This window comes from Rana temporaria, chromosome 5, assembly GCF_905171775.1.
Source record: "Rana temporaria chromosome 5, aRanTem1.1, whole genome shotgun sequence".
Classification (NCBI taxonomy): Eukaryota; Metazoa; Chordata; class Amphibia; order Anura; family Ranidae; genus Rana; species Rana temporaria.
Genome location: NC_053493.1, coordinates 160,315,527 through 160,603,884, shown reverse-complemented (window position 1 = coordinate 160,603,884; position 288,358 = coordinate 160,315,527). Strand labels below are relative to the sequence as shown.

The following is a 288,358-nucleotide window of genomic DNA, read 5'->3' as shown; positions in this document are numbered from 1 at the left end:
GCAAAATTTGCTTTCATCCGAAAAAAGTACTTTGGACCACTGAGCAACAGTCCAGTGTTGCTTCTCTGTAGCCCAGGTCAGGCGCTTCTGCCGCTGTTTCTGGTTCAAAAGTGGCTTGACCTGGGGAATGCGGCACCTGTAGCCATTTCCTGCACACGCCTGTACACGGTGGCTCTGGATGTTTCTACTTCAGACTCAGTCCACTGCTTCCGCAGGTCCCCCAAGGTCTGGAACCGGTCCTTCTTCACAATCTTCCTCAGGGTCCGGTCACCTCTTCTCGTTGTGCAGCGTTTTCTGCCACACTTTTTCCTTCCCACAGACTTCCCACTGAGGTGCCTTGATACAGCACTCTGGGAACAGCCTATTTGTTCAGAAATTTCTTTCTGTGTCTTACCCTCTTGCTTGAGGGTGTCAATGATGGCCTTCTGGACAGCAGTCAGGTCGGCAGTCTTACCCATGATTGCGGTTTGGAGTAATGAACCAGGCTGGGAGTTTTTAAAAGCCTCAGGAATCTTTTGCAGGTGTTTAGAGTTAATTAGTTGATTCAGATGATTAGGTTAAGAGCTCGTTTAGAGAACCTTTTCATGATATGCTAATTTTTTGAGATAGGAATTTGGGGTTTTCATGAGCTGTATGCCAAAATCATCAATATTAAAACAATAAAAAGGCTTGAACTACTTCAGTTGTGTGTAATGAATCTAAAATATATGAAAGTCTAATGTTTATCAGTATATTACAGAAAATAATGAACTTTATCACAATATGCTAATTTTTTGAGAATGACCTGTATATAGGAGTATAAAAAAGGACCTGTTATGGCTCTATTCATGTATAGGTGTATAAGGAGGACCTGTCATGGCTCTATACATGTATATAGAAGTATAAAGAGGACCTGTCGTAGCTCTATACATGTATGTAGGAGTATAAAGAGGACCAGTCATGGCCCTACACATGTGTATAGGAGTGTAAAAGGACGTGTCATGGCTCAATACATGTATGTAGGAATATAAAGAGGACCTGTCATGGCTCTATGCATGTATGTAGGATTATAAAGAGGACCTGTCATGGCTCTATACATGTATAAAGGAGTATAAAAGGACCTGTGTGTGGCCGGCGGCCGCAATGTCAGCCGGCCACCCGTGAGAGAGCCAGAACGGGGGTCTGTCAATGTAAACAGACAGATCCCCATTCTGACAGGGGAGGAGAGACAGATCTGCTGTTCCTAGTGATTAGGAACAGTGATCTCTCTCCTCCTCCAGTCAGTCCCTTCCCCCCCGTTAGAAACACCTCCCAGGGAACACATTTAACCCCTTCCCTGACAGTGACATTTACATAGTAATCAGTGCATTGTTATAGCACTGTATGATGTCAATGGTCCCAAAAATGTGTCAAAAGTGTCCGATCTGTCTGCCGCAATGTCGCAGTCTCGCTAAAAATCGCAGATCACTGCCATTACTAGTAAAAAAATAATAATAAAAATGCTTGAAGTGCATTATTTCTATTATTACATTGTTATATAAAATAAAAAAGTTCAACTCACCATAATGCAGAATCAATGGGAGCCCAGAGCGTGTCACTTGCCAACGTCAAATGCCTTCAGATGCGGATTGTCACTTGCCGCGTCACCTGTCACCAGATGTGGATTGTCACCTGCCACACATTGCAGATTTTCACTTGCCATGACGTCACCTGCCACACATTGCGGATTGTTACTTGCCACGACATCACACATTGCGGATTGTCACTTCAACTCCAACAACATCACCTGCCACACGTTGCAGATTGTCACTTCACCTGCCACACGTAGCGGATTGTCACTTGCCACGATGCCACCTATTGCAGATTGTCACTTGCCACGTGTCCTGCCACACGTAGTGGATTGTCACTTGCCATGACGCCACCTGCCACACATTGCAGATTGTCACTTGCCACAACGTCACCTGCCACACGTTGCATATTGTCACTTGCCACAACGTCACCTGCCACACACTGCAGATTGTCATTTGCCACACTTAGCGGATTGTCACTTGCCACAACGCCACCTGCCACACATTGCGGATTGTCACTTGCCACTACGACACCTGCCACACATTACGGATTGTCACTTGCCACACGTTGCGGATTGTCACCTGCCACATCACCTGCCACACATTGCGGATTGTCACTTGCCACACATTACAGATTGTCACTTGCCACAACGCCTTACATTGTAAATTGTCACTTGCTATGATGTCACCTGCCACATGTAGTGGATTGCCACTTGCTGTGTCCCAGAGTTAAGGCTTTATCTCTCTGCTGCCTGCACAGTGATGCAGGGCGGGCAGTGAGAGATGATCGCATCTCTCTGCTCCCCCGCCCGCAGATTGGCCAGCAAGTCTGATCACCTGCCGAGTGTCCCAACTGTCCCCTGGATCGCTGCTGCTTTATACATCTGAGGCTGATTGGCCAGCAAGTCCCGACTGTCCCCTGGATCACTGCTGCCTTCTTATACATCTAAGGCCGGGGGCGGGGCAGGTGGGCTGCTTGCGGCGACTGCCGCCTTCGCGTCTATTGTCCGTCTCCCACGGGGGGTGGGGGGAGAGAATTGTGACTCTTCCTGTAGCAGCTGGAGGGAGCAGAACGGGCTGCTTGGCGACAATTTGATTTACAGTGGAGCGGGCGGAATGGGATGGCGGGCGGGCAAGCTAGTACAATGGTACCATCTGGTCCCATAGTAGGGCCGGCCCTGTAGGTATCTGACAACATCCTGGCAGCCTAAAGTTAGCCTGGCTTTCTCCCATTTGCAGCATACCATATCTGGAATTTGTAGGAAGGCGCAAAAATTAGAGCAGCTGCTGGTTTCCCGGAGTCACAAAAGGATACTGCATCTGTCTGGCCCACTCATGTGTGGATAGTTGTTTAAGGTAAAAAAAAGTTATAAGGGAGTTAAAAGTTACAGCCCATCATTTACAAAATACTGTAGTATACTGTGGAGTATTAAAAATCTTGCCCTGTCCAATGATTTTATCCTGACCACATTTTTAAAGTTCGCTGGTACTTTTGACAATAACTGATGTCCTTTTTGAGAGGGTTGCTGAGGACCTAGCCACTGCCAATGTCCACCAGGAGTCACCAGCACATATTGATAGTCCTTGTCTGGAACACCAAAATGATAGGAATCAATACATATGTCAAAAAATAAATTAAATCGATGCTAACTGTTGTAAATGTATCTAATTAAATATACTAAGAATAATTAATCAGTGTATGGATCAAATCTGATGCGCGTGTAAGCTAAAGTACAAATACTTAAAAAAATATATATACAGTATATACTCAAGTATAAGCCGACCCGAGTATAAGCCGAGGTATCTAATTTTACCACAAAAAACTGGGAAAACTAATTGACTCGAGTATAAGCCTAGGGTGAGAATGCAGCAGCTACTGTAAGTGGAAAAGAGGGTCAACAATGCCCATTTGCAGCCTCACTATGCCCATAAACAGACTCACTGTTCCCATAAACAGCCTCACTGTGCCCATAAGCAGACTCACAGTAATCAGAGTACATCTCCATGACAGAAAAGAGGACACAGCCTTGCATTCTTTGAGTTCAGTTCATTTAGAAAGTCTGACATAGGTAACCTCTAACAGCAATTGGCAGCGCTCAAGGTTATAAATTACCTCAACACATCCACAGGAACCCAGTAATATAATATTGTGACAAGATTCCACAGGGAGTTGCAAATTAATCTTTTACTAAAGATTTCAGATAACAGAAAAAGCACACGGAGATAATCTTACAGTATTACCACCTACATCAGAAACCTGCAACACTTCCACATAATATACTCTTGGAAATATATTTTGCCATAACATTTGTCATGAACCTGAAGCAGAAAAAGTCTGCGACATCCATGCCATCCGCACCGTCCATGCAGTCCGCGTCATCCATGCCATCCATGCAGTCCATGGTAACAAAGCTCCGCCTCCTCCTCGTCACGGACGGACGAGGAGGAGGCGGGGCAGTGTGGACAGCGCAGACTTTCATATACACACAGCGCCGCTGTGAATCAGGGGATGATCTATGCCGTAGTCAGGTTTCCTTCCCTCCGCATCAAGACTGACACGGCGGAAGAGGACACCTGACTCGAGTATAAGCCGAGGGGGGCTTTTTCAGCACAAAAAAAATGTGCTGGAATACTCAGCTTATACTCGAGTAAATACAGCAAGTAAGAAATTCCCATGTATGAATAGGTGATGATGACTGCACTGTCTAACTGGAATAAACAAAAAGTGATAAAGGCACACCAAGTGGGTATGGTGACCACTAGGGGCAGTAAACCTCTATTGGATAAATTAAGGTGTACAGGGTGTACCAAAAGTATAGCAACAATGTGAACAATTTGCATAGGCTCAAACAAACTTAAGGCAAAAAACATAAACAAGTAAATCAATATAAATGTGAAATGGGTCCAGTGAGTCAACATACAGGTGAAATAGAACACACGAGTATATGATGAAGCAAAGTCTTATGGACGGTGATTACAAGAAAAGCCAGACTCCAGTGTTGGAAGGATAAACTTCAGTGCAGACACCTCTTGTGGCTCTTAAATGCTCACCTCAAGGCTATAGCACGGACAGCCTAAAACACCACAGGTGTATCCTTAGTATAACAGCAAGACTTGTATGTAGCTGGAGGAGGGCTCAACATCAGATAGGCATAAAATAAAGTAAAAGGAAAAAGCAAAGGGATAATGGAGTAATACTGTGAGGGTACTTTGGGAGATGATAAATCACATGCACATGCACTCACATGGAGGCCGTGAATAGTGGGCCTATCTCCAACGAACAGCGAGTTCGCAATGATCCTGTCTGTAGTCCTGAGTTTCTCTCTTCTGTTACTTCCACCTCCTGACTTGCCAGTGTCAAGTATGTGGCTCAGAGGGTGTGGATGGAAGAAAAGAGAGGGAGGCACATAGTACAGTTCCGCATACAACGTTTATTGGAATAAAACATAAAAATTACACTCACATTTGCAACAAAGGGACAGTTCCAAAACAAACGAGCGGTGAGCTCGTCTTCCTGCCATCAGAGCGTGTAGGATCTAGTGCTTCCTGGTCCCTACGCGTGTCGTCACACCAAGTGACTTCATCAGGGGTGAAACTGTTTACCCCATCCTCCTGGTCATTTATGAACAAATTAAACAGGATTGGTCCCAGCACAGAACCCTGGGGGACCCTACTTCCCACCCCTGACCATTCAGAGTATTCCCCATTCATTACCACCCTCTGAATTTGCCCTTGTAGCCAGTTTTCAATCCATGTACTCACACTATAGTCCATGCCAACGGACCTTACTTTTTACAGTAAATGTTTATGGGGAACTGTGTCAAATGCTTTTGCAAAATCCAGATACACCACATCTATGGGCCTTCCTTTATCTAGATGGCAGCTTACCTCCTCATAGAAGGTTAATAGATTGGTTTGGCAAGAATGATTTTTCATGAATCCATGCTGATTACTGCTAATGATAACATTGTGTTCATTACTAAAATCTTGTATATAGTCCCTTATCATCCCCTCCAAGAGCTTGCATCCTATTGATGCTAGGCTAACTGGTCTGTAATTCCCAGGGATGTATTTTGTCCTTTTTTTAAATATTGGTGCTACATTGGTTTTTCTCAAAGCAGCTGCTACCGTTCCAGTCAGTAGACTGTCAGTAAAAATTAGGAACAATGGTCTGGCAATTACTTGATTGAGTTCCCTCGGTGCAAGCTATCTGGTCCCGGAGATTTATTAAAGCAGAGTTCCACCCAAAAATTGAACTTTTGCTTTAAGTGAAGGTGACCCCTTGACATGCCACATTTAGCATGCAATTTTTTTTGGGGGGTGGAGCGGAAACCCTCTTTTTAGAAGGTTCCAGCTCCCACTTCCTCCCTGGGCACTGTGGCGCCAGAAGGAAGTTCACCTATCCCCCCTCCCTCTCGGCAATCACCTGGGACATGTCACAGGTCCTAGATGATTGCTCGGCCAGTCATGGTGCGCAGCGCGGCTCGCGCATGCTCAGTGCGTGCCCGGCTGTGAAGTCACAGCCGGATTCCCAGTGACAATGCCGGCGATGCAGAGAGGAGGGTGAGGCGAGCGGGGCTTCGTTTCCCCGCATTGCTGGACCCTGGGACAAGTAAGTGTCTGATTATTAAAAGTCAGGAGCTGCAGTATTTGTAGCTGCTGACTTTAAATTATTATTTTTTTTAGTAGGAACTTCACTTTAATGTTAAGTTTCCCCAAGTCTATTTCTAATTCTGTCCTCTGTTGAGGGTGCTTCCTGTGAATTGTCATGAGGACAAACACTGCACTTTTGGTTACTGAAGCCCCCCGATTCCCTTATGAAGACTAAGGTAAAGAATAAATTCAATACCTTTGCCATTTCCCCATCTTTTGTAACCAGATGTCTTTCCTCATCCGTTATGGGGCCAGCATAGTCTGTCCTCCCTTTTTTACTGTTTATATACTGTGGCAGAGCGAGGCTCTGTCCCAATGAAAATGGGGTTAAAGTGGACACAGAGGCTGCATATCAGCTGAGTGCAGAGCTGCAGAGCTTAAATTTAAAGACAGAGAAAACTGCCCTGGCAGTTTTCTCAGTTTTTTCTATTTCTACATGTGGCTTGGAGATCCTTCAGAGACTTGGGTGGAACGGGATCTCCAACCCTGTGTCCGGGTTTTGTAAGACAGCCTGCAGGGTGTGTGCCCAGGTGCACACAGCTCATATAATGAGGGGCTGGGGAGAGCAGAAGTGAGAGGAAGGTGGAGTTGGAGCAGTGGCTGCTAGTGTCTCTGTGTTTGGATAGACGCTGTGTGCGGACAGACGCTGTGGGCGTTGAAAAGCTTCAAAGCCGTGTGCACCCAAGACTGGGGGCCTGGAGGAGCTGCTGGTTTAAGGGACCAGTACCTATGACAGCAGTGCGGTCAAAGAGTAGCCAGGTGGGCTGGTATTTTCAGTTATTTCTGAACATCGTTTAAACCCCTGCGTGGGATTCCTGAGTGGACTTTTGTTTTGTTTTTCTCATTTGATAAACGTGGGCTACCAGGCCCTTAATGATACATGCCTGTTTGGTGTCGACTCACTACACGAAAACGCATCTACCACAAGAGCTAAACACCCCCAATACCACAATACTTAAAGAATTTCTTGGGATTTTTTTTGCTCTCCTTTACTATGTGTCTTTGGTGTTCCATCTTAGCCGCCCTAATTACATCCTTACATACCTTGTTGTATTCTTTGTAAAGTCTGAATGGTGATGATGATCCCTCAGCCTTTTATTTTTTGAAGGCCTTCTTTTTTGCTTTTATGTGCATTTTTACATTGGAGATAAGCCATCCAGGACTTTTGTTTGCTCTTCTAAATGTATTTTATTATTGTGTGGTATCCCAGTACAGGTATTTGCTGTAGGCCCTGTCAGATTGAGGCCCTCGGCTTGTGGGGGTCTCCCCTGCAGGGACTCAGCTAGTTATGATGTGATTTATACTGTTATGGTTGATAATACGTTTATTAGGTGTGTATAGCTTTAAGAGGTTTAGTCAGCCATCTCATGTTCAGTCAGAGTGTATTACCATCTCATGTTCAGTCAGAGTGTATTAGAGTCGGGAGGACTAAGTGCTAGACAAGACCTTATTGTGTTGTGTTATACTACAGGTCAGTCTCTATGATCCACAGCTCTCAACCAATGGGCTTCAGTCTCATCAGGCCCTTATAAGGGATTGTACTTCCTGTTTAAGCCAGTCTAGACTACACACAGTTCCTGGCAGAGCAGAGCAAAACACAGTCAGAGAAGCAGTGCAGGCCAGAAGCCTCCAGTTCAGGAGAAAATACAGCAAAGAGTGGAGTATCCCTAAACATTACAGAACCAGTACTTCAGCTCATTTATCGGATCAATCCGTTATTCCGGCGAAAAGCCTCAAGTCTACAGACACTTCAGTAAGTGTATCTATTTTTCAGCCTAGTTAAGCATAGGCCCTGAATTACTAATCCGGCTTTTGCAGCCGAGTATATATATGATCAGCTAAGCTCAAGCATTATCAGCCGTGTGATCCTCTAGAGACTGCCCTGCAGAACATTTTGACACTCTGTTTAAACGCTGTGAAGATTTTGACACCTGCCTTCATGCCAGTAAAGCCTTCGTTGTTTTAACCCCTGTTGTGGACTGTGTTATTACCATCCTAACTAGCGGGGATACGGAGGCCCCCGGAGCTGTAGTTTCCCGGGGTATTCCAAGACTACAGTGGCGTCACGTGACAGAGAGGGTTAATACCATCTGGCCCTCACTAAGGGTTAATACCACCTGACCCTGGGCTCCTAGCCCCAAGAACCAAGTAGCTAACCATCAAGCGCATGTGTGTGGCCGTGGGGCTCACCCTCCCCGGTCACCACATAGTTTTCTGGCGTCACGAACAGGATACGGGTGTACGCCTTAACCATTCAGCCACTAAAGCAAGTCCCCCCCCCCCAGAATCTGAACTGTGTCATTGAAAGTAATTTACTCAGTGAGGCGCATATACAAGTGGTGGGGGAGGTGAAGGAAAGACTGTTAGCTGCCATTATTAAGTGGAGAAAGTCTGTACCTGAAGGGGTTAAATTGTTTCCAGCATTTCCCGCGCGCGGGAGCGGTCGCAGCTCCGCCCAGTCAAGCCCCGGCGGTGATGCCTCTTCAGTGTGCAAGCCGGAACTAGAGAATCCACTCTGTGTTGCACTGAGGAAACAATTGCTGACCGGACCAAAAAAAAGGAAGTTGCCGGGCGCAGCCATAGCAACATGTCCGGCAATAAAAGACAGCGCACTCAAAGACATCGCACTCAAAGACAGTGCACTCAACGACATCGCACTCAAAGACAGCGCTCTCAAAGACAGCGCTCTCAAAGTTTCTTAAAGTGACAGCGCACTCAAAGTTTCTTAAAGTGACAGCGCACTCAAACAAGGCTACAACATGTCAGCCCCAAGATCACCAGATGCAGGTGATATACCAGATCCTCTTGCGGCTCCTGCACAAGCTACCCCTCCGGGATCACCTCCAGTACGACGTCATGACAGTGGGGCCCCCCCATTCTACCTGGGGAAGCCTGTGTTGCCTAACTACAGAGGGGATCCCTTTTCCCTCAAGGATTTCCAGGAGAGCTTCCAAAGCATTTTCTCTCTCTACTCTCTCCCCCCTAACCAACAGATGCTGTTGCTCATGGGACAGTTGCAGGGACCTGCACGTGAGGAAGTCCGTACCTGGCCCACTTCTGAGAAGACTACAGTAGATCAGATCTTCGAGGGATTACATCAGGTATTTGAGTCGCACTCACCCTCAGAGGTCCGCCTCAGGCTGTACGAGAGGCGACAAAAGCCGGGGGAAACACTAAGGGCATATGCAGTAGCCTTGCAGAATGCCCTGGAGGCAGTCCAGAAACTGGACAATATCACCCCTGACCAGGGTAACAAACTATTGATGGATAGATTCATAGAAGGGGTCCAAAATAAATGGGACAAGGCGCAATTAAAGATGTTAGCTGTACAGAACCCCAATATGTCTTTTTCTGCCTTTAAGCGCCTAGCCCTTTGTCAGGACCGTTAAGGTAAGTACTCACCGAGGCCGAGATGCCGAGGGCGGCTACCTTTGCGACTCTGTACACCTCACCCCCTGGAGGTGGTAACAGCGAGGAGGGGCACAAAGAGGCACCGGCTACCAGCAGCGGAAGATGGTAAGACGAGAATCACTGGGGATGTGATGCGAAGACACCAGGGGAGCTGTGGTAGATATAGCAGAGATGCAGGTGCAAAAACAAAGTCCAGAAGGCTGAGAGCCCGTTCAGGTCAGGACAACAGGAGATCCAAGAAGCAAGCCAAATGGTCAGGGGTTCCGGAAGGCAGAGAGTCCAAGTCAGTAAGCCAATGGTCAAAGGGAGTGGAGACGGCAGCAGGTCCAATAAACAATCCAGGGGTCAAGTGCAGGAGAAGGCAAAAGAGTAGTCAAGTCCAGATCCGGGTCAAACAGGTAAAGGTTCAGGTTTCTTCAATGTGTTTCAAACAAGGTAAAGCTGACAACGAACCAGCAACTAGCAGAGGGGAAGGGGCTGGCTTAAATAGGCCGCACTGGCCACTGATTGGTCCACAGAAAGTACAGGTTCAGCACCAGGCTCCAATGGACAGCAAGCAAAGTAATACTTGAGCAGTGGCTCAGAGGCAAAGAGCTGGACTTGTAAATGGACAGGTCCCAGGTTCAATTCCACCCAGAGCCAACTGGGGAAATGTGACCGTAAAGGGCAGTGACAGTGCCTGACAGTGCTCCCCCCCTAGGGGCGGACTCCGGACGCCCAAACTGTCCACTAGTTCTGGATGCTCCTGATGGATCAAACAGGGAGCATGTAGATCTTTACTTTTTCTTTTTTGGCTTTTTTGATCCTGAAGTTCTGGTAGGGGGCGCCCTCCTTGCTTGTAAGGCCTGTTCAAATATTACCAGATCCTGTTTACGGACCATAGTACCATCCGAGGCATACGTGCAGTCTGGAGGGAGAACTTCAACTGGGGAACATAGGAACTGAAGACACAGGAACTGGAACTGGGGACACAGAAACTGAGGACATAAGAACTGGGACTGGGGACACAGGAACTGAAGACACAGGAACTGAAGATACTGGGACTGAAGACACTGGGACTGAAGACACTGGAACTGAAGACACTGGAACTGAAGACACTGGAACTGAAGACACTGGAACTGAAGACACTGGAACCGAAGACACAGGAACTGAAGACACAGGAACTGGGGACACAGGAACCAAAGACACTGGAACTGGGGACACAGGAACCGAAGACACTGGAACTGGGGACACCGGAGAGGTAGGTACAGATTCTGAGGCATAGAAAAAACTCCCAATAGTACCCAGCTGAAGAAGCTTTGGCCGAGGTGGGCGGGTTGGGCAGAGCGATATAAGGTGCCCGCTAGCACCACAATAAAAGCAAAGTCCATAGCCTCTCCTCCGCTCTCTTTCTACCTCAGATAGGCTGGACCGGATGGCCCCGATCTGCATGGGTTCTTCCTCCTCCAAGATAGGCGTGTGTGCATCCACAGAAATGTCAAGACCTTGTGATGGGGAAACTTCCAGGCTGGGCACATACGGAGTCTCATAATTTGGCACACACTGGGCTGGCTGGAGGTCATAACCGTACTGGGGCTTCCTATCCTTGGGTACCCGTAGGCCCCGTGAACTAAGAGCAGACCTGGGAGTGCTGGTCCTCTTGGAAGCAGGAATATATGAGTCCAGAGCAGACATGAACGTCTCCCAGCTGTCCAAGACTGGACTTTTTTCCTGCAGCAGCAGGTGAGCCCACGATTTGACCTGCCCTGTTAGCAAGTTGACAGAGGCTCTAACCTTAATATAGTCCGTGGCATAGGTCCTAGGTTTAAGGGTGAACAATAGCTCACAGTCGGTTTTAAAGCACAAGAAGGATGCACGGCTACCATCGAATTTTTCTGGCATGACAACAAAAGGTTCATAACATGCTGGTTCCGGGGCTGGGCGTGTTGTCCCTTTAAATTTTTGGACTTCTTGTTGTAGTTCCTGAATAGTATGGTTCAGGCTGGAGACTTGCAGAGCCAGGGAGGTGAGCATCTTGTACAAGTCTGCGGACTCCATATTATTAGTTAGTCCATTATGCAAGGGTTTGCCTTCTTGCAAGTTTTGAACTGCCAGCGTCAAAACAGACACCTGTTGGCACAGGTTTTCAAGGGGTGAGCATGCCCTGTCGGCCTCAGACATAATGGCTGGTTCGTACTGTCAGGACCGTTAAGGTAAGTACTCACAGAGGCCGAGATGCCGAGGGCGGCTACCTTTGCGACTCTGTGCACCTCACCCCCTGGAGGTGGTAACAGCGAGGAGGGGCACAAAGAGGCACCGGCTACCAGCAGCGGAAGATGGTAAGACGAGAATCACTGGGGATGTGATGCGAAGACACCAGGGGAGCTGTGGTAGATATAGCAGAGATGCAGGTGCAAAAACAAAGTCCAGAAGGCTGAGAGCCCGTTCAGGTCAGGACAACAGGAGATCCAAGAAGCAAGCCAAATGGTCAGGGGTTCCGGAAGGCAGAGAGTCCAAGTCAGTAAGCCAATGGTCAAAGGGAGTGGAGACGGCAGCAGGTCCAATAAACAATCCAGGGGTCAAGTGCAGGAGAAGGCAAAAGAGTAGTCAAGTCCAGATCCGGGTCAAACAGGTAAAGGTTCAGGTTTCTTCAAGGTGTTTCAAACAAGGTAAAGCTGACAACGAACCAGCAACTAGCAGAGGGGAAGGGGCTGGCTTAAATAGGCCGCACTGGCCACTGATTGGTCCACAGAAAGTACAGGTTCAGCACCAGGCTCCAATGGACAGCAAGCAAAGTAATACTTGAGCAGTGGCTCAGAGGCAAAGAGCTGGACTTGTAAATGGACAGGTCCCAGGTTCAATTCCACCCAGAGCCAACTGGGGAAATGTGACCGTAAAGGGCAGTGCCCTGACACCCTTCAAGTTATAGAGCAGGGGGCAAGCCCAGAGGAGCATCCTGACCCTAAAACGGAACCCATGGGTGCGGCGGTGTGCCCTGCACCACTGTTACCACCAGCCCCCGCACCCGTGGCTGTCCCCCCGGCCTCCACTACAATTACTGAGATTCAAGAGGTTAGACAAGATATTGCCCAGCTTACCCAAGTGGTAAAGGAGTTGGCTAATCACACCACTCGGGTACTTATGCCTCGTTTCCACTGAGCGGATCGGTTCGGTACGGTACGCTATTTTGGGTGTTTCCATTATGAAAGCGTGCCATAAAACCGAACCGTACCGCACCATTCAGGGTCCTGCTTCTCATGTGGGTCCATAGAAAATGGAACGGTACGGTTAGGGCGGAGCTACTGGCGTCACACAGTACTTTCCACTGATTGGTGGTCAGAAAACATCAATGCTGACGTCAAAGCAAAGCGCCAAACAATCACCACGTCGCCTTATTAGTCCATATAAAGGAGAAGGATGCCAGCAAACAACAGCAGGGTCTGGTTATCTGAGGAACTATCTACGTTCTTAGCAATTATCGGTGATGGCGTTATTCAGAGTGAGCTTGATGGATCAGTGAGAAATGAAAAGGTCTATAAAGATATTTCTCAGCGGATGGCAGCCGAGGGATTTGAACGGACGTCGGGCCAGTGTAGGGCAAAGCTTAAAAAGCTTAAAGCACAATATAAAAAAATTAAGGACGCCAACAGCCGTAGTGGAAACTGTCCAACTGCTTGGAGGTGGTACGACGCCATGGACGCCATTTACGGTCATCGGCCAGCAAACCAAGGCAGGGAGGGAGGTCTGGACTCTGCAACTGTAATTCTCGAATCCATGGTAGACCCCTTTGGTAAGTTTTTTTTTTTAAAACTTGGCATAGGATATCGCTCTGCTTACCATTTAAAATATAATATCTAACCATATGTTTATTTTCAGAAACAGTTGATGGACTCTCCACTGATGCATCAAACTTATCAGAAGATGGACCTTCAATGTCTTTCAGCAGCAACAGCAGCAGTATTTCCTCAAGCCAACCACAGAGTAGCCAACCACAGAGTAGCCAACTACAGAGTACTCCCAATGCACCAAGGCACAATGGTAAGACATGATGATAATAAAGTAATTTTTAACTGTGCATTTTCTTAAACTAAAACAGCAGTGGGGCAGATGTGCAGGAGGTACAGTGTTGGAATAGATGAGAAGGGGGGGACCAGCTGTGGGGGAGATGTGCAGGAGGTACAGTGTTGGAATAGATAAGAAGGGGGAGATCAGCTGTGGGGGAGATGTGCAGGAGGTATAGTGGTGGAATAGATAAGAAGGGGGAGATCAGCTGTGGGGGAGATGTGCAGGAGGTACAGTGGTGGAAGAGATGAGAAGGGGGGGATTAGCAGGAGGTACAGTGGTGGAAGAGATGAGAAGGGGGGATTAGCAGGAGGTACAGTGGTGGAAGAGATGAGAAGGGGGTTCAGCAGTGGGCAGATGAGCAGTGCTGTGTATTGGTGTAGCAGATGAGCAGGGGGAACAGAGGTGTGGCAGTGAATCAGTGTGGTACAGTCTAGTGGGGCAGATGAGAAAGGAGCTTACAGTATTGGTTTGGCAGATGTTACCAAAAGCAATATTTAGGTCTTTTGTATATTACAGGTGAAAGGAGAAGGTTACAGTTGGATCTGCGCACAGTCATGGAGGATATGCGGGCAGCAGAAGAAAGGCAGCTGGAAAGAATGGATAACCTTTCTGAGAGGCGGTTTCAAGCACTACGTCAGGATGCACAGGAAGCTATGCGCCAGGAGGCAGAAATTGCCCGGCAGCAGATGGAGCAGTTGGCTACCTTCAACCAGGCCTTCCTCGGTGTCCTTGGTCAGCTTGTTCAAGTGATTGGAGCCAATCGTCAACCCAGGTCACCACCCAGACAGTAGTGCCTTTCATGCAGCACAGGACCTGTACCCATGTTTACGTTTAAAAATATATAATTAGAGTGGGTTTTAAAGGTTAGATTTTTATTTTTTTTGAATAGGCTCCTTTGAGCCATCAGCGATCACACAAGATTGGACACATTTGCTCCTTGCTGCACATGGCTTTCTTTGTGCTGCTGCTCTGATTCCCTTCTGCCTCCTTTGCGTTATCACCCCCCTTGGACGGTGGAGCCTGGATTTCAACAAAGGGCAGCCCCGATCGCTTAATTTCTTCTCATTTTTGCATTGTAGATGTAATTGCGAATATACTTGGCATTTTTGGTTTACCTTTTCCTTTAATTTCCTTTTTAGATGTTTTTTTTCTTGGTCTGAATTTCTCACTTCCTGTTCCTTCTCAGTAAACCTGACAACATCATCTGAGCTGTGTTTAGTCAGTCAGCACAGCTTATTGAACAGCTTACTGAGGAGGAACAGGAAGTGAGAAATTCATACAAAGAAAACAAAAAAAAAAACATTTATTGGAAGTGAAATTGAAGAAAAAAACAACAATGCACTAGCTTAGGGATATGCAATTAGTGGATATCCAACTGTTTCAGAACTACAATTCCCATGTGGCATAGCAAGACTCTGACAGTCACAAGCATGACACCCAGAGGCAAAAGCATGATGGGACTTGTAGTTCTGCAAAACAGCTGGATTTCCGCTAATTGCGTATCCCTGCACTAGCTTAATAAAAAACAAACCTTTACAAGCTCTTTATTGTAAACAATGTTTCTACATTATCAAAATTTTGCCTTTACAAAATATGTAGGAAGATGATTTTTTTGTGGAATAAAAAACAAGAACGACTTCTCTGAGTATGTCTGATTTTATTTAGCATATAGCAAAAAGTAATTAAAGATTTTAATTATTCACGGTAACAACGTTAACGTTAAGGTGCCTCATCAGAGCCTGACGTATTTCACTGCACTCTTCTTCCATATCCTGTGCTGCTATTACTGGTACTGGCTCTTCTGGAGATGTATTCCAATCCTGGTCAAAGTCTTCTCCATGACTTTCACAAAGATTGTGAAGAGCACAGCACGTTAGGACCATGGATTTGGTAAGTTGAATGTCACTGTCATTCCTCTTCATAAGACACCTCCATCTACCCTTAAGTCTTCCAAACGCATTTTCCACTACAACACGTGCCCTGGATGTTTTCTTGTTGTAGATTTGCTGCTCTGTTGTTAGGCGCCCATTGTCAGGAAATGGTTTCAGGAGCCAATTTTGTAAAGGATAGGCAGAGTCCCCAAGCACATAATAGCCAACATTCACCCCCACAAATGTTCTTAGTGCTAACAGGGTACAGGCCTCCCTGGCCAACCCAATCCCAAAATGTTGACAATCGGAGAACCCGAGCATCATGCAAACTCCCAGGCTTTCCTACATTCACATTCCAGAATAGTCCCTTGCCATCCACTACTCCCTGGAGGATGATGGAATGCCAGCCTTTTCGGTTGAAGTAGTCAGTGTGGTATTCTTGTGGTGCTATTATTGGTATGTGTGAGCCATCAATAGCACCAACACACTGTGGAAGGCCCCACCTGTTCTCAAAGTACTCAGCCATGTCTTTGAGCTTTTCCCTGTTAGGAAAATGAACAATTTCAGGAGCTAGCAATGTGCACACAGACTTACAGAAGTCCTGCACACACCGGCACACTGATGATTTGCTGACACCAAAAAGATGACCTATACTCCTGTATTCACTGTTGGTAGCCAGCTTCCACAGTGCAATGGCAATTCTTTTCCTTACAGGCAAACAGGCTCTGAAGTTGGTGCTTTTCTTTTCCATCACTGGACGTAGCTTGGCACAAAGGAATGAGAAGGTTTCCTCTGACATCCTTAAATTCTGCACCCACTGTCTGTGTGTGAATCCTGGGACGGTCACATTCCACCACTCATTGGCACGAGGGAAAGCCCAAATCACTGGTCGGCGGCGCTGCTTTGCCAAAAGGAGAAGCATCTGTAAAAAATGCAGTGTGTCAGTGTGTATAGGTCAGTGTGTGTGGGTCAGTGTGTGTTTCAGTGTGTCAGTGTGTGTGTAGGTCAGTGTATGTGTGTGTATAGGTCAGTGTGAGTGTGTCAGTGTGTATAGGTCAGTGTGTGTGTGTGTGGGTCAGTGTGTGTTTCAGTGTGTCAGTGTGTGTGTAGGTCAGTGTATGTGTGTGTATAGGTCAGTGTGAGTGTGTCAGTGTGTATAGGTCAGTGTGTGTGGGTCAGTGTGTGTATAGGTCAGGGTGTGTGGGTCAGTGAGTGTGTCAGTGTGTGTATAGGTCAGTGTGTGTGTGTGTGTCAGTGTGTGTGTGTAGGTCAGTGTGTGTGTGTGTCAGTGTGTGTATAGGTCAGTGTGTGTTTCAGTGTGTGTGTGTGTGTGTGTGTGTCAGTGTGTGTGTGTCAGTGTGTGTATAGGTCAGTGTGAGTGTGTCAGTGTGTATAGGTCAGTGTGTGTGGGTCAGTGTGTGTGTCAGTGTGTGTATAGGTCAGGGTGTGTTTCAGTAGGTCAGTGTGTGTGTGTGTGTGTCTGTGTGTCAGTGTGTGTATAGGTCAGTGTGTGTGTGAGTGTGTGTGTGTCAGTGTGTGTGTCAGTGTGTGTATAGGTCAGTGTGTGTTTCAGTGTGTGTGTGTGTCAGTGTGTGTGTAGGTCAGTGTGTGTTTCAGTGTGTCAGTGTATGTGTGTGTGTGTGTTTCAGGTAAGTCAGTCAGTTGTGCTTACCCTATAGCGCTGCCGTCTTTGTCTTAGCAGCACAAATGTATACTTCTCCTCCCGGCTACACATCCAAGCTAAACGTTTTCTTCTCTTTTCGGCTGTGTTTCTCATTGCCGCTCGCAACCTTCTCTCATACAGTGCGGTATGAATTTTGCCTATAAAGAACCAAAAGGCTAGCAGAGAAAAGACGAGCTGCTGAATGACCTCCATTGTTGTTGTTGTTGTTTGGCTGACGCTGAGTGACGCTGCATCACGTTTCTCGTCGCACTAGTGTGACATCATGAGAGGCATTTTTTCTAAAACCTGTATGGCCCTGGCGGTCCGATTTGCAGTGGAAACGCTCACCAGAATAGACCGGACCATTCAAACCCGTTCCATTCTAAACGACCCGAACCGATCCGCTCAGTGGAAACGAGGCATTAGAGAGCCTCCAGAGACTAGGAGACCCACTCCTGCCCCTCCTCCCCTTTCTAGCGGGCCTCGCTCGGGACCCTCTAGTAGGCCTTACTGTGATTTCTGTGACAAACCCGGTCATTGGAAGATGCAATGCTGGGCTTTAAACGGGCGTCCCCTGAGGTCGAGGACCGGCCCTCAGGAAAACGAATCACAGGTCCAGCAGAAGAGCCAATATACTCAGGACAGTCCTTATACATTGCATCCTGCCCCTATGTAAATGTTACCATAGATGGTGTCCAACTGCAGGCCCTGATTGATACAGGCTCGCAGGTGTCTACCATCTCTAAGGGCCTATTCTATAGGTACTGGAATGTCGATTCATTGTGTGAACCAGATGATATGGATTTTAGTGTCCTGGCAGGGGACGGGAAACCAATTCCCAGACATGGGTACTGGGAGCCCACTATTCAGCTGAGAGGTCACACACTTAGAGGTCAAGGTATAATTGTCACTAATGTCACGGTACCAGGGGCCACAGAGTTTATATTGGGGATGAATATAATGAGACATTGCATCAGTGATATTTTGGATGCCTTGCATGCCTCTCTCCCCCACATGTCTTCCTCCGGTCAGAGGACTGCGCAACACCATCTCAAAATTCTGAAAGCAGAACAGAAGTTCGCGAACCGGAGAGGAGAAATCGGTAAAGTTCGGATCCAAGACATGAGGCCCGTGACCCTGCAGCCGAACACAGAGACAATTTTGTGGTGTCGGGCGCGCCCTGGTGTAAGGAATCAGGACTACCAGGCCTTACTGGAGCCCATACAATCTGAAGATTTTCCTTTGGTCCGAGCTGCAAGGAGCCTAGTGACGGTGGTGAATGGACGGGTCCCAGTTCGCCTAGTTAATTTGTCCGGCGTAGGCACCACCCTACCAAAGTACACTCCAGTGGCCCAACTTGTTTTCTTGGACTCCAGTGACATACTCTCTTCACGGAAGGCGGCCCAACAGCTGAGTGCCCAAACCGTGTCAGGGGCTGCCGAAAATTCTCCAGAACCTTGGTGGCGCCAACTGCAAATAGGAGGATCTCTCACCCCACCAGAACAAGTCGAAGGGGTCATCGAGGTGGTGAAGGAGTGCCAGAGTGCCTTCAGCAAACACCCAACCGATTTTGGAAAAACCTCCATGATTAAGCATCGAATCCTGACCGGCAATAAACCCCCCATCAAGGAAAGGCATCGGCCTGTGGCACCAGGCATGTACCAAACCGTCAAGAAACTGTTAACCGACATGAAGGAGGCAGATGTAATACAAGAGAGCCAGAGTCCCTGGGCAGCACCCATGGTGTTAGTTAAGAAGAAGGATGGGACCATCCGTTTCTGTGTTGATTACAGGAAATTGAACGACATCACCCATAAAGACGCATACCCTCTCCCCCGGATTGAGGAGTCACTCACCGCGCTGGGTTCTGCGGCCTACTTCTCTACATTGGATCTGACCAGCGGATACTGGCAGGTGCCCATGGCCGTCGAAGACAGGGAGAAAACAGCCTTTGTCACCCCCATGGGTCTTTTTGAATTTAAAAGGATGCCCTTTGGGCTGTGCAATGCCCCAGCTACCTTTCAACGGCTGATGGAGAGATGTCTGGGACACCTTAACTTCCAGAGTGTCCTACTCTACCTGGATGACGTGATTGTGTATTCCAAATCCTATCAGGAACATTTGACTCACCTGTCCGACGTCTTCCAAGTACTGATCCAGCATGGTCTGAAAGTCAAACCCTCCAAGTGCCACCTACTCAAGCCACAAGTACATTACCTGGGCCACGTCGTCAGTGCCGAAGGGGTCCAACCTGATCCAGCTAAAGTCGAAGTTGTCAAGAATTGGCCTATCCCACGCACCGTTAAGGATATTCGGAGCTTCTTAGGATTTTCAGGATATTACCGCCGCTTTATTCCTCATTTTGCACAAATTGCCGAGCCATTGACCTCTCTCCTGCGAGGCACGGCGAAGGGGAACTATAATGGCAAGCTGCCTGTGGAATGGGCCAAAGAGCAAGAGGTGGCCTTCCAGGCTCTAAAACATCTATTGACAGAGCCTCCCATCCTGGCCTATCCGGATTATACTCAGCCTTTCCGACTGTATACAGATGCCAGCTTTGAAGGACTCGGGGCAGTGTTGTCCCAGATGCAGGGAAAACAAGAGAGGGTGATAGCTTATGCCAGCCGGAATCTGCGAGGGGCTGAGAAGAATGATTCTAACTACAGTTCCTTCAAGCTAGAGCTCCTGGCCCTCGTGTGGGCAGTCACCGAAACATTTAAGGACTATTTGTCAGCCACCTCATTCACGGTCTACACCGATAACAACCCCCTGGCTCACCTGAACACCGCTAAACTAGGTGCCCTTGAGCAAAGATGGGCCTCCAGACTGGCCAACTATGACTTCTCTATCAAGTACCGAAGTGGCAAGTCTAATATTAATGCGGATGTGCTATCACGCATGGCTCCTGGCGAAGATCCCCCAGTGGAGGACAAGTGGGAAGATGTGGAGATGCCTCCCTTCTATCAAAGATTCGTGAATCAGGATGTGGTCGTCACCCGCGAGGGGAGTGAATCTGGGTCTAAAGCAATCCAGGAAGACCTGTATACCTGGAGGACCCTACAGGAAGAAAGTCAGACTATGGGAGATCTGCAGGAGTATTTATTGACCAGGAGGGTACCTCCCCGGTTGCGACGGGGCCAGAATGACTACGAATTGAAGCGATTGTGGCGTCAGAGGAAAAGACTATTTGTGCACAAAGGAATGGTGTACAGGAACTTCTTGGACCCAGTGTCGGGTGAAAGGCTACACCAAATTCTGATCCCTCGGAGAGATGCCGCCATGGTATTGAATGCCTACCACGACCAGTCAGGACACTTTGGGGTCCATAAAACAGAAGCCACCATCCAACGCCGGTTCTACTGGATTGGAATGAGGAGCGACGTTGAAAAGTGGTGCAGTGAGTGTGCAGTCTGCAATATCACCAAGAATGGTCGCAAGAATGCGCGAGCACCTCTCCTTTCCATTCAGAGCGAGAGGCCCAACCAATTGGTCGCCTTGGATCATGTCAAGCTGTCACCTACCCGGTCCAGGTATTCATATGCTCTCACCATGGTGGATCACTATTCCAAGTGGGTAGTGGTTGTGCCAGTCAAAGACTTAACAGCCAAGACAACAGCCCAGATGTTCTACAGTTGGGTACAGATACTTGGATGTCCTGAAACTGTCTTGTCCGACCGAGGTCCGGCCTTTGAGGCCCAACTGTTTCAAGAATTGTGCCAGTTCCATGCTTGTAAGAAACTCAGGACCACTGCCTATCATCCGCAAGGGAATGGACTCTGTGAGAGGATGAACCAGGTGTTTATCCACATGCTGAGAGCGGCTTCTGTATCCCGAGATGATCCTCTCTTCCCTTCTGATCAAAACGTCTTCTTTGGTTATGTGCCAATCAGTTCCATTCCATCCACCTCAGTCTTGGCACCAGAAGCTCCAGAGTTTACTCCAGCCATCCGCTCACCTGCTGCAGTCCCATCAGAACCTTCTAATGTGGGAGAAAGCTCCATAAGTCAAGAGCCATCACAGGCCCCCATTGTCAAAGATGAAGGTGCAGCTGTCAGTCCAGAAGAAGCAAGTGTTCAAGGAGAAAACAGTGCTCCAGAAAACTCAGAAATGGTGTTGCGTAGATCCACCAGATCTCATTTCGGAAATCCCCCAGCAAGATATAGGGATTAATCTATTAATTATACATACAATATATGTAGATAGACTACATACACCTCAGTTAGTATACATCTCAAGTATACATCATTACTAACTAATATGTCACTAGTTACCTACTTACCTTATTTAGTGTATAGGAACATACCTGGCCAGTAAGTCTCCTATCCCTCACTTAAGCACTACAAAAAGAGAAGGGTATCCTCTAAGAAATGTCTAATTGTGTACTTCAGGCATAGAATAAAAATGTCTAGCAAATATTAAAGTGTGTTCTGGGGAGAAGAGCTAATAGCCTAAGGGCCCCAGTAGCCAAGGCATTGGGTAGAAAGCCTCCGGCAGCCCAATCCAAAACATGCTCAGTCTTAAAAGTGTAATCTAACAATAATATACTGTTCAAAACTGAGTGATAATATTCAATAGATATGTATTCTGTCTGGGACCCAGATAACCACTTACCCTGCACAAAATAATGATCTCGCTTTATCTAATAAGCCTGCAAGGGACATTTATGTGTATAATGCCTCAGGACTTATCATATGATCCTGTTCGTATATGTTTATTTTTCCCAAAGAACCTGGAACGGACATTGGTGTACAAATGCCTCAGGATTTCTAGTGGCCCCAAAGTCACCTCAATCCGTCAGTGCCTTAATCGTCAAGGACGACTTCTGTTTAGTGGTGGGGTTTGTGGTGTCCCAGTACAGGTTTTTGCTGTAGGCCCTGTCAGATTGAGGCCCTCGGCTTGTGGGGTCTCCCCTGCAGGGACTCAGCTAGTTATGATGTGATTTATACTGTTATGGTTGATAATACGTTTATTAGGTGTGTATAGCTTTAAGAGGTTTAGTCAGCCATCTCATGTTCAGTCAGAGTGTATTACCATCTCATGTTCAGTCAGAGTGTATTAGAGTCGGGAGGACTAAGTGCTAGACAAGACCTTATTGTGTTGTGTTATACTACAGGTCAGTCTCTATGATCCACAGCTCTCAACCAATGGGCTTCAGTCTCATCAGGCCCTTATAAAGGATTGTACTTCCTGTTTAAGCCAGTCTAGACTACACACAGTTCCTGGCAGAGCAGAGCAAAACACAGTCAGAGAAGCAGTGCAGGCCAGAAGCCTCCAGTTCAGGAGAAAATACAGCAAAGAGTGGAGTATCCCTAAACATTACAGAACCAGTACTTCAGCTCATTTATCGGATCAATCCGTTATTCCGGCGAAAAGCCTCAAGTCTTTTGCAGACGAGTATATATATGATCAGCTAAGCTCAAGCATTATCAGCCGTGTGATCCTCTAGAGACTGCCCTGCAGAACATTTTGACACTCTGTTTAAACGCTGTGAAGATTTTGACACCTGCCTTCATGCCAGTAAAGCCTTCGTTGTTTTAACCCCTGTTGTGGACTGTGTTATTACCATCCTAACTAGCAGGGATACGGAGGCCCCCGGAGCTGTAGTTTCCCGGGGTATTCCAAGACTACAGTGGCGTCACGTGACAGAGAGGGTTAATACCATCTGGCCCTCAATAAGGGTTAATACCACCTGACCCTGGGCTCCTAGCCCCAAGAACCAAGTAGCTAACCATCAAGCGCATGTGTGTGGCCGTGGGGCTCACTCTCCCCGGTCACCACAATTGGATGCACTGTCAAATCTCCTTATTTAATATGCTCCTAAAGCAAACCCATCTCTCCTCCATGTTCTTTGTTTCTAAGATTTTATCCCAATTTATATCTTCAATCAATAGTTCTCATTCACTAAACTATGAGAAAATTAACTTGCAAAGTGTAAACTTATTAAGCTAAGCCCTTAACCACTTGTCAACCATGTTATATCCGAATGACGGCTACAACACAGTCGTCCAGTTCTGGGAGGGCGCCCTGTGGACACAGCTGATAACAGACTGGGGTAAAGTACCAATCACAGCAGCCCTTTATCAGGTGATCAGCTGTGCCCAATCACAGCTTATCACAATGTAAACACACTTGTTTGTTATTGGCATTCCTTTCCTCAGGCTGTCACAGCATAAGGAGAGTAGAGCCAGTAACCAGCAAGTGTAAAAGGGGACATCTACACTGAAAATCAGGGCACTGATCATCAGTGCCCTGATCATCAGTGCAGCCACATTAGTGCCCATCAGTTCTGCCTATCAGCGGCAATCAATGCCCATCAGTGCTGCCAATCAGGGTTGCCAGTCAGTACCGCCTATCAGTGTCCATCAGTGCAGCCTCATCAGGGCACAACAGTGAAGGAGAAAAGTCACCTGTTTGCAAACAGAAACATAAAAAAACTACTCTAACTTTGCTTCAGACCAAAAAATATACTCCGATTTGGATTATTTTCACCCAAAAAAATGTAGCAGAATACATTTTGGCCTACGTTTATTAAGAACAATTGTTTATTTGCAAAATGTTATAACAGAGAAAAACACTTTTTTTTTCAAAAGTTTCGGTCTTTTTTCGTTTGTTTAGAAAAAAAAAGAAAAAACCCAGTGATGATTAAATACCACCAAAGAAAGTTCTATATGTGTGACAAAAATTATACAAATTTCATATGGGTACAGTGTTTCATGACTGTGCAATTGCCAAAGTGCGTCAGTGCCAAAATCTGAAAATTGGCCTGGTCAGGAAGGGGATAAAAGTGCCCAGTAGGCAAGTGGTCAATAGGCCCTTAATAAATAAACCCTGCTTACTCAAAAAAGTCACAGCTTTGTATCTATGTATTAAGTCAGTGATTCCAAAAGCACTTCATTACTTTGAGATTAAATACCATTTAATAACCCCATTATCTTTTTTTGTTAGGCTTTCCGACAAAAGTGAGCCCGGTGACTCATTCACTGCAAGATCACTTTTATAGGCGGCGGAAGAGGTGCCCCCTCCCCTTGCTTCCCAGTTAATTCTGAACTTCCCGGAGCCATCAGAAAGCCTAAAACCATTCTGGTGCGGCCGACTGCTAGGCAGGAAGTCAGGTGAGTGCAAGATAGCCTCACTCGGCTCTATGCCTTTGGAGGATCGCAGTGATCTCAGACGTCATTGCCGGTTCTCGTCTTCCGGAGAGACCTTCCGGAGAGATGTCTGCGGCTGGAGGTGGAAACAAGGAATTTTATAGCAATAGATACTGATTTTTGTTTGTAAAGATAGCCTTTATACCTCCTCATTGCCGGGTTTATTGCAATTATATTTTTCTAATGAATGCATTTATATCAGAATTAAATTCAGCTTTTCAATATCTGTCAGGAGTTCAGTTTTAACAGATTGCATTCATTAGTTAAAATATATTTACAGTCTCAGGTTTAATTTGAAAGTTATCCTAGTTTTGTATTGTCTACAACGTTAGCAAGGAATTATTTATAATCGCGTTTCAGATGCCAAGAGTTACGGTATTTAGGTTTAGCCTACTGCAGTGCTGAATACAAGTATCCAGAAACTGAATCATTTTGTTGGAGTGAATTACTGTTACTGCAAAGGAAGTTGTGAAAGAAGTTCATTTATGGGGAAATAGAAGCAAAGGAAAACTGTCTGGTTTTATTTCTTCCTTTCTTGTCCATGAAAATTTCAACAAGCCAATCTGACCACTATTCTCTTTAGGCTTGTCTCTTCAAGCCACATTTGTTTTCCATACAACACTTTGCAATATATTTTGTGGCAGTATAAAGTGCTTCTCAAACACATTCTAATAACTAATGGTCACATCAGCCTTCCTATTCCAACCTATATACACTGTACTCGGTATATGCCAGATAGGCAGTTTTTAGGACAGATTCTAATTATTATTGTTTTTGGTCATATTTATTTAGAATTGTGTTATAAATATTTAGAGGCTAATAAACTGATGCTGCATATAATTATACCATTACATAATTTATTTTAGTATACAAACTAAATTCAGGTGCAGGAATTTTACTCAAACTGGAGAAAACAGTATCTGGCTACCGTGTACAGCTGCACCAATCAGTTTCCAGCTTCAGCTTGTTCAATTAACCTCTTCCCGACCGCGCTATAGAATTACAGCTACAGCGCGGACTCACATTTCCAAGAGGGACTTCTATGGATGTCCTCCCATGATCGCACTTCCCGTGCACCCCCTGTGCCGCACATCGGCAGGGATCTGTGATTGTTTAATTCATTAGACACAACTGATCACAGATCGGGGTAAAGAGCCAATCAAAGTGGCTCTATACCATGTGACAGCAGTGTCCAATCACACTGTAAACAGGATTTGCCGATTATTGGCATTCCTCTCCTCCACTGACAGTGCATGAGGAAAAGAGGACCGGTAAGCAGCAATCCACACAGGGGACATCTACACTGATTATCAGGGCACTGATCATCACTGTTCCTTTAAAGCAGGCATGTCCAAAGTCCGACCCGTGGGCCAATCGCAGCCCGTGTTCTGGCTTTGAATGGCCCGCCTTGTTACTTGGACATATATATCTTTTGTGGTCGCCTGACGATCTCCCAGCGCCAGGGCCACAGCCTTGGAGGGGACAGGGCGGAGGCGGGACGAGTGCCGTGTACACACAGGAGAATTTCCTGTTTACGGGCGGCCTCAGTAATAGGAAGTCCTGTCTCTGGCGCTGCCATTGAACGACTGTCCTGTTCATCGAAGGAGGCGGGACTTTCTATTAAAGAGATCGCCGTGTAAACAGGAGATTCTCCTGTAGATAATCTTTGGCGCTTGTGAGTGCATTCCTGGCAATGGTGGGTGCATTCCTGGCAATGGTGAATGCATTCCTGGCAATGATAGGTGCTGCATTCCTGGCAAAGGTGGGTGCTGCATTCCTGGCAATGGTGGGTGCATTCCTGGCAATGGTGAGTGCATTCCTGGCAATGGTAGGTGCTGCATTCCTGGCAATGGTGGGTGCTGCATTCCTGGCAATTGGGGGTGCTGCATTCCTGGCAATTGGGGGTGCTGCAATCATGGAAATGGTGGGTCTGCAGATAGGCACTTGTAAGGCTGCAGGTGGGCATTGACCCTTATTTTGCTTCACATTTCTTTATTTAAAATTTCCTTTTTTTTTCTAAAACTTTGCTCTTAAAGTAAAGGTGCGTGTTATACGCCAATAAATACGGTATATCCAAATAATACACCTGAGCTTGTTTCTTTACTCACAACACAGCCATAAAGGCAAGAGAATTCTTGTTGGGCAGTGTATTAGTGCTCGAACTAACACACTTAGACCGAATTTTAATGGTTCAAAGTATGTCAGGCAAAATGGTCGGCCCTCACGCATGTTCACTTCATCAAATCTGGCCGTCTTTGAAAAAAGTTTGGACACCCCTGCTTTAAATTATATTAAATGGTACAGTGCTTGTGCTGTGTAATTTGTCCCATTGTATGATGTAAAAATACCCAGCTTATCCTTCCTTTTCTTGTGTCGCTGAGCACAGAAAAAATGTCATCACACTGTCTGCTCTCTGTCTCTGCCTCTTCCACTCCCTCCCTGACAGCTCCGAAGCCTGTGTGTGAGAGCGATCTCCTCCCCAACCCTCCCCTGTCATTTGAAATACCATTTAAAAGTAATTTGCATCCCGTCTGCTTTATCAAGATCTAAACTACTAGGTGTCAGTTTTTTTTAAACTATAATTGTAATTTCCTTCTCTTTCAGCAGTCACGTGACATTACTTTACTGGTCAGCTGATGTCACAAGCCATTGCTGTGAAAGAAGGTATTCACGATTAGAATTAAAAGAAATGAATGCATATGTAGCAACCTCTACCTAGGTAGGTCCTAGAGTTGAGATTTTTGTCAGTGCAGGTAAATTTAGGCAGGCCTAGCTGAAAGTTTTGATCTGTGGCTGGGAGTGGTTTAGCATAGGCTGGTTACTCACCAGTTTCATCTTTCGTTTAGAACCAGAAGGGAGGTAGAGAGGCTTCTAGAAGGAAGGAGTGGAACAGAGGTGGAGCTGTCTGGGGTGTTCTGAGGAGCCCTGACTAATCCCCAACATGGATTTGGCAGGCCTCCTTAAAGTGGAGTTTCCATCCCAAATTTTTTTTTTTTCATTATTGTGCTCATTAGACCTAAAATATATATATATATATATATATATATATATTTTACTCATCTGGAAATGCCTGTTATGCAGTCCCACGAAATCTGCCTTTGGAATCCCCTAGGATCCTGACATCATCTCCCTCTAATGCTCCTGGAAAATGTGTGTCATCATTTCCCAGGGTGCAGTGCGCTACCCAATTATCACTCCACATCCAAGACTTCCAGGAAGTAAGGGCTTGTGGGCTTCACAATGCCCACAAGCAAAATGACAACGGTGTGGACATAGTTTTATAAACTATCTTTTTTGAATAACTATGCGGAGCGGCGGCGGATTGTAAAATAGTAAGTGACCGCATTTATATTATAAAAACGCATGATGAAAGGACATACATTTAAAAAATGCTAATTGTGGTTGGAACCCCGCTTTAAATACCTAGAGTCAGCCCAGCTGGGGAGGAGATGTTTGGATGGAAGAACTGGAGATGGAGTATTAGGCTGTCGGGACCATGGAGGGAGCTCCCAGTCTGGGGGGTGACTGTGGGCCAGGGCTCAGAGCTGAGAAGGAACCCCACACAACCCAAAGGGTGTCTTGAACAGGAGCAGGAGAGGACAGCGGAGAATACTGTCAGGCAAGTCTCCAGGAGGGATCCATCAGGTGTCGGTGAGTGGCAGGCACAGTCGGGAGTGCTGAGAGAAAAATGCCAGAGAGGACTGGGAGGCAGTCAGGTATGGATGTAGAGCCAGCGTGAGAGACTGTGATGTTACTGGTAAAGTCGGGCTGCTGCAGCTGGGAGAGCTGTCAGGGTAATAAGGAATTTTGCTAAGGCCTGGCTGAAACTTTGCTAGGCCTAACCATGTGTTAGCTGTGCCTGAAGAATGTGCTGGAGGGAGGAGAGATAGTCTGCAGCAAGCGTTATGCAGAAAGAGAATATCTGAATTGTCCCATACCATGCAAGAATCCTTTTTCAGGCATCCCATGAATTCCTTAGCCCCATCCAAGTTTTAATCCCTCAATAAAATACAAAAGCAAAGCTGATGGGTTTGTTCATTTTTTTTTTTTAGTGTCTGGAAGTGAATGCCGGCCTGTGGGTGACGGGTGGAAATACTACTTTCTGCAGCCGCTACATTTGGGGGCTCGAGCCGGGACCACCCGTTTACTGGTACCCTGCCAGTCATTGGCCCTAGTAACAGAGTCGGGGGAACTCTCCTTTTTCCGCCACCATTGAGGATTAAACTTTCCTATTATTTCAGTGCTGTAACAAGTGCCATTGTCCATAGTAACCAGCAAGAGCTTACCCAGTCAGGAACTCTTCACTATGTGTGGTCACCCATGGCAACCACGCTAGGTTACCGTGCCTATGGATTATAAATACGCCCAGCGTTCTGTTATTACTGGGCGTCTCATTGTGGATTACAAATATTTCCAGCGTTCTGCTAATGCTGGACATCTTGAACTGTTGCTCCTAACTCCTGCTAAAGACAGTAACGTAAGCCTGAGAATGTCTGCTGTTGCCTGAGGTAATCGAAAGCAGCCTGCGTGTGCCTGTGGGCGGGACTATTCTAAAATTGTTCTGCTAGAATCAGCATGCCTGCAAACTTCAGTCTGTTCAATAAGGGGTTACAGCAGCGTGCCCGGTGAGGAGTCTGCCTATCCGTTCCACTGGCGCCAGCCTGTCTGGAAGCGAGGGGGTGGTGCCACGCCCTGAAGGAGACACAGTGTTCCCTGCTAGCAACAGACATGAGGCCGAGGAGTAAGATGGTGGAAGGTGGTCGACTACTGCCAGATGCATTCGGTTGGAGCCAAGTCGCTTTCCCCGACTTGTTCATTCCCCGACTTAGTTGGGGTAGGCGGTACACTTTGGTGGGGGTGGGTCAGCCATGCCCTGTGACCTTTGACCTCTGGGAACCCGCCTTCTGACCTTTGGGGGAGGACCCTGTTCCAATTCCTGAATCCTAGCCATATTCTTCAATGGGAAACCCTAACTGGGTTTGCCTTGGGAATGGTAGGCAGGATGGATCGGCTTCGTCTACTATATCCCGAGTGTCGGCTACCCATGGCGGAGGTCAGTGCGTGGGTCCAGTGTGGCTATTGTGGCGAACCGCTGCCGCAACCAACATTCGCACAACAGGAACCACGTTATTTCAATGTGGACCTGCTTACAGGACTACATCATCTGCAGACACGACAACCCCAGAAGGCCAGATAAGGCCTAACATCATCCTCTAAAGGCAGATGTGAGTTGCGGCCTGGTGACTCCCTTGAAACATGAGGATGTTGGGAAAGAAAGGACTGTCATGACCCGCAGCCTGGTCAGGGACTTGGTAACCATAAGTACTGCACAGCAGGAACCAGAAGTCCCTGAAATGCCAGCTGTATCCATGTCCCTCGGCATCCGGATTCCAGCAGAGCCAGTGCAGGAGGGAGGTACTCCCTCGGGTGAGCTGGATGGAGGGTGTGATGGCAGGGTCATTGACTGGGGTTCTCCCAGCATACTAGTGGAATTTGGGTCCTTGGAAAGACTGGTAGAATGGTCATCCCCTGAAGAGAGCTCAGATTAAGAGGAATGGGAGATGGGAACTTCTCAGGCCACAGAGACCCAGTCTGAGGAGGGAGGAGAGCCAGAACCAGTGCTGGATGCCAAAAGGAGCAGTAGGGACCCCTGTCTTCAACAGTCTACTTTTTGAGAACAGATCCTCCACCACCCAGCCCAGAGTGCCCACCTACAGGCAATGGGTAGTGAGATCACAGGATGCCTGTCTTCTGCCCGGGAAAGGAAGGCCTAAGGAACTACGCTGGTTCTCTCGCTTCCAACGGGAAGTACAGCAAAGGGACGCTCTGGAGTGGGGTCTAGACTACCCATACGTTCCTCCCCAGTTAATGGACATCATGGAAAATGCGCAGGGAGAGTGGGAGGATGACCTTATCCAGTATTTTTTGCATGTTCTCAAGCTCCTGCGGGTCCCAGAGTGAAGCTGGGGCCCATTTTGTGGACATTGGACAGGAATGGAAGTTAAGACGTGCCATCTACAAGAATTGTGTGCTCATTGTAAGGGTGGTCAGTCTTTCAAGAGTCACTCAACCTCTATCAGGGAGGAAGGGGGGGTGGGTGCAGGAAGAGACTACCTGACCACCACTTTTATGCGTAGTAGGACTGTTGGCGTACGGACACTACTTAAAGTGTTACATGGACTGCAGGATCCCTAAGGATGGGATGGTTGTCCATCTTCCTGGAAGGACAGAATATGTCTTCCAGGGGAGAGATGCTCTGGCTCAAAATGTGTATATACGGTTAGCTGCGGGGACCTGTAGTTAGGAGTGCCTTATTCATTCTGTACAAATGTAAATGCCCATCAGAAATGTATACATCTATTTTTGTATGTAATTTATTTGTACAGTTCCCCATTCAAGTTGTTTCCCTACCCCTTCCAATTTATCTTATGGGATGCCCTTGCTCCTGGGCCCAGGAGCCATATTTTTCTAAATTCTTCAGCTGAGGGACCAGTCGATTTCTGGTGGCAGTTGAGTGTAGCATCCTTTACCTAGGTAGGTGCTAGAGTTGAGATGTTTGTCAGTGTTTGTTTTGATCTGTGGCTGGGAGTGGTTTAGAGTAGGCTGGTGACTCACAGATAGTTTCATCTCTCGGTTACCTCCCTTCTGGTTCTAGAGGCTTCTAGAAGGAAGGAGTGGAAGAGAGGTGGAGCTGTCTGGGGGTGTTCTGAGGAGCCCTGACTAATCCCCAACCTAGACTGGTAGGGGGTAGGCCTTCTTAAATACCTAGAGTCAGCCCAGCTGGGGGGGGGGGGGGCGAGTTGTTCGGGTGGAAGAACTGGAGATGGAGCATTAGGCTGTCGGGGGCTTGAATGGAGCCCCCCAGTCTGGGGGGTGACCTTGGGTCAGGGCTCAGAGCTGAGACAGGAAAGGACAGCAGGGAATACTGCCAGGCAAGTCTCCAGGAGGGATCCATCATGTGTCGGTGAGTGACAGGCACAGGTCGGGCGAGACATGCCAGAGAAGACTGGGAGAAAGTCGGAGATGGATGTAGACTGTGATGTTACTGGCAGTCGGGCTGCTGCAGCTGAGAGCGCTGTCAGGGTCTGCAAAGGGCTGACTGGAATCAGTAATCCATCAAATAAGGTCAGCTAGCATTAAAGACTTTCCTTATGTTTGTTGCTACACTAGAGAGAGGGGCCCACGGTCCCTGCCTGTAATAAGGAACTTTGCTAAGGCCTGGGTGAAACCAAAGTTAGGCCTAGACATGTGCAAGCTGAGCCTGAAGAATGTGCTGGAGGGAGGAGAGATATTCTCCTTCTGCACAACACTTGCTGCAGACTATCTGAATTGTCCCATACCTTTTTTTTTTTTTATTATAATATTTTATTATTGTTTGCATGTATAAATTACATAAATTAATACACCAGCGTGCGAACACTTAACATAATACATACACAAACAAGCCTTTTACCCCACACCCTCCCCCTACCCCTGAGTCGTTGTAGTTAAGTAGAAAAAAGCCTCCTGAATTCCAAATTTACTTCCCTTATATCTACCCTCCCCACGCCTCCACCCCTCACCCACCCCTCCACCCTCCCGCCGCACCCTAAATCAGTTTTTTAAATTAATTTGATTTTCTTTATTGGATAAATCCTCCCCATAGAGGGACATCCATTAGCGGATTGAAGCATGTGTTAATTTAAGTTAAGTTTGAAAGAAGTCCTTTTCTTATATAGAACATCCTGTTATGTCTAGCCAAGGTTTCCACATCCTAACAAACTTTCTATAATTGCCCTGTCTAATGAGTGTCACTCTCTCGCTCCAGATCATTGTATTAATGGTTTCAACCCATGATTTAGCAGTAGGTGGAATCTGGGCCTGCCACCTCAACGCAATTAACTTCCTTGCCTGGAAGAGGCATCTCAGCACCACCTCAAGGGTCCCAGCAGGCACTCTATCCTCGTCAATACTGCCTAATAGGCATGTCTTTGACTCGGCTTCCAAATTGGTTTTAAAAGTTTTATTTATTATATCTATCACCTCCTCCCAGTATCTGAATAGTTTAGGGCATTTCCACATCATGTGGATAAGGTTGCCTGTCGCTCTGCACCTAGGGCATTCATCAGTACTTCTCCACCCAAGATTAAACATTCTCCTGGGGGTATAGTATACTCTGTGCAAGAGGAACAGGTGTGACACTTTCTGGGATGGAGAGATCGAAACCAGTACCCCCTCCTCAGAATCGAACTCCACTGTTCCGTAGACATTTGCTCTAAGTCTCTCTCCCATCCTGTCCTGCTCTTGATGGGGCCTGCCCTACTTATTGTTTTAGCTCCTATTCTGGAATATAGTTCAGAGATCAGGCCTTTAGTTGTTTTTGAAGAGATTATTTTCAGGAGAGTAGGAGCCGAAGACCATACGATGGGTTGTGACCCAAACTGGGCTTGGATGCCATGCCGGATCTGGAGGTATCTATAAAATGTTTTATTTGCTATATTAAATTCCTGTCGCAGGTCTGCAAATGATTTCATATGTTCTCCCTCATATAATTGGCTTAAACGATTTATCCCTTGTCTCTCCCATTCCTTACATCTCTCAATGTCTTTTAATTCCTTTAAGTTTTGGTTGCACCAGAGAGGGGCAAACGTTGTTATTCCCTCATAGCCCAGCAGTGTTTTTGTTATTTGCCATACTTTAAGAATGAGTTTTATGGTTGGACATTTATGAGAAATCGAGCCAGCCTCAAGTGCCTCCAATATTGTCCTATGTGGTGCCCCTATTAGCATCAATGTCCCAAGATTCCCGTCTCCCTCCAGTCCACAATTCACGACATGTTGTAGCTGCGAGGCTAGGAAGTATGTTTTCGGGTGTGGAACTGCCATTCCACCCTCTTTAACTGGTAGCTGCATGGTCTGGAGACAAATCCGGGCTTGTCCCTTCTTCCAGATTAAATCTCTAAAGATGGATTCTATCCTTTTAAACCATTTTTGGTCTATCCAAACTGGGGAGTTGTGGAGTATATAAAGTAGCTGGGGCAGCCATAACATCTTTATTAAATTGCATCGCCCTGCTATAGATAGTGGTAGTTTACACCAGATGTCTCTTTTGTGTTCCCATTTATCCAGGAGGGGGATTAAGTTATTTGGAACAAAGCTATTGGTGTCCCTCGTGATCCATATTCCAAGGTATTTCATCTTTGTTTCTACTTTTAACTGAGGAATATCGTGGGGTATCTGGACGCCAGGGGAATCAATTGGCAGTAGTGATGACTTTTCCCAATTAATGACCCACCCGGAGCATAGCCCAAACTCGCCCACCGTTTTGATTACATTCTTTAACGATGCTCCGGTGTCTCCCAAAAAAAACAGGACATCGTCCGCATACAGTGCGATCTTATCCTCTATGGCTAGTCTGCGGAACCCCTGTATAACTTCTGATTTTCTGATCTTGATGGCCAATGGTTCCATCGCCAGCGCGAACAAAAGAGGGGAAAGGGGACAGCCTTGTCGAGTACCTCTCTCTAACTGGAAGGCTTCACAAAATTCGTTATTGATTTTAATTCTAGCTCTTGGCTGGTTATATAGCAGCTTCACCCAACCAATAAACCTAGGGCCAAACCCGAATTTCTCTAAGGCCTGCCATAGGTAGTCCCATTCCAAACTGTCGAAAGCCTTAGCGGCATCCAAGGCTAAAATCGCTCTGGAACCCACCCCTTCTGTTGGAATTTGCATATTCAGGAACGCTCTCCTGATATTAATACTGGTTGACCTATTTGGGATGAAGCCAGATTGGTCAGGGTGTATGAGCCTTTGGATATTCCGATTTAGCCGGGTTGCTAAGACTTTAGCCAAGATCTTGGCGTCCGTACATAGTAGTGAGATGGGACGATATGATGAGGCCTCAGTTGGATCCTTCCCCTCCTTATGTAGGACAATAATAGTGGCTTCTAACATGGAGGTTGGGAGTGCTCTGTGAATCAGTGCCCAATTTAGTGTATTGAGAAGTTCTGGTAACAGAATATCCCCGTATCTTTTATAGATCTCTATGGGCAACCCATCTGGACCAGGTGACTTTTGAGTTGACATCCCCGCTACTGCCTGTTTTAGTTCAGATATAGTAATTGGGGCCTCCATATCAATATTATCTTCCTCCGACAGTGCCGGGACGGACATTCCCAGGAAAAAAATTCCCGGTCCTTCGGTCCCCTCCCTTCTCTTAGAACTATAAAGGGATACGTAGAATTCTCTGAAAGTGTTTAATATCACCGTTTTATCGGTAGAAGTTACCCCTCTTGCTAACGTGACTGCTGTAACAGTGGATGGGGGGGAATTAGTTTTGATGAGCAGGGATAATAGGCGCCCCACTCGCTCTCCCTCTCCAAACTGATTCTGTCTCTGAGATATTCGTTTTCCCTCTGTTTTTTTTAATAGAGTCATTTTATATATCTGTTGTTTTTCTAACCACTCTTTTAAACTATGCGGGGTTGGGGCTTCAACATTTCTCTTCTCTGCCTGTAGCAGCTGCCTCCTTATCATGCTCTCTCCCTCCCTATCCCTCCTCTTAATCCCTGCTATCTTTTGAATCAGGAGACCTCGGAGGTGAGCTTTTAGGGTGTCCCATACCACCCCCACTGAGGCAGTTCCCACGTTTATCTGTAAAAATTCTTTAAGAGCAGACATCACCGTACTATGTTCGCTGATTAGCTCAAGCCAATGAGGACTAATTTTCCATTCATTGGGGTACCATTTACCCCTGGTTTTTATTGTCAACTCAATTGGCGAGTGATCAGAGATTCCTCTTGGGCCGTATTCTATGTTAGATACTAGTGTTGCTGCCTCGTCGTTACCCAACGCCATGTCTATTCTAGATAAAGTATGATGAGTCTTTGAAAAACAGGAATATTGGCGTTCAAACGGGTAACGCCTGCGCCAAATATCGCATAGTCCAACTTCATCCAGAAAGAGAGCTAATCTGTCCTCTCCTTTTATTTTAGGTCTGTTTCCTGGCGGGAACCTGTCCTGGGTCCTATCTAGAGCTTCATTAAAGTCTCCTATAATAAGTACCGAAGTCCCAGGTTTGTCCAGTGTGTACTCAGTTTGTGTAAGACTTCAAATTTAAATGGGGGGGGGATATAAACACTGGCTATCACAAATGGTTTATTTTCGATCAGGCAAGATAAAAATACAAACCTTCCCTGATCGTCTATCCTGCTCTCTCTACAGGAGAATGCCAGTCCTCTTCCCACCAGTATACTCACACCTCTAGAATAGGATGTGTGATAGGAGTGATATGTGGACTGGAATTTAGGACCGCACATCTGTGCGGCTGTTTTTGCAGTTAAGTGCGTCTCCTGCAGACAGAGCAGGCCTTCTCCTCTCGCCCCCAGCATGTCTAGAATGTTCGTTCTCTTAATAGAGTCCCTCATTCCACGCACGTTCAGAGATTTTATGCAGAACGTTTTATCTACCATATCCTATGGTTGAGTTTGGTAATAGCCACTCTGTTGTTCTCTTTGTCCTGTCGCAAGAGAAATCTCAAGAGAACAACAGAGAAGGAAAAAGAAATTGGTACAATCATAAAATATATAAGTCCTTAACGTTTGCCCAATTTGGGTCTGGGACATCTAGAAAAATCAGGGAAACCTGGCAACGAGCGGGACAAAGGAAGACCAAAACCTGAGCGACTTTCAAATTTCTATATGCTAAAAAGGAGCCCAGTAGGTGACACCTCGGGGAACATAGACGTCTAGGAATAGGATACTGGTTATGTAAGAGAAACTCCCCAGGGTGCACTTCTTTACTTCTCTCCCTTCTTCCCCTCTTCTGTTCCCCCCCTATCTCTCTATCCCCTCTTTTCTTTAAAAAACAGGAGAAAAGCCCCAATAAACATTTACCCACTTCGTCATACCTTAAAAAGAAGAAAAAACAAAACTTAATAAAACACAAACTAAGTAAAAAAATACAAATATTACTAGTGTTTGTCAAATATTTAGTGATAGTGTGCGACCCGTCTCCCCCTCCCTTCCCGCCCTCCCCCCCACAAAATCCCCCCCTCCTATCCCTACCCATTCTACTCGACCCTCCCACCCTTGGCCCTCCTGGGCCACCCCTGGGGGCGCTACCTGTGGCCTCCATATTACTCACCCTAAATGAACCAGTCTCTGTAAGTCGGGAGAGAAGTCCTGATAAAATGAAACTTTGACCCCGTTGTATAAAATTTCCCCTTTTTCTCTGGCCTTGCGGAGCAGGGTCACTTTATCTATATAGTTGAACATTTTAACGAGCAATGGTCTAGGGCGCTCACTAGGCGGGCGTGGTTTAAAGGGGACTCGGTGGGCACGTTCGATGCCAAAAAAAGATGAAAAAGTTGTGGCCCCAAAAGTCTCCCTCAACCAGCCCTCAAGGAATTCAATAGGATTAGTGCCCTCGCTTCTCTCCGGAATGCCGATAATACGAACATTGTTTCTACGGCTTCTGTTTTCCAAGTCATCGATCTTGGCCCCTTGCATGTCCATTTGTTTCTTTAACTCTGAAATTACTTGCTTAAGCGGGAACAAATCATCCTCGACTGTGCTTAATCTTTCCTCTAAGATGGTGGTTCTTTCCATGGTCTTACTCAGTTTGTCCCCCATTGAGCATAGGTCCTCCTTAATGCCTTTCAGCTGGGTCTCTAAACCAGTAATTGAGTCCTTGCATGCGTTTATGGCATACAGGAGGTCTTTCAATGTGGGTTCACCCTCGCTGACTGTTGCGCCACTTGCCGTGATTATTTTATGAGGCTTAGCGTCTTTTAATATAGACTCCTGGGATAACTCCGGATCAATATTTACATTAGATCCTGAGGTGGTCTCTTCTGCTGCTATTGCCCCACTCTCGCTTCTCCCCCCGCCAGGGCCCTTATTGGATTGAGTTTTAGGGCCGGATGGATTAGCTACATTGGATGTCTTAGAGGGTACTGTTGATCCTGACCCCAAACTGCGCCTATCGGCTGCTGGAGCTGGCACACCCTTAGGGTGCACTGCAGCCGATGCCGCCCCCCCCCCTTAACTGGGGAGTGAGTATTGGATTTTGGGGGGTGGAAAAAACGGTCCAGCTTAGCTGCCGCTGCTTGGCTGCCTCTCTCCTTATCCTTATCTTTGTCCTTAGTGGATCGTGTGACAGGGGCCCCCTCTGCATAGGGTGTACTTTTGGACATGGTAAACATACGGACTAATTACCTTTTTTTTTTTTTTTTTATTAATTCGATAATTTTATATATGATGTAGCTCACTTACGCATACGAGCCAAGTGTCCTGTTGCTATCCCTGTCTCAAATAACCAGTCGCCAAAACAAAAAGCAATATAGCGGCGGCTGATTCAGAGAGGCAAAGAGACAAAGTAAAGCCAAGCAAAGCAAAGTCCGCAAAGTCCTGTGGGGTAAAACAAAATCCAGCAAAATAAAGAGCAACCCAGCAAAGTATAATAAGATAGAGCAAGTTGAGTAAAGTCCAGCAAAATAATATAATTCTAGCAATCCTAGAGCAGATGTATCAGGTCATGTCCTAATTTCAGTTGTTGCAATATTGCAATGTGGTGTGAGAGATGAGGATAAACAGGTATTACCTTGTCCGTGCACTGTAGTCCTATGTACAGTAGGTGTTTGTGATATTGTGCTTTGGTGCCGAGATCTCGCACTCACTGGAATAGTGACAGCACATCCCAGCAAGCGCGTCATAGAAGCGACGGGAGATCCGACTTGGATTCCCGCCAATTCTACACGTGTGCGGCGTTTGTTATGAAACCTCACAGTCCCATCATGCTCTGTACCTACCCATGTGATACCTACCCACGTGGGTAGGTATCACATGGGTAGGTACAGAGCATGATGGGACTGTGAGGCCTATATAGGTCCGATGCAAGGCGCGCATCCGTCATTTCAGCGAGGAGGACCGGCGAGTCAACATCGGGAGAAGAAGAGAAGTGAAGAACATGACGTCACAGCGCGGAAGAAGAACTCACAGCACGGAAGAAGACGTACAGCACGGAAGAAGGGACCGGACTGCGAGACGAAGAACCGGGGTGCGACAAGTCAACAGCGGAGAGCGGCGAGACCCCCCGGATAGCGGAGAAGACCCGTCGGGATAGCGGAAGAAGAAGAGTCCCGCCGAAGACGCCGGAGGAAACCCGCCGGGGGGGTGGGGGCTTTTTTAAAAGCCACCCCCCCCGGCGGTGGAAGAGAACCAGACGGCGGCCCCCACCCACCCGAAGACGTCAAAGAAGAAGCCCCCCTGGTAAAAGAGCTAATAAAGAAGACAGGGGGGGCCTCCGGAGCAGAAAAATAAAATATTTTAATACACTGTGTGGTTTATTTGTGTTTTTACCACTTTTCTTGCAGGTGAATGGGTAGGGGTACGATGTACCCCATACTCATTCACTTAGGGTGGGGGGCCGGTATCTGGGGGCCCCCTTATTAAAGGGGGCTCCCAGATTCCGATAAGCCTCCCGCCCGCATACCCCGACAACCAACGGCCAGGGTTGTCGGGAAGGGGCCCTGTCCTCATCAACATGGGGACAGGGTGCTCTGAGGTGGGGGGGCCGCAGTGCGCCCCCCTGCCCCAGAGCACCCAACCCCCCCATGTTGAGGGCATGCAGCCTGGTACGGCTCAGGAGGGGGGGGGGCGCTCGCTCGTCCCCACTCCCTTCCTGGCTGGCCGGGTAGCGTGCTTTGGATACGGGTCTGGTATGGATTGTAGGGGGACCCCCTACGCCGTTTTTTTCGGCGTAGGGGGGCTCTCCTTACAACCCATAACAGACCTAAGGGCCTGGTATGCTCCTGAGGGGGGACCCATGCCGGATTTTTATTTAAAATCCGGCGGGGACTTCCCCCTCAGGATTCATAACAAACGCCGCACACGTGTAGAATTGGCGGGAATCCAAGTCGGATCTCCCGTCGCTTCTATGACGGCTCTGTCTCCATCGCGGCAAGCCAGCTCGGCGCTGGCTCCCGCGATGGGGCTCGTAGGTGCTCAATCTCGCCGAGAAAGAGAGCGAGATTGACACAAAATCGGGTTCACCTACTGTACCTGGTAGTATGAACCAGCGGACTCCTCGCCCCCTCCAGCTGGGGATCTTCTATCCGGGTCTCCCTGGCTAGTGCTGTGCTGAAATGGGAGAAATGGGGAAACTCACTCCCGTGTGTGCAAGTCTCACCAGAGTCCCGGCTGTCGAGTGCTTCGGTCCCGGTCCCTGTCTCCTCCACGCCCGCACCTCCCACACTCAATGCGGCACAGCTCCAGGATCCCTTGGACCGCCGCTGATGGACTGGCGTACACACGCGACAGGCGTACACACGTGACCACTCGGGGCCGGCGAGGCTCCAATCTCCCAGCAGCTCCCTGCAACTCCGGCCAGCCAATCGGAGTGAGCGCTGAGGGCCGCCGAGGACAGCGTGCGCAGCGTCAGCGCCAGGCGTCAGGCAGCGGGCAGAGCGGTGAGTGAAGCCCGCAGACTTCGCCCCAGGATATCAACGCCGTGTCAGGGTCAGTACAGATATAACAAAGGTACGTGCATAGGCACCAGGAGAAGTACTGTGCTATATTAGCACTATCTTGGGATAGAAGCCGGGCATCAGGGCCACTCCCCAGACTGGTCGGTGTTGGCTGCAGGTGGGGGATGACGTGGTGTACGTGACACACGCACGTCTGAGGGAGGAGCCGCCCGCGCTTCGGATCCGACAGAGCAACGGGAGATGGGAGGACAGAGACCCGGAGGTGGCCCTGCGGCAGCGGACACGCCGCATAGAGGGAGCCCTCCGAGCGGATAGTCCACCCATCCCGCGGAATACATCGGCGACCGCCGCTCTCCGGTAGTTCCTCACCTTCCGTCGCACCCCGCATTCCCCCATGGGATCAGAGGCAAGGTAAGGCACGGAGGAAGAGCAGGGAACCCCCCCCCCCCTCATGGCGTGGTGGTGGGCAGTCCCCCTCGCTCCCCTGCACACAGCGATCACAATTTACCTGCTCAGGAAATGAAGGAGAGAAATCAACAGCACACGGCAAATTGGTAATACTTAGCCTTCCTTTCTCTACTGTCTCTCTCCCTCTCTTTTTTGGCTCCCTGTTATATGAACTGCATTGTAACAAGGGGTGTAATCGGCGACCTGCCTCCCATCAGTGGAGACAGGGTAGGAGAACTGCCTCACAGGATGTATTCTCAGATCCCCTTGGGATGGTTTCAATAAGTATATGGAGGGAACTATTTAAAAGGAGACTCTGTGTTACCTGGTAATCCCGTGAAACATCAGAGGGGCACCTGTTATTAATGCTGTCCGCACCTGCTTTATACAACTATATGTACACTTACCTGCAATGGAATTAACGTACCCATAAGTTGACTGTTTTGCATACTGTGGTCACTTACCTAGGCGGACAAGTAGAAAAGTATCAGATTCTGCTCCGGACTTTACAAACCATAGCTAAACCCAAGAAGGGATAAGCCCCAAAGCCTTGGGGGTTACCAGAGGGGACGGCAGGCAACATATCCTATTTTTAAGTTAGGTGGGATACGAACCCAAAATAGGACAATATTTTATATTTTTTTTTTTTTTTTTTCTAAATAACGATCTAACTTCAGCAGGACCCCAAGTCCTCAGCTTACACATCCTGCAAATTTAGAGGGGCGGTGTCTGCGACCTGAAAGACTTTAGATCCGGGACCTTTAAAAAAAAAAAAAAAAAAAAAAAAAAACCCTCAGCAAACGCAGCAAATCCCAGCAAATTTCGGGGGGGCTGGGAGTACAGCACTAGCGGTTAGTCTTTAACAAAGCCCCACTATATTTAAAGCATAGACTAATCTACAAAAAAAAAAAAAAAAAAATTAAGTGGGGGGTTTAAATACGGCCCGCCCCATAGGTTTGCTGCTTCCCTTAGGACGCAAGGCTCCCTGCAACGGTAAAAGCCTTAGAAAAGCCTCCAATCCACTCAGGGGTTGTTTCACCCTCGTACCAGTGGGCTAGCAACCCATTGGGGTTAAACCAATCATAGTTCAAACGGATGAATCCTCAGATCCTTCCTCAACCCCGGGTCATATCTGGACATATTTGGTGTTAGATTCTTCGCAAGAAAAAATTAATACCCCCGAAATTTCATTAAAGTGCCCCCTAGGGTGGTTTAAAAACCCCCTTAAAAAGGAGGGGGGGGAGTCCAGCTCTCCATCCTCCGTTCAAACTGGGTAAACGCATTAGAGCGATAAAGAAACACAACATGAACAGATCAACAAGGGGGGCTGCCCCTAAAATCCCTAAAGATATTGCCACCACCAGTACGATTAGACACTATATGACGCCTGAAGGTAGTGCCAAGAGCCCAGGACTGGCAAAAAAAACAGAAAAAACTGGGACAAATAAAAAGGGAATAGGGGGGGGCGGCAACCCCAAGTGCGGATACGTCAGCTGAACTCGAATATGTGGTCAGCCAAATGGAAGAACACAGCCCGGATTCTCATATTCCCACTAAGGGGGAAATGGACATTATGCTAAGGAGATTGGAGGATGTAATAAGACAGGAAATCAGCACACTAAGAACGGACTTATTTCACACGCTAGAACGGGTGGAGGAAGCTGAGAAAAAGATAGAAAAGCAGGATCTTGAAATAAAGGAATTGAATACCCAACATCTAAATATGAAACAAACTCAGAGGCTGCTGCAATACCGATTGGAAGATTACGAGAACCGTAACAGAAGGCAAAACCTAAGGCTAAGATCGGTCAAGGAGGAGAAGGGAGAAGACCTTAGGAAAATTCTCAACGATCTGTTCCTCCCCCTCCTAGACAACGGGAAGGAAGGTCCCCTAAAAATAGAACGAGTACACCGAGTGGGAAAGTCTAGGGAGGGAAGAGGCAATTGGCACAGGGACATAATAGTCAGGTTCAGGCACTTCGAAGACAAAGAGGAAATCTGGCAGAAACTGAGAAGGAAGCCTCCCTTATCATATGAGGGGATGGAGATCCAGATCTTCACGGATTTGGCCTGGGAAACCCTGTCTAGAAGAAGGCATTTAAAACCCTTATTGGAACAGATGCGGAAATCCAACATAAACTACCAATGGGGTTTCCCGGCCTGTCTGATAGGCTATAAAGAGGGAGTGTCAGCTAAACTAACATTTCCGGAGGACCTGGGGGGGTTCTGTCGTAAACTGGATATCCCGGTAATTGAGTTACCCGAATGGGTTGAATAAGCGATCAGAAAATAGCTGCCCCTAGGGGTGGCCTTTAGGGATGGGTATAGAGGGGCGGGAGAGGCGGGAGGGATGTAGGGCGGGTGACTAGAGAGGGGAACAAGGCGGTGCGGATCTGTATCCCCACACATTTAAGATCGATCCCCCGGGAAATTCCGAGGGTCAATGTGTGGAAGGGGCGCTGGGGGCCACACCTCATCCAAAAGAACCGACGGGTAGGGGCTACCGAGGATCCCCACGGTTCAGAGGCGATGTACTGGCCTAGGCAAGGGGGGGGGAGGGGGAGATGGAGGGGTGGGTTTGGAGGGGGAGAGAACAGTCCCCCCCTCCAAAATAGGGAGGGTAAAGGGTTTATGGCTCTCAAGGGATCTCTTAGAAAGTTCAGCATGTATAGGGAAACGATCCAGTTATAGGAGATGACAGAAGTTAAATTTTTATCCTATAATGTAAAGGGTCTAAATTCAGCTGTCAAAAGATTAAAAGTTCTGGCCGAGCTTGAGCAACTCAGAGCGGATGTGGTATTTATTCAAGAATCTCACTTGACCATTGACGCAAACATTAAATTATACTCCCCGGCGTACCCCGTTTGGTTCTATGGTGACTCCATCTCCAAACGAGCAAGGGGTGTGGCTATTGGGTTTACAAGAGGCTTTGGTTTCACGCTTCAGGCAAGGCTGACGGACCCCGAAGGGAGATATTTATTTCTCAAAATAAAGTTCGAAAATGCAATCTATACTCTAGCAAACATATATGCACCAAACGTACACCCAACCCAATACTTAGGTAAAATTTTGGGTAAATTGAACAATTTTGCTGAGGGATATATAATACTGATGGGGGATTTAAACTTTGTATTTAATCCGACAGAAGATAGTACGTTCCGTGGGAAGGCGACAAAAAATGAGCATTTGCAGAGAATTAAACATAAGCTACACGATCGCCAATTAGTGGACGTTTGGCGGATTTTTCATCCGAAAGAACATGACTACACATTTTTCTCCCCTCCCCACGGAACGTACTCTAGAATAGACTACATCTTGGCGGATCACAGGCTGCTGAACTCTATCACAGAGACTGAAATAGGAATCATGACGGTGTCAGACCATGCGCCAATAACAATGAAAATTATACTATCTACACAAAAGAGGCAGCGGCCGGTGTGGCGCCTCGATGATAGCCTGATTCGAGATGAAGGAGGGGCTAGAAGAGTGGAGGCCGAATTAAAACAATTCTTTCATATCAACGAAACAGCGGGGATTTCCAGCGCAACCCTTTGGGAGACGCACAAAGCGTATATTAGAGGAATTTTAATTGCCGAGGCCGCTAAAAAAAAAAAAGAAAGGACAAATAAAGCCAACTCCCTGAGGAAAGAGATAGAGACCCTAGAAAGTAAACACAAAGAGCAAAGATTAAAAGAGACCTACCTTAATCTAACCCTGAAAAGAGATGCACTTAAGGAAATCATGGAACAGGAAGCAAGGTACAAACTAAACTGCATCTCTAAGGAGAGGTACATATGGGGGAATAAACCAAGTAAGCTGTTAGCCAAAATGGCCCAAAAAAAGAAAACGAGGAACTACATTGAAAAAATTAAGGGGAAAAATGGGAACTTGGTTCATGCAACTCCCGAAATCGCAGACAGTTTTAAAAACTATTACGAGGAATTATACACAATAAAACACCCAGGTTTGCAGGAAGGGGAAAGGGAAGAAGAGACTAGAGACTTTCTTGTAAAGGCAGGACTTCCTAGATTGGAGGAGATGGAGAGTTTGGAGATGGATCGCCCCATAACCGAGGTAGAAATTAAAATAGCATTAAATACCACTACGGGCGGAAAAAGCCCGGGCCCGGACGGGTTTTCAACCATGTACTATAAGAGATTTAGCAATATACTGATTCCAAGGCTGTGCAAATACTTTAACGGGCTAGGCTCCGAATTCGAAGCCAGCAGGGAAGCAACAGCGGCCGTGATCGCGCTAATTCTGAAAGAAGGGAAAGACAGCACTCTCTGTTCGGGTTACAGGCCTATTTCGCTGTTAAATGCAGACATCAAGTTGTTTGCCAAAATCCTCGCAGGTCGCCTGAAGGGGGTTATGCACTCCTTGGTGAACCCCGACCAGGTAGGATTTGTACCCAATAGAGAGGGCAAAGACAATAGCCTAAGGGCAATCCTGCTGCTTCAGACCATCAGGCAGAATAAATCCCCCGGTCTACTCCTGTCAGTTGATGCTGAGAAAGCTTTTGACAGGGTAGACTGGGGGCTCATGATGGAGACCCTTACTACCATGGGAATAGGATATAGGATGACCCGTTGGATTAAAACACTGTACCTCCATCCTACCGCAAAAATTAAAATAAACGGAACGCTATCGGAACCATTCGAAATGAAAAATGGAACTAGGCAGGGGTGCCCCCTGTCACCCCTTCTCTTCATACTATCATTGGAGCCACTGTTGGCTACTATCCGTAAGGATCCTGACATCAATGGAGTAGGGGTAGACGGGGAGGAACATAAATTATCGGCCTTCGCCGATGATATTTTATTTTATGTAACCAACCCGATCAAATCCATTTTAAAGCTCACCAAAGTATTGAAACAATACGGGAATATTTCTAACTTTAAAATAAATATAAATAAATCAGAAATTTTGAATATTAATTTAAATAAAAGTGAGGTAGGATTAGTAAAAGAAGTCTGTGCCTTTCCCTGGACTAAAGAACTAAAGTACCTAGGTATTAAACTTGCAAATACAGTACAGAAGATGTATAAAATAAACTATGTTCCCTTACTAAATGAGATCAAGAACGAATTAAAAAACACGGCAAATAAACCTATATCATGGATCGGACGTATAAATATGCTGAAGATGGTCGTAGTCCCAAAAATTCTTTATAAATTCTTACTGGTACCAATTGCCCTTCCACAGCAATTTCTGAGCATTCTGAATACCATGCTACTAAACTATGTATGGAAAAACAAGAAGCATAGAATTTCTCTCTCCACACTAAAACAGGGAAAGCGGCATGGCGGGTTGGGCGCTCCGGACATCAAAAGTTACTATAAAGCGGCGGTCCTATCGCGGGCGGTTGAATGGGCCCGCGACAGGCCAGATAAAAGATGGGTGCAAATCGAGAAAGCATTAACTAGCAAATATTTGAATAATATCATATGGATCCCTACACAACACAGAGCACTAGATCACAAAACACATGATATAACAAGACACACACTAAGACTATGGGACAGAACTCAGGCACAACTAGAGGGGAAATTTAATTCCCCGCTAATGAATTTAAAAGAAAATCCTTATTTTGCACCAGGGGAAAACAAAATTGGAGGGAACTGGATTAGGAAAGACACAGTGCACCTAGGAGATATCATAAATGACGGAGAGATAATGACCTATGGAGATTTGAAATCCAAAACGGACTATTGGAATCTCGATAGGTGGCATTACTCCCAGCTGCATCACTTTGTGCGGCACCTCCCCCGCCCACTACGGACGGAGGCGGAGCTGACTCCACTTGAGAGGATTTGTAAATCTAAGAATTCAAAGGGCACTATTACTAAACTTTACGGGATATTGGTCAAGATAGGGACTCGGGGAGAAGCACCCTTTATAGATAAATGGGAAAGAGAGTTAGGTATCACGAGAGGGACAAACACTTTTCAGAGGATCATTCAATTAACTCACTCATCTGCTGTAGATGTTCGTACAGCCGAAGCAAATTACAAGTGCCTTTCAGGGTGGTATATCACCCCTGACAAAGCTAATAAATTTAAAGCAAGCCAGTCCGCTGAGTGCTGGCGGGGTTGCGCAGAAAAAGGCACGATGGCCCATTTATGGTGGCTATGCCCAAAAATTCAAAGCTATTGGGACAAAATATTGACCCAAATAAAGGTTATAACGGGGGAGGAGATAAAGAAAGACCCTTGGGTCGTGCTCTTCCACGGTAGTCTTGAAGGGGTAAAAAAATATAAGCAGTCTTTACTACCCCATCTCTTAAATGCAGCGAAGAGACTCATTCCCAAAAAGTGGCAGGAGAAGGAAAGTCCCCATGTCTGGAACTGGATAGACGAAGTAGAGGAAACGTACAGGGCAGAAGAACTAAGGGATAGTCATCTGGAAAGGAATGGGGAATATAGGGAGAAATGGGCAAAATGGAAGGAATATAAACAAACATGGAGCTACGCTGAAAGAATCAGGGTCTGTTAGGAACAGGAAATGTGCAGGTGGGCATTAACCCACACGCACTTCCGGTTCGCTCTTTTATTGACTATTACCAGAGGGACATACAAAAATAGTTTCCTTTGCTGAACTTGTTAGGGGATATCTCAGAGGAAAATAGGACGAGATCCCTGAGAGCCATGGGGGGGGGAGGGGGGGGGGGCGTTAACAATTGTAAAAATTTCTTCTTTCTGTTAAATGTTATCGGGCTTTGACCAGCAGGGTGCAGGGTTAAAGCCTTTCTGCCCTACTGGGTGGCCGATATAGAAACCGTAATACTTACGATTGAGGGAAAAAAAAAAAAAAAAACAAAAAAAAAAAAAATGCAGAATAAATACCACATATGATGCAAACCACAACTTGAGACGTAAGAAGCATCAAACCATGAGCTGGTCTCTAGAATTTGGTATAAGAAAGCTGAGGTGGTAGTAAAGAAAAAAAAAAAAAAAAAAGAAGCCGGGCATCAGAAGTTTGGTAGTCACGGTGCTAGTTGCATAGTAGGGGAGAGAGCGGGGAGGTGGATGTCCTCAAGCGCTCACGCTGCCACACTCACACACTCCTGCATCCGGCCACTCCCCGATCACCGAATTGTCCCATACCTTGCACGAATAATTTTCGAGGCATCCCATGAATTCCTTATGCCTATCCACGTTCTAATCCCTCAATAAAATACAAAAAGCTGATGGGCTTGTTTATTGTATTGGAGTGTCTGGAAGTGAATGCAGCCCCTACGGGGGGTACTGCTACACATAGGGGGTTATTTACAAGTGCAAACTACAAATGCAAAGTACACTTGAAATTGCACTAAAAGTGCACTTGGAAGTGCAGTCGCTGTAGATCCGAGGGGGGCATGCAAGGTCAATAAAAAAACAGCATTTTAGCTTGCACATGATTGTATAATAAAATCAGCAGAGCTTCCACTCATTTCAGATCTTCCCCTCAGATTTACAGCGACTGCACTTCCAGTGCAATTTCAAGTGCACTTTGCACTTATAGTTTGCACTTGTAGTGCAAACTGGATTTGCCTTTAGTAAATAACCCCCATTGTAAAATACACTCAAATTATTTTAGCGCACACAAACGGCATCATATTTAAATTTTTTAAGAAGAAAAAGTAAGTTACAGCGGCGTAGTGTATCTTAGATACGCTACGCCTGCCTAAAGATAGGCAGATCTTTGTGGATCTACCCCTGTTTTTTTAATGTGGTACTAGATTATCACCTCATTCCACCAAGTTATAGTTTATACATATAATGTGCAAGATATTAAAGTAATTGTCACTCACAACCTCTTTTTTTGTAGGCTTGGGTCTTTTCCATTGATGTGAGATGGCATTGAGCATAGTCTCTGAAATTAGAATATCATGCTGGACTTCGCACCCGGGCCAGTACTAAATAAATATGTTTGGATGGCGTTTATAATGGGAGCTACTTCACTATTCAGACAGACAGAGAGGACTGTCTTTTGATTAGGAGGGTCATCACTCTGAGCCCGTCAGAGCTCTACTGCTTTACACAATGTGCCAACGATGTCCCCAAGCGCCAACATCATTGGATAACCAAGTGTCTTTGACCATCCTTATAATTCCCTGAGTGGACCCAAGACTGGGCTTTCACAAAAGCATCAAGAGCATCTGCCACCACTTTTTGGAGATATTTTCTCCACAGGCAACATTGGAGGGTTGACTTTTACCATTACCCTATGGTCACTCCCAACCCTACCAGATGCAAGTCAATTCTTTTCTTTTTTTTTGAAAATTTCTGTTTATTGAAAATTTTGAGCATAACAAAACAAAATATACAGTTCTTGGCACAACACCAAGCTTACCTAGCGGTCAACATGACCACGTATATAGAACCGTGCCATCACAGATGGCAAACATTACAACATAACACCCACCATCCCACCCCCCCCCTCTACTCCGTTCCCTTCCCCATCAAACCAAATCCTAGGTCACATTGAAAAAAGACCTCCACTTCCCAAATGCAAGTCACACATTGGTGCAAGTCAATTCTTAAACATCCCATAAAATAAGCTTGTGCACATTCTGTTTTAAGTAAAATTTTGCACCATAAGAATCCATATGTCTGTGCTTTTGTCTTTTTTTAGGTGGATACTGGCAGACTTACAACTTTTTGTTCCACACCGAGGGCAACCGCCAACATATAGTTATGTCATAGCTCCATACCGGAGCAACAGTAGGGCTTCCCCACAACTGGTCACCTCCTTAAAGAGAGTGGGCAGCAGTGGCTGGTGCATTGTTTCAGGAATCAGTCAAACTATGGTAAACTAAGGCATATACAAATGCATATACAAATGATCAATCTTACATTTGGTATGCCTGGAGTCTAGCTTTAAACTTGGTACTACCTCAACAAACGTATGGAAAAAAACGCAGGTTAAAAACTGAACAGATTGTGCACGGTTTCAAGTCATACCACAGCTTTTTAGTGGCACGGAGGTCAGTTCTGCTAATTATAAAATACAAAATGTCTAAATTTCACCCTTTCAGTTTCTGAATTACAATTTTTTTGATTAAAGTGTCTTCTTGCATGACTCAACTCAACTTTTGAGCTTCAGATCACAGAAAATCACCTAATGGATTAGCTTGGAATGCTGAGGCCCTGGTACCAGATAAGAGCCAGAGTCACAGAGCTTCAACCCATATGTACTGCATCACACAATTACCCCCAAATCCCATAACTCCCTCGGCAGCTCACATTTTCCACCTTACATATTATGTCCTCTCTCCAGGAATAGGTACACGATAAAGATAACAGCAGTTGAAAGGGCTTTGAATATGGCTAGGTAGATCACATGGGATCACAGGAGCAGGGAACCAGTTACAACCATAACCTTTGCTGCCTCTGTTTCTATGGCACCTTTATATGGATGATTATCAATTGAAATGCATTTTCAAAGTAATGCATATTTCGTATTAAAAACCACTTCAGGTTTACCTTAACCGATTGCCGACCGTATAACATAGATTTACGGTGGCAAGGCAGCTCTGCTGTGCCAGATCACGTACCTAGTACATGATCTAGCACTTCCGGGTAGGGGGCATGCACGCCACCAGTGACCCGGCTCTGCTGTGATTTTACACAGCAGATGCCGATCAGCGGGTGCCGGCCAATACATTACTGCCGACACCCAATTGTCCAAAACACACACAGGGCAGAGCTCTGCCCTGACAGTGGGGAAGTGATAGATTTACTTTCCACGTAAAGCAGGGAATTAAATCGATTTATTTTGCTAATAAAAGCACCAAACTGTGTACACATAAAACAATGGATAAACACACATTTAATCATTTGAGATGTTACCCAGCCAGTGTCATTAGTAACAGGGACATGCATATTTTTAGCACTGATCACTGTATTTGTGTCACTGGTTCCCAAAAAGTGTCAAAATGGCCGCCGCAGGTCGCTGATCACCGCCATTACTAGTAAAAATGTTTATTTATATTGATACACACTGTATATATCCCATAGTTTGTAAATGCTATAAAACTGTTGTGCAATATACACTTATTGGGATTTTTTTGGCCAAAAATATGTAGCAAAATACATATTGACCGAAGTTTATGAAGTTACATTTTTTATTGCATATGTTTTATAGCAGAATAGTAAATGGTCAGAGATTATGAAATATCGCAGAGGTAATGAAATACCACCAAAAGAAAGCTCTTTTAGTGGGGACACAAGTTTTATCTAGGTACAGTGTTTCACGCCCTGGGAATTGTCAGTTAAAGTAACGGAGTGCTGTATCACAAAAGGCATTGGCTCAGATACCACAGCAGGAGCCATTGTTTTCTGCTGCTGTCAATCAGGACAAGTGAAAACGGTGGGGGGTGGCAGAGTCTTATGGATGCACAGAGCAGGGCTTGGGAGCATGCACAAGTGGCCCCATAGCAAGTAGCTTGCTATGGGGGGACTCGGCAGGGGGCTGGAGCCAGAGAGTCGACAGGGGACCCAAGAAGAGAAGGATCGAGGGTTACTTTGTGCAAAAACATTGCACAGAGAAAGCATGTATGACATGTTTGTTATTTTAGAAAAATATAACACAAGCCTTTAGTATTACTTTAACCACTTAACCCCCGGACCATATTGCTGGCCAAAGACCAGAGAACTTTTTGCGATTTGGCACTGCGTCGCTTTAACGGACAATTGCACGGTCGTGTGACGTGGCTCCCAAACAAAATTGGCGTCCTTTTTTTCCCACAAATAGAGCTTTATTTTGGTGGTATTTGATCGCCTCTGCGGTTTTTAGTTTTTGCGCTATAAACAAAAATAGAGCGACAATTTTGAAAAAAAAAATATCTTTTACTTTTTACCATAATAAATATCCCCCAAAAATATATAAAAAACACTATTTTTTTCCTCAGTTTAGGCCGATACGTATTCTTCTACATATTTTTCGTAAAAAAAAAAAAAAAAAAAAAATCGCAATAAACGTTTGATTGGTTTGCGCAAAAGTTATAGCGTTTACAAAATAGGGGGTCATTTTATGTCATTTTTATTAATATTTTTTTTTTACTAGTAATGGCGGCGATTAGCGATTTTTTTCGGTACTGCAACATTATGGCGGACACTTTTTTGGGACCATTGGCATTTTTATAGCGATCAACGCTATAAAAATGCATTGAATTACTATAAAAATGCCACTGGCAGGGAAGTGGTTAACACTAGTGGGCGGAGAAGGGGTTAAGTATGTTCCCTGGGTGTGTTCTAACTGTAGGGGGGGTGGCCTCACTAGGGGAAATGACTGATCACTGTTCATACATTGTATGAACAGACGGTCAGGCATTTCTCCCCCTGACAGGATCGGGAGCTGTGTGTTTACACACACAGCTCATGGTCCTCACTCTGTAACGAGCAATCGGGAGTCAGGGACGAGCCCCTAGTGGCCGCTTAGAGAGCCGACGTTCTTGTACGAGCTCTCGCGGCAGGTCGGCAAGTAGTTAAAGACAGTTATCCTTTACCGAAAAAAAATGCAGATAAGGGGTGTTTTTAGATAAAAAACAAACAGCAGCTTTGACCAAAGGTGAATAATATCCTTGCTATAGTTGTAGGCCATACCATCACAGGAGTGAGCTTCTGTGTTACTTGCATCCCATAGGCAGTCCTATTCATGTCAATTAAGACACAGGGGCTGTTCCCAATTTGACAGCCATGTGTGTGTAGTCTACAGTCTACTTTCTCCACTACAGGTGGCGCTCACCTGTAGTAGCATAGCAGTGGGAGAGGAAGTCAAGAGGAACATGGTTGGATTGGAAGTTTCCACCCCATGTGACTCTAGCAGCCATCTTGGATCAAAGCCCTGGTTCTCGGGCTTGGCATGCATTTCGCATGTGGGTAGGGACATGTCACCCATCTGATAGGGACAGTGTTTAGCAGCAGGGCGAGGTGCCAAACGAGTCGGAAAGGATAGAGACACACGATTCTTCTGGATACCTGCCCATCTGTGCCCGGACAGGCCAGGCCGCATTCCGCCCCTTAAGACAAACGCTGTCGGCACATCTGAGAACTGCTTTGCTACACATGCTGATTTTGCTGTGAGTGTTCCCAGTCGAGTGCCTTCCCGCCAGCTTTGATGTGAATTATGGGATTCTGCATGAATACAAGTTCGGTTATCTGCAACTGGACTCTGTTTATAATTATGTTTTTGTACAAAGCATGGCAAAGTTACCTGCCAGTTTTACACATTTTCTTGTAATGCAAAAAAAAAAAAAATGTAACAAAACAAATTAACCGCTTCAGCCCCGGAAGATTTGGCTGCTCAATGACCAGGCCATTTTTTTGCGATACGTCACTGCGTCGCTTTAACTGACAATTGCGTGGTCGTGCGAGGCTGTACCCAAACAAAATTGACATATTCTTTTCCCCACAAATAGAGCTTTCTTTTGGTGGTATTTTATCTTCTCTGCGGTTTTTATTTTTTGCGCTATAAGCAAAAAAAAAAAAGCTACAATTAAAAAAAAAAAAAAAAAACACAATATTTTGTACTTTTTGCCATATTTTTTTTTTTTAACCACTTGCCGCCCACCATATAGCAGAATGACGGAGGCAAAGTGGTTGTGATATCCTGACTGGACATCATATGACACGATTAGGATATCACAGCTAGTGTGCCTGCGGCGTTCGGAGGTGCTGTATGTCAGTCTGACACACAGCAACTCTGATCGTGGTATGAAGCCGCTGACAGAGGCTTCTTACCACGTAATCAGCTGTGACCAATCACAGCTGATCATCACGTGAACCAGGAAGTGCTGGTAAATGGCTTTCCTCTGCAGCACTCCCTGTCAGGGGGGGTCTGTGCCAATACTCAGCACATTGATTATCAGCCAGCCTGTCCCCTAATGCCTGTCAGTGCCCCAAAGTGCCACTCAGTAATGCCTGTCAGTAGCTTCTCGTCAATGCTGCCTATCCAGTGCCACTTATCAGTACCACCCATCAGTTTTTTTTTCTTTAGATTGTTGAACTTTTTTGTTTATAGCGCAAAAACTAAAAACCGCAGAGGTAATCAAATACCACCAAAAGAAAACTATTTGTGGGAAGAAAGTGATACAAATTTAGTTTGGGTACACTGTAGCATGACCGCGCAAGTGTCATTCAAAATGTGACATCGCTGAAAGCTAAAAATTGTCCTGGGCAGGAAGGGGGGGGGGGGGTGCCTGGTATGAAAGTCGTTAAGTAATTTTTTCCTCAGTTTAGGCCGATATGTATTCCTCTACATATTTTTGGTAATAACAAAAAAAAAAAAAAAAATCGCAATAAGCGTATATTTATCGGTTTGCGCAAAAGTTATAACGTCTACAAAATAGGGCATAGATTTATGGCATTTTTATGAGTAATGGCAGTGATCTGCGATTTTTATAGGGACTGCAACATTATGGCGGAGGGATCGGACACTTTTGACACCACAGACAATTATACAGCGACCAGTGCTACAAAAATGCCACCGATTACTGTGTAAATGTCACTGGCAGGAAAGGGGTTAACACTAGGGGGCGATCAAGGGGTTAACTGTGTTTCTAACTGTAGGGGGATGGAACTGACCTAGAGGAGATGACAGATCATGGTTTCCAGCTAGTAGGAACTCATAATCTCTCTCTCCTCTCAGAACTGGGATTTGTGCATTTACACACACGTCCCTGTTCTGCCTCTCGTGCCCACGACCGCCGGCCACAAGCTTCGGCACCCCCACAGTGCAGCGGGGACACACGCGCCTGTTTTCCTTTGCTTAAAGGAGCCCATGTACAACTATGACGGCTTGCTGGATTGTGCAGCAGTATAATAATGGTGACTGGTCGGCAAGGGGTTAAAAACAAAATAATGGATTTTTGTACTTACCATAAAATTGGTTTCTTGAGGTTTATTCAGGGACACAGGATCAATAAATATTCTGATATGACTGGGTTATTGTATACTGACACCCTCAGAAGAATATGGATATCAGCAAATAAAAAAGATACAGCCAGCCTGGTATACCCTTCTCTCTCCTAGCAGTACTTAGGAATATAGACAAGGGATACTAAATGCGCAAACCAATGGGGAATCTAAGGCGAGCAGCTGCCAAAATAAAAGGTGTTCTTACACCAACAATAAATGGCAAACAAAGGTAATGTGGCGCTTACTACATACAAAAAGTGAATAAATAATCATTAAAACTAGTGAACATAAACAATTCACAAATAATGTAGTGTGCAAAATATCAAAATATGTGCAAATAGTAATAACCAACTGTATGTATGCCACTTGAGAAAGTCACGTGATCAGTGACGATACGCGTGAGGGAGAGAGCCGGGTGACGTCACTTTCCGGTCGCGGCCGAGACCGGAAGACCCTGTATGTTCAGAACGCTGTCTGCCTGTTGTCATCAATGTAAGGTATTACGTTTTTGTCTTAATTAAAAAAAAAAAAATACTGCACTATGGGGCCTTTCCTATTCTGTTTATGTAAATGAGCCCGGTTATTGGATGATTATCCTGTGATTGAAAAATGTCCTGAGAATCGATTGACCTGTGCTGGAAATATCAGATTTGCCCATTGATCACCACCTATGAGAAATTAGTCTGCTTTTGGATGATTGTCTTTCTATTGGGAACGTCCTGAGAACCGATTAGTGCTCGAATTATCAGATATGCTCACGGATTACTACCTATGAGGTGAGAGTCTGAGGGAAATGTTTTCATACACAGTGGATGGTGGAGATTCTTTTGGATACTAGCACTTTGCACTTTATCCTTGATGAACTCCATTGCATGCTGTGGATTCATTAAAATGATCTGGATCTTCTTTTTTGCACTTTATGGAACTTTTTTCTGAAAAAAGTGAAAAACTCGCAACCCTTATAATTAATTGTATTTATTTTTGCACATTCCGTGGAATTCACTGATTGCCATTTGCACATTGCTATTTGCACATGCATTCTATGCATTAAGGTGAAAAAACATCTGAGTATTAGAGCCGCCCCCGATTACTTACCCGATCCCTCGAAAGTCCCACGTCGTGAACGAGCAGGCTTCTCGGCCGTCTTCCCAGCTCATTCATTGGTTGATTGAAAGCAGCACAGGCATTGGCTCGCGCTGCTGTCAATCACATCCAATGACACGGCGCGCCGGGGGGCGGGGCCGAGTGATACAGTGCGCAGCAGCTATGGTCGCATGAAGGTGTTGAGTCCTTGCAGGGGGAGCCGAGACAGCCGCCGTGGGACCCCAGAAGACCATGTTTGGGGCTACTCTGTGCAAAATGAGCTGCACAGTGGAGGTAAGTATAACATGTTTATTTAAAAAAAAAAAAATAATTATATATATATATATATATTTTAGTGATCCTTTAATGAACTTCAAGGTTTTTGTTTTTTACAGTAATTAAAAAATATCCTCTTTTCTTTTTCGTTCATTAAAGGACACATGATTGGTAGTTATTTTTTAGGAATGGGAAGCTCAAAAAAAAAAAAAAAAGAGGGGTGGGCAACCTGCAACACAAAAGAGCTGCTTCAAGGATCTTATTGCTGAAGCTGGCAATAGATAAGGTCCAAACATTCACCTGGTAAAACTTAAGAATTGTGTGAACAAAAGAACTTGTCTCCAGTGCCTTGATCCCCAGTCTGTGACCTGGATTGTCTGCTTACCTGTGTTTGAGCCTCAGCCTGCTCTGGACTTTCTACCAGTCTTCTTCTGCTGGACCCTGATACCCATCAGTCCTTGCTCCAGTTCTACAGGACTTCCTCACAAGCTCTACCCTGCCTGCTGGTAGCTTGTGCCTCTTGGTGCCATCCACCCTCTGTACCACCTCCAGGGGGCAGACTGCGCTTAGTCGCAACAGCGAACCGCTCTCGGCCTTGGTAAGTACACTATTCTGATACCACAGCTCCCCCTCAGGCTCCCTTAATACTTACCCGAGCCCCATCTCAATCTAGCAATGTGCATGAGAGCAGCAGCTTTCCTGGGTCTCTCTCTCCTCAATGGCTCACACAGCAGCAAGGGCCATTGGCTCCTGCTGCTATCAATAACAGCCAGTAAGCCAATGAGCAGAAGCGGTGCCAAGCCACACTGTGTGTGAATGGATAGGAGCGAGCCTGCTTGAGTGCCCCCATAGCAAGAGGCTTGCTATTGGGGGCACTCAACAGGGGAGGAAAAGCCAGAACCTCCATTGGAAGACCAAAAAAGAAGATGGGGGCTATTCGAGAGCAGGCAAGTATAACATGTTTGTTATTTAAAGAGGAGTTCCACCCAAATTTAAACTTCCGCTTATCCCACTCCTCACCCCCTTACATGCCACATTTGGCATGTAATTTTTTTTGGGGGGGGGGGAGTGGGGGCTTCAGGAAGAGTGGGACTTCCTGTCCCACTTCCTCCTTCCTGTAGGCGACTAAGCTTAATCGCCTACAGGAAGGGGCTGCTGTAGGCGATCGCCTAGGACACGTCACAGGTCCTAGGCGATCTCCTGGCCAATTACACGGCGCAGCGCCGGGCCGCTCGCGCATGCGCAGTGGGTGCCCGGCCGTGAAGCCGAAAGCTGTCACGGCCGGGTGCCCACACTGAGAATGAAGACGCCGGCCGGGGAGGGGGGGGGAGAGGAGCGGAGCCCCGGCCGGCGCGTCGCTGGAGCAGGTAAGTGTCTGTTTATTAAAAGCTAGCAGCTACACTTTTTGTAGCTGCTGACTTTTAATAAACATACAAATTGTCTGGAACTCCCCTTTAAGAAAAAAAATGATTTCCCATAGAATCAGTTTAAGGCCATAAACTTGAACATTTATTATGAGCCACCAAGAAATTATGAAACAAGCTTTCCTTTCTAGTGACCACAAAGATGTAAAACAATCTTACGAGGGAAGGTGGCTCTAGGCCTTATTACTACTGTACCTTCTCCTTGTGTAAACCATAGAGAATTTTTTACAGGATAAAAGAAAAAACTAGATCAGACATGCGTCTTGCAATTATGTAATAGATGGTGTAATAGTACTTCCAGTACACCATAGGTGTGCACAGCCTATTGCATTAGGGTGTGCACCCCAAAACGCAAACACATTTGCATGTGTGTGCTTGTGTGCCTGTGTATACTGACAGTGCCAGCAGAGCAATGGACGGTGTTCAGTAGGTAAGGTATTGGTCTCAGTAAGGCAGTGGGCGGTCTCAGTCGTTTTTATTTTTTCATTCAGTCTTATTTATTTTTTAGGAGTCTGTAGGGGTCTGCACTACACAAGGTGATTAGAGTGTGCCCAGGCACACACCTATGACCTGCACAATTTGACACTGGTCATTTGCTGTCTTTTTTTTCACATTCACACTTCTATTTCAGTTCCTAAGTATAAATGGGAAAAAAAGGGACTACTAAATGCTACATAGGGTGAAGAAAAGACAACTGCATATAATATGTATAAAATTATAATACATTTGCTGGTTAGGAGGAAAAAAAAAAAAAAAAAAAAAAAAAAAAAAAGGAAAAAAAACTAAAAGTTAGTAAGGCACAAAAAAAAAATATTTTAATTGGCATACAGATAGTTTAGGACATACAGTCCAGAGTTGAACTTCCAGGGTAAAATTAAGAAACACTGTAAATGAAATTCAATATAACAGCACCACCTAATGGAGATTTTAAGCCATTACAACAAATACATTGTGGTACAGACGAAAAAAGTTGTTTAAAAGCAAATGGTTAACTCCTAATTGGTGGTGGTTTACACGCAACAACCCACCTTTTTCGTGAACTACAAGTCCCAGCATGCCAAGCGACCACTACATACAATGCATCCCCTGCACCACTGTTATGTCAGAGCCCCTAGAAATTCCTATGCAATGTTCTAACACTCATCACAATCAAAACATGTTTAGGTCTAAGCACATAGGTCATACCCTAGCTTGTCACATAAAAGCACTGGGGTGATTCATACATCTAAATCCCGAATGTTTCTCAATGATATAATAGAAGATTGAGGCATCCCAGGGGTATTAGTCTGCTGGCATTTCACCATAATTGTATGTCCAGATTAAGTGTTTTATAGCTCCTGTTTGCTTCTCCTTTGGCAAACTTTGCTGGCTTGTTCATGACATTTAAAAAAGGCAAATTTAATATATTTTTTTGTGGTGGTTGGGCAACAAATATTGCCACAATGCATGCTAACACATCGTACAGCAATGTACGGTACCATTCGTTATGAGTGATGTGCAGCACAGCGTTTGAAAAAAAAGGGTCATATTTGTTTTTTTTTCTTTTGGTGATATTTGATCACCTCTGCAGTTTTTATTTTTTGTTAACTAGTTAAGCCCCGAGCCTGTTTTTCAGATTCGGTGTTTACGAGACTAAAACATTTTTTTTGCTATAAAATTACTTAAAACCCCCAAACATTATATATTTTTTTTCTAACACCCTAGAGAATAAAATGGCAGTCATTGCAATACTTTTTGTCACACCGTATTTGCGCAGCGGTCTTACAAGCGCACTTTTTTTGGAAAAAAATCTAATTTTTTAAATTAAAAAATAAAACAATAAATTTGGCCCAATTTTTTTTACATATTGTGAAAGATAATGTTACGCCGAGTAAAATGATACCCAACATGTCACGCTTAAAAATTGCACCCGCTTGTGGCATGGCGTCAAACTTTTACCCTTAAAAATCTACAGGTTACATTTTTTGAGTTACAGAGTAGGTCTAGGGCTAGAATTATTGCTCTCGCTCTATCGCGGCGATACCTCACTTGTGTGGTTTGAACACCGTTTTCATATGCGGGCGCTACTAGCGTATGCGTTCACTTCTGCACGCGAGCACGTCAGGACGGGGCACTTTAAAAAATAGTTTTTTTGTTTTCGTATTTATTTTACAATTTTTAACACTGAAATAAAAAAATAAAAAATTATCACTTTTATTCCTATTACAAGGAATGTAAACATCCCTTGTAATAGAAAAAAGCATGACAGGTCCTCTTAAATATGAGATCTGGGGTCAAAAAGAGCTCACATCTCATATTTAGGCTTAAATGCAAAAAAAAAAAAAATTGAAATTGTAATTTTTTTCAAATGATAGGAAAAAAAAATGTTTCTTTAAGACGCTGGGCGGGACTGACGTTTTGACGTCACTTCCGCCCAGCAGAGCTATGGGGATGGGTGAAGGACATTTTTCCCTCACTCGCATCCCCAGTCAGCAGCCGAGCGCACCGGATCGCCTCTGCCGCTACCAACGGCTACGGCAAGCGGCGGAGGGCGCGGGAGAGCGGAAGGGTCTCCGCTGCGGAGACCGCCGTTATCGTTGACATGCCGGCCAATGAAGAGATGAATATCTCGGTTGTGGCAGCAGCTGCTGCCGTTACCGAGATATCCATCTTTAAAGTGCCGACGTATAACGACGGTGGGCGGTCTATAACTAGTTAAAAAAGACAGATTAAAAAAAAAAAAATATTTTTTTATATTTTGTTATAAAATTTAGCAAACAGGTCATTTTCTTCCTTCATTGATGTACGCCGATGAGGCTGCACTGATGGGCGGCAAGGGTGAGCACAGAGGTGACACTGATGGGTGGCACTGAAGGGCATTGATAGGTGGCACTGAGAAGTGGTACCAATAGGTGGCAATGATGGGCACTGATCGTTTACGCTGATAGGCAGCACTGCTAGGTGGCACTGATGAGACACTGATTGGCACCACTGGTGGGCATTGATATAGGTGGCACTGACAGGCGATAATGGTGGGCACAGATGAGGCAGATGTGCCTCCTTCCTCTTCGGGACCGATGTCCCTTGCACTTAAGCCGGTGATCGGCTTTTTTTTCTCCTCAGGCCGCCAGCGCTAGAGAAAAACTTAGTTAGACTTACCGGTGACGGTATTTCTAAGAGCCTTTCAGGTCAACCCTGGAGAGAGCGCAGCTCCGCCTCTTTTTCAGGAAACACATGTGATCCTTTAAAATCCCTTCTCTTCCACCATGGCCTCAGTTATTGTGGTCTCCGACAACTGGAAAACAAAGCACAGAAGAACCACAACAAACCATGATAGACATTTAAAACACACTTCTAATCAAATACCTAGGGAGGGAAAATAGCGGTTGTCCTGAAAGGCTCTTAGAAATACCGTCACCGGTAAGTCTAACTAAGTTTTTCTCAAATCGCCTTTCAGGACAACCCTGGAGAGGATAACCGAGTAACTTACCCTAGGGTGGGACTACTGCCTGCAGTACCTTCCTGCCGAAGGCTTGCTCTGCAGCGGACAGCACGTCTAATCTGTAATGCCGAGGAAAGGTTGAATAGCTGGACCATGTGGCAGCCTTACAAATCTGATCAGGCGTGGCACTGGCCCTTTCGGCCCAGGAAACTGCTGCTGCTCATTCAACAAGATCAACAACACCTGAAGGAGGCACTTTTCCTTTAGATTGATAGCTTTCCATAATAGCTTGTCTAAGCCACCTACCCAATGTACTCTTGGAAGCCTTCTCCCCTTTGCAGGGGCCCGAGAATATTATGAACAGGGCGTTCGATTTCCTGAATTCTTTAGTGATTGAAAGAAATTAAAGCAAGCATCTTCTCACATCCAGTATATGGAAAGCTTCCTCTCCTGCATTAGAAGGAACTGAGGGAAAAGGTAGGAAGAATTATTTCTTGAGACCGATGGAAAGTCGAAGACACTTTTGGTAAAAAGGCTGGATCCGTTCGGAGGATTATCCGGTCTGGAAAAATTCTCAGAAAAGGCTCTGTGATTGCCAGGACTTGAAGCTCGCTGACACTTCTTGCCGTTGTGATGGCCACTAAAAAAAATAGTTTTGAGCACCAAATTTTTCAAAGGAATGTCTTGTAAGGGTTCAAAACGGAGCTCCTGTGAGACCCTGTAAAAGAATGGAGAAGTCCCAACTCGGAAAAACTTTAAGGGCTACAGGTCTACTTCGAGCAAGTGCCCTAAAAAAAATAGAAATTAAATCTTCTCTGGATAGAGGTTTTTCAAAATAAACCGAAAGAGCCGCCAGCTGTGTTTTCAGGGTGCTGGCTGACAATCCTTTCTCCATTCCTTCATGAAGAAATTCTAAAACTGAAATGACATTTTTGACCCGAAGACTTTTGAAAGAGCACCAGGAATTGAATTTCTTCCAAACTTTGAGGTAAATGGCCCTAGTTACCCTTTTTGTTTCTAGAGAGTAGGGTCTTTACCACCTTATCAGAAAGTCCTTTGGCTTTTAGGAGATCTTCAGAAACCAAGCTGTTAGGTGTAACCGGTCCGCTTCCGGATGGTTCACAGGACCCTGTGAAAGAAGGTCCTTCCTGAAGGGTAGTTTCCACGGTGGTTTTGTGGCTAAGTTTAGAAGTATCGCAAACCAAGGTCTTTTTGGCCAGTAGGGAGTGACCAGGATCAGGTTGGTTCTTTCTTCCCTGAATTTCCTCAGAACTAATGGGATTAGCGGAAAGGGGGGAAGCATAGCACAGCTGGTAACGCCATGGGTGGGCCAGCGCATCTATGCCTACCGCCTGATCCTCTCTGTGAAGAGAGAGGAACTCCTGAACTTTTGCATTTTACTGGCTGGCAAACAGGTCTATTTGTGGTCGCCCCCATTCCTGAGAGATTGTTGTGAAGACTTCCTGATTCAAACTCCATTCTGCCTCCACTATGCTCCTTTTGCTTAGAAGGTCCGCTAATCGGAGACCCTTTCAGATGGACTGGTGACAGGGAAGTCATATTTAGTTCTGCCCAGGACAACAGCTGGTTGGCTAGCTCCATGAGGCCTTTGCTCCTGGTTCCCCCCTGTTTGAGAACATAAGCCACTGCTGTCGTGTTGTCCGACAGGATTTGTACGTGGCGACCCCTCACTGCTTGTTGGAAAGCAAGGAGACCCAGGAAGATGTCTCTTAGTTCCCTCCAGTTCACAGATTTTCTGGTTTATGATTTGGACCAGGTGCCCTGAGCGGTCTGACCATCTAGAGGGGCCCCCCAGCCCCAGGAACTTGCGTCTGTTAGACGTTTGTCTATAGGAAAGACCCAGGGAAGGCCTTTTGTCAGGTTGTTTGAGTTTCTCCACCACCAGAGTGCTTGTTTTACATTTGACGTTAATCTGAAGCGCTTTTCTAGTGACTCTTGGTGCGACCAGGCCTGTAGGATGTTCATCTGAAGGGGACGGGAATGCAACCTCGCCCATTGGACTGCCGGGATCGAGGCGGTGAGTAGACCTAAAACTGCCATATCTGACCGGACTGAAATCCAGAGATTTGTCTGAACCTGACCCACAGCGGAGAATACCTTCTCTATTTTTTCCTGGGGAAGAAACACTTTCTGAAGAACCGAGTTTATGGTGTAACCCAGAAACCTTGTCTCCTGTGTTGGATCTAGATTTGATTTTTCCAGATTTAACAACCAGCCTAGACTCCTGAGATGAGTCTGCGACACTTGAAGGTTTGTCACAACCTGAGCCCTGGAATCCGCAAAAAACAGCAGGTCATCCAAATATGGAATGACCGAGATCCCCTTCAGTTTTAGAGGCTCCAATGCCTCCGCCATAATCTTTGTGAAGATCCTGGGGGAGGAGGAAAGACCGAAAGGAAGGGCCTTGAACTGGAGATGCCAAACAGTGGACCCTAGGTTTATGACCAGGCGAAGAAACCGCTGGGAGGCCGATGCTATCGGTACATGCAAGTAGGCATCCCTCAGATCCAGGGATGCCATGAAGCAATCTGGGGTTAACCGCTTCGTTATGGAATAGATGGTGCCCATACGGAAGTGTTTGTACCGAATTGATTTGTTTAAGATCTTCAGATTCAGAATCAGACGGTATTTGCCTGAAGGTTTCTTTACCAAAAATATGTGGGAATAAAACCCCCGACCCTCCTGATGTTTTGCGACTTGGACCATTACTTCTTGTTGTATCAGATCTTGTAATAAGCTCATCATAGCGGAAGACTTTTCTTGAGACCCGTGGGAGGGCCGTGACATAGAATCTGCTCGGGGGGCAATCTGAAAATTCCAGACTGTACCCCTTTGCAATGATCCTTTCCACAAAGGGACTTATGTGCATCTGAACCCACTGTGGAAGGAAGGCAGACAATCATCCTCCCACTGGGGTCAGATTGTCACTTGCTTTTAGGGGTTTGGTCTGGGGGAGATCTGAAAAGAACTCCTCCCCTGCCTCTGCCTTTTTGGGGAACCCAACACTTTTTATTTTCTTCCTTATTTTTGTGGGACTGCTGAAAAGGACGAAAATTCTTTTTGGAGTCAGATTCTTTTTAATAGGGAAGGCTTTCTTTTTATCAGCTGTTCTGTCTAACACTTTCTTTAGATCTTGACCGAACAGGAAAATCGCCTGAAAACGGTAGGCCACATAGTTTGATCTTAGAGGGTGTGTCTCCTGACCAAGTTTTTAGCCAGACTGCACGCCTGGCTGAATTCACTAATGCTGCTGATTTCGCCGCCATCTTAATAGACTCGGCTGACGCATCCGCCATATACTTGACAGCTTTTAAAATCAAGGGAAAAAGACTCCAGCAGGTCCTTTCTTGGCGTGCCTGCCGCTACATGACTCATCAGCTTCTCTACACAGCATTCTAAGTTTCGGGTGACCACTGTGGCAGCCATAGCAGGTTTGAAACTGGCTGACGTGGAATCCCATGCCTTTTTTAAAAGGGAATCGGCTCTTTTGTCCATTGCGTCCTGCAAGACCCCCATGTCCTCAAAAGCAAGGTCTGTGCGACGTGACACTTGTGAGAAAGCCGCATCCACCTGTGGCGTCTTGTTCCACACCTCCGTGTCTTAATTCTCAAAAGGAAATCTTCTCTTAAGAGTTTTAGAAAAGAAGGGACCCCTCTCAGGGTCTTTCCACTCCTTTTTAATTGTGTCCGACAGGACTCTATGAACTGGAAAGACTCGCTGTTTAGAGTCGTCCAGACCTTGGTACATTTTATCATGAATGGACAAGTGTACCTTCTCCTCCTGGATATCCAGAGTAGTGTAGATTGCTTTCAGTAAATCATCCACTTCATCTAAGGGTAATTTATATCTGTAGCTTCTGCTATCTTCTTCCTCCTCCTCCTCACCCGAATCTCTGAGAGAGGGAAGAGTACTAGCCCCTCCGTCCCCATAGTCCCCTTCTATTTGTCTAGATCAGGAGACTTTCGGGCTGAGTGGTGGTTGCTGAGGCTCCGCCTGAACTACAGGACCCTGTGCCAAAAAAGATTTAACTGAACTTAAAGAGCTTGTGAGTTCCTGTACTGAGGAAAACAAATCCTTGTACTGCTGAGAGGTTTCTTCTTCAACCAAATTCTTAATGCAAGACCTGCACATCGCCTTTTGCCATGAATCTCTCAAAGGATTCTTGCAGGAGGGACACTTACTTGGTGGTTCTAAGTGCCTAGTTTTGCCTACAGATTTTTCCTGCAACGAGATAAACAATAAAAAACATCTTTATCTTTCCTTTTTTTTTTTTTAAACTAAAACACCTTGAGTGACCTAAACCACCACCACCAGAAAGTGTCCCCAGTGTCTAAGCAACCACCCCCTTAAGATTACCAGGACCGAAGATACAGCCCTCTGTCCAGTAACCACAGGCTTCCCCAGGGAGGAAAAGCATACAAAAGCAAAATAAGCCCATAAGGTATAGAATAAAGGCACCGTTGTACCCCTCTTACCTGGGCCTGACCGGTGCTTGCGGCGCCTGTATCCGCCATCGCTGTCTGTCTCTCTTCCATTTTGCAGAGATCACAGCGGAGCTCAGGGGAAAAGCTGGCTTTTTAAATTTTCCCGGTTCCCGCGGCCGGAAACGGAAGCGCCGGTCTAAGGACCGGCCCCCTGGTCGCTGCGTTCCAGACGCTGGGAACCACAAGCGCCACGCCCCCACAGGAAGCCGCGTCACCGTGCATGACATCACCCACCAGCCAGGACCCGGAAGCCGACATGCGGAATAAGCCGCTGACCTGCAACGACTACCGCCCGACCACCGGAGTCACACCGCAGCTTCCAGGCACCATGATGCTGCCTCCTGAGGGTCCAAAGCTCCACTGAGCAGGAACGACTGGGGACTCCGGAAGCACCCCTCTAGAGATGAGGGACTGGGATGGTTGCTGCACTCCAAGCAGTAAAAGAAGGCATGCCTGCCCCCTCCGCCCTGGAGAGAGCTGAGCTCCCTGGTTCCTCATGCTGCTTCCACCATGGCGGAGGAAACACAAAAACTGAGGCCATGATGGAAGAGGAGGGATTTTAAAGGATCACATGTGTTTCCTGAAAGAAGCGGAGCTGCGCTCTCTCCAGGGTTGTCCTGAAAGGCGATTTAGAGAAAAGGATTACCAAGCTTTTGTTTACATCACGTGATCAGCTGTCAGCTGATAAGGGGCAGAGTCTCAGTGACTCGGTGATCACAGCGAGCTCTGGGCGGGAAAAGGGGAGGTCTATTGACTGCCTCCCGAAAAATTCAGGTCCACGCTGTAGCCATCATTCAGCTATAGCGTGGACGGAAAATGGTTAAAAAAACTTTTACAATGGAGACATAAAAATGCTGGGTGGAAAAATAAATCTGGGCATGTTCACACGCCCAGGGAACTGTAGATACGGCATACAGCCTACCATATAAGTGGATAGCTGTACAAGTATCTGCTTTTGTAAAAGCCAATGCTTGTCTGCATTAGCGTTTACCCACAATTGTGCACACAACAAAATTTTCAGGAAATACATTGCACATTTGTACCTAAACACAGATGTCATTAATTTATATGGCAGACCGCACACAGCACCTGCAGCTTCCCAGGCACAAGAAAAACACCTGGATCTTTAAGCCCAACATTTTTATGCCTTTCACAATCCAGTTGCATGAGGCCTTATAGATTAAATACTTTGACTGGATCTAAAATATTTACTTGCTCGATATGGCAAATACACCCCCAAAATGTATTTTATTATTTTTATAAATTTTCCCTAAAGCAGAACTAAAAAGGGTGAATACTTACTTACCCTCTACGCAGTTTAAGGTTAAACCGCTTCTAATATTAGTAAATGGCCACGAGTCTTTAAATTCACTTTCACTGAAATGTTTGTTCTCTATGCTAGGTTCACCAGTACGGTATTTGTACATCAGAGAATAAGTTCAATGCTTGTAGTCTTTCCCCATAGCGGAGATCCTCCAGTCTCTTAATTAGCTTGGTTGCCCTTCTCTGGACTCTCTCCAGTTCCAGCACATCCCTTCTGAGCACTGGTGCCCAGAACTGGATGGCATACTGCAGGTACGGCCGGACCAGAGTCTTGTAGAGTAGAAGAATTATCGTTTTATATCTGGAGTGAATCTTCTTTTTAATGCATATCAACATTCTGTTGGCTTTGCTTGCAGCAGCTTGGCATTACAAGCCATTGCCAAGTCATCTACTACTAGGACTCCCAGGTCCTTTTCTATACGAGATACCCCCAGAGGTTCTCCCCTAGTGAGTAGATTGCATTCACATTTTTTGGTACCAAATGCATTACTTTACATTTTTCAACATTAAACCTCATGTGCCATGTACAGTAGTTGCCCACCCCATTCATTTATTTAGGTCTTCTTGTAAGCTTACCAAATCCTGCATGGACTTTATTGCCCTTCTTAATTTTGTATCGTCCGCAAATACTGAGATTGAGCTGTTTATCTCGTCCTCGCCCCTGTAGCCAGTTTTGAATCAAGGTGCTCATCCTATGGTCCATGCTGACAGACCTCAGTTTGCACAGTGGTGAACTGTATCAAATGCCTTTGCAAAATCCAGATACACCACATCCACAGGCCTTCCTTTATCCAGTTGGCAGCTCACTTCTTCATAGACATTTAATAGATTGATCTGGCAAGAACAATTCTTCATGAATCCATGCTTATTACTGCTAATAATACCGTTTTCATTACTAAAACCTTGTATATCGTTCCTTATTATCCCCTCCAGTAGCTTGATGTTAGGCTAACTGGTCTGTAGTTCCCCGGTATATATCTTGGCCCCTTTTTAAAAATTGGTTCAGCGTTGGCTTTTCTCCAATCAGCTGGTACCATTCCAGTCAGTAAACTGTCCACAAAAATTAGGAACAATGGTCTGGCTACCACCAAACTGAGTTCCTTATGGACCCTCAGGTGCTAGCCATCTGTTCCCGGTGACTTATTTATGTTAAAGGGGTTGTAAACCCTCATGATTTTTCACCTTAATGCATTCTATGCATTAAGGTGAAAAAAAAAAAAAACTTTAGTGCTGCAGCCCCCCAGTTTTACTTACCTGGACGCTTTCATCTTTTGTTCGGGAACGAGCACACCCTCTGTAGATGGTGTCTCGTTTGGATAGATCGATAGCGCAGCCATTGGCTTTCGCGGCTGTCAATCAAATCCAATGATGCGGGCGCCAGGGCCGAGTCCGGCATTAGTGTCTAGAGACGCAGAATGCTGGACTAAGGAGCGTGCCTGTAAGGTAACCCCCCGGGAGAGCGCTTCTCCTAGGGGGAGATTTGAAGTGAGGAGCCACGAGAGCTGCCGGGGGACCCCAGAAGTCAGTGTTCAGGGCCACTCTGTGCAAAACGAGCTGCACAGTGGAGGCAAGTATAATGTGTTTGTTATTTTATTTTTTAAACCGATCCTTTACAATCACTTTAAGTTTTTCAAGTTTAGTTGTAATTCTATTCTCCGTTAGCCATGAGGGTGCTTCCAGTGACTTGCTATGAAAATTAACATTATCGTCTTGGTTACTGTATCCCCCCATTTCCCTTGTGAAGGCTGAGAAGAATATATTCAAAATCTTTGCCATCTCTGCGCCTTTTGTAACCAAATTCCCTCCATCATCCTTTATAAGGCCCAATATGATCTGGCCTCCATTTCTTACCATTTATATACTTAAAGAATTTCTTGGGACTTTTTTTTACTCTCATCCACTGTGTGCCTTTCGTGTTCTATCTTAGCCACCCAGATTTCACCCTTACATTTCATATTGAATTATTTGTAAAGTTGGAATAAAAACAATGACCCCACAGCTTTGTATTTTTTTTAAGGCCTTTTCTTTCGCTTTTATATGCATTTTTACATTGGAGTTGAGCCCCCTGGGGGTTTTAATTGGCTCTTTTGAAATTCTAGGGAAGTTGTCTCTTTTGAAATTCAGTGTCGTATTACCCTTGTGCTTCTTATTTATGTGGTTTGAAACCAATTGACCAGTGGTTGCGGTTTCTTAAGTTGCCCCCTATTTCCACATCCGCGATCAGATCTGTATTGTTAGTAATTCGTAGGTCTCGTAACACATTGTTTCATGTTGGTGCATTCACCATCTGACCTATGAAATTGTCCTGCAAGGTATTTCGGAAATGACAAGTCTTGGATGAATGCGTACCTTCTGCCCAGTCTATATCTGGATAGTTAAAATCCCCCATTATAAATCACACTTCCCATCCTTGCCGCTATTCCAATCTGTGATAGGAGGTCCATTTCCCCCTCTTATTAGGGGGCCTATAGCATACCCCCAGTATTACTTTCCCCTTAGTTTCCTCCCTTTGAAGCTCCACCCATAAAGACTCCACCTCCTCCCTTGCTCCATTGGAGAGGTAGTCCCTCACAACCACTTGCACATCATTCTTGATGTGCAGGCATACCCCTCCCCCCCCCCTTTTTTCCCCCTCCCTATCTCTGCGATATAGGGCATACCCCTGGATGGTTGCCAACCAATCATGAGAGCTGTTAAACCAAGTCTCAGAGATTCCCACAAAATCAAAATCCTCCCTGCACATGAGTAGCTCCAGTTCACCATTCTTGTCAGCCAAACTTCTAAAGATTAGTTTACAAGCATCGTAGTTTTGTCTGGTCGCATACCATCTCCTTGTTGGTTAGGAGGCTGCAATTTGGATTTGTCAGGTTACTTACCTTGTGTTTAGGCATTTTAGTCTTCCTACCACTAATGCCACCAATATTACCTGCTGAACCTTGTACCACGCTGGTGCTCTCCACATCTGGACCCTCCCACCGTCACCTAGTTTAAAAGCCCCTCTTACTTTTCTCCCAGCCGAGCTGCACCCTCCCCATTTAGGTGCAGTCCATCCCTGCTGAAGAGCCGATAAACGACTGAAAAGTCATCCCAGATCTCCAGGAACCCAAACCCCTCCTTTCTACACCAGCTCCTCAGCCACATGAGTTCCTTAATCTCCCACTGCCTCCCTGGTGTGGCTTGAGGTACCGGTAGTATTTCTGAGAATACTACCTTGGAGGTCTTACTCCTCAATGTATCTCCTAAGTCCCTAAGCTCGTATTTCAGGACACTCCATCTTCCTCTGACTTTGTCATTGGTGCCAACATGTATCATGACAGCTAGGACCTGAGCATCCGGTAAACATACAGTGCAAACCCGAGCATCCGGTAAACATACAGTTCGGCACTTAAGGTCTTTATGACAGACAGCCCTCTCTGTACTTCCAATAATTGAGTCCCCCTACCACCAGAATCTGTATTTCCTTTCCCTTGGCTTTACCCCGCCCTCACTGGAGGAGCTTTTTCCCCTGACAGCTAGAGGCGTTACCCTGCTCCAGCAATGCTGATCGCTGACTGGTTTTCCCAATAACACGCAACAGGGCATACTTATTGGGATGTTCCAGCCCAGGATCGGCCTCCCTGACTCTTTCCCCTCTACCCTTTCCGAGTGTCACTCATCTACTCTGTTCTGGTGCCTGCACCTCTGTCTCCACCTGCCTCTGTGCTGGCCCCTGTTGGCACCTGCCGGGTACGATCTCAACTCTCCTTTAGTATGAGAGTCTTCTCAGTGTTGACAGTTGCTTCCCTAGATGCAGAACCTGGGCTTCCAGGGAAACCATGTGCTTACATTTTGAGCAGGAGTATTCACCCTTGATCGGATGATCAAGGAAAGCATACATGCCGCAAGATGTGCACAGAATCGCATCTCCACACCTGCTGGGCAATGTACCCACTAATTTAATGGCGGATTGGGAATTATACTCTGTCCAATTAACTGACAAATAGCTTCCCGACACCAACAATACACGGATACTCACAGTACACAGGCGTCCACAGTACATACAGTCAGTCTTTACTACAGTGCCTTGCGAAAAGTATTTGGCCCTCTTGAACTTTGCGACCTTTTGCCACATTTCAGGCTTCAAACATAGATATAACTGTAATTTTTTTTTTGAAGAATCAACAAGTGGGACACAATCATGAAGTGGAACGAAATTTATTGGATATTTCAAACTTTAACAAATAAAAAAACTGTAAAATTGGGCGTGCAAAATTATTCAGCCCCTTTAAGTTAATACTTTGTAGCGCCACCTTTTGCTGCGATTACAGCTGTAAGTCGCTTGGGGTATGTCTCTATCAGTTTTGCACATCGAGAGCCTGAAATTTTTGCCCATTCCTCCTTGCAAAACGGCTCGAGCTCAGTGAGGTTGGATGGAGAGCGTTTGTGAACAGCAGTTTTCAGTTCTTTCCACAGATTCTCAATTGGATTCAGGTCTGGACTTTGACTTGGCCATTCTAACACCTGGATATGTTTATTTGTGAACCATTTCATTGTAGATTTTGCTTTATGTTTTGGATCATTGTCTTGTTGGAAGACAAATCTCCATCCCAGTCTCAGGTCTTTTGCAGACTCCATCAGGTTTTCTTCCAGAATGGTCCTGTATTTGGCTCCATCCATCTTCCCATCAATTTTAACCATCTTCCCTGTCCCTGCTGAAGAAAAAGCAGGCCCAACCCATGATGCTGCCACCACCATGTTTGACAGTGGGGATGGTGTGTTCAGGGTGATGAGCTTTCTTGCTTTTACGCCAAACAGAGTTTTGCATTGTTGCCAAAAAGTTCGATTTTTGTTTCATCTGACCAGAGCACCTTCTTCCACATGTTTGGTGTGTCTCCCAGGTGGCTTGTGGCAAACTTTAAACGACACTTTATGGATATCTTTAAGAAATGGCTTTCTTCTTGCCACTCTTCCATAAAAGGGCAGATTTGTGCAGTATACGACTGATTGTTGTCCTATGGACAGAGTCTCCCACCTCAGCTGTAGATCTCTGCAGTTCATCCAGAGTGATCATGGGCCTCTTGGCTGCATCTCTGATCAGTCTTCTCCTTGTATAAGCTGAAAGTTTAGAGGGGCGGCCAGGTCTTCATAGATTTGCAGTGGTCTGATACTCCTTCCATTTCAATATTATCGCTTGCACAGTGCTCCTTGGGATGTTTAAAGCTTGGGAAATCTTTTTGTATCCAAATCCGGCTTTTAACTTCTCCAACAGTATCTCGGACCTGCCTGGTGTGTTCCTTGTTCTTCATGATGCTCTCTGCGCTTTAAACTGACCTCTGAGACTATCACAGTGCAGGTACATTTATACAGAGACTTTATTACACACAGGTGGATTCTATTTATCATCATTAGTCATTTAGGTCAACATTGGATCATTCAGAGATCCTCACTGAACTTCTGGAGAGAGTTTGCTGCACTGAAAGTAAAGGGGCTAAATAATTTTGCACGCCCAATTTTTCAGTTTTTTATATTTGTTAAAAACAAGTTTGAAATATCCAATACATTTCGTTCCACTTCATGATTGTGTCCCACTTGTTGATTCTTCAAAAAAAAATTACAGTTTTATATCTTTATGTTTAAAGCCTGAAATGTGGCAAAAGGTCGCAAAGTTCAAGGGGGCCGACTACTTTCGCAAGGCACTGTATTAATTGTGTCGCTCTGCTCAGCCGTACCTGTAATCTGACACTTGCAGGGCTGGTCAGTCAGTACCTTTAGTCTCGCCGTTTTCCTGGTGCATCTGTCACACCCCCCCTCCAGTCTGCAGTTACACTTATCCGCCCGCCTCTCCAGGACAACCCTCTATGCCCGCCTCCTCCGTCTACGTATGTGGGGTGATACTGTCCCCAGTCACTCCCACTCCATCGCTACGATGGACCTGATGTCCCTCACCTGCCAGCACTCTCGGTCCTCGGGTCACCCGCCACCTCTCGGTCACAGTGGGAGGTCTGGTCCGCAGTTCCCACACCCCCTCTCACACCACCTTGTCTCAGCGGCTGCACTTCCGTGCCAAAAACTCTGCCACAGCACCAGCTGTTCAGCTGATTGGAGCCATCTCCAAAAATATTATGATTAAAGTCTAATGTAACGATGATCAATTCACGCATTTATAAAACATATACTCAAGTCTCCAATTTTAATGAAAACACAATATCTGACAACTGATTAACATTTAATACATTCTTAAAGACTTTACATGCCATAACTTACCGGTATGTTTACATCAGCTCCAAACCATATATTTAGTTTGCAAAACCAGTTTACAGACTTATCAATTAGTGGTCAACTCTACAGTACACTATTAATAGCAAATAATAATATGTTTTTATTTACAGCTGCAATCAGTTGCACTTGACAAAATATGGGTAGTGATTTTTTGAAACACATTGTATCTTGGAAAAACTATCTTCCACAGCCAAATGTTTTGTTCCAATGTTCATATAATTCCAGATCTTTTGTAGAAACGCTGGGCTTCACAACTTGCAAAGCATTTTGGAAATCGGTATAAGAAATGGGTCTGACTTGTTCAGCAGTAATGGTAGCAATGTCCATTGCTTGAATGCTGCGAATAGGACCAAGTGCAGCTTCACGACACAGCTGAGTCATATCTGCACCAGAAAAGCCATCTGCCTGTATGACTATTGATTCCACTTCTTGTTCCGTGAGGTTGCAATGCTCCCGAGACATTAGGCTAACAACGATTTGTTTTCTGGCCGATGCCTCCGGAAGTGGTATGTAGAGCCTTTTAACAAGTCGTCTTCTGGCAGCTTCATCTATTTCTTGGGGCCTATTCGTTGCACCAACTACAAGGATACGGTCTTCTGAGGAAGTTGTGGCACCATCTAGCTGCACCAAGAACTCTGTCTTAATCCTCCGTGAAGATTCATGCTCACTTTCACCACGCTGAGATAAAAGAGAATCGATTTCATCTATAAAGATCACAGCTGGCTGGTGACACCGCGCCACAGTAAACAGTGCACGGACCATCTTTTCACCTTCACCCACCCATTTGGAAGTTAGGGATGATGCACTAATGCTAAAAAATGTGGCACCAGACTGACAAGCTATACACTTGCCTATCAGAGTTTTTCCTGTTCCGGGAGGACCAAACAGTAGAATGCCTTTTGGAGGTCCTCGAAGACCAGTGAATATATCTGGTCTTAGCATTGGCCAAACGACAATTTCTTTTATAGTAGTTTTGGCAAATTCCAAACCTGCAATGTCATCCCAATTTAGTGGAGGCCCATGATCCATAATCTCACTCATGATTAGTTCAATCATCTTTGGCTCAATGTTTTTTAAGCGTTCATCAGAAGGTACACTGGTCTCATTGCCACCTGCGTCATAAGATTTTTTCTGTGCCATAGAGTTATCACCTTCATCTTGCCTAGCAATTGGAGGCACAAACTTTCCATGCAGTCCACGGGAGCGGACAGCACCTAGTGACTTCTTAACAGTGCCATATATTACAGGTCCTGCAGGCTGCGGAGCCTGGCTGTTATACTTTTTCTGCTGTTCAACCCACAACTGTTCTTTTGCCGTTTTAAATCCGATTTCAGCTGATGCATGTGCACTTACTGGCTGCTTCAGACCTGGACTGCTTTCTGTCTCCACATTTTCATACCCGGATGAAAGAATTTTTTTTCTCTTTGCTGAATTTGCAGAAGTATATAAAAAAGATGAACTTTGTCCAGCAGAGCTATCCGATTTTGTAGAATCTCTGGCATCACTGTTCCCAAATTGGGGTTTAGTCAACGTGGTTTTAGTGGTGTATACAGCAGTTTGCACAAAACTAGTAGATGGACGTTCGCTGGCATTCACTATTGTGGCAGCTTTTGCATTCTGAACAAAGTTTGAGCTTACTTGTGGATTCTTATAATTCAGTAAGGGATGTTTAGCTTCTTTTGGCTCTAAACTGCTGAGGACATTTGTAACTGCTGAATTACAAAAGGTGCCGACCTTCTTGAAAACTGTGTCTGAAGTCAGCAGAGACTCCTGATATGCCTTTGCTGTATTAAACATGTCCTGTACACTTTTCAATTTTAAAACATTGCTGGAAGTCAGTGAGGACTGCCACTTGTCACTGTCATTTCGAGGACATCTGGCCAAAGCCATTACACTATCTGCATAGTTATTTAGGCCAGTCCCCTCCTTATCAGAGTCAGTGATGGCGGCATACCTTTCAGCATACTTCTTGAACAGGTGGATAGCCGATTCTTCAGAGATCTCAGAGTTTGCCCATGCATACTGAATCTGTGAAATATGTGCTCGATACGCATCTGCCTTCTGTCCTGGGGAGCAGGTGCCAGAGTTCAGAGTAAACAAATTATTTTGCCATTCACTCAGGTGAACAGAGTTGGAGTCAGGTCTCTGCATAGTATTATCTGCAGAATGAAAAAATAAATAGTAATTTGGAAATGGAATAGTGGGAGTTTTATGACACTTCTAAACATAATGCATTAAATGAGATAAAAAAAATGTATTAATACATAGACAACCTGTGGCCAAGAGATTGTAATCCTTACAACTATTTGCCTGCTGAAACAAAGGGGAAGAACAGACAAGCTCAAGAGATCGAAATCATCCACAGAATATTTAGATATCATGGTGCGAATTGTAATCCTCCAGTAAGCAAATACTGGTCATGTCAAGGAATAAAGTTTACTTTCAAAAGAGTGGAAGGATTAAAAGAGCAGATGCAGCTCCGCAAGAGAACCGATACATGTCAGCAACACTGTATGTCGATGTGTATTACTTGAAAAGCCAGTTTCTCTGTCCACACCTCTGTGTTCTGATATGTATTACTTGAATAACCCCTTAGGCCCCTTTCACACGGGCAGACCGTTTAGGTTCGCCTGTCAGTTTTTTAGACGGACCGGAACGGACACTCTGTGCACCTCTATGGAGCCACGGATGTCAGCGGTGACATGCCTGCTGACATCCGACACACTCCGATTCGCTAAAGTGTGACGGATGGAAACCCATCCACCCATCTGGTGGATCGGATCGGATGGAGGCGGACTCTACGGTCCGTCTTCATCCGATCCCCCATAGGGGAGAGCGGCGCTCTGACAGGTCAGTCCCTGCACAGTGTGCAGAGACAGACCTGTCATCTGCCTGCTCAGCAGGGTAGCGTTGGAGTGATCCCCGCTGAGCAACGCAGAGCCGGCACATGGACACGTTCGTGTGAAAGGGCCCTTACTTTGCCAGCATCACAGAAACATAGATAATGGTGCTAAGTCTATGATTTATTAAACCAGTTGGTTTTGGATGCAGCCACTGGCATTGCAGGTAAGGAAAACTGGCAGTGAAGCCTTCAGGCTTCACAGCCAGTTTTCTACTGCGCATGTGTTTTGCACTGCGCTTTTTGAATGGTCCTGTCGTTTTCTGGGACAGGTCACAGAAGGCAGGGAGGAGGAGGGTTCAGACATGAAGCAGATCGCCATACGTGATCTTACCAGGAAGTGGGAGTGGGTGCCAAAGCCTAGGTACTTGCCTGTGGGGTGAACAGGCGGAGCTTCCCCTTTTGGGTCGAGCTCCGTTTTAAGTTTTTTTAAAACTGAATCAAATCAAACCACATGCTTTTCAGGTACAAGAATCACAATCTGGCACCAACTTTACCATTGGTTAGAGCGAACATGAACTTAAAATGTGATAATTTTCTGGTTCCCTATACATTACCATCTCACAGCAAGCATGAAAGTGCTTACGTTACAAGATTTATGTAAACTTTGGAGTCAGCTGGTACTTATATAACGTATAGGTTAGTAGTTATCAGCACTAACGGGACAATGTTACAATGCGCCTCTATGCAGTGGATGCCACATATGTATATGAAGTAATGACAAAACAGCAGCGACAAAACACTGTGTTACTAAACAGTAGATGGTGCACATGTATAAATGCATGAAGGGCGCTTTTACACTTCAGCGCTGGGTATCCACGGTTGTCACGGCTTTCATGCATAATAATTTAAGCTGATGCTACAGTCTATTAGGGAACTTTCACATTGCCCTGTTATGGTTTGGCTGCAGCGCAGGTGCAGCTCAGTGTACCTGCGGTTTTCATGCAGGTTACTTCTATAAGATTGGGCATTTTTGATGCAGAAAACACCAAAAATGCCAATCTCAAAGAAGCCTATGGAGAAGAGCAGGTAATCAGCACGAAAACCCTGGAGCACTGCACAGCGGCCAAACTGTAGCATGGCATTGTGAAAGCGCCCTGTGGCATCAGCATATTTGCATACACACCCGCAGACATACACAGACCATACATTCCATTTGAGTTCTGCAACCTGAGACAACCCGAGTGTAGGGGGTGAGGCTCAGCTAGTATTGAAAATGGTAAGCCATGTACGAAAAAGGGACACTCAACAGCAGGGCAACAAACAGTTTCATTACAGGAGGGCTTTGTAAAGAAAGTCCATAGTATAAAACAGACATAACATCTGCGTGTCTGAGCCATTAACTATACATAGGTCAGTTCCTGACTGACAGGGTGCCCCCTATTGGGTTTCAGATAACAAACAGCCATAATATCTACCCTTTTAGTAAATTGGTCAGGTGAGAGAATGACTGCCAAGACCAGCCATCTCTTTAGTATATGTCTATTGCATAAGGCAGTGTTTCTTAATTTGGTGCAATTTGGGTTCCCCTGGGGTGCTGTCAGCACAGGACCCAGTCTGTCCTGAATTTGGACCTGTGGGAGGGCCTGGTATGGGGGCGCTATATGATGCAAAGACTCTGTGCTAATGTGATGAGAGGATTCTGAACGGAGCAGGAAACTCTGAAGTGATGGGAGGACCTCCGATGTGAAGGGGGCTTCTGAAGTGAAGTTAATTCCATCAAAGGGAATAGTGTGCATCATCCCGGGTTCAGGTCAAACCTGAAAAAAGGTTGAGAATTTCTGCAATGCTCATTTGCTAGGAAAGGGTAGGTAGCATATGTCTGTACAGTATGTGTATATATGCATGTTTGTATCCCTCTGTAAAAGTTAGGCACATGTTGATGCAGATGTGCCCCTAGTTCCAGACTTTGAGAACTACAATAGAGTGGCAAATTAAATTGCAAAGGTGGTTGTGCTTTTTCCAATTCATTCTGTCGTGATGAACTTAGCCAACTAGGCCCACAAGCAATCAAGACATGTGTGGCAGAAAGCAACATATACATGGCTGCAGTAGAGATGATTATACAGAACCATGGACATGATAAAGACTGTAATAAGAAATTGAGCAGGGAATAGAGACGTATGACAATGGCTATTGCAAAAATACTACACGAGGACAACCAAGGTGGCCTGCAGAGATTTGGCAGACTAACTTCATATGTCCCCTGCCCTGGGAAAACAATGGAATGAGGCATTATTGTACTGAAACAAACATCTATTCAGGTCTTTTGCTTGTTTATCACTGCAAACACAGAGCCTCAATGCTCCATGAGTTTCAGAATCTAATTTTTGCCAATTACTTTGTACCTGTCTGGGACAGTCATAACAACCCACACTACACCAAAACATTGGGGTAAAAAGATTCTGGAGTGCACTGTCATATACCATCCGCAGGCACCTAGCTTGATTGAAAGTCACGACAGGCTACTGAATCTTTATAGAAGCTGTTTCAATAAGAAGCAAACCGACTAGAAGCGATTTTTTTGTTTTAAACTGCCTGGGAGCCAAGTGCCTTTTAGACCCCTTTCACACTGGGGTGTTTTTCAGGCGCGTTTGGGGTAAAAATAGCGCCTGTAAAATGTTTGCAGGTAAAAAAAATAATTATTAGCATTTGTTGCAGGGGGGGGTCGCCAAACTTTCTAAAGAAAAGGGCCATTTTACTGTCCTTCAGACTTTAGGGGGCCAGACTGTGCCCAGTGGGAGAAAACAATGCCCGATCTTTAGTATTAGGTGTAGAAATAGAAAGAGAAGAAAAGTGCCCCATTGTTGATGTCAGCAGCTGAAAACATGCCCCATTATAGGCGTCAGTTGCAGAAATAATGCCTCAAGGACTGGATAAAGGCAAGCATCCAGGGCCAGATACCACTACTGTAAAGCATTGCACGAACGATCAGAATATCACCAATACCATGCAGGACTCCTGCAGACCTTTCAGTGAATCTGCTTGCTTGTACTTCATATACAAGGTGATACACTCTGACTGGAAGAATCAATGAACTACCACAGTGCTCAATAACTCAACAGCACCATGATCGTTAATTGAGAACTACAATCTGACAGTCGCAAAGGCTGTCGGGACTTGTATCTTCCCATTCAGAGGACTGTGATTGAATGACGTGGATGTGTGGGCAGAGCCCACACGGCAACGTTAGTTTCAAAGAGTGACAGGAGGCACCCAGGGAAGATGTCCGCCTGCTGTCATTGGGAAATGGGGAGAAGGGGAATGGCTGCAGATGCTGGAACATGTTACCACCCTAAATAACATATTCCACCCTAAATATGTAAAGCAAGCTGACAGAGTATTTGCAAAACTAGTCAAGCTTTGAGAAGCTTTGATGCCTTTTAAAGCTCACTTCAGCTCCCATTTGGTGATGGTAAAGGCTTCAAGTCATATAAACCTTGCCACAAGCAAATGTTCTGCAACAGTTTGCCCTAAATACCACATTTCTAGTCATACATGAACAATATTTAAAATCACAGGCAGCTTTTCATTTAACATAATCACTGACACTGCCCTGAAAATATTTCAATCCCCATACACTACCTATTTAGTATTTCCAATACAAACTTTTTTTCTCCCGATTTTGTAGAGTAAGGGAGGGTCACATTTTTCTTCTTTTCCCATCTGTGTCCCATTGGGCAGATTTTCCTTCACTACCTGTCCCATAACCAAACAGGAAGTGGGAGGCAATCCCTACAAATTAAGGGAATTTCTTGGGGACTCCCAGCTCACTAGTGTCCCCATTGGAAGATTTCTGCTCTATTACTTTTCTGGGGACAACCCAACATTTGGCATTTTGTTTTCCTTTCAATGATAATGGTAAACAGGACAAATTGACAGGGGGGAATCTCCCTAACGGGGCACAGACAGCAATGAAAACTGGCAGAGGTTCTAATCCCTCTCCTCTCCATCGAAAATGAAAAAAAGGGTTTAGCTTTTAGTTATACTTTAACCTCCATTCCTAACCTTTTTTTGTTCCCACATTTAGCTCACTTATCACTGCCTATAAAGTGGGGCTTAATAGAGAACATCTTATGAACTACTGCCTGTAGCATCATTTGTTGTGCATGCGTATGATCCATTTTAACTGCATTTCATAAAAGATTTAGATAGAAGTCAACACATACCACAGGAATTTTAATGTCATTTCAAATTACCTACCTGTATCTGTTTTGAACACACCGGTTTTCCCGGGACTGCTAAAAATGAAAAAAAAAATCATAAATAAAAAAAAATGTGAGCGAGAGAGAACATAAAGGACATGACCATAAATACAGTAGGTTTTTCTTTAAAAACAAAGCTCCAGGCTAGAAAGCAAGAGCACAATTGAAAGTCATGTATGCGACATGTTTACCGATCTGTATTTTTGATTTAAAAAAATATTATTCAAAGTGTAGCCCCCCCCCCCCCCGCTTACGCTGCCAAAGGGAACGATGCACCGGCGCCTTTCTCCACGCCTGGGCACAGGAGAAGTCAGAATCTGGGACACCTCCTGCTTGCAGCCTAGGGAGGGTTGCCTGTGGCCACACAACTGTCCCCCACTACAGCTCTGGTAAGGTCCCCTGACCCCTTGCTGCTCAAAGGCTCCATCCAGTCAGCCCTGCTAAAAAAACTGCTGCCCCAGCCAGACACCTGTCCCGGTCAGCCCCCTGAGAGATGGAGCCCCCTCAGGTCCTCTGGCAACATATCTCCTCCGGCCGGAGGAAACACTGAGGCCCCGTACACACGAGAGGATTTATCAGCGGATACGGTCCACCGGACCGTTTCCGCGGATAAATCCTCTCGAGGATTTTGATCCGATGGAGTGTACTCACCATCGGATCGAAATCCGTGCCGAAATCCCATCGCGATGACGTGTCGCGCCGTCGCCGCGATGATGACGCGGCGACGTGTGCGACGCTGTCATATAAAGGAATTCCACGCATGCGTCGAATCATTACGACGCATGCGGGGGATTGATTCGGACGGATTGATCCGGTGAGTCTGTACAGACCAGCGGATCAATCCGTTGGGATGGATTCAAGCGGATAGATTTGAAAGCATGTCTTCAAATTTTTATCCGCTGGAAATCCATCCCAGGGGATAAAAATCAGCGGAAACAGATCCGCTGGATCGTACACACCAGGGGATCTATCCGCTGGAGGCGGTCCGCGGATCAATTCCAGCGGATGGATCCTCTCGTGTGTATGGGGCCTAAGACTGACTAGGGACCTATGGGACTGCCCCTAAAGCCCTGTACACACGACCCTGAATCCCGTCGGAAAAAAATAAAAAAAATTGTTTTCCTGGCAGGCTAGCCCTGAAAAGCCGTGTATAAACACGGCCACCAAAAAAACTGCCGTTCTTTTGAATGGCAAGAACGCGGTGATGTCATCGACTACAACGAGCCAGTGTCTCATGACATTCGATTCCGTCGCCGCCATCTTGCTACACCCCAGACTAACGTTGTATGCTACCAAACATGTATGCTACCAAACATGCTGAAGTGTCATCGAGCATGCACGTTTTTCTACCCTGCAGGTAAGCATACAGACGTACGGTTTTCTCGTCAGGAAAGACTCTGCGGGGAATCCCGACGGGAAACTAGAGAGCCAGGTTCTCTATTTTCCCATCGGGATTCCCGGCCGTTTTCCTGGTGGGAAAACTGCTAGGGAGCATACACACAGTCGAAATTCCCCGCCAAATGCTCTCCTGGCAATTTTCCTGCGGGAAAACCGGTCGTGTGTACGAGGCTTTAAGGAAAAAAAATTACAACACTTTTTCCTATGTGTGAGGAGGAACTCCATCTCTCAAGGGCTGACCTGGAAGACAACTGGGGGAAAAAGGATTTGTTGCGCTACATAAAGATGGCCTAGGCTTTAAGATAGCCAAGACCCTTAAACCGAGCTGCAGCAAGGTGGCCAATACCATACAACTATCAGGACAGGTTCCACTCAGAACAGACCTTGCTATAGTCAACCAAAGAAGTTGAGTGCACATGCTCAGCATCATATCCAGAGGTTGTCTTTGGGAAATAGACATATGAGTGCTGCCAGCATCGCTGCAGAGTTTGAAGGGGTGGGGGTCAGCCTGTCAGTGCTCAGACCATACATCGCACACTGAATCAAATTGGTCTGCAAGGCTGTCGTCCCAGAAGGAAGCATCTTCTAAAGATGATGCACAAGAAAGCCTGCAAACAGTTTGCTGAAGACAAGCAGACTAAGGACATGGATTACTGGAACCATGTCCTGTGGTCTGATGAGACCAAGATAAACTTATTTGGTGTCAGATGGAGTCAGGCGTGTGTGGCGGCAACCAGGTGAGGAGTACAAAGACAAGTGTGTCTTGCCTACAGTCAAGCATGGTGGTGGGAGTGTCATGGTCTGGGGCTGCCAGCACTGGGGAGCTACAGTTCATTGAGGGAACCATGAATGCCAACATGTACTGTGACATACTGAAACAGAGCATGATCCCCTCCCTTCAGAGACTGGGCCGCAAACACAGCGCCAAGATGACCACTGCCTTGCTAAAGAAGCTGAGGGTAAAGGTGATGGACTGGCCAAGCATGTCTGCAGACCTAAACCCTATTGAGCATCTGTGGGGCATCTTCAAAACGAAAAGTGGAGGAGCGCAAGGTCTCTAATATCCACCTGCTCTGTGGTGTCTTCATGAAGGAGTGGAAGAGGACTCCAGTGGCAACCTGTGAAGCTCTGGTGAACTCCATGCCCAAGAGGGTTAAGACATTGCTGGAAAATAACAGTGGTCATGCGAAATATTGACACTTTGGGCCCAATTTGGACATTTTTACTCACTTTTGTTGCCAGCGGTTTAGACATTAATGGCTGTGTATTAATAGTGTGTCGAGTTATTTAGAAGTGAAAGCAAGTTTATCCAGTTATACAAGCTGTACACGACTACTTTAAATTGTAGCAAAGTGTAATTTCTTCAGTGTTGTCACATGAAAAGATAGAATAAAATATTTATAAAAATGTGAGGGGTGTACTCACTTTTGTGAGTGTGTGTATTATACATTTGGATATATCACAGTGCTACTCTACTCCTAAAGTGAATCACCTACACTTTGAGAATTATTTTTGTATATGCATTGTATGGTGGCAGCAGTAAAATACATTTTAATAATATAATTTAAGAATATTATGGACAATAATTGGATCAGCATATTTTGAATGGTTTCTCTATATCGCTGAGATATATCTCTCACATTGGTATTTTTGATTTGTAATACTGTTCAGCCAGTCTTTTAATACTGGCACCCTGGCAGACTGCCAGATCATGAACCTCCCTACAAATTACAATGCTGTTGGGCTATACAGGCTGGTCCTGGCCCCACCTCAGCTTGTGAAGGGATAATAAATGCCATTGCCTACCTTCCTTTTCCCAGTCTGTGGAAAATATAGTATATGCCAAAATACTTTAAGGCAGCGATGGCGAATCTTGGCACCCCAGATGTTTTGGAACTACATTTCCCATGATGCTCAACTACACTGCAGAGTGCATGAGCATCATGGGAAATGTAGTTCCAAAACATCTGAGGTGCCATGAATCGCCATTACTGCTATAAGGCATTACAGAAAATCATCAAGGAGAATTTCAGGTACATATTCTACTTCCAGGTAAACATAAAATTCTAACACGTGCTTAAGTGGATTGAAGTTTACACATTTGCCCGGCCTTTAGAAACAGAAAGTCATGTCACATAAGAGTCCTATCAAACACCCCTTTAGTTCAGATCCGCCTCGCAGTTTTTTAGGTAGATCTGAACAAAAGTTCCCTGCATGTCTACATAAATCTGCAATACAAGCATGCTTCTTCCACAAATACATGACTGGTGCTCCTGCAGACTCATAAGCTATGTGATCCCAACTTACCTGGATTGTGGGTCCTCCATATATGCTGAGAATTCTGTTCATCGATGTGCCTTTGATATTTTTCCAAGACAAATCTAATAAAGTCATTAAAACAATATTTTATGATAGATTTCTGATTGCTACTTCAGCCTGCTGGATCAACATGTTAACATTACATACTATACATTTATGTGTTTTAATAAGCTAAAATGCTCTTCTCTGCTTGCCAAAAATAACTAAAGTACTGCAACCACACTAAGTTTTGTGCACTTAAACATGCAATGCTCCTTTACAAAAGACCATATATTTGTATTATGGGCTAGTGTTATGTACCTTAAATATTCCCCAAGCCTGCTTTTCCTTCCCGTTTAACCCAGTAATGACTATGGTGCTTCTTTTGATTGGCCAAGGTGGAGTGGTGATCTCCACCTCAGCCAATAAGAGGTCGTAATCACATATAAAATACAAGAGTTCTCCTGAATGGCGGAGACGCACCAAGATCGACTTTATAGTTGACAGCAGGCGCTCATACTGCTGCCAGAGCACTGTGTCTCTTACTGCATGTAGCTAATGCTACCACAGTCTATTACAGCAGTTGTGGCAGCCGGAGCATTCTACCATGGAAGTATTCTGTTTGGGCCAGCTATTTAAAAGCTAAGTTCACCTTTGAGAACATGTTACATGTCCCACACGTTTTTAGGATGGAACATGTAACATGTTCCCACTCCTGTAGCGATCCCCCCTCTCCCTGTGACAGTGAGCCAGTGATCTTCTCTCCCCATCCACTGTCACAAGTTGAAAAGAACGTGCCCGTGCGGGGCTCTTACCACACAGCCTCGTCATATATTCTGTAAATGAATGAACGAACAACAAGTATTACAGCCTTTGCGGCTTGTAGTTCTCCATGGATTATCAGGGCGCTGGTGAGAATCATCGGTGCATTGAATCTTCCTCCAAGGGGTTGTAAAGGTTCGTCTTTTATTTTCCAAATTGGTTCCTTTAGCTAGTGCATTGTTGGTTCACTTACCTTTTCCTTCGGTTTCCCTTCTAAAATGTTTTTTTTTCTTTGTCGGAATTTCTCACTTCCTGTTTCTCCTCAGTAAGCTTGCCCCCATCATCCGAGCGGCGGAAAGTCATTTAGAACAGCTTACTGAGGAGGAACAAGAAGTGAGAAATTCAGACAAAGAAAAAAAACATTTAGAAGGATATAGTAAGTGAACCAACAATGCACTAGCTTGAAGGAACCTATTTAGAAAATAAAAAACAAACCTTTACAACCCCTTTAAGTAACATCGGACAGGCAGCTACACTGCCAGTCTGCAGGAGCATGACAATGCATTTGCAATCTGCTGGTGTAATGCTTTACAGCCTATAAAAAAAAAATGTAGTAAAATGCCCAAAATAAATTTACCATGGGGGAAAATAAATAAATATTAGCAATTTTTATTTTATTTTTAAGGGTGAAGTTTTTCATTTGAAAGTAAAGCTGGGATTCTCTTAAGAATACCGACTTAAAGGGTCACTAAAGGAAAACAATTTTTTTGCTGAAATGACTGTTTACAGGGCATAGAGACATAATAGTTAACTGATTCCTTTTAAAAATTATTAAAAATTGATAAAAAAACAATCATATAATGTGCCTGCAGTGTAGTTTCGTTTTTGCTGTTGTTTGCTGGTTCTCTGATGTACAGAGAGCCACTAGAGGGCAGTCAGCCAATAGAGATCAGTGATACTTTGTCTAAAACTCCTCAGCACCAATCCAGTTTCGTTTTACACACAATAATCACATTAGTGACCACCGTGAGAAATCTCCCAGCACTGTGGTTATCAGGAAACAGGCAACCAGGAAGTGTCCAAAACAGAGAGGATTTACAGCAACATGAAAGCAAAAACGAACAATGAGGACATGAAACCAGGACTGCAGCAAGGTAAAGGAAGCTATTTAGCTAAAAAAAAAAATTCCTTTAGTGACCCTTTAAAAACGACAAACTATTGGATAAGCATGACTGCCAGGAAAATGGCAGTTTCAGAAAGAGGTCGAGAATGCAGGCTTCAACAAGTAATCTGTATTGGTACAGGTTGGCTTTAACATTAGCCATTGACATGAGATGGCAGATGGAATATAAGACTGATAAAAGATCTTTAAAATGCTTATAGCATATGGGCATCGTTTAAGCAAGGGTCTCAAACTGGTGGCCCTCCAGCTGTTGTAAAACTACAAGTCCCATCATGCCTCTGCCTGTGGGAGTCATGTTGGTAACTGTCTTTCTTGCAATGCCTCATTGGACTTGTAGTTTTGCAACAGCTGGAGGGCCGCCAGTTTGAAACGCCTGGAAAGGGTAACTCCACTTTTGTGGGAAAAAACAACATGGCATATACTGTACAATTGCGAGACAAGCCATATTGTAATTTATTATTAAAAATTACTTTTCCTTTTCTTTCTGCGCTAATCAATGCAATATGGTGGTTACCCATATTGCATTGAAATTTACAGAAAGTTACATTGTCACAGAATGAAAAGGAAAAGCACAGGAGAGCACCAATGCCAGGGGGAGGGGAGCAACGGGTGCGTCATTCCTTCCTCTGACGGGAGGTATTCTGTACACAGATGGTGTACAGAACAACCCCCAGAAATGTAATTTCCTGCTTGTGTGATTGGCCCACTAATTTTCCCAGAAGTCTGCACGAAGAAACACATCATATTTTAGGCATCCTTTGCTAGGAAAATTGAATTCTTGGTGAGGTGACCACTGTCAATTGGATTCAGACCCTGCACTTTTCTTCATTAGAACACTGCAATTGGATCAGCTGATTAATAATGGAAATGTCACTCCCATTTAGATTCACTCTGCACATCAACATAACCAAACAGCTTTTTCTTCAGAGCAGTAACAGGCAACAATCTGCAACAAAGTTTGTTGCCTGTCTTTTTTTTGTTACACAAAGCCACGGGTTTTTATTCTGCACCATTACATCCCTGTCCCTGGCGTCAGAGGGAGCCAATGGCGCACCGTCCCTGGCGTCAGAGGGAGCCAATGGCGCACCGTCCCTGGCGTCAGAGGGAGCCAATGGCGCTCTCCTGTGCTCTTTCAGGGGACTGTTCCTTGCCATCCTCACGTCCAAAGCAAGGGCTATGGTGCCTGCATTGATTTTGAAGGGATCAGAGGACCTTAGACAGATGGAGCATGGAGGAGAGAAAAGTTGCAGGGGACCAGCCAAAAAGTATGAAAGATCCAGGAGGTAACTTGCAGGACACATGTAGCCCCACTGCAAAAAATAGGATTTTTTTGTACTCACCGTAAAATCCTTCTCTCTGAAGTCCATGGACGGACACAGCTCCTTAAATCTTGACAAGTGGGTTATGTTCCCTGTTTACAGGAGAGGACTAGGCAGAAACATGTTAAATACATGTTACATTAACAGAGTTGAACAGCCCCGCCCAGGGGGCGGTCCCTCCAGACATAACTCTCCTCACTGCAGCTTGCAGCCTCAGTTCGTAACAAGCAGTACAAACCTAAAAAGGAGGGGTGGGAGCTGTGTCCGTCCATGGACTTCAGAGAAAAGGATTTTACGGTGAGTACAAAAAAAATCCTATTTTCTCTTATCGTCCATGGACGGACACAGCTCCTTAAATCTTGACAAGTGGGACGTCTCCAAGCAGTGTCAAAAAACAAGGGGTGGGAAATATATCAGTAAAAACTATTTTAACTTCACCCCAAAACAAGCAGAGCTCCTCAACGGAGGAGGTGCAACTTTAAACAGCCGCCGGCAAAAACTAGCGGCTGAAAAAAAAAAACCATCATAAGATGCACTCACAGCAACCATGTAAATTCTGGAAAAAGCGTGAACGGACGAGCAAATCGCTGCCTCGCACACCTGTGAGACCGACGCATGATGTCGAAAAAAAAAAAAACCACGAAGCACCAATTGCCCTGGTCGAAAGTGCCGTGACCGGAAAGGGGGGCCCGCCCCTTAGGAGCATAGGCCTGTATGACGGCCTGCCTGATCCACTGAGAAATGGTGGTCGACGAGACCGCCAGGCCCTTTTGTGGACCAGACACCGACACAAAAGAGAGTCAGAAGCTCCGAAACGGAGGCGTAGTAGGCTGGTATACCCACAAAGCGCGTACCACGCCTAAAGTATGAAAGGCCGAAACCTCCTTCAGGAGAAGGGAAGGTCGCGGGCGCACCATCACCTAATCCTTATGGGGGATCAAGCATGGCGGCTTGCAAGACAAGACCGCCAACTCAGAAACCCCTCTAACAGAGGTAAAGGCCACTAAAGGGGCCACCTTCTGAGATAGTGTCAAGAGAAAACCTCTCTGAGGTTTCCAAAAGGAAGGTTCCTGAAGAACCGAGAGCACCAGAGTCAAAACTCATGGGGGAAGAGATGGGCCAAGAGGGGAAAATATATGACAAACCCCCTGCACACAAAAAAAAGGGGACCCACCAGGGAACGGGCCGCAAAAAGGCCACTAAAAGAACACAGACAAGGCTGAAATCTGCCCCCAAACTGTGCTTTAAGCAATTTTTAGATCCACTCCAAGCTTTAAAAACAGCAGGACCCTGGACACAGAGAGTACGCCCGTGGACGTCACTCCATCCCTTCGCACCAAGAGAGGTGCGACGGTAGATCCTCCGGAAGAAGACTACGGTGCCCTGTTGAGATGACCGAGTCAGACAGAGGCCGGTCACCTAAAGTCTGGCTTCCAATAACCATGTTGAGCAAGTCAGTGACTGTACAACAGGAGGAAGTATGGGACCTTGAGACAGAGGAACCTCCTGCCCTGGCAACCGCCAGGGTGCCTCCGCTACAAGGCCCCCGATATCAGCGTACCAAGGACACCGAGGTCAATCTGGAGCGATTAGAATCATCGGGATCTCCTCAGCCTCCACTCTGTGGAGCGGCCGAGGAAGCAACTACCAAGGAGGAACGGCAAAAAATCACCGATACAGACAACACAGGGCCAACAGCGCGACTGACGCGTCTGTACCAGATCACTAGACCTGGCCACTAACTTTGACACCCTTGCGGCGGAGACGAGCGGCCAGGAGATCCATGCCCTGTGAGGTTCACCTCCTGCAAGGGAGCCGAAACACCCCAAGCACAAAGACCAGTCGCCCTGGTCCAGCATCTGGCGACTCCAGTAGTCCGCCTGCCGGCATACCTGATGGTAGACTGAAGCCATGGCCGTGGCGTTGTCCGGCTGAAACCAGATCGGTCGACCACAAGGAGAAGCATAGCCTGATCGCCTAAAATAGTAGGACAATGAACAGTAGACAGCACCTGGTATTCCCAGGCGGTCTCCCACCAGGCACTAGCCAGGCCCGACCCTGGGTAGCTACCGAGACCAGACACATTCAAGGAGGTGTGGCCGTAGGTCCACGCAGGTCCAGCGACTCAGGGCCGACTGGACCCCCCAGTTTTGTGAACTCCCCAGGTTCACAACCCGTGAGCTGGCATCCGTCGTAAACACCGACCACTGGAAGGAAGAAACAACTTCCCGGACCGAAGAGTCGGGAATCTCTGTCACCAACTCAGAGAGACTCTGACTAGGTGGCGCACAGGAATCTAATGATTTCAGAGACAAGAGATTTTTACCACCTGGACAGTAGTTCCCCTGGAAAACCAGGGTGTGGAACTGGGCATACAGTACCGCCTTGAAGGAGGCTACCCACAGGCCCCGAACCAGCAGGCGCCCGGAGAGAAGACCGATTGCATGATGCCAATACCTTCACCGCAGACTGAAGAGTCTGCAATTTCTCCAGGGGAAGAAGGACCTTTGCCACTGAGGAGTCTGGATCAACACTAGATACTCCAACGCTGAGTCGGAACCTAGCATGCCCAGGATTTGAACCCTGGGTCGCACACATGGAGGGCAGGCTTGCTGCCACTGAGCTACACTTTCTGGTCTAAACGTTTAACATCCACCCGAATCTTCGGAGGGTCTGAATGGGAATAACCCATCCACTAGGTCGGAGACAGAAGCTGCTCTCAGAAGAAAGTCGTCCAAGTAGCCAATGAGGCAAAGCCTCGCTGTCCCAACAAAATTCGGATAAGTGCGAGCTCCTAGCTGAAAACCCATGGTGCTGACGCCAGATCAAAAGGGAGGGCCACAGGCTGACAGAGACCCTTCTCTCATCACGAAGCACAGAAAAAAACACTGTGACATGTGCAAAACGGGACATGCATGTATGCGTCCCTGATGTCCGAGGACGTCAGGACATCCCCCGGATGAAGCGCAGCTACCACCGAACAAATGGATTCCATGCGGAACTACCCGACGTTCACAAAGGTATTTAGGGCCTGAGGCCCATAGAAAACCCCAAGACTCTTGTCCTGCAGGAAAGGTAAAATTACCTCGCAGCTTAGCAAATCCCACACTGCCCAAGGCAGACCGACGGGCCGGGAGAGGAAGACACAAGGAAAGAACTTTGTTCTGTGGATAGGAGGAAACCCTATCTAGTACTCCGAAGAGACCACCTCGCAGACCCACTGGTAGGAGAGCAGGGAGGTTTCACCGAATTGTGAACCTGCAAGCCGCCCCTCCCACCTAGAGACAGGAAGTGAAGGCTACATACATTGGCAGGATTTGGGTGCCGGCGTGATCGGCTTACGCACCCAGGGACGGATTAGTCCCCCAGCTGGGCCTTTGACGGCCTGGGATGGTTGCCCCTAAATAATATACACACATAGTGTGTATGTATATTATGAAGGTGTATGCACACATGTCTTTGGAGGAAACCGGAGTACCCGGAGGAAACCCACGCAGACACAGGGAGCGACAATGCAAGCTCCAGGCAGATTGGCATCAGTGTGCGGATTCGAACCAATGACTCTCTTGCTGCCAAGTAATGGAGTTAAGCACTACACCACCGTGTGCATAAAACCATTCTGAAACAGACGCCCAGGGCGCAGCATTCAATGAAGCATCACAGACCTATATGAGGACCTGGACCAGCTGGTCCGCTAGGCTAATAACCTCAGGAGAGAGTCGGCGCTCCTCCACTGTCTGGTGCAAAATGCTCACTCTGTGAGTTGTATACAGCACTAGGGGTCAGAACTACTCCAAGATGGCCGGCGCGTTCAGAACGTGGCCACAGGAAAATGGCCGGCACAATGTAAGCTGTGCCATAGCGCGGCTACGACAAAATGGGCGCCAATGGGAGTTTTCAATGTAATTGAAAAACCTCCCAAAAAATGGCGCCAGCGCCGACTGAGACCCCAGTGTAGTGGCCACAATAGGCCGCAAGCCAGACCCCAGCATGGTAAACATGGAACGGGTCAGTACTTCGGATCTTCTATCAGTCAGATCTATACAAGCGGGGGTTCCCGCCCGGCGGTGAGGGACTACAAAAGCCCTCAGCGGCTTTTCTCATTCCGCATCTCAGAAATTATCAAAGAAGGGCACAGAAGGAAAAAACCTGCACAGCGGTCTAATTTGTGTAATCCAAAAAAGACCGAGCCCTCGGCGGAAACCCAGCTGCACTATGCAGCTTAGGAGAGTCCCTTGCAGCAGTAAAAAGCGCACCCATAAATGCCTTATTCTGCTTTTTTTTAACTAGGTACCTGGTCCATGGCTTCATAACAGAGCATTCCCCAGGGGATAACGGGGGAAGGGGGCACTCTTTTACCACCCGCCCGCAGTCCACCCCCACCCTGGCACAAACTGTGTCCAGGACTAACAATAAAAACTCTGTGGGAATCCCAGGTGCTTACACCTGCTGCCACCACCAGCATGTGGGGAAGGACCCAGATACTGACTCCAATATTTACATAGTGTGTATTATAATATGCACACCTGTCCATACAAATAGACAAAAGCTCCTAGAGCCCTATTCAGGGCCTCTCACCCACTTGCTGCGCTGACCAGGGTTAACCAGGGGACTCCCTCAGGAGGAGACTGCCCAGCGCTGCCTGTGAGGAAAAGAACCGTGAGGTAACTTCTGCAGGGACCTGTGTTTAAACAGGAAAAGCCTCCTAGGGCTTTTTTACTTAAGGATAAGACACAGATACAGCATAAAAAGCAAAACTGTTACAGGTGTCACCAATCAGTCAGCGTCTGCTGAAGTATAATCATAAACATCTGTGCTCATCACAGGGCTTTTTACCTCACAGGAAAGCCCAATACAAAAAAGAAAAAACACAGGCCAGATAACACAGTCCCCTCAGGAAGGCCCCCTCCCCCCTGACAGCGGCAATGTTAGCAATGCAGCAAGGGAAAGGAGCAGGGAAGTAAGGGGAAGGGACCCCCAAACCCCAGGAATGCCCAGCCGTACCAACCCACCGAAGCAGGAGGGACTGTACTTACCCGTCCAAGCGAGGACTCGCTGACGCATTCCTGACAGAACTACAACCGAAATGGAGGTAGCTGTCGGCCCGGTCCACTGTGAGTGAGACAAAACCACAGCCCAGTCATATGTGGACCTCGGAGCAAAGCTCACCGGCCACCCCAGGAGTCATGGGGTATGGCGTGGCAGACCAAGCCTCTTTGCAAAGGTGAGGGGGGGGGGGGGGAGAGGGGGGGGGATGCCGCGCAGGCATGGGTATCCCAAGGCGCCCTTCACGGGCGTTAGTTACCTCGCGAGTGCCCGAGGTTCGATGTTTTATTAGTGTTTCTCCTGTAGTTCGACTGAGGTCAGACCGTCCCTCTGAGGGACTGTCCTTCCTCCGAATATTTAAATATATTCCAGATCTGCCAGGTCTTGGTGTAAGCTTCCTGCCTTTGTTGGCCAGTAAGGACCAGGTCCTCCATGTAACTGATCTCGTCCACCTTCTTGAGCCAGAGCGCCGTCGTTGGCGGATGGGTGGATTTCCAGTGAAGGGGTACGCACGCCCTTGCCGCGTCCAGGAGATGGCGGATAATCGATTTTTTATATGCTCCGGCCGGCATGTCCGTCGCGTGGAGCAAGAAGTAAGCCGGGTCATCCGGCACCGTGCTCTCTGTAAATTTCGGCGCACCTCTTCCCAGAACCCCCTGATCCGTGGACAGGACCAGAAGACATGAAGGATGGTACCTCTGTCTTGTTTGCATCTCCAACAAGTGGGGTCAGAGGCTGGGAAAATTTTACTCAGGAGATCTGGGGTCTTATACCACTGCATGAGGATCTTATAATTCGTCTCCTGTGTTCTGGAGCAGATGGAGGACTTGTGGGTGAATCTGAGTATGTTTTGTTTTTTGGGGGGTGAGAATTGAACGTTTAGGTCCCTTTCCCACTTAGCGAGGGCTGGGACCTGGTAACCATCAGGGGGGGTGTTTAGCAAGGAGTATAGCAAGGACAGTGCATGTGGGAGCGGTCCAGTCTCAGTGCAAAGGTCTTCCAGGGCTGTTTGGGTGGTCTGTGAGTCTTCGCCGGGGGGGGGGGGGGGAAGGCCACCTAAGAAATGGTTCACTTGGTTCGCTCTTAGAAAGTCAAGTTTAAACGGCCCGACGGGGTCTGCTCGCTCAACCGCCGATTTCCATTTCCCCCGAGCGCTGAAGTGTGACGCCTGGAAGAGTCCGGTTCTGCTAAGGTCTAAAAATATACGGTCTCGAAGACCCGGATCAAATTTGGGATGTCCAATCACCGGGCGTAGAGGGGAGTTTTGGCTGGATAGGAAGAATTGTGTGAAGAGACGTGCGCATGTACTAGTCGTGTGCCCTATCAACGGGTGTTTAGTGAGTTGCGGGGGCAGGTCTGCTATGCACCAAGGGGCTCTGTGTAGCGGTATCACGGATTGTTCCTGTTCCACCTGGACCCAGAGTTTGGAGTTCTCGTGGTGACACCAGTCCAGGAGACGCACCAGCCGTGTGGCTTGGTAGTATGTCCTTACGTCCGGGAGTGCCAGCCCACCATGGATTTTCGGCAGGGAGAGTATTTTTCTCTGTATGCGTGGCCTCCCTCCCGCCCACAAGTAGTGAGTGAATGCCGCGTGTATTTGTTTAAAGTAGCTCCCCGGGATAAAAATCGGGAGTGCCTGTAGCAGGTATAAGAACTTGGGTAACACGGTCATTTTGAGTACATTGCACCGTCCCACCCAGGAGTGAAGGCCACCCGACCATTGTTGGAGTAGCTTTTGGACTCCCCTCAGGAGGGGGGGGGGGGGGATCCAGCCTGTCTTTCAGCCGACAGTTGAAAGAAGATTCTTCAAGAAAAAGTAAATAAAATAAAATAAAATTTCTCCTCAGGGCGCTGGGCCCAAAGGGAGCACTTCCTTCTCCTTGCTAGGAAGAACGAAACTGAGGCTGCAAGCTGTAGTGAGGAGGGTTATGTCTGGAGGGACCGCCCCCTGGGTGGGGCTGTTCAACTCTGTTAATGTAACATGTATTTAACATGTTTCTGCCTAGTCCTCTCCTGTAAACAGGGAACATAACCCACTTGTCAAGATTTAAGGAGCTGTGTCCGTCCATGGACGATAAGAGAAATGAGGAGTTTTTGTTTTCCCGGAATTCAGCTTTAACCCCTCATTATTCTATCTAAAAACAAGCAACACCAGAGAGTTGCAGGGGGAAAAAGAAGGTAGGCCAGCCCTCACAAAAGTGTACATTACTATATCAAAGGACACCAAGGTCAAGGATCTCAGTGCAAAGAGGATGCCAAGAAACAGCCGAGTGTGCTAGCGTCACATTCCAGGGATTATATATTAAAAATTAGCAATTCTAGTATCGAAGCAACCCTATCGGTGCCAATACCAAGCATTTGCCCGAGTATCATACTCGGGCAAATGCTCCGATGCTTAATCCGAAACCTGGGCAGTCAGGGGTGATTGGTGCGATGCTGGGGGAGAGTTACAATCACCGATCTCCCTGTATACATTTCAATAAAGAAGCTGACAGCCGCTTCTCCTTCGGGCCCCCGCACGGCTTTCAGTTACTTTATTGAAATGTATACAGGGAGACCGGTGATTGTAACTCCCCCCAGCGCTGCACTAATCACCCCTGACTATCCCCCATATCCTCCTCTGATAATTACCCTTCATGCTCCTCCAGTCCCCTTCTGTCCTCGATCTGTCAGGATGGAGAGCGAAAGAAAACAGCCGGTAAATGTCATTTACTGGCTCCTTTTTCTGAATGAACAGTCAGTGATTACTGTGTTTACAATGCTTCAATGCCTTTGTCTCCTGTCTATTCATCTTCAGTGCAGCTGAGGCTGCTGTGAAAGGAACTGGGGAATCTCTGTCCTCAGTCCCTTTCCCTGTCTCAAAAAGGGAGATGTCAGAGGTCTGCAAAGAACCCCTGATATCTCACCAAAGCCACCCCCAACATGGAAAAAAAAAAGGAATTGTATTAAATAAATATTGAAAAGGCTAAATTGTAAAAATAATAAGAAAAGAAACACACTGGCACCGTCTCCCCACCCCCAAAAAAAGAAAGCATTGTAAAAACGAATGACAGCCCACGCATCATGAGTGCTGCATATTGGTGCCACTGTCACATGACATTAAAAAAAGTATCAGTAATCGGCCAGTACTAAAAAAGTATTGGTACTTGTATTCAGTCTTAATCTATGGTCAGGCTTGTTGTGCAGAAGTCAATCAATCAATCAAGTTCTATACAAGCAGCCAGTTAGAAGATCTTTGCTCGATAAGTGCCGCTGCATATAGCCAATGGCGGTGATCAGTGTATTATGGAGGTGGGTATAAGCGCCACTGGATACAGCCAATAGCAGTGATCAGTGTATTATGGTTGTGGGTAGAACCGCCACTGGATACAGCCAAAAGCTGTGATCAGTGTATTATGGTAGGGGGTATAAGTGCCGCTGGATATAAAGCCAATAGCGGTGATCAGTGTATTATGGTGGTGGGTTTAAGCTCCACTGGATACAGCCAATAGCGGTGATCAGTGGATTATGGCGGTGGGTATAAGTGTCACTGGATATAGCCAATAGCGGTGATCAGTAGATTATGGCGGTGGGTATAAGTGTCACTGGATATAGCCAATAGCGGTGATCAGTGGATTATGGCGGTGGGTATAAGTGTCACTGGATATAGCCAATAGCGGTGATCAGTGAATTATGGCGGGGGGGTATAAGGGGCACTGGATATAACCAATAGCGGTGATCAGTGAATTATGGCGGGGGGTATAAGGGGCACTGGATATAGCCAATAGCGGTGATCAGTGAATTATGGCGGGGGGTATAAGGGGCACTGGATATAGCCAATAGCGGTGATCAGTGAATTATGGCGGGGGGTATAAGGGGCACTGGATATAGCCAATAGCGGTGATCAGTGGATTATGGCGGTGGGTATAAGTGTCACTGGATATAGCCAATAGCGGTGATCAGTGAATTATGGTGGGGGGTATAAGTGTCACTGGATATAGGCAATAGCGGTGATCAGTGAATTATGGCGGTGGGGTATAAGGGGCACTGGATATAGCCAATAGCGGTGATCAGTGAATTATGGCGGGGGGGTATAAGGGGCACTGGATATAGCCAATAGCGGTGATCAGTGAATTATGGCGGGGGGTATAAGGGGCACTGGATATAGCCAATAGCGGTGATCAGTGAATTATGGCGGTGGGTATAAGTGTCACTGGATATAGCCAATAGCGGTGATCAGTGAATTATGGCGGTGGGTATAAGTGTCACTGGATATAGCCAATAGCGGTGATCAGTGAATTATGGCGGTGGGTATAAGTGTCACTGGATATAGCCAATAGCGGTGATCAGTGAATTATGGCGGTGGGGTATAAGTGTCACTGGATATAGCCAATAGCGGTGATCAGTGAATTATGGCGGGGGGTATAAGTGTCACTGGATATAGCCAATAGCGGTGATCAGTGAATTATGGCGGTGGGTATAAGTGTCACTGGATATAGCCAATAGCGGTGATCAGTGAATTATGGCGGGGGGTATAAGTGTCACTGGATATAGCCAATAGCGGTGATCAGTGAATTATGGCGGAGGGGTATAAGTGTCACTGGATATAGCCAATAGCGGTGATCAGTGGATTATGGCGGTGGGGTATAAGTGTCACTGGATATAGCCAATAGCGGTGATCAGTGAATTATGGCAGGGGGTATAAGGGGCACTGGATATAGCCAATAGCGGTGATCAGTGAATTATGGCGGTGGGTATAAGTGTCACTGGATATAGCCAATAGCGGTGATCAGTGAATTATGGCGGTGGGTATAAGTGTCACTGGATATAGCCAATAGCGGTGATCAGTGAATTATGGCGGTGGGTATAAGTGTCACTGGATATAGCCAATAGCGGTGATCAGTGAATTATGGCGGGGGGGAAGTCTCTCTGCTGTCAGAACTCAAAAGCTCAGAGGGAGGGATTTCCTCATTAACACTGAGTGTGTGCACGGCAGAATCCATTCATTTTCTTTTATTCAACTTGCTGGTAGAACAGAAAGAAATGAATCTTGTACCTGGAGTGTCACAGCGAAAGGATGAAAGTAATACCTGCAAATCATCAGACTGCAGCAAAATAGAGAGCGTTCTTATAGCGGACTCCAAGAGCTGCATACAATAGTGCCATTACACAATAATAAAGCTAGACGAACGTTCAATACATTGCCATCCTCACACTTACCGCTGACACTCAGCTGCCTTCCTCTCAGATACAACCTCGGTATTCCCGCGGAGTATTCATGTACCGACAACGTAATCAGCACGCCACTCTCTTCCTGTACTGGAGACACAAAATCCCGCTCTAGCGGCTGAAGTCTCGGCTGCTGACAATGTCTTTTGATCACGTGATAAGACTCTCTCCGTGAATTAACGGGATGCAGCGAAGACTAGTTATCGGCCATTTTTGTGTAGTCCATAAATACAGCATTGCTGTGATATGTTTGTATCGGCAAAGTATTTAGCGAATTTTCCTCAGATTACCTGGGTGTCTTAAAGGGATTTTATCTAGAATAGTACAGTGACGGACATACATTGGAAAGGGACAGGCAGGTTCCATACTCTATTATTCATTACCTTATATAGCTGCTATGGGACATTTTTTAGAGGCGCGGCATAGCTCCTAACTGTCCCTGATTTGGAGAAATGTCCCTCATTCCTCCTCATTTGTCCCTCATTTTGGTCTGATCTATATATATGGTGAATCCTCTCCTGTGGTGTTGAATGTTCTTTTTTTTATTTTTTCTTACCATTTTTCTAACATGGTATAGATCCGTGTTTTTCAACCCCAGTCCTCAAGGCGCCCCAACAGGCCATGTTTTCAGGATTTCCCTCAGCTGTGGTAATTACTAAGGCAGTGAAACTGATCAAATCACCTGTGCAAAATAATGGAAGACTTGAAAACATGACCTGTTGGGGGTACTTGAGGACTGGAGTTCAGAAGCACTGGTATAGACATAGGCGTGCGCACAGGGTGTGCCCAGGCACACCCTAATCATCCTGTGAAGCACAGATTTCCCCTACTGGCCTAGCCCTTCCACCCACAGCACTTCCGAATTCCCGCCTCTCCTCTCCTGACTGCTGTTGCTGTGGGGATATTTCACAGTGAGTGAGGGAAGGGGCCCATAAATATTTAATTTACTGGCCCCTTCCCATTCTGAATTAACACAGTGAGTGATCGATAGTGTGTGTTTGATCTTTGGGGTGAACACCCTAATGCATTTGGCTGCGCACACCTATGGGTATAGATATCCTTATTGTTAGTATGAATGGCATCTGTTTGTTGCAATAGTAATTTTCTATCTAGAAAAAAAGAAAAGATTTATTTATTACAGGTTTTTATTTATTGCTGACTATTAATACAACACTTTACACATTGCCACTACACAATCTGATTGTACAATCTCTGTATGATTTCCTTTTAGATTTACCAAAACGATATAATAGTAGGAGACACCTATCTATCCAATCACTCTGTAGCCAATCAGGTAGGCCCTTGCACTACATAGTTGATGGTAGATCTAAATGAGATTGTACAATCAGATTGCATAGTGTATGGTGATCTTACACAACTTCCAGGACACACTTCTCCTGTTTTCAATACTACAGCTCTATTCATATGCATTGTGATCTATGTAACATAGGGGGGGGGGGGGGGGGGATTTGATTGCTGTATATTTAGTGAGAACAGTGATTGCTGATTGCATTGGAAATGTTTAACCTGTGAAGGTGGGAGGGAGGAGGCAGACAGGTGCAGGGTGTGTTAATGAGGTAAGCTGGTGAACTACTTCATTGTACTGGTTCTTCCGTCCTTAAGGCCCCTTTCACACTGGGGCAGGAGCCGCGGTGATGGTATAGCGCCAATATACCGTCGAATTTGCCGCAGTATTCGGCCGCTATCGGTGCGGTATTAACCCCCGCTAGCGGCTGATAAAGGGTTAATACCGCCCACAATGCGCCTCTGCAGAGGCGCATTGCGGGCGGTGTTGCCGCCGTTTCCCATTGTTTTAACCACTTGAGGCCCACGCTATAGCCGAATGACGGCTTCAGCGCGGACCTGAATATCCAGGAGGACGTCAAATGACGTCCGCCCCTTTCCTCGCTCCAGAGCGCGCAGCGGGAAACTCTGTGCTGGCCGTGTCCCTTGGACACAGCCAATCACAGATCGCCGTGAACCGCCAATCGGAGTGGCCGTTTGCGATGCGATCTGTGCGGCCAATGAGAGATGATCTCATATGTGAACATATGAGATCATTTCTCATTGCCGGCTCTCACAGAGACAGCGTGCTGTCAGGGAGAGAGGAGAGCGATCTGTGTCTCTTGTACATAGGGACACAGATCGGTCACCTCCCCCAGTCAGTCCCCCTCCTTACCTACAGTTAGAACACTATTCAGGGTACACATTTAACCCCCTTCCTCACCCCCTAGTGTTAACCCCTTCAATGCCAGTCACATTTATACAGTAATTATAGCACTGATTGCAGTATAAATGTGAATGGTGCCAAAAATGTGTCATAAGTGTCCGATGTGTCCGCCATAATGTCGCAGTCCCAATAAAAATCGCAGATCGCCGCCATTACTAGTAAAAAATAAAAATAATAAAAAATAATAATTCTGTCCCCTATTTGTATGCACTATAACTTTTGCGCAAACCAGTCGCTTATTGCGATTTTTTTTTTTTTGTTTTACCAAAAATATGTAGAAGAATACGTATCGGCCTAGACGGAAAAAAATGTTTTTTTTAAAAAAAAAAATTGGGATATTTATTATAGCAACAAATAAAAAATATTGTATTTTTTTTTCAAAATGTACGTTCTTTTTTGTTTATAGCGCAAAAAATAAAAACCGCAGAGGTGATCAAATACCACCAAAAGAAAGCTCTACTTGTGGGGAAAAAAGGACGTCAATTTTGTTTGGGAGCCACGTCGCACAACCGCGCAATTGTCAGTTAAAGCGACGCAGTGACGGAAGCTGAAATTTCACCTGGGCAGGAGGGGGGTATATGTGTCCAGTAAGCAAGTGGTTAAATGGGAAGGAGCGGTATACACGCCGCTCCTCTCACCGCTCCAAAGATGCTGCTGGCAGGAGATTTTTTTCTCTCCCGCCAGCGTATCGCCTCAGTGTGAAAGCCCTCGGGCTTTCACATTGAGTATGCAGTGCAGGAGTTTTTCAGGCGGTATAGCAGCGCTATTTTTAGCACTGTATCGCCTGAAAAACTCCTCAGTGTGAAAGGGGTCTAAGGCTAGGTTCACACTGCTGCAAATTCAAAATCGCAGGATTTTACCACGATTTCAGCGAATTTGCCATGATTTCAGGGAATGCCAGTCTATAGAGCTGAATTTGCATCGCACACGGATTAAACTCGCACAGGACCCTTTTTTCCCCCAGCTTATATTCTCAACGCATTGACTAATGTTAAACTGTGTAATTTAAATGACTTCCGAATTTGAGAAATCGCAACGGCTCAAATTCGCAATAGAGTTCGCAGCAGTGTGAACCTAGCCTTAGGCTGGGTTCACACTGGTACAACACAACAGTCGTACTACTTTGGATCCGACTTTGCCCCGCGACTTGAAGTCAGAGACGCGTCCGACTTCAATGAATGGGGATCTGACTTAGATCCCCGCCAATACCAGGCACTGTGTTTGCTATGAATCTTGAGGGGGTATGGGTTCCCCATCCAAGAGCAAACCAGGCCCTTGGGTCTGGTATTGATTTTAAGGGGAACCCCCTACGCTGAAAAAAACGGCGTGGGGGTCCCCCCAAAATCCATACCAGACCCTTACCCGAGCATGCAGCCTGGCCGGTCAGGAAAGGGGGTGGTGACGAGCGAGCGCCACCCTCCAGAACCATACCAGGCCGTATGCCCTCAACATGGGGGGGTGGGTGCTTTGGGTCAGGGAGGCGCCCTGTGTGAACCTGGGCTAAGGCTCTGTTCACACTAGTGTGATCTTGGACACAAAGTCGCATGACAATTCACAGCCCATTGATATCAATGGCACCCGTTCCAATCCATTTGACTTAAAAAGCGCAACTTTGAAAAGGTTCCTGCACTACTTTAAAGTTGGCACTCCAAAGTCATGCAATTTCAAAAGAACCAGTAGTTCACCAGCTGACCTCATTAACACACCCTGCACCTGTCCTCCTCCTCCAGGAGATCGCTCCCACCCACTTCCACAGGTACAGCACTAGTGTGAATGGAGCCTAATACCAAATTCAGGACGTCTAATGGAGGAGTTTCCAATAGGACACTGAGGCTGAAGTAACGCCTGGGCTAAGAGAAACAGAAATCTGTATCTTTTCGGCAAAATAAGTACATTAATGGTATATTGGTACACAGGGAACCTGGAATTTAGAAAAACTTTTATCACCAGTTTCATTTTCTCCCTTCTTTTTTCTCCCACCCTTTCCCACACCAGTGCTCTCCTACATCTTTATTCCCTTAACCCCTTCCTTACCGGGCCATTGTAAAATGACGCCGGCAGGAACCCTCCCTCGATCCGGATGGATGTCATATGACGTCCTTTGTTCCTGGCGATCTAGGGAGCGTGCGCGCACTCGCGGCACCGCTCGTGACCCAGCACGCGCGCCCGGCGACCGCGATTGCCACCGGGCACCCGTGATTGCCGGTGATCACGGCAGGAGTGTGGATCTGGGTGTGTAAACACCCACATCCTGTCAGAGGTGAGGAGACTTATGCTATGTTTCCAGAACAGAGGAACACACATCGGTCTCCTCCCCTTGTAAGTCCCCTCCCCCCTACAGTTAGAACACACTTTAGGGAACATTTTAACCCATTCAGTGCCCCCTAGCGTTAACCCCTTCCCTGCCAGTCACATTTACACAGTAATCTGTGCATATTTATAGCACTAATCGCTGTATAAATGTGAATGGTCCCAAAAACGTGTCAAATGTGTCCGCCGCAATGTCGCGGTCACAGTAAAAAAATCGCAGATCGCCGCCATTACTAGTAAAAAAAATAATAAAATAAAAATGCCATAAATCTATTACCTATTTTGTAGACGCTATAACTTTTGCGCAAACCAATCAATATACGATTATTGCTATTTTTTTTTTTACAAAAATCTGTAGAAGAATACGCATCGGTCTAAACTGAGGAAAAAAAAAAAATGTGATATTTATCAAATAAAAAAGTAAAAAATATATATATATTTTTTTTTTAAATTGTAACTCTTCTTTTGTTTATAGCGCAAAAAATAAAAACCGCAGAGATGATCAAATACCACCAAACGAAAGCTCTATTTGTGTGGGGGGGGGGGAAATAACGATTTAATTTGGGTACAGTGTTGCATGACCATGCAATTGTCATTCAAAGTGCAACAGCGCTGAAAACTAAAAATTGGTCTGGGCAGGAAGGGGGTGAAAATGCCCTGTATGGAAGGGGTTAAAGAAGATGTAAACCAATTTCATGAAATTTGACCTTGGCACATATATCTGTAGTGTTTACTAAATCTCTCTTCAAAGCCCTAAGTCCTGTGTCTTTCTGCTGCTCCGTTCTTCTGTTATCATCATGATAACTTTTGACAAGTTCTCCAACAACCGAGATAAAATCAGCCTGAAATTTGTGTTGGGGTGGGTGCTATAAATAGATTAGCAGAGATCTTGTCTTGTCACAGCATATGTGTGCCTTTCCTCCAATCAGCTGTCACACAGTGTATGCCAAGACTACACTGCTACTGCTAAATGGGGAAGTAGAAATTATAAACTATGTTAGATTTCTAAAGAATATAGCAAGCTGAAGACAGCAGATATACATATAAAACTTATACTTATCACTTCACTGGGTATATGTAAGGGTTTACATCCATCTTTTTCAGCCCTGACAGATACCACCCTCCATTCTCCTAGATGCCCTTTAAAGGGATACTAAAGTCGTGTTTTTTTTTTTTTTTTTCATTTAAAAATAACAAACATGTTATATCTACCTGCTATGCATAATGTTTTTGCACAGAGTAGCCAAGAAATGTGGATTGGCCCCGCCCCCTCTCCCTCCTCATTGGCTTACTGACTTTGATTGACAGCAGGGGGAGCTGTCAATCGCGACTATAATGAATTTGTCGGGTCCCGGCAGTACAGATAAGTCATTGAAAAAAAACAGCATGGGTTCCCCCTTAGTCCATTACCAGGCCCTTTGGGTCTGGTATGAATATTAAGGGGAACCCCCGAACCAAAATAAAAAAAAACGCGGGGTCACTCCAAATTCCATAACAGGCCCTTCAGGTCTGGTATGGAGATTAAGGGGAACCCTGCGCCAATTTTTTTTAAAAATGGCGTAGGGGTCCCCTCAAAATCCATACCGGACCTAAGGCCTGGTATGGATTTTAAGGGGAGCCCCATTGCAAAAAAAAATATGGTGTGGGGTTCCCCCAAAAATCCATATCAGACCCTTTTTCGAGCACGCAACCTGGCAGGCCGCAGGTTGTGGGCCACATGCCCTCAACATGGGGAGGATGTCCCCATGTTGATGGGGATAAGGGCCTCATCCCCACAACTAGGGTTGTCCCGATACCACTTTTTTGAGACCGAGTACAAGTACCGATACTTTTTTTCAAGTACTCGCCGATACCGAATACCGATACTTTTTTTTTAATGTCATGTGTCAGTGGCGGTATTTTTTTTTTTTTTTTTTTACACAATTTTTATTTTTTACTATTTTTTTTTTTAAAGTGATTTTTTTTTTGGGGGGGGGGGGTAGTGTCAGTGTGTTTTTTTTATTATTATTATTATTTACATTTAAATTTTTTAATTATTTATTGCAATTTTTTTTTTATTCAGCCCTGTTGGGGGGGGGGGGGGCTTTGGTGAGATATCAGGGGTCTTAACAGACCTCTGATATCTCCCCTTTGAGACAGAGAAAGGGACTAAGGACAGTCCCTTTCTCAGCTGCACTGAAAATGAATGGAGAGAAGATAGAGGCTTCTATCCATTCATAAACTGAAACATTGTAAACACAGGTTACGATGTTTCAGTTATATGAATGAACAGAGTCAGTGATCACTGACTCTGTTCATTCGGAAAAGGTAGGAGCCGGGTTCAGCGGCTCCTTCCGCCGCTCTCCATCCTGACAGAGGGGGTGGAGGAGGAGGACATGGAGAGTGACACCAAGGAGGGGGGACACAGAGCATGGAGGGGGAGAGCGGAGCATGAAGGACAGCTGCGGCACGGAGGGGGACAGCAGCGGCACGGAGGGTGACAGCAGCGGCATGGAGGGTGACCGCAGCGGCACGGAGGGTGACAACAGCGGGACAGTGGGGGACAACAGCGGCACGGAATGGGACAGAAGTGGCACGGAGGGGGAGAGCAGCGGCACGGAGGGGGAGAGCAGTGGCACGGAGGGTGACAGCAGCGGGACAGTGGGGGACAACAACGGCACGGAATGGGAGAGCAGCGGCACGGAGGGTAACAGCAGCGGGACAGTGGGGGACAACAGCGTCATGGAATGGGACAGCAGAGGCACGGAGGGGGAGAGCAGCGGCATGGAGGGTAGCAGCAGTGGGACAGTGGGGGACAACAGCGGCATGGAATGGGACAGCAGAGGCACGGAGGGGGAGTGCAGCGGCACGGAGGGGGAGAGCAGCGGCACGGAGGGTGGCAGCAGCGGGACAGTGGGGGACAACAGCGGACATGGAGCATGGAGAGGGAGCGCAGAGCCAAGGAGGATAGCAGCGGTACAGAAGGGGGGACACAGAGCATGGTGGGGGAGAGCAGAACCCAGGAGGATAGCAGTGGCATGGAGGGGGACACGGAGCGTGGAGGGGGAGAGCAGAACGGATGGGGGGAAGTGGAGGAGGATACAGGGAAAGTTAGGTATCGGGTGAAGTATCGGAGCATTTTCCCCAAGTACAAGTATCGGTCCCGATACCGATGCCCGGTAGTTGTGGGGATCTGCGGGCGGGGGGCTTATCGGAATCCGGAAGCCCCCTTTAACAAAGGGGACCCCCATGTGAATTGGTAACGGGGTACATTGTACCCCTACCACTTCACAAAGAAAAAGTGTGAAAATTTAAAAAATGGCAGAAGACGGCTTGGGACAAGTCCTTTATTAAAAAAAACATTCCAGGGATGTAATCCAGTCTGTCCAGAGTTGTAATCCATTCTCGATGTCCCGCGGTGATCCATTCTCCAGCGATGCTCTCCACTCCAGCGAGGAACGAAGCACAATCTTGCCTGCAAGGAGGCACCCGCCTAATGATGCGCAAGCTGTTTGACAGTTCTTTTCTAATCGACGCGGACGGTGACACTGCTCCCTCTAATGCATCACAGGGGTTTCCCATGACGCATTATAGGGTGCGGGGTCACATGTCACAGGTGGCCCCGCCCTCAGTTATAAAAAATACTGTCAAACTGCTTGCGCATCATTAGTCGGGTGCCTCCGTGCAGGCAAGATCGTGCTTCATTCCTCGCTGGAGTGGAGAGCATCGCTGGAGAATAGATCACCACGGGCCATCAAGAATGGTTTATAATTCTGGACAGACTGGATTACATCGCTGGAATTGTTTATTTATTTTTTAATAAAGGGCTTGTCCCAAGCTGTCTTCTGTCATTTTTAACATTTTCACACTTTTTCTTTGTGAAATGTTAGGGGTAGAATGTACCCTGTTACCAATTCACATGGGGGGGCTGGGATCTGGGGGTCCCCTTTGTTAAAGGGGGCTTCCAGATTCCAATAAGCCCCCCGCCCGCAGACCCCCACAACCACCGGGCAAGGGTTGTGGGGATGAGGCCCTTGTCCCCATCAACATGGACACATCCTCCCCCATGCTGAGGGCATGTGGCCTGGTACGGTTCAGGAGGGGGGCACTCTCTCGTCCCCCCCTCTTTTCCTGCGGCCTGCCAAGTTGCGTGCTCAGATAAGGGTCTGGTATGGATTTTTGGGCGGAACCCCACATCATTTTGTTTTATTTTGGTGCAGGGTTCCCCTTAAAATCCATACCAGACCTGAAGGGTCTGGTATGGATTTTTTGGGGGAACCCACATCATTTAAAAAATGAATGGCGCAGGGTTCCCCTTAATATATATACAAGACCTGAATGGCCTGATATGGAATTTGGAGGGGACCCCCGCGGTTTTTCGGGGTTCCCCTTAATATTCATACCAGACCCAAAGGGCCTGGTAATGGACTAAGGGGGGGACCCATGCTGTTTTTTTTTCAATGACTTATCTGTATTACCGGGACTCGACAATTAATAGCCGCGATCAGTTTTAAATGACTTTTTTTGCATTGATGCATGTCCCCTGGGGCAGGATCCAGGTCCCCAAACACTTTTAATGTCAATAACTTGTATATAAGCCTTTAAAATTAGCAATTTTGTCGGGACTCGGCAATTCATTACAGCCACGATCAGTTTTAAATTACTTTTTTTCCTTTTGAAATGTAATTTTGCTGCAGGGACTTTTCTAAGCACGGGAAACATGCACTACTTTACAGGCATACTATAGACACACCACAGGTACGAAATTTAAAGAAATATTTCACTTTTATTGTTTCACTTTAAGCATTATTAAAATCACTGCTCCCCGACATCTAAGAGCGGAGACCTCCCGTCGCTGTATGATGAACTCATCACGCTTTGTATGGAGCTTAAATCTTGGAAGCTTTGTTGGTAACCAGAGAGAACCTTTTGTAGAAACTCTCGAAGGACAATTTTCACCCATCAAAGATAAATACACTGGCCCAGATTCAAGAAGCAATTGCGCCCGTGTAACCATAAGTTACACGGCGCAATTGCTTACTTGCTCCTGTGTAACGAGTGCTCCTGATTCAGGAACCTCGTTACACCGACTGCAGCCTAAAATCTGCGCGGCATAAGGCTCTTATGCCTTGCAGATTTTAGGCTGCATTCTTGTGTGTGCCGCTAGGGGGCGCTCCCATTGTGATCAGCGTGTAGTATGCAAATTGCATACTACCAACTGATTCACAAACTTGCGCAAGTTAGGTACGGAGTCTCCGTACAGCAACTTTAGCGCAAGGCTGCCCCTTCTAATAGTAGGGGCAGCCAATGCTAAAGTATAGCCGCCGCTCCCGCGACGGGAAATTTGAATTTCACGTCGTTTGCGTAAGTGATTCGTGAATGGCGCTGGACGGCATTCACGTTCACTTTGAAGCAAATGACGTCCTTGCGACGTCATTTGCCGCAATGCACGTCGGGAAAGTTTCCCGACGGAGCATGCGCTGTACGCTCGGCGTGGGAGCGCGCCTAATTTAAATGATTCCCGCCCCCGGCGGGATCATTTACATTGCGTGCGCTTACGCCGGGCAATTTTGCCGGCGCGCCCTCGCAATTTACGGAGCTACTGCTCCGTGAATCGAGGGCAGCGCAAAATATTTGCGGGGGCGCAGGGCAAAATCGTTGCCCTGCTCCCCCACAAATATCGCGCAAATGTACCTGAATCTGGGCCACTGTGAAAACCTTTAAAAAAGAATAAAAAATCACTGCTCCCCAAAAAAATTCAATTTTTAAAACTTTTCTTTTGCATTGATGCATGTCCCCTGGTGCAGGACCCAGGTCCCCAAACACTTTTTATGACAATATTTTGCATATTAGCCTATAAAATTAGCACTTTTGATTTTTCATGTTCGTGTCCCATAGACTTTAATGGTGTTCGCATGTTCGAACACATTTTTTGTCTGTTTGCATGTTCTGCTGCGAACCAAACCAGGGGGTGTTCAGCTCATCCATATTTACAACATCTCTGAGCCTGTGTTACTATACCAGCTCCAGCCCAGTATTATGCATTATATGTTTCCTTTAAACCAAATAACATCTTTGTGAAAGAAATCATTGAGAAAGTGTGGTTGGATGGTACTATGGTGTGGTTGGATGGTACTATGGTGTGGTTGGGTGGTACATGCTACTTCTTGTCCCATTTGGTAGGTGGGATCATCTCTCATTTAAAGGTCTCTTCATGGAAGGTTTCCGGAAAATAATTGACATTATGTTAGTTTGTTTATCTTTATTGGTATGCAGCATTTTTTCTGATCACAATGAAGACAACACACTTTGTTTTACATCACAACCTGACATTTATTTCATCTGATCATCATTTCAATAACATTTTTGTCAACAAAAAAAGTAGATATATATATCTCCATTAAAATACTGTATATGTTAAAAAGATTTTTTTTTCAGTGCGCTCCTTGAAAGGTGTCATCCATACCTTTAAAAAAAAAAAAAAGATTTTGTGTCAGTTTTGTTTCACCGTATTTCTGGTTTTGTGCATTCATTTAAAAAAGCATAGCAGATACAATCTGTATTTTCTACAGCCCCCACCTAATAGATATTTCTTTTTTTTGGATACCTTCCGGGGCACTACAGATGCTGGGTGCTTGTTTCCAGCTCACTGTTGCTGGGATAAAGATAAAGGGAGCGCACTGCACATGCCTGGGTTTTGAGAAAAAGAAGTGCGCTGCTGTGGCTCTGGGAACAAGTACCCAACATCCGCTGCCCCCCCCCCCCCCCCCCCCAATAAAATGCAGCCTTACCAGTGCCAATGAACAGGGCCGATCCTAGGGTCACAGGCTCCTGGGTGCAGAAATATTTCTTTGCCGCCCCCACATGGGCGTGGTCATTTTACTAACCCCTCCCCAGTACAAATGTTTCTATGGCAATGACTCAACCGCAGAGATGCTCCCCCACAAAGTCTTCATTACCCTGGGATCCTTACATGATCTATTAACAATAAACAAAATACAGGAAGAGAAGCAGAGTACTTTATTGGGACCTGGAGGAGGGCCTCTCTGATGGACACAGAGAGGGCTTCTGTTAGAGAGCCTGTTAGAAAGAGCCCCCAGACATACTAAAGACATGATACAGGAGATGGTCAGAGACTGCAGACATAGTACAGGAGATGGTCAGAGACTGCAGACATAGTACAGAAGATGGTCAGAGACTGCAGACATAATACAGGAGGTGGTCAGAGACTGCAGACATAGTACAGGAGATGATCAGAGACGGCGGACATAGTACAGGAGATGATCAGAGACGGCGGACATAGTACAGGAGATGGTCAGAGACTGCAGACTTAGTACAGGAGATGGTCAGAGACTGCAGACTTAGTACAGGAGATGGTCAGAGACTGCAGACTTAGTACAGGAGATGGTCAGAGACTGCAGACTTAGTACAGGAGATGGTTAGAGACTGCAGACATAATACAGAAGATGATCAGAGACTGCAGACATAGTAAAGGAGATGGTCAGAGACTACAGACATAGTACAGGAGACAGTCAGAGACTACAGCCAAGGTACAGGAGATGGTTAGAGACTGCAGACATAATACAGAAGATGGTCAGAGACTACAGACATAGTAAAGGAGATGGTCAGAGACTGCAGACATAGTACAGGAGATGGTCATAGACTACAGACATAGTAAAGGAGATGGTCAGAGACTGCAGACATAGTACAGGAGATGGTCAGAGACACATCAGTTCTGGATAGACATATACCTATGCTCAGAACTCCAGTTCTGGACGGACACAAACAAGGAGAGAAGGAGGGAGGGGAGAACTCTGCCACTTCGGCACCCCCACCTCTGCAGGCGCCTGGGTGCACCCTGCCTAGGATCGGCCCTGCCAATGAAATGCATCCTGATCAGTGCCAATTAAATGCAGCTATACCAGTGCCCATGAAATACAGCCTTACCAGTGCCCATGGAATACAACCTTACCAGTGCCCATGAAATACAGCCTTATCAGCAGTGGCGTTGTGTCCATTAAAGGTGCACCGTTGCCACCCCCCCCCCCCCCCTATATGAATAATGGATAGATTCATCTATTCAGCTGTCCGGCCCCTTTTCAGACATGGGGCGCCTGAATTACAGCGGCGGGGGGGGGGGATTTGTGAAGCACCCAATTAGAGCCATAGGCTCTAATAGGCTTCAAAAAAGGTGAACTCTGAGTGCAAAGCATTGCGCTCGGAGTCCACCCAGGTGTGTTAGAAAATTGAATATTTGCTTTTCTAACACTGAACCGCCTCTCCGCCAATCAGGAAGTGCAGGTCTGTTACCAGTCACCTGACGGCTTGCCGCTGTCTGACCTACTGCAAGGTCCCACAGCTTGCTGCCGTCACCTGCTGCCTGACCCTCCACCGAGATAGGGAAAGTGTCGGGCAGACGGCGAGCAGGTGGGGAGTTTCACAGTGACAACTTTTGATGGGCGCAGTGGCATTTGATGGGCACAGTGGCAGTCATTGATAGGCACAGTGAACTTCACACAATTCTGGTCAATTCAATATGGAGGAAGCAGACTGGATCCTGCAGAAAGAAGACAGCTTGGACGCAGAGCTTTATTTGGAGCTCCCATCATCCATGTGTCTCTGTGATTGATGCTGATTACAGTGTATGGTTCAGATGAATACTCCTTCTAAAGGCTGGCTTTTTATTAAGCTCTAGTGAGTTTAAACCCCTAGGGGGAGTGTGTTCTCACGTAGTGGATCTGGAGAGTTCGGTGGAAGGTGCACTCTGTAATCATCTCTAGGAACACCCATGTACACTTTCTGAATCACTGTTTTATTCATAATTCTTCTAAAGACTACTTTGTGGAGTTGGCCACATATCATTTCACTCAACATTAGCGCTGTTTGTAGTATATGACTGACACAGATTTGAACTGTTCTTATGTTTTTTTTACTATTTTTATATTTTGCTAACTTTTAAACAGCTGCTTAGATATGTTGTTCCTTTCTGCTTGTTAAAGCTATAAAGAATACTTTGTCAACATTTATGTTTTTCTCCAGTTGACCATCCTGTGGTCTTTTTGGGTTCAGCAAAACTTTTTTCTGTTTGGCGCCGAGTGGTGTATTGTAGGCCTTTTGATTATACACCTGTTTTCTGATATATATAAAGATAGATAGATACAGTAGAGATATATATCTACACCCTGTTCCAAATTATTATGCAAATTCTATTTCAGTGTCACAAAGATTAAATATTTTGTTTTTCAGTTTAATTTAATGGATGGCATTGTGTCTCAGGGCTCTTTTGATCACTGAAAACAATCCTGGACACCTGTGATAATTAGATTACCAGGTAAGCCCAATTAAAACTACTAAAGGAGGGTGTTCCACATTATTAAAGCGGAGGTTCACCCAAAAATCCACTTTTTGACATTAGCTCCAGCATACTGCTAACATCTGCAGTATGCTGTTTTATTTTTTATTTTTTTTGTACTTATCGTTATATGAGCCCATGTTATCCGGCTCCGAGCGGGGAATCCTGCGGGGAATGGGCGTTTCTAAGCGAAGAGGAGTTGACTGACGGCTGCTAAGGCACGTCACGCCTTCCGAAAATACACAAAGTCACACTCAGGCGTTTACGGCGCCTGCGCCTGCCGTGTAGAGCTGACTGCGCAGGCGCTGTAAACACCCAAGTGTGACTTTCGGTATTTTCGGAAGGCGTGACGCGCTTTAGCAGCCCGTCAATCAACTCCTCTTTGCTTAGGAACGCCTATACCCGGAAGTAATCCCCCCCTCGGAGCCGGATAACAAGGGCTCGTATAACGATAAGTACAAAAAAAAAAAAAGCATACTGCAGATGTTAGCAGTATGCTGGAGGGATGTCAGAAAGTTTATTTTTGGGTGAACCCCCGCTTTAAGCAGAGCACCATTTTCAAGCAATATGGGGAAGAAAAAGGATCTCTCTGCTGCCGAAAAGAGTGAAATAGTTCAATGCCTTGGATGAGGTATGAAAACATTAGATATTTCAAGAAAACTTAAGTGTGATCATCGTAGTACTAAGAGATTTGTGGCAGATTCAGAGCACAGACGGGTTTCGTGCAGATAAAGGCACATTGAGGAAGATTTCTGCCAGATCCATGCATCGGATCAACAGAGCAGCTGCTAAAACACCATTACATAGCAGCTAACAGATATTTGAAGCTGCGGGTGCCTCTGGAGTCCCACGGATATCAAGGTGTAGAGTCCTCCAGAGTCTTGCAACTGTGCATAAACCTTCCATTCGGCCACCACTAACCAATGCTCACAAGCAGAAACGGCTGCATTGGGCAGAAAAATACATAAAGAATTATTTTCAAACAGTTCGGTTCACTGATGAGTGCCGTGCAACCCTTGATGGTCCAGATGGATGGAGTAGTGGATGGTTGGTGGGCGGCCACCCTGTTTTAACAAAACTGCAACATCAGCAAGGCGGTGGTGGAGTCATGTTTTGTGTCGGAATCATGGGAGGAGAGCTGGTCGGCCCCTTTAGGGTCCCTGAAGGTGTAAAGATGACCTCTGCAAAGTATGCAGTGTTCCTGACTGACCACTTCCTTCCCTGGTACAGAAGGAAGAACTATGTTTTCCGTAATAACATCATCTTCATGCATGACAATGCACCATCTCATGCTGCAAAGAATACCTCTGCATCAATGGCTGCTATGGGGATACAAGGAGAGATAGTCATGGTGTGGCCTTCATCCTCCCCTGACCTCAATCCTATTGAGAACCTTTAGAGTGTCCTCAAGCAAAAGATCTATGAGAGTGGGAGGCAGTTTACATCCAAACAGCAGCTCTGGGAGGCTATTCTGACATCTTGCAAACAAATTTTAGCAGAAACTGTCCAAAAACTCACAAGTTCAATGGATGCAAGACTTGTGAAGCTGCTATCAAATAAGGGGTCATATGTTAAAATGTAACGTGACCTGTTAAAATGTTTAAAAAGTTAAAATGTTGTTCAAAGTTTGAAATAGCTTTTGATTTCAGTAAATATGCTGCAAATACAACAAATGACAATTTTCAGTTCCTTACAACCTAGACTGTGTGTAATAATTTGGAACAGTGCATTGTAAGTTTTTTTATTTTGAAAAAACAAACTTTTATCATTAGGAGATTTGTCCAATAAAATTTGAATTGTACTCTTAAAAGTTGATAACATGAGAATTATGCTGAGTGTTGTTTTCATCAATTATTTAGGTAAATGAGAAAAATATTATTGGCATAATAATTTGGATCAGGGTGTATATGAAAATTGATCAATCCTGATGTACTGGCGGACATCTAATTTCTTGAGGCCCAAAAATGTCAGGACAGTACAGACATCCCCAAATGACCCCTTTTTTGGAAAGTAAACCGTCAAAGTTATTTAGTAAGAGGCATGGCAAGTTTTTTGAAGTTATAATTTTTTGTCATAATTGTTTGGAAAATTAAGAAATGAATAAAAAAGATTTTCACACTATTTATTTTTTACAAACTGTCACCAATGAAGTACAGCATATACTGGTGTGGTGGTGATCAGGGACACTGACTGGTGAGAGTACAAACAAATAATATATATTTATTTTTTTACATTTGTATTGTCTTTTTTTATAATTTTTTTGTTTTTAACACATTGTGACCATAGTAACATTTTACTTATCTGGGTAAGTGATAAGGGTCTTTTGTTTATTTATTTTTTACACACTATGATTGCTTATAGCAGTGAATTTAATTTCTATAAGCACGCATTTTACTGAATGAATTTGATTCAGTTTGTTTTTTGTGATTAGCTGTGATTGGCTACAGCTAATCACATGGTATAGATGTGCTGTGATTGGCCCTGTCTGTACCACGTGATCACTGTGAGCAATCATGCACGACTCTTTCTGGGAGGACATCATATGACGTTCACCCAGAATGACAACAGTCCCACTCGGCTGTCAAATTGTTATAGGCTGGGCGGGAACTGGTTAAAATGCAGATTTTAGGCCTGGAGATTACTTAAAATTCCAAAACATTGAGGCTGGGATTCAGAAAGGACTTACGATGACGTATCTCCAGATACGGCGTCGTAAGTCCAAATGTGCGCTGTCGTATCTATGTGCCGTATTCAGGGAACAAGATACGCCTGAATTTTGGCAAGATACGACCGACGTAAGTCTCCTACGCCGTCGTATCTTGGGTGCATATTTACGCTGGCCGCTAGGGGCGCTTCCGTCGATTTACACGTTGAATATGTAAATGAGCTAGATACGCCGATTCACGAACGTACTTGCGCCCGTTGCATTAAGCTACGCCATTTGTGTAAGGCGTACGTCCGGCGTAACTTTACTCCTCTTAAAGCAGGTTAGGGTATGGACGTCGGAAACGTCGAAACAGCCGTCGTATTTTATGTTGTTTATGTAAGTCGTACGTGAATGGGGCTGGGCGTAGGTTACGTTCACGTCGCATGAATGGACCCGCCGTATCTTAGGGAGTATATTCGACGTGATTCTGAGCATGCGCGCGCATGCGCTGTTCGTTCGGCCATGCATTTACATGGGGTCACGCTTCATTATAATACAACACACCCACTGCCTTGCTACTTTGAATTACGCGGGCTTACGCCGGCCCATTTATGTTACCCCGGCGCAAGAAAGGGAGCAAGTGCTTTGTGAATATAGTACGAGCCTCTCCAAGTTACGTTGGCGTAGCGCATATCAGATGCGCTACACCTATCTAAAGATGCGCCGATCTCTCTGAATCCCGGCCTATGTATTTTCTGAAAGCAGAGAATCTGTACATTAGGTTCTTTGTCTCAGTGATAGTAGCTGTTTTCATTTGCATGTGATCTATATTGTTTTTCAACTGTTTTGTCTTGCAGAAAGGCATTTGGGGCCAGATTCACAGACGAGATACGACGTTGTATCTCCTGATACGACGTTGTATCTCCTGATACGACGTCGTATCTCTCAGACTATCTATGCGACTGATTCATAGAATCAGATACGCATAGATAGCCAGAAGATCCGACAGGTGTAATTGTTGTACACTGTCGGATCTTAGGATGCAGTACCGTGGCCGCCGCTGGGGGGAGTTCGCGTCGTAAACCAGCGTCGGGTATGCAAATTAGGAGTTATGGCGATTCACGATGGATTTTAGTGTTCGCTACGTCGCCACTAGTCTAGTTTCCCGTCGCAAAGTTAGTCGTCGTTTTTGGTGCCTTAACTTTACACAGCAATCGTATTGCTGTATAAAGTATGGCCGTCATTCCCGCGTCGAAATTTAAAAATGAACGTCGTTTGCGTAAGCCGTCCGGGAATACGTAATTACGCTACGCGCGTCGCCGTTCGGAAAAATGACGTCACGGCGCGCAAAGCACGACAGGAATTACGAAACTGAGCATGCGCAGTAGGTCCGGTGCGGGAGCGCGCCTAATTTAAATGGCACATGCCCATTTGAATTGGCCCGCCTTGCGCCGGAGGCCGCCGGCGTAAGTTTTCATCGCAAGTGCTTGGTGAATCAGGCACTTGCGATGAAAACTTGCGGCGGTGTAACGTATCTACGATACGTTACGCCGCCGCTCCCCTACGTGAATCTGGCCCCTGATTCCTAGGAGATCAAAAGGTTGATTTACTAAACAGAATGTTCACTTTGCAAAGGGATTATACCCAGAGTTTAGAGAAATGAGAAGATCTGACTTCCATCATCCAATCGCGTGCAAATGAAAATACAGATTTTTTTTATTTTGTATGCACATGATTGGGTATATTTTGAAAAACTACATTCACTAAACTCTGGGGGGAAATTCTGTGCTTTCAGTAAAGAAACCCACCAAAAAGAAGTGGAATTGGAATGGTTCTGTATGCAAGAATAAAATCCAAAAGTCAATAAACTGGGGGAAAAGTGGGGGTCCAAAAGTAGATTCTCACCTTTTCACATTATATTACTTTTGTTCTCCTTTTTCCATTAGGATTTCAGTGGCCAGTTCTTCAATATGTTTCCAGGCAAATGTAATGTGTTTAGATTCAACAGTTCGAGCACAAACAGCAAAACGTAAAATAAATTTATCTTCTAAGCAGCATGGCACAATATGGATTTTCTTCACATTATTTATCTTGTGTAGAAGTGCTTTATTTACTTCATTGGATCCCTATAATGAAAAATAAATAAATAAAAATTATCACCAGTGCTAAGCAGCAAGAGCAGAAAAGTAATCAACTTTGTAAATAGTGTTCATTTCCTAGCTTGATCTACTATTATTATATAAGGAAGTTTCCAGTTTAAATTTTGCTAGTTACCAAGTGGAAATGTAAAACACAAAGGGGTTGATTTGCTAAAACTGGAGAGTGCAAATTTTTTTTCTGCGTTTTGCATTTAAAGCGGTAGTTCCCCCTCAAAAATTTTTTACCCTTAGATTGATGCTCATTTTGTCTAGGGGAATCGGCTAGTTGTTTTAAAGTCGAAGCTGTACTTACCGTTGTAGAGAGCGATCTTCTCCGCCGCTTCCGGGTATGGTCTTCGGGACTGGGCGTTCCTATTTTGATTGACAGTCGCATCCATCGCGTCACGAGTAGCCGAAAGAAGCCGAACGTCAGTGTGGCTCTATACGGCGCCTGCGCACCGACGTTCGGCTACTTTCGGAAAATCGTGACGCAATAGATGCGACCGTCGGAAGCCTGTCAATCAAGAAGGAACGCCCAGTGCCAAAGACCATACCCGGAAGCGGCGGAGAAGATCGCTCTCTGCAACGGTAAGTACAGCTTCGATTTTAAAACAACTAGCCGATTACCCTAGACAAAATGAGCCTCAATCTAAGGGTAAAACATTTTTTGAGGGGGAACTACCGCTTTAATAGCCTTCAATGGAATCGCACCAGAAACGCAAGTGTTGTATTTGTGATGCGATTTTTGATGTGTTTTGCCTTTTTATTTTTCTGTTTAAAACAATGTATACAGGGAGTGCAGAATTATTAGGCAAATGAGTATTTTGACCACATCATCCTCTTTATGCATGTTGTCTTACTCCAAGCTGTATAGGCTCGAAAGCCTACTACCAATTAAGCATATTAGGGGATGTGCATCTCTGTAATGAGAAGGTGTGTGGTCTAATGACATCAACACCCTATATCAGGTGTGCATAATTATTAGTCAACTTCCTTTCCTTTGGCAAAATGGGTCAAAAGAAAAACTTGACAGGCTCAGAAAAGTAAAAAATAGTGAGATATCTTGCAGAGGGATGCAGCACTCTTAAAATTGCAAAGCTTCTGAAGCGTGATCATCGAACAATCAAGTGTTTCATTCAAAATAGTCAACAGGGTCGCAAGAAGCGTGTGGAATAACCAAGGCGCAAAATAACTGCCCATGAACTGAGAAAAGTCAAGCGTGCAGCTGCCAAGATGCCACTTGCCACCAGTTTGGCCATATTTCAGAGCTGCAACATCACTAGAGTGCCCAAAAGCACAAGGTGTGCAATACTCAGAGACATGGCCAAGGTAAGAAAGGCTGAAAGACGACCACCACTGAACAAGACACACAAGCTGAAACGTCAAGACTGGGCCAAGAAATATCTCAAGACTGATTTTTCTAAGGTTTTATGGACTGATGAAATGAGAGTGAGTCTTGATGGGCCAGATGGATGGGCCCGTGGCTGGATTGGTAAAGGGCAGAGAGCTCCAGTCCGACTCAGACGCCAGCAAGGTGGAGGTGGAGTACTGGTTTGGGCTGGTATCATCAAAGATGAGCTTGTGGGGCCTTTTCGGGTTGAGGATGGAGTCAAGCTCAACTCCCAGTCCTACTGCCAGTTTCTGGAAGACACCTTCTTCAAGCAGTGGTACAGGAAGAAGTCTGCATCCTTCAAGAAAAACATGATTTTCATGCAGGACAATGCTCCATCACACGCGTCCAAGTACTCCACAGCGTGGCTGGCAAGAAAGGGTATAAAAGAAGAAAAACCAATGACATGGCCTCCTTGTTCACCTGATCTGAACCCCATTGAGAACCTGTGGTCCATCATCAAATGTGAGATTTACAAGGAGGGAAAACAGTACACCTCTCTGAACAGTGTCTGGGAGGCTGTGGTTGCTGCTGCACGAAATGTTGATGGTGAACAGATCAAAACACTGACAGAATCCATGGATGGCAGGCTTTTGAGTGTCCTTGCAAAGAAAGGTGGCTATATTGGTCACTGATTTGTTTTTGAATGTCAGAAATGTATATTTGTGAATGTTGAGATGTTATATTGGTTTCACTGGTAAAAATAAATAATTGAAATGGGTATATATTTTTTTTTTGTTAAGTTGCCTAATAATTATGCACAGTAATAGTCACCTGCACACACAGATATCCCCCTAAAATAGCTAAAACTAAAAACTACTTCCAAAAATATTCAGCTTTGATATTAATGATTTTTTTGGGTTCATTGAGAACATGGTTGTTGTTCAATAATAAAATTAATCCTCAAAAATACAACTTGCCTAATAATTCTGCACTCCCTGTAAGAAGGGGGCCTGGGAAGCCAGCTGTGGCATCCTTAACACCCAATGAGTCATCAGCTGTCCACTGACAAGCTAAATGTAAAAATAAAAATAAAAATTGCCGTTATAAAACAAACGGCATGGGGCCCCCCGATGTCCATGCCAGGCCCTTGTCGGGGTCTACGGGCGGGGGATTTATTGGAATCTGGAAGCTACCTTTAACAGGGGGGCCCCCAGATCCTGCCTCTCCCCCGTATGTGCACGGGTAAATCATACCCTTACCCATTCACCCCAAGAAGTAGTAAAATGTGAAAAAGACAAGAGCTGGCTTTTGACAAAAATAACTCTAAGCCATCTTCTCCTGATGCCGTCTTCTCCTGTTGCTGTCTTCTTACCCACCTTCTTACCCACAAAAAAAAAAACACGCTCCTCTTCTGTGGCTTTCTTCCTCCGTTGGGTTGTCATCCGCTGTGTGGCATCATTTATATAGTCATGGGGTGTGGCCATCCCACGATGTCACCTGGAGAGCACGCCCCTTGTGATTTCACAAGGGGTGGGCTCTCTGGGTGATGTCATCGGATGGCCACACACCATGGTTATATAAGAGATGCCACACAGCGGGCGACAACAAAACGGAGGAAGACAGAAGAAAAACTGCTTTTTTGGGGGGTAACTGGCAGCGAGGAAGAACACCGCACCAGGAGAAGATGTCATCGGGAGAAGTTGGCTCGGAGCTGTTTTTTCTACATTTCACTGCTTTTTGGGGTGAATGGGTAGGGGTACGATGCCCATTCACATAGGGGGTGGGATCTGGGGGACCCCTTGTTAAAGGGGGCTTCCAGATTTCAATGAGCCCCCCACCCACAGACCCAACAACCACCGGCCAGGGTTGTCAGGAAGAGGCCATTGTCCCCATAAACATGGGGCAAGGTGCTTTGGGGGGGAGGGGCCTGACCTGGAGAGGAACCCCGCGCTGTTTTTTTGCAATTTGTTATTTTTTTGCATTCAGCTGTCAACAGGGAACCCCGCTGACAGTTGATGACTCTTCGGTTGTTAAGGATGCAGCAATCGGCTTTTAGGCCCCCTCCTTAGTAACCAGCTATATGCAGTGTGTTAAAAGAAGAAACAAATCCGTAAAACGCATGCAAAAACACAAACACAAGGGTTTGAAAAACACAAAATGCATTGCAAAACATGCCTGAAAAATGCATCAAGCGCAGCCACATAGTTGTGAATCTAGACTTAGTCAGTCAACCAACCAAAGTATTGCCATGCCTGTGTGAGGATTCAATTGTGAACTACTGACTGTTTTAAACCTCATGCTTGTAAGAATGATTTAACCAATTGAATACCAGCCTATATATCCCATTCATTTCCAGAATTTTTTTCAGTGCTGTGATAGTTTAAGTAACAATTACTCAGTCATGCAACACGGTCTTGTAGATCCTGGACCTGCTCTGTGACATCAGCTGACAGCGGGCTTTTGTCCGCTGTTGGCTGCATCTGGGTCACAGGAGTGCACTTCTGTGACCCACATGAGAAGTATGGCCAAACAGGCTTTGACTGTATTTCTGCTTTAATGACCGCTGTTCTTTTCCTTTTACCATATAAAGAGAAAGATTACCTACATTTACTTTTCATCTCTTTACCTTTAAAAAATAATTCCACAATCATCACAATCATTGGTGGCTAGCAGCACTTTTTTTTTTAGGCCTCGTACACACGACCGAACATGTCTGCTGAAACTGGTCCGACGGACCAGTTTCCGCGGACATGTTCGGTCGTCTGTACGGCCGACCGGACAATTTTCCGGCGGATCGGACAGGTTTCCAGTGGACAAATGTTTCTTAGCATGCTAAGAAACATGTCTGCTGGAAGCCTGTCCGTCGGACATGTTCGGTCGTCTGTACGACTCACCGGACATGACCGCTCGGCCGAAAGCCCTCGCATTGCGTCGAAGTGATTCGCCGCATGCGTGGAAGCATTGACCTTCCAGGGTCACGCACGTCGCCGCGACGGCGCGGCCATGTCATCTTGTTCGCTGTCCGCGGGAAATTTGGTCTGATGGTGTGTACAGCCATCAGACCAAAATCCGCCAGCGGACATGTCCGATGAAAACGGTCCCCGGACCGTTTTCATCGGACATGTCCCATCGTGTGTACGAGGCCTCACTCAATTTTTTTTTTTCCCAGGAAACTTTCATTACATACAGACTGTTCAATATCTATATACGTTTATATGGATATAAATGCAAGGGAAGAATAGGCCAAAAGGCACAATAAAGAATGGAAAGGATTGTCTAAACAGATTGTATTAAAAACAAAAAGAAGAGAAAGGGGGAGGAAGGGCTTGAGGTACTTTAACCCCACCCCCACACACACACTTAAAAAAAAAAAAAATCCCACAGTTAAAACAATCCCACAATCTATGGTGGTCAATGGCACTTTAAACCCCCCCCACTCCCCAAACCATCCAACATTTATTGGTGATCAGTTGCTTTAAAAGCCCTACCTTTACCTTCGACCTTCTGCAAACCTCCTTCCTGCTGTGTTTACAAACATTCAGCACTCACCTTACTACTCCTCCTCCACCGTGAGGCTCCATTCACACCTTGGCGATAAAACGCCCGATGTTCGATACGCTGGAGGGGCGAATTTCCATTGCGGTCTATGAGATGGTTCACATCTCATGCCAAACGCTGTACGCCTGCCGCCTGAAAACAAGTCCCGGACCCTTTTTTTCAGGCGGAATTGGCGTTTGGCCATAGACAGCAATGGAAAGGATTTGTTAAAAAAAAAAAAGTTAAACGAATCGCGGCAAAATACGCTGCGTACGCGGCGTTACTTGTCGCCTAGGTGTAAATGCAGCCTGAATGTGGGTTAAATGTTTGTAAACACAAGAAGTGATTATACTTGTGATGGCTGCAATTGGTTTACAGTGATCACAAAATACAGAGCCACTTTGTATAACATGTATTTGTGTCCAGATACAGACTACTCATATTGATTAAGAACGATACAGGCCTATAGCAAAACCATGTGATGTTTCTTTCAAAGGATGGTGGCGGGTGAGGAGCCACGTACGGATGACCTCATCCACTGCCATCCTTTGAAACAAACAGAACATCGTAGTGCTATATGCCTATATTGTTCTAAATCAATGTGCGTAGTCCGTATCTGGACACAAATACATTTTAAATGTTTGCACAGTGAGCACTTAGATCTCCCTTCTTTTTATACTTATATGGTCTGGTACCCCTACTGAGATTAACGTTCTGTGAGGAAAAGCTCTTATTGATCTGGTTCTGCTACCTACCTTATGTGTGGGATCTGCTTGCATGACTGTTAGCTCAGAGTCCCTAATTTCTGAGGTGAGCGTAGAACATAGATCGGAGGTGGAGGGAATTTTACCATTATTGAAAATATTGATCTTCACCGTTGAAGTCGTATTCTGGGACTTGTTGTTCATCAGCATCTCCGACCTTACTCAAGTATAACAGTTCTTTCAGCTCCACTACAACTGCCTCTTGTATTTCTTCATCACTGAGCTCCCGATCTCTCACTAGACCCACTGATTTATTGACTTAATCCCTTGAGCTCCTTCAAGGTTGGCAGTGCTATCTTCCTCAAGCATCACCCACGCTTCCCTTCTGGGTCCCTAGCTTGGCACTCCAGATACTTCTCAAGATTCACCCCTGCTAATCGGCGAGGTCCCTGGCTTGACTCACAAGGCTGCCCTGCAAGCGTCTCCTCCACGGGTCGGGTCCCTGACTTGATCACCACCTGAAGTTTCCTTATTCTCCACCGTGTCCGTTTGGTGAGATTATGGTTCCGGTACTTTCTTCAGTTACTCACTGGGGTCCCTGGTAAAGGTGGTTAATCCCTTTGTTGCGCTGGCTTACCTTTTATCTCTGACCACTGACAGGTTTTCTGGCCGACAGAACTTTCACTTTCGGTTTAACTGCAAGCGCAGTCCCAACCCTGTGCTGCCTTCTTACTTCTGGAGAGGCCCTCACACAGCCTGGCAGCCAGATGCCCCCGAGATAGGCCCAATCTCTGGCCTAGCAGCCAAAGGCATATGACACACGTCCACCCAGACAGCTGTCCAGGTGGCACAGAACAGCGATCACCTGACTTTACCTGAATATATATAAAGACAAAAAGTTGGGACTTTAAATGTAGCATATGACAGACCATAAAATGTACAAAAGTATTTTTTATAAAAGTATTTATTGTCAAAGAGTATATCTAGCACATAAGAAAATACACGCAGAATCAATATATGTACAGAACACAAATACTGCTTTTATATTGGTGTCAAGGCACATGCTAGTGGCAGGTATACAGGGCTCCATATGATGAGTAAGATATAAAAATAGTAAAAGCTATAAGGAAATAGGACTAGGAGGAACATGGTGGATTAAAGTCATGACTGCATCCTGAATAGGACCGACACGTTTCATGGTAAAAAACACTCATCAGGGGCAAATGCGTCAACATGTCTAAAAAAGACCAATAAATTTAATAAGAACCTCAGAGGATAATGTAGGTATGTATAATAGCAAGGAAGAGAAATATCCAATCCTACAAAACTTACATGAAGCTGTTAGGAAAGACATTCGGTATGGTCCACCCAGGAACCCGTGTGGTATCCTGTCCTGGGAGCTCAGGTTTATACCCATAACTTTGTATGTGCGTGCCCTGCCCTGCCCGTGGGTCTTCTGACCCATGGGCAGGGCACGCACATACAAAGTATCCCAAAAGTTAGTAACCTCCATAGGACCTCCATAGGACTTTAATCCACCATGTTCCTCCTATATCCTTATAGCTTTTACTATTATCATATCTTACTCATCATATGGAGCCATGTATACCTATATATATTTAAAGTATTCGTGTTCTGTACATACATTGATTCTGCATGTATATTTTATATGCTAGATATACTCTTTGACAATAAATCATTTTATAAAAAATACTTTTGTACATTTTTATGGTCTGTCATATGCTTCATTTAAAGTCCCCAAATTTTTGGCCCAGATTCAGAAAGAATGGCATAACTTTCGGTGGGCGTAGCGCATCTCATATACGCTACTCCGCCGTAACTTAGAGAGGCGAGTACCGTATTCAGAAAGAACTTGCGCCCTAAGTTAGGGCGGCGTAGCGTAAATGGGCCAGCGTAAGCCCGCCTAATTCAAATTATCAAGGCAAGTGGGCGTGTTGTATTCCAATGAGCCGTGACCCCATGTAAATGAGTGGCCGATCGAACGGCGCATGCGCGCATGCTCAGAGTCACGTCGCAAAAACTCCCTAAGATACGTCGGCTCAATGCTTTGTCGACGTGAACGTAACATACGCCCAGCCCCATTCACCTACGACTTACGCAAACGACGTAAAATACGCCGCTGTTCCGACGTTTCCGACGTCCATACCTTAACATGACTTACCCCTGCTTTATGAGCAGTATCTACGCCTTACGTAAACGGCGTAGCTATATCCTACCGGCGCAAGTACGTTTCTGAATCGGCGTATCTAGGTCATTTGCATATTCCACACGTAAATCTACGGAAGCGCCCCTAGCGGCCAGCGTAAATATGCACCCAAGATACAATGGCGTAGGAGACTTACGTCGGTCGTATCTTGGCCAAATTCAGGCGTAACTGCCTTTATGAATCAGCGCATAGATACGACGGCGCTCATTTGGACTTACGACGGTGTATCTGGAGATACGCCGTCGTAAGTCCTTTCTGAATCTGGGCCTTTGTCTTTATAACCAAGATAGGGATGGAGACACGTCTTTTGTGCCTCATCTAAAGTCCCGCCCATTTTTTATTTCTTACCTGAATATATAGGTTCTCCCAGCATATATAGGTTCTCCCAGTTTAAGAAAACCCCTGCCCATTGGCTGAGATACCTCATATACCCATAACCTGACCTTGGATTGCCCTTCTCATATCTAGTACTACCAAGTTCCCGGCCACCTAGTGGTAGAAGAGAAAAGTTCAACAAGGCCAAACTTAGGGAGAAATCAATAGATCACTATCAATCGATCAAGATGACTATTCTTGGCAAGTAAATTTTTGAGGAGCTCCCTGACTAAACCCCAGGGTGCTACACTGGTGTATATATAGACAGCTTTTTTGAATACCGGTACCATATTTGCTCTATGCCAATGTACCATTTTAGTCAAATAAGTGTCTTCAAAAATCAAGAATAGTAGCCTGGCTATCACCAAACTAAGCTTCCTGAGTAAAGGGTGTAGGCCAGGGGTAGGCAACCTTTGGCCCTCCAGCTGTTGTGGAACTACATTTCCCATGAGACAATGCAAGGCTGGCAGTTAAAATTACTCCCAGAGGCATTATGGGACTTGTAGTTCTGCAACAGCTGGAGGGCAACAGGTTGCCTTCCCCTGGTGTAGGCCATCAGGTCCTGGTGACTTATTTACATTTAACGTTTCTATCCTGTTTTGAATCTCTTTTTCTGCCAGCCACAAGGAAACATCCTCTCTATTATTAATAGCATTTCTGTTACATCTGTTAAACCCTCCTTTTCATGCATGTAAACTGAAGAAAAGTAATGCCTGTATACAGTATGTTTTTCATGGGCTCACATGTTCTGTCTTGGCCTTCCTACTGTTGATATATTTGTGGAATTTTTTCAAGTTTGACCATCTTTTTGCTTTTTATAGTCTATTTTTGCTACACTGATTGCCCTGGTACATTTCTTTTTGCATTCTTTGTAACTCACAGATGCCTCAAACCTTATTTTTTTTCAGCAGCCCCTGAACTCTTCTCTATGTGATCGTGTGCACATGTACACTCAGTCATTTATAGTAGTTTAGAGGCAGTTACATGGATTTTTTGGAAAGCAGAAAAATTGCGGTTGAGATTGTAGTTTACTGGCATTTCAAGCAGCGTTTAATGCGCATTTGCGTTTCGAAGGGTTTTTAACCACAGCCGACTGCCTAACGCACTTATATGTCAGCAGAATGGCACGGGCAGGCAAAGCAACATACAGGTACGTTGCTTTGAACCTGTAACCCTGCGGGACCCGCAAACTCGATGTCTGCCGGTGTCCCACAATTGTGTCACAGAGCGGCAGAATGGGGGGGGGGGGTGGTGCCATTGTAAAAAAGGCAACTCCCTGTTCTGCCTAGTGACAGGACACTGATCTTCTGCTCCCTGTCATCGGGGGAGCAGAAGGTTTAATAGCAAAAATATGCACTTACATTAGAGGAAATAAAAACGTGTAGGACACTGGAGAGCCGACAGGCATGCAGTCTCCCGTTCAAAGCGATGATGTCAGCGCGTCTGCCTCCCGACATTTCACTAAGATAGCATCGTCTGGGTTTGCTATTAAACCTTCTATAAGCTTTACACACCATGTGAGTCTCCTTCCATTTTGGGTCATTGATGCTGAGTTTCGTGGCCATTTGTGGCTATTGAGTTTACAACATCTGAAGCTTAAGTTCCCTGAGATTGGAGATTGCTGTCATCAGGAGTATGATCGATCTTTGTGGCCTGGTACAGCTTACTTCTGGTAAGCATACAACCGTATAGGTGGTGGTGCACTTGTGACACATTGTGGTCTTCTCACTCAAGATTTTTTTTCACTGGCTTCCACACGGTGTTAATTTTTCATTGGTTTGCCATATCGATTCACCAACGATTGGACTTTTTAAGATTTTTATCGTTTTTCACAATTTTGATTTTGGACTGTCTATGCACTTCTTTCTATATATTTTTCATTATTCATTTGTGATTAATACAGATTGCTGTGTTTAGATTTGTCAATATTGCTTCTTTATCATGTTTTTTTGCGCAGCTCTTCCCTTTTCTTTTTTCATTGTTTGAATGTGTGGTCTCATATTATGAGCTGCTGCATTTATTTTTATTTTTATTATTTATGATCACTTGTTTAGTAGCACAGTATATCCCCACTCCACATACAGTGTAGCATGACCACTCAACTGTCATTCAAAATGCGAGAGTTCTGTGCTGGGACCAATCCTGTTTAATTTGTTCATAAACGACCTGGAGGATGGGGTAAAAAGCGGATGATACTAAGCTAATCAGGGCAATAACTTCTCTGTAGGATGTGGAAACCTTGCAAAAAGATCTGAACAAATGAATGGGGTGGGCAACAAAATGTAAAATAATGTATTTGGGTGGCAAAAATATAAATGCAATCTACTCACTAGGGGGTGAACCTCTGGAGGAATCTAGGATGGAAAAGGATCTGGGGGTCCTAGTAGATGATAGGCTCAACAATGGCATGCAATACCAAGCTGCTGCTAACAAAGCAAACAGAATATTGGCATGCATTAAAAAGGGGATTACCTTCAGGGATAAAGCAATAATTCTCCCAATCTACCAGACTCTGGTCCGGCCACACCTAGAGTATGCTGTTCAGTTCTGGGCACCAGTCCTCAGGAAGGATGTACTGGAAATGGAGCAAGTACAAAGAAGGGCAACAAAGCTAATAAAGGCTCTGGAGTATATTAGTTATGAAGAAAGGTTACGAGCACTGAACTTATTCTCTCTGGAGAAGAGATGCTTGAAAGGGGATATGAATTCACAATAGGAATGAAACTTTTTTGCGGAAGATAGTTTAATAAGACACGTGGCCACTCACTAAAATTGGAAGAAAAGAGGTTTAGCCTAAAACTGCGTAGAGGTTTCTTTACTGTAAAGCCCCATACACACTTTGGGCCAGATTCAGGTAGGGAGCGCGTATTTGTGTGCGGGCGTAAAGTATCCTATTTACGCTACGCCTCCGCAACTTTGACAGGCAAGTGCAGTATTTACAAAGCAAAGTTGCGGCGGCGTAGCGTAAATAGGCCGGCGTAAGCCCGCCTAATTCAAATGTGGAACATGTGGGCGTGTTTTATGTTAATTTATTGTGACCCCACGTAAATGACGCTTTTTACGAACGGCGCATGCGCCGTCCGTGAAAGTATCCCAGTGCGCATGCTCCAAATTAACCCGCAAAAAGCCAATGCTTTTGACGTGAACATAAATGACGCACAGCCCTATTCGCAAACGACGTAATCGACGGAAAATTCGACGCTGGCCCGACGTCCATACTTAACATTGTCTGCGCCTCATATAGCAGGGGTAACTTTACGCCGTAAAAAGCCTTACGTAAACGGCGTATCTGTACTGCGACGGCCGGGCGTACATTCGAGAATAGGCGTATCTAGCTGATTTACATATTCTAGGCGTAAATCAGCGTACACGCCCCTAGCGGCCAGCGTAAATATGCAGTTAAGATACGACGGCGTAGGAGACTTACGCTGGTCGTATCTTAGACAAATTCTGGCGTATCTGATTCTTTGAATCAGGCGCCAAGATACGACGCCTCACACTCAGATATGATGGCGTATCTGGAGATACGCCGTCGTATCTGGAGATACGCCGTCGTATCTCTTACCTGAATCTGGCCCTATCAGTTTTCCTGCAAGTTTTTCTCTTCGGGTTTACCAAAACCATCTAATATAAGGTCAAACCTTAAGAGTTTCAATTTGTATGCAATCAGGCAGGCCCTTACACTACATGGTTTTGGTAAACCTGAAGAGAAAAATCTGCAGGAAAACTGATGGTGTGTATGGGGCTTAAAGGGGTTTTCCACCTTTTTTTTAAGTTTATTAAAAGTCAGCAGCTACAAAAAGTGTAGCTGCTGGCTTTTAATAAACAGACACTTACCTGCTCCACGGCTCCAGCGACGCACCGGCCGGGGCTCCGCTATTCGCCGCCCGGCAGTGACAGCTTTCGGCTTCACGGCCGGGCACCCACTGCGCATGCGCGAGCGGCAGTGCCCATGCGCGAGTGGCGCGGCGCCGTCCGTTTGGACAGGCACTCGCCTACAGGGAGGGGCTGTGAAAAGGCGATTAAGCTAATCGCCTTTCCAGCCCCACGGCGGAAGGAGGAAGTGGGACAGGAAGTCCCCTTCTCCTGATGCCCCCACTCCCCCCCCAAATAAATTACATGCCAAATGTGGCATGTAAGGGGGCGAGGAGTGGGTTAAGCGGAAGTTCCATTTTTAGGTGGAACTCCGCTTTAAGAGTGGCAAGGATGTGGGATTCCCTTTGGTTTCAGCGGGGGCAATCAATAGTTTCAAAAAACTATTAGATAAGCACCTGAACGACCGCAACATACATGGATATACAAGGTAATACTGACATATATTCACACACATAAGTTGTACTTGATGGACTTTTTTCAACCTCACCTACTATGTACCTGTATTATCCGGTGATAACATTACACTGTTTCCCCGCTATTGCTATCTGAGAATATAAGGTAATCTTTTCCTCCTTTATAAATAATCAGTTAATACATGATAAAATCACCAGAGCACCAGTGTTTAGCTAAAAGGAAAACACAACAATAGTTCTTAGCCCAGAGGAATGGTTTGTCATAGTTACATAGTTAGTCAGGTTGAAAAAAGACACAAGTCCATCCAGTTCAACCACAAAAAAATAAACAAACAAAATAAAAAAACATAGTACAATCCCATACACCCAACTCCATATCCACAGTTGATCCAGAGGAAGGCAAAAAACCCCAGCAGAGCATGATGCAATTTGCTACAGCAGGGGAACAAATTCCTTCCTGATAACTGCATAATGTATAAAGTGTACACATGTGTTTATATGTACAGTATTTAAACTACACCTCTGTAAACAGGCACTTTTTCTATTAGGTAGCAGGAAAACCAGTAAATATGTAAATAGAGTCTGAAAGCCTAACCTACTGACTAAAACGAATACAAAATATTAGTACATGCAATATTTCATTTTTTTCTGACAAAGTTCATGTCATTTTTTGAATCCAACTACAATATAGGAAGAAAATGTAAGTAAAACCACTAGACATTTCATATAGCGCTAGCTTTAAGAATTTCGGAAAGGTAAAACCAAATTTTTATCAATAATTGCTACATTGTACAAATGTGAGCTGAGATTTGACGCGTATGCCTTTTACTGAAAGCAGGTGTTTTCCCATGATTAAATATCTTAATTTCGCTACACGCAGTCCTTGTGTACAGTGTAAATATTACACAGTTTTGGAGAGCATTTGGAAACTCAGCTCACAGCTGCTTTTCACCACAGCAGGGGATCAATCTGAAATGTGGCACAAACACAAAGAAAATCAGTTCCCTTTTAGTCAACACAGTAGCATCCCGTGTAACCCTTTGTATGGGGCATATTAATGTATTCAGCAACTGGCAACATCATAACTATGATAACTGGGGCATCAAATTGACTAAGTGGGAAGAAGTCTGGTCATAATCACACTGGAATAAAATAAATAAACACGATCACACGCAATTCTCTGAACTTCAAAGCCCTAGTTCAATGGATGAAACGGGTATTGTTTAAGACACTTTCAAATTTGAAAGTGCCTGACATGCATCTGGGTTTACTTTCTGCAAGGCGAGATGATTTTTCTTCATTTTGTAATATCAAGGTAGGATTAATTTCATATGCACTGCCTTCTTAAAAAATGAATTATCCCCCCCCCCCCCCCCCCATGAAGGTTGGCCATGTAAGGATATGCAAGTATGGCAAAACGAGGGTTTCACAACACCTAGCCACACGAAATTTGGGGACCCGGTACCAACCCCAAACTTGGCACACATGTTTTCTCTACAAGTGTGCAAAGTTTGTTATCCAGGGGACCTACGGCCTGGGCACCCCTTCCATAGACTCCCATGTTAAATGTAAATTTTTCCGGTGACTTTGGGGACCGGGTACTGGTCAGTCGTAGGTTCCCTAGATCCGGATCTTGGCACACATATAGCCCCATTTCTCCTCTATAAGTGTGCAAAGTTTGTTGTCTGGGGGACCTATGGCTGGGGAGCACCGATTTTTCAAATCCGGGCACCCCTTCCATAGACTCCCATGTTAAACGTCAGTCTAGTCATGGGCACAGTGAGGCATGGGCACAGTGAGGCATGCACATGGACCAGGGTTTGACAAATTTGCTTGGAATCTAGGAGCCAGCTGAAAAAGTTAGGAGCCAGAAAACACACCCCGTCCCGCCAAGCTCACGTGCCGAAGCGAACACATACGTGAGTAGCGCCCGCATTTGTAAACGGTATTCAAACCGCACATGTGAGGTATCGCCGCGATCGTTAGAGTGAGAGCAATAATTCTAGATCTAGACCTTCTCTGTAACTCAAAACATGCAACTTGTAGAATTTTTCTTGTGATGCAGATGTTGGTCTGCAATATGTTTTTTCTTTTACTGTCAACTCATAGGGGTTGATTTACTAAAACTGGAGAGTGCAAAATCTGCTGCAGCTGTGCATGATAGCCAATCAGCTTCTAACCAGAAAAGAAAAACTGGAAGTTGATTGGTTTCTATGCAGAGCTATACCAGATTTTGCACTCTCCAGTTTTAGTAAATCAACCCCATATTAAGATTGTTATATTCTTGTGGTCATTTCATGTGACATTCTCTTCCCACATGTGACCATAAAAGTAGTAGAACATTCTCAGCCCAAGCTAAAAGCCAATATGCTTGGTACAGAATAACAGAATGTTCCATCCACAAACTAGTACATCCAACTCTTTAACAATAACACATTTTATTGTGTTCAATGGGGCTTGAGTACATCATTAGAGACAACATTATCAATCTTTACCTTTAAACGAAAGCATACAAGACCCAAAACAACGTTTCCACAGATTTCAAAACGGTCATCTTGTTTCACAAACTCCAGAAACTCCTGAGCCAGTCGAACATGCTGTCAGAGAATGATAGATTCATTATAAAACTCTCCCATTTGCATGAGATGATGGTTTCCAAAGGCATAAAGCAATTAGTAAAAGTTCAATGCACAGTACATTGTATACCTTAGTGCAGTGGTTCTCAACCTCAGTCCTTAAGTACACCCAAAGAGCCATGTTTTCAGGTTTTCTTTACTTTGCACAGCTCCTTTAAAGCTGAGTTCCACCCACATTTTTCACTCCTCACCATGCAGCTCTAATGTGCATCCTTAAAATGAATTGGCAATTTATATATATATATATATATATATATATATATATATATATATATATATATATATATATATATATATATATATATATATATATATATATATATATATATATATATATATAAAATTCAGTTCACTTACCTGATTTATGCCTATATCTAATTTCACTTCCTCCTCTAAAGGGCCACAGCCGCAGATGTAATTTATGGTGTTTCATTGGTTCCTGGGAGAACTTGGATAGCTTGGCATGTCGTCTATGGGAATTCTTGGCCAGCTTGGCATGGCACAGGTCCAGTAACATTTAACATTGACGTCTTTTGAAAATCTTCGTCAGCTTGACAATGGCTGTGCCATGCCAAGCTGACCAAAATTGCACCGCACTGTAGATGCACGAGATCAGCAGGTGCATGCTGGGTAGCCAGCATGCATGGAATCCAGGAAGAAGGACACTGTGGCTTCAGATGCCCTCACTGGAGATGGTCACAACGTGCAGAAACATCACAAAATAAGAAAACGATGCTGCACAAATAGAAAACTGGGCATAGTTTACAGCATACCTTTGTTACATTGCACGAGGCATGAATATTCTAGGGGTATTTTTATTTGAAACGTCAAATTTCAGCTGGAACTCTGCATTGAATCATTATCAATGACATGGTATTGATAAGAGCTATTTTATCCAAGGGAAGTTCACCCGTGGCCCGTTGGGGGTACTTGACTGAGGTTGAGAACCACTGCTAGATTCTACCATGCTAAAGTAAATTCTGCAATGCATTTCAACAGTTACACACTTGCCCTTCTGTGAAGTTTGTGAGCTATCCTGTATATACTTATGCTGCCTACACACGATCGGTCAAACCGATGAGAACGGTCTGATGGACCGGTTTCATCGGACCAAACCGATCTTGTGTAGGCCCAATCGGTTATTTATCTATAGGTTAAAAATAAGCAATCTTGTTTTAAATTTAACCGATGGATACCAAACCAATAGAAAAAAAACGATCGTTAGTAGGCACGACCATCGGTTAAACATCCAGGCATGCTCAGAATCAAGTCGACGCATGCTTGGAAGCATTGAACCTTGTTTTTTTCAGCACGTCGTTGTGTTTTACGTCACTGCGTTCTGACACGATCGTTTTTTTAACTGATGGTGTGTAGGCACGACTGACCATCAGTCAGCTTCATCGGTTAACCGATAAAAACGGTCCATCAGACCGTTCTCATCGGATGGACCGATCGTGTGTACGCGGCATTAGAGTTTATGTTCACTATAAAGGGGAATAGGTCTGTCTCGCATGCACCAACACGTGTTACATCATGAAAATCCAATCTGCATGTTTTCAAATGCAACTATTCTGTCATGCACAAAAGAACGGTAACTTTTATTTTTATTGCTGTGTCTTCATATTACAGTATTTTAAACAAAAGTCAGGATGAAAAGCTTATGTTTCATTCCTAGAATTGAGAAATGTGTTGGACCAGGCAAACGTATTAGTGATGCAAAACTGATGCTTACAGCATGTGTACTTTTCTCAGTTCAAGTCCATTGTTTGCTCTGTTAAACATAGGCTTTCATACATCGTGTTGGACAGCATTTTAGGATAAAAATAGACGCACTGGGGGAGATTTACTAAAAGTGCAAAATCTCCATCAGCTGTGCACAGAAACCAGCTTTCAGAAATCAGCTTTCAGCCTAGGTTCACATTGGAGCGATTTGTCATGCGATTTGAGAGATCAAAGTCGCAGCCTATTGGAGGCAAAAGCACTGTCCCAATTGGTGCGACACCAATTTTGCGGTGCTGCACCGATTTGCAAAAGTAGTTCCTGCACTACTTTTGCCGATTTCAGGTGCGATGTCCATAGACATCTGTGCATGACGCCACACAGATGTCTATCAAATAGCAGATGAAATCGCGCTGACCTTGCTACTTTGAAATCGCACTACTTCAAGTGAAGTAGTGCGATTTCAAAGTAGCATCAATGTGAACCAGGGCTTATTGTCAATAATTGAACAAGCTGAAGTTAGAAGCCGATTGGCTACTATGCACAGCTGCATTAGATTCTGACTGCTTCAGGTTTAGTAAATCTCTCCCAGTGTGTGTTACAATATATATTTTAGTGTTTGAGAAAAATCGTGGGTTCATCATTGAACTGATTAGAATCTGCTATACTAATGCAAGCCGATTATATGAATCATGTGTCTTTGATTACATTGCTGTGTGCACACGGTGTACTGCAGCGCATCACTTGGATGACCACATTTACTGTGTAATATGCTCATCTAACCCTCTTGTTTTGAATTGTACTATTGGTGTACTGTTGTAAAACGCTGCGCAAACTGTTGGCGCTATATAAATGCTGTACAGTAAAACCTTGGTTTGTGAGCATAAATAGTTCCTGAAACATGCTTGTAATCCAAAGCACTTGTATATCAAAGCATATTTTTACAGGGTAGAAAAGAGAAGAGAGGCATCTCTAAGTGTAGCAATACGTTGCTAAATGTTGTACCTTCATTAAATGTAACCATATTGCTACACTTAGAGGCTCCTCTCTTCTTTTATACTCAGTTGTGACATGACGCTACTCTTATATCAAGACATCGCTTGTATATCAAGGCAAAATGTATTAAAACATTTTGCTTGTCTTGCAAAATGCTCTCAAACCAAGTTACTCTCAAACCAAGGTTTTACTGTATAATAATAATAATAATATTAAATGGACTATTGTGCTTTTGGTTTTAAACATGAATTGCCTGCAGTTTTCCACATAAACACTAGAGGGAGACACGTACCTAGAAAAAGATTTAAACTAGAAAGTACATGGCTAAAAAAAATGTTTCATAGCAACTTTAATCCTTATTTTAGGACATTTGCATAAGAATGACAGACCATGTCTGACCTCAAGGACCTAATGCCCCGTACACACCATCACTTTATGTGATGAAAAAAACGACGTTTTTAAAAACGTCACTTTAATTGACCGTGTGTGGGGGAAAACGTCGTTTTATGTCTTCTAAAAAACGACCAAAAAAAATTGAAGCATGCTTCAATTTTATGTGTCGTTTTTCAAAACATCAACTTTTACTTCACAGAAATTGACCGTGTGTAGTAAAAAACGTCGTTTAAAACTACGTTTTTTTCACCCGCGCATGCCCAGAAGCTACTTATGAAGCAAGCTTCAATGGAAAACATGGTGAACGTAACCTCGCTTTGCTAGAACATTGTGAGAAAAACGATGGTGTGTAGGCAACTTCATCTTTGAAAATTGAAGTTTCAAAAACGTGATTTTTTACTTCACAGAAAATGTCGTTTTTTTTCATCACATAAAGTGATGGTGTGTACGGGGCAGAAGAGTTTTGTTTATTGGTTGCGTTTTAGCTTTATAATTTTTATGTATTTTGAAAACAGCTCAAGATTTTAAAGCACTAATGCCCTGTACACACGATCGGTTCGTCTGATGAAAACGGACCGATGGATTTTTTCATCAGATATCCGATGAAGCTGACTTTCATCAGTCTTGCCTACACACCATCAGTTAAAAATCCGATCGTGTCCAACGCGGTGACATAAAACACAACGACGTGCAGATAAAAATGAAGTTTGATGCTTCCTTACATGCGTTGACTTGATTCTGAGCATGCATGGATTTTTGACCGATGGATTTCCCCACAGACGATCGTTTTTTTCTATAGATTTGTTTAACCATACGAAAATTTTAAAACAGGTTCTATTTTTTTTCACCGATGGGGAAAAAAACTGATGGGGCCCACACACGATAGGTTTGTCCGATGAAAACGGTCGATCGGTCCGTTTTCATCAGACGAACCGATCGTGTGTACAGGGCATTAGAGTATTAGACCAATACAAGCAGTGTGACAACTAGTTAATGTACAATTTAGCACTTAGACCAATTCCTTGTGCAACAATGGGCACAAAGGGGCAGATCCAGAGAGAGAGTACGCCGGCGTATCTACTGATACGCCGCCGTACTTTCAAATTACCTGCGTCGTATCTTTAGTTTGAATCCTCAAACCAAGATACAACGGCATCTGGGTTCGATCCGACAGGCGTACGGCTTCGTACGCCTTCGGATCGTAGATGCAATACTTCGGCGTCTGCTGGGTGGAGTTCGCGTTGTTTTCTGCGTCGGGTATGCAAATTAGCTTTTTCCGACGATCCACGAACGTACGCGCGGCCGTCGCATTCTCTTACGTCGTCTCTAGTCGGCTTTTTCCAGCGTATAGTTAAAGCTGCTATTTTGCGGCGTATACATAGACTTGCCATGTTAAGTATGGCCGTCGTTCCCGCGTCGAAATTAAATTTTTTTTTTTTTTGCGTAAGTCGTCCGTGAATAGGGATGGACGTAATTCACGTCTAAGTTAAAAAAATTATGTCGTTGCGACGTCATTTCGCGCAATGCACGGCGGGAAATTTCAAAACGGAGCATGCGCAGTTCATTCGGCGCGGGGACGCGCTTCATTTAAATGAATCACGCCCCCTACCCGCCGATTTGAATTACGTGCCGAGAGATACAATACGCCGTCGTAACTTACGGCGCAAATTCTTTGTGGATTCAAAGAATGAAAAAGCAAGTTACAGCGGAGTAGCGTATCTCTGATACGCTGCGCCTATCTAAATGTATGTGAATCTGCCCCTTAGTAGCATTGAATGTGCTTGCTAATGCTAAAAGCCAATGGATTGCAGCTGATTAGCATTCAACCACTTGGAAAAAAAAAGAAATGTTGCTTTTAAAGTGTTACTAAACCCAGGACCCTGCATTCACTATATCTGGTCTCTCACACTACACAGAACATGGAAATGCAATTATTTTCATAAATATTAACTACTTAATACCTTTTCTCATCAACAGTTAAAGCAGCCTTGTGACTTCTATCAGTGTCCAGCCAAGCATCGGTTAAAGCTTGTAGGAGGAGTTTTATGACTGTCCTATGAGGCTGCAGGACCCCTGAACCCGCTGTCTGGGCATTTCCGATTGGCTCTGTGCTGATCACATGCACCATCCCAGGAAAAAAGAAAAACACCTCTCTAGAAATGCACACCAAACTGAACATGTGCAGCCTGAGTCCATGGACTCTGTGTTATCAGGAAATTATCAGGGTATAGTGTAAGAAGGGGAGTATTAGAGAAGACAGGATCAAACAGCCTTTTTACATAATGCAGATGAATAACCCCTGTTCCACAGTGAGTATACCAAGCATGCTTTTCTGCATATACAGGCTGATTTTTCCTGTTGTGGGTTTAGTAACACTTTTTAAGCTCACCACACACTATGCAATGTGACTGTACTATTTTCTTTTTAATATTTAAATCTATCAACAGTTATGTAGTACAAGGTTCTGCTTGGTTGGATACATATTGATTATAAAGATTAGCTTGGACCTCATATTACATTTTGGTAAATCTTTAAGTTGACTGTACAAAGACTGCATGGTAATGCCGCGTACACACGATCTGAATTTCCGATGAAACAAATCCAACAGACTTTTTTCATCAGAAAATCCGATCGTGTGTATGCAGCTTTAGAGTGTAACATGTGGTAAACCTTAGAGGTCTATATATATATATATATATATATATATATATATATATATATATATATATATATATATATATATATAGTCTCATAGTTCATGCATAAGTAAGAATTTGTAATATGTGTGTAATGCTATTTTCTACATGTTTCCTTTCACCAAGTGAATGTGAGGCCTCGTACACACGACAGAGTTTCTCGGCAGAATTCGGCGAGAAACTCGGTCAGAGCCGGATTCTGCCGAGAAACTCTGTCGTGTGTACACTTTCGGCCCGATGGAGCCGCCGAGGAACTCGTCGAGAAAATAGAGAACATGTTCTCTATTTTCTCGTTGTTCTATGGGAGCTCTCGGCCCGCCGAGCTCCTCGGCGGCTTCAGGGCTGAACTGGCTGAGGAACTCGATGTGTTTGGCACGTCGAGTTCCTCGGCCGTGTGTACGAGGCCTAACATTCAGTCCTAAGGGTCAAGAGCCAAAAGAACATTTGGCCATAGAGTTAAAAGAAAAACTCACCAACATCGAAAACAGTTTAACACTATTAAACAGTCCGCCAGAAGGGGAAACAATATGACAGAGACCTCTGCACTGTGTACACAGTATATGGCCGTTCCTGTGTGAACGACCAAATGAATGGGTGTTCAGCAGATCGGATGTCCAGCAGCAGTGTGACGTCAAACATTTAGCAGCTGTAATACTACCACTGCATAATGTGGCAGCTTCCTTCTCTGGGATAGGTGTTGTTGGGGGATTCCAATCTTACATATGAGAGCAGGGATAGTTAAAAAAAAAAAGATGGGCTCCCCAAAATGTTTACAAGACCTTTCAGTCAGGTATTGATGCCCCTAAAGTCCATTCCTGACTCAATTTGGAGCATGCTGCCCAGCTGGCCAGAAAAGGATAGTGGGCGTGCATATCCCCCCCCCCCCCAAACCATACCAAGTCACAAGCCCAAGGGACCCTTCTTCCTGCCCAGGCAAAGCACCTATACCAACCATGCACAGCTGCACCAGATTTTGCACTCTAGTTTTAGTAAATCAACACTTTTGTGCTTTTAATTGAGAAAAGTGCACACTGTAGAGGGATATGCTTTGTTCATTTTTTATGTCTGAGGTTTACAACCACTTTAAGGTACTAACATACTCTAAGGCCGCGTACACACGGTCGTTCCAAACCGATGAGAATGGTCAGACGGGCCATTTCCATCGGTTCACCGCTGAGGTGGCCTGATGGTCTGATGTGCGTAGACGCCATCGTTCCAAAAACCGATCGGGTCAGAACGCGGTGACGTCAAACACACGACGCGCTGAATAAAACGAAGTTCAATGCTTCCAAGCATGCGTCGACTTGATTCTGAGCATGCGTGGGTTTTGAACCGATGCTTTCTGTACTAACCATCGGTTTGGACCGATTGGGCAGCGGTCCATCGGTTCGTTTTTAAAGCATGTTTTAAAATTTTGGACTGAAGGAAAACAGACCGATGGGCTATACACACGGTCGGTTTGGACCGATGAAACTGAACCTCGGTCCATTCTCATCGGTTTTGTCCGACCGTGTGTACGCTGCCTGAGACCTACTGAGCTGCAGTACATGCTGTAAATGCAAACTTATTTCCATGGGTAAGCATATGTAAAGTAAATTGCATGTTTTATTTGCAAGGACATGGACAAGCCTCTCGATGCAGCCTAGCAATGTAATAAAAATACATTCAAAATGACAGTCAGTTTTACTTGCCATATATGTCTTTGTGCACAGTTCTATTTACCTTACGGATATATTCCTGAAGTCCTTTCACACCATACATTCTTAAAACAAACCACAGTTTTAGAGAACGAAATCGCCTTCCAAGTGGGATTTGCCAGTGCTGTTAGGAAAGAAAGTTTGAAAGTAGTATACAACGCTCCATAAAATCAAGCTTTACAATTTATGTCAAAATGAGTGTGGATACAGAAACTTAACACAGAGAATATGTCCAATCTTTTGGGTCTGGTATTGATTTTAAGGGGAACCCCATGCCAAAATTAAAAAAAACAGCATAGGCTCCCCCAAAATCCATAACCTACCCTTATCCGAGTACACAGCCCGGCAGGCCAGAAAAAGGGGGGGGCGAGCAAGCCCCCCCCCCAAACCATACCAGGCCCCATGTCCTCAACATGGGGGTGCTTTAGGGCAGGGGGTCTCAGCCCCCCCACCCCAAAGCACCTTGTCCCCATGTTTATGGGGACAGGGGCCTCTTCCTGACAACCCTGGGGGTCTGCGCTTGCCCGTTTCCTCCACCTTTCCTGGACTGTCGGGCTGCATGCTCGGAGAAGGGTCTGTTATAGATTTTGAGGGGGACCCCACACCATTTTTTTTCTACATTTTGCCATGGAATTTCCATTGAAAATCCATACCAGACCCAAAGGGCCTAGTATGGATTGGGGAGGAGGGGACGCTGTTTTTCCCCCCTGATATTTCTATTGCTGGCCATGGTATTGTATTGCTGGAAATTTAAATGTAATTTTTTTTCTTTAGAAATGTCAGTTTTGCTGCAGTAGATTCTATACATGGCCACTTTACAGGCAGACTAAGGGGACCACCCAGGCACTATATTTAAAGGATTTTTTCAATTTTATTCTTTCACTTTAGACATCATTAAAATTACTGCTCCTTTAAATACAATATGTTTTAAAAGTTTTAACTTGCATATAAGCCATCAAAATGAGCACTGTTGGTTGTTCACATTTGGGTCCCATAGACTTCAATGGGGTTTAATGTTCAGGTCCGAACTTTTGCTATGATAGGGAGTTCTGGTGCAAACTGAACCAAGGGGTGTTTGGCCCATCTCTAGCTATGAATGAGCCACTGGAGATGCACACTCCTATTTCCTTTTTTTTTTATTACAAGCATTTGCTATTTATAGAGCTGATAATTAGCATAATTGTTTTACATACTGTACAATCACATCAGTCCCTACCTCCCAACCATCCCGGATTACGCGGGACCTTCCTGCGATTTTAAGTAAGTCCCAGGGTCCCACTGATCTGGGCTGAAGTCCCGGAAGCCCAGAGCTGGAGCAAGTTCCTTCCCTGAGCTCCACTCAGGGTTACTGGGAGAAAATCTGGACACAATCTCTGCCCCCCTTTCCTCAATGCAGTCACCGGTTGTTAGGACCATCGGCGTCTTAGCAACCTATGACATTATATGCAGGTCTCTGAGCTCCACCCCGGCTCCGGCTCCCGATGCCTCCTATCAGCGACGCCTATACCGGCTCTCATCGGCCCCGATCCCATTTGCATGCAGCCTCCATACCAGCTCTAAACCGCCCTGATCCCGCCTCTCAGCGGCTTGTGGAAGGTAAGCAGAACCAGTGGTGTTGCTATGGGGGACGGTGGGGGGCTGGTCACACCAGGTGACACCCGTTAGAGGGGTGACAACATTCTGAGGTCCCAGAGGCAGGGCTTTTCTTTCAGCCAGCACTAGCCCTGTGTCAGCCTTTCACTGCTGTCACTTCTAATACAGAAGCTCGGCTTTTGTATTTAGAAGTGACCGTACAGTTCTCCGTGTAGTATGGCTGCACTGAATTCTCCCCACCTGGGTGTAGCAGAGCTCCTGTCATGTGAGGGGGGAGGGCCAATGACATTCCTGGTGCCAGGGGCAGGCATCCATCCAGACATGCTGCCGCTGTGTTGACTGCTGTGATTCTCTGCACCCACAGCATCTTCCCTGCAGCTATCCTATCCAAATCCCGATTCCAGCAACAGACAGGTCAGTTCCTGCAGGATTGTCTGCAGGAACAGATCCCATCCTCCCCAGATCCCCCATACCATTGTCTGCTATCACCAGATAGCAACTCCAACCAGTCCAGCTTGCTATCCCCCCCTCTCCCCCCATGGTGAGCCCTCCACATCTCTGACTGGGATCTGTCCAGACAGATGAGAATGTATTGGGGTATTTATGCAATTAGAGAGGATTGGGGGAGATTTGTGCGAGGAGGGGGATTGGAGAGATTGTGCGAGAAGGGGGGTTTGTGTGAAGAGAGGGGATTGGGGGATTTGTGCTAGGAGAGGGGAATGTGGGGATTTATGCAAGGGCGGTATTTATTCAAGAAGGGGGGATTTGTATGAGAAGGGGGGTTTGTGCTAGGAGGGAGGATTAGGGGGATTTATGCAAGGAGGGGGGTTTGTGCAAGAAGGGGGGATTAGGGAGATTGTGCGAGAAGGGGGGTTTGTGCGAGGAGGGTGGATTGGGGGGATTTGTGCAAGAAGGGGGATTTGTGCGAGTAGGGGGATTGAGGGGGATTTGTATGAGATGGGGGGGGTTTGTGCGAGGAGGGGGGATTTGTGCAAGAAGGGGGATTTGTGCGAGGAGGGGGGATTGAGGGGGCTTTGTGCGAAAAGGGGGGTTTGGGGGATTTGTGCTAGGAGATGGGAATGTGGGGATTTATGCAAGAAGGGGGATTGGGGTGATTTATGTAATGAGGGGGGATTGGTGGAGATTTGTGCGAGGAGAAGAAATGTATGTGAGGAGGGGGATTTGTGCTAGCAGGGAGGATTGTGCTAAGAGATGGAATTGGGGGGACTTGCGCGAGGTGGGGGATTTGTGCAAGGAGTGGGGATTTTGGGGGGAATTTGTGCTAGGAGCAGCGGCAGGACAACATTAGTAACAGAGGGGGGAATTGGTGGGAGAGCTGGGGAGGGGCATTAGTAACAGAGGAGGGGGGAAATGGTGGGAGAGCTGGGGGGCATTAGTAACAGAGGAGGGGGGAATTTGTGGGAGAGCTAGGCAGGGGAGGGGCATTAGTAACAGAGGAAGGTGGAATTGATGAAAGAGCTGGGGGGGGGGGCATTAGTAACAGAGGAGGGGGGAAATGGTGGGAGAGCTGGGGGGCATTTGTAACAGAGGAGGGGGGAATTTGTGGAAGAGCTAGGCAGGGGAGGGGCATTAGTAACAGAGGAAGGTGGAATTGGTGAGAGAGATGGAGGGGGCATTAATAAGAGAGCCGGGGGAAATTGGTGAGAAACCTAGGGTGGGAGCATTTGTGAGAGGTGAGAGAGCTGGGTTTTGTTTAACTATACCCATTAAGACCCTCCATCCATTAAGATTTTAGCAACACCAACATTTTGCTGTTATGCTTGCCGCAGCGCAATAACTCCCTTATTTGTTCCTCATTCTGAAGTTTAAAAGTTGGGAGGTATGCTACCCTCAAGGAGTTTACAGTCCCTTTCTCACATACTGTCAGGACTGGGCTCAGCCCTTACTTCCCAGAGCTCTGTGCTCAGCTGTCGGTTAATTGCCAGTACTCTTCATTCCACAGTGACTCGCCTGGTCTTCATTTCCTGCTCGTCAGCTAGCCCTGTTGGCTATTTAACCACTTCCTGCCCGGCCTATAGCAGATTAACGGCCAAGTGGTGGTTCTGTTATCCTGACTGGGTGTCATATGACGTCCAGCAGGATAACATGCCGGCTCAGCTCGACGATCGGAGGTGTCAGTCTGACACACTGCATCTCCGATCATAGTAAGGAGCCTCTGACAGAGGCTTCTTGCCACATAATGAGCTGTGACCAATCACAGCTGATCATTGCGTAAACTAAGGAAGTACCAGTAAACGGCATACCTCGGTTCGCACTGACAGGGAGAGCCCATCGGCGGCTCTCCCTGTCAGAGGGGGTCGGTGCTGATAATCAGCACAGCCCCCATCAGATGAGCCCATCAGCTGCCAATCAGTGCCTATAAGCTGCCAGTCTGTGCCTCATCAAAAACACCTATGAAAGTGCCAATCAGTGCCCACAACAGTATCAGAGTCCACCACAGTGCCAATCAGTGCCCACAACAGTGCCAGAGTCCACCACACTGCCAATCAGTGCCCACAACAGTGCCAATCAGTGCCCACCAGTAACACCTGTCAGTACCTCATCATCAGTGCCATTTATTAGTGTCCATCAGTGCCACCTGTCAGTGCCAATCAGTGCCGCATATCAGTGCCCATCAATTCTATATATCAGTGCCACCTTATCAGTGCCTATCAGTGCCACCTCATCAGTACCCGTCAGTGAAGGAAATTTTTATTTATGACAGAAACTAAGAATTTTTTTTTTTTTTACATTTCTGTCTTTTTTTTGTTTGTTTAGCAAAAAATAAAAACCTCAGAGGTGCTCAAATACCACCAAAAGATTTGAGGGGAAAAAGTTTGGGTACAGTGTTGCATGACCCCGCAATTGTTATTCAAAGTGCGACAGTGCTGAAAGCTGAATTTTTTTCTGGGCAGGAAGGGGCGAAAGTGCCTGGTATTAAAGTGGTTAAACTGCCTGAAAAAGGATCTCCTGTGCCTTCGCCTGGCCAACATATCCGGATACTCTCTGCTGTGTTTTCCTGTTAAAGACTTTTGCCTGGCTGACTTCCCTTCTGGTTCCTGATCCTGTTTGCTGCCTCTACTATACTGATCTCTGGATTCCTGTTTTACTGGCTTGTTCCGACTATATGCACTGTTTACCGAACCCTGGCTATGTTTTGACTACATTTGTTCTGTTTGTACCATTTTTTTTTTTTTTTTAAAGTGTGATTTTTACTGCACTTCTGTCTCAGGCCTCGTACACACGACCGAGTTTCTCTGCAAAAACCAGCAAGAAGTGTGTACACTTTTCGACGAGGAAACTGTCGAGGATCTCGTCGAGCCAAAAAGAGAGCATGTCTTCTTTTTCCTTGACGGGAATGGGGAAATTTGGCTCGCCGAGATCCTCTACAGCCTAACAAGGAACTCGACGAGCAAAACGAGGCGAGGTTTAAAGCGGCAGTTCACCCTAAACATTTTTTAGATTCATGCTCATTTTGTCTAGGGGAATCGGCTAGTTTTTTTAAAAACGAAGCAGTACTTACCGTTTTAGAGAGCGATCTTCTCCGCCGCTTCCAGGTATGGTCTTCGGGACTGGGCGTTCCTTCTTGATTGACAGGCTTCCGACGGTCGCATCTATCACATCACGAGTAGCCGGAAGAAGCCGAACGTCGGTGCGGCTCTATACGGCGCCTGCGCACCGACGTTCGGCTACTTTCGGAAAATCGTGACGTGATAGATGCGACCGTCGGAAGCCTGTCGGAAGACTGTCAATCAAGAAGGAACGCCCAGTCCTGCAGCATATACCCGGAAGCGGCGGAGAAGATGTATCTCTAAAACGGTAAGTACGGCTTTGATTTAAAAAAAACTACCCGATTCCCCTTGACGAAATGAGCATGAATCTAATCTTAAAAGTTGTAATTTCCGGGTGAACCTCCACTTTAAGTCTAATAAATGGTTCCTGTCAGTAGGTGAAGGGCATGAATTCAGAAGATGCAGGCAATCCACTTATTGGTAATATTTTTTTCCGGTACAACTTGTGTTGCAGGCTGTTCCTGCTGATGCGCTGTGCAGGCACACGCTTTGAATATTACCTCTATAAGAGGTATGTCTGGTTTTGCTTTGCTTCCCCAGTGATTTGGGTGTGACCCAGTTCAATGCAGAGAGTTTCTCAACCAGGTTGGGATATACTTTGAGATGCAGCCCCAGTGTAACAGCCGCTTTCGCTGGCTGTTCCTTTTTCAAATAGGTGCCTCCAGCGCCGTAATGCGTTCCATGTTGGAATGCATATGACGCTCTTGTGATGACGTCATCGCCCGGCGCAGTAATGCATTCCAGCCTGGAACGCGGAAGTGCGCTGCACATGGCTCGTTGCTTGAATCAGTGCTTATGCACTGCATTTGCACTACTCCTCTGCTCCCTATAAAGGCATTCACTTGGCTTCCAAGCCTTGTTCTATTGTCAGCCATAGCTTATCAGCTGTAGCTTAGCTACCTTACACATGTAGCTGCCTTTGTTACCTTTTGCCGGAATACCGCTCCAGGAAACAACTACTAATTTGCTGCGAAGACTTCCTCTACAGCAACAGCATTGCTGGGAACTACCCTCATGACTTGAACACTTTGCACCATGGACATTCCATCTCCTGCATAAAGATACCTACAAACGGATAAGTAGCCATTGCTTCACTTGTAGTTCTATAGGAAGATCTAATACTAATGTTTCATCTATTACAATTGTAGTATTACAAATACTGTGTGGATATTAACATATCTTCTGGGAGATACTATTGTGCTAAAGCTTGTTTGCAAAGGAGTACCTTAAAGGGACAGTTACCTCTAAATTATTACAGCAATATTTAGCTCACGTATGCTACTATAAATTCCTGAGCTATATTGCCTCTCATATGTAACCATTGCTACATCTACAATATATAGCTCATGTCTGCAACTATATTTACCTGAGCTATACTGCCTCTCATATGCAAATAGAATTATATCTACAATATTTACAATGTAAAGGGATCCAGAGGTGCAGAGGGTTGTGTAAAGTAAAGAGGTCCAGATGTGCAGGGGGTTGTGTAATACAAAGGGGTCCAGAGGTGCAGTGTACTGTGTAATGTAAAGGGGTCCAGAGGTGCAGAGTGCTGTGTAATGTAAAGGGATCCAGAGATGCAGGGGGCTGTGTAATGTAAAGGGGTGCAGAGTGCAGTGTAATGTAAAGAGGTCCAGAGAATTGTGTAAAGTAAAGGGGTCCAGAGATGCAGGGGGTTGTGTAATGTAAAGAGGTGCAGGGGGACTGTGTAATGTAAAGGGGTCCAGAGCTGCAGGGGGGGCTGTGTAATGTAAAGGGGTCCAGTTGTGGAGAGGCGGTACAAAGTAGTGACAAAGAAATATTGGGGATGCAGAGATATGAAGGGGTCACAGTGGGGTGTTTTTACTTTTTAAAGTGGGGGGTGGACATTACTGTAATAGAGTGGATTATAGGATGTTACAAACATTTTAAACTAGGGCTTATTTTCGGGGTAGGTCTTATTTTCGGGGAAACACGGTACAGTATGCTTTTACATTAATTGCTGAAGGAAACAAATCGGAAGCATGAACTTACCCTATAGTCTGTCACAAGACCTGAAACATATAAGATAAAATTACTTTTACCAATAAAACAATAATATAAGATTTTGGTCTACTGAAAATGGTTATTTTGCTACTGTGTACTTTGCTCAACCAAAATACCCCAAAGGGTTGACTGCATGAAGTGAAACACTCTAATAAATTACATGATATAACACATAAAAGGCATTCTTCTATTAGGGCATTGTACACATGAGTATCCAATGCAGATGTGACACAGGTGATTTACTAAAACTGTTGCAGCTATGCATGGTAGTTGATCAACTTCTAAATATGGCTTGTTCAGTTAAAGGGGTTGTAAAGCTTCCTGTTTTTTCACCTTAATGCATCCTACGCATTAAGGTGAAAAAACATCCGATGCTTACAGGCCCCTCAGCCCCCCCCTGAGCCCAGTTGAGAACATGCTGGCTTCTCGGCCCTTTTCGGCTTTTCATTGGGGAGATTGATAGCAGCGCAACCATTGGCTTGCGCTGCTGTCAGTCAAGCGCACAGCCGCAGAGGGACCCCAGAAGACGAGGATCGGGGCCACTCTGTGCAAAACGAGCTGCACAGCGGAGGTAAGTATGACATGTTTGTTATTTTTTTTTTTAAATCAAACCTTTAGTACCCCTTTAAGCTTTGGCAATACAACATTGAAGCTGATTGGTTTCTATGCAGAGCGTTACCAGATTTTGCACTCCCCAGTTTTAGTAAATAACCCCAACAGTGCCGAGGATTGGTGAAGAAATTTCAGGGAGGGGGAGAGGTGAATTTGTGCTGAAGGTGGTTTTCTCCTGGGGTACGGGGTATTGTATTAGGAGGAGAGGAGGAATTGTTCCTTAAGAGGTACGGCATTAACTGCCCAAGGACCGACGCACGACGATATATACGTAGGTATGTTGCCTTTAAGAGCCCAGCCGTGGGTCGCACGTGCGCCGCCGGTGGCACGCTCGCGACCCGGTCCTGAGCTCCGGGACCCGCGGACCTGATCGCCGCCGGTGTCCCACGATCGGGTCACAAAGCTGAAGAACGGGGAGAGGTAAGTGTAAACAAACCTTTCCCCGTTCTTCCTAGTGGCAGTGTCAGTGATCGTCTGTTCCCTGTCATTGGGAACCAACGATCAGTGATGTGTCATGCCAGGCCACGCCCCCCTACAGGAAGAATCACACACTAGGGCACACTTAACCCCTACAGCGCCACCTAGTTGCCAACCCCTTCACTGCCAGTGTCATTTTCACAGTTATCAGTGCATTTTTATAGCTCTGATCGCTGTAAAAATGACAATGGTCCCAAAAATGTGTCAAAAGTGTCCGATGTGTCCACCATAATGTTGCAGTTATGATAAAAATCACTGATCACCACCATTACTAGTAAAAAAAATATTAATAAAAATGCCATAAAACTATCCCCTATTTTGTAGACGCTATAACTTTATAACTTTTGTGCAAACCGACCAATAAACGCTTATTACGTTTTTTTTTACATATGTCGAAGAATACGTATTGGCCTAAACTGAGGATTTTTTTTTTATATATTTATATATATATATATATATATATATATATATATATATATATATATATATTTGGGGGGGGGGATATTTATTATAGCAAAAAGTAAAAAAAAAATTCAAAATTGTCGCTCTATTTTTGTTTATAGCGCAAAAAAATAAAAACCGCAGAGGTGATCAAATTACCACCAAAAGAAAGCTCTATTTGTGGGGAAAAAATTACGCCAATTTTGTTTGGGAGCCACGTTGCACGACCGCGCAATTGTCAGTTAAAGCAACGCAGTGCCGAAAATCGCAAAAAGTGGCCTGGTCCTTTAGCTACAAAATGGTCAGGGGCTTAAAGGGGTTGTAAAGATTTTTTTTTCTTTTAAATAACAAACATGTTATACTTAACTCCACTGTGCAGCTCGTTTTGCACAGAGTGGCCCTGATCTTCTGGGGTCCCTCGGTGGCTGTCTCTGATCCTCCCCGCAAGAACTCCACACATTCATGCTAGCTCCCTCGCATTGTGTGGAGTCCTTGCGGGCGCGCTCCCCTGATACAACGAGCGGCCATAGCCGCTCACTGTATCGCTCGGCCCCGCCCCACGGCACGCCGCGTCATTGAATGTGATTGACAGCAGCGCCAGGCAATGGCTGCGCTGCTTTCAATCCATCTGCTCTAGCCGATCAACGGCTGCATTAAGGTGAAAAAACGTATCTTTACAACCCCTTTAAGTGGGTAATTAAGCTGCTCGTACATAGATCGAAGTTCAGCAGGTCAGCTGAATTTCTAGCCCTGTATGGGCACTGTGGTTGAACAGAAGTCGATAATGTACTGTATAACTGCCCTGTTGGAAAAGTTCTGCTTGATTTGTGCCGCAGGCTATCAAGTCTCCCCACTGTCAGAATACAAAGACAGCGGGAAGGATTCCCTCATCCATCTCCAATGTGTGGATGGGGTAATCAAGTCATTTCTATTTCGCTCAAATCGCTGGTTGAACTAAAAAATTGACTCATCTATGGCCAGCTTTACTCCTGACCCCTGTACTCTGTGCATTACTTACTTCCGACCCTTGCTCCTTGTTTGTTACTTACTCCTGATCCCTGCTCTTTGAACATTACTTATACCAGACTTCTGCGTGTCCTGTGTTACTTAATTTTAACCTCTGCATTCTGTGCATTACATACTCTTGACCTCCGTAATCTGTGTGTTATGTAGTCCTGTCCCCTGAACTCTTTACATTACTTACTCCTGACTCCTGCACCCTGTGTGTTACCTACACCCTGACCACTGCACTCTGTGCACTACGTATTCCTGAATCATGCACTGTGTGCATCATGCACTCCTGCTCCCTACACTTTGACGTTGATTTGCTAAAACTGGAGAGTGCAAAATCTGGTGCAGCTGTGTATGGTAGCCTATCAGCTTTTATATTCAGCTTTTTAAATTAAGCTTTGACAAAAAAAAAGCATTGCAAAATTCATCACCTTGGCAGACTGGGCTGCCCATTCTCTCATCTCTGCTGTGCTAAAACAATTCTATTGGCTGCATTTACACAGTTCACAGTACTTATTCTGGAACTTGTGGATTCTTCTTCTGAAATCTTTCCAGGGAAATTGGCAGTACCTGATCACTACATAAAAATGTAAGCTGTAATATGGGGAGAACTTTTATTGAGAACAAGTAAATTCAAGGAGCAAAAAAAAAAGAAAAGCAGTATAAATGATTTGGAATGGTTCACTATTGGAACAAGAAATGTCTGCATTGAAAAAGACATTACAGGCAAGAATAGACCCTTGTCCTCAAGCTAAATAAATACTATGGGCCAGATTCACAAAAGAGATACGACGGCGTATCTCCTGATACGCCGTCGTATCTCTGTGTTACGGCCGTCCTAACTATGCGACTGATTCATAGAATCAGTTACGCATAGCTAGCCCTAAGATCCGACAGGTGTAATTGAATTACACTGTCGGATCTTAAGGATGCAATTCTAGGTGGCGAGGCCATTGCGGTCAGCGTAGAATATGCAAATGACTAGTTACGGCGATTCCCGAACGTCCGCGCTGCCCGTCGATCTAACTTTACGTTGTTTCCGTCGAATTAGGGCTGAGCCCTAGTTGTTCTAAGCCATGTTAAGTATGGCCGTCGTTCCCACGTCGAAATTTAAAAAACCACGTCGTTTGCGTAAGTCGTCCGTGAATGGCGCTGGACGCCATTTACGTTAACGTCTAAACAAATGACGTCCGTGCAACGTCATTTAGCGCAATGCACGTCGGGCAATTTACCCGACGGAGCATGCGCAGTACGTTCGGCGCGGGAACGCGCCTAATTTAAATGGTGCCCGCCCCATTTGAATTGGGCGGGCTTGCGCCGAGCGCATTTACGTTACACCGCCGCAAGTTTACAGGTAAGATTTTTGAGAATCAGGCACTTACACTGTAAACCTGCGGTGGTGTAACTTAAATCAGATACGTTACGCTGCCGTGGAGTAACGTATTTCTATGTGAATCTGGCCCTATAAACCTAAAGTTATACACTTACAGCAAAAATGATGAATATAAATGTAATTTATGCATTTCTACTCCCTAATTAAAGTGCATTAATTTTCAATGCCTGGCCTGCAATCATCTCAATTATACTCTACATTCAGATTAGTATAGGTTGGGGGCTTATGATGCTCTCTAATTAAATGGTGCTGTAAATCAGTAGCCACTAATGACTCTTATGCTCTTGCACTCTTTTTCTGACAGTGAGGCATACTCTTGACTTTGTGTGTATTTATGTAGCAGTGATTATAACCTTTGTGTCTACAGCTGTGTTTGACCATTGAAAATTGGCATGATTTCCTGTCTGGCAAATGCTGTAGGAAGCTGCATTGGGTGCCATAAAATCCACATTTAAAGAAGACTTGTAAAGATAAATATATGGGAGCTTTCATTGCTGACTTTATAGAAGGAATTTGTTTAACTGGTTCGTGAGCAGAATTTGTAGTTTAAAGTTTTTCATTGCGTTTCTCCATTCTGAGATCCATTTCACAGATACTGTACTAGTAGATTGTTTTCAGTGCTTTTAGATATGAGACTGTGCAATCCCTGACTGCTCCCTCGTACTAATGATCTGGGTCCAGAGTGTCAGCTCTGATATTGTCATCACATACTGTAAGGTTTGTTACTAGCTTGTAAACAAACCTCTGTTGCTCAAGCTGCTTGTTTTTCTCTTTTCCCTCTCAGTAATGACACTGACCCTGATTTACTAAAGGAGTAGAGAATTTTCACCTTGGAAAGTGAATTTTTACTTTACTATTAGAAAATGGGGAGAAAAAAAGTGAAAATTCTCTTTGGAAAGAATACCCAGTTATATGCAAAGTAAATAAAAAAAATGGAGCTATGCTCACACATGACAGGATAAATCATCACGTTGTCAACGTATTCACTAAATAAAGAAAACTTTTACTTAGTTCAGTGAATGAGGAGAAGTTGTGCTAATAAAGTTGAAAATTCATTTTGAAAACTGAATATTCTATACTCCTTTAGTAAATCAGAGTCACTGGGCCAGATTCAGGTACAAATGCGGCGCCGTAACGTATCATCTTTACGTTACACCGCCACAAGTTTTTTTCGTAAGTGCTTGATCCACAAAGCACTTGAGTATAAACTTGCGGCGGAGTAACGTAAAGACGTCCGGCGCAAGCCCGCCTTATTCAAATTGGGCGTGTACCATTTAAATTAGGCGTGCTCCCGCGCCGAACATTCTGCGCATGCTCCGTTAGTAAATTTCCCGAGGTGCTTTGCGCGAAATTACGGCCCCCCCAACGTGTTTGTGAATGGCGACGTGCGTAACTTACTTACGCCGAAAAAAAAAATTAAAATTCGACGCGGGAACGACGGCCATACTTTAACATGGCTGGTGTAAAGTTAAGCAATGAAAAAGATTGCTTAACTTTGCGACGGGAAAAAACTACGTTACGCACGCGAGTAGCTTCGTGGATCGCCATAAAAGCTAATTTGCATACCCGACGCTGGAAAACGACGCAAACTCCAGCCAGCGGCGGCCGAAGTATTGCAGCCTAAGATCCGAAGGTGTACGAAGCCGTAAGCCTGTCGGATCTTAGCCAAAAGCCGTCTTATCTTGTTTGTTAATCACAAATTAAGATACGACGCGGCAAATTTGAAAATACGCCGGAGTATCAGTAGATACTCCGGCGTATTTGTTCTGTGAATCTGGCCCACTGTCTTCACTGTGAATGTGTAGCGAAAGCAAAAGAAACAGCCAGAGAAACAGTGATCTGTCATCTCTCCTAGTCACTCACATCCCCACACAGTTAGAACATGCTGAGGGAACACACAATTAACCCCTTGATCGCCCCCTGGTGTTAACCCCTTCCCTGCCACTGACATTTATACAGTAATCAGTGCATATTTATAGCCATTACTAGCACTAAATAATAAAAACGCCATAAATCTTTCTCATAGATTTTAGACGCTACAACTTTTGCGCAAACCAATCCATATACGCCTTTTGCAATATTTATTTACCAAAAATATTTAGAAGAATACATATCGGCCTAAACTGATGAAGAATTTTTTTTTTTTTTTAAATGGGGGGTATTTATTATAGAAAAACGTAAAAAAAAAAATTTAATTGATGCTCTTTTTTTGTTATTAGCGCAAAAAAAAAATCTGCAGAGGTGATCAAATACCACACAAAAAAAAAAAACTCTATTTGTGGGGAAAAAAGGACACACATTTTGTTTGGGTACAGCATTGCATGACCACGTAATTGTCAGTTATAGCGATGCAGTGCCAAATTGTAAAAAGTGCTCTGGTCAGGAAGGGGTTAAAATCTTCCAAGGCTGAATTGGTAATAATAATAATAATAATAATGAATAAGCCTGTATTTATACATTTCTATGTGCTATTTAGCACGGGTGGTAATGAACAGGCATAGGTGTAAATAGGCCCATAAAATTTCCTCTCGCTTTTCACCACATAGGAAAGTGTGGGAAATTCATTTGGGATGCCCCACTGGTTTGAGGAACCTTCTCAGGACCCCTGGCGGACTTATGAAACAAGCCTAACCTCTGATGCCGCATTGGTTCTCATTTTCTCCTTTATGTATACATTGCCTCTTTTGGGCTAATTTGTGTGATAACTGTCTATGCTAGCCCCTGCGTGAGTGCAACTTTTGCTATTTGTTATTTTGTTCTATTTGTATTAGTTTATCAGCCTATAATAATAATAAATCTAAGGAGGGTATTTTTTAAAACATTGTTCCACATTTATGTCTTTAAAAAAAAAAAATAGGTAGGAAAATATAGTTAAATTACAAGTTAAAGCGGTTGTAAACCCATCGATGTAACACTTAAAAAAACTGTTAACATTCCCGGCATGCCGGGAATGCTAACTACACATTGGTTGTGCTCTCAACCAAACTGTCAAACCATCCAATGACTGGTGTCATAACTGATCACATGTGCAGCTTCATGGCAGTTGAAGATTGAACAAAGGCCAAGATGGCAGCTTCCTTGGCTGAAAAAGATAGGAGGGTTTACAATCGCTTTAACCAATGCATATTCAGGCTGGTCAATGTGGTCTGTGCATCCACGCATCAGTGACCCCAGATCACTGAAAGTGTAAAAGGTGTAAGCTACAGGGCTCTCATCCTGACCACATCTTTACTACTTAGTGAGTCACTGACATTGAGTAGGCCTGCAGCCAGCAACAACTGTATGGTCTGAATTCCTATACTACTTGCTTGTTCCAGGTCAGTGGCTCACTAGTTACTGAACACGGGATCCAGGATCTGGATGACAACCTCATAGATTGCACTTTAGAAGCAAGAAAGCTACAACAGCATCAACATTTCCATGTTCATTTGTTAACTTTTTACTGTACTTTATTAACAATGGTATCAAATGAGGTACCATGTTAGACCACAAAATGGAGTAGATGTAAATGTAAACGGTAAAATTTAGATATATTAACATATGTAATTATTATATTTAAAATGATAATAAAGCTTTTTTGCATCCTCTTAGGATGCTAAAAAATGTATATTGTTTTGTAAATCTAAGTTATCTGAGCTGTAGTTTAGCTCGGAATGATTATGTCAAATTATTGGTTTCTGTTCCAGTTCATCTGCGTTGCACATTTTATACTTGACTGTAGGTGTCGCTGTCACCACGGGACAAGGTTGGAAATGCAGCGGGCTGGGTGTATTGAGTATTCTTTTTCCAGAAGCATCCCAGTGGGCGTGATCTCCGCCGCTGTGCATTCTGGGAGAGGATACTTAACCACTAGCCGACCAGCCGCAATTTAAAATAACGTGATTTTGCATTTCAGCCACTAGGGGCGCGCATTCCCGGTGGGGGCGATCACTGCCGGGCACCCGCGATCGCTTGTTACAGAGCGAGAACCGGGAGCAGCTCCCGGTCCTGTCAGGGGGAGATATGACTGATCGTCTGTTCATACAATGTATGAACAGCGATCTGTCATTTCCCCTAGTCAGTCCCACCCCCCCTTTAGTTAGAACACACCTAGGTAACATAATTAACCCCTTCCTCGCCCCCTAGTGTTAACCCCTTCCCTGCCAGTGAAATTTTTACAGTAATCAATGCATTTTTATAGCACTGATCGCTATAAAAATGCCAATGGTCCCAAAAATGTGTCAAAAGTGTCCGAAGTCTCCACCATAAGGTCGCAGTACCGTTAAAAATCGCAGATCGCCGCCATTACTAGTAAAAAAAAAATATTAATAAAAATGCCATAAAACTACCCTCTATTTTGTAGACGCAATAACTTTTGCGCAAACCAATCAAACTTTTTCTGCGATTTTTATTTACAAAAAATATGTAGAAGAATACGTATCGGCCTAAATTGAGGAAAAAAAATATTTTTTTATATATATTTTTGGGGGATATTTATTACAGCAAAAAGTAAAAAATATATTTTTTTTTTCAAAATTGACGCTTTATTTTTGTTTATAGCGCAAAAAATAAAAACTGCAGAGGTGAGCAAATACCACCAAAAGAAAGCTCCATTTGTGAAAAAAAAAGGACGCCAATTTTGTTTGGGAGCCACGTTGCATGACTGCGCAATTGTCAGTTAAAGCGATGCAGTGCCGAATCTCAAAAAGTGGCCTGGTCATTGACCAGCAAAATGGTCCAGGGCTGAAGTGGTTAAGGGACAGACACCGTTCTGGCGGGGTCTTCCGATCCTGACCTGATGGCCCTCCTGGCCTCAAGGAGCCTGAGGCTCCGTTTACTGAGAGTGGGCCCAGGAGTTTCTGGGGCCTACTGGTCCATGGGTGGTCCTGTGCTGTCTTGCCTGCGGTAGAAAGCCGAACAATTGGGGACTCAATTGGAGGGCACATCCTGACCAATCTACCTCACAGTGCTGCCGGCTGGCTGAAAGATCCTGGTACTGTGTAGCTGTGTCTTTGGAACTTTGCAAAGTGTGTGTGTGGTTACACGGTCCTGTGGCAGAAGACTGTGCAACGTCTCGACTGCACTCATCAAGTCTGTGGCAGAGACTTTTGAAAGAGCTTCGCACCGGCTGCTAGGTCAGTAACAGAGGCCTATCCGGTGGTTGCTGAATCCAGTGTGGAAACGGTTTGTCCTCTGGATCCAAGAACGTACCTATGATCCGCAATGCAAGGTACCTGAATCTCCCCTAACCCTCCATCCCTCTGTCTGAGTCTGTTTAACCACTTCAATACCGGGCTTTAAAACCCACCTCCATACCGGGCCTATTCTGGCACTTCTCTCCTACATGTACAAATCATCATTGTTTTGCTAGAAAATTACTCAGAACCCCCAAACATTATATATGTTTTTTTAGCAGACAGCCTAGGGAATAAAATGGCAGTCATTGCAACTTTTTATCTTGCACAGTATTTGCGCAATAATTTTTCAAACACCTTTTTTTTGTAAAAAAAAATGGTTTCATGAATTAAAAAATAACAAAACAGTAAAGTTAGCCCAATTTTTTTGTAAAATATGAAAGATGATGTTACGCCGAGTAAATAGATATCTAACATGTCGTGCTTTAAAATTGCGCACACTCATGGAATGGCGCCAAACTTCGTTACTTAAAAATCTCCATAGACGACGCTTTAAATTTTTTACAGGTTACCAGTTTAGAGTTACAGAGGAGGTCTAGTGCTAGAATTGTTGCACACGCTTTAACACACGCGGCGACACCTCACATGTGTGGTTTGAACGACGTTTACAAAAGTGGGCGGGACTTGCGTGTGCATTCGATTCTGAGCGCGAGCTACCGGGGACAGGGACGCCTTAATTTTTTTTATTTATTTATTTTTTATTTTACTTATTTATAAATGTTTTCCACTTTAAAAAAAAAAAATTTGGATCGCTTTTATTCCTATTACAAGGAATGTAAACATCCCTTGTAATAGGAATAGTGTGTGACAGGTCCTCTTTAAAGAGAGATGCGGGGTCAATAAGACCCAACATCTCTCCTCCAGGCTGGAAAGAATGAGATTGTGATTTTTTTTCACAGATCTCATTCTTACTAGCCGCAATTGCGGTTTGTTTACTAACGGGTACCCGGGCGTGACGTCATCACGTCGCGCCGGGCCTCCGACGGTCATAGAGATGACTGGTGACCATCTGGTCACCAGTCATCTCTATGCTGCACATCCGGCGGACGGCAATCATCTCTCCGGGCCCCTGATGGGACAGGAGAGCCCGGAGAAGCACCGGATGGCAGTGGGAAGGGGGGTGTCCCCTCCCGCTGCCTATAAGAACAATTAAGCGGCGGAACCGCTGCCATGATCATTCTTATGGTGCGCAGGATCGCCACCGGAAGAAAATTTTAGCGGAATGATGCCTCTAGGTGCAGGCATCATTCAGATATCCCCGCACAAAGTACAGGATGTCATATGACGTCCACCCGGGATAACAGATCCCCTTTTTGGACGTCATATGACGGCGTGCGGGTTTAAAGTGGTTAATAAAACCTTGGAAGAAAATAGACTAAGGCCTTGTACACACGGGCAAGAATCTCGTCAGGAAAAAAACGTTATTTTTCCCAACGAGATTCTTGGCAAGAATATCTTGCCGCACAAGTGTACACACAGGCCTTTCAAAAGAACCGCGGTTCTCTTGAAAGGCAAGAACAAGGTGACGTCATCGCGTACGAGTATGCGCTCGTCACATTCGATGCCGTTGCCGCCATCTTTCTTCACCCAATCTATGCCGTGAAAGCTACCACGCATGTGTCTAAGTCATTTCGAGCATGTGCGGGTTTCCACGGCGACATGTAAGTATACACGCGCTCGGGTTTCTTGTCGGGAAACAGGCCAACAAGAATCTTGACTTGAAAATAGAGAGCAGGTTCTCTATTTTTCTCGTCAAGATTCTGGCCAGATTTCCAGACGAGAAACCTGAAAGCCTCGTACGCACGCTCGGTTTCTCTTGCCGAGAAAACCAAGCGTGTGTACGAGGCTTTAGTGTTGGTGCAGACATTTGTGAATAACTCTTCAAGGAGGATCCCTAAGACGAACGTGGTGAATGGTGAGGTAACGGCAGGCCCAAATTTAAACCAGCGGCCCCTTAGGGGGTATTGCAACATTTGACAGATATGTATGACATGATGCTGTTATTTTTTATACTGTATATCTTTTTATTGGCTCTTCCATAGGACATCAAGGAAGGTACCATGTCACACCTTTGTCATAAAATAGGTCTTTCAGCGTTGTTCAAAAAGGTAAAATTTATATAATTTACCCTTTGCGTTCAAAGTTTAAAAAAAGTATACACTTTGTATTTATACTTTATATACAAGTAAATATAGTTCTGAAAAGTAAAATAAGGCTACTTCTGTACAAGCCCTAAAGCTTCTTTTCATCCCATGACTCATGATGCTAATACATTTGTATTTGTTTTTCGTGAACATTTGACAGACAAGTATCATCACAAGATGCTGCTGTTCTTTTTATACTACACATCCCTTTGTTTGCTATCCCGCAGGGAGAAACAATGAGCGCACATACTGTAACTGTAACGATGATGTGCAGAGGCTGTATATGCTGTCTCTGGAAATCTGAACTGACATGTGTATTCATCAACAGAAAATATATGCTGATCAACTGTTCCCTTTTGTAGTACAGTGGTGAGACGATGTGTCTATTATTAAGTCCACATATAACTCCTCATGGGGGATATTTGTGTTAAGTTTGCAGTGACTGGTACAGTTTTTTTTTATCTCTACTCTGAATACTTCCAACAAATTATAGTGCTGAAATTATTACAATTATTTTTCTGCTAGCAGAACATCCCTTACTTGAAAAATGCATACACACTATTGGGGTACATATAATGACACTGCAATCGCTTTTATCAGACTAGCTGCCATACACACAGGTTGAATGTCTGACATTTTTTTATTGAACCTGTTGATGTTGCCTAACATTCGGCCCATGTGTACTAGGCCTAACTGGCCTGTCCCACAAGTACACACACAAGGGTGTATCTATACAAAATTCCCAGAGCTATTTATCCTGTGTTCATTTGTTTTGTGTGAATGCTGGCAAAATTGAATGTTACTAAGCTTTTTTCTCTCCCAGGCAGATGTTCTTTGTTTATCCACTTCCCGCCCGGTCAATAGTCAATTGACGTCCGGGAAGTGGTTGTGAAATCCTGACTGGACGTCTATTGACGTCCTGCAGGATTTCATGCCGGCGCGCGCCGGTCGCTGATGCGGGGTGTCAGTCTGACACCCTGCATCTCCGATCTCGGTAAAGAGCCTCCGGCGGAGGCTCTTTACCACGTGATCAGCCGTGTCCAACCACGGCTGATCACGATGTAAACAGGAAGAGCCGTTGATCAGCTCTTCCTCACTCGCGTCTGACAGACGCAAGTAGAGGAGAGCCGATCGGCGGCTCTCCTGACAGGGGGGGTTCGTGCTGATTGTTTATCAGCGCAGTCCCCTCTCGGATGCCAACACTGGACCACCAGGGAGTGCCCCCCCGGTGCTCAATAGAGCAAAAAAAAAAAACACCCATAAGTACCACCAATGAGTGCCCATCAGTGCTGCCTATCAGTTCCCATCAGTGCCGCCTATGAATGCACATCAGTGCAGCATACCAGCGCCACCTATCAGTGCCCATCAGTGCCACCTATCGGTGCCCATCAGTGCCGCCATATCGGTGCCCATAATTGAAGAAGAAAACTTACTTATTTACAAAAAAATTTACAGAAAAATAAAAACTAAATTTTTTTCAAAAATGTCGGTCTTTTTTTAGTTGTTGCGCAAAAAATAAAAATCGCAGAGGTGATCAAATACCACCAAAAGAAAGCTCTGTTTGTGGGAACAAAATTATAAATATTTCATTTGGGTACAGTGTAGCACGACCGCGCAATTGTCATTCAAATTGCGACAGTGCTGAAAGCTAAAAATTGGCTTGGGCAGGAAGGTGCGTAAGTGCCTGGTATGGAAGTGGTTATATGAAAATTACTGCATGATGGCCTCATACTTATTTCTCATGATCAGCAGCTCCATCGACTTCATAAGTAAGTGTACATTAAACTTAATTTTCATTACATTAGAATTGAAAGTGTATAGAATTAATTAAGATTTTAGTTTTAAAGAAGATATACGGTAATTTTTTTAGAATTCCACTCATGGTAAGAAAAGATCTTTGTCTACAAATGCAAGAATATCTTTTCTAGAATTTACCACAACTTAAAGTGGAGTTCCCAACTCTTCGGCATCCCTCACTAAACTGTGCACTGTAAACTAATTGGATATATTTTTTTTTTTTTTCTCAGCACCTACTGTATATCTGCTGTATTAATTTTTCACTTCCTCCTCCCTGGCCGTCGCCCATTGCATCATTTTCCTGTTTGAAATGCCTCCTAGGAAGGGGTGGAAACTTCCTCTGACACTGACGTTGCTATGGAAACCTGACCTGAAACCTATTACACTGCTTGTGCTGCACTGAGCATGTGCAAGGATGAGATCCAGGAAGAAATACAGCCTGGCTTCAGATGCCCACATTTAGGATGGCCACGGCCTGCTGTAAGTTTATAAAATTACGAACTACTGCTATAAACTAACAAAATGGACCTCAGTTTACAGATTAACTTTACTAGAATACATTAATCTTGTGAATTATAGGGGTATTTTTATTTAAAAAGTATAATTTCAGCCGGTACATCACTTTAATAGACTAACCTGATTCTTGATGGTCATGTTGAAGGTAGACAGGGTCGAGTTTGAAGGCACCTATTAAGTCAGATCTTTTTTTTACCCTGTGTGATAAATTAAAATATGCTGGTTAAGAAAGGTTTAAAAATATAATTGGTTTACTTTTTTTTAAAGTTTAAAATAGAATAGTAAAGCATACCATCCCTGTCAGATGATTACTATTATTAAGATGATTATTATTATTATTATTATTATTATTATTATGTTGCTGTCTTTGTCCTTGCTGGAGAAAATTACCTTCTCTTTTTGTCCTAGTGACCACTGTCACCGGGACTGAAAGGGGTGTGTAAATCAAACATGATAGAGATAGAAGGGACATATTCCTATGTGGATATTATGGGACACACAGATGACAATAAAAACCTGACATGCGTTTAAAAAAATACCAGTGGTAATAAAATCATTTTAGAGTAAAGCAGCATTGTCATTTTTGAAAAGCACAAAGTGTTGGTATTCTGTTTATTTTCTAGGTAACAAAGTGCAATTAATCTCCTCTGTACATGTATTCTGGAACCCCATATGGTCCCCTGACACAGTGGTTGTATACCTATGCACAGGGCCGTTTGAAGAAATTTGGGGGCCCCAAGCAAAATGGTGGCCCCCAAGCACCCCCCCCGCACGCAAAGCCTACGTTAGCGCTACACATTTTTAACTCCCATGTTCTTACTCCCCCCCCTCCCTAGTTCCTATGTTTTTCTATTCTCACCTCCCCTTTTTCCCTGTAGGCTGTCGCTGTAGTGTGGCCGAGCCCCTTTTCCTCCTCTTAGTCCGGTGTTCTATCATTATGGGTCCCCAGTCCCCTATCAGATAGTGCCAGGGCCGGGCCGGGTACCGGCCCGGTACAGGAGATTCAGTTCCCTGTGTTCCCGGCCAGACTAAAAGGAAGTGAGCACTCAGTGTGCACTTGCTGTCAGTCCGCCCGGGAACAGGAAACTGAATCTTCTGTACACCGCCTGGTACCCAGCCGCACTGACAGGACTCCAGAAGGAAGGAAGAGGAGCTCAGCCACGCTACAGCCTGGGAAGGGGAAGTTGGGGGCCCAAGGCCAGCTCGGGGGCCCCAAGCAATTGTTTGTTTTGCCTGTGCTGTAGCGACGGGCCTGCCTGTGCACTAGGATGAACAGAACTAATTTCACAACAAATCTGGAAATTATATTATTAAAATATGTTTTCAATATAGCTCAGTATTGTATATTTATTAGTGCTTAATTATTTAACTACCATCAATTAAAATCATTTAAAAATAAATGATAAGCAAGGCCAAGGCTACATGGCTGCCTGTTCAACATTTTTATGAGTAACCCCACCTTTCAAGTGAAAACTGTCTCACTTCTATTATGTGGTTCTTCACACCCTGCCACCCTCAGTACTCATAACATCTGAAGAATACTCTATGTTGCCAACTTCTGTACTAGCTACATGAAGTATACATTCAATTTATTGAGCACTACTGCACCCTGCAAGAGTATTTATTTATTTATTACAGGTACTTGTATAGCACCATCATTTTACACAGAGCTTTACATATACATTGAACATTCACATTAGTCCCTTCCCTCAAGGAGCTTACAATCTATGGTCCCTAACTAACATTCATACATACTGTATATTTGCACAGGAGCCAATTAACCTACCAATCTTTCAAGTGTGGAGGGGTATTGATCTACCCCAAAGAAACACGCACAGGGTCAGGGGAGGGCTGGCAGGGGGGGCAGGGTGGAAATCTCCCCCCGGGCTGATGACACTATGCACAGCCACCGGCCGCCACTACCAAATGCTGTTTTTGCAGAGCAGGAATATGCCTGCTGGAGCTCTGTTAACACAGGTCACGGCTGCTGCTCACCTCCCACTGTGCAGCCGTGCCTGTGTCAGCTCTAAGGTAGATGGCTGCAGAGCTGAGCTATGTCTCGTCTCACACATAGCTCAGCCTCAGCGCACACCAGCACTGACATCCCCTTCTCTCTCTGCACAGACACGAGGACTCTGATGTAAGGGGGGCCTCTGTGCGGACTCTGATGTAAGGGGGGCCTCTGTAGTAAGGGGGGCCTCTGTGCGGACTCTGATGTAAGGGGAGCCTCTGTGCGGACTCTGATGTAAGGGGGGCCTCTGATGTAAGGGGGGCCTCTGTGCGGACTCTGATGTAAGGGGGGCCTCTGTGCGGACTCTTGTTGATCATGAAAAATCTTAGACTGTTTTCCTCGATCCATCACTTTTCCACGCTCTATGGGCCACTTCACTGGACTTGCCCCCCAGGCCTATGGCTGCCAGCTCTCCCCTGCATAGGGTGAACATGCAAACTTCATGCAGGTAGTGCCGTAGTTGTGATTTGAATCAACCACCCAAGTGCTGGTAGGCAGAAGTGTGGAATTACAATTATGGTATACTGTTATTTTTTTTCCTATTTAAGCTGTCCTTAATGTGAACCTGTGCTTTGCTCTGCAGATAAAGAGTCTTCTGCCTTATGCAGGTTGTGACCCAAAGCTTGCGCAGGGCTTCTTTAATTAATTACCGGTGGCCAAACAGAGCATTGGGCAACCAAAGGAAGGGTTTGCTAGTTAGGGTGGTAGCTAAAGTCTTGTTGTATTCCTATCACACGCGTTCCTGGATAACAAGGCTCGTCAATGGTGGATGCTGTGACGATTACCAGCTGCATCCTGGAAACATTAAGGCCGGGTACTCACGACCAAACATGTATGGTGAAAGCGGTCCGTCGGACCGTTTTCACCATACATGTCTGCCAGAGGGCTTCTGTACGATGGTTGTACACACCATCGTACAGAAGTCCGCGCGTAAACAATACGCGGGGCGTGTCCGCGGTGTCGCCGCGTCGATGACGCGGTGTCACCGCGACAATGACGCGGCGACGTGGGCGGCCCGCCTTTAAAATGCTTCCACGCATGCGTCGAAGTCATTCGACGCATGCGAGGGACGGCGGGCGCCTGGACATGTACGGTAGGTCTGTACTGACGACCGTACATGTCCGAGCGGGCAGAATTCCAGCGGACTGTTTTAAAACAAGTCCAGGAATATTTGTCTGCTGGGAAAAGGCCCGGCGGGCAAATGTTTGCTGGAATTCGGCCCGCTCGCGCCCACACACGACCAAACATGTCTGCTGAAACTGGCCTGCGGGCCAGTTTCAGCAGACATGTTTGCTCGTGAGTATGGGGCCTTAGACAGTGTATATATTCACCAACATACCAAGGATCTACACTCACCATCCAAGGTTTTTATTGCAGAGAGATCACGTCATAAAGACGGAGGGGTCCTGCGCGACTCCGAAATGTTGAAACTTTATGATGGGATCTCTCTGCAATATAAATCTTGGACGGTGATTGTAGATCCTTGGTGTGCTGGCAAATATATACACAGGGTGGTACCTAAGTGAACCTTTTTCTTTGCCCAGTATGAGCAAAGTGCAAGTCCACTTTTAAAGTGGTTAAAAACAAAACAAAAGTGTATTATATTGTATCTTACCAATTCTTAGGCCTCGTACAGACGACCGAACATGTCTGCTGAAACTGGTCCGCGGACCAGTTTCAGCAGACATGTTCGGTCGTCTGTACGGCCAAACGGACAGGTTTCCAGCGGACATTTGTCCAGCCGACCGTTTTGCGGCGGACAAATGTTTCTTAGCATGATAAGAAACATGTCCGCTGGAATCCTGTCCGTCGGACATGTTCGGTCGTCTGTACGCACTCACCGTACATGTCCGAGTGGCCGCCATCCCTTGCATGCGTCGAATCACTTTGACGCATGCGTGGAAGCATTGAACTTCCAGGGCCGCGCACGTCGCCGCGTCATCTTTGCGGCGACGTCACGGCCACGTCCCCGCTTATCGTGTACGCGGGGATTTCTGTCTGATGGTGTGAACAACCATCAGACAGAAATCTCCGGCCGGACATGTCCACTAAAAACGGTTTGGCGGACCGAGTTCAGCGAACAGTCCGGTCGTCTGTACGAGGCCTTAGATGTGGTGGCTGTATTAGTCTTTGTTTAGACTTTTTTTTTTTTTTTTCACCTGGTGATCCAGCAAGTCTGCTATCTTTCAAACTCCTTTAACAGACCAAACTGTCCAGCAAAAGTGATAGTAATGGGGTTAAAGTAGTTGTAAATAAAAACATTTTTTCACCTTAAAACAATCTATGCATTAAGGTGAAAAAACATCTGATGGTGCCCCCGTTTTACTTACCTGACCCGTCGAAAGTCCCGCGCGGTCCCGAGATCCTCTTCGCCGCTCAGCTTGGCCGCTGATTGGCTAGAGCTGATGGATTGAGAGCAGCGCAGCCATTGGCTGGCGCTGCTGCCAATCACATCCAGTGACGTAGCGTGCCGAGGGGCAGGGCCGAGTGATACAGTGAGTGGCTATGGCCGCTCGCTGTATCACGGGAGCCCGCCCGCAATTACTCACCACCATGCGAGCTCTCACAGGACTGTGGTCAGTAATTGCGGGGAGGACCAGAGACAGCCGTCGAGGGACCCCAGAAGACGTGGATCGGGGGCCACTCTGTGCAAAACAAACTGCACAGTGGAGGTAAGTATAACATGTTTGTTATTTTAAAGGAAAACATTTTTTTCCTTTACAACCGCTTTAAGATAAACTTTTTATTCATTGTGGTAAAACCTTTATCTCAAAAGAAAAAAAACTGTTGCGGTAAATGCTTAAAAAGTGTTAGCTGGAGCTTGACTTTATTTGTTAGTGAACACTGTGAACACAGCGTCTCCCCGCAGGGGATGTAGTCCCAAGGTAGGGGGCGAGCATGCTGACTAACCCCCAGCCAGAACAGCTCAGATGATGGGGGCAAGCTTACTGAGAAGAAACAGGTAGTGAGAAATTCAGACAAAGAAAAAAAAACATTTAGAAGGGAATTTGAAGGAAAAGGTAAGTGAACCAACAATGCACTAGCTTAAAGGAACCCATTTAGAAAATAAAACGAACCTTTACAACCCCTTTAAGTCCATCTAAATTTGCTAGTGAATCTAACACTATCCCCTCTCCGGCATAACAATGCTGCTGTCCAAAGTTGTCTCCGTCGCTCCTTCATCCAGAGTAGACACCCACTAAGATAGGAAGGGTGCTACTGGCTGGAGATTACCAAGCGAAAAAAAAAAAAGTAAAAAAGATGCAGCCACCACATTTAAGGATTTATAAGTTGCAGTATATTATTGTTTTTGTATTTAATACTGGTTTAAGACAACTTGGATGGTGGTCTCTGCTAAGTGCAGTTTTAGAGGAGATCTGTCACCAAGCAAAACACCTGATTGAGGAGCATCAGATGGAAGCCATCACCCTGATTCCTGAGCTGCATGTTTTTCAAGGGATCCAGTTGATTGAAACTCTTGGAAGTGTTGGTTTCCCAGTAGACCCTGGGGGATCCATTCTAATAACCAGAGTGGCCTGATTTAGACTTTAAAACCCTGTATTTTCATCTGCATTTCATAATCAAATAATTAGAGAGCAAGAGGCATCAAACCTCCTTCTACACTAACAAAAAAACTGAGACATGATGGTTAGAGTCAGGGTTATATGGGGGGTTGGCCTTCAATTTTTTTTTCTTTTTGACAGTCTTCAAACCTTCTGTTGGCAACAGCATATAGCCAGACAGTCCCTCAATGGACTTTAAAAAAAAAAGATTTTATGGTAACTAACTACAAAAAATCGTACTATTCCACCTATTGAACAGATATAACAAAATGCTTTTAATGGAATGTTAACAGTTCAAAAGGGAGGAAATAAAAGAAGTTCATTGTTAGGATTTATATATGTTTTAAGACCCTGGCACAAAATATGATCCCTGATCATCTGATATAGTAAGCTTGTGCCGATTTGCAGTGTGCAAAGAACATATAAATAATAATGGTTTTATACATTAAAGAATGCAATTAAGAAAGGAGAGGTGGGATGGGAGATGGGGGAAAGAATGTACCCCCTTGGGGGGGGGGAGAAAAAGTGGTGACAGACCCAAGGTCAGGGTAGAGGGTGCACAGGGGCAAATAATGGACTACCCAGGGGCCCTGTTAAGACTTTTTTTTAGCACAGTTACTTTTCTCCTACGAAGAATTTTGCAATCACAAGGATGTTCTTTTTGCACATTTATTCCTAATAAATCAGTGAAATCAATAGGCCTATCTATCTTTTGTGGTCACTTAGACCCCCCCCCCCCCTCCTCCAAGAACATTTTTAACTGCAGCACAATGGTGAGCTCATCTGTCACTATTGTTTGAATGGGAACGCATAATGTGGTTTTCTCAATTTGAAATACCATTTAAATACACTCAACTCTCTAAGAAAGGGTCAGTTCTATGGATTTATGTGGTTTCTCTCAGTCCTACCGTGCACATTTTTTGCGCTCTCACTTTTTTTGCCCTTCATATTCAGAAAGCAAAGAGGCTAAGGAGGACTAGGCAAGATGGAGGACTGCAATTTTAAAACACCATACACGGTAAAATACAAATCAAATTACTTTGTTTAACCACTTGCCGACCAGCCACCGTAGTTTTATGGCGGCAGGTCGGCTCCCCTGCGCGAGAGCATGTAATATAACGTCGGCTCTCGCGCAGGCCACTAGGGGCCCGTGCGCGCGCCCCCCACTCGCCCCCGACCCCGTGACTGGCGGGCACGATTGCCGCCGGTCACCCGCGATTGCTCGTTACAGCTCCCGATCCTGTCATACAATGTATAAACAGAAGATCAGTCATTTCCCCTAGTGAGGCCACCCCCCTACAGTTAGAACACACCCAGGGAACATACTTAACCCCTTCCCCGCCCCCTAGTGTTAACCCCTTCACTACCAGTGGCATTTTTATATTAATCAATGCATTTTTATAGCACTGATCGCTATAAAAATGCCAATGGTCCCAAAAAATGTGTCAAAAGTGTCCGAAGTGTCCGCCATAATGTCGCAGTACCGAAAAAAAAAATCGCTGATCGCCGCCATTACTAGTAAAAAAAAAATATTAATAAAAATGCCATAAAAATACCCCCTATTTTGTAAACGCTATAACTTTTGCGCAAACCAATCAATAAACGCTTATTGCCCTTTTTTTTTTACGAAAAATGTAGAAGAATACGTATCAGCCTAAGCTGAGGAAAAAAAACGTTTTTTTATATATTTTTGGGGGATATTTATTATAGCAAAATGTAAAAAATATTCATTTTTTTCAAAATTGTCGCTCTATTTTTGTTTATAGCGCAAAAACTTAAAACAGCAGAGGTGATCAAATACCACCAAAAGAAAGCTCTATTTGTGGGGAAAAAAGGACGCCAATTTTGTTTGGGAGCCACGTCGCACGACCGCGCAATTGTTAGTTAAAGCGACGCAGTGCCGAATTGCAAAAAGTGCTCTGGTCTTTGACCAGCAATATAGTCCGGGGGTTAAGTGGTTAAAGGTTGGGACATGGCAACACCACAACTTATAATTACATGGGTGCTGTTTTCACCATAATTAGTATTTTTTATTATTATACATGATTTATATAGAAGATCGAATTATAAACTTTTTTGTTTTACTTACCAAAATGCAGAGCAGTCAAAGTTCACCAACAGCCATTTATGTGGGTTAAAATTGAACGAGTCTGCAAACTGTAATAAAGGCAACAAATTTGAACTTTAACAACAGTTCCATTTACATTTTGGGATTTTCTGGAATATTCTGTAGTTTATATACAGGTTGTATTCTTTGGGGATGAAATTAGACACATTTGTTTGCTTGTCACTCTTTTTATTTCTCTGTTTTCCTTTTTCTTTCCTTTATGAGATCTAGCCGCATACAACAGTAGACAAGAGCAAACAGAAAGTAATGAAAAGGCTGTACAGCTTTTCAATTGTTTCCATGCTGACAGATGATCTATTTCAAGCATCAGCTCTCATTCATTTCCTTCAGTAACCAATACACATAATTAAGAGAAAGAATGAACAGGAAATTGTTACTGGCTCATGCCTTTGGGGGGTCACTTTTTATTAGGTTATGTTGTTCTTTCTATACATTTTCTGTGGCCATGTAATCTGTTATTGCCTGCTTAAGGTCCCTTCATTCATAGACTTATTTATATTGTCATAAGGCACCAGGACTTATCTTGACAACAAATGAGAGCTTGGAAATGAAAGTACACACATTTTTCTATCCATCATACTTTCCAAGATGGCCATTGATATAAAATATATGAAAGAAAGGGAAAATATAAGTCAAAACATTGGGCCAGATTCACAGAAAAAGTACGCCGGAGTATCTACTGATACTCCGGCGTACTTTCAAATTTGCTGCGTCGTATCTTTAGTTTGAATCCTCAAACCAAGATACGACGGCTTTTGGCTTCGATCCGACAGGCGTGCGGCTTCGTACGCCTTCGGATCGTAGGTGTAATACCCGCTGGGTGGAGTTTGCGTTGTTTTCTGCGTCGGGTATGCTAATTCGCTTTTTCCGGCGATCCACGAAGGTACACACGGCCGTCGCATTCTCTTACGTCGTCGCTAGTCGGCTTTTCCCGGCGTATAGTTAAAGCTGCTATTTCTTGGCCTATATTTAGACTTGCCATGTTAAAGTATGGCCATCGTTCCCGCGTCGAATTTTAAATTTGTTTTTTTTTGCGTAAGTCGTCCGTGAATAGGAAAGGACGTAACTCAAGTCGACGTTCAAAAAATTACGTCGGTGCGACGTCATTTCGCGCAAAGCACGGCGGGAAATTTCAAAACGGAGCACGCGCAGTACGTTCGGCGCAGGAACGCGCCTAATTTAAATGATCCACGCCCCATTTGAATTAGGCGGGCTTGCGCTGGAGGGATTTACACTACGCCGCCGCAACTTTACAGGCAAGTGCTTTGTGAATCAAGCACTTGCCCGTAAAACTTGCGGCGGTGTAACGTAAATGCGATACGTTACGCCGCCGTGGATGTCTCTGAATCTGGCCCATTGCATTTATCACAACTACGATACCAAAATAAAAACAAATGAGGGAAATTTCTAAAAAATGCTCACAGTCAACCATCTGGCTGATGTTATTTTTCTTATGCAGATTAGTAAATAAGGGTACAGCTGCCAATAGATAATAGGTGATTGTCATCTGATCCTGGAAAAAGAATTCCAAAAGATTCTCAAATTTTTGGAGTTCCATAGACTTTAAGCTGGCCGTAAACTAGTAGAATTCCACTCAAAATCTTTGATTTTAAGATTGTGAGTTGAATTGTATAATCTTAAGTAGTTTCAATCTCAACTGCAGTGGTGAGAAATATTGAGATAGCAGGATGGAAATTTTTCTTCAACAAACTAATTTCTAATATGTATGTGGTTTTCATTTGGAAGGTCAATTCATTCCAAAAGTGAATGGTAAATGTGAACAAAGGGCCAGATTCACCAAAGAGATACGACGGCGTATCTGCTGATACGCCGTCGTATCTCTGTTTCTATCTATGCGACTGATTCATAGAATCAGTTACGCATAGATAGCCCTAAGATCCGACAGGTGTAATTGTTTTACACTGTCGGATCTTAGGATGCAGTACCGCGGCCGCCGCTGTGGGGAGTTTGCGTCGTAAACCAGCGTCGGGTATGCAAATTAGAAGTTACGCCGATTCCCGACGGATTTTCGCGTTCGCTAAGTCGCTGCTAGTCTAGTTTCCCGTCGCAAAGTTAGTCGTCGTTTGACCTGCCCTAACTTTACTCAGCAATCGTATTGCTGTTTAAAGTATGGCCGTCGTTCCCGCGTTGAAATTTTAAATTTAACGTCGTTTGCGTAACACGTCCGGGAATACGGAAGTACGCTACGCGCGTTGCCGTTCGAAAAAAATGACGTCACGGCGCGCAAAGCACGACGGGAATTGCGAAACTGAGCATGTGCAGTAGGTCCGGCGCGGGAGCGCGCCTAATTTAAATGGCACACGCCCATTTGAATTGGCCCGCCTTGCGCCGGAGGCTGCCAGCGTAGTTTTCATCGCAAGTGCTTTGTGAATCAGGCACTTGCGATGAAAACTTGCGGCGGTGTAACGTATCTACGCCGCAGTTCTATGTGAATCTGGCCCAAAATTCTGAAGTACTTTTAAACAACAGTCATAAAGTCATTAAAAGCAATAGGAATTTTTGTACAATTTTCATACAAATATTAATACAATCGTTTGTTTAAAAACCTACAAGCATGCAACCAGCGTAAAATTGCATTGGATATATCAGGCAACGTTCTACTTTATCCTTGAGACAGTGGTGTCTGGAGACTCTTCTGTACATAGACATACATATTTGTAGGATATTTAATGTATATATGCTAGGTGGCTGAAATGGAGATTACTAAGCAGTTGGTTTATGAACATGCAACTACAATTCGAAGTGTAGTTGGAATGTCCAGCACCCGCAAATATTTTTTTTACATTAAAAGTCCAATAAAAGGTTTATTTTTATAATAAACTTGACTGGCCTGCTCAGAGTCCTGACCTCAGCCCTTTATCCTTTGGGATAAAATAGAGCAGAGACTGCAGAGACGGGCACGCTTCCACACGCACTGTCCATTCTACACAACGCGCTGATCACACCAAAAGAGGGGTATCTGCTCCCCAGTATTGCGAAATGGGAACAGGAACTGAAATGCACATTCTCGGCTAAAACAAGACAACAGATCCTGACTTTCACACACAAATCTTCTATTTGCGCCAAAATACAAGAAACGAACTACAAAATCCTGACCCGCTGGTACCGCACCCCGGCCTTGCTCCACAAAGTTTTTGGGTCCACGTCGGACGTGTGCTGGCGCTGCCAGGGAGATGTGGGAACATTGACCCACATCTTCTGGTCCTGCCCACTGTTGAAGTTCTACTGGTCGGAGGTTAGGAGAATATCGCAGATGTTTACCGAACGCCAGATTCCAAATGACCCAGCATACTTCCTGCTACACGCCAATACCTACCCCGCACGCGTATATAAAAAATCGGTTGTCCGGCATCTCCTGGACGCTGCCAAAGCGTGCATCCCCGCCTGCTGGAAGTCTACACACCCACCTACGGTGGCAATGTGGCTCCGGAGGGTTGATGATATCAACAGAATGGAAGATCTCATCCTCACAGATCGTGATAGGCAGGAATCGTACAAGCAGACATGGCAGCTGTGGAACGTTTTTACCTACTCCGACGAAGGACAAACACTTAGGAGACCGACATAGACTGCCCGCCCTGGACTCCCCCCCCCCCCAACAGGGAAAGATTGGCCCAACCACCCTGTAGAGAAAAAACAAATCAGAAAGATGCTGAGCCCCATGCTCGCGGACACCCCCCCCACTCCCCCCCCCCCTTCCTCTTCCCCCTGCTACCTCTTTCTCATTTTCCTTCTCATTCTGTCTTCCTTTCTTCTCTCCCACCTTCTCTTTTTGGATAACGGGAAAAGAAGGGCGTGTCTACGGATCACTGAAACCGTAATGCACCTTGTAGATAGATGCCCACTGGTGGGCAAGTCCATCAGGAGTAGACTGGGGAAACTCGGTCTTCAGGGCATGATGCTGCACAACCGCGGACTTTGTTATAACCAATGTCTTACTGTGTTGTACTGATATAAACGGGCATGTATGAAGATGTTACTGTTTACATTGCATTGATGTGGTCCATGTGGACGCGCTTTTTGTTGTGAGTAAATAAAGAATTTTGAAAAAAAAAAAATAGAGCAGAGACTGCAAGCCAGGCATTCTCGTCCAACATCAGTGCCTGACCCCACAAATGCTCCTCTGAAAAAATGATCAAATATTCATATGATACACTCCTAAACCCTACGGACTAAGACCGGGATGCCATTAAAGTTCATGTGCGTGTAAAGGCAGGCATCCCAATACTTTTGACAATATAGTGTATGTCTTTAAACATCTCTCAATATGAGACTTTGGAAAGTGATCTGGCAATAGATTCTATACAGGAGTTGGATGGCCTGCTAAAAAACAAATAAAAAAGGCCATAGTGATCTCAAAAAATAGTATATATAGATACATGTTAAATCTTAATCCAACAATTGATATTTTTTTCTCAACCCCAAAGGACCACAAAGATATTGTGAACCCATCATGTCTAGAAATAAAAATCTGATCTGACCTATTGTGAAAATCTTACATTAAAGACACAAGAGATTTTGTCAACAGATTGCAAGAAATTATAGTTGAGGAAAGAGTGGTGTTTGAGAGCCTTGATGTGGACGGCTTATACAGTAATTTATTTAATTTGGGTATTCAGATTTGTAGACACTTCCTAAAGAGCAAGTCATTTCTCCATGCCTGTGTACTTTGTGATGGATTTATTTCAGTTCATATTGAAGCACAGCTTTTGTCTTTTCAATGCCAATATTTATAGACAATACAAAAGGGACTGCAATAGGCACAGCCTGTACACCGACCTATAAAAATATTTAATGCAGTTGTTGGGGGGGGGGGGGGGGGGGGACATTGTTTTTTAAACAGGTACATCTATTTTTTTGTTTTGTTCCTGGTTTATAGACAATGGGGCAGATCCACAGAGATCTGCACCCGCGCAGTGTATCAGAGATACGCTACGCCGCCGTACCTTACCTGGCTTTAGTTCGAATCCTTAAAGATTTTGCGCCTTAAGTTACGGCGGCGTAGTCTATCCCTGGCGGCGGAATTCAAATCGGCGATTAGGGGGAGCAAGGACGTCATTTTTTTTAACATAGACGTGAATTACGTCCATCCCGATTCACCGACGACTTACGCAAAAAAAAAAAATTCAAATGAAACGCGGGAACGACGGCCATACTTAACATGGCAAGTCTAACTATACGCCGCAAAACACCAGCTTTAACTATACGCCGGAAAAAGCTGAATAGAGACGACGTAAGAGAATGCGACGCCCACGCGTACATTCATGGATCGTCGGAAATAGCTAATTTGCATACTCGACGTGGAAAACGACGAGAACTCCACCCAGCGGACGCTGAAGTATTGCATCTAAGATCCGAAGGCGTACAAAGCCATACGCCTGTCGGATCTAACCCAGATGCTGGCGTATCTTAGTTTGAGGATTCAAACCAAAGATACGACGTGGAAAATTTGAAAGTACGCCGGCGTATTAGTAGATACGCCGGCGTACTCGCTCTGTGGATCTGCCCCAATGTCTTCAACTTGTGTGATGGAGAGAGGGATTTATTAATAGAGTTGGTAGCAGTTTAAAATACCAGTTCCATTAACATGTATTTTACAAGTGAGAAAACCAACATCATCTATCAACTAAAGTTAGATAACAACTAACTGAACCACAGTTCTCTAAAATGGGACATTGAAACTGGATTATTTCTTAGGGCAAAATGTAATGCTCAACAGCATATTTTGCATAAGAGCATAATAATCCTAATGAAACATTTGAGAACCATAGATACCCTATGTCAAAATGTAAACATCACAGCTACTCTATATCTAAAAGTAAAATCTTGGACCTGCATATCCCTATTAAAAGAATAATATAAGAAAGAAGAATGTATTATTAAGGTGATTGGCTACTACTCAAACCAATCAGCCAGATTTTAAACATCCTGTGAAAAAACTGACTAATAGCAATAGATGATAAAGATTTGAGAGAAGTGCTACCACATAAACCTAGTGGGATGTACAGAATAAAAAACATGAATACCTGTTTGTGCACAGCCACATGGAAATGCAAAAAGGTGGACTGATAAAAGAAAAATGGATAAAGCAAAGCATGCCCCTTTATTCCTAGTGTGAAAGAAAAATCACAAACCCTAGCTAGTGAAACAATAGGCATTAATTTATTTTTATAACTGTAGCATTGTAGGAGTCATTTATTTAGCATGCTGTTTCTGCTAGCTCATGTATGTTGGAATAATGACCATATAGTTCCAATGCACAGTATTGAAACATTTACAAAATATATGTATATAAAATAGGGAGAAAAAGCTCATCCTAAATCAAGGAATCCTAAATGTTTGAAATTTTGGGTGGCTAGGGAACTTATATAGGGCTAAAAAAAGGGGGGCTTTAAAAAAGAAAATCCTCAAGGCTTAAACTAAATAATTTTTTTATTTCAATTTTAAAAATCAAAATGGTTTAACTGAAGGTTCACCTAACTTCCTTGTATCCATGATTGAACATCCAAAATCAAGGTAAAATATGGTGAAAATTTGTATAAAAAGTCATGAAATAAATATATTAAAGACTTCAACAACTACAATATGGCATTAAAAACAAATTGTGTATTGAAGGTGCACTGTGCATGTCATCCTCAAAAATATAATTAATGGGCAATTTCATTATATGCAAATGCTTTTGTACTGTATGGCATGACACCATTTGCATATATAGAGTGGGTGGAGCATCATCTATAAAGAACTGGCATAAGAGAAAGCCTTTGCATATTTTTTGTTGCACCAAACACATGTCTGTGAATCCTGTATATAATTTCTCCCAACAAAGTCATGTTGTTATTGGCGAAACATGTTGGATGTTTGTATGACATTTTTTGGTTTGGATACTTTATCTTTTGGCAAATGAGAAATCAGAATATGTGAGTAATATGATATAAAAGAATTGCCCAATTTTTCTGTTTTTTCAGGAAGGGATTATACTTATTTATAAAGGCAGTAAAAAGACAATAGAGAACAAGAAATGTTCCTAGTTATTGAAAAAAAAAAAGATAAAAGATGAGTCGAATAAAGTGAAAATCACTCATTAGAAATATTATAGAATCAGAATAAGGAAAGAACCTATGAAATACTGACAGAATAGGCAGAAAATAGGTAACCATATAGAGAGCCAATTAAAAACCCAATTGACTAGACTATTTTATCTAGAGAAATAAGAATGTTACACAAATAGGTATACCGTAACTAGTTTAAATATATATATATATATATATATATATATATATATATATATATATATATATATATATATATATATATATATATATTAATATATATATATATATATATATATATATATATATATATATATATTTATTTACCAGTAACAATTTTTTTCAGTGACAATCAGTTACAAATTAGTCTGCATAGGTCTTACTTACAGGGCAATCACAAGCATTTCTGAAGCCTCGTACACACGACCGAGAAACTCGACGGGCGAAACACATCGTTTTGCTTGTCGAGTTCCTTGTTAGGCTGTCGAGGATCTCGGCGAGCCAAATTTCCCCATTCCTGTAGAGGAAAAAGAAAACATGCTCTCTTTTTGGCTCGACGAGATCCTCGACAGTTTCCTCATCGAAAAGTGTACACATGACCGGTTTCCTCTGCAAAAAAAAAATACCAGCAAGTTTCTTGCTGGTTTTTGCAGATAAATTTGGTCGTGTGTACGAGGCCTCAGGGAAATGCTTTTTGAACTTTTGCTACAAACAGAGATTTTCCAGTGCGTTGGAAAATCTCTGTAGGAGAAAACATGAATAATTAAAATTTTTGGGCAGAAAAAGAAAAGACATTTTAAAGGCACAAGTGTTCTTTGCTTATGGTGTATCCCAGTGGTCCAAGTACGGTACATGGACAGATGCTGCTCTCAGTGAGACATCTGCCAAACTATATGCTATGCAGATAAATGCAAGGTGTGTTCAGTGTAAATATTCATTTTAGAGTAATACAAAAGATGTATCTAGCCAAAAATGTTAAATTTCCATTAAATAACCAATCTATACTCTGTACATACCTCCACACCTTTCATAAGGTATCTAAATTCAGGACAAATAAAGGCACTTCCTGCATATGCTGCATCAATGTGTAACCATATATTTTCATCATTGCCTGCAAAAAATAAACCATTTCTATGTTTACATGGTACACCAAGTTTGGGCAGTTATGCAAAAAAACAAAATGCCGGAAATCTATTTAACACAGTAAAAACATGATTTATATGGTGTCTCACAATCTTGTATGTTCCACTATCATTACTCTCATAGTCTTTTAGATTTGAGTAAGACTACACAGAACAAAGGTTAGCTTGAAGTGGCAATGCAACTGGAAAGGGCCAACATTAGTTTTTATGCATTTCCATAGATTTTATTGGAAAATTCATATACTGTACCTTAAATTAGAGAGGTGTAAACCCAGGCCTAAACCTATCAATATTAAAATATTAAAATTGAACCAAACCCTCCAATCCCTTTACAGCTGAAGACAGTGTCATTTTACTGTCTTTTCAAATCTTTAGTTGCCATAGTGCTGCACATGTGATCAGCTATGACATCGGCCATTTGAGGGCTTAGTTGAGTTTAGTTGAGATCTGACCTAGTAAAACAGTAACGTTGACAGTCTATTCTCACCAGGTGCATTGGGACTGTCACTGCACATCAGTCATGCCCAGGGCAATCCTACTTTAAGAAAAGACAAAAAAAACTTGCAACCTATCATCCAGTTCACCCCCAATGCATTGCAGTGGTGCTGCTGAAAAAGGGTACAGCGTCAGCGACAGTGATTTCAAGCATTAAGTGATTTATTTCCGAGCAGCTTGATGCAATGCAATCCCCTGAATCACACCATACCCTGGCCAATAGAACTTTTATTTATTTATATATATATATATATATATATATATATATATATATGTGCATACAGTCTTTAATTCTGGTAAGTAGACACAAGGTGCTGCAGTTTCCACACAGTCGAGCAGTGTTTGTGTATCACTCATCTATATACAGGTCTATATAAACCAAAAAATACTAATATGGGAAAACGGGGACTATAAATGAGCCAATTATATTATTAACCTAAGTAGGTAAAATCTTATAAGCAGAGGTGAAACTAGTAACCAAAAATTTGAAATTGATTTAATGGAACTGGTCTCTCACACCAAAAATATATATATTAAATAAATAAAGCTAATATAATGAAAATAGGGACTTTATATGGACCAACATATATTCACTCCAAATCTAGGAATATAAACATATTAAACTTCAGTCTGAGTATAAATTCAATAATTTGATATAAAACAATTTAGGTCTATATCAATATTCAAACCTTCTGGCTGGAGAGAATTCAATACTGTATATAGATTAATTTAGTTTATTTTTGGGAGATGCTTATCTTCTTATTATCTCCATACCAGTGTTCTTTTGCTTGATCTATACCATAGAACACCATAAAGGAAGGGTCTCTGTTGTGGGCTTCTCTAAAGTGTCTCGACAGATTGTGCTTAGTGAAACCTTAATGTTATTCATGTGTTCCTATCCTCACAAATAGTGGTCTTGTGGTCCTGCCCACATACTGTTATCAACAAGCACATTCGATCACATAAGTGACAAACGTACTCCTTTCTCTTAGGTTGTTTTTACTCTACCTACATGGTAGGCATTTCTGACATCTGAAGAAACCTTTCAGATTGGGTAACAAGCAAATGTTCTAGGTGGCTCAAGGGCATTATGTACCAGCTTAATTCTTAGCGTAGGTGCCCGCTTATAATAAAGTTTGTCTTTGTGGAAGGATTTTCTTTAGTATCTTATCAGATTTCAAAATGGGGCAGTATTTTCTCACTATACCCTATATTTTCTTGTATTGTCGATTAAAACCATTGAGAAAAGCAAGTTCCATATTCTTGGATTATTTTCCTTGTTTATCCATTAGGAGTGATTCTCTATTCATATTTTTGATGTTCCACTTTAATCCTTCCAATTCCCTTCTTTTGTAACCTTTGTCTATAAACCTCTTGATCAAAGTATTTTTTGTTGCTGCAATTCCTCTGGATACTCATGAGTTGTCATCTAGGGACATTTTCTAACCACTTCGGATGGTGGCAGCTCCTGGAAGGGATTAGCCATTATGATCAGTTTGTTTAAAGCAAGTTTTTGTGCCTAGTCTACTTCCTTCTTTACAAATTTGCAAATCTAGATAGTAAATGCCATCTTGTTTCTTTTTTTTTTTTTTTTTAAGAAGATCCCATACTGGTTGGAGTTAATCTCCTCAAAAAATCTCTCCAAAGATGTCTTATTGCCCCTCCAAATCATGACAATATTGTTAATGTAACCTCTGTAAAAAATAATATTTGGTCTCTCTCTTTGCACTTTCCAGACCATCCTTTTGCACTATAATGTGCAAAAATAGTGACAAGAAAATCCTCATTTGTCATCTGTATATCCTTACTTTCTGACATTTGTTGTTTAATATCTCTCAGATATGAATGAATGACTTGTATAGCGCTACTCATGCGAACTGAATCGCCTCTGGGCGCTTTTTCCAGCCAGTGTCTGCTTGGCTGGTGCGGTCAATTTACCCCGTAGGATCGTGACACGCTTGGGACACACAGTCATACACACAGATATACATATATATACTGGGCCAATTTGGACAAGATCCAATTTACCTACCAGCATGTCTTTGGAGTGTGGGAGGAAACCGGAGTACGGCACAGGGAGAACATGCAAACTCCAGGCAGATGGTGTCGTGGTCGGGATTCGAACCAGCGACCCTTTTGCTGCTAGGCTAAAGTGCTACTCACTTCACTACAGATATGATTGTAGATACAGTTGTGTTCAAAATTGTTCAACCCCCCAATGCTGTAAAGGGTTTTAGGGAATTTAGTGTACATTTGTAATTGTATTCAGAATGAAATCCTACAAGGACTTCTTAAAGAACCATATGCAACTAAAATGACATCAATTGGTTTTGTAATACAGTAGTAAATGTTTATTTCGTGAATTCTTCATTTACACAATTATTCAACCCCTTAAAGACTACCACTCTAAAGAACAGAGGTTCATTGAAGTGTTTTCAATCAGGTATTAAAACACCTGTGGATGTCAGGGAGCAGCAATAAAGCCTAATAAGCACCAATCAGGCAGCTTTAAAATGACTGTGATACTCAGCTCCTTCTAGACATTTACTGGTGTGGTTACAAACATGGTGAAGTCAAGAGAATGGTCCGGGAAGACAAGAGAAGAGGTGATTACTCTTCACAGGAATGGCAATGGCTATAAGAAGATTGCAAAGATGTTAAACATACCAAGAGACACCATAGGAAGCATCATTCTCAAATTCAAGCCAAAGGGCACTGTTGAAACGCTACCTGGTCGTGGCAGAAAGAAGATGCTGACTTCGACTGCTGAGCGCTACCTGAAGCGTAGAGTGGAGAAACGTCCCATTGTGACTGCTGAGGAACTGAGAAAAGATTTGTCAGATGTGGGTACTGAAGTTTCTGCTCACACAATACGGCGCACACTGCGTAATGAAGGCCTCCATGCCAGAACTCCCAGGCGCACCCCCTTGCTGTCTCCAAAGAATAAGAAGAGTCGACTGCAGTATGCAAAAATCATGTGGACAAACCACAGAAGTTTTGGGATTGTGTTCTGTGGACTGATGAAACAAAATTAGAAGTGTTTGGGCCCATGGATCAATGCTATGTTTGGAGGAGGAAGAACAAGTCCTATGATGAAAAGAACACCTTGCCTACTGTGAAGCATGGCGGGGGGGTCAATCATGCTTTGGGGCTGTTTTGCTTCATCAGGTACAGGGAAGCTTCAGCGTGTGCAAGGTACCATGAATTCTCTTCAGTACCAGGAGATAGTGGATAACAATGTGATGCAGTCCGTCACAAACCTGAGGCTTGGGAGACGTTGGACCTTTCAACAGGACAATGATCCCAAGCATACCTCCAAGTCCACTAGAGCATGGTTGCAGATTAAAGGCTGGAACATTTTCGAGTGGCCATCGCAGTCACCAGACTTAAATCCGATTGAGAACCTCTGGTGGGACTTAAAGAAAGCAGTTGCAGTGCGCAAGCCTAAGAATGTGACTGAACTGGAGGCTTTTGCCCATGACGAATGGGCGAAGATACCCGTAGATCGCTGCAAGACACTTGTGTCAAGCTATGCTTCAAGTTTAAAAGCTGTTATAACTGTAAAAAGATGTTGTACTAAGTACTAAGATTGAATGTCAATTGGGGGTTGAATAAAACTGATAATGATGTGAGCACAAAAAAGACATTTGTGGTTATTTCATTATAAATGTTATGTTATATTTGTCTGACCTACACGTGCCGCTTTGATTTAATTGTAAGCAGGATGACAGGATGATCAAAATCAATGTCAAACTTGGCAAAACAATCAATTTCAGTGGGGGTTGAATAATTTTGAATACAACTGTATGTAGATATTCATCCAAGTATTCACCCAGTCTGTAGAAAAGGGAATTTATACTGCTTATAGTCAGCCTCCCTGGTGGATTTTCCTGATTCTTGTGAACCTTAGGTAGGTAGTATTTGACTGGTGTAGTTGCTGACTCAGGTACCAAATATTTAGCTTTCTTTTTATTCAGAATGCCTTTTTCTTTCCCCTTATTGGTATATGAGAAACAATTAAATATCTATTTTTTTTTATTATAATTCAACCTTTTGTATGTGTGCTCTTTACTTAATAAATTCTTTATTTCATTCTCATAGTAAATTGTATTCAGAATCACCAGTCCCCCACCGTTATCCGCTGATTGGATAATCACTTATTTTTTATTTTCTATATCCCGATTGGTATACCAAACATGATTCTCTTTGGATTTGTGAAATTTTAATTCCTTAATATCCTCCTCTACCATTTTCTTAAATACTTATAGGCTATCATTTCCTGGATTTTTTGGATTGAAAGTAGAGTTATTCCTTAACTTTGTATGCTCATAGATTGTTTGCGCTGGGGTGGTTGCATTCGTTTTCTTCATTGAAAATAACTTTTTAATATTCAACTTTCTAATGAATTTCTGTAGATCAATGTAGACCTCAAACTTACTTAAGTTTTTATCTGGGGCATATTTTAAGTCCCAGATCTAAAAAATTTATTTCATCCAGATTTAAAATCCCACTGCTCAAGTTAAACATCCCTGCTCCTAATATTTTCTTCTTTTTTTTTTCTTTTTCCCCTCTCGTTTGTCCCTGGTCCCTTTCCTTCTTCCCATCCATTTTGTCTGGGTGGTATTTCTGGTCCATTCCTTCAATTGTCCCCCCATTGTTCCCACCATGTAACTTCTCTTTGTGTTTGGTAATGGGATCTCTGGGGTGGCTATGTACTCTGCCATTCATGATTTCTTGGGGGACCCAATCCTCGGTGAGGCCTGGGTGGCCCATAACCCCAACGGTTCCTGGGTGGTCTTCCTCTGTGTCCCCAGGGTAAAAAATCCCCTCAGTATTGGGGTTCTCTATGGTTTGCTTGATACATATCTGTATATCTTAATGGTGAAAACCTGTTGTGAGTGTCAATAGGTCCTCTGGGAGTTCTTGGTGTCCTCGGTATATGACCTTGGTAACCCCTTCTTGGACTATAATATCTATTATCATGATATGTACTGTTAGTTTGTGTTGGAGTCCTAACATTGGATTCCCTCTGGGCTGGTCTGGGTGTCCTCTAAGTGGGAGGTCCTCCCTCAGTCCAATGGTGAAAACCATGATAAAAAAATGTGACTAGAAAAAAGTATACATGAAGTGTTTCATACTGGTAAGAAGACACAAGGTGCTGCAGTTTCCACACAATCGATCGGTGTTCGTGTGTCACTCGTACTATTCATGTGGTAGTCGTCACGTCCTCCATGTTACCCACCTTGATGGGTGCCAAGCAAGGGTCACATGAGATGCCCACCCTGTGGTGGGTTCTTTCTGGCCTACACTAGGCACTTTGAATAGCGTCACTGCCTTAAACACAGGATACTTTTACTTGAACAGATTACTGAACTCTAATAAACTCTCTCATAGTTACATAGTTAGTCCGGTTGAAAAAAAGACACAAGTACATCTAGTTCAACCAATAGAAGGGGAAAACATTACACAATCCTATATTTTAGGAGGAGGGAAAAAAAACAATAAAGCATGATCCAATTTTCTCCAGCATGGGAACAAAATCCTTCCTGATCCCCCAAGAGGCAATTAGCTATTCCCGGGATCAACTTTACCAATAAATATTAGTATCCAGTTATATTTTGTGTATCTAGGAAAGAATCCAGGCCTTTCTTAAAACAATCTAGGAGTCTATTCCACATTTTCACAGCTCTTACTGTGAAGAAGCATTTCCATATTTGGAGATAAAATCTATTTTCCTCCAGATGTAAAGAGTGCCCCATTGGGGAACTATGGGCCAGATTCACAAAAGGGATACGACGGCGTTTCTCCTGATACGCCGTTGTATCCCTGTTTCTATCTATGCGACTGATTCATAGAATCAGTTACGCATAGATATCCCTAAGATCCGACAGGTGTAATAGTTTTACACTGTCGGATCTTAGGATGCAGTACCGCGGCCGCCGCTGGGGGGAGTTTGCGTCGTAAACCAGCGTCGGGTATGCAAATTAGGAGTTACGGCGATCCACAAAGCTTTTTCCCGTCGTTACGTCGTCGCGAGTGTTAGATTTCCGTCGCAAAGATAGGGCACCTTTAACATGGTGTAAAAGTACTCCACCATGTTAAATTATGCCTGTCTTTCCCGCGTCGCTTTTGAATTTTTTTAAAAAATTTTATTTTTCCTGGCGTAAATCTTTTTTCACGTCGCGATTCACAAAACGTTGGCGCGTCGTAATTTCGTGCAAAGCACGTCGGGAAATTTGCGACGGGAGCATGCGCAGTACGTCCGGCGCGGGAGCGCGCCTAGTTTAAATGGTACCCGCCACATTTGAATTGGAGCGCCTTGCGACGGACCTGTTTACGAAAATTTCCAGGTAAGTGCTTTGTGGATCGGGCACTAAATCAGAAAAATTGCGGCGGTGTAACGTAAACCGGTTACGTAAACTTGCACCCCGCTGTACGTGAATCTGGCCCTATGTCTTTACACATGACATCGAAAGTATATAAACATAAAACATGTTTTGCTTCCCCTTTAAATATATGTGTATCAGCAAAGGGGAATAAAAAAATCAAATTTTGCTAAAACTCAATACTTAATATCCAAATAAATAAACAAGAAAAAAAATCTATAAAATCTCTTGATAGTATACACCACCACAGTCACTCTCTGCATTTATGAGGGATATGCAGAGGCCTTTGCTCTCTCTCCGCCTGTGCAGCATATCACTGCTACCTCACTCCCAGTAATAGTATGGATCCCCACAGTGCACCTAACACTGACTTCATGCATGCACTTTACTTAACTATTCCTCTTCTGTACCCGTGTACAGGCTGAGAGCCCTAGTGGTGCAGATCCCATTGCTATGGGACATGGATTACTTTGCAATAATTTACTTTACATGAAGTTTCAGGAATCTTTCATGAAGGTCTTCATGTTGTATGTTTTGAATACCATGTCATAGATAAGTTAGTCATAATTGAAAAAGAACATATTCAACATTTCTTTTTTTTCAGTACAGCATATATCAGCCAAACACCATCCACCAGCATGGGCAATGATGTCAACCACTCCACCCAACATGTTTAGTTACAAGAGGATATCTTCAAAGGCCACATTTTATGGAGACATCAGGATCTAATAGTATCCTCATAGACTCCTGATGCTCATGTAGAGCAAGCAGAGCCACTGGGTTAATTTACTAAAGGAAACTAGACAGTTAATTTTCCATGCAAAGCTGAACTTTACAAGATTGAATGGGAAGCTCTGCTGACTACCATTATCCATTCACATGTATGTAAATAATGGTGTTTTTTAATGCACGAGATTTGGGCATTTTTGCAAACTAAAATTGCACTGCATTCTCTCTGGGCAAAATGTTCTTACAAAGTGCAACAGCTTGTTAGTCTTTAGTAAATCAACCCCACAGAGTCCCTGATGTGCTGCTTAACCTGCCAATGCTCTGGGATTACAATATCTCTGACCAGGAAAAGAGATGGCACCTGAGTTTAGCCTAAACAGAGGAGATTGTAAAACTGTAATTTTCCAATCCCCTCCTAAATTAAATCCTGAAATAGCTGCTGTATTCACAGAGGAGCCACGTGAGTACTGGGGGCCACTGGCAGAAGTGATAATATTAGACAGCTTTCCTATGTTTTTGTGCCCCTCAGACACACACTGAGCCCTAAGCATCTGCCATGTGGGTGATCTGCCAGCAACTAGATTTTTTTTCAAATCTAGCAACGAATCAAACAGTTTATAAAATAAGCATTAAAATGATTGTAAACCCTGTTACACCATTTTTACCTACAGGTAACCCTATAACAAGGCTTACCTATAGGTACCGTAAATATATCCTAAACTTGTACAGTTTAGGCGCTATTCAGTATATGCGCTGCTGTTGACATCATCTTCTCATGTGCACTGAAGAAACAGGCAACTGGCGCCGTTTATTCAGGACTCGTGCTGTGACCGGCGGCTCTCGCACGCAACGTCATCATTGCTCCAGCTCCACAGCTGTGAACCCAGAAGTAACTCGGGTGGAAGATGTCTGTCGTGTACTCGGAGTGCCGATGCCGATTCAGGACATCGTTCTGAGGTAATTTTTTCATAATGAGCTATGCGATGCATACTAGCTCATTATGCCTTTGTCTTGCAGGTAAAAACAGCAATGGGAACAAAAACAAGCAACTATTTTACTTACAAATAGGCCCAATTTCCATCAAATTGTCAAATGAACAGGATGATGTTGTTCCTAGTGTGGCACAGACCTATAAGAAAGTGATTGATTGAGAAAATAAAGTAACCAGAATGTACAAACAGGAATAGATTGCATCTTCAACTGTTTAACATGATACAGCAAAATAGTTATGCTAGAGAATAGAGATCAAAAGAAGGGAAGAACAGGAACATATAGTCGGTCCATGTTTGGAATATACTGAATACCAAGCCACCTGCATAAAATATGTGCACAATCAAATATTCAATTTTCAACTTTATTTACATAAAGTTTGAAAACCTTGAATATTCTGAGTATTTTGTCCTTATTAAAGACTAAGCTTTAAATACATTTTTTCATGCTTAGTGTAAGTTAATTAGTTAGTGTAAGTTATTGCTTAAAATATTATTTTTTAGCAAAAGCTTTTCTAAATTATTGTTTATTAAACTCTCAAGTATCTTGCCGGCTATAGAAGGTAACCTGCCTGGCGGTATTCCCGAGTCTGACTCTGGGTTAGATTTTCATGCTGCGAGCGGTAACCCCGAGTCAGACTCGGGCTCGCCTCGCTGGATCCACAGGGAGTGTTTACTTACCTTGTCCCTGGATCCAGCGATGCCACCGCGCTGTGTGAGCGAGCGGGACCTCGCTCGATTCACACAGTGTCCTCCTGTGCCGCTGATCTCCGTTCCCTGCGACGTTACGACGCACGGGAGCGGAGAACGGCGCCAAATTCAAAAACGTAAACAAACACATTACATACAGTATACTGTAATCTTATAGATTACAGTACTGTATGTAAAAAATACACACCCCCTTGTCCCTAGTGGTCTGCCCAGTGTCCTACATGTACTTTTATATAATAAAAACGGTTCTTTCTGCCTGCAAACTGTAGATTGTCCATAGCAACCAAAAGTGTCCCTTTATGTCAAAAATAATTTTAGAGCAGCTAAAAAACAGCGATAATAAATTATAATCACTTGCAGAATTGTGCGATAGCGATTTGTGGGGAAATTCGTCATAAAAAAAAAAAAATAATGACAGCGACAATTCTGCAACTGAGCAAATTTCAGTGATTTTGATTTGATTACATTATTGAATAATTTTTATTAAAATTATATTATTATTTGTTATAATTATTTATAATTATTTTTTATATTATAATTTATAATTTTGTTTTTAAAAAAATGTCATACCCGGGATGCCTATTAGACTCTTGTTTGGTCAGATTTAAGTGAGTTATTCCTAAAAATGACAGGCCTACAGTATAAAATGCCAAATTTCCTTGCAAATAATGGTACCGCTTTCAGCACCTTTTTTCTGAAAGAATCATACCGCCAGGGAGGTTAAATTAACAGCTCTGTAGTTACTTGGTAAAGACTTTAATCCCCTTTTAAATATAGCAACCACATTGACCTTTACGCCCATCCAGTGGTATATAATGCTAGTTATTAAAGAGTCTTTAAAAATTAGAAACAAAGGGTTAGATATACCAGAGCTCAGCTTTTGGGTCTATTTCATTACCATCCCCATTAGAGACTTCACCTTCCCCATTTTCCTTTGTATACACAGAACTGCAGAAGGTATTTAATAAATTTGCCTTCTTTATGTCCCCAGTAACAAACTTAAAATGATTCAGTAAAGGGCCTACGGTACATGCCCAGACCTAAACTTTTCCTCAGCTGTAATATTTTGGTGCTATGGGGGTTGATAAAGCCAAGGGACCTGTCACAGGTACTAATTAAAAGTGCTTTCCATCCTGTCCCCTACTCTATTTGTAGAAACTATACTATAACTTCAATGAATGAAAGGATATCTATGGATGGAGAATGAGCAGATGAATTAAAAGTCTGCCCCTAGCACTTTTTATTCATGGAAGCTATAGTACAACTTCTATGAATCAAGGAGGGGCCTGAAAGAGCAGGCATAGTCGGCAGCCTTGGTTAGTGCCTGTAATAGGTCCCTTGACTATATTAACCCCTGCAGCACAGGAAAATTACAGCTAATGGGAGGGGTGCAAAGGATTTTAATTATGGCAGCTGGCATCAGCACAAGGGACAATTCAGATTAAATGTACCTTCCTTTTTGCTGATTTAGATGTTTTTGTAATTTTACCTAAACTTAGGCTTTAAACATTTTTGTCATATTAGAAAGCCCACAATGACTATATACTTTTTTTTATTATGGATGAACCCTGCATAAAATGTTTACTGTAAAATGAAGGTTTAAAGCAAATAATTAAAAAAATTAATACACAACAGTCAATCAACTGGCACATTTGATGAAAATTCATAATTTTCTCGTGTTTTTTACTTTATGTATATCAGACAGGCAAATTCATTTTGTGCTGAGAATATAAAAAATTCCACTGAATTATACATTAATGAAAACTTACAAACACTGGGATAAGTCCTTCTGCCTGGTCTTCTGCTAAAGCCTTTTTAAGATTCTTTCCACGCATAGTAAAGTTTTCATCTGACAGGATTTTCTTCATTCTTACCCCACTGATTAGTCCAGCCCTTTCCACCGATGAGTGAGCCTGCAATTTCATAGGGATAGAAGTTTTGATCCATATAGGTTACATAGTAAGAAAGATAAGGTTTTATGAACAAACAAAATCATAAAAAAACTATCATTAACAAGTGTTTCTAATGCATTAAAATTAATGAGTCTCTCTGTAAAATTAGCCAGCTTTAACGAATAGATATTAATACGAAATACTGTATGCACGGAGCTGGCATTGCTAGCAATTGTACTTGTATGTCCATTATTCTTTCATAAGAGAGAGATGAGCAAATTTTAAATGCATTCAATAGTAAATACGCATGTTGAGTAAAAAGAGCATCTGGAGGTCCGTTGCTAAATTACTAGAGTTCTCTGGAATCGATCGCCATAGGGTTGTATTCCAGAATTTTGTACCAAGTTTACAAAGAGGGAGAACAAAAAGTGCATATTTACATTTATCCTAGTTAAACTATAGGGGGGTTTCTGTAGTTTAACTTGGATTGAAACTACAGGAACTTATGCCGCGTACACACGACCATTTTTATTTATTTTTTAAATCAGAAAGGTTTTTATTGATACAAAAACAAATTTATACAAACAGTACAACTCTCCAGTGCACAAACTGAGGTTGGTTCCTTCAAAGCATACATCATACACGAATAGAAACCTGTCCCCTACTCCACCCACCAAGATCATTCTTCCCTCTCTTACAAATATACATGCCCTCCCACCGCAATACCAATAGTGCATCAGACAAGCCCTCATGATCCCACAGTGGCACCCACTTACAGACACCTCAGAAGTCTGGTCATAACAAGCTCCCTGGGACTCAAACCCGGCGTATCCAGCCACATCCCCCATATTTTCTCAAACCTGCCGGGACACCCTCTATGTTGATAAATGTATTTTTCCATCACTAAAGCCTTTCCCATGTGTGTAATCCATGAGGAGTGAGTTGGCGGAGAGGCAGACTTCCACCCCATAAGTATTAATTTCCTAGCTTGGAACAGTGACCTAGATATAGCCACCCTGGTCATTTCCTCGGGGACCACATCCTCCAACACCCCCAACAGGCAACACACAGGGTCCACCGGAACCCTAGTTTGAAAAGCAGAATTAATTGTCTCCACCACTCCACTCCAGTATCTGTGCAGCTTTGGGCAACGCCACAGGAGATGTATTAGGTCCCCCTCATGCTGCTGGCATCGGCAGCACAACGGGTCCGCTCGCCTACCCATCCTGTGCAGTCTCACTGGTGTATAGTGTACCCTCAACAGTATGTACAGTTGTGAGACCTTTTGTGCGACATTTAGGGAACATGTAGTCAGGGATTGAAGGGCCTCCTCCCACTGGTCACCTGTAACCTGGCCGAGATCCCGCTGCCAAGCAGAAAAAGCCCCACACGGGAACGCGTCCAGATGTTCGGATAGTAGCATCTGATAGCACTGGGAAATAATTCCTTTGGTCTCAGAGGCCGATCGCAGCATGCGGAATACCGGAGTGGGTGACATTACACACAACCATTTTTTATGGCCTAGAAAAAACAACATTTTTTTCGACCTGATTCTTGTCAAGCCTGCCTTGCCTACACAGGATTGTGAAAAAAAAATGCTCGAGCAAAGCGCAGTGATGTACAACACGTACGACGGCACTATAAAGGGTAAGTACCATTCGGATGGCGTCACCCTTGGGGCTGCTTTTGCTGATTTTGTGTTAGTAAAAGTTTGGTGAGAGATAATTCGCTTTTCGAATAGACGAGACGCTTTTCAGTCTTCGTGCTTTTCAGTCTGTTACAGCATGACGAATGTGCTATCTCCATTACGAATGCTAGTTTTACCAGAACGAGCGCTCCCGTCTCATAACTTGCTTCTGAGAATGCGTGTTTTTTTCACGTCGTTAAAGCCTACACACGACTGTTTTTCACGACTTGAAAAACAACGCGAAAAAATAGAGCATGTTCGAAATTTTTAATGCCCATTTTTCACGTCACGAAAAATGCTCTGGAGCCTACACACAGTCGTTTTTAATGACATTTAAAAAAAATGTAATTTTTCACATCATGAAAAACGGTTGTGGGTACGCGGCATTACTCTTGACAACTGAGCAGAGTGTCTACAGAGGACAGTGCCATAGAGAAAGTGAGTATTGCAGCAAAAGCTGCTTTATTTTTTAAAACCTGGGCACGTTTACTTTTACATTTTATAATAGAAAAATAAAAAAAATAAAAAAATGGGGCAGACATGATGTACTACTTGTTCTTTTTTTATGGCATCTGTTTCTGTTGAGCATGGTATTAATTATTTCTCTGTAAATGGTCCAGATTGTGAAACCTCTGCAGAGAATTCAAATAGACAGACTTGGGAATCTCTAGATTGCAGAATGAAAGACCAAAATAATATATTATTGGATACAATAGATTGGACTTTAGCAATGCCTTAATGATGCTTTGGAACCACTTTAATGGAAAAGAATTTGTATATTGTGTTATTTATATCTCAGCGCTTCGGTATGCAAAGCTGGTAATAGATGATCGAGGTCCGAATCTTGGTCGGTTCTGCTAAGATTCAAACCATGTATGGGCAGGCTAATTGTACCCAAGATAATCTATCAATCAACTTGGGTGCAGTCAGCCTGCATGTGATTATTGCCAACGGCTATAGCCTCAAGCAAAGACTATTGTGTGTTCTCCTGGCAGGGGTGCCCCCCCCCCCCACTGGGAGAACACAATAACTATGCAGGAGGGATTCTCCCATCAACTCTAAGGCCCCATACACACCATAGAATCTATCCGCAGATAAATCCCATCAAATGGGTTTCAGCGGATAGATTCTATGGTGTGTACACTCCGGCGGATATTTATCCTCGGATAAATCTCCCCTGGGATGGATTTCCAGCAGATGAATATTTGCTGACATGCTCAACAAATCCATCTGCTGAAGTCCATCCCAAAGGATGGATCCGCTCGTCTGTACAGACTCACCGGATCCATCCGTCCAAAGGGATTCCCCGCACGCGTCGTAATGATTTGACGCATGCGTGGAATTCCTTATATGACAGCGTCGCGCCCGTCGCCGCGTCATAATCGCGGCGACGGCGCGACACGTCATCGCCAGAGGATTTCGGCGCGGATTTCAATGCGATGGTGTGTACACGCCATCGCATAGAAATCTGTTGAAATCCTCGAGAGGATTTATCCGCGGATACGGTCCGCTGGACCGTATCCGCGGATAAATCCTCTCGTGTGTATGGGGCCTAACTGTGTGGATGGGGGTAACCATGTAACTTTCTTTCCTGCAACCAGTGGTTGCAGGAAAGAAAATCGCACCATCTATGGCCAGCTTAACTTTCTGTCTCCTAAAACTCACAGGAATTATTAAAGTGTGTTTGTAGCTATAGAAGCCCTTATAACAAAAAGTGGCTATTATGGACAGATCATATGACCCATTTCATTTATTGCACCTGTACTTCTTCCAGCTGTCACAGATTGCCATATAAACAAACATACAGATAGGTATCAAGGAGCTGCTGTTTTTTGTTTTTTTTACAATGGTATATACTTCATTCAGTGGAAAACAAGAATGCTGGTGTGTTTTTTTTTTTTTTTTTTTAATAACAGTCAAATTATTAAACTAAAAAGACCGTTATAGATCAGTGTTTCTTAGTGGCTTGGATGGTGTTTGACCCTTAAATGTTATCAGAATGTTAATGGGAGCCAGAATACAAGGTACAAATCCCCCTGACCTTCTACTGTCAGTGTTAGTTGTCATTTTTCATCTCTTATCAGAGACTATACACAAAGACCAACTCTTTCTCCAGTGCCCTATAATAGCTGGAAGGAGAAGGCACAAGGCAGCTGCCCTTTCAGAAATTAAAACCAAAGCAATCTCTTTTGCCTTTTTAGCCTGAGGCAGAGTAAATATACCCTGCCTAATCCTGCTTCTTAATTCAGAGGAAGTGCACTCGACTTTATCCGTACTTCATATGTTTAATATTTGACCTGTGTCAATAGAATACATTTTGACATGCTGCTTGCTTTTCTGATAACCTGTAGATTAACTAAAATAACATTTCATAGAATTATACAATTATCTCTACTTTTGTTACAGAAATTTAAATGCTACTGTACAATAATATTATCAGCTTCCTGATTTACATCAATGTGCTCAACATTGTTCTGAAATCTTAAAGGGGTTGTAAAGGTAAAAAAAAATTTCCCTAAATAGCTTCCTTTACCTTAGTGCAGTCCTCCTTCACTTACCTCATCCTTCCATTTTGCTTTTAAATATCCTTATTTTTTCTGAGAAATCCTCACTTCCTGTTCTTCTGTCTGTAACTCCACGCAGTAATGCAAGGCTTTCTCCCTGGTGTGGAGTGTCGTGCTCGCCCCCTCCCTTGGACTACAGGAGAGTCAGGACGCCCACTAACACACAGCTCCTTTCTCTATCTGCAACGTAGAGAGCGTCCTGACTCTCCTGTATTCCAGGGGAGGGGGCAAGCACAACACTCCACACCAGGGAGAAAGCCTTGCATTACTGTGTGGAGTTACAGACAGAAGAACAGGAAGTGAGGATTTCTCAGAAGAAATAAGGACATTTAAAAGCAAAATCGAAGGATGAGGTAAGTGAAGGAGGACTACACTAAGGTAAAAATTACCTTTACAACCCCTTTAAATCCTATTCTGGGTCCTGGGTTCTTTGTAGAGCTTTGATTGGTAAAAGCCCTTCATTCCTTAGGCTGGGTTCACACTACTACACTACTTTCATCCTACTTTGCTCTGCTACATTGGTCCTACATTTATCCTACATTGGTCCTACATCCATCCTACTTTCATGAACAGGATACTACTTTGGTCCGACTTCAATGATATTCAATGGGCCTGAAGTAGGATCAATGTAGGACCAAAAGTAGTACAGGGAGCATTTTCAAAGTCGGACCGACTTGTGTAGGACGCTACAAGACGCTCTCATAGGGAAACATTGAACACAGAGCAAAGTAGGATCAAAGTAGTGTAGTAGTGTGAACCCAGCCTAAGTCCCACACCTTACCTGGTAGCTAGACCTCATTATTAGTCTCAGCTGTCCACAGGCCTTTATATGTGCAAGCTGATTGATGTTTAGAGCTCTCTCTCTACTGTGTTAGCCTTCTGCTGGGTGAAAAGGCTGACTGCAGACAGAGCACTAAAACGTTACAACTAGTGCCTGTTTGTTTTGGGGAATCCCTTCAGGGCCACTCTGTTAGTCAGGAACTGACCTGGGTTTAATTAGTAGCTGGGACAAGCAGGTGTTTTGTTTTATGAATTTGCTGTACAAAGCACTCCTGCTTTGAAACTGTGTGTTTGCTGGGTTGCTGAATAAAAGTGCAGGACAAACTTGCCTGGACTGTGACTGGGTGTCTCTGTATCGTGCATGGTTTACCGCTACCAATAGTTCATCCTGCCCCTTACACCATAAATAACTTTTTATTCTCAATTATACCCTTCTGAACTGTGACAAACATTAATTTGCATTTCAATAAATTTGATTGAGAATAATCAAAAACACTTTGGCTATATTTTAACACACAGTCACAATATAATGTAACAAGCAAATAAAAATAAAAAAAAGGGGTAACATATATATATATATACATGAAATGGAAAAGACACACATATGGAAAGTGAAGAGTGCTGCGCACCACGATATATTGTGGCAAGGAAATTTTTCCCCAGTGGGGTTTTTTAGCAGCGAAAATTCCAACAATTACAAAATTATATGTTAAGAGGGTTTATTAAATGTGTACATTTGGACACAGTCATGATAACAAAAATTTGAATCTCCAGTCACAAATGTCCAAATGTACACATTTAATAAACCCTTTAACATATAATTTTGTAATTGTTGGAATTTTCACATATGTATACATTTACTTTTATAGGGATATTAGCAAAATTACCAAGAATTATAAAAATGCAATTAAGTTATTTTCAACCTCTTAAAACCTAGTGCAGCCATAACAAAATACCTATTCAGGAATTATTTTCTTTTATTATAGAAATGCACCTTATATGTAACTTGTGAGATTTTTAGGAGATTGGCTAAGGGCAGCACAACATTTGTTATTACCCTTGTTACTGTAAAAGTGTGTTGTGGTGCTTTGATATCCATTGTCAATTGCACCCAAAAGCACACCTGCAGTGCACTGCGTAGTACTTGCGTTAGAAAGCGCCACAACCCACAGATGCAAAGACTGTGTATTGGGCTGTTTTCAAAAATCATACACAGGCTGGGACAGACAGATTATGGAGCATCTGTGTGTGGCAACCAGTCAGCTCTTATCATCATCTTGCTCAGTTAAGCTTTGAAAATGAAAGACAAAAGCTGATTGGTTGCCATTCACATCTGCGCCATTTTGATGAATTCCCCTGATTGTATTTTTTCCGGTGCGTTGACCACCCACCCAAAATCATGCCGCCAGACAGCATAGCCATGTACTCTGAATGGTCTAAGGTTATCAGGGGTGTACCCCGACATTTAACTTTGGGACCCTTACTTCTTAATATATTTATAAATGATATTGGGTCTGGGATTAAAAGTGACATTTCAGTCTTTGCAGATGACACCAAGCTATGCAGTGGAATAACGTCCTTAGGCCTCGTACACACGACCGAGAAACTCGACGGGCGAAACACATTGTTTTGCTCGTCGAGTTCCTTGTGAAGCCGCCGAGAAACTCGACAAGCCAATTTTCTCTATTCCCGTCAAGGAAATAGAGAACATGCTTTCTTTTTGGCTCGTCGAGTTTCTCGACAGTTTCCTCGACGAAAATGTACACACGACCGGTTTCCTCGGCTAAAAAATATCTCCCAGCAAGTTTGGTTTTTGCCGAGAAACTCGGTCGTGTGTACGAGGCCTGACGGGATGTCTCCAATTTACAAGCCAACCTCAATGCACTGTTTAATTGGGCAACCGTGCAGCAAATTAGGTTTAACCACGCAATTTGCTGTACCCGTACATCGGTACTTTGACACTAAATACCGGGGTTATGGCAGCAGCTAGCCTGGCTGCTGAGGGGAAGATGGCACCCACTCGGCTCCATAGCATGGGAGGGCAGAAGCGACGTCAAACGTCACTTCCGCCCATAGCTCTTAAAGGAAAAATCTTTTTTTTCCAAGTGACCTTTTTTGGTGCATTTTAGTGTAAATATGAGATCTGAGATATTTTTAACCCCAGATCTCATATTTAAGAGGTCCTTTCATGCTTTTTTCTATTACAAGGGATGTTTACATTCCTTGTAATAGGAATAAAAATGACGCATTTTTTTTTTAAAAGACAGCGTCAAAAAAATAAATAAAAAATAATAATGATAAAAAAATGTTTTTAAAGCGCCCCGTCCTGACGAGCTTGCACGCAGAAGCGAACGCATACGTGAGTAGCGCCCGCATTTGAAAACGGTGTTCAAATCACACAAGTGAGGTATCGCCGGTAACAATAGAGCGAGAGCAATAATTCTAGCCATGGACCTCCTCTGTAATGCAAAACTGGTAACCTGTAGAAATGTTTAAACATGGCCTATGGAGATTTTTAAGGGTAAAAGTTTGTTGCCATTCCACGAGCGGGTGCAATTTTTGAAGCGTGACATGTTGTGTATCAATTTGCGCGGCGTAACATTATCTTTCACAATATAAAAGAAATGGGCTAACTTTACTGTTGTCTTATTTTTTAATTAAAAAAAGTGTATTTGTTTAAAAAAAAAAAGTGTGTTTGTAAGACCGCTGTGCAAATACGGTGTGACAGAAAGTATTGCAACGACCACCATTTTATTCTCTTGGGTGTTAGAAAAAAATATATATAATATTTGGGGGTTATCAATTCTTTTCTAGCAAAAAAAAAATTGCAGCAAAATCGTGGCGTGATTTTACCAAGATTTGCATTTTCCTGTGGCCAGTGGTCAAAGTAGTTCAAGTGAATATGAAGCCTTAAAGTGGTTCTCAAGCCAGAAGGTTTTTTACCTTAATGCATTCTGTACATTAAGATATAAAAACCTGTGTGCAGCAGCCTCCCTCATACTTACCTGACACCCCTCTTGATCCAGCGACGTTGCACGAGTGCCTCGGCTGTCCAGGACTGCCAATCCTGATTGGCTGAGACACAGCAGTGGATGCCATTTGCTTCCACTGCTGTCAATCAAAGTAAGTGAGCCAATGAAGAGATGGGGAGGGTCCAAGCTGTGGCTCTTTGACTGGATAAACACACAGCAGCGGCGCGGCTCGGGTGACCTCCACCCCCCGTCACTCATCCGTCCATCCATCCGCCCATCAGCCCCGCACGTACCTCATCCAGGTCGTGGGTAGCTTCGGCGGCTTCCCCTTCCATCTCCTCCTTGGTGCCTCCCCCCTGCTCCCAGCCAATACGATTGCTTCTCCTCTCGGCCAATCGGGTCTTAAGGCCTGCTTTCAGATTGGCCGGGAGGAGAAACAGGAAGACAATAGCTATTGTCATACAACTGGGTGGGCTTATGGCGTAGTGCTCAGTGCCCCAAGCTCATCCTTTTTTAAGCCAATTAGAGCCTCAGGCTCCAATCACATGCATAAAAAAAATCCATAGAAATCAATCTGTGTGGCACCCTGCATGTAGATTAGGGGCAGGCGAATGAATTAGGGGGGTGGCTGCCACTGTTAAACAGGTTTCTGAACTAAGCACTGCACATTCAATGGAGCCAAGAATACACACAAGTGTGTAATAATGCATGCATGTGAACTCAAAGTGAAGTCTATCCCTGGATGTACAAGCAGATTTTGTGCTAATACATCCACACTGTGGAAAACGAAGCTGCATCATCGTTTTCCAGAGGTGACCCAGAGTTAGGAATAGAGTCATGGTGAGCATTAAACTGAAATAATCCCATGCAATTCCAATGCAAACAAGATTAATCTTTATGTATGCACATAGAACTTAACATATGGCATATGAACACTTCCTCATTTAGAAAGCAAACAGCACAAGAATTTCAAAACTGGTATCAAGCTACGCTGGTGCCAACAAGGTTGGGTACATTTGAGTAGTCTGAACAAGAGATGGCTATGTCTTCCAATATATCTGTGTGCTATAGAGCTTATTTCAAATGTGCACTTTACATTATCAATGAAAATCTTATAACTGGCCAACTCTGTTTCAGCTGAATTTAGCAATGTGGCTCTAGGCAATTCTACAACATCACAATGATCTAATAGTGACCACTTAATGTGATTTACTATAACTGAATTTGCAGTCCTGTGATAATTAATACTGATAAAGTTAAATTTATGTCTAATAATTGCACACTATTGTGGCCTGGCAGGGAGAGCAAATCAAGATGGCTTTTATTCCAAGGCTCCCTAGAGCCATCATTCATTGTAACCATCTAACACTGTGTTGCAGTCCTTTTTTTAAGATTATTCCTGTTTGACACTAGTCAGTCTCAATGAACTATTTTTTTTCATTATCACAAGTAAAAATGTTTTTGGCATACCAGTGGTACTGTATCTGCAATATCAATATTACTCTGGTATATTAAATCTGTTTGCCCTTGTTGTTTTAACTTTGGATAGTAAAACTTTTTTTTTCCCCCTCACAGTAAATACCTTATACAGCCCACTTCCTGTTTCTTGTCTGGCAAAAAGCCTAGGCTTATGACATCATGCACAGCTCTCTCCTTACTTTCATGAGAGTTTTCCAGGAAGGGAGGGGAGGTGAATCATAAGAGGGCCAATGAGAGCTGCAGAGCTTTAAGTGTGCCTCTGTGTGTGTCTTTGTAAATGCAGGAAGTGAACAGGCAGCAGGTTCAGCTGCCCACAGTTAAAATGGTTGCAGCCAGACTCAGTGGAAGGAGATTTCTGCAGCATATTTGGCAAGTTTAGAATCACAGTATATATAAAATAATATGAAAAGTGGTTGGAGGGAAGCTTCAGAATGGCAAAGATGTTTTAACTGCAAATTATGTGAGTAGACTGCAGTTCCTCTTTAAGACTGGCAGTGAATTTCGATGGGAATAAACAAGATAATAGTTGCATGTGTTTGCCAAGATCATATATTTTTTCTTGCAGGTTTTCCTGTGTATAAAATGACATTAACATATTCTATGCAATTCATTTCTGACATTTTTCTAGGTTCAGACTTATGCAATGCGGGGACCAGTGCGATTACAGCGCCGGTTCCCGCATCGCATTTCTCCCACAGGCAGTTCACACTGTTGTCTGCGAACCGCTGCGGGTGTCAATCAGTCCCGGACTGGGACAAATAATAGACCCAGGCATTTTAGATTGAGCAGCCCATACCAGGCATGGACTGACAACTCATGGGGCCCTGGGGCAATAGTAGATCACGGGGCCCCCTGTGTCCCTGCCCACTCAAGCCACAGGTACACAAACTCTACCTACATGTTGCAGCTAAGCTGCCGAGTGGACATTTAAGTCTTAACTGCAGCATAGCCTGCTGGAAGTTCCTGGCATTTTTCAATAGAAGCTGTTGAGTTGTATTCCCTGCTTTGCAGGTAAAGAATATCTACTACTTCCCCACTTACAGGACAGAGCTCTGTCCTGTGTAATTTCATGATGATCGGCAGGTGCACCTGCACCCGGTGATCAACGTCTGCTGTTTTTTTTATTTACAGAACAGCCGGGGTCCTAGCGATGTGCACTCCCTACCTGGAAGTGTCAGATCACATACTAGGTACATGATCTGGAGCAGCGGAGCTGCCTTGCTTCCATATATGTGTAGCTTCTAAAAACCGGTGCTAATTTAAATTTAGAGGGGGTCAGAGAGTTAGTTAGCTCTGACCAGGCTGATTTGTTTAAATTTAGGTCTCTGTCTCGGCTTGGCTGTGCTGTGGGCTCATTCTGTCACTTCTGTGGTGCTGATCTCACCCCAGGATGACAGGTGGCAGCAGTGGAGTCGAGGTTTGGGTGCTTTTCCCCAACAGCCTATCAGGAGGGGTTTTCCTAGCTGTGCATGCTGGGGGAGGGTATTTATGGGACAGACGCCATTGGTCTGGGTCTTCTTCCAGTGTGGGGCCCACCTTCAGGGTGACCATACCACGGCGCCCCCAGCGAAATGGCCTTCCAGGCCGGGGTGCGCATGCCACGCGGTGTTCCTGGTTCTGGGACTATGTTGGTCCGGAAACTTTGAGCTTTGATGTGGGCCCCAGTGATCGACTGGGTCCCTACTCCTAAGAAGATCCCAAGCGTTGTTCCTTTGAGAGGAATTTGTTCGGTGAGGAGTCCGCCTGAGGAGAGCCAAGAGAGGCTGGCAATCCAATAGGGTCTCAACCATCCACCGGGGATCAAGGTAACCGGGTACTGAGAGGCTGGACGTCAGTCACCTATCAGTCGGTAACCTAACTGCAAACTACCTGAAGGAGATCCAGGTGTAAAGTCTATTAAGGAGGATTATCTCCGCTATCTCAATTCTAAGGAGGGTCTGTGGCAGAGACTTTTTTCCTACGTTCCGAGTGATACTCTGGCTGCCAGGTCAGTGACAGAGGCCAGGTACACTAAACCCACTCTGGCTAGAGTGGGTTTAGTGTTCAGGGTATGGAAGTATGTTCAGGGTATGGAAGTAAAAGTTTTAAAGCCAATATATATATATATATATATATATAGTATATACACTCTATGTTATGACAGGTTGGGGGTTTTGGAGCTCATTGGTAGTATAAAAAAGGGAGTTTACTCAACGTCAGAAATACATTTCAGGGCAAAAGTAAGCAAAAAGAAAGCAAAAGTTCACAAATGAAAGTTTTCCTACGCAGGGGGTTCTCACCATTAGTGTTGCTCACGAATATTCGCATTGCGAATATTCGTTACGAATATGGCATATTCGAATATTCGCGAATAACTCGAATTTCGCGGCCAAAATTCACTATTCCGAATATTCGTATTTTTTCAAATTTATTTTTAAAACAGATCACATCCTAGTGATCTCCATCGACGTCTAAAAGCATTGCTGGTATGATTAGAGACCCTGGGCCGAGTAGCTAAGCTGAGGCGATCCTTTTATGTTGCCGAATATTCGCAATCGCGAATATTCGTATTACGAATATTCGCAAATACTTTCTCCGCCCTTCTTTTGCATCAGAGCCAATCAGAGTTCTCCTACCACAGTTGTCATAGGAGAGAGTGGAGTGTTTCTGTGCGTTTTTCCAGTGTATCACATCTTCAAAGAATTTTCCATCTTTTGTCCCGTGTCATCATTTGCATTTCACCTCTTTAATGAGAATAATAACTGTTTAACATAAAGACATTTAAGAGATGTCAACGTCAACGGTTTACTTGGCTTTTTTTTAACTCAACAGAATCAGGGGCCCCAGTGTGCGGTTGATCTTTACCTAACTCAATACAGGTCAGTCTAGAGGAGAGATCTGTATTTTCCAAATCTATGGTTATTCAATATTTATTAAACTAATCAATATAAAAATTGGTCAAAGTAAACCCTCAAATCTATATAATAATGTATTTATTTTATTAATACTTTGTTGTTAGTTGCAGGGTCCATTACGTAAAACCACACTTTTTCCAAAGGGCAGGTGAAATTGAATGTTTCAAAATTTCGCAATCAATTTCGCATTCGCATTAGCGAAATTTCGCAAAACATTTTTTTTTTATAAAATATCACGAATATTCGATTTTAGCGAATATTTCACGAATATTCGTCTATATATTCGTGATATATCACGAAATCGAATATGGCGTATTCCGCTCAACACTACTCACCATCAATACGTCAAATAAACAATATTAAGCCTTGTGGCTCTCTTTGCAGCTCTACTGCTCAGGCCTCACGCCTAGGTCCTCCAGACCATCTAACACACAGTCCCAGTGCTCGTGCACAAAATGATGTACCTTTGTCAGCTTGACTGTTAAATTTCTCAGAGACTAGGGCCTTTGTTCTGACCTGGACAGTATGGTTCAACGCTCACTGCTCCCTTGATACACTGACCCTCTCGGGTGGGGCTCTAAGCCCTAAGGCTGCTTCCACACTGGAGCAAGCGGGCGTTGACAGTAAATCGCCGATAGTTTTTACGGCGCTTTACTGTCATTTTAGCTACTATATTCGGCCAATGAAGGGGTTAATACCACCCGTGTAGTGCCGCTGCCAAAGCACTTTGCAGGCGGTTAGGCAGCGGTGCCCATTCATTTCAATGGGCAGGAGTGGTGTATACACCACTCCTTTACCGCTCCAAAGATACTGCATGCAGGAGTTTTTTTAACATCCTGCCAGCGCATCGCCTCAGTGTGAAAGCACTCAGGCTTTCACACTGAGACTGCAGGGGAGCCGCTTTTCAGGCACTTTACAGGCACTATTTTTAGTCCAAAAGTGCCTGAAAAACGCCCCAGTGTGAAAGGGGTCTAACTCTGGCTCTCGTATGAAGCCAGCACACACCTATGCCATTAGTGTGCTTGCTTCTTACACAATATGGTTTAAACCACCATATAAAACAGTGACTCAGGCCTCGTACACACGACCAAGTTTCTCGGCAAAAAACAGCAAGAAACTTGCTGGGATTTTTTTTTGCCGAGAAAAACGGTCGTATGTACATTTTTCGACGAGGAAACTGTCGAGGATCCCGTCGAGCCAAAAAGAGAGCATGTCTTCTTTTTCCTCGACAGGAATGGAGAAACTTGCCTTGTCGAGTTCCTCGACAGCCTAACAAGGAACTGGACAAGGAAAACGATGTGTTTCGCCCGTCGAGTTCCTCGGTCGTGTGTACGAGGCTATAGGCTTGCCCTGCCACATATTTTTTTTAATATTTTTATATATATGTACACTACAAATTAAAGATACACAAGTTAAAAAGTAAAAAATAAATGAAATCAAAATAATTGTTTAACAAGAAAGCTAAAACAAACCTGGTCTGAAGAATAGGCCACCATGCGACCAATGATCTCTGCTTCACTTAAGTCTGGGTTTTCCTTCTGAAGTCGTTTGATAACTTTGGTCCTTGCAGCAAGCAGAGCCATTAGCGTTGCTTCACTTGCGGTACCCTAAGTGAGGAAATTAAATATCTCTCTTTTATTAGTGAACATAAGCATCTTATAACATTAAAGAACATCTGTACTATTTGCCTGGCAAGAAAATTATGTATACTAAAGATACAGTGGAATGCAATCCACTCAGTCTGTATAAGTCACTAGACTGTATTTTTAGTACTTTACAGTAAAATGTTGATATTTATTTAACTGTTTCGATGTATTTAGTAGTTAAATAGTTAATCTCATTTTCATCTACTATCCATCCCTTTTGTCCGTTTTTTCCTTGGGTCATTTATATTGGAGAAATATCAAATGTGGCAGCAAGTCATTTTTTTAATGAGTTTGTAGGGAGCACTGATTGGGAGAATTGATTCATAAAGGAGCTGCAATAGCAGTGATCTCTAGCAGTCATATGTTATGTATCTCCAGTCTATGAGTGTCTCCTTAAATCGGAGTTCCACCCAAAAGTGGAACTTCCGCTTTAAGGACTCCTCGACCCCCTGACATGCCACATTTGGCGTGTCATTTTTTGGGGGAGGGGAGTGTGTACCCTTTTTTTTGTGAAACTTCCTGTCCCACTTCCTGCTTCCTATCTTCGGCCGCCTAGGCGACTCCTCCTCTCGCCCTAGGCGGCTCCTCCCTGCCAGCAATCTTTTGGGACAACACAACTTGGGTCCCAGAAGATTGGCTGGCCAAAAGGAGAGAGCAGCACAACTCGCACATGCGCAGAGCGTGCCCGACCGTGAAGCCATAAGCTGTCACGGCCGGATGCCCACAGTTACCATGACGGTGCCGAGGTGAGGAGGGGGAGAGGAGCGAGCCTCTAGGTGGCCGCATCGCTGGACTGTGGGGCAGGTAAGTGTCGGCTTATTAAAAGTTAGCAGCTATGCTTTTTGTAGCTGCTGACTTTTAATAAACGATTAAACGGGTGGAACACCGCTTTAAGCATGTTCCCACTTTCCAACAACTCCTGCAGCATGTTCACCATCTCTGATCATTTCCTGTAGCATGCTTGCAGTCTTTGACAATCTATTGTTGTAAGTCTGCAGTCTCTTGCATGTTTTGTGCCTATACAGTCACTAAATATTAGGGTTGCACTGATATCGATACTAGTATTGGTGCCGATACTAAGTATTTGCACAAGTATCGGTACTTGTGAAAATGCGCCGATACCTGAAACTGATACCTTCAGGTTCGGCTCTTTCATCTATCAGTGGGAATCCCCCACTGACAGATGAAATGTATACGAAAGAATACAGGCAATCATAGGTTGTTAAGGAACGGGGGCCACCATGTCCTTAACTACCAATGACATTTCAGCTGTCAGTGGAATTTCCCTTCCCCTCCTGTGTCGGTCCACCCCCTCCCACGCTGGCTTCGCCCCCACCCCCTTAGCTCAGTTTTTTGTGTCCTCCAGGCGATGTGCTTCTCCTCCTTGGGCTCCTCTGCAGGCAGCTGCCAGGTGACTGATCTGCCTGGTGAGTGGTGTGTCCTGCACTGAGCCAGGCTTTGCTTCCCCCTCACCTCTGATGACTTCTCTAACTGTCTCAGATGCTGCATAACTCCTAAGTTACGGCGGCGTAGCGTGAATAGGCCGGCGTAAGCATGCCTAATTCAAATGAGGATGTGGGGTGCGTGTTTTATGCATATTAACTGTGACCCGACATGATTGACGTTTTTTACGAATGGCACATGCGCCGTCCGTGTACATATCCCAGTGTGCATTGCTCCAAAGTACGCCGCAAGGACGTATTGGTTTCGACGTGGACGTAAATTACGTCCGGCCCTATTCACGGACGACTTACGCAAACAACGTAAACATATTTTTAATTTTGACACAGGAACGACGGCCATACTTAACATTGACTAGTCCAGCTATTTGATGGAATAACTTTACGCCTGAAAATGCCTTACGTAAACGGCGTATCTTTACTGCGACGGGCGCACGTACGTTCGTGAATAGGCGTATCTAGTGATTTACATATTCTACGCCAAACTCAATGGAAGCGCCACCTAGCGGCCAGCCTAAATATTGCACCCTAAGATACGACGGCGCAGGCTGTCGTATCTTAGCTAGGTTTAAGTGTATCTCAGTTTGAGAATACACTTAAACTTAGGACGGTGCAGATTCCGAGTTAGGTCGGCGTATCTACTGATACGCCGGCCTAACTCTCTCTGAATCCACCTAAAGGAGTAGTTGTTCAGTGGGGGTGTTGAAATACGTTGTTTATGTATTTTCGTACAACAACTACAGATATATTCATCAGCCAACAGATGGCAGGGTTTATAAGTTATTAAGTGCATCTATGTTACTGTATACTCTATTGTATTCTCTCTCATAATAAAGTCCCTGTTTCCTGTCTGCAGTTAAGCAGAAAAGCCCATGTCTGTTTTGTGGGGCTATATACAGAATATCTAACAGCATTACAGTTGCAGGTAGGGTTAGTGTGTGTGTTTAGGGTACAGGGAGGGTTAGTGACAGTAATAGAATTATAAGGGGGCGTAGTGTTAGTGTAATGCTGCAGCATTACACTAACACTACGCCCCCTTATAATTCACACGCTCGGAATTTCCAACAACAAATGTTCGATGGAAGCTTTTGAAATTCGACCGTGTGTAGGCACCAGCGGACATTTTCTGTCGGAATTTCCGACAACAAAAATTTGAGAGCTGGTTCTCAAATTTTCCGACAACAAAATCCATTCTCGTAAATTCAGAGCGTGTGTAGACAACTTCCGATGCACAAAATTCCACGCATGCTCTGAATCAAGTACGAGGTGGAAGCGCTCGGTCTGGTAAAACTAGCGTTCATAATGGAGATAGCACATTCGTCACGCTGTAACGGACTGAATAGCACGAGGCTGAAAAGTGCAAATTGTCTCTTACCAAACTTCTACTAACACAATATTAGCAGAAGGATCGCAAAGGGTGGCACACTTGTGTAACAGCTCTAGGGAACGGGAGTGAACCACAACTGCGGTTAGCAAGGATTTCAATGCACTTCTTATGTGAGAATTCAGTATTAGGCCCCAAGCGTCACTCCACACAAACAGGAGTTTGGGGGTTCTCTACATCATCTCTCTCTCTCACATAAATATAGGCGTTGAGCTACTGAGATTGGACGCATTACAACATGTGACCAGAGCTTAGCATTTCAAATTATAGTATGCACTTAAAGATTCCAATGCACAACTGTATGCAAGCAATTATCAGTATTACATAGCGTCGTGCATTAGGCCACTAAGGAAAAAGGTATGAAATACATCAACCCTTAGCATAGAAAAGTTTAGGCGACTAAATAGTAAATAGGCGTTGTTGAGACAACTAATAGTTGCATATAAGAGGCAATTTTAGCTCAGGTACTTTGAGAGTACAGGTAGTAAATAGGAGTTGTAGAGACAACTAATAGTTGCATATATGATAGCAATTATGAGGATCAACCACGGTGTATCAAAAAATTAAAAAAAACTTTATTAATGTATCAACAATGGGATTCGTTTGCTATGGGTGAATTAACACCCTATAGTGGAGAAAACTCCCCAGTATTCTCAATTAAAACCACATACAAATAAGTTAAAATTTTTGTCACAATATGGCGCCAATACTCAGGGCCCCACGCACACACACATGCATAGCCTGCTATGGAAGGACTGGAGCTGGTTGAGTAACTACTCCGATATACATTGTACACCTAGCATGTCCGTGATTAGGGCTTGTGCAATAGTTGTGTAGATATATTTGAGTATATGGATCACTTAGGGTGGTGTAGGCACACAGGAATATGGATTCTGAGACCTGTTATGTGGAATGCAGGGCAGCATATGTCAGCATATAGCCAAAAGACTGAGCTCTAGGTATGCCGTGTATCCATGCAACAGAGGGAGAGATGATCTCTCAGTTTATGAAGGATAGTTCAATAGAGACATATATGGAACTGACTGTAATGTATGGTATACTATATACGTCTCAGTAAATAGCACAGTCCAAATGTTAAAAAGGTATGACACATCACTAGAAGCACGACTGGGGAGTCTGTCAAGGAAGAGAGAAAGGGGGGAAATTTGCCTGAAAGCTCTCACTACTCTGTCGCATTGATTTTAATGAAGATATGTGAACAAACCTCTTTCATGAGTGCTGCAGTCAGCATATAGGTGAAGCCTTGATGTGTGCTCATGTTATTGCGTTAGCTCTGTGTCTAGTGGCAGCTAGATGCTTGACATCCGGTCAGACATAGATCATCAAGTCTGGAGATCCAGAGGCGAGTGTGCTGCAAATTGGACCAGTCAGTCCATGTGGAAGAGGCAATTCAATGTTACACACATCTGTTGGAAAACATGGTGGAGCGCAGGATGGAGATGGCTCTGCCTACGTCAACGCGTTTCGCACACGTGACCATGCGCCTCGTCAGGACGTAGTGTTAGTGTTACAGGAATGATTAGTATGAGTGTAAGGTTTAAATAGAGGGTTAGTGTGAGTATTAGGCTTGCAAGAAAGGTTAGTATTAGTATTGGAGTTAAGGGGTGTTAATGTTAGGGTTACTACAGTGTTTCCCCGAAAATAAGCCCGGGTTTTATATACATTTTTGGGGAATAGGATATTACCGCGCTACCAAATAAGAGGGAAGGGGGGAGGGGGGAAAGAAAGGGGGAGGGGAGGGGAGGAGAAAGATAGAAAGGGAATACTGCTCCAACACTGAAGGTGTATCAAACCCCAAAAATGTTAAGATGAATAAGTAGTGCTGCGCTGTGTAATAGGGTAAATGAATTAGAGAACAGACAGTTGCTATAACTGATATGTGAATATCAAAGCAAAAATACTTGCTGATATTGGTAATAAAAATTACATCCAATCACAAATACAAAGTGCTCAGTGATATTAAATTGAAGCATGCACTGCTATATAAAGTAGCAAAACTAAAACAACACACATAAGTGATGCTAAGGAATCGCATCAGTGTCCATGCAGAAAAACAGCAAAAACCAAATGCTGTTTAAAAGATCAAAATATAAAAGAAACAATCAACAATAAAGTGCTGGTGCTTGTGCCGAAATATTCAATGTGAAGGTTGTGCAGAGAAGGAATTCCAATATCTTTTTGAAGTTTAGTGAGGGTGTCCCCTTACCTTACTTCTGTAAGGTAACGGCATATATAATATAGCCAACGGTGTTCCAGACGTTACAGAATGTGGTGTGTCCCAATGAACTGTAATCTCTCTCTGTGAATAAAGTCCCCCTCAGGAGTCACGTCCAATGGACAACAATGACCCTCACCCAGGGAGGTAAAAAGCGCCAATAGTGCAGTATCGTTTAAAAGTTTTTAATAATAATAAAGGCATACACTATGATACATGGATGCAATAAAAACAGGTATAAAAACAAGTGGCGAGTTCGCAAGCGTCACCTCCGGTACCTCTTAGTGGACTCTTACGTGTATTCGTCACGACACGTGACTTCTGGGCCAGTCTCATGACCGAGACATCCACGGACGGAACGGAGTCGAAGAGTTTTGCATCAGACTCTGCTAATGGATATCATTTTTGAAAGCGGTTAAAGGTCCTCCAGGGACACTTTTGGAAATTCAAAACCCGCCCCCCACCCTTTTTCTTCCAACCCACCAAGATCCTGGCATCCAAAGAGAAAAAGGAAGTACTATTCCAATACATCTGGATACTCCTGCAGCAAGGGGCAGTTCTACCAGTACCAGTCTTAGAGACATACTCTGGATTCTATTCTCCATTCTACTCCAAATGGACAACAGAGCGGCAGTTGCCTATGTGCAGAACCAAGGGGGCACACACAGCAGGGCGCTATTCAACGAAGTGACCCCAATAATATCCTGGGCATAGAAAAATCTATGCGATCTTCAGGCATCTTACATTCCAGCCCTCGAGAACCAGCTAGCCGATCATCTCTCAAAATCTTTTGTGAACAACAATGACTGGTAGCTAGACCAGGAAGTTTTCGGGTGGATATGCCAACAGTGGGGGACTCCCCAGGTAGATCTTTTCACTTCCCCACTCAATGCGAAAACGCCACTGTTTTTCTCGAGACTCCCATCTCCGACATCAGCAGGAGTAGATGCCCTAGTCCAGCCTTGGATCTTCCAGTTGGGATATGCGCTCCCTCCGACTCCCCTAATTCTGAGGTTTCTTCAGCGTCTGACGAGGGAGGATGTCACCATCCTGGCAATCATTCCACATTGGCCGAGGAGGCCATGGTTCCCAATCTTAGTCAGTTTGTCACTATGCAGTCCACTTCCTCTGCCACACAAAACCAACCTATTATTCCAGGGCGACTTCCTTCACCCACATCCAGAATTTCTAGACTTGAAGGCCTGGAGATTGAGCGGAAAAGACTGGACGACTTAGGATGTTCTCGAGAAGTTATTCAAACTTTACTGCAAGCAAGGAATTCATCCACGAATGCCACTTATTACAGGATATGGGAAAAATATGTGGACTTGGCTGAATCCAACCATTTCGATCCACTAATACCCAGAGTCCATAATGTTCTTCTTTTCTTACAGTCAGGCCTAGACTTAGGTTTAGGTCACAGCACCCTAAAAGTTCAAGTTTTGGCCATCTCCACACTGACAGACACACGCTGGGCACTAAACCCTCTAGTAGACCGGTTCCTGAAGGCAGTTTTGAGGCTACACCCTTCCAGGAAGACTTTATACCCCAAATGGCATCTGACAATTGTTCTCGAGGCCCTGGCTTGTCCACCTTTCGCACCTACGGAAGAATGTTCATTAGAAGATATTATGTGGAAAACTGCATTTTTGATCACATCAGGGCGCAGAGAACAGAAATTCAGGCTCTAGGGGCTCAGGAGCCCTACATCACCCTTTTTCCGGACAGGGTGGTCCTGCAACCCATTCAACAGTTCATCCCAAAGGTTCCTTCAGCTTTTCATCTCAACCAGGAATGGGTCCTTCCAGCCTTTGGGGAAGATCAAGCCTCCTCAAATTTACACAAGCTAGACGTAGCCAGATCCTTAACCTGCCTGGCGGTATCCCCGAGCGTGACTCGGGGTGGGTTTTCCATGCTGCGATTGGTATCCCCGGGGCGGAGCCATGACCATTGGTATGCTGCCATGGGTAGGCACCAGGAAAGGAAAATTACGGAAAGGTAAGTATTCAATTTTCCGTTTTTAAGGTTCTAGCATCTTTGCAACAGCAGCTGTGGTCTATTTTAGTACTATTTCACTTATTTATCATTCCATTAATTTACTATTTCACTTATATATCCATACATTTTAGTCTGTATTTTGTCTGCAATCTAATCATTTCACATACCTTCCGACAGCGCCGCTCTGCTCTTTCTTGACCCACCTGATCGGTCTTACCTGGCACAAGCACTGCAGAGGGAGGGGGGCCCGAGATCCCCCAATGACAGCTGGCAGAAGAGGAGAGCAGCGGTGATCAGCTGAAAACCTATTTTTGGGGTAGGTCTTACTTTCGGGGAAACATGGTAGAAGGGCTACTTAGGGTGTTAGGATTATAGAAATGCTAAGAGCAGGTTTTAGGATAACTAGCAAAGTTATTGTTAGGTGAGGCTTTCTATTAGGCTATCACTCTTATGCCACGTACAGACAATCGGACATTCCGACAACAAAACCGTAGATAAATATCCGACGGATGTTGGCTCAAACTTGTCACACAAATGTTGTTGAAAATTCCAAACGTCAAGAACGCTGTGACGTACAACACGTACGACGGCACTGGAAAAGGAAAGTTCAATACCAGTTGTGTTAGTAGAAGTTTGGTGAGAGAGGATTTGTGCTTTTCAGCCTCATGCTTTTCAGTCCGTTACAGCGTGATGAATGTGCAATCTCCATTACGAACGCTAGTTTTACCAGACCGAGTGCTTCCGTCTTTTACTTGATTCAGAGCATGCATGGAATTTTGGGAGTCGGAATTGTCCACACATGATTGGAATTTGTCAGAAATTCCAACAACAAATGTCCGATGGAGCCTACACACAGTCGGAATTTCCAACCAAAAGCTCCTATCGAACATTTGTTGTTGGATATTCCGAGCGTGTGTGCTGAGTTGAAGAGAAGTAAATCTTATTGTCCTGCACTATCCTTCTAAAGAAAAATCTCTTAAAACATATTGAGAATGGAAAATCCAGATCACCCTCTTTACGGATATTAGTTTACGTTTTATCAACCACTGTCATCTACTCCTTGATAATCTAATGGCTGCTGACGACAGCAGAGGAGGATTTGAGACATTTGCTAAAAGACGATTATCACAATTTCTCTTAACAATGCACTTTTACACAACAAATAGCCGATAACTAATTCATTCATTTAATGTTATGCATACAACACTAAAAAGCACAAAACAATAGTCTTTGTGTGTCTTTCTGCCATGCATTATTGGAACTTGTTTATTTGGCGCGCACGGCTTGAGAAGATAACTGAGATCCTTATAAAAAAGAGGAAATTAAATTGCTGTGATATCAGCAGGTGGAACCGACAACACTGAGGTTATTGAGGATATGTTTAAATGAACATTTTGGCTGTTAATCTGATCACAGGCAGCAGAAGGCTGATGGTTGCGTCATTGTCTATTGGCTCTATTGCCTGATTTTTGGTCTAAAAATCTATTTTTAAACCGTTTATAAGTTCAGTGTTGCTGGTTCCAGTAGCTGGGTCTTGGGTGTCCAGAAACAATACGAATGACCTTAGGTATTTATTCTAGTGGACATTTCCCTAAATAGAAATGGCTACATCAAGGCAATTACTCATGTTTACACCTAAGGCATAGGGCAGGAAAGGCACACTGCAGCTACCTCCAGTATCAGTATATTGGCACAGACATAGACATCGATAAAACAGATTTTTATAATGTGGAGTACCACATTAAAGTACAGTAGTATTAAAGGCTCACTTTTTTATCCCCATACACATCTGTATAGCTTTAAACTGCACATTTTTTTACATGACTGCTTATATCAAGCTCCATAATGACAGAATTTTCCCTAATTTTATAGACACATCATACTGCTTCCTGTGCGCCCCTTCCTCTGAATAAAAGTAGAAAAGGAAAGCTTCACAAGAGAGAGATGCAGCATCTTAGGTAAATGTGAAGCTCTGTTGCTATTTCACGTAAAAAATAAAAATAAAATAAATATATATATATATATATATATATACACACACACTGTATTTGCTGGCGTATAAGACTACCTTTTACACTTAAAAAAAATGGCCAAAAAGCAGGGGTCGTCTTATACGCTGGGTCAGCTCCTCGGATGCCTGCTGGATGTGCGGTAATACTGTATGTAGCTTTGGCTACATACAGTATATACCGCTTAGCCAATCCCAGTGAGTGATATATTCAAATGAATACAGAGCCTGTTTGGATTGGAGTAACAACCTCTGCCAATCTGAGCAGGCTACATACAGTAGCCTGCTCAGATTGGCTTTGAGAGTTAGAGAGGCGTGGGCTGATGATGTTACAGCCTCTGCCAATCCAAGCAGGCTTTGTATTCATTAATAGAATACATCGCTCGCCGTGATTGGCTCCAGCTCCAGCAAAAAGGAAAAAGAATATGGATTCAGCAAGAATGAACAAAAATATGGCTCCAGAATGAAGAAATATGAAGCGCTGGAAGCCTCGGAAGGGGGGTCGTCTTTTACAGTGAGTACAGGCAAAAAATCTTAAAAAAATCTTAAAAAACTGTAAAATTAGGGGGTCATCTTATACGCCCGGTCGCCTTATACACCGGCAAATATGGTAGTGTTCAACCACTTCAAGGACAATTTTTACATTTTTCACGTACATGTCAAATCAGCATTTTTTGCTAGAAAAATACTTAGAACCCCCCAACATTATATATTTTCTGAAAGCAGAAGCCCTGACGAATTAATTGGTAGCAGGTGAAATTTTTTATATTGCATGATATTTGCGCAGATGTATACCAAAGGGAGATTTTCTGGGAAAAAGTTACGGTAATTTTAGTACACACAAGCACAGTATAATACTCTATTGTTTGCTAAAATATACAAGATGAGATTGCATTGAATAAATAGTTACCATATATGTCAAGACTGAAAATTGCGTGTGCCTGTGAAATGGTGAAAAATTATGGTACCTAAAAATTTTCATAGGTGATGTTAAAAGCCTTTACAGCTTATCCGTTTTGAGTTAACCATGACTTACGGTCCTAGAATTATTCCTCTCACTGGGACCTTTTCAGCAATACCTTGTGTAGTATAAAGCCCTGTGCATTTTTTTGCATTCACATGTGTGCGCACAGGGGGATTAAAGAAGTTCTTTACATTTTTTAAATCATATTTATTTTAATACAATCAATGTCTCCCCTGCCCTCCACTGCAGCTAATCAAGCACAGATCATGCTTGATTAGCCACTTCCCCAGATACAGCAGCCAGGGAATGAATGAACTGAAACCGCAAGTGACAAAATGCTGCCAGCTTAATTTCTCACAGAGGAGATTGGGGAACAGATATTCCTCAGTCTCCTCCCATCATCATAGCTGGAGCAATTTATTGCATTCCCAGGCTCCTTGGAAGAACCACCACGGGTGGTGATAAGGAGGAAAGGGGAGTTGGCCAACCTCATCATTTTTATTAAAACGCTGATAGCTGGCTGAAAAAAATAGATACCAAACTTGTTTTAACCACTTGAAAAGGTTAAAGATGTAAATAGCCCAAGGACGGCAGGTGGCTAAAGCCAAAAAAATATTCTGTAAGAGTAGAGATGGTGTAAACTCCCTGTAAGTTTTTTTTTTTTATATGTCTGTGTTCCTTAGGGGATATTTCTCTTCACTTGCTGTCATTGAGACACATTTCGCCTTTTGACAACAACCAAAATGGCCATGCTTAAAGTACAGTACCTGTCCGCGAGAATGTGTTTCCAGCACGATCGCATCGCGCTAGTTCTCGGCGACAGGGTGCCGACATCTCGCGCTCGCTGCAATAGGAAAAACACATTACAGCGATCGCGAGATAGAAGCGGCGAGGATCAGACTTGGATTTGCGCCAATTCCAGACACTGTGTTGGGTATGAATCATGAGGGGGAACTCCACGCCAAATTTTAAATAAAAAAACGGCATGGGTTCCCCTCCAGGAGCATACCAGGCCCTTGGGTCTGGTATGGATTATAAGGAGAACCCCCTACGCCGAAATAATGGCGTGGGGTTTCCCCCAAAATCCATACCAGACCCTTATCCGAGCACGCCGCCCGGTCAGGAAAGGAGTGGGGACGAGCAAGCCCCCCCTGAGCCGTACCAGGCCGCATGCCCTCAACATGGGGGGGCAGGGGGCCCCCCACCCAAGAGCCTGGTATGCTCCTGGAGGGGAACCAATGCTGGTTTTTTATTTAAAATTTGGCGTGGAGCTCCCCCTCATGATTCATACCAAACACAGTGCTTGGAATTGGTGGGAATCCAAGTCGGATCCCCGTTCATTCTAATTCGGACATATGTCTGCTTTTTCCCTTCCGGGCGAGCCAGTTCGTCGTTGGCTCCCGCAACGGGGCTCATAGGTGGTCAATCTCGCCGAGAAATGCAGCGAGATTGACACAATATTCCGGTCACATACTGTATAAACCCTAACAGCTTTTGTTATTTGATTCCTTTTGGTCTGTTAAATAAACCATTAAAAGCATTTTTGTTATATCAATTTGATAAGTAAAAAAATACCTTCAAATATATAAAACATGGTGCAGTATAATTTTTGAAGAGGTACAGATGCTACACAGTGCATGTTTAGCCCCATGGGCTTCAATGGGAGTGCATGAAAATTGTATGTACATTTATTTTTGTTTCTTTAGTTTTTTCAATAAAATTCAGTGTCTTCCTCCTAGCAACAATCATGTCACAGCAGATATTGCTACTCATTGGTAAAAGTAAAAATGCTCATGAACGCAGTACAACATGCACTACAAAAAAGCACTGAAAGACGATTACGCAGCAGCCTTAGTGGAAATTTAGGCAAAGTCAATGAACATAATTATATTTTCAGTCGAACTATGCAAATCTGTTATTGCAGCGTAAAGAAATAACATTTGCATCCAAACCTGTGTTATTAAACTGCACTGCTATTTGTTCAACATCCGTGCGCCATGACTGACATTTGTGGAATTGCGCAGAAATGAAATGGTTAATGACAGTTTCCATGGTAAGCAGATGTGAAAGAAAATATTGGTGACCGGCGTCTACATCCATGGAGTGCTTTCTTTCATCTCTTCTCTCATTTCAAATGAAGCAAGCGGATAATGATGCTTCACATAGATGCAGGTTTTCAAATGTAATTACAAGCCAATTTTCACAGGCAACATTTTACCAACAGGGCAATTACAGCTTGGCTCAGTAATATGCATTTAGCCTTTTTCAGTCACATAACATTTAGGACTTAGATAGAAAATCAATAACACAAAATGTCTTTTAGCATTCAACATCACACTGCAGGTACACTTGTTTTGTCAATGCCAGCTCAGTCTTTGTCATATAAATTGATAGATAATAAGCAGCTCCAATAAATACTGGAAGAATTTTTTTTTTTTATTGGGAGAATGATTACCGGTACACTCATTTAGTGTAGATCTGGAATTGCGTTGCAATACATGGTGCCCTTTATTACTGGGAAAATGCCTTGTGTTTATAAAACATATTTGTAGAGCCATTCACCCTACGAAGCTGCATGTACATAATGTGCGAATGCCAAGAAAAATCAAATGCTACTAGGTGATTTCTCTTTAGGTCAAAGGTTATTTATTCATAGGACTAGTCTGAATTAATAAAATAAGGGATTATGACCACTAAATGGAGCGGATCATAGGATATAAGTACTTATTTTGAAAGTATTAATAAATACTTACACGCGGTTGCAAGTGGTATTGTGGGCTTGGAGGGGGTAAAGTGGTTGTTAACCCACTCTGCTAACTTTATATAATCCTCTGTGTCTTGTTATGCTAGGTTTTCCTGTTTACAGAATGCAGATCGTTGCTCACGTAACCAGCTGCCTCTCTGCTCTCTCCGTATTATAGCTGCAGTGGGCGGGGTTGAGAAATCCCCCCACTGACGTCAGTCGGGACGAGAGTCGTAGAGAGCTGGCCAGTCACATGAGCACCGATCAGCACTCTGAAAACAGGTATAAACTGATTTTTTTAAATAAATCACAGAGACAGGAGAACCTGGCATAACGAGACACACTGGAGTATATACATTTTTCAAAGTAAGTAATTCCAGCGGGGGGGGGTGTTACTGTCACTAGCTGACAGGCAGGGAGGGGAGGGTGGGGAGAGGACAGAGGAGAGACAGTAGAGCTGTGGATGACAGGGGCCATGGTGTCAGGGCTCAGCCATGATACACCATGGTCAGTTTACAGAGGAGAGGGCAGAACCAGGCAGGATCAGCCAGGTATTTCAGGTGATACAGGGAGACAAATTACACAACACAAGCGCTGTGCTGTATAACATGCTTTAACCACTTAACCCCCCCACCATATTGCTGGTCAAAGACCAGAGCACTTTTTGCGATTCGGCACTGCGTCGCTTTAATTGACAATTGCGCGGTCGTGCAACGTGGCTCCCAAACAAATTTGGCGTCCTTTTTTCCCCACAAATAGAGCTGTCTTTTGGTGGTATTTGATCACCTCTGCGGTTTTTCGTTTTTGGCCTGCACAAGAGCTGAGGTTATATTACAGGGGAGCCGACCTGCCGCCGTAAAACGACGGCGGCAGGTCGGCAAGTGGTTAAAGGAACAGGATCTTTTTTTTTTTTTTAGGGGGGTAACAAACGCTTTAAAACAGGCAGTTAGGAGGTGACATAGTGAGGCGAGATTTACTAAAACTGATGCACACAGAATCTGATGCAGCTGTGCATAGTCACTAAACAGCTTCTAAATTCAACTTGTTCAATTAAGCTTTCACAAAAAAAAAAAAAATTAGATGATAATTGATGACTATGCACAGCTGCACCAGATTGTGTGTGCACCAGTTTTAGTAAATCTCTCCTCACTGCCTCTTTACCATTTGTCAAATGCTCTCTAAGGCTGGGTTCACACTTGTCCGACAAACGGTCCTACATTGGGAGCCTCATGTAGCATGACGTGTGAAAATCAATGTTTCCCTTTGAGAGCTGTCTTAACTGGTCCTACACAAGTCGGTCCGACTTTGAAAATGCTCCCTGTACTACTTGTGGTCCTACATTGATCCTACTTCAACCCATTGAATATCATTGAAGTCGGACCAAAGTAGTATCCTGTTCATGAAAGTAGGATGGATGTAGGACCAATGTAGGATAAATGTAGCAGAGCAAAGTAGGATGAAAGTAGTGTAGTAGTGTGAACCCAGCCTAAAAGGCTATCCACTGCTGATCACTCATCAGAGGGTGAACACGTCTGTAAATTAAAGGGGTTGTAAAGTTTTTTTTTTTTCTAAATAGGTTCCTTTAAGCTAGTGGATTGTTGGTTCACTTACATTTTCCTTTGATTTCCCTTCTAAATGTTTTTTTTCTTTGTCTGAATTTCTCACTTCCTGTTTCTCCACAGTAAGCTTGCCCCCATTATCCGAGCCATTCTGGCTGGGGGTTAGTCAGCCAGAACAGCTTACTGAGGAGGAACAGGAAGCGAGAAATTCAGACAAAGAAAAAAAACATTTAGAAGGGAAATCAAAAGAAAAGGTAAGTGAACCAACAATGCACTAGCTTAAAGGAACCTATTTAGAAAATAAAAAACAAACCTTTACAACCCCTTTAACCCTAAGAGCCGGTTCACACAGGGGCGACTCTTCAGGCGACTTAGCCGCCTGACAAGTTACGCTCCATTCTGTACTATGGAACCGTTCTAATAGGAGTGACTCAAGTCGCTCCGACTTAGAAGGGTCCTGTACGACTTTGCGACGACTTCAGGGCGACTTGCATTGACTTCAATAAAGAAGTCATTTTGTAAGTCGCCTCTGAAGTCGTGTGCAGATCGCCTTGCCGAGTCGCTCGGAAAGTCGTGCTGCCCCAGTGTGAACCGGCTCTGCGGAGATTCATGTTCAGGCAGAGTCCATCAGCCAGGAGCTCTCAAGAAGTATGCTATGGATATGAATAAGGTTTGAGGTTTCCTCTACTGTAAGCCTTTAGCCTCGTACACACGACCGAGAAACTCGATGGGCGAAACACATCGTTTTCCTCGTCGAGTTCCTTGTTAGGCTGTCGAGGAACTTGACAAGGCAAGTTTCTCCATTCCCGTTGAGGAAATAGAGAACTTGCTCTCTTTTTGGCTCGTCGAGTTTCTCGACAGTTTCCTCGATGAAAATGTACACACGACCGGTTTCCTCGGCAAAAAAATATCTCACCAGCAAGTTTCTTGCTGGTTTTTGCCGAGAAACTCGGTCGTGTGTACGAGGCCTTATGCCGCGTACAGAGGGTCGTTTTTTGTGATGAAATAAAACGACGTTTTAAATCATGAAATAAAACAAAGTTTTTGAAACTTCATTTTCAAAAACGAAGTTGCCTACACACCATTGTTTTTTCAAAATGCTCTAGCAAAGCGCGGTTACGTTCAGCACTCTTTTCCATTAAAGCTAGCTTCATAACTTGCTTCTGAGCAAGCGCGGGTTTAAAAACGTTGTTTTAAACGTCGTTTTGCCCACACACTATCATTTTAAATGACACAAAAAACGACGTTTTGAAAAACGACACAAAAAATGTAAGCATGTTCGAAAAAAAAATTGTCGTTTTTCAGAAGACATAAAACAACGTTTTCCCCACACACGGTCATTTTAAATGACGTTTTTAAAAATGACGTTTTTTTTTCATCAAAAAAAGTGATGGTGTGTACGCGGCATTAGAGTTACAAGGGACAATTGTTTGAAGGAATAGATTACCAAGCACAAGCTCACTTTCTTCAAAAAGGTGGCTGTGCAACAGCTATATTGTCATGTGTTGTGTGTTGGGCCTGTTTAGAAGAGCTGACAATTCTGTGTATGGAGAATAACTTTATTTTTATTTTTTATTTAGGCATTGGTACATGTCCGCCCATTATCTGGCTTCCTGCACATTATGCTTGGGAAAAGCTTGTGTATTTCTACTACAGATTACCAGAATTTAAAACCAAGATCCCCACCTCCGAAGACATCAATTGCAAAGTTTGTGAATGTCAAGCAAATTTTGTAAAACTTTTAGCCAGTGTTTTCTGCACAAAGTTCATTTCTAGCATCTTTTAGCTTAGGTTCACACTGAATGCAGGTTTGAAATTGTGCGCATTCGTATAAACTAGCACGTTTTCAAACCGGCATATTAGTCCGACTTTGGGGGCGATTTGATAGACATTTCTGCAGGTTCCTGCAGGGACTACTTTTGGGAATCAGTGCGGCGCCACAAAGACATAGTGACCTCCAATTCTATCTCAGAAAAAAAGCCATCAATAATCATTCACACGGTGTATCAGATATTTTATTATTTGTTAAAGAACTGAAATATAAATTCCAAACTCTTTTTGAATCTAAAGTATAACTAAAGGCAAAACGTTGCTTTTCTTTCGTTTTGGATAGAGTAGAACACATTTCAGGATTTTATTGCTGTCTGTGCCCCGATTAGGGAGATTCACACTCTCTATTCCTTCCTGTTTACCATTGGCACTGAGAGTGAAGGTGTCACCAGAACAGGAACAGATTGGAAATCTTCCAATAGGGACAATAATTCTGGTGACCCCAGTGATAACCAGGGATTTCCTCATATTGGAGGGATTTCACTCACTTTCTGTTTTGGCTATGGAACAGAAGGTGAAGGGAAATTTTCTCAAGAAAAAACGTCTCTGCGCTAATTCATCCCAGAGTTGTTCTATCTGGTTGAGGTCAGGACCCTTAGTTCCAGTGAAGGAAAGGCTTAAGGCGTCAGCATACCAAGACATTTTGGACAGTTTCATGCTCCCAACTTTGTGGCAACAGTTTGTTCCAACATGACTGTGCAGCAGTGCACAAACAAGGTCCATAAAGGGTTACTAGATCTACTGATTACCAACAATACAGACCTGATCACGGATGTGGAAATACGGGCAATTTAGGAAACAGCGATCACAGGTCAATTGGCTTCAGTATAAACCACACAAATAGACATAAGGGGAATAAAAGGATAATGAATTTCAAAAGCGCCAACTAACCTAAACTACGAACCTAGCTAGGCATAAATTGGGATAAAATCTTATGGAAAAAAAAACATGGAGGAGAGATAGGTTCATTTTAAGAGCATATTAAATAAGGGCATTTTCCAGTGCATCCTATTGGGTAATACATTTAAAAGCGCAAACAAAAGTCCTGGATGGCTTAACTCCAAGGTAAAAATGCATATAAAAGCAAAGAAGGCCTTCAAAAAATAAAAGGTTCAGGGATCATCATCAGCATTCAGACTTTATAAAGAATGCAACAAGAAATGTAAGGGTGCAATTAGGGCGGATAAGATAGATCACGAAAGATACATAGCGGAGGAGAGCAAAAAAATCCCCAAAAATTCTTTAAGTATGTAAACAGTAAAAAAGTGAGGACAGACCATATTGACCCCATAAAGAATGAGGAAGGACATCTGGTTATGAAGGATGGGGAGATGGCGAGGGTATTGAATTTATTCTTCTCCTCAGTCTTCACAATTGAATCAGGGGGCTTTAGTAACCAAAACTGCAGTGTTCATCCTCATGACACATCACAGGAAGTACAGGAACAGGAAGTACAAAGAAGGGCAACAAAGCTAATAAAGGGTCTGGAGGACCTTAGTTATGAAGAAAGATTGCGAGCACTGAACTTATTCTCTCTGGAGAAGAGACACTTGAGAGGGGATATGATTTCAATTTGCAAATACCGTACTGGTGACCCCACAATAGGGATAAAACGTTTTTTTGCAGAAGGGAGTCTAACAAGACATGTGGTCATTAAATTAGAAAAAAAGAGGTTTAACCTAAACTGCATAGATGGTTCTTTACTGTAAGAGAGGGGTGGGAGGGGGCATCTATAGTTTAAAAAAAAATATTAGATAAGCACCTGAACTACCACAACATACAGGGATATACAAGAGAATACTGACCTATAATCACACACATAGGTTGGACTTTTTCAAGCTCACCTACTATGTAACTCATAACTGAACCCTATGGACTAAGACTGGGATACCATTAGTGCGTGAAAAGGCAGGCATCCCAATACTTTTGGTAATATAGTGTGTGTGTATACACACACACACACACACACACACACACACACACACACACAATTCAAATTAAATTACTTTTAGAAAAACAGAAATTACACATTGCTGTCACTCACAAAGGCAGCAAATAACAGTGTAAAATGACAGAGTGTATATAAGGTGTTTCTTACCTGAATTACTCCCCCACCTTCGCCTTTACTTCCAGCTAGGAATTGATCTGGCAGACCTATCGCCTTCCCCAACCAGTCCAACATGACTGTCTCTAGCTCTGTGCATGCCGGACTTGAAGCCTTAAATTACACAAATGACCAACAAAACAAAAAGTGAATCAAAGTGGACTATTACATGTTCTCTATTTTTGTTCAGAGCTTAAAAGTGCCTACACATACCCAGGGAATTATTATCCTAGAGCTGTATGGGGCTATTGGTCCAGTGTGGTGGGCTACTGAGGACTTTTAAGTCACTTAAATAAAGAATGGCTAAAAAATATTTACAGATTTGTATGTACAATTACTTTCATTGTCCCTAAACTGTATGGTAAGCACAAGGTTCTTCAAGCTGAAATAAAAGCTCAAATGCCTGTAAAAGCTGATTTTTTTTTGAGCTGCAATGTGCATGAGCCCTAAGGCTGTACACATATCATGTACACGCATGACATTGATCAATTATGCATACATTGTACAGATCACTTTAATGCAAGATCCTGCATAAAAACTGCAGTGCTGTGCAAATGAGGCCTATGGTATGTTTGTTTTTTCTCAGCTTAAAACCCTAATTTTGTATTTATAAGGCCCATCCTTGCTTACTGTCCCCTGGTAACACCAGGCTGTTAACATGAATATGGTTGTTATATGGGGGTGCTCATTTTCATACTTAACTGTAGTATAGTATGCTAACTCACATTTCAAAAGTGTAAGTCCTGAATTTGCAAAGCATGATATTTTTTTTACGTTTTTCAAGCACAGCCTCCATATCACTCAATCCTGCCCATAAATGATGTGTGTGACGTCACTTTTACATGTGCCTATCACAGGTGTCAAACCCACAGTTCACACATTTGCACTAGCCGATTTGTGCTATGCTTACTGGGAATCTTTTATGGCAGTTTAGTTCTTTACTCTAAAGCCTCGTACACACACGATCGGATTTCCATCGGACAAATCCGTGGAATTTTGTCAGAAGAGCGTTGGCCGTGAACTTGATATGCATACAGACGGCAACACTTTGTCAGCCAACAAATACGAAACTACGTGGTTTTTCCACTCTTTAGCGCCACTCTTTGGGCAACTTCCGCTAGCGTTGTGCTATGGTTAGCATTGCTTCTGAGCATGCGTGTTTGTACTTTGGATTTTTTTGCGACTGACTTGTGTAATCCAACGGCACACATTTGTTGTCGGATAATTTTAAAGCATGCTATGAAACATTTGTTGTCGGAAAATCTGACAACAATTGTCCGATGGAGCATACAAACGGTTGGATTTCCCGACAAAACCCTGCCATCATACATTTGTTGTTGGAAAATCCTATTGTGTGTACGAGGCTTAACTGCCGGTAGAGGATAATAGAAAACATCTTGGAGAAAACCCCTCAGAACGACTTCTTTGCTATTGTATGGTCTAGTAGTGCTAGACTCATTCTCCTTTTGTACTTAATTCCTAGAAACAGATTTTTTTTGGTCACATTGGCCTTATATGCCAAGTCATTTCAATTCATGCCAATAGCCAATACTTGACAAAACTCTAAATGTTAACATGATAATCATTGATTTATTTAAAGCTGACCTCTGGGCACAAACACTCTCATTTAACTGTATTTCTCAATAGCAACAAAGGATATGAATCGCATTTGGTTGCCTGCAGAAACATGGGGAAAATACAAGACCAGTCACCCTACAAGGAGATAGATCAGCAGTAACAGGTCTTATTGAGAGCCAACTTCTGTGCAAAGGAAATGTTTCATGCTGAATAATTGCATGGATCTGGTAGAAATACACAAATAACAGCAAGTTTCAAGCAAGAATATGCATGCCCTTTTGTGTTTAGTCAATTTTATCTTATCCCAGAGTTCATTTATAACTTACATGTACTTGTAATGAATTCTGTGCTGCTAGCTATAAGACCGGAACTAAACATACACCAGCAATAAACATAAAAAGTAAGAGATGAACAAATTATACAAAAACAAGAACAAGTGTTTAAAAGCAATATAAAAATGAAAATGTTACATGAAAGGCAACATTCTTAAAACTTACCCAAGTAAAGCCAATGCATCCAATAGCTCCACACAACATATCAGCAAGCATGGCTGGATATGAACTTGCAGTGGGAAAATACGCAAAGAAAAAAGGACTGTGCCAATGCGTTACCTACGAAACAGAAAATTGTTTAGAATAAAAATAATGACAACTAAATCAAACCATGTGACACAAGGTACAACCTTTAAAATATATTCTACCATCCCGTATATATCTACATCAGTGGTGAGGTCTCCAATGTGGCCCTTTGCCATATGAATGGATGATATACAATTAAATTTTTACTTTTGCCGGCTATTTTATTCAACAATAACATACTCAACAGTTACTGTACATTCATATCGTAGCAAGATTTATTATCATTAAAAAATAATAAAAATACCCAGTGAAAAAGAGTAATCCACTGTTCATTGTCTTTATCACCTCCACAGGAATGGAAAATTAATTTATATCTATATCTACATATTTTTAAAGCATAGCTAAACCTAAAATCTAAAATGTAATGTATTGCAACTTACCAATCCGTATACATGTCTTGGCTACCTTAGATTTAATTTATTATGCTCTAGCAAGCTCTTTAGCAAGTAGAGAAAATATATGTTGATTTTGCCAAAAATGCAATGTCCTTGTCACTTCCAGTAGGATGCACTAGAAGCAAAAAACTTTTATCTTTCATGTGTATACTACTACTACTTTACAGAAATGTTTCTTTACAGTAAGAGCTGTGAAAATGTGGAATAGATTCCCTCCAGATGTGGTTCTGGCGAGCTCAGTAGATTGCTTTAACCGCTTGCCGACCGCATCCTGCAGATATACGTCGGCAGAAAGGCAAAGCAACATAAAGGAGCTGCAGAACAGGGAGATGCCTGTGTAAACAAAGCATTTCCCTGTTCTGCGTAGTGACAGGACAGTGATCTACTGCTCCATGTCATCGGGAGCAGTGATCAATGTTATGTCACTGGTAGCCCAGACCCCACACAGTTATAATCACTCCCTAGGACACACTTAACCCCTTCCTTGCCCCCTAGTGGTTAACCCCTTCCCTGCCAGTGTCATTTACACAGTAATCAGTGCATTTTTATAGCACTGATCGCTGTATAAATGACAATGGTTCCAAAATAGCATCAAAAGTGTCCGATGTGTCCGCCATAATGTCGCAGTCACGACAATAGATACATTGGAGATACCACCAATGGGCAGGAAATGTGTAAAGCAGTATTATTAGGTGAAAATGTATGAAACAAAACCTGAAAAACAAAGGCAGGCAACACATCTACAGTATTAACTGGTATGTGGTAATATACACTGCTCAAAAAAATTTAAGGCGGTTGTAAACCGCATATATAATTTTTTTTTTTTTTTTTACCTGCAAGGCAAAATGCATAATCAGCTAGTATGCACCGCATAATAGCTGATTATGAAATACTTACCTAAAAACGAGGTGAACAACACTTACCTGGTTCACGCCGAGCGAGATGTCATCTTGCTCCGGCGTGTCTTCCGGGTATCGCCGCTCCAGCGCTGTGATTGGCTGGAGCGGCGCCGCTCCAGCGCTGTGATTGGCTGGAGCGGCGATGACGTCACTCCCGCGCATGCGCGCGGGAGATTTAAAAATCGGCAAGGTCCGGCGGCTGCCGGATCTTCCGCCGTGGATCCCCCCTGCGCATGCGCCGCCCGCATTGCGAGGGGAATATCTCCTAAACCGTACAGGTTTAGGAGATATTCTTTTTACCTACAGGTAAGCCTTGTTATAGGCTTACCTGTAGGTAAAAGTGCAAATTTAAGGTTTACAACCGCTTTAAGGAACACTTTGAAAACATGTCAGATCTCTATGGGCAAAAAATCTCATGCTGGATATCTATACTGATATGGACTGGGTAATGTGTTAGGAATGAAAGGATGGCACATCATTTGATTGAAATGGAAATTATCCACCTACGGAGGGCTGAATTCAAAGACACCCCAAAAATCATAGTGAAAAAATTATGCAGCAAGCTAGTCCATTTTGCTGAAATTTCATTGCAACAACTCAAAATGATCCTCAGTAGTTTGTATGGCGGGGTGCTTGTATGCATGCCTGACAACATCAGGGCATGCTCCTAAGGAGACGACGGATGGTGTCCTGAGGTATTTCCTCCCAGATCTGGACCAGAGCATCACTGAGCTCCTGAACACACTGAGGTGCAACCTGGCGGGACAGGATGGACCGAAACATAATGTCCCAGAGGTGTTTTTTTGGATTTAGGTCAGGTGAGCGTGGGGGGCATTCAATAGTATCAATTTCTTCATCCTCCAGGAACTGGCTGCATGCTCTCGCCACATGAGGCCGGGCATTGTCGTGCACCAAGAGGAACCCAGGACCCACTGCACCAGCGTAGTGTCTGACAATGGGTCCAAGGATTTCATCCCGTTACCTAATGGCAGTCAGGGTGCCATTGTGTAGCCTGTAGAGGTCTGTGCGTCCCTCCATGGATATGCCTCCCCAGACCATCACTGACCCACCACCAAACCGGTCATGCTGAACGATGTTACAGGCAGCATAAAGTTCTCCGCGGCTTCTCCAGACCCTTTCACGTCTGTCACATATGCTCAGGGTGAACCTGCTCTCATCTGTGAAAAGCATGGGGCACCAGTGGCGGACCTGCCAATTCTGGTGTTCAATGGAAAATGCCAATCGAGCTCCACAGTGTCTGGCAGTGAGCACAGAGCACACTAGAGGACGTCGGGCCCTCAGGTCACCCCCATGACGTACAATACGTACGACGGCACTATGAAGGGGAAGTTTTATTAGAATGGCGCCACCCTTTGGGGCGATGTTGCTCATTTCTGAGCATGCACGTTTTTCCCCTCGGAAAAGCATACACACAAGCGGTTTTCGCGACGAGAAAAAGAACGATGGGGAAAACGACGAGAAAAAATAGAGCAGGTTTTAATTTTTTTGTAGCCAGTTTTCTCATCGAGAAATGGAGAATACACACGACCGGTTTTCACGACCAATCTAAAAAATTACAGTTTTCTCATCATGGAAAACGGTTGTGTGTACGCGGCATTCAATTTAAAAATTACAAATTTTGCTGAAATGGGGGAATTTGTAAAAAAATAAAATGTAAACGTTGTCAATAATTTGTGGGCACTGTTAAAGAGGAAGTAAACCCTCTCTTAAAAAAAAAAAACCTGAAAGACAAAGGCATAATGAGCTAGTATGCATAGCATACTAGCTCATTATGAATTACTTACCTGAGAACGAAGCCGCCGTGAAACCCGTAGTGACATCCGGGTATCGCTGCTCCGGCGCTGTGACTGGCCGGAGCAGCGAAGATGTTACTCCCACGAATGATGCCGTTAGTAGCAGCACGCTCAGTGCGCCTGCACACCGTTGTCTACGGCGCATGAGCCGTAGACATCGGTGCTGTCTGGAAACAGGAGTTTTAGCTAACAGAGAAGTGTTTAAAAATAGACAAAAGAAGCCAACACATTATCAGTACTGCCAAAGCACAGTATGAGGAGGAAATTGCTAAATATAATAAGAAAGGAGGCAAAACCTTTATTAGGTATATCAGTGATTGAAGGAAAAAAATACAACGGGATCAGTGAAAGTGAAAACCGGGCACAACATTAATGTTTTGGGAAACCTGGATGTAGCAAACCATGTAAACAATTACTTCTGTTCAGTCTTCTAAGACCCGGTTCACACTGCCTGACGAGTCGCGTCCCATTGAATGCAATGGAACCGTTCTAATAGGAGCGACGCAAGTCGCTCCGACTTAGAAAAAGGTTCCTGCACGACTTCGGGGGCGGCTCGGGGCGACCTGCATTGACTTCTATACAGAAGTCGTTTTGCAAATCGCCTCTGAAGTCATCCTCAGGACGACTTGCAGAGTCGCCCCCGAAGTCGTGCCGCTGCAGTGTGAACCGACTCTTAGAAATACATTGTACTAACAATAACAAGTTGGGGCTTTATATTGGTTCTAGTAATGACAGTTAATTTTCAGGATTTCTGGAGACAGAGGTAGCAGAGGAACTGACTCGTTAAAGATTAATAAAGCAGTGGGCCCTGATGGTATTCAAGGTATAGTTGTTGGACCATTAACAGATCTATTTAATCTATATCTTCTAACAGGGGAAGTTCCCCATGACTGGCTTAAAGCCAATATCGTACCTATCCACAAAAAGGGCAGCAAGGTAGAAGCTGGCAATTACAGACCAGTGAGTTGGCCTGTATCCATCTGTTGTTGAGTTGAGTTAAGTTGAGAGGTATCTTAATTTAGCGCAGTCTTACCCGAAGGGTCCTGACACACATAGCAGAGTTCCTGGAAAAAGAGGACCCAGAAACCAAAAGCAGCACAAGTAGATAAGTCAATGGAATCACAGGGATCATTGATCATTTAAAAACACACAACTTTCTCGAACCCAAAGCAGCATGGCTTAACTGAAGGCAGATAATTATGTAAATGAAGCACAGATACTCAAATCACTGAACACCACATCCCGATATAAACAGAAAACAAGAAATGCGGGAAAGGGTGACAAACCCTGGGATTTTAAAGGTGTTAATATTGGAAAATTCAATCCAAAACAATGAAATAAATATAAAAATAATAATTTATTCAGACATATAAATTGGTTTTTAAATAACACAGAATATCAAACAAGACATGGATGGTCTCATAGGTGATGTTAGCGACTAAAACAGTAGCAGAGGAACCTGTTGGAGGAGGCCCGACATGTTTCGCTCGATTGAGCTTTATCAAGGGCAGTGCAACAAGCTACAAAATAGAAAAAAGAGAGAAAAACAAAATAAGGCATTGTGAATATTGCCAAAAACAACAACAACAGTCTGAAAAGTACAGACCGCTGGTGTTGCAGTACAGGGGTCGGAACAAACAAAATAGGAATAACCTAAATGGTTTAGACTCTTAAAGGGGCGGGATGACTAACCTGAGTCTCCAACAAAGGACCAGGGTGGCATGGAGTCACCCAGGCCATCAGCAACCAAATGGCAAAGGCACCCTAGAGAAAAGGGGGGATCACCCACGTGGACTTACCGATCAATGACCACGAATCGGGTGCGCCCCACAGGCCCATATAGCATGTGATTAGCCCTAAAACGGCTGGAAAGAGTGGGACCCGAAAGGGATGCATGCTTAGTGGAACAAAATTGAAATGAAAAGTAAAAAAAATTTTTTTTTTTCTTTTCTTTTCAGTATGTGTGTAAATAACACAGGGGTAGTGTACCCCAACAGCATGACAAATGTTGGATCAAAAAAATTTAACATCCAACAGAGGAGAAAAAATGAACAATATCTCCCTAAAATATATCGATGAAAAACATCATAGTAAAAGGATGGTCCGGACCTGGACAAATAGAAAATATGCTCAGTATAAACATGCATTATTAAAAATTGGATGTTCTTGGACCTGGACGGGTAAGTGTGCTCCTGGTCTCTTTCACTGTACAACTAGTTTATGTATTTTCATGAACTACTCTATTACAAATGTTTATCCCCCAAATATCATTTATGTATAAATATAGATCATTTTGTACTGCAACATGTTGTTGTTTTTGGCAATATTCACAATGCCTTATTTTGTTTTTCTCTCTTTTTTCTATTTTGTAGCTTGTTGCACTGCCCTTGATAAAGCTCAATCGAGCGAAACATGTCGGGCCTCCTCCAACAGGTTCCTCTGCTACTGTTTTAGTCGCTAACATCACCTATGAGACCATCCATGTCTTGTTTGATATTCTGTGTTATTTAAAAAACAATTTATATGTCTGAATAAATTATTATTTTTATATTTATTTCATTGTTTTGGATTGAATTTTCCAATATTAACACCTTTAAAATCCCAGGGTTTGTCACCCTTTCCCGCATTTCTTGTTTTCTGAAGGCAGATAATGTCAGCTTAATCTGACTGTTTTTTTTTTTTTGCTATATCACTAATGTTTTGGACCAGGTTGGTGCCGTGGGTATAGTTTATCTTGATTTCAGCAAGGCATTTGATACAGTTCTGTGATGTAAAGAAAAATTCAGCGCTGGAATAATAAACAAAAAACAAAAGATTGCAAGCCAGCACTCAGGATAAATTCAAATAAAAAGTCCCAGAGTCAAATAGTGTATAAAATAGTGCAGCGCAAATAAAATCTAAGACAATATAATAATAATTTAAATATTGAAGAAAGTCCATATAGTGCACAAGTGAAAAATCCAAATAGTGCTCCAATGTAAAGTGATTAAGTGCAGTTGATCAGAAATTCTGTGATCCACAGGTAAAGAATCCTCCACCGATTAACTAAATAGATAGATGGCCTCTCACCTCAGCCATTCGACCATGGCTAGGTCACAAAGCGTTTTACACCTCCCAGGTGTGAGCAAGAAAACCTTCAAATCCCAATAGGCAGGCAGCTACCAGCAACTCAGCTCAGCCAATATCCAGGTCAGCAGGAGGGTATATGTGAATAAGAGAGGAAACAGACTAGTGCTCTCTGTCTGATAGAACTAGGTATTTATTGAAAAACAGGTAACAACTTACAATTAGTGGCACTCAAAGCCGAGTGTGAAGCATCAATAGCGTGTATCAGAGCTGCAGGCTTCCGATTCTATGATCTGTTCACACACCAGCATGTGAGACGGCGAGCGCGGGTGACGTCACGTAACTCCTCCCCCTTTTGTACGTTACGTCCCAATAGGCGGGACTTCATCTATGCTGATGAAGTCCCGCCTATTGGGACGTAACGTACGAAAGGGGGAGGAGTTACGTGACGTCACCCGCGCTCGCCGTCTGAGGCCCCATACACACGAGAGGATTTATCCGCAGATACGGTCCAGCGGACCGTATCCGCGGATAAATCCTCTCGTGGATTTCAGAGGATTTCTATGCGATGGCGTGTACACACCATCGCATTGAAATCCGCGCTGAAATCCTCTGCCGATGACGTGTCGTGCCGTCGCCGCTATTATGACGCGGCGACGGGCGCGACGCTGTCATATAAGGAATTCCACGCATGCGTCAAATCATTACGACGCGTGCGGGGAATCCCTTTAGACGGATGGATCCGGTAAGTCTGTACAGACGAGCGGATCCATCCGTTGGAATGGATTCCAGCAGATGGATTTGTTGTGCATGTCAGCAAATATCCATCTGCTGGAAATCCATCCCAGGGGAGATTTATCTGCGGATAAATATCCGTTGGCGTGTACACACCATAGGATCTATCCGCAGAAACCCATTTGATGGGATTTATCTGCGGATAGATTCTATGGTGTGTATGGGGCCTCACATGCTGGTGTGTGAACAGATCATAGAATCGGAAGCCTGCAGCTCTGATACACGCTATTGATGCTTCACACTCGGCTTTGAGTGCCACTAATTGTAAGTTGTTACCTGTTTTTCAATAAATACCTAGTTCTATCAGACAGAGAGCACTAGTCTGTTTCCTCTCTTATTCACATATACCCTCCTGCTGACCTGGATATTGGCTGAGCTGAGTTGCTGGTAGCTGCCTGCCTATTGGGATTTGAAGGTTTTCTTGCTCACACCTGGGAGGTGTAAAATGCTTTGTGACCTAGCCATGGTCGAATGGCTGAGGTGAGAGGCCATCTATCTATTTAGTTAATCGGTGGAGGATTCTTTACCTGTGGATCACAGAATTTCTGATCAACTGCACTTAATCACTTTACATTGGAGCACTAGTTGGATTTTTCACTTGTGCACTATATGGACTTTCTTCAATATTTAAATTATTATTATATTGTCTTAGATTTTATTTGCGCTGCACTATTTTATACACTATTTGATACAGTTCCACATAATAATCTAATAAATAAGTTGCACAAGCTAGGACTTTACCCTTGGATGGTTCAGTGGATATGCAGTTTGCTAAAGAATAGATACCTGAGTGTGGTTGGAAATGTGGTTCATTCAGAACAGAGAGCAGTCACTAGCAGTGTACCCAGGGCTTTTTTTCAGCCGGAATGCACTGGAACTGCGTTCCGAAACCTTTGGCAGGCTTCTCCTCTCCTCTCCAACCTGTCATTTAATACTGAAGCCAGTAGAGATAGTTTTCTGCACAGGGCACTTCCTCTACTGGCTTCTCTGTGCTAGCGCTGCGCACTCAGGGCTGCTGCCCTCAATCACTGGTAAGTGCTTCAGGTCCCAACCTTCAGCTGCTGCAGTGATTTGGAGGGAAGCTTCCAACCCCGCTTTCTGCTGCTACTCAGACTTTGTAGCACGGAGCCAAGGAGCCCTGAAATGCTCCTCAGCTCTGTGCTACAGTAGGGGGAGCTCTCTGATCCACTGTACTTTTCTGGGGGGAAAAAAACCTGCACATACCACAGAGAGCGGTGATGGCAGATGAGGTGTGAATGAAAATGAGGGAGAGCTTTGCAGAGACTGAGTTCATTCAGAAAGGAGTGCACTGTGAAAGTATGTGTGGGGAGGGGGAATATGTGCAGAAAGGGAAAAGTTTGTGTGTGTGTGTGTGTGTGTGTGTGTGTGTGTGTTTAGCAGAGGGAGGAGCATTGTACACAGAGGAGAGCTTGGGGGGGAAATTGTTCAGAGAGGAAACCTGGGAAAGTATGTAAGTGTGTGTGTGTGTAGGGGGGGATTGGTGATGAGAGGAGAGCTGGGGGGATTTATGATAAGAGGAGAGCTGGGGGAGATTTGTACAGAGATTGGAGCTGGGGGGATTTATGATACGAGGGGAGCTTGGGAATTTGTGATAAGAGGAGAGCTGGGGGGATTTGTGATGAGAGAAGAGCTGGGGGGATTTGTGATGAGAGGAGAGCTTGGGGGGTTTGTGATGAGAGGAGAGCTTGGGGGGGTTTGTGATGAGAGGAGAGCTGGGGGGGGAGATTTGTGGTGAGAGGAGAGCTGGGGGGGATTTGTGATGAGGGTGACACTTCAACAGCCCCCTATAGATATCGGTTTAGTGTAACAGGGGATATCTGGCGCTAGAATTATTGCTTTCACTCTGGCGTATGCAGCGATACGCAACATGTGCATTGCAATCAATGTTTCCAGATGTAGGCTCCCCGACACATGCGTTTATATTTGTGCGTGTGTATACATGGGGGCGGAGGGCCTCCAAAAAAAGTGACGTCAGAGACATCGCTTTCCGGGTCACTGCAAGAAGGGGAGTATAGCAGTTGTATGCACTCTTCTCCCCCCCCCACCTGCCGGCACCCGCCATTTCTGTCCCGGGCAAGCCGATGGGCAAGCGGAGCCTGGTAAGCATGGCGGGAATGGGCGCGCGGGGGGGCACCCATACCGAGGGTGTGTGAGAGTGATCGGGCACAGCGGCACCGCCTGAATGCTCTCACCTGACAGGCAGGAATCTGTCTGTCAGTTTCACACACAATAACGATGGCTGCAGCCTCCGGATTGTGTGCAATACCCCCGCTGGTGGCGAAAGCGTTAATATTTATTTAAGTGATGTAACTAAAGGGTTGGTGGGTAAGGCATGTCTTTTTGCCAATGACACAAAGGCATCAGAGTACTTATTTCAGATGATTGCAACATGAGCAAATAATGTGGCCAGGCAGACAAAAATGGGGGACACTCGATGGACCGTTTGAGCTTTTTTCTGCCTTTATTCTTTTATGTTTCTACTACTTGGTGAGTCACTAATCTGGGACAAGCATGTGCATCTTAGGTATCAAATAACAGTTCTGCACAGTAAAGACAGGTCCTGTACTTCTATCCTTTAAACCAGGAGTCTCCAAACTCTCATATCAGGTGGAGGAATAGTGCCCCAAGGGCCGCATAAAGGCTAGCAAAGTGCCACATTTGGCCCTCGGGCAGCAGTTTTGGAGACCCCTGCTTTAAACCAAAGAAGAAGTAGTCCACTGTAGTTTTATGTCCTCTTTGGACTAGATCACTAGAAAGAGCAGTGGGCTTATGGGTCAGATAAGTTTGTGTCTACATGTCAGCCTCAAACTGGAGTCAACTAAGGCAGCAGAGGTTTATGGATAATGTAGAGCAAAGATGACAGAAAAAATAAATAAAGCAGTGTATGTGTGTGTATGTGGTCAGTAGATGATATGATTCTTTAAGTCATCACTTACCCCAGGCATGACCACTCTTTCAACATCTTTCATAATCTCATCAAATGTCTCTCCTTCTTCGGGAGCTGAATCAGGGATCAGTGGCCTTAGATATCCAGGTTCCACGCTTGGAAAAACTTGTCTCGATTCAATCTGCTCCATGTAGTCAGCTATGTAATCCACCATTTCTCTTCCTCTTTTCCTGAATTCCGAAGAGTTCATCTTGATATATTCTCTACATATGCAGACAAAACATAATAAATACACCATCAAACTTGAACAGAACTTTGTTTTCTCATTCATTATACAATAGTAGATAATATCCAAATGGGATTTAAAAAAAAAAATTGCACCTGATATTCTTGTTGACCTTTTAAGATATTTTTGCAAGTTAATAATTATCGAGAATATCACCAATGTTCTTTCAATCACTAAATATTGATAAAAGAGGTTAAAGCCTAACTTCAGAAAATTTTATTTTTGGATAATTTTTGGGTAGTGTGAAAAAAAGTCTTTATTTCAGCCAGTGACCCCATTAGGAAGATCTTCTCTCACCTAACCCTGTGATGCTTGTACAAGGAAAATGAGGCGAGAATTCATCATAGGGACAGAAAGGCAAGGACAGCAATAAAAACATTGTCAGATGTTCTAACCCAGGGGTCTCAAAGTACCGGCCCGCGGGCCATTTGCGGCCGGCGGACCGGTTTTAAATGGCCCGCAGGCAGGGCGGGTTCCGCGGAAGTGTAGATCGAGGTGCATGAAGAGTAGCGCAGGAAGCGTCTGTCATAAGTTCACTTGTCTCTCATGTCTCTCTTCTCGTCCATCCCCATTTGCTTGTGACATTATCTGAGATGGACGAGAAGAGAGGGGGGGGCTGCCGGGGAGTAGCAGCGTGACATGAGAGACAAGTGAACTTATGACAGACGCTTCCTGCGCTACTCTGCCTTTGAAGAAAACAACAAGTAAATGCTGATCTGTGCCCTGGTGTGCTCTCATGTGCCCTGATTGTGCCCTAATGTGCTCTCATGTGCCCTGATGTGCTTTCATGTGCCCTGATTGTGCCCTGATGTGCTCTCATGTGCCCTGATGTGCTCTCATGTGCCCTGATGTGCCCTCATGTGCCCTGATGTGCTCTCATGTGCCCTGATGTGCCCCCATGTGCCCTGATGTGCTCCCATGTGCCCTGATGTTCTCTCATGTGCCCTGATGTGCCCCCATGTGCCCTGATGTGCTCTCATGTGCCCTGATGTGCTCTCATGTGCCCTGATGTGCTCTCATGTACCCTGATTGTGCCCTCATGTGCCCTGATTGTGCCCTGATGTGCCCCATGTACCCTCATGTGCCCCAATGTGACATGTGCCATGTGCCCCATGTACCCTCATGTGCCTCATGTACCCTGATGTGCTGGGCTCTGTACATCAGGGTACCCTGTTCCCTGTACCCTGATGTGCCATGTGCCCTGTCCTGATGTGCTCTCATGTGCCCCATGTTTTCTGATTGTGCCCTGGTGTGCCCCATGTGCCCTGATGTGCCCCATGTGCCCTGATTGTGCCCTGGTGTGCTCGTATGTGCCCCATGTGCCCTGATATGTCCCATGTGCTCTGATTGTGCCCTGATGTGGCCCATGTACCCTGATGTGCCATGGGGCACATGAGAGCACATCAGGGCACAATCAGGGAACATGAGAGCACATCAGGGCACATGGGGCACAGCACATCAGGACAGGGCACATGGCACATCAGGGTACAGGACATGACACATCAGGGCACAACACATCAGGACAGGGCACATGGCACATCAGGGTACAGGGCACATGAAACAGCACATCAGGGTACAAAGCCCAGCACATCAGGGTACAGGGCACATGAAACAGCACATCAGGGTACAAAGCCCAGCACATCAGGGTACATGGGGTACCCTCATGTGCTGGGCTTTGTACCCTGATGTGCTGTTTCATGTGCCCTGTACCCTGATGTGCCATGTGCCCTGTCCTGATGTGCTGTGCCCTGATGTGCCATGTCCTGTACCCTGATGTGCCACGTGCCCTGTCCTGATGTGCTGTGCCCTGATGTGCTCTCATGTGCCCCATGTTCCCTGGTGTGCCCCATGTTCCCTGATTGTGCCCTGATATGCTCTCATGTGCCCCATGTGCCCTGGTGTGCTCTGATTGTCCCCCATTGTACCCTGATGTGGCCCATGTACCCTGATGTGGCCCATGTACCCTGATGTGCTGGGCTTTGTACCCTGATGTGCTGTTTCATGTGCCCTGTACCCTGATGTGCCATGTGCCCTGTCCTGATGTGCTGTGCCCTGATGTGCCATGTCCTGTACCCTGATGTGCCACGTGCCCTGTCCTGATGTGCTGTGCCCTGATGTGCTCTCATGTGCCCCATGTTCCCTGGTGTGCCCCATGTTCCCTGATTGTGCCCTGATATGCTCTCATGTGCCCCATGTGCCCTGGTGTGCTCTGATTGTGCCCCATGTACATTGATGTGGCCCATGTACCCTGATGTGGCCCATGTACCCTGATGTGGCCCATGTACCCTGATGTGCCCCATGTACCCTGATGTGCTGGGCTTTGTACCCTGATGTTCTGTTTCATGTGCCCTGTACCCTGATGTGCCATGTGCCCTGTCCTGATGTGCTGTGCCCTGATGTGCCATGTCCTGCACTGTGCCATGTGCCCTGTCCTGGTATGCCCTGCCCTGATGTGCCGTGCACCCTGATGTGGCCTGTTGTGCTACTGCGCTACTCTGCCTTTGAAGAAAACAACAAGTAAATGCTGATCTGTGCCCTGGTGTGCTCTCATGTGCCCTGATTGTGCCCTAATGTGCTCTCATGTGCTTTCATGTGCCCTGATTGTGCCCTGATGTGCTTTCATGTGCCCTGATGTGCTCTCATGTGCCCTGATGTGCCCTCATGTGCCCTGATGTGCCCCCATGTGCCCTGATGTGCTCCCATGTGCCCTGATGTTCTCTCATGTGCCCTGATGTGCCCCCATGTGCCCTGATGTGCTCTCATGTGCCCTGATGTGCTCTCATGTACCCTGATTGTGCCCTCATGTGCCCTGATTGTGCCCTGATGTGTCCCATGTACCCTCATGTGCCCCAATGTGACATGTGCCATGTACCCTCATGTCCCTTATGTACCCTGATGTGCTGGGCTCTGTACATCAGGGTACCCTGTTCCCTGTACCCTGATGTGCCATGTGCCCTGTCCTGATGTGCTCTCATGTGCCCCATGTTTTCTGATTGTGCCCTGGTGTGCCCCATGTGCCCTGATGTGCCCCATGTGCCCTGACTGTGCCCTGGTGTGCTCGTATGTGCCCCATGTGCCCTGATATGTCCCATGTGCTCTGATTGTGCCCTGATGTGGCCCATGTACCCTGATGTGCCATGGGGCACATGAGAGCACATCAGGGCACAATCAGGGAACATGGGGCATACCAGGGAACATGGGGCACACCAGGGAACATGGGGCACATGAGAGCACATCAGGGCACATGGGGCACAGCACATCAGGACAGGGCACATGGCACATCAGGGTACAGGACATGACACATCAGGGCACAACACATCAGGACAGGGCACATGGCACATCAGGGTACAGGGCACATGAAACAGCACATCAGGGTACAAAGCCCAGCACATCAGGGTACAGGGCACATGAAACAGCACATCAGGGTACAAAGCCCAGCACATCAGGGTACATGGGGTACCCTCATGTGCTGGGCTTTGTACCCTGATGTGCTGTTTCATGTGCCCTGTACCCTGATGTGCCATGTGCCCTGTCCTGATGTGCTGTGCCCTGATGTGCCATGTCCTGTACCCTGATGTGCCACGTGCCCTGTCCTGATGTGCTGTGCCCTGATGTGCTCTCATGTGCCCCATGTTCCCTGGTGTGCCCCATGTTCCCTGATTGTGCCCTGATATGCTCTCATGTGCCCCATGTGCCCTGGTGTGCTCTGATTGTGCCCCATGTACCCTGATGTGGCCCATGTACCCTGATGTGGCCCATGTACCCTGATGTGGCCCATGTACCCTGATGTGCTGGGCTTTGTACCCTGATGTGCTGTTTCATGTGCCCTGTACCCTGATGTGCCATGTGCCCTGTCCTGATGTGCTGTGCCCTGATGTGCCATGTCCTGTACCCTGATGTGCCACGTGCCCTGTCCTGATGTGCTGTGCCCTGATGTGCTCTCATGTGCCCCATGTTCCCTGGTGTGCCCCATGTTCCCTGATTGTGCCCTGATATGCTCTCATGTGCCCCATGTGCCCTGGTGTGCTCTGATTGTGCCCCATGTACACTGATGTGGCCCATGTACCCTGATGTGGCCCATGTACCCTGATGTGGCCCATGTACCCTGATGTGGCCCATGTACCCTGATGTGCCCCATGTACCCTGATGTGCTGGGCTTTGTACCCTGATGTTCTGTTTCATGTGCCCTGTACCCTGATGTGCCATGTGCCCTGTCCTGATGTGCTGTGCCCTGATGTGCCATGTCCTGCACTGTGCCATGTGCCCTGTCCTGATATGCCCTGCCCTGATGTGCCGTGCACCCTGATGTGGCCTGTTGTGCTGTACCCCTATGTGCTGTGCTCTGATGTGCCCTGTACCCTGATGTGCTGAGCTTTGTACCCTGATGTACTGGGCTTTGTACCCTGATGTGCACTGTGCACTCATGTGTGCTGTGCCCTGTGCCCTGATGTGCTGTACCCTGATGGTGAGTGGTCAGTGTGCAGTGTAGTGGTCAGTGTGCAGTGTAGTGGTCAGGGTTAATAATGCGTTCGCTGACACCAGTACTGTTTTTGAAGTTTGAAAGTTTGCATGCGGCCCCCCATGGGATATGGAAACTTGTCTTGTGGCCCTCAGGTAATTTGAGTTTGAGACCCCTGTTCTAACCAATCTCTCTTAAAGGGGTTGTAAAGGTAAAAAAATGTTTCCCTAAATAGCTTCCTTTACCTTAGTGTAGTCCTCCTTCACTTACCTCATCCTTCTATTTTGCTTGTAAATGTCCTTATTTCTTCTGAGAAATCCTCACTTCCTGTTCTTCTGTCTGTAACTACACACCGTAATGCAAGGCTTTCTCCCTGGTGTGGAGAAAGCCTTTTGAGGGGGGAGGGGGTGAGCAGGAGGGTCAGGACGCTCTCTACTTTGCAGATAGAGAAAGGAGCTGTGTGTTAGTGGGCGTCCTGACACTCCTGCTCGCCCCCTCCCCCCTCAAGAGGCTTTCTACACACCAGGAAGAAAGCCTTGCATTACGGTGTGTAGTTATAGACAGAAGAACAGGAAGTGAGGATTTCTCAGAAGAAATAAGGACATTTAAAAGCAAAATCTAAGGATGAGGTAAGTGAAGGAGGACTGCACTAAGGTAAAGGAAGCTATTTAGGGTAAACAAAATTTACCTTTACAACCCCTTTAACTAAAAACATTTTTGTCTGTGTCCCCATTTGGAGATCTTCTCAACAAGGACACAGTTAGTAATATATCCTTGCCATAAGCCCCCATTCACACCGGTGCGATTTGACAGGTTCAAATCACATGACAAGTCACACCCTATTGTCAACAATGGAACTGTTCAAAACAGTGCGATGCCGACTTTGTTGTGCTGCGCTGATTTGAAAAAAGAAGTTCCTGTACTATTTTTTCCAATTTCAGGTGCAACTTGCATAGACATTTGTGCATGAAGTCGCAACAGATGTCAGCCAAGTCGCACATGAAGTCGCACTGACATGCGGCTTTGAAATTGTGTTATTTTAACCCCTTCCCGACCGCCGCATGTACATATACGTCGGCAGAATGGCACGTACAGGCACATTGGCGTACCTGTACGTCCCTGCCTAGACGTGGGTCGGGGGTCCGATCGGGACCCCCCCCCCCCGCGACTTGCGGCGGTCGGGTCCCCTCGGGGAGCGATCCGGGACGACGGCGCGGCTATTTGTTTATAGCCGCTCCGTCACGATCGCTCCCCGGAGCTGAAGAACGGGGAGAGCCGTGTGTAAACACGGCTTCCCCGTGCTTCACTATGGCGCTGCATCGATCGAGTGATCCCTTATATAGGGAGACTCGATCGATGACGTCATTCCTACAGCCACACCCCCCTACAGTTGTAAACACATACACAGTGTACACCAAATCCTACAGCGCCCCCTGTGGTTAACTCCCAAACTGCAACTGTCATTTTCACAATAAAGAATGCAATTTAAATGCATTTTTTGCTGTGAAAATGACAAAAATCCCAAAAATGAGTCAAAATTGTCCGAAGTGTCCGCCATAATGTCGCAGTCACGAAAAAAAACGTTGATCGCCGCCATTAGTAGTAAAAAAAAAAAAAATAATAAAAATGCAATAAAACTATCCCCTATTTTGTAAACGCTATAAATTTTGCGCAAACCAATCGATAAACGCTTATTGCTATTTTTTTTACCAAAAATAGATACAAGAATACGTATCGCCCTAAACTGGGGAAAAAAAAAATTTATATATGTTTTTGGGGGATATTTATTATAGCAAAAAGTAAAAAATATTGCATTTTTTTCAAAATTGACGCTCTATTTTTGTTTATAGCGCAAAAAATAAAAACCGCCGAGGTGATCAAATACCACCAAAATAAAGCTCTATTTGTGGGGAAAAAAGGACGCCAATTTTGTTTGGGAGCCACGTCGCACGACCGCGCAATTGTCTGTTAAAGCGACGCAGTCCCAAACTGTAAAAACACCTTGGGTCTTTGGGCAGCAATATGGTCCGGGGCTTAAGTGGTTAAGAAAAGTTGCACAATTTCGAAGTTGGCTTTGGTGTGAACGGGGGCTAAAAGGCATCAAAGTCTAAGGTTAAAATTAGCCCAACCTAGGACTGAACTCCATATCATTCAAAGACATGTTGCACACTTAGGACCAGTGTTATTGGACTTTTGTGTGCTTCAGACCTGCTTCTTTCCTTATACTGTACAAGCCTATGGCAATGCAAAAGAAGCTGAAGGAGGTTAAATGCATGTCAACTGCACCTGCAATGAACTCTGAATGATCTCAGAAATGTCTCAAAAGGCATGCTGCATTTACCCATTGAAGTATGTCAACACAGGCCCCAAGTATAATAAAATTATGTACAGCACCTGCTGGAGCCCCTGCACTTCTCCATTCCCCAGTATCAGAGAAAAAACACACCACCCGGCCCACATTTCACAGTGCATTGGTGATGCTTTAGCAAACTATCATTAGGTACTAGAATTGTCACCTGGTGGAGTAGAGGCCAAAGGCAAATGTAAATGACTATGAGAGAGCCACCATTTGCAAAGCTTTAGGACAGGTCCAGGTGCTGCACTGATTGATCGTAAAACTAAAGATATGTGTTAACAACTGTGTGTACATTGAAATCATATCCCCTTTCAAGTGTCTCTTCTCCAGAGAAAATAAGTTCAGTGCTTGTAACCTTTCCTCATAACTAATGTCCTCCAGTCCCTTTATTAGTTTTGTTGCCCTTCTCTGGACTTTCTCCAGCTCCAGCACATCCTTCCTGAGGACTGGAGTCCAGAACTGGACGGCATACTGCAGGTGTAGAGTGGGAGAATTATCATTTTATCTCTGGATTTAATCCCCTTTTTTAATGCATGCCAATATTCTGTTTGCTTTGCTTGCAGCAGCTTGGCATTGCATGCCATTGCTGAGCCTTTCATCTACTAGGACCCTCAGGTCCTTTTCCATCCTAGATTCCCCCAGAGGTTCTCCCCCCAGTCAGTAGATTGGATTCATGTTTTTGCCACCCAAATGCATAATTTTACATTTTTCTACATTAAACCTTATTTGCCATGTAGTTGCCTACCCCATTAATTTGTTCAGATCTTCTTGCAACTTTTCCACATCCTTTTTGCCCTGTTTAGCTTAGTATCATCCTCAAATACAGAGATTGAGCTGTGTATCCCATCCTCCAGGTAGTTTATGAATAACTTAAATAGGCTTGGTCTCAGGACAGAACCCTGGGGGACCCCACTTTCCACCCCGGACCATTTTGAGTACTCCTCATTTATTGCTACCCTCTGAACTCGCCCCTGTAACCAGTTTTAAAATCAGTGTACTGACCCTAAGGTCCATGCCAGCGTACGTTACTTTGTACAGTAAACATTTATGGGAACTGTATCAAATGCTTTTGCAAAATCCAGATTATGAACAATGGTCTGGCAATTACTTGTGTTCCTTAACCACTTAAGCCCCGGACCATTTTGTTGCTAAAGGACCAGGCCCCTTTTTGCGATTCGGCACTGCGCCGCTTTAACTGCCAATTGCGCGGTCGTGCGACGTGTTTCCCAAACAAAATTTACGTCCTTTTTTTCCCCACAAATAGAGATTTCTTTTGGTGGTATTTGATCACATCTGCGGTTTTTATTTTTTGCGCTATTGACAAAAATAGAGCGGAAATTTTTGAAAAAAAATCAATATTTTTAACTTTTTGCTATAATAGATATTCCCCAAAAATACATAAACATTTTTTTCATCAGTTTAGGCCGATACGTATTCTTCTACATATTTTGGGTAAAAAAAATCACAATAAGCATTGATTGGTTTGCACAAAAGTTATAGCGTCTACAAAATAGGGGATAGTTTTATGGCATTTTTATTATTTATTTATTTTTTACTAGTAATGGCGGCGATCAGCGATTTTTATCGTGACTGCGACATTATGGAGGACACATGGACAGACTCACCGGATCCATCCGTCCGAAGGGATCCCCCGCATGCGTCGTAATGATTCGACGCATGCGTGGAATTCCTTATATGACAGCGTCGCGCACGTCGCCGCGTCATAATCGCGGTGACGGCGCGACACGTCATCGCCAGAGGATTTCGCGCGGATTTCAATGCGATGGTGTGTACACTCCATCGCATGAAAATCCGCCGAAATCCTTGAGAGGATTTATCCGCGGAAACGGTCCGCTGGACCGTATTCGCGGATAAATTCTATCGTGTGTATGGGGCCTTAGGCCCCGTACACACGACCGGATCGATCTGCTGAAACTGGTCCGCCGGACCAGTTCCAGCGGACAGATCCGGTCGTGTGTAGGCCCGAGCGGACAATTGTCCGGCGGATCGGACAGTTTCCAGCGGATAAAAATTTCTTAGCATGCTAAGAAATCTGTCCGCTGGAAACCTGTCCGTCGGACGTGTTCGGTCGTCTGTACAGACTCACCGGACACGTCCGACCGACCGCCATCCCTCGCATGCGTCGTATTGACTCGACGCATGCGTGGAAGCATTGAACTTCCAGGGCCGCGCACGTCGCCGCGTCATCGTCGTGGCGACGGCGTGGCCACGCCCCGCGTATTGTTTACGCGCGGATTTCTGTCTGATGGTGTGCACAACCATCAGACAGAAATCTCCGGGCGGACATGTCCGCTGAAAACGGTTCGGCGGACCGTTTTCATCGGATTATCCGCCCATGTGTACGGGGCCTTACTGTGAAAATAACACTGGCAGTGAAGGGGTTAACCTGTAGGGGGCGCTGAAGGGGTTAGGTGTGCCCTATAGAAGTGATTCTTACTGTGTGGGGGCGTGGCTTGGCGTGTGACATCACTGTCATTGTCGTTCCCTATGACAGGAAACAGACGATCAGTGACAGTCTGACTAGGAAGCACGGTAAGGGGTTTGTTTACAATTACCTCTCCCCGTTCTTCAGCTCTGTGACCCGATCGCAGGACACCGGCGGCGATTGGGTCTGCGGGTCCCGCGGGAGCGGTCACATAGTACCCGACCGTGTTGCGAGCACACCACTGGCGGCTCGCGCTTGACACACGGCTGCGCATATTAAAGGGGACGTACCTGTACACCAATAAGCGCAGCCGTGCCATTCTGCCGAAGTACAGCGGCGTGCGGCGGTCAGCAAGCAGTTAAGGACCCTTGAGTGCAAGCCATCTGGTCCCGGTGACTTATTAATGTTACGTTTTTCAAGTCTATTTCTATTTCTGTCCTCTGTTAGTCATAAGGATGCTTCCTGTGACGTATCATGAGGATAAACGTTGCAGTTTTAGTTACCAAAGCCCACCCCGGTTCCCTCGTGAAGACTGAGGAGAAGAATAAATTCAATACCTTTGCCATCTCTCCATCCTTAGTAGCCAGATTCCCTTCATCATTCTTTATTGGGACTAATATGATCTGAACTCTCTTTCTTGCTATTTATGTACTTAAAGAATTTCTTGCGATTTTTTTTTTCCTCTCCTCCGCTATGTGCCTTTCATGTTCTATCTTAGCTGCCCTGATTGCACCCTTACATTTCTTATTGCATTTTTTGTAAAATTGGAATGCTGATGATGATCCCTCAGCCTTGTATTTTTGAAGGCCTTTTCCTTTACTTTCATATGCATTCTTACGTTGAAGTTAAGCCACCCAGGACTTTTATTAGCTCTTTTAAATGTATTTACCATTGGGATGCACTGGCTAATACCCTTATTTAACTACTTCCAGACCTGCGCACGACGATGTACGTCCTATTTTTAAAGACGGATATCTCGGTAACGGCAGCAGCTGCTGTCACAACCGAGGTATCCATCTTTAGTGTGCGCGGTCTGGAATCCGATAATGGCGGTCTCCGCGGCGGATTCACCGCAAGATCGCCGTTATCGGTGGCGGGAGAGGGGCCCCCCCCCTCCCGCCGCTCTCCCGCGCCCTCCGCCACTTACCGGAGCCGTCGGTAGCGGCGGAGGCGATCGGATGCTGTCGGCTGGTGAGCGGGGACGAGACTGAAGGAAAAATCTCCTTCGCCCGTCCCCATAGCTCGGCTGGGCGGAAGTGACGTCAAAACGTCAGTCCCGCCCAGCCTCTTAAAGAGACAAATTTTTTTTTTGGTCATTTGAAAAAATGACATTTTTTATTTTTTTTCTATTTTTTGCATTTAAGCCCAAATATGAGATCTGAGGTCTTTTTGACCCCAGATCTCATATTTAAGAGGACCTGTCATGCTTTTTTCTATTACAAGGGATGTTTACATTCCTTGTAATAGGAATAAAAGTGATAATTTTTTTTTTTTTTTTTTCAGTGTTAAAAATTCTAAAATAAATAAAAATAAATGCGAAAAGCAAAAAAAAATTTTTTTAAAGCGCCCCGTCCCGACGAGCTCGCGCGTAGAAGCGAACGCATACGCGAGTAGCGCCGACATATGAAAACGGTATTCAAACCACACAAGTGAGGTATCGCCGTGATCGTTAGAGCGAGAGCAATAATTTTAGCCTTAGGCCTACTCTGTAACTCAGAAAATGCAACCTGTAGAATTTTTTAAACGTCGCCTATCAAGATTTTTAAGGGTAAAAGTTTGACGCCATGCCACGAGCGGGCGCAATTTTTAATCGTGACATGTTGGGCATCATTTTACTCGGCGTAACATTATCTTTCAAAATATACAGGGAGTGCAGAATTATTAGGCAAGTTGTATTTTTGAGTATTAATTTTATTTTTGAACAACAACCATATTCTCAATGAACCCAAAAAACTCATTAATATCAAAGCTGAATATTTTTGGAAGTCGTTTTTAGTTTGTTTTAAGTTTTAGCTATTTTAGGGGGATATCTGTGTGTGCAGGTGACGATTACTGTGCATAATTATTAGGCAACTTAACAAAAAAACAATATATACCCATTTCAATTATTTATTTTTACCAGTGAAACCAATATAACATCTCAACATTCACAAATATACATTTCTGACATTCAAAAACAAAACAAAAACAAATCAGTGACCAATATAGCCACCTTTCTTTGCAAGGACACTCAAAAGCCTGCCATCCATGGATTCTGTCAGTGTTTTGATCTGTTCACCATCAACATTGCGTGCAGCAGCAACCACAGCCTCCCAGACACTGTTCAGAGAGGTGTACTGTTTTCCCTCCTTGTAAATCTCACATTTGATGATGGACCACAGGTTCTCAATGGGGTTCAGATCAGGTGAACAAGGAGGCCATGTCATTAGTTTTTCTTCTTTTATACCCTTTCTTGCCAGCCACGCTGTGGAGTACTTGGACGCGTGTGATGGAGCATTGTCCTGCATGAAAATCATGTTTTTCTTGAAGGATGCAGACTTCTTCCTGTACCACTGCTTGAAGGTGTCTTCCAGAAACTGGCAGTAGGACTGGGAGTTGAGCTTGACTCCATCCTCAATCCGAAAAGGCCCCACAAGCTCATCTTTGATGATACCAGCCCAAACCAGTACTCCACCTCCACCTTGCTGGCGTCTGAGTTGGACTGGAGCTCTCTGCCCTTTACCATTCCAGCCACGGGCCCATCCATCTGGCCCATCAAGACTCACTCTCATTTCATCAGTCCATAAAACCTTAGAAAAATCATTCTTGAGATATTTCTTGGCCCAGTCTTGACGTTTCAGCTTGTGTGTCTTGTTCAGTGGTGGTCATCTTTCAGCCTTTCTTACCTTGGCCATGTCTCTGAGTATTGCACACCTTGTGCTTTTGGGCACTCCAGTGATGTTGCAGCTCTGAAATATGGCCAAACTGGTGGCAAGTGGCATCTTGGCAGCTGCACGCTTGACTTTTCTCAGTTCATAGGCAGTTATTTTGCGCCTTGGTTTTTCCACACGCTTCTTGCGACCCTGTTGACTATTTTGAATGAAACGCTTGATTGTTCGATGATCACGCTTCAGAAGCTTTGCAATTTTAAGAGTGCTGCATCCCTCTGCAAGATATCTCGCTATTTTTGACTTTTCTGAGCCTGTCAAGTCCTTCTTTTGACCCATTTTGCCAAAGGAAAGGAAGTTGCCTAATAATTATGCACACCTGATATAGGGTGTTGATGTCATTAGACCACACCCCTTCTCATTACAGAGATGCACATCACCTAATATGCTTAATTGGTAGTAGGCTTTCGAGCCTATACAGCTTGGAGTAAGACAACATGCATAAAGAGGATGATGTGGTCAAAATACTCATTTGCCTAATAATTCTGCACTCCCTGTATAAAACAATTGGGCCAAATTTATTGTTGTCTTATTTTTTAATTCAAAAAAGTGAATTTTTTCCAAAAAAAGTGCGCTTGTAAGACCGCTGCGCAAATACGGTGTGACAAAAAGTATTGGAATGACCACTATTTTATTCTCTAGGGTGTTAGAAAAAAAAATATATAATGTTTGGGGGTTTTAAGTAATTTTCTAGCAGAAAAAAATGTTTTAGTCTTGCAAACACCGAATCTGAAAAACACCTAAGGTCTGGAAGTGGTTAATATGCTCTTAAAGCATACAAATTTTTCCTCTGTGTTTTTTGTTTCGAAGATTTTATGCCATTTAGTATCTTCTAGCAAGGATCATAGTTTAGGGAAGTTGGCTCTTTTGAAGTTTGTGTTTTTGTATTCCCCTCATGTTTCCTATTAGTGTGATTATTGTCAGTTACGACGATTACCATAAGACCTTCCATAGCAATCTGTTTTTTGGGACTGTTGGACCCGTTGGCACCCAAAAAGGTGATCCATACATTACTTACTCTGCTCCTGTATTATGCCCGTAAGTTAATCATTCTGTCATGGAAGAACACAGTAGCCTCTACCATTGTGGCTTGGAAGGCATTAATAAAGCTACGTATCTTAGTAGATGGGTACCATTAAATTTGAAAAGGTATGGGGCAGTTCAATGAATGATAGTTTTACTGCTTCGGATTAACTGCTTATTGATTAAAAGTTTATACTGTGGGCAAAATGCTAACAATATACAGGCCTTGTTAAACACCTGACCCAATACCTGTTGATATCTCAGGGGTGATGTGATTTGACTCTGTAAATGTGCGCTTTATTTTCCTTATTCACCTCTATACAAGAAACTGGTCACTGGTATGGTCTGAAGGTACATTGTTCACTGGTGCTGATAACAGGCTTGTGATTACATCATGATCAGCTGTGATTGGACACAGCTGATCATGTGGTAAAGGGCCACTGTAATTGACCCTTTACCCCAATCTGTGTCCTAAGGACACATTGATCACACAGAGCGCCGCACCGCATGCCGCAGCAGGCATGATCATGGGAGGAAGTTATATGATGCCCTCCCAGAACTGGCTGACCATGCTGCAGCCACCATGTGGCTATAGCGTGGTCAGGAAGTTGTTAAAAAGGAACTTCAATAAAACCAGCAACTGTTGGACTCTGGAGTAAAGGAAAACTCTGATGTAAGCAGGTCTCTAGTCACAAGACCCCCTCCTGCTTACACAAGAGTCCTCAGAGTTCGCCCTTACATCAGAGTCCATGGAGTTCCCCTGTACATCACAGTCCACAAATTTCACCCTTACAGTGTAAGTGAGAACTCTGCTGACCCTGATGTAAAATGGAACATTATGGACCCAGATGTAAAGGTAATGCGGCAGACCATGATGTAAAGGGGAACTCTGATGTAAGGGTGTCTCTGGTCGCCAGAGCCCCCCCTTACACATGAGCCCACAGAGTCCCCCCTTTCTTTAGAGTCTGCAGGTTTTCCCCTTATAGTGCAAGGGGGAACTTTGTGAACCCTGATGTAAAGGGGAATGCTGCAGACCATAATGTATGGGGGAATGCTGTGGACTCTGGTGTAAAGGGTAACTCTGATATAAAGTGGTCTGGGGTCAGACCCCTCCCTTAAATCAGAGTCCACAAGGTTCCCACTTACATCATGGTTCACAGCTTTCCCCTTACATCAGGGTCTGCAGCATTGCCTTTACGTCAGAGCTCACCTTTACATCAGGGTCTGCACAGTGTAAGGGGGAATCTTGCAGACTCTTATGTAAAGGGGAACTCTGAGGGTTCCTATTTAAGGGGAATGCTGGGAATTCTGATGTGGAGGAGACTCTGCTGATGACCACTGTCCACAGACCACCTTCTGCAAAATAAATACACTAAGATAAGGGGAGGTTACTAATATAAAGGGGAACCTTTATATCAGTGTCCCCCTTATCATAGAGTATTTACTCTCCCCTTTCATCAGTGACTCTCTCTCCCCACAGGCTGTGTGGCCTGGCTGGTGGCACTGCCACTGACCTCCTCCATAATGCCTGCTGCCGCTTGGGTGCAAGGTGCAGGGCAGGCTCCCGTTCCCAGCTCCCTCCCCCTCCAGTCCTTTCTGTAATTTGTAAAAGGTGCCAAGCAGAGCCATGACATAGTTACATAGTTAGTGTGGTTGAAAAAAGACACAAGTCTATCTAGTTCAACCAATAAAAGGGAAAAAAACGAAATAAAAACATTAGGATTTACATATATATATATATATATATATATATATATATATATATATATATATATATATATATATATATATATATATTAGTATCCCGTTATGTGTGTGTGTGTGTGTTTGTTTATTATGTACATTTAGGAAAGAATCTAGGCCTTTTTTTTTATTCTGGACAGATCAAGCTCTTGAGGGAGTCTATTCCACATCTTCACAGCTCTTACTGTCAAGAAGCCGTTTTGCATTTGGAGATTAAGAAGTTAATTTACTTAAGAGCAATAGACTGTTCTTGCAACTGCACAGTCTTTTTGCCTTTAGAAAATCAGCCCCTAAATCTCTTTTACTCCAGATGAGTGACTCCATGTCCTCTGTGATGACCTTAAAGTAAATAACTTAACACCAAGTTCACTATATGGACGACATGTATTTACATGTTGCTCATACGCCCCCTCACCCCCTCCCCATTAATCTCCTCTTCTCAAGAGAGAATAAATTAAATTCCTCTAATATTTCCTCATAGCTGAGCTCCTCCATGCCTCTTATCAGTTTGGTTGCCCTTCTCTGCACTTTCTCCAGTTCCCTGATATCCTTTTTGAGAACTGGGGCCCGAAACTGAACTGCATATTGCAGATGAAGTCTTACTAATGGTTTGTACAGGGGCAAAATTATATCCCCCTCTGGAGTCTATACCTCTCTTAATACAGAAAAGGAGTTTGCTCGCTTTGGAAACCGCTGCATGCCATTATTAAAGCGGGGGTTCACCCTTAGAGGGCACTTTTCCCCCTTAGATTCCTGCTCGTTATTACTAGGGGAATCGGCTATTTAATTTAAAATATGTGCAGTACTTACCCGTTTACGAGACGCATCCTCTCCGTCGCTTCCGGGTATGGGCTTCGGGAATGGGCGTTCCTTCTTGATTGACAGGTTTCCGAGAGGCTTCCGACGGTCGCATCCATCGCGTCACGATTTTCCAAAAGAAGCCGAACGTCGGTGCGCAGGCGCAGTATAGAGCCGCACCGACGTTCGGCTTCTTTCGGCTACGAGTGACGCGATGGATGCGACCGTCGGAAGCCTCTCGGAAGAATGTCAATCAAGAAGGAACGCCCGCTCCCGAAGACCCATACCCGGAAGCGACGGAAGAAGATGCAGCTCGAAAACGGGTAAGTACGGATCATATTTTAATATAAATAGCCGATTCCCCTAGACCGAACGAGCAGGAAGCTAAGGGGAGATTTTTTTTTTTTTTTTAAATGGGTGAACTCCCGCTTTAAGCTTATGATCTACCAGAACCCCCATATATTTGCACATCTCCACTATGGATTCCCCCAGTATAATCCCCTAGTATGTATGATGCATGCATATTCTTAGCTCCCAATTGCTTAACTTTACATTTATCAACATTAAACCTCATTTGCCACATAATTGCCCAATTAAACAGTGTACTGAGGTTGGTTTGTAAGTTGAAGGCATCCTGTAAGGACGTTATTCCACTGCATAGTTTTTTGTCATCTGCAAAGACTGAAATTGTACCTTTAATTCCAGACCCTACATCATTTATAAATATATTAAAAAGTAAGGGTCCTGTGATGCCCTATATCCCTGCTTTTGTTTGCTCTTGAGCCTTTAGCGGCCTGTATCCACTCTAACTCAGGTATTCAGGGTTTAGGTATGGTGAATTGCATGAAAAGCTGATGCTGTACGCAGATGACACCATGCTCTTGCTGGGAGACATGTCGTCTTCCTTGAGAGAAGCCATGGGGGGTCATCCAGAGGTTTGGCCACTATACTGGCCTAGTGATCAACTGGACCAAGTCGTCTCTTATGCTGTTGGATAAGAAATCAGACCCACTTTCTGGGTCCCTAATGGACATTCCTGTATCTTCTGAGTTTATATATTTAGGGCTGTAGGCTCCATCAGACATTTGCTGTCGGAATTTGCTACAAGAAAAATTTGAGAGCTGGTTCTCAATTTTTCCGACAGCAAAAGTTCTTGTCGAAAATTCCGATTGTCTATATGCAATTCCGACACTCAAAAATCCTACACATGCTCGGAATTAATTAGACGCATGCTTGGAATCATTGAACTTTTCTCGGCTCGTCATAGTTTTGTACATGACCGCGTTCTTGATGTTCGGAATTTCCAACTACATTTGTGTGACCGTGTGTATGCAAGACAAGTTTGAGACAAAATTCAGTCGTAAAAAAAAATCCACATTTTTCTTGTCGGAATTTCTGATCGTGTGTACGTGGCATAAGTCGTCTGGACAGACTCACCGGATCAATCCGTCCGCTCCCATCCCTCGCATGCGTCGTAATGATTCGACGCATGCGTGGAAGTATTTACCTTCCAGGGTCGCGCACGTCGCCGCGTCATCGTCGCGGCGACGGCGCGGCATGTCACCGCGGATGTATTCCGCGGGGATTTTGATCTGATGGTGTGTACAGCCATCAGATCAAAATCCGCCAGAGGACCGTTTCCAGCGGAAATCCTCTCGTGTGTACAAGGCCTTAGAGGTGCCTCTCCTCTCTTTTATACTCTATTGTGACATGATGCTACTCTTATATCAAGACATCGCTTGTATATCAAGTCAAAATTTATTTAAAAATGTTGCTCTCAAACCAAGTTACTCTCAAACCAAGGTTTTACTGTACCACCAAAAGAAAGCTCTATTTGTGGGAAAAAAAGGACATACATTTCATTTGGTCACAGCGTCACACGACAGTGCAACTTATTTATATTATCTGTTCTATACCCACTGTATGCATAAAAAGATTACCGTATTTTCCGGCGTATAAGACGACTTTTTGGCTGCAAAAAAATGCATCCAAAGTCGGGGGTCGTCTTATACGCCGGGTACGGACGAGATGAGAAGGCATCCGTGATTGGCGGAACACAGAACAGAGGCGCTACTGGGAAAATTTGTGTTCCGCCAATCACAGGACACGCTGAGAAGACGGCGCGGCTTTGAAATCATGGACGCTCGCAGCAGACGGAGACTGTCACCGCCGGCCTGCAAAACGTGAGTGATGGCACAGTGGGGGGGAAAGTGGGGGCAAGTGATGGCACTGTGGGGGCAAGTGATGGCACTGTGTGGGCAAGTGATGGCACTGTGGGGACAAGTAATGTGATGGCACTGTGGGGGCAGGTAATGTGATGGCACTGTGGGGGCATGTAATGTGATGGCACTGTGGGGGCATGTAATGTGATGGCACTGTGGGGGCATGTAATGTGATGGCACAGTGGGGGCATGTAAGGTGATGGCACAGTGGGGGCATGTAATGTGATGGCACTGTGGGGGCATGTAATGTGATGGCACTGTAGGGGCAAGTAATGGCACAGTGGGGGCATGTAATGGCACAGTGGGGGCATGTAATGTCACAGTGGGGGCATGTAATGGCACAGTGGGGGCATGTAATGTAATGGCACAGTGAGGCATGTAATGGCATAGTGAGGCTTGAAAAAAGCCTGTTTCTGTCAGCGGTTGTTCTGGCTAACCCTCAGCTTCCAGAAAGACTAGAAGGAAGGGGGTAGTCTTATACGGCGAGTATATCCCAAAACCAAAATTTTTCCTGGAAAATTAGGGGGTCGTCTTATACGCCGAGTCGTCTTATACGCCGGAAAATACGGTATATGCATTTGCATCTATACTTAGAAAGCCATCTTGAGACTATAGTACCGTATTTATCGGCGTATACCGCGCACTTTTTTCCCCTTAAAATAAGGGGAAAATCGTGGGTGCGCGATATACGCCGATACCCACTTCCCGCGCTGAGTTTGAACTGCGCCGCCAACATATACCGAGCGCAGTACACTCGGGTACATTCGGCCAGGCTCGGCTTCGCTCGTGGTCACGCTCGGTGACGCCTCCTAGCCTTTATGCGTAAGAAGCTGAGCGTGGCCCAGCGTGCCCGAGTGTACTGCACTCGGTATATGTCGGCGGCGGCGTTCAAACACAGCGCGGGATGCAGGGATTCGACTCAGAGACAGCGCGGGAGGACACCACCGAGGCCGCAGACGGACGCCGGACCGGACAAGGCCGCCGGGCAAGACACCGACGAGGGGCATTCAAACTGTAAGTATTTTTCTTTAAACCCTTCCAGGTTGGGGGTGCGCGCTATACGCGGGTGCGCGCAATACCCCGATAAATACGGTACTTTCAAAGAAATTTTACATTGCTCAGCCTATAGACATGCCTTGAGAAATAAGGCAATAAAGAATAGTAAGGTATAATCACTATGGCACATTACTAAACAGGAATAAAGCCCTGTACACACGATCGGTTCGTCTGATGAAAACGGACCGATGGACCGTTTTCATCGGACGAACCGATCGTGTGTGAGCCCCATCGGTTTTTTATTCATCGGTGAAAAAAAATAGAACCTGTTTTAAATTTTTCTTATGGGTAAAAAAACGATAGAAAAAAACGATCGTCTGTGGGGAAATCCATCGGTTAAAAATCCATGCATGCTCAGAATCAAGCCGACGCATGCTCGGAAGCATTGAACTTAATTTATCTCATTTTTCTCAGCACGTCGTAGTGTTTTACGTCACCGCGTTGGACACGATCGGATTTTTAACCGATGGTGTGTAGGCAAGACTGATGAAAGTCAGCTTCATCGGATATCCGATGAAAAAATCCATCAGATAGATTCCATCAGATATCCGATCGTGTGTACAGGGCTTTACAGTATGTACTGTATACGTAAAAAGATTATATGCATTTGAATCTATACTTAGAAAGCTATGAAGAATTCAGGATATAAAAACAGCTGCTATAATGCTAAGAATATTTTCAGTTGTCTGTCCTTTACACTTTCACAGTACACACACAAGTGTATCATAAAACACCATACATTTAATTGGCTTACTAAATATATTGTTAGACGCCTTTCCCACTGGGTCGTTTTGCATGCGCTATAACGCAAAAAAATATCGCCTGCAAAGCACCCTGAAAGAGCCGCTGCTGTTTCTCCAGTGTGAAAGACCCGAGGACTTTCCCACTGGAGCGATGCACTAGCAGGATGGTAAAAAAAGTTCTGCTGGCAGCATCTTTGGAGTGGTGGAGGAGCGGTGTGTATACCGCTCCTCCACCGCTCCTGCCCATTGAAATCAATGGGCACCGCGGCTATACCGCCGGCAAAGCGCCAGAGGCGCTTTGAGGTGGTTTTAACCCTTTCTCGGCCGCTAGCGGCCGAATAGCGAAGCTAAATTGACGGTAAAGCGGCCCCCGCCCCAGTGTGAAAGGGGCCTAAGAGTTCTTAGTTCTTTTTCATTCATAGTGACATACATAAGAAATTAAAGAAAACAATATATATATAAATATATATATATATATATATATATATATATACATGTATTTCTATGTGTATATATATATATATATATATATATATATATATATATATATATATATATATACAGTATATGTATATATATATATATATATATATATATATATATACACACACACACACTATATTACCAAAAGTATTGGGACCCCTACCTTTAAATGTATATGAACTTTAATGGCATCCCAGACTTAGTCCGTAGTGTTTAGTATTGAGAGTTGGACCACCCCTTGCAGGTATAACAGCTTAAACTCTTCTGGGAAGGCTGTCCACAATGTTTAGGAGTGTGTCTATGGGAATGATTTGTGAGGTCAGGCATTGATGTGGATGAGAAGGCCTGGCTCGCAATCTCTGCTTGAATTCATCCCAAAGATGGTCTATCAGGTTGAGGTCAGGATTCTGTGCAGGCCAGTCAAATTCCTCCACCCCAATCTCGCTCATCCATGTCTTTATGGACCTTGGTTTGTGCACTATATTCACAGAACTGAATTTCCCACCAGTACCCCAGAGGGAGATGCTCCTGAGAAGGTAGGTAATCCATATATAGAAGCAAGGGTTTGGGTAGGTGGTGTTCAGGTGTGAGGAGACAGGATGGCTTGAGCTTACTATTGCATATGGAACACTGGGGTGCTAGGTTGGGAAGGGAGAGTGGCCCGTTTTTTGTGATGAAAAATAATGACATTTTTAAAAAAGTAATTGAAAGTGACCGTCAAGAGAAAAAACAACGTTTTTTTTACAAGACAAAAAATGACTCCTGGACAGCAGAGAGAAAGTCCAGCTTTCCTAACATCCTAACCCCCTTCATGAGGAGGGACCCGACTCATAGGAGGAGGCCTATTGCTTTGAAGGCAACAAAAACTCATACTTCATAGAGGTAGTCAATATCCAACAACATTATTCCAGATTGAAACCCTTCCACTGGATAAGGTATTGAAGCGAATTATGAATCCTTTTGGAGTCTACATAGTTACATAGTCTGGTTGAAAAAAGACACAAGGCAATCTATAGAACACCTTTAAGATGAATTAGAGTGGAAACTGCAAGCCGGGCCTTCCCATCCACATCAGTGCCTAACCTCACAAATGTACTTCTGGAAGAATGGTCAAACATTCCCATAGACACACTCTTAAACCTTCTGGACAGCCTTCCCAGAAAAGTTGAAGCTGTTATAACTACAAAGGGTGGGCCAAATCAATAAACCATATGGACAAAAACTGAAATTACACTTTGCTACAAAAAGTTGTTGCTTTACATAAAGATGGCCTAGGCTATAAGAAGATTGCCAAGACCATTAAACTGAGCTCCAGCACAGTGACCAAGACCATACAGCAGTTTAACAGAACAGGTTCCACCCAGAACAGGCCTTGCCATGGTCAACCAGAGAAGTTGAGTGCACATGCTCAGCGTCATATCCAGAGGTTGTCTTTGGGAAATAGACGTATGAATGCTGCCAGCCTTTTTGCAGAGGTTGAAGGGGTGAGGGGTCAGCCTGTTAGTGCTCAGACCATACACCACACACTGCATCAAATTGGTCTGCATGGCTGTCATGCCAGAAGGAAGCCTCTTCCAAAGATAATGCACAAGAAAGCCTGCAAACAGTTTTACTGAAGACAAGCAGAATAAGGACATGGATTACTGGAACCATGTCCTGTGGTCTGATGAGACCAAGATAAACGTATTTTGGTTTAGATGGTGTCAAGCGTGTGTTTCGGCAACCAGGTGAGGAGTAAGAAGACAAGTGTGTCTTGCCTACAGTTGAGCATGGTGGTGGGAGTGTCATGGTATGGTGCTGCATGAATGCTGCCGGCACTGGGGAGCTACAGTTCACTGAGGGAACCATGAATGCCAACATGTACTGTGACATACTGAAGCAGAGCATAATCCCCTCCCTTCGGAGGCAGGGCAGTATTCCAACATGATATCTACCCCTGAACACACCTCTAAGACAACCACTGCCTTGCTAAAGAAGCTGAGGGTAAAGGAAATGGACTGGCCAAGCATGTCTCCAGACCTAAACCCTATTGCGCATGTGTGGGGCATCCTCAAATGGAAGGTGGAGAAGCGCAAGGTCTCTAACATCCACCAGCTCTATGATGTCATCATGGAGGAGTGGAAGAAGACACCAGTGGCAACCTGTGAAGCTCTGGTGAACTCCATGCCAAAATAGAGGGTTAAGGCAGTGCTGGAAAATAATGGTGGCCACACAAAATTTTGACACTTTGGGTCCAATTTGGACATTTTCACTTAGGGGTGTACTCACTTTTGTTGCCAGCGGTTTTAACATTAATGGCAGAGTGTTGAGTTATTTTGAGGGGACAGCAAATTTACACTGTTACACAAGCTGTGTACTCACCACTTTACATTGTTGCAAAGTGTCATTTCTTCAGTGTTGTCACATGAAAAGATATAATAAAATATTTACAAAAAAGTGAGGGGTGTACTCACATTTGTGACATAGTGTATGTCCACCCAGGAATACATCCAGGCCTTTTCCAGCTCTTACTGTGAAGAAACCTTTCCGTATTTGGAGATGGAAATTTGGTTAACTGAACTGCATATTCCAGATGAGGTCTTACTAATGATTTGTACAGGGGAAAAATTCTCTCTCTCTCTCTCTCTCTCTGGAGTCTATACCTATCTTAATACATGAAAAAAATTAGCTCACTTTGGAAATTGCAGCTTGGCATTGCATGCTATTTTTAAGTCTATGATCTACCAGAACACCCTTCGGACCGTTCTCATTGGATGGACTGATCGTGTGTACGAGGCTTAACAGGTCTATAGTTACTTGGTAAAGATTTTGTTCCCTTTTTAAATATAGGCACCACATTGGCCCTGCGCCAATCCAGTGGTACTATTTCCGTCATTAAATAGTCCCCAAAACGATGGCTTTAAAATGACAGAGCTAAATTATTTTAGGATACATGAGTGTATGGACCAGGTGCTTTATTCACCTTTAATCTGTCTAAATATTTCTGAACCATATCCATTTTGAAAAATTGTGGATAATTTCGGGCTGTGTCAATATCATCCCCATTGTGGACATGAGCTCTCCCATGCTCCTTTGTACACAGAGCTGATAAGGTATTTAAAACAGTTGCCTTCTCTTTGTCACCAGTCACCCACTCCACATTATTTTATAAAGGGCCTACGTGCTCAGACCTGACCCTTTTACTATTAATATATTTGAAGAATTTTTGGGGGTTTGTTCTACTTTCTTTTGCAATCTGTTGTTCGTTTTAATTTTGCATCCTTTATTTCCTTCTTACATAGTCTGTTATATTTTAAACTACTGTATTATAGTGTTACTTAATTTTTATATTTTTAAAAGCTGTTTTCTTATTATTTATAGTTTTTTTTAACTTTGGATGTAAGCCACATAGGTTTTATTTTTAACCTTTTAAACATTTTGCCCATGGGAATATAGTTTGCAGTGTGTTCACATACAGTCACTTTGAAGAATTCCCATTTTCTGTTCTGTGCTCATCAATGCAATATTCCCTCCCAGTTTAATGCTGTGTACAGATGATCGGACATTCCGACAACAAAACTGTTGATTTTTTTTCTACGAATGTTGGCTCAAACTTGTCTTGCATACACACGGTCACACACATGTTATCGGAAATTTCGAACGTCAAGAACGTGGTGACGTAAAGACATACGATGAGCCGAGAAAAATGAAGTTCAATAGGCAGTCTTCTCCTTGTTTCCGAGCATAAGTGGAATTTTGTGCCTCAGAATTGTGTACACACGATCAGAATTTCCGACAACAAGTTTTGAACCAGCTCTCAAATTTTTGTTGTCGGAAATTCTGACAGCAAATGTCCGATGGAGCCTACACACAGTCGGAATTTCCGACAACAAGCTCCCATTGAACATTTGTTGTCGGAAATTCTAATCGTGTGTACGTGGCATAAGTCTTGGAGCGCAGCCTTCATTCTTGGAAAATTTACTTTCTTAAATGTAGATGTTTTTATCTTTTCCCAACAGTATGTGGCTGTTGCTTACAGCTAACATTAAATTAAATGAAATCGTGTTAGGATGGTCTCTAGCTGGTACTTATCTTGCCCATTTACAACTAATGGGGTTTTAGAAAAAATATGGTATCCAAGTTGTCTGGTTTTAATAAAGAAATATAAAAAGAAGGGGCGTTTTTGAGAGTGAAGATTGAGAGAGCTGCCGGGTAGCCAGCCACACAAAATCACCAACCTTAAAAGTGGGAGTAAGCCCTGGTTCACACTGGTGTGATTTGACATGCAAAATTGACAGGCGTCCTAATTGGTGCGACGCAGCATCTGCGGCGCTGCACCGATTTCAAGAAGTAGTTTCTGTACTACTTTTTGCGATTTCGGCCCGAGATTTACATTGACATCTGCACAGATGTCTGTGTAATTGTCTCAGAAATCGGGACAGACAAGCGGGAGTGAAATCGTGTGAGTTCAGCTGAACTCCTAAGGCTTCACTCCCGCAGCCCAGTGTGAACCTGGGCTAAAAGAACATTGGTCAACAGCAGAAGCTTTCTGAGCAGCAGGGAAATGTACAAGGTTCTTGTGCATGGACTTACAGATTGCAGAAAATGGTCTACAAGCTTGTTTACCTGCAGAAAATCAGAACAAACTGTAATGCCCCGTACACACGATCGGAGATTCCGTCGGAATAAACTCAGACGGGTTTTTCAGATGGAATTCTGTTCAAGCTGTCTTGCATACACACGGACACACCAAATTCCGACCTTCAAAAACGGGGTGACGTACAACACTACAATGAGCCTAGAAAAATGAAGTTCAGTGCTTCCGAGCATGCGTCGAATTGTTTCAGAGCATGCATGTTTTTTTTTCTCCGTCGGAGTTCCATACAGACGATCAGAACATGTTCTCTTTCTAACTCTGTCGGAATTTTCGAAATTCCTGACGGAAAAAGTCTGATGGGGCAAACACACAGTGGGAATATCTGATGAAAAAATTCCTTCTGACTTTTTCCATCAGAAATTCCGATCGTGTGTACAAAGCATTAGAGGAGAAAAAGACTTGGGATAGAGGCCATACTCACAAAAGAAAGGTGAAACCCCAGAAGAATAGTGTGTGCAACTGTAGTAGGGAAATTCTGTTCATGAAAGTAAAGAGGTCCATTCAGACTACTTAGGCAAGTGCCTAAGATGAATCAGCAAAATAAACCTTCCAAGGACTAAAATATGCATCGCAAAATAGCACATTATGAGAGATCTACTTTAAAACGAAGTCCTCCAGCATCATGCTGTCACCGCTGAAAGGACATCCATCTTCATCCGGTCTTCCTTCCGGGTTCACGGCATTCGGTTACATGAGTGACTGGGTCACAATTTCTGGCATGGGCTTTGAAGGTCCAGCACCGTATGCCATACCTTCAGAGGGCATTTACTGGTGAGATTACTGGCTGCATGCACTCTGAATATCTCCTAAACAGTGCAAGTTTAGGGGATATTTTCTAGTACCCATAAGTAAGCCTTATTACAGGCTTACCTATCGGTAAAAGATGAAAGAGTGGGTTTACTACCACTTTAAATTCATGCTCCTGTAGTTCTGCTGACCTGGTTGCAAACTTTGCACCCTCTTTATTGCACCCAATTTAGTTAATTTTTAATTGCCAGACATAAGGTGCATGTGTGCCTGGGATATTCTGCATATATTACATATCAGTTGTTCATTATCTTTATGATTATCTATATCTAACTTCAAGCAAATATAAACTCCACCCTTTAGCCCAGCTATGAATTCACTTTATAGTTTTTTAAGGAAAAGTATGATTTTAAATGTTTTTGTCTTTCTACAATTTAAAAGATTTGCTTTTTGTAAACGATAAAGACTTTGCTTCTGTGTATAGTTTGTAATTATACACTGTATTTACTGGAGGGCATCCTTGTTTGCACATTACATATGCAGGTTTTTCTTCTTGCACTCAGTGTTACGCAAAGAGAGCAGCCATTATTCAAAAATGACATGGACTGTAATAAAAAAAAACAGGTCTCTCCAGCAATCAACAAATTAAAGAATAAGTTCACCTTTGGAACATATTACATGATTAACCTGTATTCAACATTTTCCAGCTCCTGCATCCTTTCCCCTCCACATTAAAAAATTTTTGTTGCGATAAATATGTAGACTGACATTGTTGATCTCTTCGTCAGTAAACGTTTGTTGCCTGGCTGTACTGCCAAAACAATGGCTTTAAAGCTGGTCTCCATGTACTAGTCTTTCACATCACTGTGGGCTGCATTATGTGTGTAATTCATTTCAATGGGCTGAGTGTTAATTTCAGTGGCCTGAGCTACCCGTAGAAACATGAGAAAGACCCTTTTTAAAAATGTGGCGCACAATTCATAGCCAATCTATGAAGGAATACAAAGCTTCTTCTGATTGGCAGAGAGGTGGGCCGATGACATCACAGTCTCTGACTGAGCCATTCAGAGGAAGCTTTGTATTCATTTATAGAATACAAACCTCCCTGTGAATGGTTGAGTCTGAGCAAGACTCAATTTTGTACCTGAGAGTGGGACTGGAAGTTCCCATCCCACTGCTGAAACACAGCACTGTATACTGTATGTAGCTGAGGTTACAGTTTATACAGTGGGCACATCTAGTCGTTAAGGTACTGCTGTCAACCTAACATGTTGCAGGCAGCGGCAGCTGGTCAGTGGGATAATAAGGTATGTTTACAGTAGATATAAAAAGACAGGGCAGCGCTAGAAATAAGTCCATATATCACAGGTAAACCAATATGTGGTGTCTTCAGTGATGATATAGAAAACATGCAGGTGACTTCGCGGGAGGCCTCCACCAATGAAAGAAATGGCCGCCCACCCCATGGGATGGACTCCTCAACCACTGAGGGTCTAATGCACTTCCCCACACAGAGTGTCTTGGTAATCGGCCACAATCTGAGCAAACGGATCCCAAAGCGTCCCTTCACGGGTGAGCAATGCTACTTTCAATTTGCCAGATGGAGGCAACCTCAATTCCAGAATCACATAAATCATGCGAATAAAAAGAACATATATAGTGCTCTCCGCAGATATAAAACTTTAATCGTAATAAAAGCAGAATAAAACCTGGCACAATCTCCAAGTGCCTGGTTTTACAGCGTGTATATATGAAATCAGTGATGGCCGCGGGTGACATCACGTGACTTCCATCTGTCCATATGCATTACGTCCCAGTGGGTGGGACTTCTTCAGCAGATCCGCCATTTTTGTGGATGGTCACGTGGTGCAGAGCATTGCACCATGTGCCCACCCAGGTGTTACAACAGTGAATTAATATTCGCTGTTTAAACACTGATCCTCAATCCGGCCAATCAGAAGCGGGTGTGAGAGCTGTTTTCTGATTGGCCAAAAAGAGAAGACTCCGATTAGCCGTCAAGGAGGAGGGAGGAAAAGTAAGCTGCTGCCGTGATGACCCGTGGAGAACAGGGGAACGGGAGGCTGCCGCCAAGCAGGGGAAGCCACCGGTGAAACGATGAGGTACTGACCGAACGGGGGAGTGTCATTAGCATACTGTTTGCCACCCCTCCAAAAAAATGATATGGTAATAATAAAGCAATAGATCACTATCATAAGTATTCTTTTGCTGCAGGCATGCATGGTAGGAGTCCACAGTGGGGACACAGCAATTAAGACCTGAAAGGGATTCTACCATTCCCAGTATATCCAAAAACTGAAGAAAAAACTGTTGGCTTTGCACTTCAGAATAGTACAGCTTACAATATAATCACAAACAATTAGTTACAAAGTAAACCTGAACTTTGTCGAATTTAAGGTAATATAATGATGATGATTACATTACATTTTATAAAGCATGATAATATAAGTGGTGCAGATTACACAAACAATTTGCAATTTAAGCAAAGCAGAAGACTGAATAGAACACAGCTTGCCTGATATTACAATAGATACAAGTCTTCCTCCTTTAAATGCTATGCCGCTATCTTTGCCTAATAAATAATACTCGCTACAGCTGTTACAGTCAAAACGATTCCTATTTTAATTCTGTTTGCTAATTTAAAAACCAACATACCTTTATACTGGGCACATCCAGCTTTGTCAGTCCAGGAATTTAGTATAGCTACAATGCTGTCGGTTTTCTATTTATCATGTGTTATTTAAGTAAAGTGAACTTTGTTTTCTCAGATGGAGTTTGCTTAGTCATTAGTTGGCACACAGTGCTTTTTAACTGATTAGTATGCTATTGAGCTTTAACAAAATTTTCACCGGCTTAGAAACACCATAGAAAAAAATGTTACCAGAGCCCATAAGCTACAAAAAGCCTTTATTGTTATTGTATCCTTTATTGTTGCTCACGGCAGGCTTTGGCTAGCAGTATTGCACTTATCCAAGCTGCTGTGCAATGCTCTCCCATTGGGCCACTTTCACACAATCATACCAATCAGGTCCGCCTGTGTCAGTTTTTTTAGGTGGACCTGATTGGACAGTTGATTTACACCTGTGGAATGGTGGGTGTGATCAGACTTGTGTCCGCCCATCTCCAATCCAGTCCGTTATAAAAAAAATGGTAGCGGATCCGCCCAGGGCCGTCTTAATAGCATCATTGGGCCCCCGGGCAAAGTAATGCTCTGGGGCCCCTACAATGATGACATTACAAGCAAACAGACATTAAGTAGGTAGGAGGCCATCATGGGGCCCCCAATTTCGGGGAAGCCTGGGCTCAAGAACCAGCTGCTTTGGGGAAAGTGCTGGGGCCCCCCATGCAGCTGGGCCCCCTGGGCAGTGCCCAGGTGTGCCCTCTCATTAAGACAGCCCAGGATCCGCCCTCCCCCATTTAGATGGATTGGATGGCAGTCGGATTTAAGCAGACTCCCACTTATAGAGCAGAGTCGGCTCTGTCTGTTTTCGCTCTGCAGAAACTGAACTGACATGGATCAGCTCACAGATCCCATGCTGATCGAACGGAAGGCACCTATGTGTTTTCTCTTTTTCAACTTTTTTCTGTATATAATTGATTCTGCTGCATCAAATGTGGCACAAGTAATTTTCAGGAGCACTGTAATGGAGCACAACTATGGGAGCTTTCATTTCTAAACAGGAGGTAATAACAGTGGTCTGTAGCAGTCCTGTGTTACATTTCTACAGTCTGTCAGTGGCGGTGGTGCTCAAATTTTTTTGGAGGGGCGCAAGACAAACTGAAAAAAAAAAACCATCAATTGCAGCCTCACTGTGCTCATCAAACGTAGCTACTGTGCCCATCAATTGCCGCAACTGTGCCGATCAAATGCAGCCACTGTGCTCATCAATTACCGCCAGTTTGCCCGATCAATTGCCGCCAGTTTGCCTCATCAATACCTGCCAGTTTGCCCCATCAATAGCTGCCAGTTTGCCCCATCAAATGCTGCCAGTTTGCCCCTTCATATGCTGCCAGTTTTCCCCATCAAATGCCACCAGTTTGCCTCATCAAATGCCGCCAGTTTGCCCCATCAATTGCCGCCAGTTTGCCTCATCAATAGCTGCCAGTTTTCCCCATCAAATGCTGCCAGTTTGCCCCATCAATTGCCGCCAGTTTTCCCCATCAAATGCTGCTAGTTTGCCCCATCAAATGCTGCCAGTTTGCCCCCTCCCCGGCACTTACCTTTCTCGTGTCAGCGCCGCCCTCCACGCTCCCTCTGAGTTCTCAATGTCTTCTCCCGTCCTCTTCATGTCATCTCTGCTATGATTGGATGCCTGCTAGGCATCCAATCACAGCACCTGTTGCTTCAGCCAATCAGGTGACCGGTAACCAGACTCGGTGCATCTGATTGTCTGAGAGGTGGGTCAGTGTTAGGGAAGAGATTCCCCAAAACAGCACTGTGTAAACATTGAACACACAGCAGTGTGCCCACTGTTTAACAATTTGGAAGCCTATTAGAGCCCACAGGCTCTAATCAGGAAGCCTATTAGAGCTAACGGCTCTAATCAGGCACTTCCAAAACACCCCCACAGCTGTAATTCAGATGGCCGGCGCTCGACAAGGGGCCGGACACCGGAATAAGGGGCTGCAGCGGGGACAATAGATAAATTCATGCAATGCATGAATCTATCTATTGTTGATTGACGGGTGCAGAAGAGAGGGGGCGGCGCTTCTGCGCCCTCTATGAACGCATCTCCACTGCAGTTTGTGATTGTCTCCTGAAGTTGTCCCCAGCATCCAACTGACTCTGACCATCTCCAGTTGAATAACTGCAGTCTCTGACAGCTTTTTTGTAGCATTACACTTACTTAATATAATATGTGGATCTTTGGTGAATGAGATCCCTTATTTTAGGTAAATTGACCACCACTAGCCTAAGGTATATATGGAATTACAATGTTTAGTATTAATAATAAAAATGGGAAATAATAGACCTAAAAGTGAATATACTGTATAGCCAAAATGTTCTCTTAAATGCCACCAGCCATCACTCATGGGCATTAATTTGGGAGTTTTCTACCACACAGCATCTCTGACTAAAAGGAAACTTTAGCCATTTCCCTCCTTACCTTTTAGGCCTCATGCACACTGGACATTAAAGAGGAAGTAACCCTCTTCCTATTTAACGTCCTTGTCATTGTTGTAAATATCTCCTAAACCGTGCAGGTTTAGAAGATATTTCTTGCACCTAATGGTAAGCCTTAATCTAGGCTTACCTGTAGGTGCAAGTCGTATGGTTGGATTTACAACCACTTTAAAATAACATTATAAAAATGCCATTAGCTTTGCAGTGACGTTTTCAACGTTTTTCAACATTTTTACAATAGCATTTTTAGCGTTTATTAGCGTTTTTAGCATTTTTCCACGTTAGCGTTTTTGTGGTCAGAAAAACGACTCTTGAAGGCTCCATGCACACTAAAGCTCATAAACGGCCATTTTTGGGAGTTTGGATGTTTTTTTAACAGCCCATAACCTCCCCTCTATGTTATCCTATGTGCACACATGGACATTTGTGGAAGTTCTTAAACCCCCTAAAATCGCCTTTTAAATTAATTTTGACTTGATATACAAGCGATGTCTTGGTATACAAGTAGTGACGTGTCACAACTGAGTATAAAAGAGAAGAGAGGCGCCTCTAAGTGTAGCACTATGGTTACATTTAATGAAGGCACAACATTTAGCAATATATTGCTTGCTACACTTGGAGGCGCCTCTCTTCTCTTTTATACTCTGTAGCTCCTGCTGGATTTTGCCTCTAATCCTGTTGTAGAGGCTGCCATTTGTGGATGGACGTTTTATGGTTACACAACCTGGTCACATTGCTATAATCTTTTTATATGGACTATAAACTGAAGGACCTATGAATAAATGGTTGTGGAACAAATCATCCGAGTTTCCATTATTTCTTATGGGGAAATTTGTTTTGATATACAAGTGCTTTGGATTACAAGCATGTTTCTGGAACGAATTATGCTCACAATTCAAGGTTTTACTGCTATTAGGTGATTTAACTTCACAATTCCTACCAATAACTGAAATATTCATTTTAGTTGCAGTGCAACGCTGCAACTGCTTTTTCAAAATGTATTCTTAAAAATTATAAACTGTTGTGTTTCTCTTGTTAGTCATATGCCAGCCATTTTGAGTATTACTGTATCCAGCTCCTTTATATAGCACAGGTGGTGGCTTTTCACTGAGTAGCATTATATTTACTTTTCGTCAATATGTCAACATTGTGCATTATATACGTACAATATCTGTTTATACATTATGGATTCTGCGCACATATTATTGTACCAATAATTATACAGTTCTACACAAAGAAGACAGAAGAGGTGCTAGAAAAAGATGTGTTAATGTTTTCCATCCTATTTTATTTTAAGATAACAGACCTAATAGGAAAGAGAGATAGAGCAATGAGATGAATCCATTCAGTCCCGGCCAGCTACTGTATGACGTAGCAGTATAAGTTATTCTTAAAGTGGAGGTTCACCCAAAAAATTTAATTTTTACCCTTAGATTGATGCTCATTTTGTCAAGGGGAATCAGGTAGTTTTTTTTAAATCCAAGCAGTACTTACCGTTTTAGAGAGCGATCTTCTCCGCCGCTTCCGGGTATGGTCTTCGGGACTGGGCGTTCCTATTTGATTGACAGTCTTCCGACAGGCTTCCGACGGTCGCATACATTGCGTCACGATTTTCCGAAACTACCTGAACATCGGTGCGCAGGCGCCGTATAGAGCCGCACCGACGTTCGGCTTCTTTCGGCTACTCGTGACGCGATGTATGGGACCGTCGGAAGCCTGTCGGAAGACTGTCAATCAAATAGGAACGCCCAGTCCCAAAGACCATACACGGAAGCGGCGGAGCAGATCACTCTCTAAAACGGTAAGTACTGCTTCGATTTAAAAAAAACGACCCGATTCCCCTTGACAAAATGAGCATTAATCTAAGGTTTAAAAAAAAATTTGGGTGAACTCCTGCTTTAACTGAGTTTACAAACTGCATAAAACAAACATACTAGGTTTTGTCCACTAAAGGCAAATAGGCTGCGGGGGACTTTCGCTTAGCAAGGGATTTTCCCAGAGATTAGTAAAATGTATTAAAAACTCACTTTGCAAAGAATACCCAATCACGTACTAGAAAGAAAAAAAAAAGACATCAGAGCTTCACCTTATTGTAGGGGAAAATTCTCTTTAACCACTTCCTTACTGGGCACTTAAACCCCCTTCCTGCCCAGAGGACTTTTTGCGATTCGGCACTGCGTCGCTTTAACTGACAATTGCGCGGTCGTGCGACGTGGCTCCCAAACAAAATTGACGTCCTTTTTTTCCCACAGATAGAGCTTTCTTTTGGTGGTATTTGATCACCTCTGCGGTTTTTATTTTTTGCGCTATAAACAAAAATAGAGCGACAATTTTGAAAAAAAATAAAAAAATTTTTAATTGTTGCTGTAATAAATGGCTCAATTTAAAAAAAAAATCATTTTTTATCCTCAGTCTAGGCCGATACGTATTCTACATATTTTTAGTAAAAAAAAAAAATCGCAATAAGCGACTGGTTTGCGCAAAAGTTATAGTGCCTACAAAATAAGGGACAGAATTATTATTTTTTTATTATTTTTTTTTTTTACTAGTAATGGCGGCGATCAGCGATTTTTATTGCGACTGCGACATTATGGCGGACACATCGGACACATTTTTGGCGCCATTCACATTTATACTGCAATCAGTGCTATAAATATGCACTAATTACTGTATAAATGTGACTGGCAGGGAAGGGGTTAACACAAGGGGGTGAGGAAGGGGTTAAATGTGTGTTCCCTATATAGTGTTCTAACTGTGGGGGAAGGGGGGTGACTGGGGGGGTGACCGATCTGTGTCTCTATGTACAAGAGACACAGATCCGTCTCCTCTCTCCCCTGACAGCACCGCTGTCTGCGAGAGCCGGGAATGAGAGATGATCTCATATGTAAACATATGAGATCATCTCTCATTGGCCGCACAGATCGCCTAGGAAACGGCCGCTCCGATTGGCCGTTCACGGCGATCTGTGACTGGCTGTGTCCAAGGGACACGGCGGAAATGAGCTGCCGTCAATTGACGGCGGCTCAGAGATTTAGAACCACCCTGCGGCCGTCAATAGTGGTTAAAGGGAACAGCCTTTTTGCATTTAGTAAATCAACCCCACTCCCAAAACAAAACAAAAATGGAAGGGCTTTTTAATAATAAAACACAGAAAGAAGGGTAGGCCTGGAAATAAATGATATATTGTAGATACATACTATATTTTTAACACAGAAAATAATGTCTAAGAAAATAATGTCTATCCTCGTACACACAACCATTTTTCTCGGCAGGAAAAAAAAACAAAGTTTTTCCCAACGTGATTCCTCTCCAGCTTGACTTGCATACACACGTTCATGCAAAAAAAGTTCGACCAAATCGCGGTTACGTACAACACGTACGACGGGACTATAAAGGGGAAGTTCCTTTCAAATGGCTGCATACTTGATTCTGAGCATGCGTGTTTTTTTCCCCCTCGGAAAAGCATACACACGACACGTTTTTCATGACCAGAAAAAAACTGACGGGAAACACGACGAGATAAAAGAGAGCTTGTTTCAATTTTTTTGCGGGCAGTTTTTTCATCGAGAAAACTGCTAGGGAGTAGGGATGAGCCGAACACCCCCGCGTTCGGTTCGCACCGGAACTTTCGAACGGACCGAACGTTCGCGCGAACATTTAGAACTCGAACGTTCGAATTCAAAAGTGCTAATTTTAAAGCCCAATATTCAAGTTATTGTTGGAAAACGTCTTTGAGAACCCGGGTCTTGCCCCAGGGAACATGTATCAATGACATTTTTTTTTTAAAAACTGTTTTTTCTGGAGGAGCGATTTTAATGATGCTTAAAGTGAAAAATAAAAAAATGAAAAATTCCTTTAAATATCGTAGCTGCTGGGTGTCTATAGTAGTGGCACATGTTTAGAAATGTCCCTGCACAACATGAGATTACTATAAGAAAAAAAAAATAATACTGCTTGCGGCTTTAATGTAATGTTTGGTCCCTGCAATATGGATAAAAATCATTGAAAAAAATAGCATGAGTTTCCCCGCCACTACTCCCCCCAGGTCATTACAAGACACACGTGCAGTAACAGCAACTATGTTTAAGTGCAAATGAACAGCACATGTGCAGTAACAGCAACTACGTTTAGGTGCTATTAAACACCACAAGTGCAGTAACAGCAACTATGTTTAGGTGCAAATAAACAGCACACTTGCAGTAACAGCAACTACGTTTAGGTGCAAATAAACAGCACACTTGCAGTAACAGCAACTACGTTTAGGTGCATATAAACAGCACACTTGCAGTAACAGCAGCTACGTTTAGGTGCTATTAAACAGCACACATGCAGTAACAGCAACTACGTTTAGGTGCAAATAAACAGCACACTTGCAGTAACAGCAACTACGTTTAGGTGCAAATAAACAGCACACGTGCAGTAACAGCAACTACGTTTAGGTGCTATTAAACAGCACACGTGCAGTAACAGCAACTACGTTTAGGTGCTATTAAACAGCACACGTGCAGTAACAGCAACTACGTTTAGGTGCTATTAAACAGCACACGTGCAGTAACAGCAACTACGTTTAGGTGCAAATAAACAGCATACTTGCAGTAAAAGCAACTACGTTTAGGTGCAAATGAACAGCACACTTGCAGTAACAGCAACTACGTTTAGGTGCAAATAAACAGCACACTTGCAGTAACAGCAACTACGTTTAGGTGCAACTGAACAGCACACATGCAGTAACAGCAACTACGTTTAGGTGCAAATGAACAGCACACGTGCAGTAACAGCAACTACGTTCAGGTGCAAATAAACAGCACACTTGCAGTAACAGCAACTACAAAAAGGTCTGCTGATCGGCTCTCGATTAGCGCTCTTAGCCAATGGCTGAGACCGCTGACCCGAGTGTTCTGGCTTGGGGGGGGTGAGTTCTCCCTGTCAGAACACAATAGGGCAGCAGGGGGGGTTGCTGTACTAATGTCAGATAGTTAGTACAGCGGTTCCTTCTAAACTGTCATTTTTTTCCATTTAACCCGCTGGGCAGACAGCAATCAAAACATGACAGGTGTTATAATCTTTCTCCACTCTTTTTGAAACCTAAAAGTTTTACTTGAAGGTGTTTTAAAGGATAGGATCACTACCCAGTCCTGAAAAACAGGTAATTTCAGTTTAAACTGTTCACAAATCTCAGTAGTTTGCCAAGCACTATTATGCTGCGTACAGACGGTCATTTTTTGTGATGAAATAAAATGAAATTTTTAAAAATGTCATTTAAAATGATCGTGTGTGGGCAAAATGTCATTTTATGTCTTCTGAAAAATGACAAAAAAAAAATTCGAACATGCTTGAATTTTTTATGTCATTTTTTAAAATGTCATTTTTTGTGTCATAAAAAATGATTGTGTGTGGGCAAAAATGACGTTTTAAACCCGCACATGCCCAGAAGCAAGTTTTGAGACGGGAGGTAAAACTACCATTCATAATGGAGTAAGCACATTCATCACGCTGTAACAGACAAAAAAGCACGAAACGTCTTTTACTAACAAGTAACCAGCTAAAAGCAGCCTCAAGGCGAATAGAACTTCCCCTTTAGAGTGCCGTCACTTTGTTCATCATTTTTCAAAACGATGGTGTGTATGCTACATCGTTTTTGAAAATGAAGTTTCAAAAATGTCGTTTTTTTTCATCACTTCAAACTTCATTTTTTTTCCATCGCAAAAAATGACCGTCTGTATGCGGCATTAGAGGTCTTTGGGTTCTGGTGCATTAAAGTATAACTAAAGGCAAAACTTTTTTTTTTGTATTGGATAGAGTGGAGAGGAATTAGAATACCTGTCTATTTTTTTATTGTTGTTAGGGAGATTCACCGCCTCTATTTGTCTTGTTCACCATTATAATTGAAAGTAAAAGAAAATCCCAAATTTTGGGTTGTCTCCAGAAAAGTAATAGAGGGGAAATCTTCTTGGCGACCTGGGGGTGCCCATAGAATTCCCATAATTTGTAGGGATTTCCAATCACTTGCTGTTTGACTATGGGACAGAAAGTGAAGGGAAAACTCTGCAATGGGCCACAGATGGTGAAGAAAATTCTGGGGGTTATAAGTCTCCCTTGCCCTATCCAAAATGAAAAAATAAGCTTTGTCTATAGATCTACTTTAAGTGCACTGCTGAAAACAGTCAGGCCGCGTACACACGACCGGTTTTCTCGGCAGAATCCAGCAAGAAACTCGATGGGAGACGTATTCTGCCGAGAAAACCGGTCGTGTGTACACTTTTCGCCGAGAAACCCGTCGGGAAACTCGTCGGGCCAAAAAGAGAGCATGTTCTCTATTTCCTCGTCGGGCAATGGGAAAATTTGGCTCAACGAGTTTTTTGACAGCCGAACAAGGAACTCGACGGGGAAAACTATGTGTTTCGCCCGTCGAGTTTCTCGGACGTGTGTACGCGGCCTCAGCTTCAATGTTTGTAAAGTTTATATCTAATTTGATTTAATTGTGCACTCTGTATTTTTTTCTATATAGTCTGATCCCAGCTTTGTCACTCTCAGCCCTACCATGTTGTTAGACAGATTAGATCCAGCCATACAAAAATGCAGAAGGCATTGCATTTGGATGCCAGATTTAACCACATTCTACTTTTGTGTCTTTTGGTGAGTATTAAAAAGTGGATGTAAACCCGGAAAAAAATTTTTTTTGTGAGCAATCCTCTTTTATTGTTCAATGAAATAAAACTGACTTACAGAGAAAAACCTTAGTCCGTTCCACCCCCTTGCTGTGAATGACAGGTTATTTACATATCTCATGCACCAGCCTGGAGACAGGCATTATTTTTTAATTCCCACCCCCCACTCCTTTTCTGAAGTCATGTGGTTACTTTTCTGGATTTTGACTGGATGTTAGTGATCATAGCAGAATTTAGTGTAATGAATACACAGGAAAAAAGGCATGTTGACAAGGGGAGTGTAAAGGAGGGCGGGGAGTCTACTGACATCACAACTCCACCCACCGAGCTCCAGACAACAGATTCACCCACAGAATCTGCAGTTTTTCAGTTCTTATAACAGCCAGAGGGGAGACATTTGACAGGTAAGAATACATGCAGGAGGCATCTATATCCTTATAGATCAGCACTATGGCAGTAGTTTAGAAAGGATGAGAGTGGGTTTACATCCACTTTAAATTGTATGAATCCTGTCCATTTAAAAAGCTAACATTTGATACAGAACAAATTAAATTAAATTTAATGGTCTGATTATTCACACGATCAGGCTGTCTTTGGGAAAAACAGGTTAAAGACTAAGTTCACCTTTAGGGTATGTTATATATTACACCTGTGTAGAACCCCGATGTGTAGGCAGGGTTGCTAGTAAATTTAGCTGCCAGGTATAGTCGCCTTAGACAATTGATCGGGGATCAATTGATTCCACCCTAATTCAGGAATTGCTGCATTTCTCTCTTCTGTCACTAGATGGATGGGTATCTGGTGGCATTAGATAAGACAAGGGCATTGCAAGGACTGATTAGAAATAGATAGGGTGTCCTTGGCCTGCTGGGAGAGCCTATTTATTTGGGTGAGGTCAGGTGATCGCGGTTCTGTGCCACCTAGACAACTGTCTGGATAGACTTGTGTTGTAATGCTAGGCTAGAGCCTAAGGCCTATCACGGGGACATCTGACTACTAGGCTGTCTGAGGGCCTATCCAGAAGCAAGAGAGCAGTGTAGGGTTGGGAACGCCCAGTCCCGCAGAAGACATACCCGGAAGCGGCGGTGAAATACGGTATGTACGAAAAAAAAAAAAAACAGCCGATTGTCATTAGGACAACTCGGCTGAATGTAATGTTAAAAATGTATTTTTTGGGTGAACCTCCACTTTAAAGCGGTTGTTCACCCACACTAACAACATTTTACCATTAAATTAGGCATAGTAGCGCGAGCTACAGTATGCCTGTATTGATTTTTTTATCCCCGTACTCACTGTGCAATCCTCTATAGAAGATTCCGACTCCCCGCGGGGAATGGGCGTTCCTATCAAGAGGGAGAATGATTGACGGCCAGCTATGGCACGTCACGCTCCCCGAAGATAGCCGGAACAGGTCTCGGCTCTTCACGGTGCTATACGGCGCCTGCGCACAGACTATGCGCAGGCGCTGTGAAGCGCCGAGTCCTATTTCGGCTATTTCCAGAGAAGCGTGACGTGCCATAGCCAGCCGTCAATCATCCTCCCTCTTGATAAGAACGCCCATTCCCCGCGGGGAGTCGGAATCTTCTATAGAGGATTGCACAGTGAGTACGGGGATAAAAAAAATCAATACAGGCATACTGTAGCTCGCGCTACTATGCCTAATTTAATGCTATAAAAAAAAAATATTTCATTAGGGTGAACCACCGCTTTAAACTTGTCTGGTCATTAAATAACAGGATGAACGCAAATTATTTCCATTTCATGTGCTTTTCTTTCCAACTTCAATTTAACCCCATAACACATTACAGTGTTCTCTTTGCATGGGAGGTGTAGAGTGCGGTAAATGGATATTTGGTTTCATAGTGTGGAATGAAATCTGTAGTGTGGAGTGCAATTACTAATTTTGGCTTGATAGCTCTTAAAGGAGTTGTAAATAAAAACATTTTTTTTGCTGAAATGATTGTTTACAGGGTATAGAGACATAATAGTTAACTGATTCCTTTTAAAAACGATTAAAAATAGATAAAAATCAATCATATAATGTACCTGTAGTTTCTAGTTTAGTTTTTGCATGTTGTTTCCTGCCTCTCTGCTGTACAGAGCCACAGAGCCAATACAGGGCAGTGATGGTTTGGAAAACTAAACTGATTGGTGTTGAGGGGTTTTAGACCTCCAGTAATTACACCTCCTTGATTAGTGACCACAGAGAGAAAGCTCCCATACTGTGGTTATCAGGAAACAGACAACCAGGAAGTGTGGAGATCAGAGAATAATTACAGCAACTTGAGAGCAAAAACGAACAATGAGGACATGAAAACAGCACTGCATTAAGGTAAAGGAAGCTATTATGATAAAAAAAAAAAAATCTTTACAAACCCTTTAAACATGTAAGAGCCTCAAAAAGGGAACAATTTGGGGAAATCCAGGGAATGTTGGTGCATCCCACCAATAGTATTAGAGCCTAAAGGTACTTATTGCCACAAACCGAGGGTTAAAAGCCAATGCATTTTGGGGGCTCTCAAATGCCCCTTTACATGCCCCATTTTTGGGGTGAAATATATAAACAATACATTAGCAAATTAGTTACATTACTTAAATAAATCTAAGTAATGTAAATAAATCCTACCAAAAATAAAGTACAGTAATAAAGATATTGGTATATCGGTGGACAAAATATGTAGTGACTGGCAGGCAGACATACATTAAAAAACCCTAGGGTGGGGATGGAGACACCTTGGCACCCCAGATGTTTGGAACTACATTTCCCATGATGTTAAACTACACTGCAGAGTGCATGAGGATCATGAGAGATATAGTTCCAAAACATCTGCGTTGCCAAGGTTCGCCATCACTGCCCTAGGGGGTCTTTTTATGAGTGTTTTCAAGCAAGATTCACACAGCTTTCGTCCACAATTTGCACAATTTTTAAGTGCATTTAATTGGAAATTGTTAAAATATGAACATAAATGTTATTCAAAAAGATGGAAAACTGCAGTGCTTGAGGTAAAAGTCTCTTTCAGTATTTTCTACAATAAACTTTCACAAAAATTGTTATGCAAAAATTCTTATTTTCCAAGTAAATAAATCCTCAGTCCTTTTGTGTATAGTGCAATAGTATGGGTAAGACTCCTAAAAGTGTCAACTACCACTGCCACCACCAAATCAGGATTAAAGGCTTACAATAAAAGATAGAGGGCCAGATTCTGGTAGATCCGGCGTATCTCTGCGGCGGCGTAACGTATGTCATTTACGTTACGCCGCCGCAAGTTTTACAGGCAAGTGCTTTATTCACAAAGCACTTGCCTGCAAAGTTGTGGCGGCGTAGCGTAAATCACCTGGCGCAAGCCCGCCTAATTCAAATTAGGCGGGTAGGGGGCGTATAGCATTTAAATTAAGCGCGTTCCCGCGCCGAGCGTAATGCGCATGCGCCGTCCCTAAAATTTCCCGATGTGCATTGCGCTAAATGACGTCGCAAGGACGTCATTGGTTTTCGACGTGAACGTAAATGGCGTCCAGCCCCATTCACGGACGACTTACGCAAACAACGTAAATTTTTACATTTCGACGCGGGAACGACGGCCATACTTAACATTGGTTGCCCCTCATATAGCAGGGGCAACTTTACGCGTCGCAAATCTAACGTAAACGTCGTAACTTCACTGCGTCGACTGCACGTACGTTCGGGAATTCGCGTATTTTGCTAATTTGCATACTCAACGGGGAAAACGGCGGAGGCGACACCTAGCGGCAAAAAAAAAAAATAGCATTTAAGATCCGACAGCGTAAGAGCCTTACGCCTGTCGGATCTAATGGATATCTATGCGTAACTGATTCTAAGAATCAGTCGCATAGATACGATGGCCCAGATTAGGATTTACGACGGCGTACATTGCGTTGCGCCATTGTAAGCCCTTTGAGAATCTGGGCCAGAGTATTCAAATTTCAAATGTTTTTGGACGTTCAAAGATAAACCAGGAAACTGAGTATTAAACATCAGTTTTTATCAAATCCAATTGTTAGAAATAGCATACCAGTGGTTGGTGAAGCAAAGGGAGGGACAGGACTTAAGAATGTTACCTTGTTTAACCCCCCCCGGGGAAACCAGCCTCTAGTATCACAGGTTTCAAGGAACTTGTTCTACAGGAATTATTACAGGTTAGTTTAAAAAAGGAAAGACAGAAAAGCTCTAAGGAAACAAATAAATACAAAATAATATTGCGCAAACCACTGGATGTCGTGGGTCAGGCTGCCAACATAACAAAGTGGATACTTTGTGAAAATAGTGTGAAAAAAATGTAGCGCCCAATGTGAAAGAAAAATAAAAACCCCTTAAAAAGGATTCTAATATAGTGATAATGACAGTCAAATGATCTGCATCATCGACTGCTCTAGTGACAAAATGTGTGAACCTGTGAGGTGAAATCAAACACATGAACAATAGACCAATGTACCTCAAATGGGGGCCTATATAATGGTGCCAATAGTAAATGGATGTGATTAAATTGACTGCAAATGAACTAATAACCTAGTGAAATTAGATACATCTGGTCTCTCATAAGCACCCACTGTTGTATAGTGGATAGTAAATAAGGATATCGCTCAAGTATTCTAAAAACAATATTCCTTGGCTGGATATGTAAAACATAAAATCGTGATAATATGCTCAAAGTAGTAAGGAGGGAATAGTTTCTCTCTGTGAGAGAAAGAATTTGGTTATCAGACAAGCAGATAAGGGGGGGATTGTGGTTTTAACGGGTTAAGACCCGGACCAATATGTAGGTTAAGGACCTGGCCCCTTTTTGCAAATCGGCACTGCGCCGCTTTAACTGACAATTGCGCGGTCGTGCGACGTGACTCCCAAACAAAATTGGCGTGCTTTTTCCCCACAAATAGAGCTTTCTTTTGGTGGTATTTTGGTGGTATTTGACCACCTCTGCGGTTTTTATTTTTTGCGCTATAAACAAAAATAAAGCGACCATTTATGAAAAAAATTAAATATTTTTTACTTTTTGCTATAATAAATATCCCCCAAAAAAGATATAACATTTTTTTCCCCTCAGTTTAGGCCGATACGTATTCTTCTACATATTTTTGATAAAGAAAATCGCAATAAGCGTCTATTGATTGGTTTGCGCAAAATTTATAGCGTTTACAAAATAGGGGATAGTTTTATTGCATTTTTATTAAAAAATAATTTTTTACTACTAATGGCGGCAATCATCGATTTTTTTTTTTTATTGTGACTGCGACATTATGGCGGACACATTGTTGACACATTTTTGGGACCATTGTCATTTTCACAGCGAAAAGTGCTATAAAAATGCACTGATTACTGTGAAAATGACACTGACAGTGAAGGGGTTAACCAGGAGGGGGCACTGTAAGGGTTAGCATTGCAGTTTTTATGAATGGGGGTTTTTACACCGCCTGCGCTGTTGTCTACAGTGCATACCTATTGGCAAATATCTCCTAATCCATGTAGGTTTAGGAGATATTGCAAACACCTACAGGTAAGCCTTAATCTAGGCTTAACTGTAGGTGTAAATCCTGGGTGGGGGTTTACAACCACTTTAAATGAACACTTATTGGACACAAATTTTGTTTGCACATTTCATTCATTATCTAACCTTTATTGATTGTATTTATACTCAAGTCTTTTGGTTTGTGTGTACTCACATATTTTTTCACGTATTTGCACCTTGTTGCAATTCTATGGTTGCGCATTATTTCTATTTTTTAACCACTTAAGACCCGGATCAATATGCAGGTAAAAGACCAGGCCCCTTTTTGCGATTCGGCACTGCATCGATTTAACTGACAATTGCGCGGCGGTGCGACGTGGCTCCCAAACAAAATTGGTGTCCTTTTTTTCCTACAAATAGAGCTTTCTTTTGGTGGTATTTGATCACCTCTGCGTTTTTTTTTTTTGCGCTATAAACAAAAATAGAGCGACAATTTTGAAAAAAATTCAATATTTTTTGACTTTTTGCTATAATAAATATCCCCCAAAAATATATAAAAAAAATTTTTTCCCTCAGTTTAGGCCGATACGTATTCTTCTACCTATTTTTGGTAAAAAAAAATGGCAATAAGCGTTTATCAATTGGTTTGCACAAAAGTTAAAGCGTTTACAAAATAGGGGATAGTTTTATGGCATTTTTATTAATATTTTTTTTTTACTAGTAATGGCGGCGATCAGCGATTTTTTTCATGACTGCGACATTATGGCGGGGACACATTGGACAATTTTGACACATTTTTGGGACCATTGTCATTTTCACAGCAAAAAGTGCTATAAAAATGCATTGTTTACTGTGAAAATGACAATTGCAGGTTGGGAGTTAACCACTAGGGGCGCTGAAGGGGTTAAGTGTGACCTCATATGTGTTTCTAACTGTAGGGGGGTGAGGCTGGACGTGTGACATCATTGATCGCCTTTCCCTATATCAGGGAACAGACGATCAATGACAGCGCCACTGCGCGACCCACGGCTGGGCATTTAACAATCACGTGATTATGCCCAGCCGTGACATTCTGCCGACGTATATCGGCGTTAGGCGGTCCTTAAGTGGTTAATCTATTTTTTAACAATAAAAGATAGATCCCAGGGGGTCAGTATGCACTTGTGTATAGCACAATATCCACGCCGACATACCTGGAACAATGGTGCTACAAGCAGCCAAAAAATGTACTCCTCTTTCTGTGCCAGTAGATATTCCTCAATTGCCCCCAGATTATATAAGCAAAAGATGCTTCAATCATACAGATCATCCAAAAAAGTTTATTAAAAATCAAAATAAGATCAAAATCCAAGAGCCACAAAGAGGATGTCATCAGGGATTGTTTTCTCTGTTCATGGGTAACAGACTTTTTATATATACATTGGTTGCTCTACAATGCTTCTATCAAAATGAACATAAGAGTCCTTTCACACTGGTGCGCTTTTGCCACGTTTTCGCGCTAAATATAGCGCTATTAATACGCTCATAAAACGCCCCCTCCATTAAAATGAATTGAAAACACTGTAAAATCACTGTAAAATCGCGGTGTTTTACCGCTATTTTAACACTCCGCTATAGGCGTTTCCAGTGTGAAAGGGCTCTTAATGTACTAAATATTTTCTTAATATTTTGCCATTCTTTTTTTTGTATGTCAAAACCGCTCTTGTACTGTTCTTTTTATATTTTATTATTTATTATTTTATTATTTTAGAACTGTATCAATGGCTTTGTTTACATTTATTTATAGTTTAATCTTCATTTTAATCTTAAATTAATGTTAGTTTATTCTTAATTTTCAAATCTGTTCTCCACTACGTGACTATCCACATATATATCACTCCTATTTTTAGCCCTGATGTAGGGGTCATTTGGGAGCCAGTGAAATGTAAATTTAGGTAGTAACCTTGGATTTCTATGATACAATAAATATTTTTGAACTCCAAAAAAAAATATTTTGAAGATAGATGGGAAGCTGTTATGCCGCATACACGCGGTCGTTTTTCGGCATGTTCGGCGGTTTTTAAAAACGTCATTTAAAATGATCGTGTGTGGGCTTCACATCGTTTTTCGACTTCTGAAAAACGACAAAAAAAAAATTTGAACATGCTGCATTTTTTAACGTCATTTTTTAAAATGTCGTTTTAAACCCACGCATGCCCAGAAGCAAGTTATGAGACGGGAGAGCTCGTTCTGGTAAAACTACCATTCATATTGGAGTAAGCACATTCATCACGCTGTAACAGACAAAAAAACGTGAATCGTCTTTTACTAACAAGGAATCCGCTAAAAGCAGCCCAAAGGCAAATAGAACTTCCCCTTCAGAGTGCCGTCGTACATGTTGTACGTCACCGCGCTTTGTTCATAATTTTTCAAAAACGATGGTGTGTGGGTAACATCGTTTTTAATGATGAAGTTGGAAAAACTTCGTTTTTTGGACATGCTAAAAAAAGGTCGTTTTTTTCATGCCGAAAACCGACCGCGTGTACGCGGCATTAGTGGCAGCGTGGAAAAAAATGTTTGCGCCTTTTGAATGTAATAATATATTTGTGTTACAAAATTCTGAATTTTAGCAAACATTTTTCCCAAAAGTGTCCACATTTTAATCCCTTTGTATAATAGAAATAATACTGCTACTCTAAAGAAAAGCATTTCATCAAATTGTCAAGTTATAAAAGTGGCAAAGCTTTCTGTGGCACAATAAGTTTTCCTGTATGGCCCATAATAATAAATAGTGAATATTTTTTTGTGAGATGATCCCAAATGGTTTTTGGTGTGGTCATATTAGCTCAGCATTCCACTTCTTCCATACAGCTATAAAATACTGGGAAACACCCATTTCATATGAACATAACTTAAAGGGGTTGTAAAGGAATTATTTTTTTTCATAATAAGCATCCTTTACCTGCAGACATTCCTCTTTTCACTTCCTCATTGTTCGTTTTTGCTCAGAGGTTGCTCTATTTCTTCTCTGTTCTGTTCACTTCCTGCTTGTCTGGTTTTACTGACCACCGTGACCGGAGGGTTTACTGCGGTGGTCAGTAACGTGCTCACCCCCTCCTGGGAACTACATCTGTGTGGCAGGATGCTCTCTACGTGTTAGCGACTTCAAGGAGGTGTGAATTACTGGGTGTGCCGCAGTTCATACTGGGAAATGTAGTTCTTACATGAACGAACGATGCAAACCAGGAAGTGAATGAGAGAACAGAAACTAGAATGCCGGAGGTGATATAGATGAAGGAATTTAATAGGTATTTACTCGTTTTTTAACAGAATCATTACACTATTCTGTCTGTCTACCTTGCAGACATTAATTTTAGGCAAAAAAAAAAAATTCCTTTACAACTCCTTTAACAAACTGCACTGCTGATCTTTTTTCCGACAGTTTAGGATTTGATACTTTTTGAGTCACTGACCTAGAATAGAAAAGCAACAAGTAAGGTGTGCACATGCGTTTCAGGTCAGTGATTCAAAGCTGAAGCCAAAAACGCAATGCAACCAGCATTTCCAGAAGGAGATTAGCAGAGACATATTATATTTCTTTCTTGACAGATTAACTTTAGGCCGGGTTCACACTATTGTGCATTGGATGCAGGGAGCAGGAGAATGTGAATGGCTCTCTATGAAGCTGGTTCACATATCTCCGGAGTGGCTCCGTTGCAAATATGCACAGGAGCCCTGTGTGTCTTTTGCTCCATTTCAGTTCCGAATTCAGCCAAAAATTTGGGCTGAATTCGGAGTAGGATGCACAGGACCCCTGCTGTGAACCGATAACAACAAAACCTGGGGAATGCCCAGGGAAAAACCAAGCCTCCTTACCGACCAGCCTGCAGAACAACCAAATTAACCTGTCTACAGTATGCGTTAAAAACAGGGGTTTTGTCCGCACGCATTTGCAAACGCATGCGTGAGCCACAGAGCCGCATCAAGGCACCCTGTAATCTGTGGTCCTAACACTAAATAATGAGTGTCCCCACAGTGGAGGCACATGCATTCTAATGGATAGATAGGGGCAGGTGGACTGAAGGGAAGCCACCCCTCCTTAAAGGTACAGGAGAACACCAAACACCCAGCATATAGCACAATGGCTGCAAAGGTGTTGGTGCACTGCTGGACCAATATAAACACCACAGGTGAAACATAAACGTGTCCACCGCTCCCATCTATTGCTGGCAATCGCAGTAAGTGGCATAGGAAGGCTGACACAGATAACAACAAAACCTGGGGAATGGCCAGGGAAAAACCAAGCCTCCTTACCGACCAGCCTGCAGAACAACCAAATTAACCTGTCTAACCTACTGTGAACTGAGCCTAAAGGTACGTGACACCGATTGTCAGTGTCAAAATGCTGTAGCCATTCCCCATGTCTTTCTGCTGCCCTGCTTAGAACAAATATTCTGGCCAATAGTGACTCAATTGTTATCTTTGACTTTAACACAGATTTTATCCCGTTACAATAATGGATTTCACAAAATAACAGTTTTGGCAGTTACAGAAGTAAACAAATAAGCTGGCATTCAATAGGATCTACAGTTTATGACTTCCATACTAAACTTTCTTAGGATAACATCTTACATGTTTAAAGGTAATTGGTCACATAAGCTCGATACACACTATACAATTTCCTGTAGATTTTTTCCTTCAGAATTGCCAAAACCATATAATTTGAGGTCAAAACTTAAAGCGGGAGTTCATCCATAAAACAATTTTTCCCCTTAGATGGATGCTCGTTTTGTCTAGGGGAATTGGCTAGTTGTTTTAAAATATGAGCCGTACTTACCGTTTTCGAGATGCATCTTCTCTGTCGCTTCCGGGTATGGGCTGCGGGACTGGGCGTTCCTTCTTGATTGACAGTCTTCCGAGAGGCTTCAGACGGTCGCATCCATCGCGTCACTAGTAGCCGAAAGAAGCCGAACGTCGGTGCGGCTCTATACTGTGCCTGCGCACCGACGTTCGGCTTCTTTCGGAAAATCGTGACGCGATGGATGCGACCGTCGGAAGCCTCTCGGAAGACTGTCAATCAAAATAGGAACGCCCAGTCCCGCAGCCCATACCCGGAAGCGGCGGAGAAGATGCATCTCGAAAACGGTAAGTACAGCTCATATTTTAAAACAACTAGCCGATTCCCCTAGACAAAACGAGCATCCATCTAAGGGGAAAAAGTGTCATGTACGGGTGAACCCCCGCTTTAAGGCCGCATACACACAGTCGATCCATCCGATGAGAATGGTCCGACGGACCGTTTTCATCGGTTCACCGCTGAAGCAGACTGATGGTCTGATGTGCGTACACACCATCAGTTCAAAAACCGATCGGGTCAGAACGCAGTGACGTCAAACACAACGACGTGCTGAAAAAAACAAAATTCAATGCTTCCAAGCATGCGTCGACTTGATTCTGAGCATGCGCGGGTTTTGAACCGATGCTTTTGTGTACTAACCATCGGTTTGGACCTATCGGTCAGCGGTCCATCTGTTCGATTTTAAAGCAAGTTCTCTAATTTTTGTCCGAAGGACAAAAGACCGATGGGACATACACACGGACGGTTTGGACCGATGAAACTGAACTTTGGTCAGTTTTCATCGGTTTGGATAGATGGTGTGTACGCGGCCTAAGAATTTAAATTTGTATGCAATCAGACAGGCCCTTGCACTACATGGTTTTGGTAAATCTAAAGGTCCGTACACACGATCGGATATTCCGACAACAATTGTCCGATGGACATGTGTTGTCAGATTATCCGACCATCCGACAATCTGTATGCTCCATTGGACAATTATTGTCAGAATTTCCGACAACAAATGTTGGCTGTGCATGCTCTCAAATTGTCCGACAACAAATGTGATCCATTGGATTATCCGATCGTGTGTACACAAATCTATCGGACTAAAATCCAAAGTACAAACATGCATGCTTCGAACCAATGCTAAACATCAGACAAGAATATCAGAAGTTGCCCAAAGGGTGGCGGTAGAGTGCAGAAAAAACACGTTGTTTTGTGAATGTTGGCTGAAAATGTTCTGCCGTCTATATGCAGAACAAGTTCCCGGCTGACGCCCTTTGGACAAATATCCACGGATTTGTCCAATGGAAGTCCGAACGTGTGTATGAGGCTTAAAGGAAATCAGACAACAAATGTTGTATAGTGTGTATGGGGTCTAAAGCCGCGTACACACGGTACGATTGTTGGCCAACCGAGCGTCTGATTTTTGTCAAAAGGGCGTGTGTCTTGCGTACTAACATTACACAATTGTCATGCCACAAACATGAATGTAGTGAGGTACTATGAAAAATTTCAGCTCTTGTGCCCCACCCTTTGGGCCCCTTCTGCTAATTTTGTGTTTGGTGAGCATTGATTGCAAGCATGAGTGTTTGTACTTTCGACTTTTGTGCAACGGATTTGTGTACTGACCATACAAAAATTAGACATGCAACCGATGTCTGCCGAAAATTTACTAGCCTGCCATCCAACATGTTGGCTGAATAAATAAAATTATTTATGCTCTCTGAAATTATGTGCGTATGCTATATGTTACTCAAAGAACATGTTTATAGAAGGGGAGCCGTCATTTTAGCATTTTATAATCCTAAACAGAAACTACAAATAAACAAGAATAAATATATAAAATGTAATTATTTTATTTTTAAAAGTATTCCTATGTTATCAAATAAAGTCAGTCCCTTTTTTGAACAAAAACACCTGAAAGATTACATTCAAAGGCTGTCGGATGTCTTGTAAAAAAAAAAAAAAATGTTTGCCTGGAGAATTTTATTTTTTTAAATCTCTCTGAAAGATCACATGTGAAAGGGGATCGGAATAAGCCTAAGTCTATTTTTAGTGCATGGCAATCATTTAAAAAATGGGCAAATGGCATATGGGATGACTGGCAGGGCCCTGTAAACCAAAATAACAAGCAGGAGCCGAAAATGAACTGTTCTAGTTACGTATTGGACTAAACATGCTAAGCCTCTAAATTGAATAATACAATTAAGAAATATGTGTATTACTTTATGTTTTTTGGTTTCAGGGCTGCGTGTGTCCTGCCTTAATAGGTTTAAAAAGAAATAATAAAAAAAAAAATCAGTAACACAACATTTTCCTGGAATTTGCTGTTTTTAGGCTTGATTCATTATAAATATTTTGTTATTCCCATGAAATGTAAAAAAGAAACAATTTAGTGGAGAGTTAAGTTAGTCTTATGAGATAGAGCATTGCTGATCATGTAGTGTGAACAGAAAAGCTTGGAGCATGGAGAGTTGCTGTAATCCAGTTATTTATCTTCTTGGGATTAGACAGGCACAAAGCTGCTAGGTAAGAGAGAATGTTACTTACAGTTAATGTAAATATCCTGGCTCTTCAGCTGTTCCCCTCTTAGATGTGATACTCTGGTTAAGCAGCTCACACTATATAGCCAGCATACCCACTCCCCTCTGGCCAATCAGAGACACTGCATGTCATTCAGCCGTCATCTGCAGCATCTCTCAAATACAAAAGCCACCTCTTGTACGTTACAAAACATATGCTTGTTTTCTGTTGTTTTACCCATCATGGCCAAACATGCTAATTACGTTATCTGATTAATTCTAACACTGGCACAATATTTTCTATTGGTCTCGCCACAGCGTACATTAATTTGATTCTAGACTATCAAGATCGACATTTTACATTTGACATTATGCTACTAACAGCACAAAATTGCTCAGATTTAATACAAAACCGGGACTATAATTTAGCAAAGTGAATGTTATACTTACCTTAGTAAAAAAAAAAAAATCACTGGAAGGTTTTACTCCCTTAACCACTTAAGACCCGGACCATTATGCAGGTTAGCGCGGTCGTGTGACGTGGCTCACAAACAAAATTGGCGTCCTTTTTTTTCCCCACAAATAGAGCTTTCTTTTGGTGGTATTTGATCACCTCTGCGAGTTTTATTTTTTGCGCTATAAACAAAAATAGAGTGACAATTTTGAAAAAAAATGCAACATTTTTTACTTTTTGCTATAATAAATATCCCCGAAAAATATATATAAAAAAGATTTTTTTCCTCAGTTTAGGCCGATACATATTCTTCTACATATTTTTGGTAAAAAAAAATGGCAATAAGCGTTTATCAATTGGTTTGCGCAAAAGTTATAGCGTTTACAAAATAGGGGATAGTTTTATGGCATTTTTATTAATATTTTTTTTTTACTAGTAATGGCGGCGATCAGCGTTTTTTTTTCGTGACTGCGACATTATGGCGGACACATCGGACAATTTTGACACATTTTTGGGACCATTGTCATTTTCACAGCGAAAGTGATATAAAAATGCACTGATTACTGTGAAAATGACAATTTCAGTTTAGGAGTTAACTACTAGGGGGCGCTGTAGGGGTTAAGTGTGACCTCATATGTGTTTCTAACTGTAGGGGGGCGGGGCTGGACATGTGACGTCAGTGATCGTCTTTCCCTATATCAGGGAACAGACTATCACTGACATTGCCAAAGTGAAGAACGGGGAAGGTGTGTTTACACACACCTCTCCCCGTTCTTCAGCTCCTGTGACCGATCGCGGGACACCGAGTGTCAATTTTGAAAAAAAAAACAATATTTTTTACTTTCTGCTATAAAACATGTCCAATTAAAAAGATGTTAGGCCAATATGTATTCAGCAACATATTTTAGGTGAAAAAAAATCCCACTAAGCGTATATTGATTGGTTTGTGCAAACAATGAGATATTTTTATGGATTTTTTTTTTTTTTTTTACTAGTAATGACACTTTTTTGGAAACTAGTGACACTAATACAGTGATCAGTGCTAAAAATATGCACTGTTACTGCACTGATGACACCGGCAGGGAAGGTGTTAACATCAGGGACGATCAAAAGGTTAAGTGTGCTCCTAGGGAGTGCTTACTAACTGTGTGGGCGTTGCTCTGACTGGATGAAGACAGAGATCTCCATCGTCTTCCCTGTCAGAAAGGTGATCTGCCTTGTTTACATAGGCAGATCGCCATTTTGCCTCTCTGGGGAACAATCGCAGGTGTCCGGCAGGCATTGGGTCTGCTGAACCTGCTCATTGGCATCCCCTGTGTCCAATCAACGCTCGATTGCGCCTCCGGTGGTGCGCGCATGTGCCACCCAGTGGCTATTGCACAGAATGAATCAAGCCGGATCCATGTTGTAGGGAGGTAACAGAAAAATAGAAAAATTTAGAAATGCACACCCTGGGGGTGACTTATTCAAATAGTAGCATGTTCCCTTGAATTTTTTCAGAGGTCCTCGGCTCTTTATAAGTGACACCTCTGTCGATTTAACAGTGGGGACTTGAAATCAAAAGCATGTTTGATTAAAAAAATGATTGCTATGTCAAAATGTGACCTGCCGCAAATCTGAATGCCTATCTTCAATCAGTGATGAGATTCAGGTCTGGTGTTGAACATGACATTGACCCAAACCCCGTCTATTCACAATTTAGTGAACAATCTGGCCTAGTTAATCTACTGGCTGATGTTTGTAAACAAATATCAACTGGTTGTCTGTTGTTTTCCAGCAAAAGCACTACTGCCACAAAATGATAGATCCCAGTCTGGCTGGTGTTTGTAGACAAATAAGCCTGGGATCCTGTGTGACATCACTTATAAATATGGTCATGACTATACAGTATTTGGCCAATGATGTCATCCAGTATTCCTAGAAAGTTTACCAGTGTATTTGCATACAAGCAGACAGCTGGAGATCTGTCATTTGTGAAGGGAATAGAGGGCGGTGAACATTGTTAGGTAGCAAATAGTCATGTCAGTGGGTCACCATCTGTGGGAGCAAGTCATTAACCTTATTGAGGCTTGGACCACACGCCAGTCCCGGGTAACCGAACGACACATACTAGCCCCAAAAGTATCACTGGAAAGACTCTGTGCTGGTCCATAGGCACCTTATTTGTGAGTGAGAGTCTATTTTTTATAGTAAACCACATCGTCATTTCCCGGCCTGCACAGAACCACCCGGTTGGTGTAAATATGCCGGCCATAGCTCCAGTGTAACAGCACCCTTTGAACCGTTTGGCCATGATGAACGAATGACCCAAGTTCATGAATGGCTTAGGTACCTTCAAGTAGTCCCAGATGGCCTCTTTGTACCACTGTTCTCTGCTGGCCTCAATCTCCGACATTATTTCTTTGGGTACATAGGGGAACTCTAGACCGTACTCAGTGGCCACTCTCTTAATCAGTACTCGCTGCAAGCGGGCAAGCTTAGGCAATGTCCAAGAACTTCCCGTCCCGGGTAAGACATAGGCATCTGGTGAATTCCGAATCAGGGCCTGTACGGTTGGGACAGGGTTCCCTCATTTGTCAAAATGTATTTTTCTGCACCCGGGGTTTCCACCCAAGGTGTGGTTTCCCTGAAGTTAATAGGTGATTCTTCCGAAAAACTATGTCTCGGAGTAATACATTTTCTATTGCTCCATCTCAGCTCCTGAGACATCGTTTCAAACAGATCATCATCCCCGGTGTTGGACAAGGAATCCAACTCCGAATCCTCGCACTCCTTCGCAGGCAGATAAGTGCGGACAGTCTCAGTGACTTTCTCCCCAGCCTCCTTACCAGTTCCTGGCGTGGACTTCCCGTATACATCTCTGCTCACGAGGTCTGGTTCTGGCAGGTGCTGGGGTAGGCCTCTACTGCGGCCGCGGGAAGCCTTGACGTATCCCACCTTCCGTTTCAAGGGTGGGACTAGGGCACAAGTTGCGACGGCAGTATCCAGTGTGATGTCCGCTTGAGGCTCCGTAGTGGCAACGACACTTACTCTGGACTCACTTGGTGCAGTAGACGTAGTGCACACAGGCTGAACTGCAGGGGCGAAGACGGCCTCCTATGGAGTTACGGTGCCTGTCAGCCAGTCTATCTGATAAGGACCGGGGTGGCACAGTGGGCTGTTCCACCTCGAACTGCTACTCTCCACAGGACAGGCATCATCCAAATGGGCGCAATTGCACAATCAGTACCTCGCATCCAGGGCAGGGCCTCCACATCCCGGCTTGTATAAAGTGTTAGGCATCCCTGTGGCTTTAGTCGTATCCCTGTATCTGTAAGCGGAGAGTATAGAGAGAAGGGGAAGGTTCAGGTACGCGGTACAGAATGCACAACAAGTATTCAAAGTTTCAGTATTTACCACTCACTCCTGAGTGGGTATTGCTCACCCGGATAGACCCCTCTCACATGGCCTAGCAGCCGGAGTGATGCACGGTTGGTATAGCCACAGACCGCCTGAGAACACAGGATGGATAGTCAGGAATCATCTGCCACAGGATTTCAGTCCCAAACTTCCTGTCTTACAGCAAAAGAGCCTTTAAGCCAACCCGGCGGACTGTAAGACAAATTGCAAAATGGATCCCTTTCCTTAAAGCGGTAGTTCACCCCCCCCCCCCCCCGACACATTTTACCATCGAGACAGGCATTGTAGCGAAAGCTACAGTTTTCCTGTCCCGATTTTTTTAACCCCGTACTCACCTTGTAGTCGTCCATCGTAAATGCAAAAAAGAAGAGATCGCGCTAAATGAGTGACAAGTGAACAAAAAAGTGACATAAAGTTCAATAAATCAAATGTCCCGCCACAAAGGCAAGTAATTGAATCTCCCAGGTGATAAACTCAATCCACAAGGAAAAAGTGCTGGACAGAAAGAACCTCCACCAACGATAATAAAGCCTCTTACCGAATCTAATTGATCTCTGGTTTAAGAGAGATCAAACTGCGCATAAGAGGCATGGATGGATATCCTAAAGGCAGCAATGAACAGCAAACAGCGGTGAAATCCTGGTCTATAATCTCTAGAGATGCATCTCTCGATGGGACATCCAAGGATATAAAGAAGCAGAAAAACTCCACATAGCGTAATAACGTCTGGATTTATTATCAAATTAGTAAAATCACACTTACATGTCAATGTAGGTATAGCGAATAAAATATGAGCCGGCCCGCTCGATACACAGCCTGTATCAGGTAAAACAATACGCGGTGACGTCAGCACGTCGCCTCCCATCGTAGATTTCGGCTCCCGCGGGGAATGGGCGTGCCTATGGAGAGGGAGGATGATTGACGGCCGGCCCTGGCACGTCACTCTCTCCGAAGACAGCCGGAGTAGGTCTCGGCTCTTCACGGCGCCTGCGCACAGGCTATGCGCACGCGTCATGAAGACCAAGCCTATTTCGGCTATTTCCGGAGAAGCGTGACGCGCCAGAGCCGGCCGTCAATCATCCTCCGTCTCCATAGGCACGCCCATTCCCCGGTATCTTCGATGGACGACTACAAGGTGAGTATGGGGCTAAAAAAAACGGGACAGGCATACTGTAGCTCGCGATACAATGCCGGATTTTAAGGTAAAAGAAAAAAAAAATGTTTTTTTCCCGTCGATAGGGTGAACCCCCGCTTTAACGAGGTCACCAGGCCTATCCCGAGACATCAGCTTGCCTTGGTTGGTCCCCTCCAGGGCAGGTCCTCCCCCGGTTTCCTTCGCTAAGAAGCTTGCTCCACTTGGATAGACAACTAGGGATCCCTTGTAGAACCATAGGCCCCAGCCAGCATAGTCTAGCATAGGACCGAAGCCTCAGACCAACATGGTCCAGAGACTAAAATCACGCACACCAACCTCGTGCCAGGAGGGCCACCAGGCGAAAAAACTAACCCCGAAAAACTGCGTCTGCCCCTTAAGTATCCCCTCCCAGCATGCACATCGGGGCACCACTCCCACTGGGCTGCTGCCGAGAAGCATCACTTAACACACCATGGTCTGCCTGAGTTCCAACATGGGCCAGAAGTGGTAACGCCACCTACAGGCAACTAGGGAAATCTTCTACCGAGCACAACCACAGCCAGAACAGAGGCAAATTTAAATAGAACTAACAGAGTCTGAGCCCAACTATGGCTCAGACGCCCCTAAATTTACAATAGCGCCCGAATCATTGGAAGATCAGCGCTACACTAGCATAACATACTTGAGTATAAACAAGTATGAAAAAGATAACTTCATTTATGTTACTTTAAATACAAGTCATGCTCGTCTGAAGCCAGGTATCTAGCACATTATGCCTATCTTATAAGTATAATTTGCTTCATCAGTATGAGATACTGTAAATGTAATAGTAAACACTGTAAATGCCATCCCACACTGGGATCCCAATATTAGTAAATGAGGTGAGGGTGTATTGACAGTGGAAGCACTGCAGAATAAAACAAATAAAAAGGAAGCCACTACATGATACAAGTGCAAATGTAGCCTTGTACTTATAATGCACTACACTAGTATATCAAGGCTTCATTTGCAAATCACCTTTTGTGTGATGGCTTCCTTTTTATCTGAATCATAAATGTATGACACATGTCCCATTAATTCAATCTGTTAGTTGTTAGTGGTCACAGAGAACCAGCATAATGCATTGTGTGCCACAGAGACAGATCTTATCCTTTTCCTGGCCATCATGCACACATTTTATTACCTGAGGCTGTTCTTTGGGTGAAGGTGAGGGAAAAAAAACACAGACCCACAAAGATCTGATGTGTATAGACAACAAGTAAACAGGTTGAACAAAGAAGTAAAGTACATCAGTAATAGCAGCATCTTGTATGTATTATGCCTAGGGGCCACACCAGTTAGTGGAGTAAGGATGTCACCATAGGAACAGTGTTGCGGACAACTGTGGTAGGTGCGGAGGGTACGTAGAATTCAGGGGCCTCCTATACTACAGCCCTGCCACTGGTAACGAGCCGGGGGGCTGTCTAAGCAACTATAGTTAAGACATTGTCCCCCGATCTATGGCCGGGGTTGGGGGAGGGGGGCCCAATAGCCTCCATCTGACCTCCCCCACTCCCTATGCACAGCAGGGGCACCAAAAAGCCACAGTGTACACTTGGACGGGACACCCAGTGCCCCTGTAAAGGAGGGGCCTATCCCGCAAGCACAGAGGCCCTTGGTGATTACATCCACCCGACAGCATATCAGTCAATCTTTAAACCGGCAACAATATAATAAAGAAAAAATGCATACAACTTCAGAATATATATAAAAATAAAAAGGGGGGAGAGAAAAAAGCAAAGAAGAGAGAAAAATAAAAAGGGAAGAGAGGGGGAATGAGAAAAGGGGCGATCCAAGCGTACCTGCATTTCTGTAGGAGGCCCTATTCAAGGCCACACCGAGCACACCATCCTCAAGTGAAGCCATCAGTCCAGGCTAACTCCAGTAATCACAATATGTCAGAGGGTAGCTCCCCGTCCTCTAAGCTCTTGACAGCCTGCGATTTTCAAGAGAAGATTCTGCCAGTTCCAATAAGGCTATGTCCAGGCTAGACAGCACATATCTAGGATATGTGGCATAGTCATTCCAGGGTGTCCAGACACCGATAAATTGGTCTCGGGAGCCACGACAGGTTGCTATCTAGTCCTCAGCCTCTAGGATTGCACTCACCCAGTTAAACCACTCCTCCCGAGTAGGAACTCTGGATTGCTTCCAATAGATTGGAAGCAGGCACCTAACCGCATTCAATAAATGGGGCAGCACGCTTTTCCTATTCTGACTGAGCGGGATCGGAGGGCATGCAGGAGGAAGTGCGCCGGAGAGAAAGGAATATCAATCCCCATTATGTTTTTATCTATCGCCAGCAGAGCTCCGATCCAAAGGGATATATGCGTGCCATATCCGCTGGAACCCAGTACCAGCGGGACATTAGCTTAGCTTTATCTTGAGCTTTAAAGTCTATAGAGGACGAGTGAGTAAGGTAGTATAGGTGAGTCAGTTGTGAATCTGTGAATTCCTGCCCCAAGTCCCTTTCCCACCTTCGAATATAGGCGAGTTTGGGT

General features: G+C 44.1%; 2 protein-coding genes across 3 annotated transcripts; both read right to left on the bottom strand.

Annotated features, from left to right (window-relative positions):
• Positions 1–72,335: 72,335 nt before the first annotated feature.
• On the bottom strand, positions 72,336–96,968 carry FIGNL1 (fidgetin like 1). The gene is made up of 4 exons (XM_040353314.1): positions 96,753–96,968; positions 83,253–83,326; positions 79,546–79,583; positions 72,336–74,602 (listed from the first exon to the last, which is right to left on the bottom strand). Exons 2-4 carry the CDS (start codon positions 83,270–83,272, stop codon positions 72,621–72,623), a joined length of 2,040 nt encoding a protein of 679 aa, XP_040209248.1. The 5' UTR covers positions 83,273–83,326; positions 96,753–96,968; the 3' UTR covers positions 72,336–72,620.
• Positions 96,969–107,716: 10,748 nt separating this feature from the next.
• Positions 107,717–280,953, bottom strand: DDC (dopa decarboxylase). 2 transcript variants are annotated; one of them, XM_040353312.1, is made up of 15 exons: positions 280,859–280,953; positions 230,341–230,554; positions 220,274–220,387; positions 218,193–218,312; positions 199,739–199,873; positions 185,768–185,911; positions 183,361–183,427; positions 174,563–174,657; positions 166,438–166,505; positions 158,895–158,971; positions 145,198–145,217; positions 138,045–138,143; positions 130,378–130,479; positions 115,185–115,405; positions 107,717–107,746 (listed from the first exon to the last, which is right to left on the bottom strand). In XM_040353312.1, exons 2-14 carry the CDS (start codon positions 230,539–230,541, stop codon positions 115,199–115,201), a joined length of 1,449 nt encoding a protein of 482 aa, XP_040209246.1. In that variant the 5' UTR covers positions 230,542–230,554; positions 280,859–280,953; the 3' UTR covers positions 107,717–107,746; positions 115,185–115,198. The 2 variants fall into 2 exon arrangements, with proteins under 2 accessions (XP_040209246.1, XP_040209247.1); XM_040353313.1 differs by lacking the exon at positions 280,859–280,953 and adding an exon at positions 258,890–258,990.
• Positions 280,954–288,358: the final 7,405 nt, after the last annotated feature.

Excerpts from the sequence above, each read along its gene's own strand:
- DDC (XM_040353312.1), bottom strand. The coding sequence starts at position 230,541 with ATGAACTCTTCGGAATTCAGGAAAAGAGGAAGAGAAATGGTGGATTAC. Across the intron at positions 183,428-185,767 it reads AAGGACTTATCCCAGTGTTT|GTCTGTGCCACACTAGGAAC; the intron begins GTAAGTTTTCAT and ends ACTTTCTTATAG. Across the intron at positions 158,972-166,437 it reads TTTGACTGCTCTGCATTTTG|GGTAAAAAAAAGATCTGACT; the intron begins GTAAGTAAAACA and ends TTTATCACACAG.
- FIGNL1 (XM_040353314.1), bottom strand. The coding sequence starts at position 83,272 with ATGGAGGACCCACAATCCAG. Across the intron at positions 79,584-83,252 it reads ATGGAGGACCCACAATCCAG|CAGTCCCGGGAAAACCGGTG; the intron begins GTAAGTTGGGAT and ends TTTCATTTTTAG. Across the intron at positions 74,603-79,545 it reads TGTGTTCAAAACAGATACAG|ATAATACTATGCAGAGACCT; the intron begins GTAGGTAATTTG and ends TTCATTCTGCAG.